We start from the raw sequence: 288358 nt of genomic DNA, 5'->3' as shown, positions 1-288358 counted from the left end.
CCCATGGAGAAAAGTCCGCATGGTGCCCGTTATATTCAATCCCGATGCAATTTCTGTCTTTCGTCAAAACTCTGAACGTCCACAGATTACAGGAAGGCTCGAGATGTGCTTCGGAGACTACTACTGGTGTCCCACGAATCGAGCAAAGCGTAGACAGTTTGAGACATTACACCCATGGAGAAAAGTCCGCATGGTGCCCGTTATATTCAATCCCGATGCAATTTCTGTCTTTCGTCAAAACTTTGAACGTCCACAGATTACAGGAAGGCTCGAGATGTGCTTCGGAGACTAATACTGGTGTCCCAGGAATCGAGTAAAGCGTAGACAGTTTGAAACATTACTCCCATGGAGAAAAGTCCGCATGGTGCCCGTTATATTCAATCCCGATGCAATTTCTGTCTTTCATCAAACCTCTGAACGTCCACAGATTACAGGAAGGGTCGAGATGTGCTTCGGAGACTACTACTGGTGTCCCAGGAATCGAGCAAAGAGTAGACAGTTTGAGACATTACTCCCATGGAGAAAAGTCCGCATGGTGCCCGTTATATTCAATCCCGATGCAATTTCTGTCTTTCGTCAAACTTCTGAACGTCCACAGATTACAGGAAGGCTCGAGATGTGCTTCGGAGACTACTACTGGTGTCCCAGGAATCGAGCAGAGAGTAGACAGTTTGAGACATTACTCCCATGGAGAAAAGTCCGCATGGTGCCCGTTATATTCAATCCCGATGCAATTTCTGTCTTTTGTCAAAACTCTGAACGTCCACAGATTACAGGAAGGCTCGAGATGTGCTTCGGAGACTACTACTGGTGTCCCAGGAATCGAGCAAAGGGTAGACAGTTTGAGACATTACTCCCATGGAGAAAAGTCCGCATGGTGCCCGTTATATACATACCCGATGCAATTTCTGTCTTTCGTCAAAACTCTGAACGTCCACAGATTACAGGAAGGCTCGAGATGTGCTTCGGAGACTACTGCTGGTGTCCCAAAAATCGAGCAAAGAGTAGACAGTTTGAGACATTACTCCCATGGAGAAAAGTCCGCATGGTGCCCGTTATATTCAATCCCGATGCAATTTCTGTCTTTCGTCAAAACCCTGAACGTCCACAGATTACAGGAAGCTCGAGATGTGCTTCGGAGACTACTACTGGTGTCCCAGGAATCGAGCAAAGCGTAGACAGTTTGAGACATTACTCCCATGGAGAAAAGTCCGCATGGTGCCCGTTATATTCAATCCCGATGCAATTTCTGTCTTTCGTCAAAACTCTGAACGTCCACAGATTACAGGAAGGCTCGAGATGTGCTACGGAGACTACTACTGGTGTCCCACGAATCGAGCAAAGCGTAGACAGTTTGAGACATTACACCCATGGAGAAAAGTCCGCATGGTGCCCGTTATATTCAATCCCGATGCAATATCTGTCTTTCGTCAAAACTTTGAACGTCCACAGATTACAGGAAGGCTCGAGATGTGCTTCGGAGACTAATACTGGTGTCCCAGGAATCGAGTAAAGCGTAGACAGTTTGAAACATTACTCCCATGGAGAAAAGTCCGCATGGTGCCCGTTATATTCAATCCCGATGCAATTTCTGTCTTTCATCAAAACTCTGAACGTCCACAGATTACAGGAAGGGTCGAGATGTGCTTCGGAGACTACTACTGGTGTCCCAGGAATCGAGCATAGAGTAGACAGTTTGAGACATTACTCCCATGGAGAAAAGTCCGCATGGTGCCCGTTATATTCAATCCCGATGCAATTTCTGTCTTTCGTCAAAACTCTGAACGCCCACAGATTACAGGAAAGCTCGAGATGTGCTTCGGAGACTACTACTGGTGTCCCAGGAATCGAGCAAAGAGTAGACAGTTTGAGACATTACTCCCATGGAGAAAAGTCCGCATGGTGCCCGTTATATTCAATCCCGATGCAATTTCTGTCTTTTGTCAAAACTCTGAACGTCCACAGATTACAGGAAGGCTTGAGATGTGCTTCGGAGACTACTACTGGTGTCCCAGGAATCGAGCAAAGCGTAGACAGTTTGAGACATTACTCCCATGGAGAATAGTCCGCATGGTGCCCGTTATATTCAATCCCGATGCAATTTCTGTCATTCATCAAAACTCTGAACGTCCACAGATTACAGGAAGGCTCGAGATGTGCTTCGCAGACTACTACTGGTGTCCCAGGAATCGAGCAAAGAGTAGACAGTTTGAGACATTACTCCCATGGAGAAAAGTCCGCATGGTGCCCGTTATATTCAATCCCGATGCAATTTCTGTCTTTCGTCAAAACTCTGAACGTCCACAGATTACAGGAAGGCTCGAGATGTGCTTCGGAGACTACTACTGGTGTCCCAGGAATCGAGCAGAGAGTAGACAGTTTGAGACATTACTCCCATGGAGAAAAGTCCGCATGGTGCCCGTTATATTCAATCCCGATGCAATTTCTGTCTTTCGTCAAAACTCTGAACGACCACAGATTACAGGAAGGCTCGAGATGTGCTTCGGAGACTACTACTGGCGTCCCAGGAATCGAGCAAAGGGTAGACAGTTTGAGACATTACTCCCATGGAGAAAAGTCCGCATGGTGCCCGTTATATACATACCCGATGCAATTTCTGTCTTTCGTCAAAACTCTGAACGTCCACAGATTACAGGAAGGCTCGAGATGTGCTTCGGAGACTACTGCTGGTGTCCCAGGAATCGAGCAAAGAGTAGACAGTTTGAGACCTTACTCCCATGGAGAAAAGTCCGCATGGTGCCCGTTATATTCAATCCCGATGCAATTTCTGTCTTTCGTCAAAACTCTGAACGTCCACAGATTACAGGAAGGCTCGAGATGTGCTTCGGAGACTACTACTGGTGTCCCAGGAATCGAGCAAAGCGTAGACAGTTTGAGACATTACTCCCATGGAGAAAAGTCCGCATGGTGCCCGTTATATTCAATCCTGATGCAATTTCTGTCTTTCGTCAAAACTCTGAACGTCCACAGATTACAGGAAGGCTCGAGATGTGCTTCAGAGACTACTAATGGTGTTCCAGGAATCGAGCAAAGCGTAGACAGTTTGAGACATTACTCCCATGGAGAAAAGTCCGCATGGTGCCCGTTATATTCAATCCCGATGCAATTTCTGTCTTTCCTCAAAACTCTGAACGTCCACAGATTACAGGAAGGCTCGAGATGTGCTTCGGAGACTACTACTGGTGTCCCAGGAATCGAGCAAAGCGTAGACAGTTTGAGACATTACTCCCATGGAGAAAAGTCCGCATGGTGCCCGTTATATTCAATCCCGATGCAATTTCTGTCTTTAGTCAAAACTCTGAACGTCCACAGATTACAGGAAGGCTCGAGATGTGCTTCGGAGACTACTACTGGTGTCCCAGGAATCGAGCAAAGCGTAGACAGTTTGAGACATTACTCCCATGGAGAAAAGTCCGCATGGTGCCCGTTATAATAAATCCCGATGCAATTTCTGTCTTTCGTCAAAACTCTGAACGTCCACAGATTACAGGAAGGCTCGAGATGTGCTTCGGAGACTACTACTGGTGTCCCAGGAATCGAGTAAAGCGTAGACAGTTTGAGACATTACTCCCATGGAGAAAAGTCCGCATGATGCCCGTTATATTCAATCCCGATGCAATTTCTGTCTTTCGTCAAAACTCTGAACGTCCACAGATTACAGGAAGGCTCGAGATGTGCTTCGGAGACTACTACTGGTGTCCCAGGAATCGAGCAAAGAGTACACAGTTTGAGACATTACTCCCATGGAGAAAAGTCCGCATGGTGCCCGTTATATTCAATCCCGATGCAATTTCTGTCTTTCGTCAAAACTCTGAACGCTCACAGATTACAGGAAAGCTCGAGATGTGCTTCGGAGACTACTACTGGTGTCCCAGGAATCGAGCAAAGAGTAGACAGTTTGAGACATTACTCCCATGGAGAAAAGTCCGCATGGTGCCCGTTATATTCAATCCCGATGCAATTTCTGTCTTTCGTCAAAGCTCTGAACGCCCACAGATTACAGGAAAGCTCGAGATGTGCTTCGGAGACTACTACTGGTGTCCCAGGAATCGAGCAAAGCGTAGACAGTTTGAGACATTACTCCCATGGAGAAAAGTCCGCATGGTGCCCGTTATATTCAATCCCGATGCAATTTCTGTCTTTCGTCAAAACTCTGAACGTCCACAGATTACAGGAAGGCTCGAGATGTGTTTCGGAGACTACTACTGGTGTCCCAGGAATCGAGCAAAGAGTAGACAGTTTGAGACATTACTCCCATGGAGGAAAGTCCGCATGGTGCCCGTTATATTCAATCCCGATGCCATTTCTGTCTTTCGTCAAAACTCTGAACGTCCACAGATTACAGGAAGTCTCGAGATGTGCTTCGGAGACTACTACTGGTGTCCCAGGAATCGAGCAAAGCGTAGACAGTTTGAGACATTACTTCCATGGAGAAAAGTCCGCATGGCGCCCGTTATATTCAATCCCGATGCAATTTCTGTCTTTCATCAAAACTCTGAACGTCCACAGATTACAGGAAGGCTCGAGATGTGCTTCGGAGACTACTACTGGTGTCCCAGGAATCGAGCAAAGAGTAGACAGTTTGAGACATTACTCCCATGGAGAAAAGTCCGCATGGTGACCGTTATATTCAATCCCAATGCAATTTCTGCCTTTCGTCAAAACTCTGAACGTTCGCAGATTACAGGAAGGCTCGAGATGTGTTTCGGAGACTACTACTGGTGTCCCAGGTATCGAGCAAAGAGTAGACAGTTTGAGACATTACTCCCATGGAGAAAAGTCTGCATGGTGCCCGTTATATACAATCCCGATGCAATTTCTGTCTTTCGTCAAAACTCTGAACGTCCACAGATTACAGGAAGGCTCGAGATGTGCTTCGGAGACTACTACTGGTGTCCCAGGAATCGAGCAAAGAGTAGACAGTTTGAGACATTACTCCCATGGAGAAAAGTCCGCATGGTGCCCGTTATATTCAATCCCGATGCAATTTCTGTCTTTCGTCAAAACTCTGAACGTCCACAGATTACAGGAAGGCTCGAGATGTGCTTCGGAGACTACTACTGGTGACCCAGGAATCGAGCAAAGAGTAGACAGTTTGAGACATTACTCCCATGGAGAAAAGTCCGCATGGTGCCCGTTATATTCAATCCCGATGCAAATTCTGTCTTTCGTCAAAACTCTGAACGTCCACAGATTGCAGGAAGGCTCCAGATGTGTTTCGGAGACTACTACTGGTGTCCCAGGAATCGAGCAAAGCGTAGACAGTTCGAGACATTACTCCCATGGAGAAAAGACCGCATGGGGCCCGTTATATTCAATCCTGATTCAATATCTGTCTTTCGTCAAAACTCTGAACGTCCACAGATTACAGGAAGGCTCGAGATGTGCTTCAGAGACTGCTACTGGTGTCCCAGGAATCGAGCAAAGAGTAGACAGTTTGAGACATTACTCCCATGGAGAAAAGTCCGCATGGTGCCCGTTATATTCAATCCCGATGCAATTTCTGTCTTTCGTCCAAACTCTGAACGTCCACAGATTACAGGAAGGATCGAGATGTGCTTCGGAGACTACTACTGGTGTCCCAGGAATCGAGCAAAGCGTAGACAGTTTGAGACATTACTCCCATGGGGAAAAGTCCGCATGGTGCCCGTTATATTCAATCCTGATGCAATTTCTGTCTTTCGTCAAAACTCTGAACGTCCACAGATTACAGGAAGGCTCGAGATGTGCTTCGGAGACTACTACTGGTGTCCCAGGAATCGAGCAAAGCGTGGACAGTTTGAGACATTACTCCCATGGAGGAAAGTCCGCATGGTGCCCGTTATATTCAATCCCGATGCAATTTCTGTCTTTCATCAAAACTCTGAACGTCCACAGATTACAGGAAGGCACGAGATGTGCTTCGGAGACTACTACTGGTGACCCAGGAATCGACCAAAGAGTAGACTGTTTGAGACATTACTCCCATGGAGAAAAGTCCGCATGGTGCCCGTTATATTCAATCCCGATGCAATTTCTGTCTTTCGTCAAAACTCTGAACGTCCACAGATTACAGGAAGGCTCGAGATGTGCTTCGGAGACTACTACTGGTGTCCCAGGAATCGAGCAAAGAGTAGACAGTTTGAGACATTACTCCCATGGAGAAAAGTCCGCATGGTGCCCGTTATATTCAATCCCGATGCAATATCTGTCTTTCGTCAAAACTCTGAAAGTCCACAGATTACAGGAAGGCTCGAGATGTGCTTCGGAGACTACTACTGGTGTCCCAGGAATCGAGCAAAGAGTAGACAGTTCGAGACATTACTCCCATGGAGAAAAGACCGCATGGGGCCCGTTATATTCAATCCCGATGCAATTTCTGTCTTTCGTCAAAACTCTGAACGTCCACAGATTACAGGAAGGCTCGAGATGTGCTTCGGAGACTACTACTGGTGTCCCAGGAATCGAGCAAAGCGTGGACAGTTTGAGACATTACTCCCATGGAGAAAAGTCCGCATGGTGCCCGCTATATTCAATCCCGATGCAATTTCTGTCTTTCGTCAAAACTCTGAACGTCCACAGATTACAGGAAGTCTCGAGATGTGTTTCGGAAACTACTACTGGTGTTCCAGGAATCGAGCAAAGAGTAGACAGTTTAAGACATTACTCCCATGGAGAAAAGTCCGCATGGTGTCCGTTATATTCAGTCCCGATGCAATATCTGTCTTTCGTCAAAACTCTGAACGTCCACAGATTACAGGAAGGATCGAGATGTGCTTCAGAGACTACTAATGGTGTCCCAGGCCAGGAATCGAGCAAAGAGTAGACAGTTTGAGACATTACTCCCATGGAGAAAAGTCCGCATGGTGCCCGTTATATTCAATCCCGATGCAATTTCTGTCTTTCGTCAAAACTCTGAACGTCCACAGATTACAGGAAGGCTCGAGATGTGCTTCGGAGACTACTACTGGTGTCCCAGGAACCCAACAAAGAGTAGACAGTTTGAGACATTACTCCCATGGAGAAAAGTCCGTATGGTGCCCGTTATATACAATCCCGATGCAATTTCTGTCTTTCGTCAAAACTCTGAACGTCCACTGATTACAGGAAGGCTCGAGATGTGCTTCGGAGACTACTACTGGTGTCCCAGGAATCGAGCAAAGAGTAGACAGTTTGAGACATTACTCCCATGGAGAAAAGTCCGCATGGTACCCATTATATTCAATCCCGATGCAATTTCTGCCTTTCGTCAAAACTCTGAACGTCCGCAGATTACAGGAAGGCTCGAGATGTGTTTCGGAGACTACTACTGGTGTCCCAGGTATCGAGCAAAGAGTAGACAGTTTGAGACATTACTCCCATGGAGAAAAGTCTGCATGGTGCCCGTTATATACAATCCCGATGCAATTTCTGTCTTTCGTCAAAACTCTGAACGTCCACAGATTACAGGAAGGCTCGAGATGTGCTTCGGAGACTACTACTGGTGTCCCAGGAATCGAGCAAAGAGTAGACAGTTTGAGACATTACTCCCATGGAGAAAAGTCCGCATGGTGCCCGTTATATTCAATCCCGATGCAATTTCTGTCTTTCGTCAAAACTCTGAACGTCCACAGATTACAGGAAGGCTCGAGATGTGCTTCGGAGACTACTACTGGTGACCCAGGAATCGAGCAAAGAGTAGACAGTTTGAGACATTACTCCCATGGAGAAAAGTCCGCATGGTGCCCGTTATATTCAATCCCGATGCAATTTCTGTCTTTCGTCAAAACTCTGAACGTCCACAGATTGCAGGAAGGCTCCAGATGTGTTTCGGAGACTACTACTGGTGTCCCAGGAATCGAGCAAAGCGTAGACAGTTCGAGACATTACTCCCATGGAGAAAAGACCGCATGGGGCCCGTTATATTCAATCCTGATGCAATATCTGTCTTTCGTCAAAACTCTGAACGTCCACAGATTACAGGAAGGCTCGAGATGTGCTTCAGAGACTGCTACTGGTGTCCCAGGAATCGAGCAAAGAGTAGACAGTTTGAGACATTACTCCCATTGAGAAAAGTCCGCATGGTGCCCGTTATATTCAATCCCGATGCAATTTCTGTCTTTCGTCCAAACTCTGAACGTCCACAGATTACAGGAAGGATCGAGATGTGCTTCGGAGACTACTACTGGTGTCCCAGGAATCGAGCAAAGCGTAGACAGTTTGAGACATTACTCCCATGGGGAAAAGTCCGCATGGTGCCCGTTATATTCAATCCTGATGCAATTTCTGTCTTTCGTCAAAACTCTGAACGTCCACAGATTACAGGAAGGCTCGAGATGTGCTTCGGAGACTACTACTGGTGTCCCAGGAATCGAGCAAAGCGTGGACAGTTTGAGACATTACTCCCATGGAGGAAAGTCCGCATGGTGCCCGTTATATTCAATCCCGATGCAATTTCTGTCTTTCATCAAAACTCTGAACGTCCACAGATTACAGGAAGGCACGAGATGTGCTTCGGAGACTACTACTGGTGACCCAGGAATCGACCAAAGAGTAGACTGTTTGAGACATTACTCCCATGGAGAAAAGTCCGCATGGTGCCCGTTATATTCAATCACGATGCAATTTCTGTCTTTCGTCAAAACTCTGAACGTCCACAGATTACAGGAAGGCTCGAGATGTGCTTCGGAGACTACTACTGGTGTCCCAGGAATCGAGCAAAGAGTAGACAGTTTGAGACATTACTCCCATGGAGAAAAGTCCGCATGGTGCCCGTTATATTCAATCCCGATGCAAATTCTGTCTTTCGTCAAAACTCTGAACGTCCACAGATTGCAGGAAGGCTCCAGATGTGTTTCGGAGACTACTACTGGTGTCCCAGGAATCGAGCAAAGCGTAGACAGTTCGAGACATTACTCCCATGGAGAAAAGACCGCATGGGGCCCGTTATATTCAATCCTGATGCAATATCTGTCTTTCGTCAAAACTCTGAACGTCCACAGATTACAGGAAGGCTCGAGATGTGCTTCAGAGACTGCTACTGGTGTCCCAGGAATCGAGCAAAGAGTAGACAGTTTGAGACATTACTCCCATGGAGAAAAGTCCGCATGGTGCCCGTTATATTCAATCCCGATGCAATTTCTGTCTTTCGTCCAAACTCTGAACGTCCACAGATTACAGGAAGGATCGAGATGTGCTTCGGAGACTACTACTGGTGTCCCAGGAATCGAGCAAAGCGTAGACAGTTTGAGACATTACTCCCATGGGGAAAAGTCCGCATGGTGCCCGTTATATTCAATCCTGATGCAATTTCTGTCTTTCGTCAAAACTCTGAACGTCCACAGATTACAGGAAGGCTCGAGATGTGCTTCGGAGACTACTACTGGTGTCCCAGGAATCGAGCAAAGCGTGGACAGTTTGAGACATTACTCCCATGGAGGAAAGTCCGCATGGTGCCCGTTATATTCAATCCCGATGCAATTTCTGTCTTTCATCAAAACTCTGAACGTCCACAGATTACAGGAAGGCACGAGATGTGCTTCGGAGACTACTACTGGTGACCCAGGAATCGACCAAAGAGTAGACTGTTTGAGACATTACTCCCATGGAGAAAAGTCCGCATGGTGCCCGTTATATTCAATCACGATGCAATTTCTGTCTTTCGTCAAAACTCTGAACGTCCACAGATTACAGGAAGGCTCGAGATGTGCTTCGGAGACTACTACTGGTGTCCCAGGAATCGAGCAAAGAGTAGACAGTTTGAGACATTACTCCCATGGAGAAAAGTCCGCATGGTGCCCGTTATATTCAATCCCGATGCAATTTCTGTCTTTCGTCAAAACTCTGAAAGTCCACAGATTACAGGAAGGCTCGAGATGTGCTTCGGAGACTACTACTGGTGTCCCAGGAATCGAGCAAAGAGTAGACAGTTCGAGACATTACTCCCATGGAGAAAAGACCGCATGGGGCCCGTTATATTCAATCCCGATGCAATTTCTGTCTTTCGTCAAAACTCTGAACGTCCACAGATTACAGGAAGGCTCGAGATGTGCTTCGGAGACTACTACTGGTGTCCCAGGAATCGAGCAAAGCGTGGACAGTTTGAGACATTACTCCCATGGAGAAAAGTCCGCATGGTGCCCGCTATATTCAATCCCGATGCAATTTCTGTCTTTCGTCAAAACTCTGAACGTCCACAGATTACAGGAAGTCTCGAGATGTGTTTCGGAAACTACTACTGGTGTTCCAGGAATCGAGCAAAGAGTAGACAGTTTAAGACATTACTCCCATGGAGAAAAGTCCGCATGGTGTCCGTTATATTCAGTCCCGATGCAATATCTGTCTTTCGTCAAAACTCTGAACGTCCACAGATTACAGGAAGGATCGAGATGTGCTTCAGAGACTACTAATGGTGTCCCAGGCCAGGAATCGAGCAAAGAGTAGACAGTTTGAGACATTACTCCCATGGAGAAAAGTCCGCATGGTGCCCGTTATATTCAATCCCGATGCAATTTCTGTCTTTCGTCAAAACTCTGAACGTCCACAGATTACAGGAAGGCTCGAGATGTGCTTCGGAGACTACTACTGGTGTCCCAGGAACCCAACAAAGAGTAGACAGTTTGAGACATTACTCCCATGGAGAAAAGTCCGTATGGTGCCCGTTATATACAATCCCGATGCAATTTCTGTCTTTCGTCAAAACTCTGAACGTCCACTGATTACAGGAAGGCTCGAGATGTGCTTCGGAGACTACTACTGGTGTCCCAGGAATCGAGCAAAGAGTAGACAGTTTGAGACATTACTCCCATGGAGAAAAGTCCGCATGGTACCCATTATATTCAATCCCGATGCAATTTCTGCCTTTCGTCAAAACTCTGAACGTCCGCAGATTACAGGAAGGCTCGAGATGTGTTTCGGAGACTACTACTGGTGTCCCAGGTATCGAGCAAAGAGTAGACAGTTTGAGACATTACTCCCATGGAGAAAAGTCTGCATGGTGCCCGTTATATACAATCCCGATGCAATTTCTGTCTTTCGTCAAAACTCTGAACGTCCACAGATTACAGGAAGGCTCGAGATGTGCTTCGGAGACTACTACTGGTGTCCCAGGAATCGAGCAAAGAGTAGACAGTTTGAGACATTACTCCCATGGAGAAAAGTCCGCATGGTGCCCGTTATATTCAATCCCGATGCAATTTCTGTCTTTCGTCAAAACTCTGAACGTCCACAGATTACAGGAAGGCTCGAGATGTGCTTCGGAGACTACTACTGGTGACCCAGGAATCGAGCAAAGAGTAGACAGTTTGAGACATTACTCCCATGGAGAAAAGTCCGCATGGTGCCCGTTATATTCAATCCCGATGCAATTTCTGTCTTTCGTCAAAACTCTGAACGTCCACAGATTGCAGGAAGGCTCCAGATGTGTTTCGGAGACTACTACTGGTGTCCCAGGAATCGAGCAAAGCGTAGACAGTTCGAGACATTACTCCCATGGAGAAAAGACCGCATGGGGCCCGTTATATTCAATCCTGATGCAATATCTGTCTTTCGTCAAAACTCTGAACGTCCACAGATTACAGGAAGGCTCGAGATGTGCTTCAGAGACTGCTACTGGTGTCCCAGGAATCGAGCAAAGAGTAGACAGTTTGAGACATTACTCCCATTGAGAAAAGTCCGCATGGTGCCCGTTATATTCAATCCCGATGCAATTTCTGTCTTTCGTCCAAACTCTGAACGTCCACAGATTACAGGAAGAATCGAGATGTGCTTCGGAGACTACTACTGGTGTCCCAGGAATCGAGCAAAGCGTAGACAGTTTGAGACATTACTCCCATGGGGAAAAGTCCGCATGGTGCCCGTTATATTCAATCCTGATGCAATTTCTGTCTTTCGTCAAAACTCTGAACGTCCACAGATTACAGGAAGGCTCGAGATGTGCTTCGGAGACTACTACTGGTGTCCCAGGAATCGAGCAAAGCGTGGACAGTTTGAGACATTACTCCCATGGAGGAAAGTCCGCATGGTGCCCGTTATATTCAATCCCGATGCAATTTCTGTCTTTCATCAAAACTCTGAACGTCCACAGATTACAGGAAGGCACGAGATGTGCTTCGGAGACTACTACTGGTGACCCAGGAATCGACCAAAGAGTAGACTGTTTGAGACATTACTCCCATGGAGAAAAGTCCGCATGGTGCCCGTTATATTCAATCCCGATGCAATTTCTGTCTTTCGTCAAAACTCTGAAAGTCCACAGATTACAGGAAGGCTCGGGATGTGCTTCGGAGACTACTACTGGTGTCCCAGGAATCGAGCAAAGAGTAGACAGTTCGAGACATTACTCCCATGGAGAAAAGACCGCATGGGGCCCGTTATATTGAATCCCGATGCAATTTCTGTCTTTCGTCAAAACTCTGAACGTCCACAGATTACAGGAAGGCTCGAGATGTGCTTCGGAGACTACTACTGGTGTCCCAGGAATCGAGCAAAGCGTGGACAGTTTGAGACATTACTCCCATGGAGAAAAGTCCGCATGGTGCCCGCTATATTCAATCCCGATGCAATTTCTGTCTTTCGTCAAAACTCTGAACGTCCACAGATTACAGGAAGTCTCGAGATGTGTTTCGGAAACTACTACTGGTGTTCCAGGAATCGATCAAAGAGTAGACAGTTTAAGACATTACTCCCATGGAGAAAAGTCCGCATGGTGTCCGTTATATTCAGTCCCGATGCAATATCTGTCTTTCGTCAAAACTCTGAACGTCCACAGATTACAGGAAGGCTCGAGATGTGCTTCAGAGACTACTAATGGTGTCCCAGGCCAGGAATCGAGCAAAGAGTAGACAGTTTGAGACATTACTCCCATGGAGAAAAGTCCGCATGGTGCCCGTTATATTCAATCCCGATGCAATTTCTGTCTTTCGTCAAAACTCTGAACGCCCACAGATTACAGGAAAGCTCGAGATGTGCTTCGGAGACTACTACTGGTGTCCCAGGAATCTAGCAAAGAGTAGACAGTTTGAGACATTACTCCCATGGAGAAAAGTCCGCATGGTGCCCGTTATATTCAATCCCGATGCAATTTCTGTCTTTCGTCAAAACTCTGAACGTCCACAGATTACAGGAAGGCTTGAGATGTGCTTCGGAGACTACTACTGGTGTCCCAGGAATCGAGCAAAGCGTAGACAGTTTGAGACATTACTCCCATGGAGAATAGTCCGCATGGTGCCCGTTATATTCAATCCCGATGCAATTTCTGTCATTCATCAAAACTCTGAACGTCCACAGATTACAGGAAGGCTCGAGATGTGCTTTGGAGACTACTACTGGTGTCCCAGGAATCGAGCAAAGAGTAGACAGTTTGAGACATTACTCCCATGGAGAAAAGTCCGCATGGTGCCCGTTATATTCAATCCCGATGCAATTTCTGTCTTTCGTCAAAACTCTGAACGTCCACAGATTACAGGAAGGCTCGAGATGTGCTTCGGAGACTACTACTGGTGTCCCAGGAATCGAGCAAAGCGTAGACAGTTTGAGACATTACTCCCATGGAGAAAAGTCCGCATGGTGCCCGTTATATACATACCCGATGCAATTTCTGTCTTTCGTCAAAACTCTGAACGTCCACAGATTACAGGAAGGCTCGAGATGTGCTTCGGAGACTACTGCTGGTGTCCCAGGAATCGAGCAAAGAGTAGACAGTTTGAGACATTACTCCCATGGAGAAAAGTCCGCATGGTGCCCGTTATATTCAATCCCGATGCAATTTCTGTCTTTCGTCAAAACTCTGAACGTCCACAGATTACAGGAAGGCTCGAGATGTGCTTCAGAGACTACTAATGGTGTTCCAGGAATCGAGCAAAGCGTAGACAGTTTGAGACATTACTCCCATGGAGAAAAGTCCGCATGGTGCCCGTTATATTAAATCCCGATGCAATTTCTGTCTTTCCTCAAAACTCTGAACGTCCACAGATTACAGGAAGGCTCGAGATGTGCTTCGGAGACTACTACTGGTGTCCCAGGAATCGAGCAAAGCGTAGACAGTTTGAGACATTACACCCATGGAGAAAAGTCCGCATGGTGCCCGTTATATTCAATCCCGATGCAATTTCTGTCTTTAGTCAAAACTCTGAACGTCCACAGATTACAGGAAGGCTCGAGATGTGCTTCGGAGACTACTACTGGTGTCCCAGGAATCGAGCAAAGCGTAGACAGTTTGAGACATTACTCCCATGGAGAAAAGTCCGCATGGTGCCCGTTATATTCAATCCCGATGCAATTTCTGTCTTTCGTCAAAACTCTGAACGTCCACAGATTACAGGAAGGCTCGAGATGTGCTTCGGAGACTACTACTGGTGTCCCAGGAATCGAGTAAAGCGTAGACAGTTTGAGACATTACTCCCATGGAGAAAAGTCCGCATGATGCCCGTTATATTCAATCCCGATGCAATTTCTGTCTTTCGTCAAAACTCTGAACGTCCACAGATTACAGGAAGGCTCGAGATGTGCTTCGGAGACTACTACTGGTGTCCCAGGAATCGAGCAAAGAGTAGACAGTTTGAGACATTACTCCCATGGAGAAAAGTCCGCATGGTGCCCGTTATATTCAATCCCGATGCAATTTCTGTCTTTCGTCAAAACTCTGAACGCCCACAGATTACAGGAAGGCTCGAGATGTGCTTCGGAGACTACTACTGGTGTCCCAGGAATCGAGCAAAGAGTAGACAGTTTGAGACATTACTCCCATGGAGAAAAGTCCGCATGGTACCCATTATATTCAATCCCGATGCAATTTCTGCCTTTCGTCAAAACTCTGAACGTCCGCAGATTACAGGAAGGCTCGAGATGTGTTTCGGAGACTACTACTGGTGTCCCAGGTATCGAGCAAAGAGTAGACAGTTTGAGACATTACTCCCATGGAGAAAAGTCTGCATGGTGCCCGTTATATACAATCCCGATGCAATTTCTGTCTTTCGTCAAAACTCTGAACGTCCACAGATTACAGGAAGGCTCGAGATGTGCTTCGGAGACTACTACTGGTGTCCCAGGAATCGAGCAAAGAGTAGACAGTTTGAGACATTACTCCCATGGAGAAAAGTCCGCATGGTGCCCGTTATATTCAATCCCGATGCAATTTCTGTCTTTCGTCAAAACTCTGAACGTCCACAGATTACAGGAAGGCTCGAGATGTGCTTCGGAGACTACTACTGGTGACCCAGGAATCGAGCAAAGAGTAGACGGTTTGAGACATTACTCCCATGGAGAAAAGTCCGCATGGTGCCCGTTATATTCAATCCCGATGCAATTTCTGTCTTTCGTCAAAACTCTGAACGTCCACAGATTGCAGGAAGGCTCCAGATGTGTTTCGGAGACTACTACTGGTGTCCCAGGAATCGAGCAAAGCGTAGACAGTTCGAGACATTACTCCCATGGAGAAAAGACCGCATGGGGCCCGTTATATTCAATCCTGATGCAATATCTGTCTTTCGTCAAAACTCTGAACGTCCACAGATTACAGGAAGGCTCGAGATGTGCTTCAGAGACTGCTACTGGTGTCCCAGGAATCGAGCAAAGAGTAGACAGTTTGAGACATTACTCCCATGGAGAAAAGTCCGCATGGTGCCCGTTATATTCAATCCCGATGCAATTTCTGTCTTTCGTCAAAACTCTGAACGTCCACAGATTACAGGAAGGATCGAGATGTGCTTCGGAGACTACTACTGGTGTCCCAGGAATCGAGCAAAGCGTAGACAGTTTGAGACATTACTCCCATGGGGAAAAGTCCGCATGGTGCCCGTTATATTCAATCCTGATGCAATTTCTGTCTTTCGTCAAAACTCTGAACGTCCACAGATTACAGGAAGGCTCGAGATGTGCTTCGGAGACTACTACTGGTGTCCCAGGAATCGAGCAAAGCGTGGACAGTTTGAGACATTACTCCCATGGAGGAAAGTCCGCATGGTGCCCGTTATATTCAATCCCGATGCAATTTCTGTCTTTCATCAAAACTCTGAACGTCCACAGATTACAGGAAGGCACGAGATGTGCTTCGGAGACTACTACTGGTGACCCAGGAATCGACCAAAGAGTAGACTGTTTGAGACATTACTCCCATGGAGAAAAGTCCGCATGGTGCCCGTTATATTCAATCACGATGCAATTTCTGTCTTTCGTCAAAACTCTGAACGTCCACAGATTACAGGAAGGCTCGAGATGTGCTTCGGAGACTACTACTGGTGTCCCAGGAATCGAGCAAAGAGTAGACAGTTTGAGACATTACTCCCATGGAGAAAAGTCCGCATGGTGCCCGTTATATTCAATCCCGATGCAATTTCTGTCTTTCGTCAAAACTCTGAAAGTCCACAGATTACAGGAAGGCTCGGGATGTGCTTCGGAGACTACTACTGGTGTCCCAGGAATCGAGCAAAGAGTAGACAGTTCGAGACATTACTCCCATGGAGAAAAGATCGCATGGGGCCCGTTATATTCAATCCCGATGCAATTTCTGTCTTTCGTCAAAACTCTGAACGTCCACAGATTACAGGAAGGCTCGAGATGTGCTTCGGAGACTACTACTGGTGTCCCAGGAATCGAGCAAAGCGTGGACAGTTTGAGACATTACTCCCATGGAGAAAAGTCCGCATGGTGCCCGCTATATTCAATCCCGATGCAATTTCTGTCTTTCGTCAAAACTCTGAACGTCCACAGATTACAGGAAGTCTCGAGATGTGTTTCGGAAACTACTACTGGTGTTCCAGGAATCGATCAAAGAGTAGACAGTTTAAGACATTACTCCCATGGAGAAAAGTCCGCATGGTGTCCGTTATATTCAGTCCCGATGCAATATCTGTCTTTCGTCAAAACTCTGAACGTACACAGATTACAGGAAGGCTCGAGATGTGCTTCAGAGACTACTAATGGTGTCCCAGGCCAGGAATCGAGCAAAGAGTAGACAGTTTGAGACATTACTCCCATGGAGAAAAGTCCGCATGGTGCCCGTTATATTCAATCCCGATGCAATTTCTGTCTTTCGTCAAAACTCTGAACGCCCACAGATTACAGGAAAGCTCGAGATGTGCTTCGGAGACTACTACTGGTGTCCCAGGAATCTAGCAAAGAGTAGACAGTTTGAGACATTACTCCCATGGAGAAAAGTCCGCATGCTGCCCGTTATATTCAATCCCGATGCAATTTCTGTCTTTCGTCAAAACTCTGAACGTCCACAGATTACAGGAAGGCTTGAGATGTGCTTCGGAGACTACTACTGGTGTCCCAGGAATCGAGCAAAGCGTAGACAGTTTGAGACATTACTCCCATGGAGAATAGTCCGCATGGTGCCCGTTATATTCAATCCCGATGCAATTTCTGTCATTCATCAAAACTCTGAACGTCCACAGATTACAGGAAGGCTCGAGATGTGCTTTGGAGACTACTACTGGTGTCCCAGGAATCGAGCAAAGAGTAGACAGTTTGAGACATTACTCCCATGGAGAAAAGTCCGCATGGTGCCCGTTATATTCAATCCCGATGCAATTTCTGTCTTTCGTCAAAACTCTGAACGTCCACAGATTACAGGAAGGCTCGAGATGTGCTTCGGAGACTACTACTGGTGTCCCAGGAATCGAGCAGAGAGTAAACAGTTTGAGACATTACTCCCATGGAGAAAAGTCCGCATGGTGCCCGTTATATTCAATCCCGATGCAATTTCTGTCTTTCGTCAAAACTCTGAACGTCCACAGATTACAGGAAGGCTCGAGATGTGCTTCGGAGACTACTACTGGTGTCCCAGGAATCGAGCAAAGCGTAGACAGTTTGAGACATTACTCCCATGGAGAAAAGTCCGCATGGTGCCCGTTATATACATACCCGATGCAATTTCTGTCTTTCGTCAAAACTCTGAACGTCCACAGATTACAGGAAGGCTCGAGATGTGCTTCGGAGACTACTGCTGGTGTCCCAGGAATCGAGCAAAGAGTAGACAGTTTGAGACATTACTCCCATGGAGAAAAGTCCGCATGGTGCCCGTTATATTCAATCCCGATGCAATTTCTGTCTTTCGTCAAAACTCTGAACGTCCACAGATTACAGGAAGGCTCGAGATGTGCTTCAGAGACTACTAATGGTGTTCCAGGAATCGAGCAAAGCGTAGACAGTTTGAGACATTACTCCCATGGAGAAAAGTCCGCATGGTGCCCGTTATATTAAATCCCGATGCAATTTCTGTCTTTCCTCAAAACTCTGAACGTCCACAGATTACAGGAAGGCTCGAGATGTGCTTCGGAGACTACTACTGGTGTCCCTGGAATCGAGCAAAGCGTAGACAGTTTGAGACATTACACCCATGGAGAAAAGTCCGCATGGTGCCCGTTATATTCAATCCCGATGCAATTTCTGTCTTTAGTCAAAACTCTGAACGTCCACAGATTACAGGAAGGCTCGAGATGTGCTTCGGAGACTACTACTGGTGTCCCAGGAATCGAGCAAAGCGTAGACAGTTTGAGACATTACTCCCATGGAGAAAAGTCCGCATGGTGCCCGTTATATTCAATCCCGATGCAATTTCTGTCTTTCGTCAAAACTCTGAACGTCCACAGATTACAGGAAGGCTCGAGATGTGCTTCGGAGACTACTACTGGTGTCCCAGGAATCGAGTAAAGCGTAGACAGTTTGAGACATTACTCCCATGGAGAAAAGTCCGCATGATGCCCGTTATATTCAATCCCGATGCAATTTCTGTCTTTCGTCAAAACTCTGAACGTCCACAGATTACAGGAAGGCTCGAGATGTGCTTCGGAGACTACTACTGGTGTCCCAGGAATCGAGCAAAGAGTAGACAGTTTGAGACATTACTCCCATAGAGAAAAGTCCGCATGGTGCCCGTTATATTCAATCCCGATGCAATTTCTTTTTTTCGTCAAAACTCTGAACGCCCACAGATTACAGGAAAGCTCGAGATGTGCTTCGGAGACTACTACTGGTGTCCCAGGAATCGAGCAAAGCGTAGACAGTTTGAGACATTACTCCCATGGAGAAAAGTCCGCATGGTGCCCGTTATATTCAATCCCGATGCAATTTCTGTCTTTCGTCAAAACTCTGAACGCCCACAGATTACAGGAAAGCTCGAGATGTGCTTCGGAGACTACTACTGGTGTCCCAGGAATCGAGCAAAGCGTAGACAGTTTGAGACATTACTCCCATGGAGAAAAGTCCGCATGGTGCCCGTTATATTCAATCCCGATGCAATTTCTGTCTTTCGTCAAAACTCTGAACGTCCACAGATTACAGGAAGGCTTGAGATGTGCTTCGGAGACTACTACTGGTGTCCCAGGAATCGAGCAAAGCGTAGACAGTTTGAGACATTACTCCCATGAAGAAAAGTCCGCATGGTGCCCGTTATATTCAATCCCGATGCAATTTCTGTCATTCATCAAAACTCTGAACGTCCACAGATTACAGGAAGGCTCGAGATGTGTTTCGGAGACTACTACTGGTGTCCCAGGAATCGAGCAAAGAGTAGACAGTTTGAGACATTACTCCCATGGAGAAAAGTCCGCATGGTGCCCGTTATATTCAATCCCGATGCCATTTCTGTCTTTCGTCAAAACTCTGAACGTCCACAGATTACAGGAAGTCTCGAGATGTGCTTCGGAGACTACTACTGGTGTCCCAGGAATCAAGCAAAGAGTAGACAGTTTGAGACATTACTCCCATGGAGAAAAGTCCGCATGGTGACCGTTATATTCAATCCCAATGCAATTTCTGTCTTTCGTCAAAACTCTAAACGTCCACAGATTACAGGAAGGCTCGAGATGTGCTTCGGAGACTACTACTGGTGTCTCAGGAACCCAACAAAGAGTAGACAGTTTGAGACATTACTCCCATGGAGAAAAGTCCGTATGGTGCCCGTTATATACAATCCCGATGCAATTTCTGTCTTTCGTCAAAACTCTGAACGTCCACTGATTACAGGAAGGCTCGAGATGTGCTTCGGAGACTACTACTGGTGTCCCAGGAATCGAGCAAAGAGTAGACAGTTTGAGACATTACTCCCATGGAGAAAAGTCCGCATGGTGCCCGTTATATTCAATCCCGATGCAATTTCTGTCTTTCGTCAAAACTCTGAACGTCCACAGATTACAGGAAGGCTCGAGATGTGCTTCGGAGACTACTACTGGTGTCCCAGGAATCGAGCAAAGAGTAGACAGTTCGAGACATTACTCCCATGGAGAAAAGACCGCAAGGGGCCCGTTATATTCAATCCCGATGCAATTTCTGTCTTTCGTCAAAACTCTGAACGTCCACAGATTACAGGAAGGCTCGAGATGTGTTTCGGAGACTACTACTGGTGTCCCAGGAATCGAGCAAAGCGTAGACAGTTCGAGACATTACTCCCATGGAGAAAAGACCGCATGGGGCCCGTTATATTCAATCCCGATGCAATTTCTGTCTTTCGTCAAAACTCTGAACGTCCACAGATTACAGGAAGGCTCGAGATGTGCTTCAGAGACTACTAATGGTGTCCCAGGCCAGGAATCGAGCAAAGCGTAGACAGTTTGAGACATTACTCCCATGGAGAAAAGACCGCATGGGGCCCGTTATATTCAATCCCGATGCAATTTCTGTCTTTCGTCAAAACTCTGAACGTCCACGGATTACAGGAAGGCTCGAGATGTGCTTCAGAGTAAACTAATGGTGTCCCAGGCCAGGAATCGAGCAAAGCGTAGACAGCTTGAGACATTACTCCCATGGAGAAAAGACCGCATGGGGCCCGTTATATTCAATCCCGATGCAATTTCTGTCTTTCGTCAAAACTCTGAACGTCCACGGATTACAGGAAGGCTCGAGATGTGCTTCGGAGACTACTACTGGTGTCCGAGGAATCGAGCAAAGCGTGGACAGTTTGAGACATTACTCCCATGGAGAAAAGTCCGCATGGTGCCCGTTATATTCAATCCTGATGCAATTTCTGTCTTTCGTCAAAACTCTGAACGTCCACAGATTACAGGAAGGCTCGAGATGTGCTTCAGAGACTACTAATGGTGTCCCAGGCCAGGAATCGAGCAAAGAGTAGACAGTTTGAGACATTACTCCCATGGAGAAAAGTCCGCATGGTGCCCGTTATATTTAATCCCGATGCAATTTCTGTCTTTCGTCAAAACTCTGAACGTCCACAGATTACAGGAAGGCTCGAGATGTGCTTCAGAGACTACTAATGGTGTCCCAGACCAGGAATCGAGCAAAGAGTAGACAGTTCGAGACAATACTCCCATGGAGAAAAGACCGCATGGTGCCCGTTATATTCAATCCCGATGCAATTTCTGTCATTCGTCAAAACTCTGAACGTCCACAGATTACAGGAAGGCTCAAGATGTGCTTCAGAGACTACTAATGGTGTCCCAGGCCAGGAATCGAGCAAAGAGTAGACAGTTTGAGACATTACTCCCATGGAGAAAAGTCCGCATGGTGCCCGTTATATTTAATCCTGATGCAATTTCTGTCTTTCGTCAAAACTCTGAACGTCCACAGATTACAGGAAGGCTCGAGATGTGCTTCAGAGACTACTAATGGTGTCCCAGGCCAGGAATCGAGCAAAGAGTAGTCAGTTCGAGACATTACTCCCATGGAGAAAAGACCGCATGGTGCCCGTTATATTCAATCCCGATGCAATTTCTGTCTTTCGGCAAAACTCTGAACGTCCACAGATTACAGGAAGGCTCGATATGTGCTTCAGAGACTACTAATGGTGTCCCAGGCCAGGAATCGAGCAAAGAGTAGACAGTTCGAGACATTACTTCCATGGAGAAAAGACCGCATGGTGCCCGTTATATTCAATCCCGATGCAATTTCTGTCTTTCGTCAAAACTCTGAAAATCCACAGATTACAGGAAGGCTCGAATGTGCTTCAGAGACTACTAATGGTGTCCCAGGCCAGGAATCGAGCAAAGAGTAGACAGTTCGAGACATTACTTACATGGAGAAAGGACCGCATGGTGCCCGTTATATTCAATCCCGATGCAATTTCTGTCTTTCGTCAAAACTCTGAACGTCCACAGATTACAGGAAGGCTCGAGATGTGCTTCAGAGACTACTAATGGTGTCCCAGGCCAGGAATCGAGCAAAGCGTAGAAAGTTTGAGACATTACTCCCATGGAGAAAAGTCCGCATGGTGCCCGTTATATTTAATCCCGATGCAATTTCTGTCTTTCGTCAAAACTCTGAACGTCCACAGATTACAGGAAGGCTAGAGATGTGTTTCGGAGACTACTACTGGTGTCGCAGGAATCGAGCAAAACGTAGACAGTTCGAGACATTACTCCCATGGAGAAAAGACCGCATGGGGCCCGTTATATTCAATCCTGATGCAATTTCTGTCTTTCGTCAAAACTCTGAACGTCCACAGATTACAGGAAGGCTCGAGATGTGCTTCGGAGACTACTACTGGTGTCCCAGGAATCGAGCAAAGAGTAGACAGTTCGAGACATTACTCCCATGGAGAAAAGACCGCAAGGGGCCCGTTATATTCAATCCCGATGCAATTTCTGTCTTTCGTCAAAACTCTGAACGTCCACAGATTACAGGAAGGCTCGAGATGTGTTTCGGAGACTACTACTGGTGTCCCAGGAATCGAGCAAAGCGTAGACAGTTCGAGACATTACTCCCATGGAGAAAAGACCGCATGGGGCCCGTTATATTCAATCCCGATGCAATTTCTGTCTTTCGTCAAAACTCTGAACGTCCACAGATTACAGGAAGGCTCGAGATGTGCTTCAGAGACTACTAATGGTGTCCCAGGCCAGGAATCGAGCAAAGCGTAGACAGTTTGAGACATTACTCCCATGGAGAAAAGACCGCATGGGGCCCGTTATATTCAATCCCGATGCAATTTCTGTCTTTCGTCAAAACTCTGAACGTCCACGGATTACAGGAAGGCTCGAGATGTGCTTCAGAGTAAACTAATGGTGTCCCAGGCCAGGAATCGAGCAAAGCGTAGACGAGACATTACTCCCATGGAGAAAAGACCGCATGGGGCCCGTTATATTCAATCCCGATGCAATTTCTGTCTTTCGTCAAAACTCTGAACGTCCACGGATTACAGGAAGGCTCGAGATGTGCTTCGGAGACTACTACTGGTGTCCGAGGAATCGAGCAAAGCGTGGACAGTTTGAGACATTACTCCCATGGAGAAAAGTCCGCATGGTGCCCGTTATATTCAATCCTGATGCAATTTCTGTCTTTCGTCAAAACTCTGAACGTCCACAGATTACAGGAAGGCTCGAGATGTGCTTCAGAGACTACTAATGGTGTCCCAGGCCAGGAATCGAGCAAAGAGTAGACAGTTTGAGACATTACTCCCATGGAGAAAAGTCCGCATGGTGCCCGTTATATTTAATCCCGATGCAATTTCTGTCTTTCGTCAAAACTCTGAACGTCCACAGATTACAGGAAGGCTCGAGATGTGCTTCAGAGACTACTAATGGTGTCCCAGACCAGGAATCGAGCAAAGAGTAGACAGTTCGAGACAATACTCCCATGGAGAAAAGACCGCATGGTGCCCGTTATATTCAATCCCGATGCAATTTCTGTCATTCGTCAAAACTCTGAACGTCCACAGATTACAGGAAGGCTCAAGATGTGCTTCAGAGACTACTAATGGTGTCCCAGGCCAGGAATCGAGCAAAGAGTAGACAGTTTGAGACATTACTCCCATGGAGAAAAGTCCGCATGGTGCCCGTTATATTTAATCCTGATGCAATTTCTGTCTTTCGTCAAAACTCTGAACGTCCACAGATTACAGGAAGGCTCGAGATGTGCTTCAGAGACTACTAATGGTGTCCCAGGCCAGGAATCGAGCAAAGAGTAGTCAGTTCGAGACATTACTCCCATGGAGAAAAGACCGCATGGTGCCCGTTATATTCAATCCCGATGCAATTTCTGTCTTTCGGCAAAACTCTGAACGTCCACAGATTACAGGAAGGCTCGATATGTGCTTCAGAGACTACTAATGGTGTCCCAGGCCAGGAATCGAGCAAAGAGTAGACAGTTCGAGACATTACTTCCATGGAGAAAAGACCGCATGGTGCCCGTTATATTCAATCCCGATGCAATTTCTGTCTTTCGTCAAAACTCTGAAAATCCACAGATTACAGGAAGGCTCGAATGTGCTTCAGAGACTACTAATGGTGTCCCAGGCCAGGAATCGAGCAAAGAGTAGACAGTTCGAGACATTACTTACATGGAGAAAGGACCGCATGGTGCCCGTTATATTCAATCCCGATGCAATTTCTGTCTTTCGTCAAAACTCTGAACGTCCACAGATTACAGGAAGGCTCGAGATGTGCTTCAGAGACTACTAATGGTGTCCCAGGCCAGGAATCGAGCAAAGCGTAGAAAGTTTGAGACATTACTCCCATGGAGAAAAGTCCGCATGGTGCCCGTTATATTTAATCCCGATGCAATTTCTGTCTTTCGTCAAAACTCTGAACGTCCACAGATTACAGGAAGGCTAGAGATGTGTTTCGGAGACTACTACTGGTGTCGCAGGAATCGAGCAAAACGTAGACAGTTCGAGACATTACTCCCATGGAGAAAAGACCGCATGGGGCCCGTTATATTCAATCCTGATGCAATATCTGTCTTTCGTCAAAACTCTGAACGTCCACAGATTACAGGAAGGCTCGAGATGTGCTTCAGAGACTACTAATGGTGTCCCAGGCCAGGAATCGAGCAAAGAGTAGACAGTTTGAGACATTACTCCCATGGAGAAAAGTCCGCATGGTGCCCGTTATATTCAATCCCGATGCAATTTCTGTCTTTCGTCAAAACTCTGAACGTCCACAGATTACAGGAAGGCTCGAGATGTGCTTCGGAGACTACTACTGGTGTCAAAGGAATCGAGCAAAGAGTAGACAGTTCGAGACATTACTCCCATGGAGAAAAGACCGCATGGGGCCCGTTATATTCAATCCCGATGCAATTTCTGTCTTTCGTCAAAACTCTGAACGTCCACAGATTACAGGAAGGCTCGAGATGTGCTTCAGAGACTACTAATGGTGCCCCAGGCCAGGAATCGAGCAAAGAGTAGACAGTTCGAGACATTACTCCCATGGAGAAAAGACCGCATGCTGCCCGTTATATTCAATCCCGATGCAATTTCTGTCTTTCGTCAAAACTCTGAACGTCCACAGATTACAGGAAGGCTCGAGATGTGCTTCAGAGACTACTAATGGTGTCCCAGGCCAGGAATCGAGCAAAGAGTAGACAGTTTGAGACATTACTCCCATGGAGAAAAGTCCGCATGGTGCCCGTTATATTTAATCCCGATGCAATTTCTGTCTTTCGTCAAAACTCTGAACGTCCACAGATTACAGGAAGGCTCGAGATGTGCTTCGGAGACTACTACTGGTGTCCCAGGAATCGAGCAAAGAGTAGACAGTTTGAGACATTACTCCCATGGAGAAAAGACCGCATGGGGCCCGTTATATTCAATCCCGATGCAATTTCTGTCTTTCGTCAAAACTCTGAACGTCCACAGATTACAGGAAGGCTCGAGATGTGTTTCGGAGACTACTACTGGTGTCCCAGGAATCAAGCAAAGCGTAGACAGTTTGAGACATTACTCCCATGGAGAAAAGTCCGCATGGTGCCCGTTATATTTAATCCCGATGCAATTTCTGTCTTTCGTCAAAACTCTGAACGTCCACAGATTACAGGAAGGCTCGAGATGTGCTTCAGAGACTACTAATGGTGTCCCAGACCAGGAATCGAGCAAAGAGTAGACAGTTCGAGACAATACTCCCATGGAGAAAAGACCGCATGGTGCCCGTTATATTTAATCCCGATGCAATTTCTGTCTTTCGTCAAAACTCTGAACGTCCACAGATTACAGGAAGTCTCGAGATGTGCTTCGGAATCTATTACTGGTGTTCCAGGAATCGAGCAAAGAGTAGACAGTTTAAGCCATTACTCCCATGGAGAAAAGTCCGCATGGTGCCCGATATATTCAGTCCCGATGCAATATCTGTCTTTTGTCAAAACTCTGAACGTCCACAGATTACAGGAAGGCTCGAGATGTGCTTCAGAGACTACTAATGGTGTCCCAGGCCAGGAATCGAGCAAAGAGTAGACAGTTTGAGACATTACTCCCATGGAGAAAAGTCCGCATGGTGCCCGTTATATTCAATCCCGATGCAATTTCTGTCTTTCGTCAAAACTCTGAACGTCCACAGATTACAGGAAGGCTCGAGATGTGCTTCGGAGACTACTACTGGTGTCCCAGGAATCGAGCAAAGAGTAGACAGTTCGAGACATTACTCCCATGGAGAGAAGACCGCATGGGGCCCGTTATATTCAATCCCGATGCAATTTCTGTCTTTCGTCAAAACTCTGAACGTCCACAGATTACAGGAAGGCTCGAGATGTGTTTCGGAGACTACTACTGGTGTCACAGGAATCGAGCAAAGCGTAGACAGTTCGAGATATTACTCCCATGGAGAAAAGACCGCATGGGGCCCGTTATATTCAATCCCGATGCAATTTCTGTCTTTCGTCAAAACTCTGAACTTCCACAGATTACAGGAAGGCTCGAGATGTGCTTCAGAGACTACTAATGGTGTCCCAGGCCAGGAATCGAGCAAAGCGTAGACAGTTTAAGACATTACTCCCATGGAGAGAAGACCGCATGGGGCCCGTTATATTCAATCCCGATGCAATTTCTGTCTTTCGTCAAAACTCTGAACGTCCACGGATTACAGGAAGGCTCGAGATGTGCTTCAGAGTAAACTAATGGTGTCCCAGGCCAGGAATCGAGCTAAGCGTAGACAGTTTGAGACATTACTCCCATGGAGAAAAGACCGCATGGGGCCCGTTATATTCAATCCCGATGCAATTTCTGTCTTTCGTCAAAACTCTGAACGTCCACGGATTACAGGAAGGCTCGAGATGTGCTTCGGAGACTACTACTGGTGTCCGAGGAATCGAGTAAAGCGTGGACAGTTTGAGACATTACTCCCATGGAGAAAAGTCCGCATGGTGCAAGTTATATTCAATCCTGATGCAATTTCTGTCTTTCGTCAAAACTCTGAACGTCCACAGATTACAGGAAGGCTCGAGATGTGCTTCAGAGACTACTAATGGTGTCCCAGGCCAGGAATCGAGCAAAGAGTAGACAGTTTGAGACATTACTCCCATGGAGAAAAGTCCGCATGGTGCCCGTTATATTTAATCCCGATGCAATTTCTGTCTTTCGTCAAAACTCTGAACGTCCACAGATTACAGGAAGGCTCGAGATGTGCTTCAGAGACTACTAATGGTGTCCCAGACCAGGAATCGAGCAAAGAGTAGACAGTTCGAGACAATACTCCCATGGAGAAAAGACCGCATGGTGCCCGTTATATTCAATCCCGATGCAATTTCTGTCTTTCGTCAAAACTCTGAACGTCCACAGATTACAGGAAGGCTCGAGATGTGCTTCAGAGACTACTAATGGTGTCCCAGGCCAGGAATCGAGCAAAGAGTAGACAGTTTGAGACATTAATCCCATGGAGAAAAGTCCGCATGGTGCCCGTTATATTTAATCCCGATGCAATTTCTGTCTTTCGTCAAAACTCTGAACGTCCACAGATTACAGGAAGGCTCGAGATGTGCTTCAGAGACTACTAATGGTGTCCCAGGCCAGGAATCGAGCAAAGAGTAGACAGTTCGAGACATTACTCCCATGGAGAAAAGACCGCATGGTGCCCGTTATATTCAATCCCGATGCAATTTCTGTCTTTCGTCAAAACTCTGAACGTCCACAGATTACAGGAAGGCTCGAGATGTGCTTCAGAGACTACAAATGGTGTCCCAGGCCAGGAATCGAGCAAAGAGTAGACAGTTCGAGACATTACTTACATGGAGAAAAGACCGCATGGTGCCCGTTATATTCAATCCCGATGCAATTTCTGTCTTTCGTCAAAACTCTGAACGTCCACAGATTACAGGAAGGCTCGAGATGTGCTTCAGAGACTACTAATGGTGTAACAGGCCAGGAATCGAGCAAAGCGTAGACAGTTTGAGACATTACTCCCATGGAGAGAAGTCCGCATGGTGCCCGTTTTATTCAATCCCGATGCAATTTCTGTCTTTCGTCAAAACTCTGAACGTCCACAGATTACAGGAAGGCTCGAGATGTGCTTCCGAGACTACTACTGGTGTCCCAGGAATCGAGCAAAGAGTAGACAGTTCGAGACATTACTCCCATGGAGAAAAGACCGCATGGGGCCCGTTATATTCAATCCCGATGCAAATTCTACCTTTCGTCAAAACTCTGAACGTCCACAGATTACAGGAAGGCTCGAGATGTGCTTCAGAGACTACTAATGGTGTCCCAGGCCAGGAATCGAGCAAAGAGTAGACAGTTCGAGACATTACTCCCATGGAGAAAAGACCGCATGCTGCCCGTTATATTCAATCCCGATGCAATTTCTGTCTTTCGTCAAAACTCTGAACGTCCACAGATTACAGGAAGGCTCGAGATGTGCTTCAGAGACTACTAATGGTGTCCCAGGCCAGGAATCGAGCAAAGAGTAGACAGTTTGAGACATTACTCCCATGGAGAAAAGTCCGCATGGTGCCCGTTATATTTAATCCCGATGCAATTTCTGTCTTTCGTCAAAACTCTGAACGTCCACAGATTACAGGAAGGCTCGAGATGTGCTTCGGAGACTACTACTGGTGTCCCAGGAATCGAGCAAAGAGTAGACAGTTTGAGACATTACTCCCATGGAGAAAAGACCGCATGGGGCCCGTTATATTCAATCCCGATGCAATTTCTGTCTTTCGTCAAAACTCTGAACGTCCACAGATTACAGGAAGGCTCGAGATGTGCTTCAGAGACTACTAATGGTGTCCCAGGCCAGGAATCGAGCAAAGAGTAGACAGTTTGAGACATTACTCCCATGGAGAAAAGTCCGCATGGTGCCCGTTATATTTAATCCCGATGCAATTTCTGTCTTTCGTCAAAACTCTGAACGTCCACAGATTACAGGAAGGCTCGAGATGTGCTTCAGAGACTACTAATGGTGTCCCAGACCAGGAATCGAGCAAAGAGTAGACAGTTCGAGACAATACTCCCATGGAGAAAAGACCGCATGGTGCCCGTTATATTCAATCCCGATGCAATTTCTGTCTTTCGTCAAAACTCTGAACGTCCACAGATTACAGGAAGGCTCGAGATGTGCTTCAGAGACTACTAATGGTGTCCCAGGCCAGGAATCGAGAAAAGAGTAGACAGTTTGAGACATTACTCCCATGGAGAAAAGTCCGCATGGTGCCCGTTATATTTAATCCCGATGCAATTTCTGTCTTTCGTCAAAACTCTGAACGTCCACAGATTACAGGAAGGCTCGAGATGTGCTTCAGAGACTACTAATGGTGTCCCAGACCAGGAATCGAGCAAAGAGTAGACAGTTCGAGACATTACTCCCATGGAGAAAAGACCGCATGGTGCCCGTTATATTCAATCCCGATGCAATTTCTGTCTTTCGTCAAAACTCTGAACGTCCACAGATTACAGGAAGGCTCGAGATGTGCTTCAGAGACTACTAATGGTGTCCCAGGCCAGGAATCGAGCAAAGAGTAGACAGTTCGAGACATTACTTACATGGAGAAAAGACCGCATGGTGCCCGTTATATTTAATCCCGATGCAATTTCTGTCTTTCGTCAAAACTCTGAACGTCCACAGATTACAGGAAGGCTCGAGATGTGTTTCGGAGACTACTACTGGTGTCCCAGGAATCGAGCAAAGCGTAGACAGTTCGAGACATTACTCCCATGGAGAAAAGACCGCATGGGGCCCGTTATATTCAATCCTGATGCAATATCTGTCTTTCGTCAAAACTCTGAACGTCCACAGATTACAGGAAGGCTCGAGATGTGCTTCAGAGACTACTAATGGTGTCCCAGGCCAGGAATCGAGCAAAGAGTAGACAGTTTGAGACATTACTCCCATGGAGAAAAGTCCGCATGGTGCCCGTTATATTCAATCCCGATGCAATTTCTGTCTTTCGTCAAAACTCTGAACGTCCACAGATTACAGGAAGGCTCGAGATGTGCTTCCGAGACTACTACTGGTGTCCCAGGAATCGAGCAAAGAGTAGACAGTTCGAGACATTACTCCCATGGAGAAAAGACCGCATGGGGCCCGTTATATTCAATCCCGATGCAATTTCTGTCTTTCGTCAAAACTCTGAACGTCCACAGATTACAGGAAGGCTCGAGATGTGCTTCAGAGACTACTAATGGTGTCCCAGGCCAGGAATCGAGCAAAGAGTAGACAGTTCGAGACATTACTCCCATGGAGAAAAGACCGCATGCTGCCCGTTATATTCAATCCCGATGCAATTTCTGTCTTTCGTCAAAACTCTGAACGTCCACAGATTACAGGAAGGCTCGAGATGTGCTTCCGAGACTACTAATGGTGTCGCAGGCCAGGAATCGAGCAAAGAGTAGACAGTTTGAGACATTACTCCCATGGAGAAAAGTACGCATGGTGCCCGTTATATTTAATCCCGATGCAATTTCTGTCTTTCGTCAAACCTCTGAACGTCCACAGATTACAGGAAGGCTCGAGATGTGCTTCAGAGACTACTAATGGTGTCCCAGGCCAGGAATCGAGCAAAGAGTAGACAGTTCGAGACATTACTCCCATGGAGAAAAGACCGCATGGTGCCCGTTATATTCAATCCCGATGCAATTTCTGTCTTTCGTCAAAACTCTGAACGTCCACAGATTACAGGAAGGCTCGAGATGTGCTTCAGAGACTACTAATGGTGTAACAGGCCAGGAATCGAGCAAAGCGTAGACAGTTTGAGACATTACTCCCATGGAGAGAAGTCCGCATGGTGCCCGTTTTATTCATTCCCGATGCAATTTCTGTCTTTCGTCAAAACTCTGAACGTCCACAGATTACAGGAAGGCTCGAGATGTGCTTCCGAGACTACTACTGGTGTCCCAGGAATCGAGCAAAGAGTAGACAGTTCGAGACATTACTCCCATGGAGAAAAGACCGCATGGGGCCCGTTATATTCAATCCCGATGCAATTTCTGTCTTTCGTCAAAACTCTGAACGTCCACAGATTACAGGAAGGCTCGAGATGTGCTTCAGAGACTACTAATGGTGTCCCAGGCCAGGAATCGAGCAAAGAGTAGACAGTTCGAGACATTACTCCCATGGAGAAAAGACCGCATGCTGCCCGTTATATTCAATCCCGATGCAATTTCTGTCTTTCGTCAAAACTCTGAACGTCCACAGATTACAGGAAGGCTCGAGATGTGCTTCAGAGACTACTAATGGTGTCCCAGGGCAGGAATCGAGCAAAGAGTAGACAGTTTGAGACATTACTCCCATGGAGAAAAGTCCGAATGGTGCCCGTTATATTTAATCCCGATGCAATTTCTGTCTTTCGTCAAAACTCTGAACGTCCACAGATTACAGGAAAGCTCGAGATGTGCTTCGGAGACTACTACTGGTGTCCCAGGAATCGAGCAAAGAGTAGACAGTTTGAGACATTACTCCCATGGAGAAAAGACCGCATGGGGCCCGTTATATTCAATCCCGATGCAATTTCTGTCTTTCGTCAAAACTCTGAACGTCCACAGATTACAGGAAGGCTCGAGATGTGCTTCAGAGACTACTAATGGTGTCCCAGGCCAGGAATCGAGCAAAGAGTAGACAGTTTGAGACATTACTCCCATGGAGAAAAGTCCGCATGGTGCCCGTTATATTTAATCCCGATGCAATTTCTGTCTTTCGTCAAAACTCTGAACGTCCACAGATTACAGGAAGGCTCGAGATGTGCTTCAGAGACTACTAATGGTGTCCCAGACCAGGAATCGAGCAAAGAGTAGACAGTTCGAGACAATACTCCCATGGAGAAAAGACCGCATGGTGCCCGTTATATTCAATCCCGATGCAATTTCTGTCTTTCGTCAAAACTCTGAACGTCCACAGATTACAGGAAGGCTCGAGATGTGCTTCAGAGACTACTAATGGTGTCCCAGGCCAGGAATCGAGAAAAGAGTAGACAGTTTGAGACATTACTCCCATGGAGAGAAGTCCGCATGGTGCCCGTTATATTTAATCCCGATGCAATTTCTGTCTTTCGTCAAAACTCTGAACGTCCACAGATTACAGGAAGGCTCGAGATGTGCTTCAGAGACTACTAATGGTGTCCCAGACCAGGAATCGAGCAAAGAGTAGACAGTTCGAGACATTACTCCCATGGAGAAAAGACCGCATGGTGCCCGTTATATTCAATCCCGATGCAATTTCTGTCTTTCGTCAAAACTCTGAACGTCCACAGATTACAGGAAGGCTCGAGATGTGCTTCAGAGACTACTAATGGTGTCCCAGGCCAGGAATCGAGCAAAGAGTAGACAGTTCGAGACATTACTTACATGGAGAAAAGACCGCATGGTGCCCGTTATATTCAATCCCGATGTAATTTCTGTCTTTCGTCATAACTCTGAACGTCCACAGATTACAGGAAGGCTCGAGATGTGCTTCAGAGACTACTAATGGTGTCCCAGGCCAGGAATCGAGCAAAGCGTAGACAGTTTGAGACATTACTCCCATGGAGAAAAGTCCGCATGGTGCCCGTTATATTTAATCCCGATGCAATTTCTGTCTTTCGTCAAAACTCTGAACGTCCACAGATTACAGGAAGGCTCGAGATGTGTTTCGGAGACTACTACTGGTGTCCCAGGAATCGAGCAAAGCGTAGACAGTTCGAGACATTACTCCCATGGAGAAAAGACCGCATGGGGCCCGTTATATTCAATCCTGATGCAATATCTGTCTTTCGTCAAAACTCTGAACGTCCACAGATTACAGGAAGGCTCGAGATGTGCTTCAGAGACTACTAATGGTGTCCCAGGCCAGGAATCGAGCAAAGAGTAGACAGTTTGAGACATTACTCCCATGGAGAAAAGTCCGCATGGTGCCCGTTATATTCAATCCCGATGCAATTTCTGTCTTTCGTCAAAACTCTGAACGTCCACAGATTACAGGAAGGCTCGAGATGTGCTTCCGAGACTACTACTGGTGTCCCAGGAATCGAGCAAAGAGTAGACAGTTCGAGACATTACTCCCATGGAGAAAAGACCGCATGGGGCCCGTTATATTCAATCCCGATGCAATTTCTGTCTTTCGTCAAAACTCTGAACGTCCACAGATTACAGGAAGGCTCGAGATGTGCTTCAGAGACTACTAATGGTGTCCCAGGCCAGGAATCGAGCAAAGAGTAGACAGTTCGAGACATTACTCCCATGGAGAAAAGACCGCATGCTGCCCGTTATATTCAATCCCGATGCAATTTCTGTCTTTCGTCAAAACTCTGAACGTCCACAGATTACAGGAAGGCTCGAGATGTGCTTCAGAGACTACTAATGGTGTCCCAGGCCAGGAATCGAGCAAAGAGTAGACAGTTTGAGACATTACTCCCATGGAGAAAAGTACGCATGGTGCCCGTTATATTTAATCCCGATGCAATTTCTGTCTTTCGTCAAAACTCTGAACGTCCACAGATTACAGGAAGGCTCGAGATGTGCTTCGGAGACTACTACTGGTGTCCCAGGAATCGAGCAAAGAGTAGACAGTTTGAGACATTACTCCCATGGAGAAAAGACCGCATGGGGCCCGTTATATTCAATCCCGATGCAATTTCTGTCTTTCGTCAAAACTCTGAACGTCCACAGATTACAGGAAGGCTCGAGATGTGTTTCGGAGACTACTACTGGTGTCCCAGGAATCGAGCAAAGCGTAGACAGTTCGAGACATTACTCCCATGGAGAAAAGTCCGCATGGTGCCCGTTATATTCAATCCCGATGCAATTTCTGTCTTTCGTCAAAACTCTGAACGTCCACAGATTACAGGAAGGCTCGAGATGTGCTTCAGATACTACTAATGGTGTCCCAGGCCAGGAATCGAGCAAAGAGTAGACAGTTCGAGACATTACTCCCATGGAGAAAAGACCGCATGGTGCCCGTTATATTCAATCCCGATGCAATTTCTGTCTTTCGTCAAAACTCTGCACGTCCACAGATTACAGGAAGGCTCGAGATGTGCTTCAGAGACTACTAATGGTGTCCCAGGAATCGAGCAAAGCGTAGACAGTTCGAGACATTACTCCCATGGAGAAAAGACCGCATGGTGCCCGTTATATTCAATCCCGATGCAATTTCTGTCTTTCGTCAAAACTCTGAACGTCCACAGATTACAGGAAGGCTCGAGATGTGTTTCGGAGACTACTACTGGTGTCCCAGGAATCGAGCAAAGCGTAGACAGTTCGAGACATTACTCCCATGGAGAAAAGACCGCATGGTGCCCGTTATATTCAATCCCGATGCAATTTCTGTCTTTCGTCAAAACTCTGAACGTCCACAGATTACAGGAAGGCTCGAGATGTGCTTCGGAGACTACTACTGGTGTCCCAGGAATCGAGCAAAGAGTAGACAGTTTGAGACATTACTCCCATGGAGAAAAGACCGCATGGGGCCCGTTATATTCAATCCCGATGCAATTTCTGTCTTTCGTCAAAACTCTGAACGTCCACAGATTACAGGAAGGCTCGAGATGTGTTTCGGAGACTACTACTGGTGTCCCAGGAATCGAGCAAAGCGTAGACAGTTCGAGACATTACTCCCATGGAGAAAAGTCCGCATGGTGCCCGTTATATTCAATCCCGATGCAATTTCTGTCTTTCGTCAAAACTCTGAACGTCCACAGATTACAGGAAGGCTCGAGATGTGCTTCAGATACTACTAATGGTGTCCCAGGCCAGGAATCGAGCAAAGAGTAGACAGTTCGAGACATTACTCCCATGGAGAAAAGACCGCATGGGGCCCGTTATATTCAATCCTGATGCAATATCTGTCTTTCGTCAAAACTCTGAACGTACACAGATTACAGGAAGGCGCGAGATGTGCTTCAGAGACTACTAATGTTGTCCCAGGCCAGGAGTCGAGCAAAGCGTAGACAGTTTGAGACATTATTCCCATGGAGAAAAGTCTGCATGGTGCCCGTTATATTTAATCCCGATGCAATTTCTGTCTTTCGTGAAAACTCTGAACGTCCACAGATTACAGGAAGGCTCGAGATGTGCTTCCGAGACTACTACTGGTGTCCCAGGAATCGAGCAAAGAGTAGACAGTTCGAGACATTACTCCCATGGAGAAAAGACCGCATGGGGCCCGTTATATTCAATCCCGATGCAATTTCTGTCTTTCGTCAAAACTCTGAACGTCCACAGATTACAGGAAGGCTCGAGATGTGCTTCAGAGACTACTAATGGTGTCCCAGGCCAGGAATCGAGCAAAGAGTAGACAGTTCGAGACATTACTCCCATGGAGAAAAGACCGCATGCTGCCCGTTATATTCAATCCCGATGCAATTTCTGTCTTTCGTCAAAACTCTGAACGTCCACAGATTACAGGAAGGCTCGAGATGTGCTTCAGAGACTACTAATGGTGTCCCAGGCCAGGAATCGAGCAAAGAGTAGACAGTTTGAGACATTACTCCCATGGAGAAAAGTCCGCATGGTGCCCGTTATATTTAATCCCGATGCAATTTCTGTCTTTCGTCAAAACTCTGAACGTCCACAGATTACAGGAAGGCTCGAGATGTGCTTCGGAGACTACTACTGGTGTCCCAGGAGTCGAGCAAAGAGTAGACAGTTTGAGACATTACTCCCATGGAGAAAAGACCGCATGGGGCCCGTTATATTCAATCCCGATGCAATTTCTGTCTTTCGTCAAAACTCTGAACGTCCACAGATTACAGGAAGGCTCGAGATGTGTTTCGGAGACTACTACTGGTGTCCCAGGAATCGAGCAAAGCGTAGACAGTTCGAGACATTACTCCCATGGAGAAAAGTCCGCATGGTTTCCGTTATATTCAATCCCGATGCAATTTCTGTCTTTCGTCAAAACTCTGAACGTCCACAGATTACAGGAAGGCTCGAGATGTGCTTCAGAGACTACTAATGGTGTCCCAGGCCAGGAATCGAGCAAAGAGTAGACAGTTCGAGACATTACTCCCATGGAGAAAAGACCGCATGGTGCCCGTTATATTCAATCCCGATGCAATTTCTGTCTTTCGTCAAAACTCTGCACGTCCACAGATTACAGGAAGGCTCGAGATGTGCTTCAGAGACTACTAATGGTGTCCCAGGAATCGAGCAAAGCGTAGACAGTTCGAGACATTACTCCCATGGAGAAAAGACCGCATGGTGCCCGTTATATTCAATCCCGATGCAATTTCTGTCTTTCGTCAAAACTCTGAACGTCCACAGATTACAGGAAGGCTCGAGATGTGTTTCGGAGACTACTACTGGTGTCCCAGGAATCGAGCAAAGCGTAGACAGTTCGAGACATTACTCCCATGGAGAAAAGACCGCATGGTGCCCGTTATATTCAATCCCGATGCAATTTCTGTCTTTCGTCAAAACTCTGAACGTCCACAGATTACAGGAAGGCTCGAGATGTGCTTCGGAGACTACTACTGGTGTCCCAGGAATCGAGCAAAGCGTAGACAGTTCGAGACATTACTCCCATGGAGAAAAGACCGCATGGTGCCCGTTATATTCAATCCCGATGCAATTTCTGTCTTTCGTCAAAACTCTGAACGTCCACAGATTACAGGAAGGCTCGAGATGTGTTTCGGAGACTACTACTGGTGTCCCAGGAATCGAGCAAAGCGTAGACAGTTCGAGACATTACTCCCATGGAGAAAAGACCGCATGGTGCCCGTTATATTCAATCCCGATGCAATTTCTGTCTTTCGTCAAAACTCTGAACGTCCACAGATTACAGGAAGGCTCGAGATGTGCTTCGGAGACTACTACTGGTGTCCCAGGAATCGAGCAAAGAGTAGACAGTTTGAGACATTACTCCCATGGAGAAAAGACCGCATGGGGCCCGTTATATTCAATCCCGATGCAATTTCTGTCTTTCGTCAAAACTCTGAACGTCCACAGATTACAGGAAGGCTCGAGATGTGTTTCGGAGACTACTACTGGTGTCCCAGGAATCGAGCAAAGCGTAGACAGTTCGAGACATTACTCCCATGGAGAAAAGTCCGCATGGTGCCCGTTATATTCAATCCCGATGCAATTTCTGTCTTTCGTCAAAACTCTGAACGTCCACAGATTACAGGAAGGCTCGAGATGTGCTTCAGATACTACTAATGGTGTCCCAGGCCAGGAATCGAGCAAAGAGTAGACAGTTCGAGACATTACTCCCATGGAGAAAAGACCGCATGGGGCCCGTTATATTTAATCCCGATGCAATTTCTGTCTTTCGTCTAAACTCTGAACGTCCACAGATTACAGGAAGGCTCGAGATGTGTTTCGGAGACTACTACTGGTGTCCCAGGAATCGAGCAAAGCGTAGACAGTTCGAGACATTACTCCCATGGAGAAAAGACCGCATGGGGCCCGTTATATTCAATCCTGATGCAATATCTGTCTTTCGTCAAAACTCTGAACGTCCACAGATTACAGGAAGGCTCGAGATGTGCTTCAGAGACTACTAATGGTGTCCCAGGCCAGGAATCGAGCAAAGCGTAGACAGTTTGAGACATTATTCCCATGGAGAAAAGTCTGCATGGTGCCCGTTATATTTAATCCCGATGCAATTTCTGTCTTTCGTGAAAACTCTGAACGTCCACAGATTACAGGAAGGCTCGAGATGTGTTTCGGAGACTACTACTGTTGTCCCAGGAATCGAACAAAGCGTAGACAGTTCGAGACATTACTCCCATGGAGAAAAGACCGCATGGGGCCCGTTATATTCAATCCTGATGCAATATCTGTCTTTCGTCAAAACTCTGAACGTCCACAGATTACAGGAAGGCTCGAGATGTGTTTCGGAGACTACTACTGGTGTCCCAGGAATCGAGCAAAGCGTAGACAGTTCGAGACATTACTCCCATGGAGAAAAGACCGCATGGGGCCCGTTATATTCAATCCTGATGCAATATCTGTCTTTCGTCAAAACTCTGAACGTCCACAGATTACAGGAAGGCTCGAGATGTGCTTCAGAGACTACTAATGGTGTCCCAGGCCAGGAATCGAGCAAAGCGTAGACAGTTTGAGACATTACTCCCATGGAGAAAAGTCCGCATGGTGCCCGTTATATTTAATCCCGATGCAATTTCTGTCTTTCTTCAAAACTCTGAACGTCCACAGATTACAGGAAGGCTCGAGATGTTTTTCGGAGACTACTACTGCTGTCCCAGGAATCGAGCAAAGCGTAGACAGTTCGAGACATTACTCCCATGGAGAAAAGACCGCATGGGGCCCGTTATATTCAATCCTGACGCAATATCTGTCTTTCGTCAAAACTCTGAACGTCCACAGATTACAGGAAGGCTCGAGATGTGCTTCAGAGACTACTAATGGTGTCCCAGGCCAGGAATCGAGCAAAGAGTAGACAGTTTGAGACATTACTCCCATGGAGAAAAGTCCGCATGATGCCCGTTATATTTAATCCCGATGCAATTTCTGTCATTCGTCAAAACTCTGAACGTCCACAGATTACAGGAAGGCTCGATATGTGTTTCGGAGACTACTACTGGTTTCCCAGGAATCGAGCAAAGCGTAGACAGTTCGAGACATTACTCCCATGGAGAAAAGACCGCATGGGGCCCGTTATATTCAATCCCGATGCAATTTCTGTCTTTCGTCAAAACTCTGAACGTCCACAGATTACAGGAAGGCTCGAGATGTGCTTCAGAGACTACTAATGGTGTCCCAGGCCAGGAATCGAGCAAAGAGTAGACGGTTTGAGACATTACTCCCATGGAGAAAAGTCCGCATGGTGCCCGTTATATTCAATCCCGATGCAATTTCTGTCTTTAGTCAAAACTCTGAACGGCCACAGATTACAGGAAGGCTCGAGATGTGCTTCGGAGAATACTACTGGTGTCCCAGGAATCGAGCAAAGAGTAGACAGTTCGAGACATTACTCCCATGGAGAAAAGACCGCATGGGGCCCGTTATATTCAATCCCGATGCAATTTCTGTCTTTCGTCAAAACTCTGAACGTCCACAGATTACAGGAAGGCTTGAGATGTGTTTCGGAGACTACTACTGGTGTCCCAGGAATCGAGCAAAGCGTAGACAGTTCGAGACATTACTCCCATGGAGAAAAGACCGCATGGGGCCCGTTATATTCAATCCCGATGCAATTTCTGTCTTTCGTCAAAACTCTGAACGTCCACAGATTACAGGAAGGCTCGAGATGTGCTTCAGAGACTACTAATGGTGTCCCAGGCCAGGAATCGAGCAAAGAGTAGACAGTTTGAGACATTACTCCCATGGAGAAAAGTCCGCATGGTGCCCGTTATATTCAATCCCGATGCAATTTCTGTCTTTCGTCAAAACTCTGAACGTCCACAGATTACAGGAAGGCTCGAGATGTGCTTCCGAGACTACTACTGGTGTCCCAGGAATCGAGCAAAGAGTAGACAGTTCGAGACATTACTCCCATGGAGAAAAGACCGCATGGGGCCCGATATATTCAATCCCGATGCAATTTCTGTCTTTCGTCAAAACTCTGAACGTCCACAGATTACAGGAAGGCTCGAGATGTGTTTCGGAGACTACTACTGGTGTCCCAGGAAACGAGCAAAGCGTAGACAGTTCGAGACATTACTCTCATGGAGAAAAGACCGCATGGGGCCCGTTATATTCAATCCCGATGCAATTTCTGTCTTTTGTCAAAACTCTGAACGTCCACAGATTACAGGAAGGCTCGAGATGTGCTTCAGAGACTACTAATGGTGTCCCAGGCCAGGAATCTAGCAAAGCGTAGACAGTATGAGACATTACTCCCATGGAGAAAAGACCGCATGGGGCCCGTTATATTCAATCCCGATGCAATTTCTGTCTTTCGTCAAAACTCTGAACGTCCACGGATCACAGGAAGGCTCGAGATGTGCTTCGGTGACTACTACTGGTGTCCGAGGAATCGAGCAAAGCGTGGACAGTTTGAGACATTACTCCCATGGAGAAAAGTCCGCATGCTGCCCGTTATATTCAATCCTGATGCAATTTCTGTCTTTCGTCAAAACTCTGAACGTCCACAGATTACAGGAAGGCTCGAGATGTGCTTCAGAGACTACTAATGGTGTCCCAGGCCAGGAATCTAGCAAAGCGTAGACAGTTTGAGACATTACTCCCATGGAGAAAAGACCGCATGGGGCCCGTTATATTCAATCCCGATGCAATTTCTGTCTTTCGTCAAAACTCTGAACGTCCACGGATTACAGGAAGGCTCGAGATGTGCTTCAGAGACTACTAATGGTGTCCCAGGCCAGGAATCGAGCAAAGCGTAGACAGTTTGAGACATTACTCCCATGGAGAAAAGTCCGCATGGTGCCCGTTATATTCAATCCCGATGCAATTTCTGTCTTTCGTCAAAACTCTGAACGTCCACAGATTACAGGAAGGCTCGAGATGTGCTTCAGAGACTACTAATGGTGTCCCAGGCCAGGAATCGAGCAAAGAGTAGACAGTTTGAGATATTACTCCCATGGAGAAAAGACCGCATGGGGCCCGTTATATTCAATCCCGATGCAATTTCTGTCTTTCGTCAAAACTCTGAACGTCCACGGATTACAGGAAGGCTCGAGATGTGCTTCAGAGACTACTAATGGTGTCCCAGGCCAGGAATCGAGCAAAGCGTAGACAGTTTGAGACATTACTCCCATGGAGAAAAGACCGCATGGGGACCGTTATATTCAATCCCGATGCAATTTCTGACTTTCGTCAAAACTCTGAACGTCCACGGATTACAGGAAGGCTCGAGATGTGCTTCGGAGACTACTACTGGTGTCCGAGGATTCGAGCAAAGCGTGGACAGTTTGAGACATTACTCCCATGGAGAAAAGTCCGCATGGTGCCCGTTATATTCAATCCTGATGCAATTTCTGTCTTTCGTCAAAACTCTGAACGTCCACAGATTACAGGAAGGCTCGAGATGTGCTTCAGAGACTACTAATGGTGTCCCAGGCCAGGAATGTAGCAAAGCGTAGACAGTTTGAGACATTACTCCCATGGAGAAAAGACCGCATGGGGCCCGTTATATTCAATCCCGATGCAATTTCTGTCTTTCGTCAAAACTCTGAACGTCCACAGATTACAGGAAGGCTCGAGATGTGTTTCGGAGACTACTACTGGTGTCCCAGGAATCGAGCAAATCGTAGACAGTTCGAGACATTACTCCCATGGAGAAAAGTCTGCATGGTGCCCGTTATATTCAATCCCGATGCAATTTCTGTCTTTCGTCAAAACTCTGAACGTCCACAGATTACAGGAAGGCTCGAGATGTGCTTCAGAGGCTACTAATGGTGTCCCAGGCCAGCAATCGAGCAAAGCGTAGACAGTTTGAGACATTACTCCCATGGAGAAAAGTCCGCATGGTGCCCGTTATATTTAATCCCGATGCAATTTCTGTCTTTCGTCAAAACTCTGAACGTCCACGGATTACAGGAAGGCTCGAGATGTGCTTCGGAGACTACTACTGGTGTCCGAGGAATCGAGCAAAGCGTGGAAAGTTTGAGACATTACTCCCATGGAGAAAAGTCCGCATGGTGCCCGTTATATTCAATCCCGATGCAATTTCTGTCTTTCGTCAAAACTCTGAACGTCCACAGATTACAGGAAGGCTCGAGATGTGCTTCAGAGACTACTAATGGTGTCCCAGGCCAGGAATCTAGCAAAGCGTAGACAGTTTGAGACATTACTCCCATGGAGAGAAGTCCGCATGGTGCCCGTTATATTCAATCCCGATGCAATTTCTGTCTTTCGTCAAAACTCTGAACGTCCACAGATTACAGGAAGGCTCGAGATGTGCTTCAGAGACTACTAATGGTGTCCCAGGCCAGGAATCGAGCAAAGCGTGGACAGTTTGAGACATTACTCCCATGGAGAAAACACCGCATGGGGCCTGTTATATTCAATCCCGATGCAATTTCTGTCTTTCGTCAAAGCTCTGAGCGTCCACAGATTACAGGAAGGCTCGAGATGTGCTTCAGAGACTACTAATGGTGTCCCAGGCCAGGAATCGAGCAAAGCGTAGACAGTTTGAGACATTACTCCCATGGAGAAAAGACCGCATGGGGCCCGTTATATTCAATCCCGATGCAATTTCTGTCTTTCCTCAAAACTCTGAACGTCCACGGATTACAGGAAGGCTCGAGATGTGCTTCGGAGACTACTACTGGTGTCCGAGGAATCGAGCAAAGCGTGGACAATTTGAGACATTACTCCCATGGAGAAAAGTCCGCATGGTGCCCGTTATATTCAATCCCGATGCAATTTCTGTCTTTCGTCAAAACTCTGAACGTCCACAGATTACAGAAAGGCTCGAGATGTGCTTCAGAGACTACTAATGGTGTCCCAGGCCAGGAATCGAGCAAAGCGTAGACAGTTTGAGACATTACTCCCATGGAGAAAAGTCCGCATGGTGCCCGTTATATTCAATCCCGATGCAATATCTGTCTTTCGTCAAAACTCCGAACGTCCACAGATTACAGGAAGGCTCGAGATGTGCTTCAGAGACTACTAATGGTGTCCCAGGCTAGGAATCGAGCAAAGCGTAGACAGTTTGAGACATTACTCCCATGGAGGAAAGACCGCATGGTACCCGTTATATTCAATCCCGATGCAATTTCTGTCTTTCGTCAAAACTCTGAACGTCCACAGATTACAGGAAGGCTCGAGATGTGCTTCAGAGACTACTAATGGTGTCCCAGGCCAGGAATCGAGCAAAGCGTAGACAGTTTGAGACATTACTCCCATGGAGAAAAGTCCGCATGTTGCCCGTTATATTCAATCACGACGCAATATCTGTCTTTCGTCAAAACTCCGAACGTCCACAGATTACAGGAAGGCTCGAGATGTGCTTCAGAGACTACTAATGGTGTCCCAGGCCAGGAATCGAGCAAAGCGTAGACAGTTTGAGACATTACTCCCATGGAGAAAAGTCCGCATGGTGCCCGTTATATTCAATCCCGATGCAATATCTGTCTTTCGTCAAAACTCCGAACGTCCACAGATTACAGGAAGGCTCGAGATGTGCTTCAGAGACTACTAATGGTGTCCCAGGCCAGGAATCGAGCAAAGCGTAGACAGTTTGAGACATTACTCCCATGGAGAAAAGACCGCATGGTACCCGTTATAATCAATCCCGATGCAATTTCTGTCTTTCGTCAAAACTCTGAACGTCCACAGATTACAGGAAGGCTCGAGATGTGCTTCAGAGACTACTAATGGTGTCCCAGGCCAGGAATCGAGCAAAGCGTAGACAGTTTGAGACATTACTCCCATGGAGAAAAGTCCGCATGGTGCCCGTTATATTCAATCCCGATGCAATATCTGTCTTTCGTCAAAACTCCGAACGTCCACAGATTACACGAAGGCTCGAGATGTGCTTCAGAGACTACTAATGGTGTCCCAGGCCAGGAATCGAGCAAAGCGTAGACAGTTTGAGACATTACTCCCATGGAGAAAAGTCCGCATGGTGCCCGTTATATTCAATCCCGATGCAATTTCTGTCTTTCGTCAAAACTCTGAACGTCCACAGATTACAGGAAGGCTCGAGATGTGCTTCAGAGACTACTAATGGTGACCCAGGCCAGGAATCGAGCAAAGCGTAGACAGTTTGAGACATTACTCCCATGGAAAAAAGTCCGCATGGTGCCCGTTATATTCAATCCCGATGCAATATCTGCCTTTCGTCAAAACTCCGAACGTCCACAGATTACAGGAAGGCTCGAGATGTGCTTCAGAGACTACTAATGGTGTCGCAGGCCAGGAATCGAGCAAAGCGTAGACAGTTTGAGACATTACTCCCATGGAGAAAAGTCCGCATGGTGCCCGTTATATTCAATCCCGATGCAATTTCTGTCTTTCGTCAAAACTCTGTACGTCCACAGATTACAGGAAGGCTCGAGATGTGCTTCAGAGACTACTAATGGTGTCCCAGGCCAGGAATCGAGCAAAGCGTAGACAGTTTGAGACATTACTCCCATGGAGAAAAGTCCGCATGGTGCCCGTTATATTCAATCCCGATGCAATATCTGTCTTATGTCAAAACTCTGAACGTCCACAGATTACAGGAAGGCTCGAGATGTGCTTCAGAGACTACTAATGGTGTCCCAGGCCAGGAATCGAGCAAAGCGTAGACAGTTTGAGACATTACTCCCATGGAGAAAAGTCCTTATGGTGCCCGTTATATTCAATCCCGATGCAATTTCTGTCTTTCGTCAAAACTCTGAACGTCCACAGATTACAGGAAGGATCGAGATGTGCTTCAGAGACTACTAATGGTGTCCCAGGCCAGGAATCGAGCAAAGAGTAGACAGTTTGAGACATTACTCCCATGGAGAAAAGACCGCATGGGGCCCGTTATATTCAATCCTGATGCAATATCTGTCTTTCGTCAAAACTCTGAACGTCCACAGATTACAGGAAGGCTCGAGATGTGCTTCAGAGACTACTAATGGTGTCCCAGGCCAGGAATCGAGCAAAGCGTAGACAGTTTGAGACATTACTCCCATGGAGAAAAGTCCGCATGGTGCCCGTTATATTCAATCCCGATGCAATTTCTGTCTTTCGTCAAAACTCTGAACGTCCACGGATTACAGGAAGGCTCGAGATGTGCTTCGGAGACTACTACTGGTGTCCGAGGAATCGAGCGAAGCGTGGACAGTTTGAGACATTACTCCCATGGAGAAAAGTCCGCATGGTGCCCGTTATATTCAATCCCGATGCAATTTCTGTCTTTCGTCAAAACTCTGAACGTCCACAGATTACAGGAAGGCTCGAGATGTGCTTCAGAGACTACTAATGGTGTCCCAGGCCAGGAATCGAGCAAAGCGTAGACAGTTTGAGACATTACTCCCGTGGAGAAAAGTCCGCATGGTGCCCGTTATATTCAATCCCGATGCAATATCTGTCTATCGTCAAAACTCTGAACGTCCACAGATTACAGGAAGGCTCGAGATGTGCTTCAGAGACTACTAATGGTGTCCCAGGCCAGGAATCGAGCAAAGCGTAGACAGTTTGAGACATTACTCCCATGGAGAAAAGTCCGCATTGTGCCCGTTATATTCAATCCCGATGCAATTTCTGTCTTTCGTCAAAACTCTGAACGTCCACAGATTACAGGAAGGCTCGAGATGTGCTTCAGAGACTACTAATGGTGTCCCAGGCCAGGAATCGAGCAAAGAGTAGACAGTTTGAGACATTACTCCCATGGAGAAAAGACCGCATGGGGCCCGTTACATTCAATCCTGATGCAATATCTGTCTTTCGTCAAAACTCTGAACGTCCACAGATTACAGGAAGGCTCGAGATGTGCTTCAGAGACTACTAATGGTGTCCCAGGCCAGGAATCGAGCAAAGCGTAGACAGTTTGAGACATTACTCCCATGGAGAAAAGTCCGCATGGTGCCCGTTATATTCAATCCCGATGCAATTTCTGTCTTTCGTCAAAACTCTGAACGTCCACGGATTACAGGAAGGCTCGAGATGTGCTTCGGAGACTACTACTGGTGTCCGAGGAATCGAGCAAAGCGTGGACAGTTTGAGACATTACTCCCATGGAGAAAAGTCCGCATGGTGCCCGTTATATTCAATCCCGATGCAATTTCTGTCTTTCGTCAAAACTCTGAACGTCCACAGATTACAGGAAGGCTCGAGATGTGCTTCAGAGACTACTAATGGTGTCCCAGGCCAGGAATCGAGCAAAGAGTAGACAGTTTGAGACATTACCTCCATGGAGAAAAGACCGCATGGGGCCCGTTATATTCAATCCTGATGCAATATCTGTCTTTCGTCAAAACTCTGAACGTCCACAGATTACAGGAAGGCTCGAGATGTGCTTCAGAGACTACTAATGGTGTCCCAGGCCAGGAATCGAGCAAAGAGTAGACAGTTTGAGACATTACTCCCATGGAGAAAAGTCCGCATGGTGCCCGTTATATTCAATCCCGATGCAATTTCTGTCTTTCGTCAAAACTCTGAACGTCCACAGATTACAGGAAGGCTCGAGATGTGCTTCGGAGACTACTACTGGTGTCCCAGGAATCGAGCAAAGAGTAGACAGTTTGAGACATTACTCCCATGGAGAAAAGTCCGCATGGTGCCCGTTATATTCAATCCCGATGCAATTTCTGTCTTTCGTCAAAACTCTGAACGTCCACAGATTACAGGAAGGATCGAGATGTGCTTCGGAGACTACTACTGGTGTCCCAGAAATCGAGCAAAGCGTAGACAATTTGAGACATTACTCCCATGGAGAAAAGTCCGCATGGTGCCCGTTATATTTAATCCCGATGCAATTTCTGTCTTTCGTCAAAACTCTGAACGTCCACGGATTACAGGAAGGCTCGAGATGTGCTTCGGAGACTACTACTGGTGTTCGAGGAATCGAGCAAATCGTGGACAGTTTGAGACATTACTCCCATGGAGAAAAGTCCGCATGGTGCCCGTTATATTCAATCCCGATGCAATTTCTGTCTTTCGTCAAAACTCTGAACGTCCACAGATTACAGGAAGGCTCGAGATGTGCTTCGGAGACTACTACTGGTGTCCCAGGAATCGAGCAAAGAGTAGACAGTTTGAGACATTACTCCCATGGACAAAAGTCCGCATGGTGCCCATTATATTCAATCCTGATGCAATTTCTGTCTTTCGTCAAAACTCTGAACGTCCGCAGATTACAGGAAGGCTCGAGATGTGTTTCGGAGACTACTACTGGTGTCCCAGGTATCGAGCAAAAGACCGCATGGGGCCCGTTATATTCAATCCTGATGCAATTTCTGTCTTTCGTCAAAACTCTGAACGTCCACAGATTATAGGAAGGCTCGAGATGTGCTTCGGAGACTACTACTGGTGTCCCAGGAATCGCGCAAAAAGTAGACAGTTTGAGACATTACTCCCATGGAGAAAAGTCCGCATGGTGCCCGTTATATTCAATCCCGATGCAATTTCTGTCTTTCATCAAAACTCTGAACGTCCACAGATTACAGGAAGGCTCTAGATGTGCTTCGGAGACTACCACTGGTGTCCCAGGAATCGAGCAAAGAGTAGACAGTTTGAGACATTACTCCCATGAAGAAAAGTCCGCATGGTGCCCGTTATATTCACTCCCGATGCAATTTCTGTCTTTCGTCAAAACTCTGAACGTCCACAGATTACAGGAAGGCTCGAGATGTGCTTCGGAGACTACTACTGGTGTCCCAGGAATCGAGCAAAGAGTAGACAGTTTGAGACATTACTCCCATGGAGAAAAGTCCGCATGGTGCCCGTTATATTCAATCCCGATGCAAATTCTGTCTTTCGTCAAAACTCTGAACGTCCACAGATTACAGGAAGGCTTGAGATGTGCTTCGGAGACTACTACTGGTGTCCCAGGAATCGAGCAAATAGTAGACAGTTTGAGACATTACTCCCATGGAGAAAAGTCCGCATGGTGCCCGTTATATTCAATCCCGATGCAATTTCTGTCTTTCGTCAAAACTCTGAACGTCCACAGATTACAGGAAGGCTCGAGATGTGCTTCGGAGACTACTACTGGTGTCCCAGGAGTCGAGCAAAGAGTAGACAGTTTGAGACATAACTCCCATGGAGAAAAGTCCGTATGGTGCCCGTTATATTCAATCCCGATGCAATTTCTGTCTTTCGTCAAAACTCTAAATGTCCACAGATTACAGGAAGGCTCGAGATGTGCTTCGGAGACTACTACTGGTGACCCAGGAATCGAGCAAAGCGTAGACAGTTTGAGACATTACTCCCATGGAGAAAAGACCGCATGGGGCCCGTTATATTCAATCCCGATGCAATTTCTGTCTTTCGTCAAAACTCTGAACGTCCACGGATTACAGGAAGGCTCGAGATGTGCTTCAGAGACTACTACTGGTGTCCGAGGAATCGAGCAAAGCGTGGACAGTTTGAGACATTACTCCCATGGAGAAAAGTCCGCATGGTGCCCGTTATATTCAATCCCGATGCAATTTCTGTCTTTCGTCAAAACTCTGAACGTCCACAGATTACAGGAAGGCTCGAGATGTGCTTCAGAGACTACTAATGGTGTCCCAGGCCAGGAATCGAGCAAAGCGTAGACAGTTTGAGACATTACTCCCATGGAGAAAAGTCCGCATGGTGCCCGTTATATTCAATCCCGATGCAATTTCTGTCTTTTGTCAAAACTCTGAACGTCCACAGATTACAGGAAGGCTCGAGATGTGCTTCAGAGACTACTAATGGTGTCCCAGGCCAGGAATCGAGCAAAGCGTAGACAGTTTGAGACTTTACTCCCATGGAGAAAAGACCGCATGGTACCCGTTATATTCAATCCCGATGCAATTTCTGTCTTTCGTCAAAACTCTGAACGTCCACAGATTACAGGAAGGCTCGAGATGTGCTTCAGAGACTACTAATGGTGTCCCAGGCCAGGAATCGAGCAAAGCGTGGACAGTTTGGGACATTACTCCCATGGAGAAAAGACCGCATGGTGCCCGTTATATTCAGTCCCGATACAATATCTGACTTTCGTCAAAACTCTGAACGTCCACAGATTACAGGAAGGCTCGAGATGTGCTTCAGAGACTACTAATGGTGTCCCAGGCCAGGAATCGAGCAAAGCGTAGACAGTTTGAGACATTACTCCCATGGAGAAAAGTCCGCATGGTGCCCGTTATATTCAATCCCGATGAAATTTCTGTCTTTCGTCAAAACTCTGAACGTCCACAGATTACAGGAAGGCTCGAGATGTGCTTCAGAGACTACTAATGGTGTCCCAGGCCAGGAATCGAGCAAAGCGTAGACAGTTTGAGACATTACTCCCATGGAGAAAAGTCCGCATGGTGCCCGTTATATTCAATCCCGATGCAATATCTGTCTTTCGTCAAAACTCCGAACGTCCACAGATTACAGGAAGGCTCGAGATGTGCTTCAGAGACTACTAATGGTGTCCCAGGAAAGGAATCGAGCAAAGCGTAGACAGTTTAAGACATTACTCCCATGGAGAAAAGTCCGCATGGTGCCCGTTATATTCAATCCCGATGCAATATCAGTCTTTCGTCAAAACTCCGAACGTCCACAGATTACAGGAAGGCTCGAGATGTGCTTCAGAGACTACTAATGGTGTCACAGGCCAGGAATCGAGCAAAGCGTAGACAGTTTGAGACATTACTCCCATTAAGAAAAGTCCGCATGGTGCCCGTTATATTGAATCCCGATGCAATTTCTGTCTTTCGTCAAAACTCTGTACGTCCACAGATTATAGAAAGGCTCGAGATGTGCTTCAGAGACTACTAATGGTGTCCCAGGCCAGGAATCGAGCAAAGAGTAGACAGTTTGAGACATTACTCCCATGGAGAAAAGACCGCATGGGGCCCATTATATTCAATCCTGATGCAATATCTGCCTTTCGTCAAAACTCTGAACGTCCACAGATTACAGGAAGGCTCGAGATGTGCTTCAGAGACTACTAATGGTGTCCCAGGCCAGGAATCGAGCAAAGAGTAGACAGTTTGAGACATTACTCCCATGGAGAAAAGTCTCCATGGTGCCCGTTATATTCAATCAAGATGCAATTTCTGTCTTTCGTCAAAACTCTGAACGTCCACAGATTACAGGAAGGCTCGAGATGTGCTTCGGAGACTACTACTGGTGTCCCAGGAATCGAGCAAAGAGTAGACAGTTTGAGACATTACTCCCATGGAGAAAAGTCCGCATGGTGCCCGTTATATTCAATCCCGATGCAATTTCTGTCTTTCGTCAAAACTCTGAACGTCCACAGATTATAGAAAGGCTCGAGATGTGCTTCAGAGTCTACTAATGGTGTCCCAGGCCAGGTATCGAGCAAAGAGTAGACAGTTTGAGACATTACTCCCATGGAGAAAAGACCGCATGGGGCCCGTTATATTCAATCCTGATGCAATATCTGTCTTTCGTCAAAACTCTGAACGTCCACAGATTACAAGAAGGCTCGAGATGTGCTTCAGAGACTACTAATGGTGTCCCAGGCCAGGAATCGAGCAAAGAGTAGACAGTTTGAGACATTACTCCCATGGAGAAAAGTCCGCATGGTGCCGGTTATATTCAATCCCGATGCAATTTCTGTCTTTCGTCAAAACTCTGAACGTCCACAGATTACAGGAAGGCTCGAGATGTGCTTCGGAGACTACTACTGGTGTCCCAGGAATCGAGCAAAGAGTAGACAGTTTGAGACATTACTCCCATGGAGAAAAGTCCGCATGGTGCCCGTTATATTCAATCCCGATGCAATTTCTGTCTTTCGTCAAAACTCTGAACGTCCACAGATTACAGGAAGGATCGAGATGTGTTTCGGAGACTACTACTGGTGTCCCAGAAATCGAGCAAAGCGTAGACAGTTTAAGACATTACTCCCATGGAGAAAAGTCCGCATGGTGGCCGTTATATTTAATCCCGATGCACTTTCTGTCTTTCGTCAAAACTCTGAACGTCCACGGATTACAGGAAGGCTCGAGATGTGCTTCGGAGACTACTACTGGTGTCCGAGGAATCGAGCAAAGCATGGACAGTTTGAGACATTACTCCCATGGAGAAAAGTCCGCATGGTGCCCGTTATATTCAATCCCGATGCAATTTCTGTCTTTCGTCAAAACTCTGAACGTCCACAGATTACAGGAAGGCTCGAGATGTGCTTCGGAGACTACTACTGGTGTCCCAGGAATCGAGAAAAGCGTAGACAGTTTGAGACATTACTCCCATTGAGAAAAGTCCGCATGGTGCCCGTTATATTCAATCCCGATGCAATCTCTGTCTTTCGTCAAAACTCTGACCGTCCACAGATTACAGGAAGGCTCGAGATGTGCTTCGGAGACTACTACTGGTGTTCCAGGAATCGAGCAAAGCGTAGATAGTTTGAGACATTACTCCCATGGAGAAAAGTCCGCATGGTGCCCGTTATATTCAATCCCGATGCAATTTCTGTCTTGTGTCAAAACTCTGAACGTCCACAGATTACAGGAAGGCTCGAGATGTGCTTCAGAGACTACTAATGGTGTCCCAGGACAGGAATCGAGCAAAGCGTGGACAGTTTGAGACATTACTCCCATGGAGAAAAGACCGCATGGTACCCGTTATATTCAATCCCGATGCAATTTCTGTCTTTCGTCAAAACTCTGAACGTCCACAGATTACAGGAAGGCTCGAGATGTGCTTCAGAGACTACTAATGGTGTCCCAGGCCAGGAATCGAGCAAAGCGTAGACAGTTTGAGACATTACTCCCATGGAGAAAAGACCGCATGGTGCCCGTTATATTCAATCCCGATGCAATATCTGTCTTTCGTCAAAACTCTGAACGTCCACAGATTACAGGAAGGCTCGAGATGTGCTTCAGAGACTACTAATGGTGTCCCAGGCCAGGAATCGAGCAAAGCGTAGACAGTTTGAGACATTACTCCCATGGAGAATAGACCGCATGGTGCCCGTTATATTCAATCCCGATGCAATATCTGTCTTTCGTCAAAACTCTGAACGTCCACAGATTACAGTAAGGCTCGAGATGTGCTTCAGAGACTACTAATGGTGTCCCAGGCCAGGAATCGAGCAAAGCGTAGACAGTTTGAGACATTACTCCCATGGAGAAAAGTCCGCATGGTGCCCGTTATATTCAATCCCGATGCAATTTCTGTCTTTCGTCAAAACTCTGAACGTCCACAGATTACAGGAAGGCTCGAGATGTGCTTCAGAGACTACTAATGGTGTCCCAGGCCAGGAATCGAGCAAAGCGTAGACAGTTTGAGACATTACTCCCATGGAGAAAAGTCCGCATGGTGCCCGTTATATTCAATCCCGATGCAATATCAGTCTTTCGTCAAAACTCCGAACGTCCACAGATTACAGGAAGGCTCGAGATGTGCTTCAGAGACTACTAATGGTGTCACAGGCCAGGAATCGAGCAAAGCGTAGACAGTTTGAGACATTACTCCCATTAAGAAAAGTCCGCATGGTGCCCGTTATATTCAATCCCGATGCAATTTCTGTCTTTCGTCAAAACTCTGAACGTCCACAGATTACAGGAAGGCTCGAGATGTGCTTCAGAGACTACTAATGGTGTCCCAGGCCAGGAATCGAGCAAAGCGTAGACAGTTTGAGACATTACTCCCATGGAGAAAAGTCCGCATGGTGCCCGTTATATTCAATCCCGATGCAATATCTGTCTTTCGTCAAAACTCTGAACGTCCACAGATTACAGGAAGGCTCGAGATGTGCTTCAGAGACTACTAACGGTGTCCCAGGCCAGGAATCGAGCAAAGCGTAGACAGTTTGAGACATTACTCCCATGGAGAAAAGCCCGCATGGTGCCCGTTATATTCAATCCCGATGCAATTTCTGTCTTTCGTCAAAACTCTGAACGTCCACAGATTACAGGAAGGCTCGAGATGTGCTTCAGAGACTACTAATGGTGTCCCAGGCCAGGAATCGAGCAAAGAGTAGACAGTTTGAGACATTACTCCCATGGAGAAAAGACCGCATGGGGCCCGTTATATTCAATCCTGATGCAGTATCTGTCTTTCGTCAAAACTCTGAACGTCCACAGATTACAGGAAGGCTCGAGATGTGCTTCAGAGACTACTAATGGTGTCCCAGGCCAGGAATCGAGCAAAGAGTAGACAGTTTGAGACATTACTCCCATGGAGAAAAGACCGCATGGGGCCCGTTATATTCAATCCTGATGCAATATCTGCCTTTCGTCAAAACTCTGAACGTCCACAGATTACAGGAAGGCTCGAGATGTGCTTCAGAGACTACTAATGGTGTCCCAGGCCAGGAATCGAGCAAAGAGTAGACAGTTTGAGACATTACTCCCATGGAGAAAAGTCTCCATGGTGCCCGTTATATTCAATCAAGATGCAATTTCTGTCTTTCGTCAAAACTCTGAACGTCCACAGATTACAGGAAGGCTCGAGATGTGCTTCGGAGACTACTACTGGTGTCCCAGGAATCGAGCAAAGAGTAGACAGTTTGAGACATTACTCCCATGGAGAAAAGTCCGCATGGTGCCCGTTATATTCAATCCCGATGCAATTTCTGTCTTTCGTCAAAACTCTGAACGTCCACAGATTATAGAAAGGCTCGAGATGTGCTTCAGAGTCTACTAATGGTGTCCCAGGCCAGGTATCGAGCAAAGAGTAGACAGTTTGAGACATTACTCCCATGGAGAAAAGACCGCATGGGGCCCGTTATATTCAATCCTGATGCAATATCTGTCTTTCGTCAAAACTCTGAACGTCCACAGATTACAAGAAGGCTCGAGATGTGCTTCAGAGACTACTAATGGTGTCCCAGGCCAGGAATCGAGCAAAGAGTAGACAGTTTGAGACATTACTCCCATGGAGAAAAGTCCGCATGGTGCCGGTTATATTCAATCCCGATGCAATTTCTGTCTTTCGTCAAAACTCTGAACGTCCACAGATTACAGGAAGGCTCGAGATGTGCTTCGGAGACTACTACTGGTGTCCCAGGAATCGAGCAAAGAGTAGACAGTTTGAGACATTACTCCCATGGAGAAAAGTCCGCATGGTGCCCGTTATATTCAATCCCGATGCAATTTCTGTCTTTCGTCAAAGCTCTGAACGTCCACAGATTACAGGAAGGATCGAGATGTGTTTCGGAGACTACTACTGGTGTCCCAGAAATCGAGCAAAGCGTAGACAGTTTAAGACATTACTCCCATGGAGAAAAGTCCGCATGGTGGCCGTTATATTTAATCCCGATGCACTTTCTGTCTTTCGTCAAAACTCTGAACGTCCACGGATTACAGGAAGGCTCGAGATGTGCTTCGGAGACTACTACTGGTGTCCGAGGAATCGAGCAAAGCGTGGACAGTTTGAGACATTACTCCCATGGAGAAAAGTCCGCATGGTGCCCGTTATATTCAATCCCGATGCAATTTCTGTCTTTCGTCAAAACTCTGAACGTCCACAGATTACAGGAAGGCTCGAGATGTGCTTCGGAGACTACTACTGGTGTCCCAGGAATCGAGAAAAGCGTAGACAGTTTGAGACATTACTCCCATTGAGAAAAGTCCGCATGGTGCCCGTTATATTCAATCCCGATGCAATCTCTGTCTTTCGTCAAAACTCTGACCGTCCACAGATTACAGGAAGGCTCGAGATGTGCTTCGGAGACTACTACTGGTGTTCCAGGAATCGAGCAAAGCGTAGATAGTTTGAGACATTACTCCCATGGAGAAAAGTCCGCATGGTGCCCGTTATATTCAATCCCGATGCAATTTCTGTCTTGTGTCAAAACTCTGAACGTCCACAGATTACAGGAAGGCTCGAGATGTGCTTCAGAGACTACTAATGGTGTCCCAGGACAGGAATCGAGCAAAGCGTGGACAGTTTGAGACATTACTCCCATGGAGAAAAGACCGCATGGTACCCGTTATATTCAATCCCGATGCAATTTCTGTCTTTCGTCAAAACTCTGAACGTCCACAGATTACAGGAAGGCTCGAGATGTGCTTCAGAGACTACTAATGGTGTCCCAGGCCAGGAATCGAGCAAAGCGTAGACAGTTTGAGACATTACTCCCATGGAGAAAAGACCGCATGGTGCCCGTTATATTCAATCCCGATGCAATATCTGTCTTTCGTCAAAACTCTGAACGTCCACAGATTACAGGAAGGCTCGAGATGTGCTTCAGAGACTACTAATGGTGTCCCAGGACAGGAATCGAGCAAAGCGTAGACAGTTTGAGACATTACTCCCATGGAGAAAAGTCCGCATGGTGCCCATTATATACAATCCCGATGGAATTTCTGTCTTTCGTCAAAACTCTGAACGTCCACAGATTACAGGAAGGCTCGAGATGTGCTTCAGAGACTACTAATGGTGTCCCAGGCCAGGAATCGAGCAAAGCGTAGACAGTTTGAGACATTACTCCCATGGAGAAAAGTCCGCATGGTGCCCGTTATATTCAATCCCGATGCAATATCTGTCTTTCGTCAAAACTCCGAACGTCCACAGATTACAGGAAGGCTCGAGATGTACTTCAGTGACTACTAATGGTGTCACAGGCCAGGAATCGAGCAAAGCGTAGACAGTTTGAGACATTACTCCCATGGAGAAAAGTCCGCATGGTGCCCGTTATATTCAATCCCGATGCAATTTCTGCCTTTTGTCAAAACTCTGAACGTCCACAGATTACAGGAAGGCTCGAGATGTGCTTCAGAGACTACTAATGGTGTCCCAGGCCAGGAATCGAGCAAAGCGTAGACAGTTTGAGACATTACTCCCATGGAGAAAAGTCCGCATGGTGCCCGTTATATTCAATCCCGATGCAATATCTGTCTTTCGTCAAAACTCTGAACGTCCACAGATTACAGGAAGGCTCGAGATGTGCTTCAGAGACTACTAATGGTGTCCCAGGCCAGGAATCGAGCAAAGCGTAGGCAGTTTGAGACATTACTCCCATGGAGAAAAGTCCGCATGGTGCCCGTTATATTCAATCCCGATGCAATTTCTGTCTTTCGTCAAAACTCTGAACGTCCACAGATTACAGGAAGGCACGAGATGTGCTTCAGAGACTACTAATGGTGTCCCAGGCCAGGAATCGAGCAAAGAGTAGACAGTTTGAGACATTACTCCCATGGATAAAAGACCGCATGGGGCCCGTTATATTCAATCCTGATGCAATATCTGTCTTTCGTCAAAACTCTGAACGTCCACAGATTACAGGAAGGCTCGAGATGTGCTTCAGAGACTACTAATGGTGTCCCAGGCCAGGAATCGAGCAAAGCGTAGACAGTTTGAGACATTACTCCCATGGAGAAAAGTCCGCATGGTGCCCGTTATATTCAATCCCGATGCAATTTCTGTCTTTCGTCAAAACTCTGAACGTCCACGGATTACAGGAAGGCTCGAGATAAGCTTCGGAGACTACTACTGGTGTCCGAGGAATCGAGCAATGCTTGGACAGTTTGAGACATTACTCCCATGGAGAAAAGTCCGCATGGTGCCCGTTATATTCAATCCCGATGCAATTTCTGTCTTTCGTCAAAACTCTGAACGTCCACAGATTACAGGAAGGCTCGAGATGTGCTTCAGAGACTACTAATGGTGTCCCAGGCCAGGAATCGAGCAAAGCGTAGACAGTTTGAGACATTACTCCCATGGAGAAAAGTCCGCATGGTGCCCGTTATATTCAATCCCGATGCAATATCTGTCTTTCGTCAAAACTCTGAACGTCCACAGATTACAGGAAGGCTCGAGATGTGCTTCAGAGACTACTAATGGTGTCCCAGGCCAGGAATCGAGCAAAGCGTAGACAGTTTGAGACATTACTCCCATGGAGAAAAGTCCGCATGGTGCCCGTTATATTCAATCCCGATGCAATTTCTGTCTTTCGTCAAAACTCTGAACGTCCACAGATTACAGGAAGGCTCGAGATGTGCTTCAGAGACTACTAATGGTGTCCCAGGCCAGGAATCGAGCAAAGAGTAGACAGTTTGAGACATTAATCCCATGGAGAAAAGACCGCAGGGGGCCCGTTATATTCAATCCTGATGCAATATCTGTCGTTCGTCAAAACTCTGAACGTCCACAGATTACAGGAAGGCTCGAGAAGTGCTTCAGAGACTACTAATGGTGTCCCAGGCCAGGAATCAAGCAAAGCGTAGACAGTTTGAGACATTACTCATATGGAGAAAAGTCCGCATGGTGCCCGTTATATTCAATCCCGATGCAATTTCTGTCTTTCGTCAAAACTCTGAACGTCCACAGATTACAGGAAGGATCGAGATGTGTTTCGGAGACTACTACTGGTGTCCCAGAAATCGAGCAAAGCGTAGACAGTTTGAGACATTACTCCCATGGAGAAAAGTCCGCATGGTGCCCGTTATATTTAATCCTGATGCAATTTCTGTCTTTCGTCAAAACTCTGAACGTCCACGGATTACAGGAAGGCTCGAGATTTGCTTCGGAGACTACTACTGGTGTCCGAGGAATCGAGCAAAGCGTGGACAGTTTGAGACATTACTCCCATGGAGAAAAGTCCGCATGGTGCCCGTTATATTCAATCCCGATGCAATTTCTGTCTTTCGTCAAAACTCTGAACGTCCACAGATTACAGGAAGGCTCGAGATGTGCTTCGGAGACTACTACTGGTGTCCCAGGAATCGAGAAGAGCGTAGACAGTTTGAGACATTACTCCCATTGAGAAAAGTCCGCATGGTGCCCGTTATATTCAATCCCGATGCAATCTCTGTCTTTCGTCAAAACTCTGACCGTCCACAGATTACAGGAAGGCTCGAGATGTGCTTCGGAGACTACTACTGGTGTTCCAGGAATCGAGCAAAGCGTAGATAGTTTGAGACATTACTCCCATGGAGAAAAGTCCGCATGGTGCCCGTTATATTCAATCCCGATGCAATTTCTGTCTTGTGTCAAAACTCTGAACGTCCACAGATTACAGGAAGGCTCGAGATGTGCTTCAGAGACTACTAATGGTGTCCCAGGCCAGGAATCGAGTAAAGCGTAGACAGTTTGAGACATTACTCCCATGGAGAAAAGACCGCATGGTACCCGTTATATTCAATCCCGATGCAATTTCTGTCTTTCGTCAAAACTCTGAACGTCCACAGATTACAGGAAGGCTCGAGATGTGCTTCAGAGACTACTAATGGTGTCCCAGGCCAGGAATCGAGCAAAGCGTAGACAGTTTGAGACATTACTCCCATGGAGAAAAGACCGCATGGTGCCCGTTATATTCAATCCCGATGCAATATCTGTCTTTCGTCAAAACTCTGAACGTCCACAGATTACAGGAAGGCTCGAGATGTGCTTCAGAGATTACTAATGGTGTCCCAGGCCAGGATTCGAGCAAAGCGTAGACAGTTTGAGACATTACTCCCATGGAGAAAAGTCCGCATGGTGCCCGTTATATACAATCCTGATGCAATTTCTGTCTTTCGTCAAAACTCTGAACGTCCACAGATTACAGGAAGGCTCTAGATGTGCTTCAGAGACTACTAATGGTGTCCCAGGCCAGGAATCGAGCAAAGCGTAGACAGTTTGAGACATTACTCCCATGGAGAAAAGTCCGCATGGTGCCCGTTATATACAATCCCGATGCAATTTCTGTCTTTCGTCAAAACTCTGAACGTCCACAGATTACAGGAAGGCTCGAGATGTGCTTCAGAGACTACTAATGGTGTCCCAGGCCAGGACTCAAGCAAAGCGTAGACAGTTTGAGACATTACTCCCATGGAGAAAAGTCCGCATGGTGCCCGTTATATTCAATCCCGATGCAATTTCTGTCTTTCGTCAAAACTCTGAACGTCCACAGATTACAGGAAGGATCGAGATGTGTTTCGGAGACTACTACTGGTGTCCCAGAAATCGAGCAAAGCGTAGACAGTTTGAGACATTACTCCCATGGAGAAAAGTCCGCATGGTGCCCGTTATATTTAATCCCGATGCAATTTCTGTCTTTCGTCAAAACTCTGAACGTCCACGGATTACAGGAAGGCTCGAGATGTGCTTCGGAGACTACTACTGGTGTCCGAGGAATCGAGCAAAGCGTGGACAGTTTGAGACATTACTCCCATGGAGAAAAGTCCGCATGGTGCCCGTTATATTCAATCCCGATGCAATTTCTGTCTTTCGTCAAAACTCTGAACGTCCACAGATTACAGGAAGGCTCGAGATGTGCTTCGGAGACTACTACTGGTGTCCCAGGAATCGAGAAAAGCGTAGACAGTTTGAGACATTACTCCCATTGAGAAAAGTCCGCATGGTGCCCGTTATATTCAATCCCGATGCAATCTCTGTCTTTCGTCAAAACTCTGACCGTCCACAGATTACAGGAAGGCTCGAGATGTGCTTCGGAGACTACTACTGGTGTTCCAGGAATCGAGCAAAGCGTAGATAGTTTGAGACATTACTCCCATGGAGAAAAAGTCCGCATGGTGCCCGTTACATTCAATCCCGATGCAATTTCTGTCTTGTGTCAAAACTCTGAACGTCCACAGATTACAGGAAGGCTCGAGATGTGCTTCTGAGACTACTAATGGTGTCCCAGGCCAGGAATCGAGTAAAGCGTAGACAGTTTGAGACATTACTCCCATGGAGAAAAGACCGCATGGTACCCGTTATATTCAATCCCGATGCAATTTCTGTCTTTCGTCAAAACTCTGAACGTCCACAGATTACAGGAAGGCTCGAGATGTGCTTCAGAGACTACTAATGGTGTCCCAGGCCAGGAATCGAGCAAAGCGTAGACAGTTTGAGACATTACTCCCATGGAGAAAAGACCGCATGGTGCCCGTTATATTCAATCCCGATGCAATATCTGTCTTTCGTCAAAACTCCGAACGTCCACAGATTACAGGAAGGCTCGAGATGTGCTTCAGAGACTACTAATGGTGTCCCAGGCCAGGAATCGAGCAAAGCGTAGACAGTTTGAGACATTACTCCCATGGAGAAAAGTCCGCATGGTGCCCGTTATATACAATCCTGATGCAATTTCTGTCTTTCGTCAAAACTCTGAACGTCCACAGATTACAGGAAGGCTCGAGATGTGCTTCAGAGACTACTAATGGTGTCCCAGGCCAGGAATCGAGCAAAGCGTAGACAGTTTGAGACATTACTCCCATGGAGAAAAGTCCGCATGGTGCCCGTTATATACAATCCCGATGCAATTTCTGTCTTTCGTCAAAACTCTGAACGTCCACAGATTACAGGAAGGCTCGAGATGTGCTTCAGAGACTACTAATGGTGTCCCAGGCCAGGAATCGAGCAAAGCGTAGACAGTATGAGACATTACTCCCATGGAGAAAAGTCCGCATGGTGCCCGTTGTATTCAATCCCGATGCAATTTCTGTCTTTCGTCAAAACTCTGAACGTCCACAGATTACAGGAAGGCTCGAGATGTGCTTCAGAGACTACTAATGGTGTCCCAGGCCAGGAATCGAGCAAAGCGTAGACAGTTTGAGACATTACTCCCATGGAGAAAAGTCCGCATGGTGCCCGTTATATTCAATCCCGATGCAATATCTGTCTTTCGTCAAAACTCCGAACGTCCACAGATTACAGGAAGGCTCGAGATGTGCTTCAGTGACTACTAGTAGTGTCACAGGCCAGGAATCGAGCAAGGCGTAGACAGTTTGAGACATTACTCCCATGGAGAAAAGTCCGCATGGTGCCCGTTATATTCAATCCCGATGCAATTTCTGTCTTTCGTCAAAACTCTGAACGTCCACAGATTACAGGAAGGCTCGAGATGTGCTTCAGAGACTACTAATGGTGTCCCAGGCCAGGAATCGAGCAAAGCGTAGACAGTTTGAGACATTACTCCCATGGAGAAAAGTCCGCTTGGTGCCCGTTATATTCAATCCCGATGCAATATCTGTCTTTCGTCAAAACTGTGAACGTCCACAGATTACAGGAAGGCTCGAGATGTGCTTCAGAGACTACTAATGGTGTCCCAGGCCAGGATTCGAGCAAAGCGTAGACAGTTTGAGACATTACTCCCATGGAGAAAAGTCCGCATGGTGCCCGTTATATTCAATCCCGATGCAATTTCTGTCTTTCGTCAAAACTCTGAAAGTCCACAGATTACAGGAAGGCTCGAGATGTGCTTCAGAGACTACTAATGGTGTCCCAGGCCAGGAATCGAGCAAAGAGTAGACAGTTTGAGACATTACTCCCATGGAGAAAAGACCGCATGGGGCCCGTTATATTCAATCCTGATGCAATATCTGTCTTTCGTCAAAACTCTGAACGTCCACAGATTACAGGAAGGCTCGAGATGTGCTTCAGAGACTACTAATGGTGTCCCAGGCCAGGAATCGAGCAAAGCGTAGACAGTTTGAGACATTACTCCCATGGAGAAAAGTCCGCATGGTGCCCGTTATATTCAATCCCGATGCAATATCTGTCTTTCGTCAAAACTCTGAACGTCCACAGATTACAGGAAGGCTCGAGATGTGCTTCAGAGACTACTAATGGTGTCCCAGGCCAGGAATCGAGCAAAGCGTAGGCAGTTTGAGACATTACTCCCATGGAGAAAAGTCCGCATGGTGCCCGTTATATTCAATCCCGATGCAATTTCTGTCTTTCGTCAAAACTCTGAACGTCCACAGATTACAGGAAGGCACGAGATGTGCTTCAGAGACTACTAATGGTGTCCCAGGCCAGGAATCGAGCAAAGAGTAGACAGTTTGAGACATTACTCCCATGGATAAAAGACCGCATGGGGCCCGTTATATTCAATCCTGATGCAATATCTGTCTTTCGTCAAAACTCTGAACGTCCACAGATTACAGGAAGGCTCGAGATGTGCTTCAGAGACTACTAATGGTGTCCCAGGCCAGGAATCGAGCAAAGCGTAGACAGTTTGAGACATTACTCCCATGGAGAAAAGTCCGCATGGTGCCCGTTATATTCAATCCCGATGCAATTTCTGTCTTTCGTCAAAACTCTGAACGTCCACGGATTACAGGAAGGCTCGAGATGTGCTTCGGAGACTACTACTGGTGTCCGAGGAATCGAGCAATGCTTGGACAGTTTGAGACATTACTCCCATGGAGAAAAGTCCGCATGGTGCCCGTTATATTCAATCCCGATGCAATTTCTGTCTTTTGTCAAAACTCTGAACGTCCACAGATTACAGGAAGGCTCGAGATGTGCTTCAGAGACTACTAATGGTGTCCCAGGCCAGGAATCGAGCAAAGCGTAGACAGTTTGAGACATTACTCCCATGGAGAAAAGTCCGCATGGTGCCCGTTATATTCAATCCCGATGCAATATCTGTCTTTCGTCAAAACTCTGAACGTCCACAGATTACAGGAAGGCTCGAGATGTGCTTCAGAGACTACTAATGGTGTCCCAGGCCAGGAATCGAGCAAAGCGTAGACAGTTTGAGACATTACTCCCATGGAGAAAAGTCCGCATGGTGCCCGTTATATTCAATCCCGATGCAATTTCTGTCTTTCGTCAAAACTCTGAACGTCCACAGATTACAGGAAGGCTCGAGATGTGCTTCAGAGACTACTAATGGTGTCCCAGGCCAGGAATCGAGCAAAGAGTAGACAGTTTGAGACATTACTCCCATGGAGAAAAGACCGCATGGGGCCCGTTATATTCAATCCTGATGCAATATCTGTCGTTCGTCAAAACTCTGAACGTCCACAGATTACAGGAAGGCTCGAGATGTGCTTCAGAGACTACTAATGGTGTCCCAGGCCAGGAATCAAGCAAAGCGTAGACAGTTTGAGACATTACTCATATGGAGAAAAGTCCGCATGGTGCCCGTTATATTCAATCCCGATGCAATTTCTGTCTTTCGTCAAAACTCTGAACGTCCACAGATTACAGGAAGGATCGAGATGTTTTTCGGAGACTACTACTGGTGTCCCAGGCCAGGAATCGAGCAAAGCGTAGACAGTTTGAGACATTACTCCCATGGAGAAAAGTCCGCATGGTGCCCGTTATATTCAATCCCGATGCAATTTCTGTCTTTCGTCAAAACTCTGAACGTCCACGGATTACAGGAAGGCTCGAGATGTGCTTCGGAGACTACTACTGGTGTCCGAGGAATCGAGCAATGCTTGGACAGTTTGAGACATTACTCCCATGGAGAAAAGTCCGCATGGTGCCCGTTATATTCAATCCCGATGCAATTTCTGTCTTTCGTCAAAACTCTGAACGTCCACAGATTACAGGAAGGATCGAGATGTTTTTCGGAGACTACTACTGGTGTCCCAGAAATCGAGCAAAGCGTAGACAGTTTGAGACATTACTCCCATGGAGAAAAGTCCGCATGGTGCCCGTTATATTTAATCCTGATGCAATTTCTGTCTTTCGTCAAAACTCTAAACGTCCACGGATTACAGGAAGGCTCGAGATTTGCTTCGGAGACTACTACTGGTGTCCGAGGAATCGAGCAAAGCGTGGACAGTTTGAGACATTACTCCCATGGAGAAAAGTCCGCATGGTGCCCGTTATATTGAATCCCGATGCAATTTCTGTCTTTCGTCAAAACTCTGAACGTCCACAGATTACAGGAAGGCTCGAGATGTGCTTCGGAGACTACTACTGGTGTCCCAGGAATCGAGAAAAGCGTAGACAGTTTGAGACATTACTCCCATTGAGAAAAGTCCGCATGGTGCCCGTTATATTCAATCCCGATGCAATCTCTGTCTTTCGTCAAAACTCTGACCGTCCACAGATTACAGGAAGGCTCGAGATGTGCTTCGGAGACTACTACTGGTGTTCCAGGAATCGAGCAAAGCGTAGATAGTTTGAGACATTACTCCCATGGAGAAAAGTCCGCATGGTGCCCGTTATATTCAATCCCGATGCAATTTCTGTCTTGTGTCAAAACTCTGAACGTCCACAGATTACAGGAAGGCTCGAGATGTGCTTCAGAGACTACTAATGGTGTCCCAGGCCAGGAATCGAGTAAAGCGTAGACAGTTTGAGACATTACTCCCATGGAGAAAAGACCGCATGGTACCCGTTATATTCAATCCCGATGCAATTTCTGTCTTTCGTCAAAACTCTGAACGTCCACAGATTACAGGAAGGCTCGAGATGTGCTTCAGAGACTACTAATGGTGTCCCAGGCCAGGAATCGAGCAAAGCGTAGACAGTTTGAGACATTACTCCCATGGAGAAAAGACCGCATGGTGCCCGTTATATTCAATCCCGATGCAATATCTGTCTTTCGTCAAAACTCTGAACGTCCACAGATTACAGGAAGGCTCGAGATGTGCTTCAGAGACTACTAATGGTGTCCCAGGCCAGGATTCGAGCAAAGCGTAGACAGTTTGAGACATTACTCCCATGGAGAAAAGTCCGCATGGTGCCCGTTATATACAATCCTGATGCAATTTCTGTCTTTCGTCAAAACTCTGAACGTCCACAGATTACAGGAAGGCTCTAGATGTGCTTCAGAGACTACTAATGGTGTCCCAGGCCAGGAATCGAGCAAAGCGTAGACAGTTTGAGACATTACTCCCATGGAGAAAAGTCCGCATGGTGCCCGTTATATACTATCCCGATGCAATTTCTGTCTTTCGTCAAAACTCTGAACGTCCACAGATTACAGGAAGGCTCGAGATGTGCTTCAGAGACTACTAATGGTGTCCCAGGCCAGGAATCAAGCAAAGCGTAGACAGTTTGAGACATTACTCCCATGGAGAAAAGTCCGCATGGTGCCCGTTATATTCAATCCCGATGCAATTTCTGTCTTTCGTCAAAACTCTGAACGTCCACAGATTACAGGAAGGATCGAGATGTGTTTCGGAGACTACTACTGGTGTCCCAGAAATCGAGCAAAGCGTAGACAGTTTGAGACATTACTCCCATGGAGAAAAGTCCGCATGGTGCCCGTTATATTTAATCCCGATGCAATTTCTGTCTTTCGTCAAAACTCTGAACGTCCACGGATTACAGGAAGGCTCGAGATGTGCTTCGGAGACTACTACTGGTGTCCGAGGAATCGAGCAAAGCGTGGACAGTTTGAGACATTACTCCCATGGAGAAAAGTCCGCATGGTGCCCGTTATATTCAATCCCGATGCAATTTCTGTCTTTCGTCAAAACTCTGAACGTCCACAGATTACAGGAAGGCTCGAGATAGGCTTCGGAGACTACTACTGGTGTCCCAGGAATCGAGAAAAGCGTAGACAGTTTGAGACATTACTCCCATTGAGAAAAGTCCGCATGGTGCCCGTTATATTCAATCCCGATGCAATCTCTGTCTTTCGTCAAAACTCTGACCGTCCACAGATTACAGGAAGGCTCGAGATGTGCTTCGGAGACTACTACTGGTGTTCCAGGAATCGAGCAAAGCGTAGATAGTTTGAGACATTACTCCCATGGAGAAAAGTCCGCATGGTGCCCGTTATATTCAATCCCGATGCAATTTCTGTCTTGTGTCAAAACTCTGAACGTCCACAGATTACAGGAAGGCTCGAGATGTGCTTCTGAGACTACTAATGGTGTCCCAGGCCAGGAATCGAGTAAAGCGTAGACAGTTTGAGACATTACTCCCATGGAGAAAAGACCGCATGGTACCCGTTATATTCAATCCCGATGCAATTTCTGTCTTTCGTCAAAACTCTGAACGTCCACAGATTACAGGAAGGCTCGAGATGTGCTTCAGAGACTACTAATGGTGTCCCAGGCCAGGAATCGAGCAAAGCGTAGACAGTTTGAGACATTACTCCCATGGAGAAAAGACCGCATGGTGCCCGTTATATTCAATCCCGATGCAATATCTGTCTTTCGTCAAAACTCCGAACGTCCACAGATTACAGGAAGGCTCGAGATGTGCTTCAGAGACTACTAATGGTGTCCCAGGCCAGGAATCGAGCAAAGCGTAGACAGTTTGAGACATTACTCCCATGGAGAAAAGTCCGCATGGTGCCCGTTATATACAATCCTGATGCAATTTCTGTCTTTCGTCAAAACTCTGAACGTCCACAGATTACAGGAAGGCTCGAGATGTGCTTCAGAGACTACTAATGGTGTCCCAGGCCAGGAATCGAGCAAAGCGTAGACAGTTTGAGACATTACTCCCATGGAGAAAAGTCCGCATGGTGCCCGTTATATACAATCCCGATGCAATTTCTGTCTTTCGTCAAAACTCTGAACGTCCACAGATTACAGGAAGGCTCGAGATGTGCTTCAGAGACTACTAATGGTGTCCCAGGCCAGGAATCGAGCAAAGCGTAGACAGTATGAGACATTACTCCCATGGAGAAAAGTCCGCATGGTGCCCGTTGTATTCAATCCCGATGCAATTTCTGTCTTTCGTCAAAACTCTGAACGTCCACAGATTACAGGAAGGCTCGAGATGTGCTTCAGAGACTACTAATGGTGTCCCAGGCCAGGAATCGAGCAAAGCGTAGACAGTTTGAGACATTACTCCCATGGAGAAAAGTCCGCATGGTGCCCGTTATATTCAATCCCGATGCAATATCTGTCTTTCGTCAAAACTCCGAACGTCCACAGATTACAGGAAGGCTCGAGATGTGCTTCAGTGACTACTAGTAGTGTCATAGGCCAGGAATCGAGCAAGGCGTAGACAGTTTGAGACATTACTCCCATGGAGAAAAGTCCGCATGGTGCCCGTTATATTCAATCCCGATGCAATTTCTGTCTTTCGTCAAAACTCTGAACGTCCACAGATTACAGAAAGGCTCGAGATGTGCTTCAGAGACTACTAATGGTGTCCCAGGCCAGGAATCGAGCAAAGCGTAGACAGTTTGAGACATTACTCCCATGGAGAAAAGTCCGCTTGGTGCCCGTTATATTCAATCCCGATGCAATATCTGTCTTTCGTCAAAACTGTGAACGTCCACAGATTACAGGAAGGCTCGAGATGTGCTTCAGAGACTACTAATGGTGTCCCAGGCCAGGATTCGAGCAAAGCGTAGACAGTTTGAGACATTACTCCCATGGAGAAAAGTCCGCATGGTGCCTGTTATATTCAATCCCGATGCAATTTCTGTCTTTCGTCAAAACTCTGAAAGTCCACAGATTACAGGAAGGCTCGAGATGTGCTTCAGAGACTACTAATGGTGTCCCAGGCCAGGAATCGAGCAAAGAGTAGACAGTTTGAGACATTACTCCCATGGAGAAAAGACCGCATGGGGCCCGTTATATTCAATCCTGATGCAATATCTGTCTTTCGTCAAAACTCTGAACGTCCACAGATTACAGGAAGGCTCGAGATGTGCTTCAGAGACTACTAATGGTGTCCCAGGCCAGGAATCGAGCAAAGCGTAGACAGTTTGAGACATTACTCCCATGGAGAAAAGTCCGCATGGTGCCCGTTATATTCAATCCCGATGCAATTTCTGTCTTTCGTCAAAACTCTGAACGTCCACGGATTACAGGAAGGCTCGAGATGTGCTTCGGAGACTACTACTGGTGTCCAAGGAATCGAGCAAAGCGTGGACAGTTTGAGACATTACTCCCATGGAGAAAAGTCCGCATGGTGCCCGTTATATTCGATCCCGATGCAATTTCTGTCTTTCGTCAAAACTCTGAACGTCCACAGATTACAGGAAGGCTCGAGATGTGCTTCAGAGACTACTAATGGTGTCCCAGGCCAGGAATCGAGCAAAGCGTAGACAGTTTGAGACATTACTCCCATGGAGAAAAGTCCGCATGGTGCCCGTTATATTCAATCCCGATGCAATATCTGTCTTTCGTCAAAACTCTGAACGTCCACAGATTACAGGAAGGCTCGAGATGTGCTTCAGAGACTACTAATGGTGTCCCAGGCCAGGAATCGAGCAAAGCGTAGACAGTTTGAGACATTACTCGCATGGAGAAAAGTCCGCATGGTGCCCGTTATATTCAATCCCGATGCAATTTCTGTCTTTCGTCAAAACTCTGAATGTCCACAGATTACAGGAAGGCTCGAGTTGTGCTTCAGAGACTACTAATGGTGTCCCAGGCCAGGAATCGAGCAAAGAGTAGACAGTTTGAGACATTACTCCCATGGAGAAAAGACCGCATGGGGCCCGTTATATTCAATCCTGATGCAATATCTGTCTTTCGTCAAAACTCTGAACGTCCACAGATTACAGGAAGGCTCGAGATGTGCTTCAGAGACTACTAATGGTGTCCCAGGCCAGGAATCGAGCAAAGCGTAGACAGTTTGAGACATTACTCCCATGGAGAAAAGTCCGCATGGTGCCCGTTATATTCAATCCCGATGCAATTTCTGTCTTTCGTCAAAACTCTGAACGTCCACGGATTACAGGAAGTCTCGAGATGTGCTTCGGAGACTACTACTGGTGTCCGAGGAATCGAGCAAAGCGTGGACAGTTTGAGACATTACTCCCATGGAGAAAAGTCCGCATGGTGCCCATTATATTCAATCCCGATGCAATTTCTGTCTTTCGTCAAAACTCTGAACGTCCACAGATTACAGGAAGGCTCGAGATGTGCTTCAGAGACTACTAATGGTGTCGCAGGCCAGGAATCGAGCAAAGAGTAGACAGTTTGAGACATTACTCCCATATAGAAAAGACCGCATGGGGCCCGTTATATTCAATCCTGATGCAATATCTGTCTTTTGTCAAAACTCTGAACGTCCACAGATTACAGGAAGGCTCGAGATGTGCTTCAGAGACTACTAATGGTGTCCCAGCCCAGGAATCGAGCAAAGAGTAGACAGTATGAGACATTACTCCCATGGAGAAAAGTCCGCATGGTGCCCGTTATATACAATCCTGATGCAATTTGTGTCTTTCGTCAAAACTCTGAACGTCCACGGATTACAGGAAGGCTCGAGATGTGCTTCGGAGACTACTACTGGTGTCCGAGGAATCGAGCAAAGCGTGGACAGTTTGAGACATTACTCCCATGGAGAAAAGTCCGCATGGTGCCCGTTATATTCAATCCCGATGCAATTTCTGTCTTTCATCAAAACACTGAACGTCCACAGGTTACAAGAAGACTCGAGATGTGCTTCGGAGACTACTAGTGGTGTCCCAGGAATCAAGCAAACAGTAGATAGTTTGAGACATTACTCCCATGGAGAAAAGTCCGCATGGTGCCCTTTATATTCAATCCCGATGCAATTTCTGTCTTTCGTCAAAACTCTGAACGTCCACAGATTACAGGAAGGCTGGAGATGTGCTTCGGAGACTACTACTGGTGTCCCAGGAATCGAGCAAAGAGTAGACAGTTTGAGAAATTACTCCCATGGAGAAAAGTCCGCATGGTGCCCGTTATATTCAATCCCGATGCATTTTCTGTCTTTCATCAAAAATCTGAACGTCCACAGATTACAGGAAGGCTTGAGATGTGCTTCGGAGACTACTACTGGTGTCCCAGGAATCGAGCAAAGAGTAGACAGTTTGAGACATTACTCCCATGGAGAAAAGTCTGCATGGTGTCCGTTATATACAATCCCGATGCAATTTCTGTCTTTCGTCAAAACTCTGAACGTCCACAGATTACAGGAAGGCTCGAGATGTGCTTCGGAGACTACTACTGGTGTCCCAGGAATCGAGCAAAGAGTAGACAGTTTGAGACATAACTCCCATGGAGAAAAGTCCGCATGGTGCCCGTTATATTCAATCCCGATGCAATTTCTGTCTTTCATCAAAACTCTGAACGTCCACAGATTACAGGAATCCTCCAGATGTGCTTCGGAGACTACAACTGGTGTCCCAGGAATCGAGCAAAGCGTAGACAGTTTGAGACATTACTCCCATGGAGAAAAGTCCGCATGGTGCCCGTTATATTCAATCCCGATGCAATTTCTGTCTTTCGTCAAAACTCTGAACGTCCACAGATTACAGGAAGCCTCCAGATGTGCTTCGGAGATTACAACTGGTGTCCCAGGAATCGAGCAAAGCGTAGACAGTTTGAGACATTACTCCCATGGAGAAAAGTCCGCATGGTGCCCGTTATATTCAATCCCGATGCAATTTCTGTCTTTCGTCAAAACTCTGAACATCCACAGATTACAGGAAGCCTCCAGATGTGCTTCGGAGACTACAACTGGTGTCCCAGGAATCGAGCAAAGCGTAGACAGTTTGAGACATTACTCCCATGGAGAAAAGTCCGCATGGTGCCCGTTATATTCAATCCCGATGCAATTTCTGTCTTTCATCAAAACTCTGAACGTCCACAGATTACAGGAAGGCTCGAGATGTGCTTCGGAGACTACTACTGGTGTCCCAGGAATCGAGCAAAAAGTAGACAGTTTGAGACATTACTCCCATGGAGAAAAGTCCGCATGATGCCCGTTATATTCAATCCCGATGCAATTTCTGTCTTTCGTCAAAACTCTGAACGTCCACAGATTACAGGAAGGCTGGAGGTGTGTTTCGGAGACTACTACTGGTGTCCCAGGAATCGAGCAAAGAGTAGACAGTTTGAGACATTACTCCCATGGAGAAAATTCCGCATGGTGCCCGTTATATTCAATCCCGATGCAATTTCTGTCTTTCATCAAAACTCTGAACGTCCACAGATTACAGGAAGGCTCGAGATGTGCTTCGGAGACTACTACTGGTGTCCCAGGAATCGAGCAATGCGTAGACAGTTTGAGACATTACTCCCATGGAGAAAAGTCCGCATGGTGCCCTGTATATTCAATCCCGATGCAATTTCTGTCTTTCGTCAAAACTCTGAACGTCCACAGATTACAGGAAGGCTCGAGATGTGCTTCAGAGACTACTAATGGTGTCCCAGGCCAGGAATCGAGCAAAGAGTAGACAGTTTGAGACATTACTCCCATGGAGAAAAGACCGCATGGGGCCCGTTATATTCAATCCTGATGCAATATCTGTCTTTCGTCAAAACTCTGAACGTCCACAGATTACAGGAAGGCTCGAGATGTGCTTCAGAGACTACTAATGGTGTCCCAGGCCAGGAATCGAGCAAAGCGTAGACAGTTTGAGACATTACTCCCATGGAGAAAAGTCCGCATGGTGCCCGTTATATTCAATCCCGATGCAATTTCTGCCTTTCGTCAAAACTCTGAACGTCCACGGATTACAGGAAGGCTCGAGATGTGCTTCGGAGACTACTACTGGTGTCCGAGGAATCGAGCAAAGCGTGGACAGTTTGAGACATTACTCCCATGGAGAAAAGTCCGCATGGTGCCCGTTATATTCAATCCCGATGCAATTTCTGTCTTTCGTCAAAACTCTGAACGTCCACAGATTACAGGAAGGCTCGAGATGTGCTTCAGAGACTACTAAAGGTGTCCCAGGCCAGGAATCGAGCAAAGCGTAGACAGTTTGAGACATTACTCCCATGGAGAAAAGTCCGCATGGTGCCCGTTATATTCAATCCCGATGCAATTTCTGTCTTTCGTCAAAACTCTGAACGTCCACGGATTACAGGAAGGCTCGAGATGTGCTTCGGAGACTACTACTGGTGTCCGAGGAATCGAGCAAAGCGTGGACAGTTTGAGACATTACTCCCATGGAGAAAAGTCCGCATGGTGCCCGTTATATTCAATCCCGATGCAATTTCTGTCTTTCGTCAAAACTCTGAACGTCCACAGATTACAGGAAGGCTCGAGATGTGCTTCAGAGACTACTAATGGTGTCCCAGGCCAGGAATCGAGCAAAGCATAGACAGTTTGAGACATTACTCCCATGGAGAAAAGTCCGCATGGTGCCCGTTATATTCAATCCCGATGCTATTTCTGTCTTTCGTCAAAACTCTGAACGTCCACAGATTACAGGAAGGCTCGAGATGTGCTTCAGAGACTACTAATGGTGTCCCAGGCCAGGAATCGAGCAAAGAGTAGACAGTTTGAGACATTACTCCCATGGAGAAAAGACCGCATGGGGCCCGTTATATTCAATCCTGATGCAATATCTGTCTTTCGTCAAAACTCTGAACGTCCACAGATTACAGGAAGGCTCGAGATGTGCTTCAGAGACTACTAATGGTGTCCCAGGCCAGGAATCGAGCAAAGCGTAGACAGTTTGAGACATTACTCCCATGGAGAAAAGTCCGCATGGTGCCCGTTATATTCAATCCCGATGCAATTTCTGTCTTTCGTCAAAACTCTGAACGTCCACGGATTACAGGAAGGCTCGAGATGTGCTTCGGAGACTACTACTGGTGTCCGAGGAATCGAGCAAAGCGTGGACAGTTTGAGACATTACTCCCATGGAGAAAATTCCGCATGGTGCCCGTTATATTCAATCCCGATGCAATTTCTGTCTTTCGTCAAAACTCTGAACGTCCACAGATTACAGGAAGGCTCGAGATGTGCTTCAGAGACTACTAATGGTGTCGCAGGCCAGGAATCGAGCAAAGAGTAGACAGTTTGAGACATTACTCCCATATAGAAAAGACCGCATGGGGCCCGTTATATTCAATCCTGATGCAATATCTGTCTTTTGTCAAAACTCTGAACGTCCACAGATTACAGGAAGGCTCGAGATGTGCTTCAGAGACTACTAATGGTGTCCCAGGCCAGGAATCGAGCAAAGAGTAGACAGTTTGAGACATTACTCCCATGGAGAAAAGTCCGCATGGTGCCCGTTATATACAATCCTGATGCAATTTGTGTCTTTCGTCAAAACTCTGAACGTCCACGGATTACAGGAAGGCTCGAGATGTGCTTCGGAGACTACTACTGGTGTCCGAGGAATCGAGCAAAGCGTGGACAGTTTGAGACATTACTCCCATGGAGAAAAGTCCGCATGGTGCCCGTTATATTCAATCCCGATGCAATTTCTGTCTTTCATCAAAACACTGAACGTCCACAGGTTACAAGAAGACTCGAGATGTGCTTCGGAGACTACTACTGGTGTCCCAGGAATCAAGCAAACAGTAGATAGTTTGAGACATTACTCCCATGGAGAAAAGTCCGCATGGTGCCCTTTATATTCAATCCCGATGCAATTTCTGTCTTTCGTCAAAACTCTGAACGTCCACAGATTACAGGAAGGCTGGAGATGTGCTTCGGAGACTACTACTGGTGTCCCAGGAATCGAGCAAAGAGTAGACAGTTTGAGAAATTACTCCCATGGAGAAAAGTCCGCATGGTGCCCGTTATATTCAATCCCGATGCATTTTCTGTCTTTCATCAAAAATCTGAACGTCCACAGATTACAGGAAGGCTTGAGATGTGCTTCGGAGACTACTACTGGTGTCCCAGGAATCGAGCAAAGAGTAGACAGTTTGAGACATTACTCCCATGGAGAAAAGTCTGCATGGTGTCCGTTATATACAATCCCGATGCAATTTCTGTCTTTCGTCAAAACTCTGAACGTCCACAGATTACAGGAAGGCTCGAGATGTGCTTCGGAGACTACTACTGGTGTCCCAGGAATCGAGCAAAGAGTAGACAGTTTGAGACATAACTCCCATGGAGAAAAGTCCGCATGGTGCCCGTTATATTCAATCCCGATGCAATTTCTGTCTTTCATCAAAACTCTGAACGTCCACAGATTACAGGAAGCCTCCAGATGTGCTTCGGAGACTACAACTGGTGTCACAGGAATCGAGCAAAGCGTAGACAGTTTGAGACATTACTCCCATGGAGAAAAGTCCGCATGGTGCCCGTTATATTCAATCCCGATGCAATTTCTGTCTTTCGTCAAAACTCTGATCATCCACAGATTACAGGAAGCCTCCAGATGTGCTTCGGAGACTACAACTGGTGTCCCAGGAATCGAGCAAAGCGTAGACAGTTTGAGACATTACTCCCATGGAGAAAAGTCCGCATGGTGCCCGTTATATTCAATCCCGATGCAATTTCTGTCTTTCATCAAAACTCTGAACGTCCACAGATTACAGGAAGGCTCGAGATGTGCTTCGGAGACTACTACTGGTGTCCCAGGAATCGAGCAATGCGTAGACAGTTTGAGACATTACTCCCATGGAGAAAAGTCCGCATGGTGCCCTTTATATTCAATCCCGATGCAATTTCTGTCTTTCGTCAAAACTCTGAACGTCCACAGATTACAGGAAGGCTCGAGATGTGCTTCAGAGACTACTAATGGTGTCCCAGGCAAGGAATCGAGCAAAGAGTAGACAGTTTGAGACATTACTCCCATGGAGAAAAGACCGCATGGGGCCCGTTATATTCAATCCTGATGCAATATCTGTCTTTCGTCAAAACTCTGAACGTCCACAGATTACAGGAAGGCTCGAGATGTGCTTCAGAGACTACTAATGGTGTCCCAGGCCAGGAATCGAGCAAAGCGTAGACAGTTTGAGACATTACTCCCATGGAGGAAAGTCCGCATGGTGCCCGTTATATTCAATCCCGATGCAATTTCTGTCTTTCGTCAAAACTCTGAACGTCCACGGATTACAGGAAGGCTCGAGATGTGCTTCGGAGACTACTACTGGTGTCCGAGGAATCGAGCAAAGCGTGGACAGTTTGAGACATTACTCCTATGGAGAAAAGTCCGCATGGTGCCCGTTATATTCAATCCCGATGCAATTTCTGTCTTTCGTCAAAACTCTGAACGTCCACAGATTACAGGAAGGCTCGAGATGTGCTTCAGAGACTACTAATGGTGTCGCAGGCCAGGAATCGAGCAAAGAGTAGACAGTTTGAGACATTACTCCCATATAAAAAAGACCGCATGGGGCCCGTTATATTCAATCCTGATGCAATATCTGTCTTTTGTCAAAACTCTGAACGTCCACAGATTACAGGAAGGCTCGAGATGTGCTTCAGAGACTACTAATGGTGTCCCAGGCCAGGAATCGAGCAAAGAGTAGACAGTTTGAGACATTACTCCCATGGAGAAAAGTCCGCATGGTGCCCGTTATATACAATCCTGATGCAATTTGTGTCTTTCGTCAAAACTCTGAACGTCCACGGATTACAGGAAGGCTCGAGATGTGCTTCGGAGACTACTACTGGTGTCCGAGGAATCGAGCAAAGCGTGGACAGTTTGAGACATTACTCCCATGGAGAAAAGTCCGCATGGTGCCCGTTATATTCAATCCCGATGCAATTTCTGTCTTTCATCAAAACACTGAACGTCCACAGGTTACAAGAAGACTCGAGATGTGCTTCGGAGACTACTACTGGTGTCCCAGGAATCAAGCAAACAGTAGATAGTTTGAGACATTACTCCCATGGAGAAAAGTCCGCATGGTGCCCGTTATATTCAATCCCGATGCAATTTCTGTCTTTCGTCAAAACTCTGAACGTCCACAGATTACAGGAAGGCTGGAGATGTGCTTCGGAGACTACTACTGGTGTCCCAGGAATCGAGCAAAGAGTAGACAGTTTGAGAAATTACTCCCATGGAGAAAAGTCCGCATGGTGCCCGTTATATTCAATCCCGATGCATTTTCTGTCTTTCATCAAAAATCTGAACGTTCACAGATTACAGGAAGGCTTGAGATGTGCTTCAGAGACTACTACTGGTGTCCCAGGAATCGAGCAAAGAGTAGACAGTTTGAGACATTACTCCCATGGAGAAAAGTCTGCATGGTGTCCGTTATATACAATCCCGATGCAATTTCTGTCTTTCGTCAAAACTCTGAACGTCCACAGATTACAGGAAGGCTCGAGATGTGCTTCGGAGACTACTACTGGTGTCCCAGGAATCGAGCAAAGAGTAGACAGTTTGAGACATAACTCCCATGGAGAAAAGTCCGCATGGTGCCCGTTATATTCAATCCCGATGCAATTTCTGTCTTTCATCAAAACTCTGAACGTCCACAGATTACAGGAAGCCTCCAGATGTGCTTCGGAGACTACAACTGGTGTCCCAGGAATCGAGCAAAGCGTAGACAGTTTGAGACATTACTCCCATGGAGAAAAGTCCGCATGGTGCCCGTTATATTCAATCCCGATGCAATTTCTGTCTTTCGTCAAAACTCTGAACGTCCACAGATTACAGGAAGCCTCCAGATGTGCTTCGGAGATTACAACTGGTGTCCCAGGAATCGAGCAAAGCGTAGACAGTTTGAGACATTACTCCCATGGAGAAAAGTCCGCATGGTGCCCGTTATATTCAATCCCGATGCAATTTCTGTCTTTCGTCAAAACTCTGAACATCCACAGATTACAGGAAGCCTCCAGATGTGCTTCGGAGACTACAACTGGTGTCCCAGAAATCGAGCAAAGCGTAGACAGTTTGAGACATTACTCCCATGGAGAAAAGTCCGCATGGTGCCCGTTATATTCAATCCCGATGCAATTTCTGTCTTTCATCAAAACTCTGAACGTCCACAGATTACAGGAAGGCTCGAGATGTGCTTCGGAGACTACTACTGGTGTCCCAGGAATCGAGCAAAAAGTAGACAGTTTGAGACATTACTCCCATGGAGAAAAGTCCGCATGATGCCCGTTATATTCAATCCCGATGCAATTTCTGTCTTTCGTCAAAACTCTGAACGTCCACAGATTACAGGAAGGCTGGAGGTGTGTTTCGGAGACTACTACTGGTGTCCCAGGAATCGAGCAAAGAGTAGACAGTTTGAGACATTACTCCCATGGAGAAAATTCCGCATGGTGCCCGTTATATTCAATCCCGATGCAATTTCTGTCTTTCATCAAAACTCTGAACGTCCACAGATTACAGGAAGGCTCGAGATGTGCTTCGGAGACTACTACTGGTGTCCCAGGAATCGAGCAATGCGTAGACAGTTTGAGACATTACTCCCATGGAGAAAAGTCTGCATGGTGCCCGTTATATTCAATCCCGATGCAATTTCTGTCTTTCATCAAAACTCTGAACGTCCACAGATTACAGGAAGGCTCGAGATGTGCTTCGGAGACTACTACTGGTGTCCCAGGAATCGAGCAAAGAGTAGACAGTTTGAGACATTACTCCCATGGAGAAAAGTCCGCATGGTGCCCGTTATATTCAATCCCGATGCAATTTCTGTCTTTCGTCAAAACTCTGAACGTCCACAGATTACAGGAAGCCTCCAGATGTGCTTCGGAGACTACAACTGGTGTCCCAGGAATCGAGCAAAGCGTAGACAGTTCGAGACATTACTCCCATGAAGAAAAGTCCGCATGGTGCCCGTTATATTCAATCCCGATGCAATTTCTGTCTTTCATCAAAACTCTGAACGTCCACAGATTACAGGAAGGCTCGAGATGTGCTTCGGTGACTACTACTGGTGTCCCAGGAATCGAGCAAAGAGAAGACAGTTTGAGACATTACTCCCATGGAGAAAAGTCCGCATGGTGCCCGTTATATTCAATCCCGATGCAATTTCTGTCTTTCATCAAAACACTGAACGTCCATAGGTTACAGGAAGACTCGAGATGTGCTTCGGAGACTACTACTGGTGTCCCAGGAATCGAGCAAAGAGGAGATAGTTTGAGACATTACTACCATAGAGAAAAGTCCGCATGGTGCCCGTTATATTCAATCCCGATGCAATTTCTGTCTTTCATCAAAACTCTGAACGTCCACAGATTACAGGAAGGCTCGAGATGTGCTTCGGAGACTACTACTGGTGTTCCAGGAATCGAGCAAAGCGTAGACAGTTTGAGACATTACTCCCATGGAGAAAAGTCCGCATGGTGCCCGTTATATTCAATCCCGATGCAATTTCTCTCTTTCATCAAAACTCTGAACGTCCACAGGTTACAGGAAGGCTCCAGATGTGCTTCGGAGACTACTACTGGTGTCCCAGGAATCGAGCAAAGAGGAGATAGTTTGAGACATTACTACCATAGAGAAAAGTCCGCATGGTGCCCGTTATATTCAATCCCGATGCAATTTCTGTCTTTCATCAAAACTCTGAACGTCCACAGATTACAGGAAGGCTCGAGATGTGCTTCGGAGACTACTACTGGTGTTCCAGGAATCGAGCAAAGCGTAGACAGTTTGAGACATTACTCCCATGGAGAAAAGTCCGTATGGTGCCCGTTATATTCAATCCCGATGCAATTTCTGTCAGTCGTCAAAACTCTGAACGTCCACAGATTACAAAAAGGATCGAGATGGGCTTCGGAGACTACTACTGGTGTCCGAGGAATCGAGCAAAGAGTAGACAGTTCGAGACATTACTCCCATGGAGAAAAGTCCGCATGGTGCCCGTTATATTCAATCCCGATGCAATTTCTGTCTTTCGTCAAAACTCTGAACATCCACAGATTACAGGAAGCATCCAGATGTGCTTCGGAAACTACTACTGGTGTTCCAGGAATCGAGCAAAAGTAGACAGTTTGAGACATTACTCCCATGGAGAAAAGTCCGCATGGTACCCGTTATATTCAATCCCGATGCAATTTCTGTCTTTCATCAAAACTCTGAACGTCCACAGATTACAGGAAGGCTCGAGGTGTGCTTCGGAGACTACTACTGGTGTCCCAAGAATCAAGTAAAGAGTAGACAGTTTGAGACATAACTCCCATAGAGAAAAGTCCGTATGGTGCCCGTTATATTCAATCCCGATGCAATTTCTGTCTTTCGTCAAAACTGTGAACGTCCACAGATTACAGGAAGGCTCGAGATGTGCTTCGGAGACTACTACTGGTGTCTTAGGAATCGAGCAAAGCGTAGACAGTTTGAGACATTACTCCCATAGAGAAAAGTCCGTATGGTGCCCGTTATATTCAATCCCGATGCAATTTCTGTCAGTCGTCAAAACTCTGAACGTCCACAGATTACAGGAAGGCTCGAGATGTGCTTCGGAGACTACTACTGGTGTCCCAGGAATCGTGCAAAGAGTAGACAGTTTTAGACATTACTCCCATGGAGAAATGTCCGCATGGTGCCCGTTATATTCAATCCCGATGCAATGTCTGTCTTTCATCAAAACTCTGAACGTCCACAGATTACAGGAAGGCTCGAGATGTGCTTCGGTGACTACTACTGGTGTCCCAGGAATCGAGCAAAGAGTAGACAGTTTGAGATATTACTCCCATGGAGAAAAGTCCGCATGGTGCCCGTTATATTCAATCCCGATGCAATTTCTGTCTTTCGTCAAAACTCTGAACATCCACAGATTACAGGAAGCCTCCAGATGTGCTTCGGAAACTACTACTGGTGTTCCAGGAATCGAGCAAAGAGTAGACAGTTTGAGACATTACTCCCATGGAGAAAAGTCCGCATGGTGCCCGTTATATTCAATCCCGATGAAATTTCTGTCTTTCATCAAAACTCTGAACGTCCACAGATTACAGGATGGCTCGAGATGTGCTTCGGAGACTACTACTGGTGTCCCAGGAATCGAGCAAAGAGTAGCCATTTTTTGACATTACTCCCATGGAGAAAAGTCCGCATGGTGCCCATTATATTCAATCCCGATGCAATTTCTGTCTTTCATCAAAACTCTGAACGTCCACAGATTACAGGAAGGCTCAAGATGTGCTTCGGTGACTACTACTGGTGTCCCTGGAATCTAGCAAAGAGTAGACAGTTTGAGACATTACTCCCATGGAGAAAAGTCCGCATGGTGCCCGTTATATTCAATCCAGATGCAATTTCTGTCTTTCGTCAAAACTCTTATCATCCACAGATTACAGGAAGCCTCCAGATGTGCTTCGGAAACTACTACTGGTGTTCCAGGAATCGAGCAAAGAGTGGACAGTTTGAGACATTACTCCCATGGAGAAAAGTCCGCATGGTGCCCATTATATTCAATCCCGATGCAATTTCTGTCTTTCATCAAAACTCTGAACGTCCACAGATTACAGGAAGGCTCGAGATGTGCTTCGGTGACTACTACTGGTGTCCCTGGAATCTAGCAAAGAGTAGACAGTTTGAGACATTACTCCCATGGAGAAAAGTCCGCATGGTGCCCGTTATATTCAATCCAGATGCAATTTCTGTCTTTCGTCAAAACTCTTATCATCCACAGATTACAGGAAGCCTCCAGATGTGCTTCGGAAACTACTACTGGTGTTCCAGGAATCGAGCAAAGAGTGGACAGTTTGAGACATTACTCCCATGGAGAAAAGTCTGCATGGTGCCCGTTATATTCAATCCCGATGCAATTTCTGTCTTTCGTCAAAACTCTGAACGTCCACAGATTACAGGAAGGCTCGAGATGTGCTTCGGAGACTACTACTGGTGTTCCAGGAATCGAGCAAAACGTAGACAGTTTGAGACATTACTCCCATGGAGAAAAGTCCGCATGGTGCCCGTTATATTCAATCCCGATGCAATTTCTGTCTTTCATCAAAACTCTGAACGTCCACAGATTACAGGAAGGCTCGAGATGTGCTTCGGTGACTACTACTGGTGTCCCAGGAATCGAGCAAAGAGTAGACAGTTTGAGACATTACTCCCATGGAGAAAAGTCCGCATGGTGCCCGTTATATTCAATCCCGATGCAATTTCGGTCTTTCGTCAAAACTCTGAACATCCACAGATTACAGGAAGCCTCCAGATGTGCTTCGGAGACTACAACTGGTGTCCCAGGAATCGAGCAAAGCGTAGACAGTTCGAGACATTACTCCCATGGAGAAAAGTCCGCATGGTGCCCGTTATATTCAATCCCGATGCAATTTCAGTCTTTCGTCAAAACTCTGAACGTCCACAGATTACAGGAAGGCTCGAGATGTGCTTCGGAGACTACTACTGGTGTCCCAGTAATCGAGCAAAGCGTAGACAGTTTGAGACATTACTCCCATGGAGAAAAGTCCGCATGTTGCCCGTTATATTCAATCCCGATGCAATTTCTGTCTTTCGTCAAAATTCTGAACGTCCACAGATTACAGGAAGGCTCGAGATGTGCTTCGGAGACTACTACTGGTGTCCCAGGAATCGAGCAAAGCGTAGACAGATTGAGACATTACTCCCATGGAGAAAAGTCCGCATGGTGCCCGTTATATTCAATCCCGATGCAATTTCTGTCTTTCATCAAAACTCTGAACGTCCACAGGTTACAGGAAGGCTCCAGATGTGCTTCGGAGACTACTACTGGTGTTCCAGGAATCGAGCAAATAGTAGACAGTTTGAGACATTACTCCCATGGAGAAAAGTCCGCATGGTGCCCGTTATATTCAATCCCTATGCAATTTCTGTCTTTCATCAAAACTCTGAACGTCCACAGATTACAGGAAGGCTCGAGATGTGCTTCGGAGACTACTACTGGTGTCCCAGGAATCGAGCAGAGAGTAGACAGTTTGAGACATTACTCCCATGGAGAAAAGTCCGCATGGTGCCCGTTATATTCAATCCCGATGCAATTTCTGTCATTCGTCAAAACTCTGAACGTCCACACATTACAGGAAGGCTCGAGATGTGCTTCGGAGACTACTACTGATGTCCCAGGAATCGAGCAAAGAGTAGACAGTTTGAGACATTACTCCCATGGAGAAAAGTCCGCATCGTGCCCGTTATATTCAATCCCGATGCAATTTCTGTCTTTCATCAAAACTCTGAACGTCCACAGATTACAGAAAGGCTCGAGATGTGCTTCGGAGACTACTACTGGTGTCCCAGGAATCGAGCAAAGAGTAGACAGTTTGAGACATTACTCCCATGGAGAAAAGTCCGCATGGTGCCCGTTATATTCAATCCCGATGCAATTTCTGTCTTTCGTCAAAACTCTGAACATCCACAGATTACAGGAAGCCTCCAGATGTGCTTCGGAAACTACTACTGGTGTTCCAGGAATCGAGCAAAGAGTAGACAGTTTGAGACATTACTCCCATGGAGAAAAGTCCGCATGGTGCCCGTTATATTCAATCCCGATGAAATTTCTGTCTTTCATCAAAACTCTGAACGTCCACAGATTACAGGATGGCTCGAGATGTGCTTCGGAGACTACTACTGGTGTCCCAGGAATCGAGCAAAGAGTAGACAGTTTGGGACATTACTCCCATGGAGAAAAGTCCGAATGGTGCCCATTATATTCAATCCCGATGCAATTTCTGTCTTTCATCAAAACTCTGAACGTCCACAGATTACAGGAAGGCTCGAGATGTGCTTCGGTGACTACTACTGGTGTCCCAGGAATCTAGCAAAGAGTAGACAGTTTGAGACATTACTCCCAAGGAGAAAAGTCCGCATGGTGCCCGTTATATTCAATCCCGATGCAATTTCTGTCTTTCGTCAAAACTCCATAGATTACAGGAAGCCTCCAGATGTGCTTCGGAAACTAATACTGGTGTTCCAGGAATCGAGCAAAGAGTAGACAGTTTGAGACATTACTCCCATGGAGAAAAGTCTGCATGGTGCCTGTTATATTCAATCCCGATGCAATTTCTGTCTTTCGTCAAAACTCTGAACGTCCACAGATTACAGGAAGGCTCGAGATGTGCTTCGGAGACTACTACTGGTGTTCCAGGAATCGAGCAAAACATAGACAGTTTGAGACATTACTCCCATGGAGAAAAGTCCGCATGGTGCCCGTTATATTCAATCCCGATGGAATTTCTGTCATTCGTCAAAACTCTGAACGTCCACAGATTACAGGAAGGCTCGAGATGTGCTTCGGAGACTACTACTGGTGTCCCAGGAATCGAGCAAAGAGTAGACAGTTTGAGACATTACTCCCATGGAGAAAAGTCCGCATGTTGCCCGTTATATTCAATCCCGATGCAATTTCTGTTTTTCGTCAAAACTCTGAACATCCACAGATTACAGGAAGCCTCCAGATGTCCTTCGGAGACTACAACTGGTGTCCCAGGAATCGAGCAAAGCGTAGACAGTTTGAGACATTACTCCCATGGAGAAAAGTCCGCATCGTGCCCGTTATATTCAATCCCGATGCAATTTCAGTCTTTCGTCAAAACTCTGAACGTCCACAGATTACAGGAAGGCTCGAGATGTGCTTCGGAGACTACTACTGGTGTCCCAGTAATCGAGCAAAGCGTAGACAGTTTGAGACATTACTCCCATGGAGAAAAGGCCGCATGGTGCCCGTTATATTCAATCCCGATGCAATTTTTGTCTTTCGTCAAAACTCTGAACGTCCACAGATTACAGGAAGGCTCGAGATGTGCTTCGGAGACTACTACTGGTGTCCCAGGAATCGAGCAAAGCGTAGACAGTTTGAGACATTACTCCCATGGAGAAAAGTCCGCATGGTGCCCGTTATATTCAATCCCGATGCAATTTCTGTCTTTCATCAAAACTCTGAACGTCCACAAGTTACAGGAAGGCTCCAGATGTGCTTCGGAGACTACTACTGGTGTCCCAGGAATCGAGCAAAGTGTAGATAGTTTGAGACATTACTACCATAGAGAAAAGTCCGCATGGTGCCCGTTATATTCAATCCCGATGCAATTTCTGTCTTTCATCAAAACTCTGAACGTCCACAGATTACAGGAAGGCTCGAGATGTGCTTCGGAGACTACTACTGGTGTTCCAGGAATCGAGCAAAGCGTAGACAGTTTGAGACATTACTCCCATGGAGAAAAGTCCGCATGGTGCCCGTTATATTCAATCCCGATGCAATTTCTGTCTTTCGTCATAACTCTGAACATCCACAGATTACAGGAAGCCTCCAGATGTGCTTCGGAAACTACTACTGGTGTTCCAGGAATCGAGCAAAGAGTAGACAGTTTGAGACATTACTCCCATGGAGAAAAGTCCGCATGGTGCCCGTTATATTCAATCCCGATGCAATTTCTGTCTTTCATCAAAACTCTGAACGTCCACAGATTACAGGAAGGCTCGAGATGTGCTTCGGAGACTACTACTGGTGTCCCAGGAATCAAGCAAAGAGTAGACAGTTTGAGACATTACTCCCATGGAGAAAGGTCCGCATGGTGCCCGTTATATTCAATCCCGATGCAATTTCTGTCTTTCATCAAAACTCTGAACGTCCACAGATTACAGGAAGGCTCGAGATGTGCTTCGGAGACTACTACTGGTGTTCCAGATTCGAGCAAAGCGTAGACAGTTTGGGACATTACTCCCATGGAGAAAAGTCCGCATGGTGCCCGTTATATTCAATCCCTATGCAATTTCTGTCTTTCATCAAAACTCTGAACGTCCACAGATTACAGGAAGGCTCGAGATGTGCTTTGGAGGCTACTACTGGTGTCCCAGGAATCGAGCAAAGAGTAGACAGTTTGAGACATTACTCCCATGGAGAAAAGTCCTCATGGTTCCCGTTATATTCAATCCCGATGCAATTTCTGTCATTAGTCAAAACTCTGAACGTCCACAGATTACAGGAAGTCTCGGGATGTGCTTCGGAGACTACTACTGATGTCCCAGGAATCGAGCAAAGAGTAGACAGTTTGAGACATTACTCCCATGGAGAAAAGTCCGCATGGTGCCCGTTATATTCAATCCCGATGCAATTTCTGTCTTTCATCAAAACTCTGAACGTCCACAGATTACAGGAAGGCTCGAGATGTGCTTCGGTGACTACTACTGGTGTCCCAGGAGTCGAGCAAAGAGTAGACAGTTTGAGACATTACTCCCATGGAGAAAAGTCCGCATGGTGCCCGTTATATTCAATCCCGATGCAATTTCTGTCTTTCGTCAAAACTCTGAACGTCCACAGATTACAGGAAGGCTCGAGATGTGCTTCGGAGACTACTACTGGTGTCCCAGGAATCGGCAAAGCGTAGACAGTTTGAGACATTACTCCCATGGAGAAAAGTCCGCATGGTGCCCGTTATATTCAATCCCGATGCAATTTCTGTCTTTCATCAAAACTCTGAACGTCCACAGATTACAGGAAGGCTCGAGATGTGCTTCGGAGACTACTACTGGTGTCCCAGGAATCGAGCAAAGAGTAGACAGTTTGAGACATTACTCCCATGGAGAAAAGTCCGCATGGTGCCCGTTACATTCAATCCCGATGCAATTTCTGTCTTTCATCAAAACTCTGAAGGTCCACAGATTACAGGAAGGCTCGAGATGTGCTTCGGAGACTACTACTGGTGTCCCAGGAATCAAGCAAACAGTAGACAATTTGAGACATTACTCCCATATAGAAAGGTCCGCATGGTGCCCGTTATATTCAATCCCGATGCAATTTCTGTCTTTCATCAAAACTCTGAACGTCCACAGATTACAGGAAGGCTCGAGATGTGCTTAAGAGACTACTACTGGTGTTCCAGGAATCGAGCAAAGCGTAGACAGTTTGAGACATTACTCCCATGGAGAAAAGTCCGCATGGTGCCCGTTATATTCAATCCCTATGCAATTTCTGTCTTTCATCAAAACTCTGAACGTCCACAGATTACAGGAAGGCTCGAGATGTGCTTCGGAGACTACTACTGGTGTCCCAGGAATCGAGCAAAGAGTAGACAGTTTGAGACATTACTCCCATGGAGAAAAGTCCTCATGGTGCCCGTTATATTCAATCCCGATGCAATTTCTGTCATTCGTCAAAACTCTGAACGTCCACACATTACAGGAAGGCTCGAGATGTGCTTCGGAGACTACTACTGATGTCCCAGGAATCGAGCAAAGAGTAGACAGTTTGAGACATTACTCCCATGGAGAAAAGTCCGCATCGTGCCCGTTATATTCAATCCTTATGCAATTTCTGTCTTTCATCAAAACTCTGAACGTCCACAGATTACAGAAAGGCTCGAGATGTGCTTCGGAGACTACTACTGGTGTCCCAGGAATCGAGCAAAGAGTAGACAGTTTGAGACATTACTCCCATGGAGAAAAGTCCGCATGGTGCCCGTTATATTCAATCCCGATGCAATTTCTGTCTTTCGTCAAAACTCTGAACATCCACAGATTACAGGAAGCCTCCAGATGTGCTTCGGAAACTACTACTGGTGTTCCAGGAATCGAGCAAAGAGTAGACAGTTTGAGACATTACTCCCATGGAGAAAAGTCCGCATGGTGCCCGTTATATTCAATCCCGATGAAATTTCTGTCTTTCATCAAAACTCTGAACGTCCACAGATTACAGGATGGCTCGAGATGTGCTTCGGAGACTACTACTGGTGTCCCAGGAATCGAGCAAAGAGTAGACAGTTTGGGACATTACTCCCATGGAGAAAAGTCCGCATGGTGCCCATTATATTCAATCCCGATGCAATTTCTGTCTTTCGTCAAAACTCCATAGATTACAGGAAGCCTCCAGATGTGCTTCGGAAACTAATACTGGTGTTCCAGGAATCGAGCAAAGAGTAGACAGTTTGAGACATTACTCCCATGGAGAAAAGTCTGCATGGTGCCTGTTATATTCAATCCCGATGCAATTTCTGTCTTTCGTCAAAACTCTGAACGTCCACAGATTACAGGAAGGCTCGAGATGTGCTTCGGAGACTACTACTGGTGTTCCAGGAATCGAGCAAAACATAGACAGTTTGAGACATTACTCCCATGGAGAAAAGTCCGCATGGTGCCCGTTATATTCAATCCCGATGGAATTTCTGTCATTCGTCAAAACTCTGAACGTCCACAGATTACAGGAAGGCTCGAGATGTGCTTCGGAGACTACTACTGGTGTCCCAGGAATCGAGCAAAGAGTAGACAGTTTGAGACATTACTCCCATGGAGAAAAGTCCGCATGGTGCCCGTTATATTCAATCCCGATGCAATTTCTGTTTTTCGTCAAAACTCTGAACATCCACAGATTACAGGAAGCCTCCAGATGTTCTTCGGAGACTACAACTGGTGTCCCAGGAATCGAGCAAAGCGTAGACAGTTTGAGACATTACTCCCATGGAGAAAAGTCCGCATCGTGCCCGTTATATTCAATCCCGATGCAATTTCAGTCTTTCGTCAAAACTCTGAACTTCCACAGATTACAGGAAGGCTCGAGATGTGCTTCGGAGACTACTACTGGTGTCCCAGTAATCGAGCAAAGCGTAGACAGTTTGAGACATTACTCCCATGGAGAAAAGTCCGCATGGTGCCCGTTATATTCAATCCCGATGCAATTTTTGTCTTTCGTCAAAACTCTGAACGTCCACAGATTACAGGAAGGCTCGAGATGTGCTTCGGAGACTACTACTGGTGTCCCAGGAATCGAGCAAAGCGTAGACAGTTTGAGACATTACTCCCATGGAGAAAAGTCCGCATGGTGCCCGTTATATTCAATCCCGATGCAATTTCTGTCTTTCATCAAAACTCTGAACGTCCACAAGTTACAGGAAGGCTCCAGATGTGCTTCGGAGACTACTACTGGTGTTCCAGGAATCGAGCAAAGCGTAGACAGTTTGAGACATTACTCCCATGGAGAAAAGTCCGCATGGTGCCCGTTATATTCAATCCCGATGCAATTTCTGTCTTTCGTCATAACTCTGAACATCCACAGATTACAGGAAGCCTCCAGATGTGCTTCGGAAACTACTACTGGTGTTCCAGGAATCGAGCAAAGAGTAGACAGTTTGAGACATTACTCCCATGGAGAAAAGTCCGCATGGTGCCCGTTATATTCAATCCCGATGCAATTTCTGTCTTTCATCAAAACTCTGAACGTCCACAGATTACAGGAAGGCTCGAGATGTGCTTCGGAGACTACTACTGGTGTCCCAGGAATCAAGCAAAGAGTAGACAGTTTGAGACATTACTCCCATGGAGAAAGGTCCGCATGGTGCCCGTTATATTCAATCCCGATGCAATTTCTGTCTTTCATCAAAACTCTGAACGTCCACAGATTACAGGAAGGCTCGAGATGTGCTTCGGAGACTACTACTGGTGTTCCAGATTCGAGCAAAGCGTAGACAGTTTGGGACATTACTCCCATGGAGAAAAGTCCGCATGGTGCCCGTTATATTCAATCCCTATGCAATTTCTGTCTTTCATCAAAACTCTGAACGTCCACAGATTACAGGAAGGCTCGAGATGTGCTTTGGAGGCTACTACTGGTGTCCCAGGAATCGAGCAAAGAGTAGACAGTTTGAGACATTACTCCCATGGAGAAAAGTCCTCATGGTTCCCGTTATATTCAATCCCGATGCAATTTCTGTCATTAGTCAAAACTCTGAACGTCCACAGATTACAGGAAGTCTCGGGATGTGCTTCGGAGACTACTACTGATGTCCCAGGAATCGAGCAAAGAGTAGACAGTTTGAGACATTACTCCCATGGAGAAAAGTCCGCATGGTGCCCGTTATATTCAATCCCGATGCAATTTCTGTCTTTCATCAAAACTCTGAACGTCCACAGATTACAGGAAGGCTCGAGATGTGCTTCGGTGACTACTACTGGTGTCCCAGGAGTCTAGCAAAGAGTAGACAGTTTGAGACATTACTCCCATGGAGAAAAGTCCGCATGGTGCCCGTTATATTCAATCCCGATGCAATTTCTGTCTTTCGTCAAAACTCTGAACGTCCACAGATTACAGGAAGGCTCGAGATGTGCTTCGGAGACTACTACTGGTGTCCCAGGAATCGGCAAAGCGTAGACAGTTTGAGACATTACTCCCATGGAGAAAAGTCCGCATGGTGCCCGTTATATTCAATCCCGATGCAATTTCTGTCTTTCATCAAAACTCTGAACGTCCACAGATTACAGGAAGGCTCGAGATGTGCTTCGGAGACTACTACTGGTGTCCCAGGAATCGAGCAAAGAGTAGACAGTTTGAGACATTACTCCCATGGAGAAAAGTCCGCATGGTGCCCGTTACATTCAATCCCGATGCAATTTCTGTCTTTCATCAAAACTCTGAAGGTCCACAGATTACAGGAAGGCTCGAGATGTGCTTCGGAGACTACTACTGGTGTCCCAGGAATCGAGCAAAGAGTAGACAGTTTGAGACATTACTCCCATGGAGAAAAGTCCGCATGGTGCCCGTTATATTCAATTCCGATGCAATTTCTGTCTTTCGTCAAAACTCTGAACGTCCACAGATTACAGGAAGGCTCGAGATGTGCTTCGGAGACTACTACTGGTGTCCCAGGAATCGAGCAAAGCGTAGACAGTTTGAGACATTACTCCCATGGAGAAAAGTCCGCATGGTGCCCGTTATATTCAATCCCGATGCAATTTCTGTCTTTCGTCAAAACTCTGAACGTCCACAGATTACAGGAAGGCTCGAGATGTGCTTCGGAGTCTACTACTGGTGTGTCAGGAATCGAGCAAAGAGTAGACAGTTTGAGACATTACTCCCATGGAGAAAAGTCCGCATGGTGCCCGTTATATTCAATCCCGATGCAATTTCTGTCTTTCATCAAAACTCTGAACGTCCACAGATTACAGGAAGGCTCGAGATGTGCTTCGGAGACTACTACTGGTGTCCCAGGAATCGAGCAAAGAGTAGACAGTTTGAGACATTACTCCCATGGAGAAAAGTCCGCATGGTGCCCGTTACATTCAATCCCGATGCAATTTCTGTCTTTCATCAAAACTCTGAAGGTCCACAGATTACAGGAAGGCTCGAGATGTGCTTCGGAGACTACTACTGGTGTCCCAGGAATCGAGCAAAGAGTAGACAGTTTGAGACATTACTCCCATGGAGAAAAGTCCGCATGGTGCCCGTTATATTCAATTCCGATGCAATTTCTGTCTTTCATCAAAACTCTGAACGTCCACAGATTACAGGAAGGCTCGAGATGTGCTTCGGAGACTACTACTGGTGTCCCAGGAATCGAGCAAAGCGTAGACAGTTTGAGACATTACTCCCATGGAGAAAAGTCCGCATGGTGCCCGTTATATTCAATCCCGATGCAATTTCTGTCTTTCGTCAAAACTCTGAACGTCCACAGATTACAGGAAGGCTCGAGATGTGCTTCGGAGTCTACTACTGGTGTGTCAGGAATCGAGCAAAGAGTAGACAGTTTGAGACATTACTCCCATGGAGAAAAGTCCGCATGGTGCCCGTTATATTCAATCCCGATGCAATTTCTGTCTTTCATCAAAACTCTGAACGTCCACAGATTACAGGAAGGCTCGAGATGTGCTTCGGAGACTACTACTGGTGTCTCAGGAATCGAGCAAAGAGTAGACAGTTTGAGACACTACTCCCATGGAGAAAAGTCCGCATGGTGCCCGTTATATTCAATCCCGATGCAATTTCTGTCTATCGTCAAAACTCTGAACATCCACAGATTACAGGAAGCCTCCAGATGTGCTTTGGAAACTACTACTTGTGTTCCAGGAATCGAGCAAAGAGTAGACAGTTTGAGACATTACTCCCATGGAGAAAAGTCCGCATGGTGCCCGTTATATTCAATCCCTATGCAATTTCTGTCTTTCATCAAAACTCTGAACGTCCACAGATTACAGGAAGGCTCGAGATGTGCTTTGGAGGCTACTACTGGTGTCCCAGGAATCGAGCAAAGAGTAGACAGTTTGAGACATTACTCCCATGGAGAAATGTCCTCATGGTTCCCGTTATATTCAATCCCGATGCAATTTCTGTCATTAGTCAAAACTCTGAACGTCCACAGATTACAGGAAGTCTCGGGATGTGCTTCGGAGACTACTACTGATGTCCCAGGAATCGAGCAAAGAGTAGACAGTTTGAGACATTACTCCCATGGAGAAAAGTCCGCATGGTGCCCGTTATATTCAATCCCGATGCAATTTCTGTCTTTCATCAAAACTCTGAACGTCCACAGATTACAGGAAGGCTCGAGATGTGCTTCGGTGACTACTACTGGTGTCCCAGGAGTCGAGCAAAGAGTAGACAGTTTGAGACATTACTCCCATGGAGAAAAGTCCGCATGGTGCCCGTTATATTCAATCCCGATGCAATTTCTGTCTTTCGTCAAAACTCTGAACGTCCACAGATTACAGGAAGGCTCGAGATGTGCTTCGGAGACTACTACTGGTGTCCCAGGAATCGGCAAAGCGTAGACAGTTTGAGACATTACTCCCATGGAGAAAAGTCCGCATGGTGCCCGTTATATTCAATCCCGATGCAATTTCTGTCTTTCATCAAAACTCTGAACGTCCACAGATTACAGGAAGGCTCGAGATGTGCTTCGGAGACTACTACTGGTGTCCCAGGAATCGAGCAAAGAGTAGACAGTTTGAGACATTACTCCCATGGAGAAAAGTCCGCATGGTGCCCGTTACATTCAATCCCGATGCAATTTCTGTCTTTCATCAAAACTCTGAAGGTCCACAGATTACAGGAAGGCTCGAGATGTGCTTCGGAGACTACTACTGGTGTCCCAGGAATCGAGCAAAGAGTAGACAGTTTGAGACATTACTCCCATGGAGAAAAGTCCGCATGGTGCCCGTTATATTCAATTCCGATGCAATTTCTGTCTTTCATCAAAACTCTGAACGTCCACAGATTACAGGAAGGCTCGAGATGTGCTTCGGAGACTACTACTGGTGTCCCAGGAATCGAGCAAAGCGTAGACAGTTTGAGACATTACTCCCATGGAGAAAAGTCCGCATGGTGCCCGTTATATTCAATCCCGATGCAATTTCTGTCTTTCGTCAAAACTCTGAACGTCCACAGATTACAGGAAGGCTCGAGATGTGCTTCGGAGTCTACTACTGGTGTCCCAGGAATCGAGCAAAGAGTAGACAGTTTGAGACATTACTCCCATGGAGAAAAGTCCGCATGGTGCCCGTTATATTCAATCCCGATGCAATTTCTGTCTTTCATCAAAACTCTGAACGTCCACAGATTACAGGAAGGCTCGAGATGTGCTTCGGAGACTACTACTGGTGTCTCAGGAATCGAGCAAAGAGTAGACAGTTTGAGACACTACTCCCATGGAGAAAAGTCCGCATGGTGCCCGTTATATTCAATCCCGATGCAATTTCTGTCTATCGTCAAAACTCTGAACATCCACAGATTACAGGAAGCCTCCAGATGTGCTTTGGAAACTACTACTTGTGTTCCAGGAATCGAGCAAAGAGTAGACAGTTTGAGACATTACTCCCATGGAGAAAAGTCCGCATGGTGCCCGTTATATTCAATCCAGATGCAATTTCTGTCTTTCATCAAAACTCTGAACGTCCACAGATTACAGGAAGGCTCGAGATGTGCTTCGGAGACTACTACTGGTGTCCCAGGAATCGAGCAAAGAGTAGACAGTTTGAGACATTACTCCCATGGAGAAAAGTCCGCATGGTGCCCGTTATATTCAATCCCGATTCAATCTCTGTCTTTCGTCAAAACTCTGAACGTCTACAGATTACAGGAAGGCTCGAGATGTGCTTCGGAGACTACTACTGGTGTTCCAGGAATCGAGCAAAACGTAGACAGTTTGAGACATTACTCCCATGGAGAAAAGTCCGCATGGTGCCCGTTATATTCAATCCTGATGCAATTTCTGTCTTTCGTCAAAACTCTGAACGTCCACAGATTACAGGAAGGCTCGAGATGTGCTTCGGAGACTACTACTGGTGTCCCAGGAATCGAGCAAAGAGTAGACAGTTTGAGACATTACTCCCATGGAGAAAAGTCCGCATGGTGCCCGTTATATTCAATCCCGATGCAATTTCTGTCATTCGTCAAAACTCTGAACGTCCACAGATTACAGGAAGGCTCGAGATGTGCTTCGGAGACTACTACTGATGTCCCAGGAATCGAGCAAAGAGTAGACAGTTTGAGACATTACTCCCATGGAGAAAAGTCCGCATGGTGCCCGTTATATTCAATCCCGATGCAATTTCTGTCTTTCATCAAAACTCTGAACGTCCACAGATTACAGGAAGGCTCGAGATGTGCTTCGGAGACTACTACTGGTGTCCCAGGAATCGAGCAAAGAGTAGACAGTTTGAGACATTACTCCCATGGAGAAAAGTCCGCATGGTGCCCGTTATATTCAATCCCGATGCAATTTCTGTCTTTCGTCAAAACTCTGAACGTCCACAGATTACAGGAAGGCTCGAGATGTGCTTTGGAGACTACTACTGGTGTCCCAGGAATCGAGCAAAGCGTAGACAGTTTGAGACATTACTCCCATGGAGAAAAGCCCGCATGGTGCCCGTTATATTCAATCCCGATGCAATTTCTGTCTTTCATCAAAACTCTGAACGTCCACAGATTACAGGAAGGCTCCAGATGTGCTTCGGAGACTACTACTGGTGTCCCAGGAATCGAGCAAAGAGTAGACAGTTTTAGACATTACTCCCATGGAGAAAAGTCCGCATGGTGCCCGTTATATTCAATTCCGATGCAATTTCTGTCTTTCATCAAAACTCTGAACGTCCACAGATTACAGGAAGGCTCGAGATGTGCTTCGGAGGCTACTACTGGTGTCCCAGGAATCGAGCAAAGAGTACACAGTTTGAGACATTACTCCCATGGAGAAAAGTCCACATGGTGCCCGTTTATATTCAATCCCGATGCAATTTCTGTCTTTCATCAAAACTCTGAACGTCCACAGATTACAGGAAGGCTCGAGATGTGCTTCGGAGGCTACTACTGGTGTCCCAGGAATCGAGCAAAGAGTACACAGTTTGAGACATTACTCCCATGGAGAAAAGTCCGCATGGTGCCCGTTATATTCAATCCCGATGCAATTTCTGTCTTTCGTCAAAACTCTGAACGTCCACAGATTACAGGAAGGCTCGAGATGTGCTTTGGAGACTACTACTGGTGTCCCAGGAATCGAGCAAAGCGTAGACAGTTTGAGACATTACTCCCATGGAGAAAAGCCCGCATGGTGCCCGTTATATTCAATCCCGATGCAATTTCTGTCTTTCATCAAAACTCTGAACGTCCACAGATTACAGGAAGGCTCCAGATGTGCTTCGGAGACTACTACTGGTGTCCCAGGAATCGAGCAAAGAGTAGACAGTTTTAGACATTACTCCCATGGAGAAAAGTCCGCATGGTGCCCGTTATATTCAATTCCGATGCAATTTCTGTCTTTCATCAAAACTCTGAACGTCCACAGATTACAGGAAGGCTCGAGATGTGCTTCGGAGGCTACTACTGGTGTCCCAGGAATCGAGCAAAGAGTACACAGTTTGAGACATTACTCCCATGGAGAAAAGTCCGCATGGTGCCCGTTATATTCAATCCCGATGCAATTTCTGTCTTTCATCAAAACTCTGAACGTCCACAGATTACAGGAAGGCTCCAGATGTGCTTCGGAGACTACTACTGGTGTCCCAGGAATCGAGCAAAGAGTAGACAGTTTTAGACATTACTCCCATGGAGAAAAGTCCGCATGGTGCCCGTTATATTCAATTCCGATGCAATTTCTGTCTTTCATCAAAACTCTGAACGTCCACAGATTACAGGAAGGCTCGAGATGTGCTTCGGAGGCTACTACTGGTGTCCCAGGAATCGAGCAAAGAGTACACAGTTTGAGACATTACTCCCATGGAGAAAAGTCCACATGGTGCCCGTTTATATTCAATCCCGATGCAATTTCTGTCTTTCATCAAAACTCTGAACGTCCACAGATTACAGGAAGGCTCGAGATGTGCTTCGGAGACTACTACTGGTGTCCCAGGAATCGAGCAAAGAGTAGACAGTTTGAGACATTACTCCCATGGAGAAAAGTCCGCATGGTGCCCGCTATATTCAATCCCGATGCAATTTCTGTCTTTCATCAAAACTCTGAACGTCCACAGGTTACAGGAAGTCTCGAGATGTGCTTCGGAGACTACTACTGGTGTCCCAGGAATCGAGCAAAGCGTAGACAGTTTGAGACATTACTCCCATGGAGAAAAGTCCGCATGGTGCCCGTTATATTCAATCCCGATGCAATTTCTGTCTTTCATCAAAACTCTGAACGTCCACAGATTACAGGAAGGCTCGAGATGTGCTTCGGAGACTACTACTGGTGTCCCAGGAATCGAGCAAAGAGTAGACAGTTTGAGACATTACTCCCATGGAGAAAAGTCCGCATGGTGCCCGTTATATTCAATCCCAATGCAATTTCTGTCTTTCATCAAAACTCTGAACGTCCACAGGTTACAGGAAGGCTCGAGATGTGCTTCGGAGACTACTACTGGTGTCCCAGGAATCGAGCAAAGCGTAGACAGTTTGAGACATTACTCCCATGGAGAAAAGTCCGCATGGTGCCCGTTATATTCAATCCCGATGCAATTTCTGTCTTTCATCAAAACTCTGAACGTCCACAGATTACAGGAAGGCTCGAGATGTGCTTCGGAGACTACTACTGGTGTCCCAGGAATCGAGCAAAGAGTAGACAGTTTGAGACATTACTCCCATGGAGAAAAGTCCGCATGGTGCCCGTTATATTCAATCCCGATGCAATTTCTGTCTTTCATCAAAACTCTGAACGTCCACAGATTACAGGAAGGCTCCAGATGTGCTTTGGAGACTACTACTGGTGTCCCAGGAATCGAGCAAAGCGTAGACAGTTTGAGACATTACTCCCATGGAGAAAAGTCCGCATGGTGCCCGTTATATTCAATCCCGATGCAATTTCTGTCTTTCAAAAAACTCTGAACGTCCACAGATTACAGGAAGGCTCCAGATGTGCTTTGGAGACTACTACTGGTGTCCCAGGAATCGAGCAAAGCGTAGACAGTTTGAGACATTACTCCCATGGAGAAAAGCCCGCATGGTGCCCGTTATATTCAATCCCGATGCAATTTCTGTCTTTCATCAAAACTCTGAACGTCCACAGATTACAGGAAGGCTCCAGATGTGCTTCGGAGACTACTACTGCTGTCCCAGGAATCGAGCAAAGAGTAGACAGTTTGAGACATTACTCCCATGGAGAAAAGTCCGCATGGTGCCCGTTATATTCAATCCCGATGCAATTTCTGTCTTTCATCAAAACTCTGAACGTCCACAGATTACAGGAAGGCTCGAGATGTGCTTCGGAGACTACTACTGGTGTCCCAGGAATCGAGCAAAGAGTAGACAGTTTTAGACATTACTCCCATGGAGAAAAGTCCGCATGGTGCCCGTTATATTCAATTCCGATGCAATTTCTGTCTTTCATCAAAACTCTGAACGTCCACAGATTACAGGAAGGCTCGAGATGTGCTTCGGAGGCTACTACTGGTGTCCCAGGAATCGAGCAAAGAGTACACAGTTTGAGACATTACTCCCATGGAGAAAAGTCCACATGGTGCCCGTTTATATTCAATCCCGATGCAATTTCTGTCTTTCATCAAAACTCTGAACGTCCACAGATTACAGGAAGGCTCGAGATGTGCTTCGGAGACTACTACTGGTGTCCCAGGAATCGAGCAAAGAGTAGACAGTTTGAGACATTACTCCCATGGAGAAAAGTCCGCATGGTGCCCGTTATATTCAATCCCGATGCAATTTCTGTCTTTCATCAAAACTCTGAACGTCCACAGGTTACAGGAAGTCTCGAGATGTGCTTCGGAGACTACTACTGGTGTCCCAGGAATCGAGCAAAGCGTAGACAGTTTGAGACATTACTCCCATGGAGAAAAGTCCGCATGGTGCCCGTTATATTCAATCCCGATGCAATTTCTGTCTTTCATCAAAACTCTGAACGTCCACAGATTACAGGAAGGCTCGAGATGTGCTTCGGAGACTACTACTGGTGTCCCAGGAATCGAGCAAAGAGTAGACAGTTTGAGACATTACTCCCATGGAGAAAAGTCCGCATGGTGCCCGTTATATTCAATCCCAATGCAATTTCTGTCTTTCATCAAAACTCTGAACGTCCACAGGTTACAGGAAGGCTCGAGATGTGCTTCGGAGACTACTACTGGTGTCCCAGGAATCGAGCAAAGCGTAGACAGTTTGAGACATTACTCCCATGGAGAAAAGTCCGCATGGTGCCCGTTATATTCAATCCCGATGCAATTTCTGTCTTTCATCAAAACTCTGAACGTCCACAGATTACAGGAAGGCTCGAGATGTGCTTCGGAGACTACTACTGGTGTCCCAGGAATCGAGCAAAGAGTAGACAGTTTGAGACATTACTCCCATGGAGAAAAGTCCGCATGGTGCCCGTTATATTCAATCCCGATGCAATTTCTGTCTTTCATCAAAACTCTGAACGTCCACAGATTACAGGAAGGCTCCAGATGTGCTTTGGAGACTACTACTGGTGTCCCAGGAATCGAGCAAAGCGTAGACAGTTTGAGACATTACTCCCATGGAGAAAAGTCCGCATGGTGCCCGTTATATTCAATCCCGATGCAATTTCTGTCTTTCATCAAAACTCTGAACGTCCACAGATTACAGGAAGGCTCCAGATGTGCTTTGGAGACTACTACTGGTGTCCCAGGAATCGAGCAAAGCGTAGACAGTTTGAGACATTACTCCCATGGAGAAAAGTCCGCATGGTGCCCGTTATATTCAATCCCGATGCAATTTCTGTCTTTCATCAACACTCTGAACGTCCACAGATTACAGGAAGGCTCCCGATGTGCTTTGGAGACTACTACTGGTGTCCCAGGAATCGAGCAAAGAGTAGACAGTTTGAGACATTACTCCCATGGAGAAAAGTCCGCATGATGCCCGTTATATTCAATCCCGATGCAATATCTGTCTTTCCTCAAAACTCTGAACGACCACAGATTACAGGAAGGCTCGAGATGTGCTTCGGAGACTACTACTGGTGTCCCAGGAATCGAGCAAAGAGTAGACAGTTTGAGACATTACTCCCATGGAGAAAAGTCCGCATGGTGCCCGTTATATTCAATCCCGATGCAATTTCTGTCTTTCATCAAAACTCTGAACGTCCACAGATTACAGGAAGGCTCGAGATGTGCTTCGGAGACTACTACTGGTGTTCCAGGAATCGAGCAAAGCGTAGACAGTTTGAGACATTACTTCCATGGAGAAAAGTCCGCATGGTGCCCGTTATATTCAATCCCGATGCAATTTCTGTCTTTCATCAAAACTCTGAACATCCACAGATTACAGGAAGGCTCGAGATGTGCTTCGGAGACTACTACTGGTGTCCCAGGAATCGAGCAAAGCGTAGACAGTTTGTGACATTACTCCCATGGGGAAAAGTCCGCATGGTGCCCGTTATATTCAATCCCGATGCAATTTCTGTCTTTCATCAAAACTCTGAACGTCCACAGATTACAGGAAGGCTCGAGATGTGCTTCGGAGACTACTACTGGTGTCCCAGGAATCGAGCAAAGAGTATACAGTTTGAGACATTACTCCCATGGAGAAAAGTCCGCATGGTGCCCGTTATATTCAATCCCGATGCAATTTCTGTCTTTCGTCAAAACTCTGAACGTCCACAGATTACAGGAAGGCTCGAGATGTGCTTTGGAGACTACTACTGGTGTCCCAGGATTCGAGCAAAGCGTAGACAGTTTGAGACATTACTCCCATGGAGAAAAGTCCGCATGGTGCCCGTTATATTCAATCCCGATGCAATTTCTGTCTTTCATCAAAACTCTGAACGTCCACAGATTACAGGAAGGCTCCAGATGTGCTTCGGAGACTACTACTGCTGTCCCAGGAATCGAGCAAAGAGTAGACAGTTTGAGACATTACTCCCATGGAGAAAAGTCCGCGTGGTGCCCGTTATATTCAATCCCGATGCAATTTCTGTCTTTCATTAAAACTCTGAACGTCCACAGATTACAGGAAGGCTCGAGATGTGCTTCGGAGACTACTACTGGTGTCCCAGGAATCGAGCAAAAAGTAGACAGTTTTAGACATTACTCCCATGGAGAAAAGTCCGCATGGTGCCCGTTATATTCAATTCCGATGCAATTTCTGTCTTTCATCAAAACTCTGAACGTCCACAGATTACAGGAAGGCTCGAGATGTGCTTCGGAGGCAACTACTGGTGTCCCAGGAATCGAGCAAAGAGTACACAGTTTGAGACATTAATCCAATGGAGAAAAGTCCGCATGGTGCCCGTTATATTCAATCCCGATGCAATTTCTGTCTTTCATCAATACTCTGAACGTCCACAGATTACAGGAAGGCTCGAGATGTGCTTCGGAGACTACTACTGGTGTCCCAGGAATCGAGCAAAGAGTAGACAGTTTGAGACATTACTCCCATGGAGAAAAGTCCGCATGGTGCCCGTTATATTCAATCCCGATGCAATTTCTGTCTTTCATCAAAACTCTGAACGTCCACAGATTACAGGAAGGCTCGAGATGTGCTTCGGTGACTACTACTGGTGTCCCAGGAATCGAGCAAAGAGTAGACAGTTTGAGACATTACTCCCACGGAGAAAGTCCGCATGGTGCCCGTTATATTCAATCCCGATGCAATTTCTGTCTTTCGTCAAAACTCTGAACGTCCACAGATTACAGGAAGGCTCGAGATGTGCTTCGGAGACTACTACTGGTGTCCCAGGAATCGGCAAAGCGTAGACAGTTTGAGACATTACTCCCATGGAGAAAAGTCCGCATGGTGCCCGTTATATTCAATCCCGGTGCAATTTCTGTCATTCATCAAAACTCTGAACGTCCACAGATTACAGGAAGGCTCGAGATGTGCTTCGGAGACTACTACTGCTGTCCCAGGAATCGAGCAAAGAGTAGACAGTTTGAGACATTACTCCCATGGAGAAAAGTCCGCATGGTGCCCGTTACATTCAATCCCGATGCAATTTCTGTCTTTCATCAAAACTCTGAACGTCCACAGATTACAGGAAGGCTCGAGATGTGCTTCGGAGACTACTACTGGTGTCCCAGGAATCGAGCAAAGAGTAGACAGTTTGAGACATTACTCCCATGGAGAAAAGTCCGCATGGTGTCCGTTATATTCAATCCCGATGCAATTTCTGTCTTTCATCAAAACTCTGAACGTCCACAGGTTACAGGAAGGCTCGAGATGTGCTTCGGAGACTACTACTGGTGTCCCAGGAATCGAGCAAAGCGTAGACAGTTTGAGACATTACTCCCATGGAGAAAAGTCCGCATGGTGCCCGTTATATTCAATCCCGATGCAATTTCTGTCTTTCATCAAAACTCTGAACGTCCACAGATTACAGGAAGGCTCCCGATGTGCTTTGGAGACTACTACTGGTGTCCCAGGAATCGAGCAAAGAGTAGACAGTTTGAGACATTACTCCCATGGAGAAAAGTCCGCATGGTGCCCGTTATATTCAATCCCGATGCAATTTCTGTCTTTCGTCAAAACTCTGAACGTCCACAGATTACAGGAAGGCTCGAGATGTGCTTCGGAGACTACTACTGGTGTCCCAGGAATCGGCAAAGCGTAGACAGTTTGAGACATTACTCCCATGGAGAAAAGTCCGCATGGTGCCCGTTATATTCAATCCCGATGCAATTTCTGTCTTTCATCAAAACTCTGAACGTCCACAGATTACAGGAAGGCTCCAGATGTGCTTCGGAGACTACTACTGCTGTCCCAGGAATCGAGCAAAGAGTAGACAGTTTGAGACATTACTCCCATGGAGAAAAGTCCGCATGGTGCCCGTTACATTCAATCCCGATGCAATTTCTGTCTTTCATCAAAACTCTGAACGTCCACAGATTACAGGAAGGCTCGAGATGTGCTTCGGAGACTACTACTGGTGTCCCAGGAATCGAGCAAAGAGTAGACAGTTTGAGACATTACTCGCATGGAGAAAAGTCCGCATGGTGCCCGTTATATTCAATCCCGATGCAATTTCTGTCTTTCATCAAAACTCTGAACGTCCACAGGTTACAGGAAGGCTCGAGATGTGCTTTGGAGACTACTACTGGTGTCCCAGGAATCGAGCAAAGCGTAGACAGTTTGAGACATTACTCCCATGGAGAAAAGTCCGCATGGTGCCCGTTATATTCAATCCCGATGCAATTTCTGTCTTTCATCAAAACACTGAACGTCCACAGATTACAGGAAGGCTCGAGATGTGCTTCGGAGACTACTACTGGTGTCCCAGGAATCGAGCAAAGAGTAGACAGTTTGAGACATTACTCCCATGGAGAAAAGTCCGCATGGTGCCCGTTATATTCAATCCCGATGCAATTTCTGTCTTTCATCAAAACTCTGAACGTCCACAGATTACAGGAAGGCTCCAGATGTGCTTTATAGACTACTACTGGTGTCCCAGGAATCGAGGAAAGCGTAGACAGTTTGAGACATTACTCCCATGGAGAAAAGTCCGCATGGTGCCCGTTATATTCAATCCCGATGCAATTTCTGTCTTTCATCAAAACTCTGAACGTCCACAGATTACAGGAAGGCTCCCGATGTGCTTTGGAGACTACTACTGGTGTCCCAGGAATCGAGCAAAGAGTAGACAGTTTGAGACATTACTCCCATGGAGAAAAGTCCGCATGGTGCCCGTTATATTCAATCCCGATGCAATTTCTGTCTTTCGTCAAAACTCTGAACGACCACAGATTACAGGAAGGCTCGAGATGTGCTTCGGAGACTACTACTGGTGTCCCAGGAATCGAGCAAAGAGTAGACAGTTTGAGACATTACTCCCATGGAGAAAAGTCCGCATGGTGCCCGTTATATTCAATCCCGATACAATTTCTGTCTTTCATCAAAACTCTGAACGTCCACAGATTACAGGAAGGCTCGAGATGTGCTTCGGAGACTACTACTGGTGTTCCAGGAATCGAGCAAAGCGTAGACAGTTTGAGACATTACTCCCATGGAGAAAAGTCCGCATGGTGCCCGTTATATTCAATCCCGATGCAATTTCTGTCTTTCATCAAAACTCTGAACGTCCACAGATTACAGGAAGGCTCGAGATGTGCTTCGGAGACTACTACTGGTGTCCCAGGAATCGAGCAAAGCGTAGACAGTTTGTGACATTACTCCCATGGGGAAAAGTCCGCATGGTGCCCGTTATATTCAATCCCGATGCAATTTCAGTCTTTCATCAAAACTCTGAACGTCCACAGATTACAGGAAGGCTCGAGATGTGCTTCGGAGACTACTACTGGTGTTCCAGGAATCGAGCAAAGCGTAGACAGTTTGAGACATTACTCCCATGGAGAAAAGTCCGCATGATGCCCGTTATATTCAATTCCGATGCAATTTCGGTCTTCCATCAAAACTCTGAACATCCACAGGTTACAGGAAGGCTCGAGATGTGCTTCGGAGACTACTGCTGGTGTTCCAGGAATCGAGCAAAGAGTAGACAGTTTGAGACATTACTCCCATGGAGAAAAGTCCGCATGGTGCCCGTTATATTCAATCCCGATGCAATTTCTGTCTTTCGTCAAAACTCTGAACGTCCACAGATTACAGGTAGGCTCGAGATGTGCTTCGGAGACTACTACTGGTGTCCCAGGAATCGGCAAAGCGTAGACAGTTTGAGACATTACTCCCATGGAGAAAAGTCCGCATGGTGCCCGTTATATTCAATCCCGATGCAATTTCTGTCTTTCATCAAAACTCTGAACGTCCACAGATTACAGGAAGGCTCCAGATGTGCTTCGGAGACTACTACTGCTGTCCCAGGAATCGAGCAAAGAGTAGACAGTTTGAGACATTACTCCCATGGAGAAAAGTCCGCATGGTGCCCGTTACATTCAATCCCGATGCAATTTCTGTCTTTCATCAAAACTCTGAACGTCCACAGATTACAGGAAGGCTCGAGATGTGCTTCGGAGACTACTACTGGTGTCCCAGGAATCGAGCAAAGAGTAGACAGTTTGAGACATTACTCGCATGGAGAAAAGTCCGCATGGTGCCCGTTATATTCAATCCCGATGCAATTTCTGTCTTTCATCAAAACTCTGAACGTCCACAGGTTACAGGAAGGCTCGAGATGTGCTTTGGAGACTACTACTGGTGTCCCAGGAATCGAGCAAAGCGTAGACAGTTTGAGACATTACTCCCATGGAGAAAAGTCCGCATGGTGCCCGTTATATTCAATCCCGATGCAATTTCTGTCTTTCATCAAAACACTGAACGTCCACAGATTACAGGAAGGCTCGAGATGTGCTTCGGAGACTACTACTGGTGTCCCAGGAATCGAGCAAAGAGTAGACAGTTTGAGACATTACTCCCATGGAGAAAAGTCCGCATGGTGCCCGTTATATTCAATCCCGATGCAATTTCTGTCTTTCATCAAAACTCTGAACGTCCACAGATTACAGGAAGGCTCCAGATGTGCTTTATAGACTACTACTGGTGTCCCAGGAATCGAGGAAAGCGTAGACAGTTTGAGACATTACTCCCATGGAGAAAAGTCCGCATGGTGCCCGTTATATTCAATCCCGATGCAATTTCTGTCTTTCATCAAAACTCTGAACGTCCACAGATTACAGGAAGGCTCCCGATGTGCTTTGGAGACTACTACTGGTGTCCCAGGAATCGAGCAAAGAGTAGACAGTTTGAGACATTACTCCCATGGAGAAAAGTCCGCATGGTGCCCGTTATATTCAATCCCGATGCAATTTCTGTCTTTCGTCAAAACTCTGAACGACCACAGATTACAGGAAGGCTCGAGATGTGCTTCGGAGACTACTACTGGTGTCCCAGGAATCGAGCAAAGAGTAGACAGTTTGAGACATTACTCCCATGGAGAAAAGTCCGCATGGTGCCCGTTATATTCAATCCCGATACAATTTCTGTCTTTCATCAAAACTCTGAACGTCCACAGATTACAGGAAGGCTCGAGATGTGCTTCGGAGACTACTACTGGTGTTCCAGGAATCGAGCAAAGCGTAGACAGTTTGAGACATTACTCCCATGGAGAAAAGTCCGCATGGTGCCCGTTATATTCAATCCCGATGCAATTTCTGTCTTTCATCAAAACTCTGAACGTCCACAGATTACAGGAAGGCTCGAGATGTGCTTCGGAGACTACTACTGGTGTCCCAGGAATCGAGCAAAGCGTAGACAGTTTGTGACATTACTCCCATGGGGAAAAGTCCGCATGGTGCCCGTTATATTCAATCCCGATGCAATTTCAGTCTTTCATCAAAACTCTGAACGTCCACAGATTACAGGAAGGCTCGAGATGTGCTTCGGAGACTACTACTGGTGTTCCAGGAATCGAGCAAAGCGTAGACAGTTTGAGACATTACTCCCATGGAGAAAAGTCCGCATGATGCCCGTTATATTCAATTCCGATGCAATTTCGGTCTTCCATCAAAACTCTGAACATCCACAGGTTACAGGAAGGCTCGAGATGTGCTTCGGAGACTACTGCTGGTGTTCCAGGAATCGAGCAAAGAGTAGACAGTTTGAGACATTACTCCCATGGAGAAAAGTCCGCATGGTGCCCGTTATATTCAATCCCGATGCAATTTCTGTCTTTCGTCAAAACTCTGAACGTCCACAGATTACAGGTAGGCTCGAGATGTGCTTCGGAGACTACTACTGGTGTCTCAGGAATCGAGCAATGCGTAGACAGTTTGAGACATTACTCCCATGGAGAAAAGTCCGCATGGTGCCCGTTATATTCAATCCCGATGCAATTTCTATCTTTCATCAAAACTCTGAACGTCCACAGATTACAGGAAGGCTCGAGATGTGCTTCGGAGACTACTACTGGTGTCTCAGGAATCGAGCAAAGAGTAGACAGTTTGAGACATTACTCCCATGGAGAAAAGTCCGCATGGTGCCCGTTATATTCAATCCCGATGCAATTTCTGTCTTTCATCAAATCTCTGAACGTCCACAGATTACAGGAAGGCTCGAGATGTGCTTCGGAGACTACTACTGGTGTCTCAGGAATCGAGCAAAGAGTAGACAGTTTGAGACACTACTCCCATGGAGAAAAGTCCGCATGGTGCCCGTTATATTCAATCCCGATGCAATTTCTGTCTTTCGTCAAAACTCTGAACATCCACAGATTACAGGAAGCCTCCAGATGTGCTTCGGAAACTACTACTTGTGTTCCAGGAATCGAGCAAAGAGTAGACAGTTTGAGACATTACTCCCATGGAGAAAAGTCCGCATTGTGCCCGTTATATTCGATCCAGATGCAATATCTGTCTTTCATCAAAACTCTGAACGTCCACAGATTACAGGAAGGCTCGAGATGTGCTTCGGAGACTACTACTGGTGTCCCAGGAATCGAGCAAAGAGTAGACAGTTTGAGACATTACTCCCATGGAGAAAAGTCCGCATGGTGCCCGTTATATTCAATCCCGATTCAATTTCTGTCTTTCGTCAAAAGTCTGAACGTCTACAGATTACAGGAAGGCTCGAGATGTGCTTCGGAGACTAAACTGGTGTTCCAGGAATCGAGCAAAGCGTAGACAGTTTGAGACATTACTCCCATGGAGAAAAGTCCGCATGGTGCCCGTTATATTCAATCCCGATGCAATTTCTGTCTTTCGTCAAAACTCTGAACGTCCACAGATTACAGGAAGGCTCGAGATGTTCTTCGGAGACTACTACTGCTGTCCCAGGAATCGAGCAAAGAGTAGACAGTTTGAGACATTACTCCCATGGAGAAAAGTCCGCATGGTGCCCGTTATATTCAATCCCGATGGAATTTCTGTCATTCGTCAAAACTCTGAACGTCCACAGATTACAGGAAGGCTCGAGATGTGCTTCGGAGACTACTACTGGTTTCCCAGGAATCGAGCAAAGAGTAGACAGTTTGAGACATTACTCCCATGGAGAAAAGTCCGCATGGTGCCCGTTATATTCAATCCCGATTCAATTTCTGTCTTTCGTCAAAACTCTGAACGTCTACAGATTACAGGAAGGCTCGAGATGTGCTTCGGAGACTACTACTGGTGTTCCAGGAATCGAGCAAATCGTAGACAGTTTGAGACATTACTCCCATGGAGAAAAGTCCGCATGGTGCCCGTTATATTCAATCCCGATGCAATATCTGTCTTTCGTCAAAACTCTGAACGTCCACAGATTACAGGAAGGCTCGAGATGTGCTTTGGAGACTACTACTGGTGTCCCAGGAATCGAGCAAAGCGTAGACAGTTTGAGACATTACTCCCATGGAGAAAAGTCCGCATGGTGCCCGTTATATTCAATCCCGATGCAATTTCTGTCTTTCATCAAAACTCTGAACGTCCACAGATTACAGGAAGGCTCGAGATGTGCTTCGGAGACTACTACTGATGTTCCAGGAATCGAGCAAAGAGTAGACAGTTTGAGACATTACTCCCATGGAGAAAAGTCCGCATGGTGCCCGTTATATTCAATCCCGATGCAATTTCTGTCTTTCATCAAAACTCTGAACGTCCACAGATTACAGGAAGGCTCGAGATGTGCTTCGGAGACTACTACTGGTGTCCCAGGAATCGAGCAAAGAGTAGACAGTTTGAGACATTACTCCCATGGAGAAAAGTCCGCATGGTGCCCGTTATATTCAATCCCGATGCAATTTCTGTCTTTCGTCAAAACTCTGAACGTCCACAGATTACAGGAAGGCTCCAGATGTGCTTTGGAGACTACTACTGGTGTCCCAGGAATCGAGCAAAGCGTAGACAGTTTGAGACATTACTCCCATGGAGAAAAGTCCGCATGGTGCCCGTTATATTCAATCCCGATGCAATTTCTGTCTTTCATCAAAACTCTGAACGTCCACAGATTACAGGAAGGCTCCAGATGTGCTTCGGAGACTACTACTGCTGTCCCAGGAATCGAGCAAAGAGTAGACAGTTTGAGACATTACTCCCATGGAGAAAAGTCCGCATGGTGCCCGTTATATTCAATCCCGATGCAATTTCTGTCTTTCATCAAAACTCTGAAAGTCCACAGATTACAGGAAGGCTCGAGATGTGCTTCGGAGACTACTACTGGTGTCCCAGGAATCGAGCAAAGAGTAGACAGTTTTAGACATTACTCCCATGGAGAAAAGTCCGCATGGTGCCCGTTATATTCAATCCCGATGCAATTTCTGTCTTTCATCAAAACTCTGAACGTCCACAGATTACAGGAAGGCTCCAGATGAGCTTTGGAGACTACTACTGGTGTCCCAGGAATCGAGCAAAGAGTAGACCGTTTGAGACATTACTCCCATGGAGAAAAGTCCGCATGGTGCCCGTTATATTCAATCCCGATGCAATTTCTGTCATTCGTCAAAACTCTGAACGTCCACAGATTACAGGAAGGCTCGAGATGTGCTTCGGAGACTACTACTGATGTCCCAGGAATCGAGCAAAGAGTAGACAGTTTGAGACATTACTCCCATGGAGAAAAGTCCGCATGGTGCCCGTTATATTCAATCCCGATGCAATTTCTGTCTTTCATCAAAACTCTGAACGTCCACAGATTACAGGAAGGCTCGAGATGTGCTTCGGAGACTACTACTGGTGTCCCAGGAATCGAGCAAAGAGTAGACAGTTTGAGACATTACTCCCATGGAGAAAAGTCCGCATGGTGCCCGTTATATTCAATCCCGATGCAATTTCAGTCTTTCGTCAAAACTCTGAACGTCCACAGATTACAGGAAGGCTCGAGATGTGCTTTGGAGACTACTACTGGTGTCCCAGGAATCGAGCAAAGCGTAGACAGTTTGAGACATTACTCCAATGGAGAGAAGTCCGCATGGTGCCCGTTATATTCAATTCCGATGCAATTTCTGTCTTTCATCAAAACTCTGAACGTCCACAGATTACAGGAAGGCTCGAGATGTGCTTCGGAGGCTACTACTGGTGTCCCAGGAATCGAGCAAAGCGTAGATAGTTTGAGACATTACTCCCATGGAGAAAAGTCCGCATGGTGCCCGTTATATTCAATCCCGATGCAATTTCTGTCTTTCGTCAAAACTCTGAACGTCCACAGATTACAGGAAGGCTCGAGATGTGCTTTGGAGACTACTACTGGTGTCCCAGGAATCGAGCAAAGCGTAGACAGTTTGAAACATTACTCCCATGGAGAAAAGTCCGCATGGTGCCCGTTATATTCAATCCCGATGCAATTTCTGTCTTTCATCAAAACTCTGAACGTCCACAGATTACAGGAAGGCTCGAGATGTGCTTCGGAGACTACTACTGGTGTCCCAGGAATCGAGCAAAGAGTAGACAGTTTTAGACATTACTCCCATGGAGAAAAGTCCGCATGGTGCCCGTTATATTCAATCCCGATGCAATTTCTGTCTTTCATCAAAACTCTGAACGTCCACAGATTACAGGAAGGCTCCAGATGAGCTTTGGAGACTACTACTGGTGTCCCAGGAATCGAGCAAAGAGTAGACCGTTTGAGACATTACTCCCATGGAGAAAAGTCCGCATGGTGCCCGTTATATTCAATCCCGATGCAATTTCTGTCTTTCATCAAAACTCTGAACGTCCACAGATTACAGGAAGGCTCCAGATGTGCTTCGGAGACTACTACTGCTGTCCCAGGAATCGAGCAAAGAGTAGACAGTTTGAGACATTACTCCCATGGAGAAAAGTCCGCATGGTGCCCGTTATATTCAATCCCGATGCAATTTCTGTCTTTCATCAAAACTCTGAAAGTCCACAGATTACAGGAAGGCTCGAGATGTGCTTCGGAGACTACTACTGGTGTCCCAGGAATCGAGCAAAGAGTAGACAGTTTTAGACATTACTCCCATGGAGAAAAGTCCGCATGGTGCCCGTTATATTCAATCCCGATGCAATTTCTGTCTTTCATCAAAACTCTGAACGTCCACAGATTACAGGAAGGCTCCAGATGAGCTTTGGAGACTACTACTGGTGTCCCAGGAATCGAGCAAAGAGTAGACCGTTTGAGACATTACTCCCATGGAGAAAAGTCCGCATGGTGCCCGTTATATTCAATCCCGATGCAATTTCTGTCATTCGTCAAAACTCTGAACGTCCACAGATTACAGGAAGGCTCGAGATGTGCTTCGGAGACTACTACTGATGTCCCAGGAATCGAGCAAAAAGTAGACAGTTTGAGACATTACTCCCATGGAGAAAAGTCCGCATGGTGCCCGTTATATTCAATCCCGATGCAATTTCTGTCTTTCATCAAAACTCTGAACGTCCACAGATTACAGGAAGGCTCGAGATGTGCTTCGGAGACTACTACTGGTGTCCCAGGAATCGAGCAAAAAGTAGACAGTTTGAGACATTACTCCCATGGAGAAAAGTCCGCATGGTGCCCGTTATATTCAATCCCGATGCAATTTCAGTCTTTCGTCAAAACTCTGAACGTCCACAGATTACAGGAAGGCTCGAGATGTGCTTTGGAGACTACTACTGGTGTCCCAGGAATCGAGCAAAGCGTAGACAGTTTGAGACATTACTCCAATGGAGAGAAGTCCGCATGGTGCCCGTTATATTCAATTCCGATGCAATTTCTGTCTTTCATCAAAACTCTGAACGTCCACAGATTACAGGAAGGCTCGAGATGTGCTTCGGAGGCTACTACTGGTGTCCCAGGAATCGAGCAAAGCGTAGATAGTTTGAGACATTACTCCCATGGAGAAAAGTCCGCATGGTGCCCGTTATATTCAATCCCGATGCAATTTCTGTCTTTCGTCAAAACTCTGAACGTCCACAGATTACAGGAAGGCTCGAGATGTGCTTTGGAGACTACTACTGGTGTCCCAGGAATCGAGCAAAGCGTAGACAGTTTGAAACATTACTCCCATGGAGAAAAGTCCGCATGGTGCCCGTTATATTCAATCCCGATGCAATTTCTGTCTTTCATCAAAACTCTGAACGTCCACAGATTACAGGAAGGCTCGAGATGTGCTTCGGAGACTACTACTGGTGTCCCAGGAATCGAGCAAAGAGTAGACAGTTTTAGACATTACTCCCATGGAGAAAAGTCCGCATGGTGCCCGTTATATTCAATCCCGATGCAATTTCTGTCTTTCATCAAAACTCTGAACGTCCACAGATTACAGGAAGGCTCCAGATGAGCTTTGGAGACTACTACTGGTGTCCCAGGAATCGAGCAAAGAGTAGACCGTTTGAGACATTACTCCCATGGAGAAAAGTCCGCATGGTGCCCGTTATATTCAATCCCGATGCAATTTCTGTCATTCGTCAAAACTCTGAACGTCCACAGATTACAGGAAGGCTCGAGATGTGCTTCGGAGACTACTACTGATGTCCCAGGAATCGAGCAAAGAGTAGACAGTTTGAGACATTACTCCCATGGAGAAAAGTCTGCATGGTGCCCGTTATATTCAATCCCGATGCAATTTCTGTCTTTCATCAAAACTCTGAACGTCCACAGATTACAGGAAGGCTCGAGATGTGCTTCGGAGACTACTACTGGTGTCCCAGGAATCGAGCAAAGAGTAGACAGTTTGAGACATTACTCCCATGGAGAAAAGTCCGCATGGTGCCCGTTATATTCAATCCCGATGCAATTTCTGTCTTTCGTCAAAACTCTGAACGTCCACAGATTACAGGAAGGCTCGAGATGTGCTTTGGAGACTACTACTGGTGTCCCAGGAATCGAGCAAAGCGTAGACAGTTTGAGACATTACTCCAATGGAGAAAAGACCGCATGGTGCCCGTTATATTAAATTCCGATGCAATTTCTGTCTTTCATCAAAACTCTGAACGTCCACAGATTACAGGAAGGCTCGAGATGTGCTTCGGAGGCTACTACTGGTGTCCCAGGAATCGAGCAAAGCGTAGATAGTTTGAGACATTACTCCCATGGAGAAAAGTCCGCATGGTGCCCGTTATATTCAATCCCGATGCAATTTCTGTCTTTCATCAAAACTCTGAACGTCCACAGATTACAGGAAGGCTCGAGATGTGCTTCGGAGACTACTACTGGTGTCCCAGGAATCGAGCAAAGAGTAGACAGTTTGAGACATTACTCCCATGGAGAAAAGTCCGCATGGTGCCCGTTATATTCAATCCCGATGCAATTTCTGTCTTTCATCAAAACTCTGAACGTCCACAGATTACAGGAAGGCTCCAGATGAGCTTTGGAGACTACTACTGGTGTCCCAGGAATCGAGCAAAGAGTAGACCGTTTGAGACATTACTCCCATGGAGAAAAGTCCGCATGGTGCCCGTTATATTCAATCCCGATGCAATTTCTGTCTTTCGTCAAAACTCTGAACGTCCACAGATTACAGGAAGGCTCGAGATGTGCTTCGGAGACTACTACTGGTGTCCCAGGAATCGAGCAAAGCGTAGACAGTTTGAGACATTACTCCCATGGAGAAAAGTCCGCATGGTGCCCGTTATATTCAATCCCGATGCAATATCTGTCTTTCATCAAAACTCTGAACGTCCACAGATTACAGGAAGGCTCGAGATGTGCTTCGGAGACTACTACTGGTGTCCCAGGAATCGAGCAAAGAGTAGACAGTTTGAGACATTACTCCCATGGAGAAAAGTCCGCATGGTGCCCGTTATATTCAATCCCGATGCAATTTCTGTCTTTCGTCAAAACTCTGAACGTCCACAGATTACAGGAAGGCTCGAGATGTGCTTCGGAGACTACTACTGGTGTCCCAGGAATCGAGCAAAGAGTAGACAGTTTGAGACATTACTCCCATGGAGAAAAGTCCGCATGGTGCCCGTTATATTCAATCCCGATGCAATTTCTGTCTTTCATCAAAACTCTGAACGTCCACAGATTACAGGAAGCCTCGAGATGTGCTTCGGAGACTACTACTGGTGTTCCAGGAATCGAGCAAAGCGTAGACAGTTTGAGACATTACTCCCATGGAGAAAAGTCCGCATGGTGCCCGTTATATTCAATCCCGATGCAATTTCTGTCTTTCATCAAAACTCTGAAGGTCCACAGATTACAGGAAGGCTCGAGATGTGCTTCGGAGACTACTACTGGTGTCTCAGGAATCGAGCAAAGCGTAGACAGTTTGTGACATTACTCCCATGGAGAAAAGTCCGCATGGTGCCCGTTATATTCAATCCCGATGCAATTTCTGTCTTTCCTCAAAACTCTGAACGTCCACAGATTACAGGAAGGCTCGAGATGTGCTTTGGAGACTACTACTGGTGTCCCAGGAATCGAGCAAAGCGTAGACAGTTTGAGACATTACTCCAATGGAGAAAAGTCCGCATGGTGCCCGTTATATTCAATTCCGATGCAATTTCTGTCTTTCATCAAAACTCTGAACGTCCACAGATTACAGGAAGGCTCGAGATGTGCTTCGGAGGCTACTACTGGTGTCCCAGGAATCGAGCAAAGCGTAGATAGTTTGAGACATTACTCCCATGGAGAAAAGTCCGCATGGTGCCCGTTATATTCAATCCCGATGCAATTTCTGTCTTTCATCAAAACTCTGAACGTCCACAGATTACAGGAAGGCTCGAGATGTGCTTCGGAGACTACTACTGGTGTCCCAGGAATCGAGCAAAGAGTAGACAGTTTGAGACATTACTCCCATGGAGAAAAGTCCGCATGGTGCCCGTTATATTCAATCCCGATGCAATTTCTGTCTTTCATCAAAACTCTGAACGTCCACAGATTACAGGAAGGCTCCAGATGAGCTTTGGAGACTACTACTGGTGTCCCAGGAATCGAGCAAAGAGTAGACCGTTTGAGACATTACTCCCATGGAGAAAAGTCCGCATGGTGCCCGTTATATTCAATCCCGATGCAATTTCTGTCTTTCGTCAAAACTCTGAACGTCCACAGATTACAGGAAGGCTCGAGATGTGCTTCGGAGACTACTACTGGTGTCCCAGGAATCGAGCAAAGGGTAGACAGTTTGAGACATTACTCCCATGGAGAAAAGTCCGCATGGTGCCCGTTATATTCAATCCCGATGCAATATCTGTCTTTCATCAAAACTCTGAACGTCCACAGATTACAGGAAGGCTCGAGATGTGCTTCGGAGACTACTACTGGTGTCCCAGGAATCGAGCAAAGAGTAGACAGTTTGAGACATTACTCCCATGGAGAAAAGTCCGCATGGTGCCCGTTATATTCAATCCCGATGCAATTTCTGTCTTTCGTCAAAACTCTGAACGTCCACAGATTACAGGAAGGCTCGAGATGTGCTTCGGAGACTACTACTGGTGTCCCAGGAATCGAGCAAAGAGTAGACAGTTTGAGACATTACTCCCATGGAGAAAAGTCCGCATGGTGCCCGTTATATTCAATCCCGATGCAATTTCTGTCTTTCATCAAAACTCTGAACGTCCACAGATTACAGGAAGCCTCGAGATGTGCTTCGGAGACTACTACTGGTGTTCCAGGAATCGAGCAAAGCGTAGACAGTTTGAGACATTACTCCCATGGAGAAAAGTCCGCATGGTGCCCGTTATATTCAATCCCGATGCAATTTCTGTCTTTCATCAAAACTCTGAACGTCCACAGATTACAGGAAGGCTCGAGATGTGCTTCGGAGACTACTACTGGTGTCTCAGGAATCGAGCAAAGCGTAGACAGTTTGTGACATTACTCCCATGGGGAAAGGTCCGCATGGTGCCCTTTATATTCAATCCCGATGCAATTTCTGTCTTTCATCAAAACTCTGAACGTCCACAGATTACAGGAAGGCTCGAGATGTGCTTCGGAGACTACTACTGGTGTCCCAGGAATCGAGCAAAGAGTAGACAGTTTGAGACATTACTCCCATGGAGAAAAGTCCGCATGGTGCCCGTTATATTCAATCCTGATGCAATTTCTGTCTTTCGTCAAAACTCTGAACGTCCACAGATTACAGGAAGGCTCGAGATGTGCTTCGGAGACTACTACTGGTGTCCCAGGAATCGAGCAAAGAGTAGACAGTTTTAGACATTACTCCCATGGAGAAAAGTCCGCATGGTGCCCGTTATATTCAATCCCGATGCAATTTCTGTCTTTCGTCAAAACTCTGAACGTCCACAGATTACAGGAAGGCTCCAGATGAGCTTTGGAGACTACTACTGGTGTCCCAGGAATCGAGCAAAGAGTAGACCGTTTGAGACATTACTCCCATGGAGAAAAGTCCGCATGGTGCCCGTTATATTCAATCCCGATGCAATTTCTGTCATTCGTCAAAACTCTGAACGTCCACAGATTACAGGAAGGCTCGAGATGTGCTTCGGAGACTACTACTGATGTCCCAGGAATCGAGCAAAGAGTAGACAGTTTGAGACATTACTCCCATGGAGAAAAGTCCGCATGGTGCCCGTTATATTCAATCCCGATGCAATTTCTGTCTTTCATCAAAACTCTGAACGTCCACAGATTACAGGAAGGCTCGAGATGTGCTTCGGAGACTACTACTGGTGTCCCAGGAATCGAGCAAAGAGTAGACAGTTTGAGACATTACTCCCATGGAGAAAAGTCCGCATGGTGCCCGTTATATTCAATCCCGATGCAATTTCTGTCTTTCGTCAAAACTCTGAACGTCCACAGATTACAGGAAGGCTCGAGATGTGCTTTGGAGACTACTACTGGTGTCCCAGGAATCGAGCAAAGCGTAGACAGTTTGAGACATTACTCCAATGGAGAAAAGTCCGCATGGTGCCCGTTATATTCAATTCCGATGCAATTTCTGTCTTTCACCAAAACTCTGAACGTCCACAGATTACGGGAAGGCTCGAGATGTGCTTCGGAGGCTACTACTGGTGTCCCAGGAATCGAGCAAAGCGTAGATAGTTTGAGACATTACTCCCATGGAGAAAAGTCCGCATGGTGCCCGTTATATTCAATCCCGATGCAATTTCTGTCTTTCGTCAAAACTCTGAACGTCCACAGATTACAGGAAGGCTCGAGATGTGCTTTGGAGACTACTACTGGTGTCCCAGGAATCGAGCAAAGCGTAGACAGTTTGAGACATTACTCCCATGGAGAAAAGTCCGCATGGTGCCCGTTATATTCAACCCCAATGCAATTTCTGTCTTTCATCAAAACTCTGAACGTCCACAGATTACAGGAAGGCTCGAGATGTGCTTCGGAGACTACTACTGGTGTCCCAGGAATCGAGCAAAGAGTAGACAGTTTTAGACATTACTCCCATGGAGAAAAGTCCGCATGGTGCCCGTTATATTCAATCCCGATGCAATTTCTGTCTTTCATCAAAACTCTGAACGTCCACAGATTACAGGAAGGCTCCAGATGAGCTTTGGAGACTACTACTGGTGTCCCAGGAATCGAGCAAAGAGTAGACCGTTTGAGACATTACTCCAATGGAGAAAAGTCCGCATGGTGCCCGTTATATTCAATCCCGATGCAATTTCTGTCTTTCATCAAAACTCTGAACGTCCACAGATTACAGGAAGGCTCCAGATGAGCTTTGGAGACTACTACTGGTGTCCCAGGAATCGAGCAAAGAGTAGACCGTTTGAGACATTACTCCCATGGAGAAAAGTCCGCATGGTGCCCGTTATATTCAATCCCGATGCAATTTCTGTCTTTCGTCAAAACTCTGAACGTCCACAGATTACAGGAAGGCTCGAGATGTGCTTCGGAGACTACTACTGGTGTCCCAGGAATCGAGCAAAGAGTAGACAGTTTGAGACATTACTCCCATGGAGAAAAGTCCGCATGGTGCCCGTTATATTCAATCCCGATGCAATTTCTGTCTTTCATCAAAACTCTGAACGTCCACAGATTACAGGAAGCCTCGAGATGTGCTTCGGAGACTACTACTGGTGTTCCAGGAATCGAGCAAAGCGTAGACAGTTTGAGACATTACTCCCATGGAGAAAAGTCCGCATGGTGCCCGTTATATTCAATCCCGATGCAATTTCTGTCTTTCATCAAAACTCTGAACGTCCACAGATTACAGGAAGGCTCGAGATGTGCTTCGGAGACTACTACTGGTGTCCCAGGAATCGAGCAAAGAGTAGACAGTTTGAGACATTACTCCCATGGAGAAAAGTCCGCATGGTGCCCGTTATATTCAATCCCGATGCAATTTCTGTCTTTCGTCAAAACTCTGAACGTCCACAGATTACAGGAAGGCTCGAGATGTGCTTTGGAGACTACTACTGGTGTCCCAGGAATCGAGCAAAGCGTAGACAGTTTGAGACATTACTCCAATGGAGAAAAGTCCGCATGGTGCCCGTTATATTCAATTCCGATGCAATTTCTGTCTTTCATCAAAACTCTGAACGTCCACAGATTACAGGAAGGCTCGAGATGTGCTTCGGAGGCTACTACTGGTGTCCCAGGAATCGAGCAAAGCGTAGATAGTTTGAGACATTACTCCCATGGAGAAAAGTCCGCATGGTGCCTGTTATATTCAATCCCGATGCAATTTCTGTCTTTCGTCAAAACTCTGAACGTCCACAGATTACAGGAAGGCTCTAGATGTGCTTTGGAGACTACTACTGGTGTCCCAGGAATCGAGCAAAGCGTAGACAGTTTGAGACATTACTCCCATGGAGAAAAGTCCGCATGGTGCCCGTTATATTCAATCCCAATGCAATTTCTGTCTTTCATCAAAACTCTGAACGTCCACAGATTACAGGAAGGCTCGAGATGTGCTTCGGAGACTACTACTGGTGTCCCAGGAATCGAGCAAAGCGTAGACAGTTTGAGACATTACTCCCATGGAGAAAAGTCCGCATGGTGCCCGTTATATTCAATCCCGATGCAATATCTGTCTTTCATCAAAACTCTGAACGTCTACAGATTACAGGAAGGCTCGAGATGTGCTTCGGAGACTACTACTGGTGTCCCAGGAATCGAGCAAAGAGTAGACAGTTTGAGACATTACTCCCATGGAGAAAAGTCCGCATGGTGCCCGTTATATTCAATCCCGATGCAATTTCTGTCTTTCGTCAAAACTCTGAACGTCCACAGATTACAGGAAGGCTCGAGATGTGCTTCGGAGACTACTACTGGTGTCCCAGGAATCGAGCAAAGAGTAGACAGTTTGAGACATTACTCCCATGGAGAAAAGTCCGCATGGTGCCCGTTATATTCAATCCCGATGCAATTTCTGTCTTTCATCAAAACTCTGAACGTCCACAGATTACAGGAAGCCTCGAGATGTGCTTCGGAGACTACTACTGGTGTTCCAGGAATCGAGCAAAGCGTAGACAGTTTGAGACATTACTCCCATGGAGAAAAGTCCGCATGGTGCCCGTTATATTCAATCCCGATGCAATTTCTGTCTTTCATCAAAACTCTGAACGTCCACAGATTACAGGAAGGCTCGAGATGTGCTTCGGAGACTACTACTGGTGTCCCAGGAATCGAGCAAAGAGTAGACAGTTTGAGACATTACTCCCATGGAGAAAAGTCCGCATGGTGCCCGTTATATTCAATCCCGATGCAATTTCTGTCTTTCGTCAAAACTCTGAACGTCCACAGATTACAGGAAGGCTCGAGATGTGCTTTGGAGACTACTACTGGTGTCCCAGGAATCGAGCAAAGCGTAGACAGTTTGAGACATTACTCCAATGGAGAAAAGTCCGCATGGTGCCCGTTATATTCAATTCCGATGCAATTTCTGTCTTTCATCAAAACTCTGAACGTCCACAGATTACAGGAAGGCTCGAGATGTGCTTCGGAGGCTACTACTGGTGTCCCAGGAATCGAGCAAAGCGTAGATAGTTTGAGACATTACTCCCATGGAGAAAAGTCCGCATGGTGCCCGTTATATTCAATCCCGATGCAATTTCTGTCTTTCGTCAAAACTCTGAACGTCCACAGATTACAGGAAGGCTCTAGATGTGCTTTGGAGACTACTACTGGTGTCCCAGGAATCGAGCAAAGCGTAGACAGTTTGAGACATTACTCCCATGGAGAAAAGTCCGCATGGTGCCCGTTATATTCAATCCCAATGCAATTTCTGTCTTTCATCAAAACTCTGAACGTCCACAGATTACAGGAAGGCTCGAGATGTGCTTCGGAGACTACTACTGGTGTCCCAGGAATCGAGCAAAGAGTAGACAGTTTGAGACATTACTCCCATGGAGAAAAGTCCGCATGGTGCCCGTTATATTCAATCCCGATGCAATTTCTGTCTTTCATCAAAACTCTGAACGTCCACAGATTACAGGAAGGCTCCAGATGAGCTTTGGAGACTACTACTGGTGTCCCAGGAATCGAGCAAAGAGTAGACCGTTTGAGACATTACTCCCATGGAGAAAAGTCCGCATGGTGCCCGTTATATTCAATCCCGATGCAATTTCTGTCATTCGTCAAAACTCTGAACGTCCACAGATTACAGGAAGGCTCGAGATGTGCTTCGGAGACTACTACTGATGTCCCAGGAATCGAGCAAAGAGTAGACAGTTTGAGACATTACTCCCATGGAGAAAAGTCCGCATGGTGCCCGTTATATTCAATCCCGATGCAATTTCTGTCTTTCATCAAAACTCTGAACGTCCACAGATTACAGGAAGGCTCGAGATGTGCTTCGGAGACTACTACTGGTGTCCCAGGAATCGAGCAAAGAGTAGACAGTTTGAGACATTACTCCCATGGAGAAAAGTCCGCATGGTGCCAGTTATATTCAATCCCGATGCAATTTCTGTCTTTCTTCAAAACTCTGAACGTCCACAGATTACAGGAAGGCTCGAGATGTTCTTTGGAGACTACTACTGGTGTCCCAGGAATCGAGCAAAGCGTAGTCAGTTTGAGACATTACTCCAATGGAGAAAAGTCCGCATGGTGCCCGTTATATTCAATTCCGATGCAATTTCTGTCTTTCATCAAAACTCTGAACGTCCACAGATTACAGGAAGGCTCGAGATGTGCTTCGGAGGCTACTACTGGTGTCCCAGGAATCGAGCAAAGCGTAGATAGTTTGAGACATTACTCCCATGGAGAAAAGTCCGCATGGTGCCCGTTATATTCAATCCCGATGCAATTTCTGTCTTTCATCAAAACTCTGAACGTCCACAGATTACAGGAAGGCTCGAGATGTGCTTCGGAGACTACTACTGGTGTCCCAGGAATCGAGCAAAGAGTAGACAGTTTGAGACATTACTCCCATGGAGAAAAGTCCGCATGGTGCCCGTTATATTCAATCCCGATGCAATTTCTGTCTTTCATCAAAACTCTGAACGTCCACAGATTACAGGAAGGCTCCAGATGAGCTTTGGAGACTACTACTGGTGTCCCAGGAATCGAGCAAAGAGTAGACCGTTTGAGACATTACTCCCATGGAGAAAAGTCCGCATGGTGCCCGTTATATTCAATCCCGATGCAATTTCTGTCTTTCGTCAAAACTCTGAACGTCCACAGATTACAGGAAGGCTCGAGATGTGCTTCGGAGACTACTACTGGTGTCCCAGGAATCGAGCAAAGCGTAGACAGTTTGAGACATTACTCCCATGGAGAAAAGTCCGCATGGTGCCCGTTATATTCAATCCCGATGCAATTTCTGTCTTTCATCAAAACTCTGAACGTCCACAGATTACAGGAAGGCTCGAGATGTGCTTCGGAGACTACTACTGGTGTCCCAGGAATCGAGCAAAGAGTAGACAGTTTGAGACATTACTCCCATGGAGAAAAGTCCGCATGGTGCCCGTTATATTCAATCCCGATGCAATTTCTGTCTTTCATCAAAACTCTGAACGTCCACAGATTACAGGAAGCCTCGAGATGTGCTTCGGAGACTACTACTGGTGTTCCAGGAATCGAGCAAAGCGTAGACAGTTTGAGACATTACTCCCATGGAGAAAAGTCCGCATGGTGCCCGTTATATTCAATCCCGATGCAATTTCTGTCTTTCATCAAAACTCTGAACGTCCACAGATTACAGGAAGGCTCGAGATGTGCTTCGGAGACTACTACTGGTGTCCCAGGAATCGCGCAAAGAGTAGACAGTTTGAGACATTACTCCCATGGAGAAAAGTCCGCATGGTGCCCGTTATATTCAATCCCGATGCAATTTCTGTCTTTCATCAAAACTCTGAACGTCCACAGATTACAGGAAGCCTCGAGATGTGCTTGGGAGACTACTACTGGTGTTCCAGGAATCGAGCAAAGCGTAGACAGTTTGAGACATTACTCCCATGGAGAAAAGTCCGCATGGTGCCCGTTATATTCAATCCCGATGCAATTTCTGTCTTTCATCAAAACTCTGAACGTCCACAGATTACAGGAAGGCTCGAGATGTGCTTCGGAGACTACTACTGGTGTCTCAGGAATCGAGCAAAGCGTAGACAGTTTGTGACATTACTCCCATGGGGAAAAGTCTGCATGGTGCCCGTTATATTCAATCCCGATGCAATTTCTGTCTTTCATCAAAACTCTGAACGTCCACAGATTACAGGAAGGCTCGAGATGTGCTTCGGAGACTACTACTGGTGTTCCAGGAATCGAGCAAAGCGTAGACAGTTTGAGACATTACTCCGATGGAGAAAAGTCCGCATGATGCCCGTTATATTCAATTCCGATGCAATTTCGGTCTTCCATCAAAACTCTGAACATCCACAGGTTACAGGAAGGCTCGAGATGTGCTTCGGAGACTACTACTGGTGTTCCAGGAATCGAGTAAAGAGTAGACAGTTTGAGACATTACTCCCATGGAGAAAAGTCTGCATGGTGCCCGTTATATTCAATCCCGATGCAATTTCTGTCTTTCGTCAAAACTCTGAACGTCCACAGATTACAGGAAGGCTGGAGATGTGCTTCGGAGACTACTACTGGTGTCTCAGGAATCGAGCAAAGCGTAGACAGTTTGAGACATTACTCCCATGGAGAAAAGTCCGCATGGTGCCCGTTTTATTCAATCCCGATGCAATTTCTATCTTTCATCAAAACTCTGAACGTCCACAGATTACAGGAAGGCTCGAGATGTGCTTCGGAGACTACTACTGGTGTCACAGGAATCGAGCAAAGAGTAGACAGTTTGAGATATTACTCCCATGGAGAAAAGTCCGCATGGTGCCCGTTATATTCAATCCCGATGCAATTTCTGTCTTTCATCAAAACTCTGAACGTCCACAGATTACAGGAAGGCTCGAGATGTGCTTCGGAGACTACTACTGGTGTCTCAGGAATCGAGCAAAGAGTAGACAGTTTGAGACACTACTCCCATGGAGAAAAGTCCGCATGGTGCCCGTTATATTCAATCCTGATGCAATTTCTGTCTTTCGTCAAAACTCTGAACATCCACAGATTACAGGAAGCCTCCAGATGTGCTTCGGAAACTACTACTTGTGTTCCAGGAATCGAGCAAAGAGTAGACAGTTTGAGACATTACTCCCATGGAGAAAAGTCCGCATGGTGCCCGTTATATTCAATCCAGATGCAATTTCTGTCTTTCATCAAAACTCTGAACGTCCACAGATTACAGGAAGGCTCGAGATGTGCTTCGGAGACTACTACTGGTGTCCCAGGAATCGAGCAAAGAGTAGACAGTTTGAGACATTACTCCCATGGAGAAAAGTCCGCATGGTGCTCGTTATATTCAATCCCGATGCAATTTCTGTCTTTCGTCAAAACTCTGAACGTCTACAGATTACAGGAAGGCTCGAGATGTGCTTCGGAGACTACTACTGGTGTTCCAGGAATCGAGCAAAGCGTAGACAGTTTGAGACATTACTCCCATGGAGAAAAGTCCGCATGGTGCCCGTTATATTCAATCCCGATGCAATTTCTGTCTTTCGTCAAAACTCTGAACGTCCACAGATTACAGGAAGGCTCGAGATGTGCTTCGGAGACTACTACTGGTGTCTCAGGAATCGAGCAAAGCGTAGACAGTTTGAGACATTACTCCCATGGAGAAAAGTCCGCATGGTGCCCGTTATATTCAATCCCGATGTAATTTCTGTCTTTCGTCAAAACTCTGAACATCGACAGATTACAGGATGCCTCCAGATGTGCTTTGGAAACTACTACTGGTGTTCCAGGAATCGAGCAAAGTGTACACAGTTTGAAACATTACTCCCATGGAGAAAAGTCCGCATGGTGCCCGTTATATTCAATCCCGATGCAATTTCTGTCTTTCATCAAAACTCTGAACGTCCACAGATTACAGGAAGCCTCGAGGTGTGCTTCGGAGACTACTACTGGTGTCCCAGGAATCGAGCAAAGAGTAGGCAGTTTGAGACATTACTCCCATGGAGGAAAGTCCGCATGGTGCCCGTTATATTCAATCCCGATGCAATTTCTGTCTTTCGTCAAAACTCTGAACGTCCACAGATTACAGGAAGGCTCGAGATGTGCTTCGGAGACTACTACTGGTGTTCCAGGAATCGAGCAAAGCGTAGACAGTTTGAGACATTACTCCCATGGAGAAAAGTCCGCATGGTGCCCGTTATATTCAATCCCGATGCAATTTCTGTCTTTCATCAAAACTCTGAACGTCCACAGATTACAGGAAGGCTCGAGATGTGCTTCAGAGACTACTACTGGTGTCCCAGGAATCGAGCAAAGAGTACACAGTTTGAGACATTACTCCCACGGAGAAAAGTCCGCATGGTGCCCGTTATATTCAATCCCGATGCAATTTCTGTCTTTCATCAAAACTCTGAACGTCCACAGATTACAGGAAGGCTCGAGCTGTGCTTCGGAGACTACTACTGGTGTCCCAGGAATCGAGCAAAGAGTAGACAGTTTGAGACATTACTCCCATGGAGAAAAGTCCGCATGGTGCCCGTTATATTCAATCCCGATGCAATTTCTGTCTTTCATCAAAACTCTGAACGTCCACAGACTACAGGAAGGCTCGAGATGTGCTTCGGAAACTACTACTGGTGTTCCAGGAATCGAGCAAAGCGTAGACAGTTTGAGACATTACTCCCATGGAGAAAAGTCCGCATGGTGCCCGTTATATTCAATCCCGATGCAATTTCTGTCTTTCATCAAAACTCTGAACGTCCACAGACTACAGGAAGGCTCGAGATGTGCTTCGGAAACTACTACTGGTGTTCCAGGAATCGAGCAAAGCGTAGACAGTTTGAGACATTACTCCCATGGAGAAAAGTCCGCATGGTGCCCGTTATATTCAATCCCGATGCAATTTCTGTCTTTCAACAAAACTCTGAAAGTCCACGGATTACAGGAAGGCTCGAGATGTGCTTCGGAGACTACTACTGGTGTCCCAGGAATCGAGCAAAGAGTAGACAGTTTGAGACATTACTCCCATGGAGAAAAGTCCGCATGGTGCCCGTTATATTCAATCCCGATGCAATTTCTGTCTTTCATCAAAACTCTGAGCGTCCACAGATTACAGGAAGGCTCGAGATGTGCTTCGGAGACTACTACTGGTGTCCCAGGAATCGAGCAAAGAGTAGACAGTTTGAGACATTACTCCCATGGAGAAAAGTCCGCATGGTGCCCGTTATATTCAATCCCGATGCAATTTCTGTCTTTCGTCAAAACTCTGAACGTCTACAGATTACAGGAAGGCTCGAGATGTGCTTCGGAGACTACTACTGGTGTTCCAGGAATCGTGCAAAGCGTAGACAGTTTGAGACATTACTCCCATGGAGAAAAGTCCGCATGGTGCCCGTTATATTCAATCCCGATGCAATTTCTGTCTTTCGTCAAAACTCTGAACGTCCACAGATTACAGGAAGGCTCGAGATGTGCTTCGGAGACTACTACTGGTGTCTCAGGAATCGAGCAAAGCGTAGACAGTTTGAGACATTACTCCCATGGAGAAAAGTCCGCATGGTGCCCGTTATATTCAATCCCGATGCAATTTCTGTCTTTCGTCAAAACTATGAACATCGACAGATTACAGGAAGCCTCCAGATGTGCTTTGGAAACTACTACTGGTGTTCCAGGAATCGAGCAAAGTGTACACAGTTTGAGACATTACTCCCATGGAGAAAAGTCCGCATGGTGCCCGTTATATTCAATACCGATGCAATTTCTGTCTTTCATCAAAACTCTGAAAGTCCTTAGATTACAGGAAGACTCGAGGTGTGCTTCGGAGGCTACTACTGGTGTCCCAGGAATCGAGCAAAGAGTAGACAGTTTGAGACATTACTCCCATGGAGAAAAGTCCGCATGGTGCCCGTTATATTCAATCCCGATGCAATTTCTGTCTTTCGTCAAAACTCTGAACGTCCACAGATTACAGGAAGGCTCGAGATGTGCTTCGGAGACTACTACTGGTGTTCCAGGAATCGAGCAAAGCGTAGACAGTTTGAGACATTACTCCCATGGAGAAAAGTCCGCATGGTGCCCGTTATATTCAATCCCGATGCAATTTCTGTCTTTCATCAAAACTCTGAACGTCCACAGATTACAGGAAGGCTCGAGATGTGCTTCAGAGACTACTACTGGTGTCCCAGGAATCGAGCAAAGAGTACACAGTTTGAGACATTACTCCCATGGTGAAAAGTCCGCATGGTGCCCGTTATATTCAATCCCGATGCAATTTCTGTCTTTCATCAAAACTCTGAACGTCCACAGATTACAGGAAGGCTCGAGATGTGCTTCGGAGACTACTACTGGTGTCCCAGGAATCGAGCAAAGAGTAGACAGTTTGAGACATTACTCCCATGGAGAAAGGTCCGCATGGTGCCCGTTATATTCAATCCCGATGCAATTTCTGTCTTTCATCAAAACTCTGAACGTCCACAGATTACAGGAAGGCTCGAGATGTGCTTCGGAGACTAATACTGGTGTCCCAGGAATCGAGCAAAGAGTAGACAGTTTGAGACATTACTCCCATGGAGAAAAGTCCGCATGGTGCGCGTTATATTCAATCCCGATGCAATTTCTGTCTTTCATCAAAACTCTGAACGTCCACAGATTACAGGAAGGCTCGAGATGTGCTTCGGAGACTACTACTGGTGTTCCAGGAATCGAGCAAAGCGTAGAGAGTTTGAGACATTACTCCCATGGAGAAAAGTCCGCATGGTGCCCGTTATATTCAATGCCGATGCAATTTCTGTCTTTCATCAAAACTCTGAATGTCCACAGATTACAGGAAGGCTCGAGATGTGCTTCGGAGACTACTACTGGTGTTCCAGGAATCGAGCAAAGCGTAGACAGTTTGAGACATTACTCCCATGGAGAAAAGTCCGCATGGTGCCCGTTATATTCAATCCCGATGCAATTTCTGACTTTCATCAAAACTCTGAACGTCCACAGATTACAGGAAGGCTCGAGATGTGCTTCGGAAACTACTGCTGGTGTTCCAGGAATCGAGCAAAGCGTAGACAGTTTGAGACATTACTCCCATGGAGGAAAGTCCGCATGGTGCCCGTTATATTCAATCCCGATGCAATTTCTGTCTTTCATCAAAACTCTGAACGTCCACGGATTACAGGAAGGCTCGAGATGTGCTTCTGAGACTACTACAGGTGTCCCAGGAATCGAGCAAAGAGTAGACAGTTTGAGACATTACTCCCATGGAGAAAAGTCCGCATGGTGCCCGTTATCTTCAATCCCGATGCAATTTCTGTCTTTCATCAAAACTCTGAACGTCCACAGATTACAGGAAGGCTCGAGATGTGCTTCGGAGACTACTACTGGTGTCCCAGGAATCGAGCAAAGAGTAGACAGTTTGAGACATTACTCCCATGGAGAAAAGTCCGCATGGTGCCCGTTATATTCAATCCCGATGCAATTTCTGTCTTTCATCAAAACTCTGAACGTCCACAGATTACAGGAAGGCTCGAGATGTGCTTCGGAGACTACTACTGGTGTCCCAGGAATCGAGCAAAGAGTAGACAGTTTGAGACATTACTCCCAAGGAGAAAAGTCCGCACGGTGCCCGTTATATTCAATCCCGATGCAATTTCTTTCTTTCATCAAAACTCTGAACGTCCACAGATTACAGGAAGGCTCGAGATGTGCTTCGGAAACTACTACTGGTGTTCCAGGAATCGAGCAAAGCGTAGACAGTTTGAGACATTACTCCCATGGAGAAAAGTCCGCATGGTGCCCGTTATATTCAATCCCGATGCAATTTCTGTCTTTCATCAAAACTCTGAACGTCCACGGATTACAGGAAGGCTCGAGATGTGCTTCGGAGACTACTACTGGTGTCCCAGGAATCGAGCAAAGAGTAGACAGTTTGAGACATTACTCCCATGGAGAAAAGTCCGCATGGTGCCCGTTATATTCAATCCCGAAGCAATTTCTGTCTTTCATCAAAACTCTGAACGTCCACAGATTACAGGAAGGCTCGAGATGTGCTTCGGAGACTACTACTGGTGTCCCAGGAATCGAGCAAAGAGTAGACAGTTTGAGACATTACTCCCATGGAGAAAAGTCCGCATGGTGCCCGTTATATTCAATCCCGATGCAATTTCTGTCTTTCATCAAAACTCTGAACGTCCACAGATTACAGGAAGGCTCGAGATGTGCTTCGGAGACTAGTACTGGTGTTCCAGGAATCGAGCAAAGCGTAGACAGTTTGAGACATTACTCCCATGGAGAAAAGTCCGCATGGTGCCGTTATATTCAATCCCGATGCAATTTCTTTCTCTCATCAAAACTCTGAACGTCCACAGATTACAGGAAGGCTCGAGATGTGCTTCGGAGACTACTACTGGTGTCCCAGGAATCGAGCAAAGCGTAGACAGTTTGAGACATTACTCCCATGGAGAAAAGTCCGCATGGTGCCCGTTATATTCAATCCCGATGCAATTTCTGTCTTTCATCAAAACTCTGAACGTCCACAGATTACAGGAAGGCTCGAGATGTGCTTCGGAGACTACTACTGGTGTCCCAGGAATCGAGCAAAGAGTAGACAGTTTGAGACATTACTCCCATGGAGAAAAGTCCGCATGGTGCCCGTTATATTCAATCCCGATGCAATTTCTGTCTTTCATCAAAACTCTGAACGTCCACAGATTACAGGAAGGCTCGAGATGTGCTTCGGAGACTACTACTGGTGTCCCAGGAATCGAGCAAAGTGTAGACCGTTTGAGACATTACTCCCATGGAGAAAAGTCCGCATGGTGACCGTTATATTCAATCCCGATGCAATTTCTGTCTTTCGTCAAAACTCTGAACGTCCACAGATTACATGAAGGCTCGAGATGTGCTTCGGAGACTACTACTGGTGTCCCAGGAATCGAGCAAAGAGTAGACAGTTTGAGACATTACTCCCATGGAGAAAAGTCCGCATGGTGCCCGTTATATTCAATCCCGATGCAATTTCTGTCATTCGTCAAAACTCTGAACGTCCACAGATTACAGGAAGGCTCGAGATGTGCTTCGGAGACTACTACTGGTGTCCCAGGAATCGAGCAAAGACTAGACAGTTTGAGACATTACTCCCATGGAGAAAAGTCCGCATGGTGCCCGTTATATTCAATCCCGATGCAATTTCTGTCTTTCGTCAAAACTCTGAACGTCAACAGATTACAGGAAGCCTCCAGATGTGCTTCGGAAACTACTACTGGTGTTCCAGGAATCGAGCAAAGAGTAGACAGTTTGAGACATTACTCCCATGGAGAAAAGTCCGCATGGTGCCCGTTATATTCAATCCCGATGCAATTTCTGACTTTCGTCAAAACTCTGAACGTCCACAGATTACAGGAAGGCTCGAGATGTGCTTCGGAGACTACTACTGGTGTTCCAGGAATCGAGCAAAGCGTAGACAGTTTGAGACATTACTCCCATGGAGAAAAGTCCGCATGGTGCCCGTTATATTCAATCCAGATGCAATTTCTTTCTTTCATCAAAACTCTGAACGTCCACAGATTACAGGAAGGCTCGAGATGTGCTTCGGAGACTACTACTGGTGTCCCAGGAATCGAGCAAAGCGTAGACAGTTTGAGACATTACTACCATGGAGAAAAGTCCGCATGGTGCCCGTTATATTCAATCCCGATGCAATTTCTGTCTTTCATCAAAACTCTGATCGTCCACAGATTACAGGAAGGCTCGAGATGTGCTTCGGAGACTATTACTGGTGTCCCAGGAATCGAGCAAAGAGTAGACTGTTTGAGACATTACTCCCATGGAGAAAAGTCCGCATGGTGACCGTTATATTCAATCCCGATGCAATTTCTGTCTTTCGTCAAAACTCTGAACGTCCACAGATTACAGGAAGGCTCGAGATGTGCTTCGGAGACTACTACTGGTGTCCCAGGAATCGAGCAAAGAGTAGACAGTTTGAGACATTACTCCCATGGAGAAAAGTCCGCATGGTGCCCGTTATATTCAATCCCGATGCAATTTCTGTCATTCATCAAAACTCTGAACGTCCACAGATTACAGGAAGGCTCGAGATGTGCTTCCGAGACTACTACTGGTGTCCCAGGAATCGAGCAAAGAGTAGACAGTTTGAGACATTACTCCCATGGAGAAAAGTCCGCATGGTGCCCGTTATATTCAATCCCGATGCAATTTCTGTCTTTCGTCAAAACTCTGAACGTCAACAGATTACAAGAAGCCTCCAGATGTGCTTCGAAAACTACTACTGGTGTTCCAGGAATCGAGCAAAGAGTAGACAGTTTGAGACATTACTCCCATGGAGAAAAGTCCGCATGTTGCCCGTTATATTCAATCGCGATGCAATTTTTGTCTTTCGTCAAAACTCTGAACGTCCACAGATTACAGGAAGGCTCGAGATGTGCTTCGGAGACTACTACTGGTGTCCGAGGAATCGATCAAAGAGTAGACAGTTTGAGACATTACTCTCATGGAGAAAAGTCCGCATGGTGAACGTTATATTCAATCCCGATGCAATTTCTGTCTTTCGTCAAAACTCTGAACGTCCACAGATTACAGGAAGCCTCCAGATGTGCTTCGGAAACTACTACTGGTGTTCCAGGAATTGAGCAAAGAGTAGACAGTTTGAGACATTACTCGCATGGAGAAAAGTCCGCATGGTGCCCGTTATATTCAATCCCGATGCAATTTCTGTCTTTCATCAAAACTCTGAACGTCCACAGATTACAGGAAGCCTCCAGATGTGCTTCGGAAACTACTACTGGTGTTCCAGGTATCGAGCAAAGAGTAGACAGTTTGAGACATTACTCCCATGGAGAAAAGTCCGCATGGTGCCCGTTATATTCAAACCCGATGCAATTTCTGTTTTTCGTCAAAACTCTGAACGTCCACAGATTACAGGAAGGCTCGAGATGTGCTTCGGAGACTACTACGGGTGTCCCAGGAATCGAGCAAAGAGTAGACAGTTTGAGACATTACTCCCATGGAGAAAAGTCCGCATGGTGCCCGTTATATTCAATCCCGATGCAATTTCTGTCTTTCATCAAAACTCTGAACGTCCACAGATTACAGGAAGGCTCGAGATGTGCTTCGGAGACTACTACTGGTGTCCCAGGAATCGAGCAAAGAGTAGACAGTTTGAGACATTACTCCCATGGAGAAAAGTCCGCATGGTGCCCGTTATATTCAATCCCGATGCAATTTCTCTCTTTCATCAAAACTCAGAACGTCCACAGATTACAGGAAGGCTCGAGATGTGCTTCGGAGACTAGTACTGGTGTTCCAGGAATCGAGCAAAGCGTAGACAGTTTGAGACATTACTCCCATGGAGAAAAGTCCGCATGGAGCCCGTTATATTCAATCCCGATGCAATTTCTTTCTTTCATCAAAACTCTGAACGTCCACAGATTACAGGAAGGCTCGAGATGTGCTTCAGAGACTACTATTGGTGTCCCAGGTATCGAGCAAAGCGTAGACAGTTTGAGACATTACTCCCATGGAGAAAAGTCCGCATGGTGCCCGTTATATTCAATCCCGATGCAATTTCTGTCTTTCATCAAAACTCTGAACGTCCACAGATTACAGGAAGGCTCGAGATGTGCTTCGGAGACTACTACTGGTGTCCCAGGAATCGAGCAAAGAGTAGACAGTTTGAGACATTACTCCCATGGAGAAAAGTCCGCATGGTGCCCGTTATATTCAATCCCGATGCAATTTCTACCTTTCATCAAAACTCTGAACGTCCACAGATTACAGGAAGACTCGAGATGTGCTTCGGAGACTACTACTGGTGTCCCAAGAATCGAGCAAAGAGTAGACAGTTTGAGACATTACTCCCATGGAGAAAAGTCCGCATGGCGCCCGTTATATTCAATCCCGATGCAATTTCTGTCTTTCATCAAAACTCTGAACGTCCACAGATTACAGGAAGGCTCGAGATGTGCTTCGGAGACTACTACTGGTGTCCCAGGAATCGAGCACAGAGTAGACAGTTTGAGACATTACTCTCATGGAGAAAAGTCCGCATGGTGCCGTTATATTCAATCCCGATGCAATTTCTGTCTTTCATCAAAACTCTGAACGTCCACAGATTACAGGAAGGCTCGAGATGTGCTTCGGAGACTACTACTGGTGTCCCAGGAATCGAGCAAAGAGTAGACAGTTTGAGACATTACTCCCATGGAGAAAAGTCCGCATGGTGCCCGTTATATTCAATCCCGATGCAATTTCTGTCTTTCGTCAAAACTCTGAACGTCAACAGATTACAGGAAGCCTCCAGATGTGCTTCGGAAACTACTACTGGTGTTCCAGAAATCGAGCAAAGAGTACACAGTTTGAGACATTACTCCCATGGAGAAAAGTCCGCATGGTGCCCGTTATATTCAATCCCGATGCAATTTCTGTCTTTCGTCAAACTCTGAACGTCCACAGATTACAGGAAGGCTCGAGATGTGCTTCGGAGACTACTACTGGTGTCCGAGGAATCGATCAAAGAGTAGACAGTTTGAGACATTACTCCCATGGAGAAAAGTCCGCATGGTGAACGTTATATTCAATCCCGATGCAATTTCTGTCTTTCGTCAAAACTCTGAACGTCCACAGATTACAGGAAGCCTCCAGATGTGCTTCGGAAACTACTACTGGTGTTGCAGGAATCGAGCAAAGAGTAGACAGTTTGAGACATTACTCCCATGGAGAAAAGTCCGCATGGTGCACGTTATATTCAATCCCGATGCAATTTCTGTCTTTCATCAAAACTCTGAACGTCCACAGATTACAGGAAGCCTCCAGATGTGCTTCGGAAACTACTACTGGTGTTCCAGGTATCGAGCAAAGAGTAGACAGTTTGAGACATTACTCCCATGGAGAAAAGTCCGCATGGTGCCCGTTATATTCAAACCCGATGCAATTTCTGTTTTTCGTCAAAACTCTGAACGTCCACAGATTACAGGAAGGCTCGAGATGTGCTTCGGAGACTACTACGGGTGTCCCAGGAATCGAGCAAAGAGTAGACAGTTTGAGACATTACTCACATGGAGAAAAGTCCGCATGGTGCCCGTTATATTCAATCCCGATGCAATTTCTGTCTTTCGTCAAAACTCTGAACGTCCACAGATTACAGGAAAGCTCGAGATGTGCTTCGGAGACTACTACTGGTGTCTCAGGAATCGAGCAAAGAGTAGACAGTTTGAGACACTACTCCCATGGAGAAAAGTCCGCATGGTGCCCGTTATATTCAATCCCGATGCAATTTCTGTCTTTCATCAAAACTCTGAACGTCCACAGATTACAGGAAGGCTCGAGATGTGCTTCGGAGACTATTACTGGTGTCCCAGGAATCGAGCAAAGAGTAGACTGTTTGAGACATTACTCCCATGGAGCAAAGTCCGCATGGTGACCGTTATATTCAATCCCGATGCAATTTCTGTCTTTCGTCAAAACTCTGAACGTCCACGGATTACAGGAAGGCTCGAGATGTGCTTCGGAGACTACTACTGGTGTCCCAGGAATCGAGCAAAGCGTAGACAGTTTGAGACATTACTCCCATGGAGAAAATTCCGCATGGTGCCCGTTATATTCAATCCCGATGCAATTTCTGTCTTTCATCAAAACTCTGAATGTCCACAGATTACAGGAAGGCTCGAGATGTGCTTCGGAGACTACTACTGGTGTTCCAGGAATCGAGCAAAGCGTAGACAGTTTGAGACTTTACTCCCATGGAGAAAAGTCCGCATGGTGCCCGTTATATTCAATCCCGATGCAATTTCTGTCTTTCGTCAAAACTCTGAACGTCCACAGATTACAGGAAGGCTCGAGATGTGCTTCGGAGACTACTACTGGTGTCCCAGGAATCGAGCACAGAGTAGACAGTTTGAGACATTACTCTCATGGAGAAAAGTCCGCATGGTGCCGTTATATTCAATCCCGATGCAATTTCTGTCTTTCATCAAAACTCTGAACGTCCACAGATTACAGGAAGGCTCGAGATGTGCTTCGGAGACTACTACTGGTGTCCCAGGAATCGAGCAAAGAGTAGACAGTTTGAGACATTACTCCCATGGAGAAAAGTCCGCATGGTGCCCGTTATATTCAATCCCGATGCAATTTCTGTCTTTCGTCAAAACTCTGAACGTCAACAGATTACAGGAAGCCTCCAGATGTGCTTCGGAAACTACTACTGGTGTTCCAGGAATCGAGCAAAGAGTACACAGTTTGAGACATTACTCCCATGGAGAAAAGTCCGCATGGTGCCCGTTATATTCAATCCCGATGCAATTTCTGTCTTTCGTCAAACTCTGAACATCCACAGATTACAGGAAGGCTCGAGATGTGCTTCGGAGACTACTACTGGTGTCCGAGGAATCGATCAAAGAGTAGACAGTTTGAGACATTACTCCCATGGAGAAAAGTCCGCATGGTGAACGTTATATTCAATCCCGATGCAATTTCTGTCTTTCGTCAAAACTCTGAACGTCCACAGATTACAGGAAGCCTCCAGATGTGCTTCGGAACCTACTACTGGTGTTGCAGGAATCGAGCAAAGAGTAGACAGTTTGAGACATTACTCCCATGGAGAAAAGTCCGCATGGTGCACGTTATATTCAATCCCGATGCAATTTCTGTCTTTCATCAAAACTCTGAACGTCCACAGATTACAGGAAGCCTCCAGATGTGCTTCGGAAACTACTACTGGTGTTCCAGGTATCGAGCAAAGAGTAGACAGTTTGAGACATTACTCCCATGGAGAAAAGTCCGCATGGTGCCCGTTATATTCAAACCCGATGCAATTTCTGTTTTTCGTCAAAACTCTGAACGTCCACAGATTACAGGAAGGCTCGAGATGTGCTTCGGAGACTACTACGGGTGTCCCAGGAATCGAGAAAAGAGTAGACAGTTTGAGACATTACTCACATGGAGAAAAGTCCGCATGGTGCCCGTTATATTCAATCCCGATGCAATTTCTGTCTTTCGTCAAAACTCTGAACGTCCACAGATTACAGGAAAGCTCGAGATGTGCTTCGGAGACTACTACTGGTGTCTCAGGAATCGAGCAAAGAGTAGACAGTTTGAGACACTACTCCCATGGAGAAAAGTCCGCATGGTGCCCGTTATATTCAATCCCGATGCAATTTCTGTCTTTCATCAAAACTCTGAACGTCCACAGATTACAGGAAGGCTCGAGATGTGCTTCGGAGACTATTACTGGTGTCCCAGGAATCGAGCAAAGAGTAGACTGTTTGAGACATTACTCCCATGGAGCAAAGTCCGCATGGTGCCCGTTATATTCAATCCCGATGCAATTTCTGTCTTTCGTCAAAACTCTGAACGTCCACAGATTACAGGAAGGCTCGAGATGTGCTTCGGAGACTACTACTGGTGTCCCAGGAATCGAGCAAAGCGTAGACAGTTTGAGACATTACTCCCATGGAGAAAATTCCGCATGGTGCCCGTTATATTCAATCCCGATGCAATTTCTGTCTTTCATCAAAACTCTGAACGTCCACAGATTACAGGAAGCCTCCAGATGTGCTTCGGAAACTCCTACTGGTGTTCCAGGTATCGAGCAAAGAGTAGACAGTTTGAGACATTACTCCCATGGAGAAAAGTCCGCATGGTGCCCGTTATATTCAATCCCGATGCAATTTCTGTCCTTCATCAAAACTCTGAACGTCCACAGATTACAGGAAGGCTCGAGATGTGATTCGGAGACTACTACTGGTGTCCCAGGAATCGAGCAAAGTGTAGACAGTTTGAGACATTACTCCCATGGAGAAAAGTCCGCATGGTGAACGTTATATTCAATCCCGATGCAATTTCTGTCTTTCGTCAAAACTCTGAACGTCCACAGATTACAGGAAGCCTCCAGATGTGCTTCGGAAACTACTACTGGTGTTGCAGGAATCGAGCAAAGAGTAGACAGTTTGAGACATTACTCCCATGGAGAAAAGTCCGCATGGTGCACGTTATATTCAATCCCGATGCAATTTCTGTCTTTCATCAAAACTCTGAACGTCCACAGATTACAGGAAGCCTCCAGATGTGCTTCGGAAACTACTACTGGTGTTCCAGGTATCGAGCAAAGAGTAGACAGTTTGAGACATTACTCCCATGGAGAAAAGTCCGCATGGTGCCCGTTATATTCAAACCCGATGCAATTTCTGTTTTTCGTCAAAACTCTGAACGTCCACAGATTACAGGAAGGCTCGAGATGTGCTTCGGAGACTACTACGGGTGTCCCAGGAATCGAGCAAAGAGTAGACAGTTTGAGACATTACTCACATGGAGAAAAGTCCGCATGGTGCCCGTTATATTCAATCCCGATGCAATTTCTGTCTTTCGTCAAAACTCTGAACGTCCACAGATTACAGGAAAGCTCGAGATGTGCTTCGGAGACTACTACTGGTGTCTCAGGAATCGAGCAAAGCGTAGACAGTTTGAGACACTACTCCCATGGAGAAAAGTCCGCATGGTGCCCGTTATATTCAATCCCGATGCAATTTCTGTCTTTCATCAAAACTCTGAACGTCCACAGATTACAGGAAGGCTCGAGATGTGCTTCGGAGACTATTACTGGTGTCCCAGGAATCGAGCAAAGAGTAGACTGTTTGAGACATTACTCCCATGGAGCAAAGTCCGCATGGTGCCCGTTATATTCAATCCCGATGCAATTTCTGTCTTTCGTCAAAACTCTGAACGTCCACAGATTACAGGAAGGCTCGAGATGTGCTTCGGAGACTACTACTGGTGTCCCAGGAATCGAGCAAAGCGTAGACAGTTTGAGACATTACTCCCATGGAGAAAATTCCGCATGGTGCCCGTTATATTCAATCCCGATGCAATTTCTGTCTTTCATCAAAACTCTGAATGTAAACAGATTACAGGAAGGCTCGAGATGTGCTTCGGAGACTACTACTGGTGTTCCAGGAATCGAGCAAAGCGTAGACAGTTTGAGACTTTACTCCCATGGAGAAAAGTCCGCATGGTGCCCGTTATATTCAATCCCGATGCAATTTCTGTCTTTCGTCAAAACTCTGAACGTCCACAGATTACAGGAAGGCTCGAGATGTGCTTCGGAGACTACTACTGGTGTCCGAGGAATCTATCAAAGAGTAGACAGTTTGAGACATTACTCCCATGGAGAAAAGTCCGCATGGTGAACGTTATATTCAATCCCGATGCAATTTCTGTCTTTCGTCAAAACTCTGAACGTCCACAGATTACAGGAAGCCTCCAGATGTGCTTCGGAAACTACTACTGGTGTTCCAGGAATCGAGCAAAAAGTAGACAGTTTGAGACATTACTCCCATGGAGAAAAGTCCGCATGGTGCCCGTTATATTCAATCCCGATGCAATTTCTGTCTTTCATCAAAACTCTGAACGTCCACAGATTACAGGAAGCCTCCAGATGTGCTTCGGAAACTCCTACTGGTGTTCCAGGTATCGAGCAAAGAGTAGACAGTTTGAGACATTACTCCCATGGAGAAAAGTCCGCATGGTGCCCGTTATATTCAATCCCGATGCAATTTCTGTCCTTCATCAAAACTCTGAACGTCCACAGATTACAGGAAGGCTCGAGATGTGATTCGGAGACTACTACTGGTGTCCCAGGAATCGAGCAAAGAGTAGACAGTTTGAGACATTACTCCCATGGAGAAAAGTCCGCATGGTGCCCGTTATATTCAATCCCGATGCAATTTCTGTCTTTCATCAAAACTCTGAACGTCCACAGATTACAGGAAGGCTCGAGATGTGCTTCGGAGACTAGTACTGGTGTTCCAGGAATCGAGCAAAGCGTAGAGAGTTTGAGACATTACTCCCATGGAGAAAAGTCCGCATGGTGCCCGTTATATTCAATCCCGATGCAATTTCTTTCTTTCATCAAAACTCTGAACGTCCACAGATTACAGGAAGGCTCGAGATGTGCTTCGGAGACTACTAATGGTGTCCCAGGAATCGAGCAAAGCGTAGACAGTTTGAGACACTACTCCCATGGAGAAAAGTCCGCAAGGTGCCCGTTATATTCAATCCCGATGCAATTTCTGTCTTTCATCAAAACTCTGAACGTCCACAGATTCCAGGAAGGCTCGAGATGTGCTTCGGAGACTACTACTGGTGTCCCAGGAATCGAGCAAAGAGTAGACAGTTTGAGACATTACTCCCATGGAGAAAAGTCCGCATGGTGCCCGTTATATTCAATCCCGATGCAATTTCTGTCTTTCATCAAAACTCTGAACGTCCACAGATTACAGGAAGGCTCGAGATGTGCTTCGGAGACTACTACTGGTGTCCCAGGAATCGAGCAAAGAGTAGACTGTTTGAGACATTACTCCCATGGAGAAAAGTCCGCATGGTGACCGTTATATTCAATCCCGATGCAATTTCTGTCTTTCGTCAAAACTCTGAACGTCCACAGATTACAGGAAGGCTCGAGATGTGCTTCGGAAACTACTACTGGTGTTCCAGGTATCGAGCAAAGAGTAGACAGTTTGAGACATTACTCCCATGGAGAAAAGTCCGCATGGTGCCCGTTATATTCAATCCCGATGCAATTTCTTTCTTTCATCAAAACTCTGAACGTCCACAGATTACAGGAAGGCTCGAGATGTGCTTCGGAGACTACTACTGGTGTCCCAGGAATCGAGCAAAGCGTAGACAGTTTGAGACATTACTCCCATGGAGAAAAGTCCGCATGGTGCCCGTTATATTCAATCCCGATGCAATTTCTGTCTTTCATCAAAACTCTGAACGTCCACAGATTACAGGAAGCCTCGAGATGTGCTTCGGAGACTACTACTGGTGTCCCAGGAATCGAGCAAAGAGTAGACTGTTTGAGACATTACTCCCATGGAGAAAAGTCCGCATGGTGACCGTTATATTCAATCCCGATGCAATTTCTGTCTTTCGTCAAAACTCTGAACGTCCACAGATTACAGGAAGGCTCGAGATGTGCTTCGGAGACTACTACTGGTGTCCCAGGAATCGAGCAAAGCGTAGACAGTTTGAGACATTACTCCCATGGAGAAAAGTCCGCATGGTGCCCGTTATATTCAATCCCGATGCAATTTCTGTCTTTCATCAAAACTCTGAACGTCCACAGATTACAGGAAGGCTCGAGATGTGCTTCGGAGACTACTACTGGTGTCCCAGGAATCGAGCAAAGAGTAGACTGTTTGAGACATTACTCCCATGGAGAAAAGTCCGCATGGTGCCCGTTATATTCAATGCCGATGCAATTTCTGTCTTTCGTCAAAACTCTGAACGTCCACAGATTACAGGAAGGCTCGAGATGTGCTTCGGAGACTACTACTGGTGTCCGAGGAATCTATCAAAGAGTAGACAGTTTGAGACATTACTCCCATGGAGAAAAGTCCGCATGGTGCCCGTTATATTCAATCCCGATGCAATTTCTGTCTTTCGTCAAAACTCTGAACGTCAACAGATTACAGGAAGCCTCCAGATGTGCTTCGGAAACTACTACTGGTGTTCCAGAAATCGAGCAAAGAGTACACAGTTTGAGACATTACTCCCATGGAGAAAAGTCCGCATGGTGCCCGTTATATTCAATCCCGATGCAATTTCTGTCTTTCGTCAAACTCTGAACGTCCACAGATTACAGGAAGGCTCGAGATGTGCTTCGGAGACTACTACTGGTGTCCGAGGAATCGATCAAAGAGTAGACAGTTTGAGACATTACTCCCATGGAGAAAAGTCCGCATGGTGAACGTTATATTCAATCCCGATGCAATTTCTGTCTTTCGTCAAAACTCTGAACGTCCACAGATTACAGGAAGCCTCCAGATGTGCTTCGGAAACTACTACTGGTGTTGCAGGAATCGAGCAAAGAGTAGACAGTTTGAGACATTACTCCCATGGAGAAAAGTCCGCATGGTGCACGTTATATTCAATCCCGATGCAATTTCTGTCTTTCATCAAAACTCTGAACGTCCACAGATTACAGGAAGCCTCCAGATGTGCTTCGGAAACTACTACTGGTGTTCCAGGTATCGAGCAAAGAGTAGACAGTTTGAGACATTACTCCCATGGAGAAAAGTCCGCATGGTGCCCGTTATATTCAAACCCGATGCAATTTCTGTTTTTCGTCAAAACTCTGAACGTCCACAGATTACAGGAAGGCTCGAGATGTGCTTCGGAGACTACTACGGGTGTCCCAGGAATCGTGCAAAGAGTAGACAGTTTGAGACATTACTCACATGGAGAAAAGTCCGCATGGTGCCCGTTATATTCAATCCCGATGCAATTTCTGTCTTTCGTCAAAACTCTGAACGTCCACAGATTACAGGAAAGCTCGAGATGTGCTTCGGAGACTACTACTGGTGTCTCAGGAATCGAGCAAAGAGTAGACAGTTTGAGACACTACTCCCATGGAGAAAAGTCCGCATGGTGCCCGTTATATTCAATCCCGATGCAATTTCTGTCTTTCATCAAAACTCTGAACGTCCACAGATTACAGGAAGGCTCGAGATGTGCTTCGGAGACTATTACTGGTGTCCCAGGAATCGAGCAAAGAGTAGACTGTTTGAGACATTACTCCCATGGAGCAAAGTCCGCATGGTGACCGTTATATTCAATCCCGATGCAATTTCTGTCTTTCGTCAAAACTCTGAACGTCCACAGATTACAGGAAGGCTCGAGATGTGCTTCGGAGACTACTACTGGTGTCCCAGGAATCGAGCAAAGCGTAGACAGTTTGAGACATTACTCCCATGGAGAAAATTCCGCATGGTGCCCGTTATATTCAATCCCGATGCAATTTCTGTCTTTCATCAAAACTCTGAATGTCCACAGATTACAGGAAGGCTCGAGATGTGCTTCGGAGACTACTACTGGTGTTCCAGGAATCGAGCAAAGCGTAGACAGTTTGAGACTTTACTCCCATGGAGAAAAGTCCGCATGGTGCCCGTTATATTCAATCCCGATGCAATTTCTGTCTTTCGTCAAAACTCTGAACGTCCACAGATTACAGGAAGGCTCGAGATGTGCTTCGGAGACTACTACTGGTGTCCCAGGAATCGAGCACAGAGTAGACAGTTTGAGACATTACTCTCATGGAGAAAAGTCCGCATGGTGCCGTTATATTCAATCCCGATGCAATTTCTGTCTTTCATCAAAACTCTGAACGTCCACAGATTACAGGAAGGCTCGAGATGTGCTTCGGAGACTACTACTGGTGTCCCAGGAATCGAGCAAAGAGTAGACAGTTTGAGACATTACTCCCATGGAGAAAAGTCCGCATGGTGCCCGTTATATTCAATCCCGATGCAATTTCTGTCTTTCGTCAAAACTCTGAACGTCAACAGATTACAGGAAGCCTCCAGATGTGCTTCGGAAACTACTACTGGTGTTCCAGGAATCGAGCAAAGAGTACACAGTTTGAGACATTACTCCCATGGAGAAAAGTCCGCATGGTGCCCGTTATATTCAATCCCGATGCAATTTCTGTCTTTCGTCAAACTCTGAACGTCCACAGATTACAGGAAGGCTCGAGATGTGCTTCGGAAACTACTACTGGTGTTCCAGGTATCGAGCAAAGAGTAGACAGTTTGAGACATTACTCCCATGGAGAAAAGTCCGCATGGTGCCCGTTATATTCAAACCCGATGCAATTTCTGTTTTTCGTCAAAACTCTGAACGTCCACAGATTACAGGAAGGCTCGAGATGTGCTTCGGAGACTACTACGGGTGTCCCAGGAATCGAGCAAAGAGTAGACAGTTTGAGACATTACTCACATGGAGAAAAGTCCGCATGGTGCCCGTTATATTCAATCCCGATGCAATTTCTGTCTTTCGTCAAAACTCTGAACGTCCACAGATTACAGGAAAGCTCGAGATGTGCTTCGGAGACTACTACTGGTGTCTCAGGAATCGAGCAAAGAGTAGACAGTTTGAGACACTACTCCCATGGAGAAAAGTCCGCATGCTGCCCGTTATATTCAATCCCGATGCAATTTCTGTCTTTCATCAAAACTCTGAACGTCCACAGATTACAGGAAGGCTCGAGATGTGCTTCGGAGACTATTACTGGTGTCCCAGGAATCGAGCAAAGAGTAGACTGTTTGAGACATTACTCCCATGGAGCAAAGTCCGCATGGTGCCCGTTATATTCAATCCCGATGCAATTTCTGTCTTTCGTCAAAACTCTGAACGTCCACAGATTACAGGAAGGCTCGAGATGTGCTTCGGAGACTACTACTGGTGTCCCAGGAATCGAGCAAAGCGTAGACAGTTTGAGACATTACTCCCATGGAGAAAATTCCGCATGGTGCCCGTTATATTCAATCCGGATGCAATTTCTGTCTTTCATCAAAACTCTGAATGTAAACAGATTACAGGAAGGCTCGAGATGTGCTTCGGAGACTACTACTGGTGTTCCAGGAATCGAGCAAAACGTAGACAGTTTGAGACTTTACTCCCATGGAGAAAAGTCCGCATGGTGCCCGTTATATTCAATCCCGATGCAATTTCTGTCTTTCGTCAAAACTCTGAACGTCCACAGATTACAGGAAGGCTCGAGATGTGCTTCGGAGACTACTACTGGTGTCCGAGGAATCTATCGAAGAGTAGACAGTTTGAGACATTACTCCCATGGAGAAAAGTCCGCATGGTGAACGTTATATTCAATCCCGATGCAATTTCTGTCTTTCGTCAAAACTCTGAACGTCCACAGATTACAGGAAGCCTCCAGATGTGCTTCGGAAACTACTACTGGTGTTCCAGGAATCGAGCAAAAAGTAGACAGTTTGAGACATTACTCCCATGGAGAAAGGTCCGCATGGTGCCCGTTATATTCAATCCCGATGCAATTTCTGTCTTTCATCAAAACTCTGAACGTCCACAGATTACAGGAAGCCTCCAGATGTGCTTCGGAAACTCCTACTGGTGTTCCAGGTATCGAGCAAAGAGTAGACAGTTTGAGACATTACTCCCATGGAGAAAAGTCCGCATGGTGCCCGTTATATTCAATCCCGATGCAATTTCTGTCCTTCATCAAAACTCTGAACGTCCACAGATTACAGGAAGGCTCGAGATGTGATTCGGAGACTACTACTGGTGTCCCAGGAATCGAGCAAAGAGTAGACAGTTTGAGACATTACTCCCATGGAGAAAAGTCCGCATGGTGCCCGTTATATTCAATCCCGATGCAATTTCTGTCTTTCATCAAAACTCTGAACGTCCACAGATTACAGGAAGGCTCGAGATGTGCTTCGGAGACTAGTACTGGTGTTCCAGGAATCGAGCTAAGCGTAGAGAGTTTGAGACATTACTCCCATGGAGAAAAGTCCGCATGGTGCCCGTTATATTCAATCCCGATGCAATTTCTTTCTTTCATCAAAACTCTGAACGTCCACAGATTACAGGAAGGCTCGAGATGTGCTTCGGAGACTACTAATGGTGTCCCAGGAATCGAGCAAAGCGTAGACAGTTTGAGACACTACTCCCATGGAGAAAAGTCCGCAAGGTGCCCGTTATATTCAATCCCGATGCAATTTCTGTCTTTCATCAAAAATCTGAACGTCCACAGATTCCAGGAAGGCTCGAGATGTGCTTCGGAGACTACTACTGGTGTCCCAGGAATCGAGCAAAGAGTAGACTGTTTGAGACATTACTCCCATGGAGAAAAGTCCGCATGGTGACCGTTATATTCAATCCCGATGCAATTTCTGTCTTTCGTCAAAACTCTGAACGTCCACAGATTACAGGAAGGCTCGAGATGTGCTTCGGAGACTACTACTGGTGTCCCAGGAATCGAGCAAAGCGTAGACAGTTTGAGACATTACTCCCATGGAGAAAATTCCGCATGGTGCCCGTTATATTCAATCCCGATGCAATTTCTGTCTTTCATCAAAACTCTGAATGTAAACAGATTACAGGAAGGCTCGAGATGTGCTTCGGAGACTACTACTGGTGTTCCAGGAATCGAGCAAAGCGTAGACAGTTTGAGACTTTACTCCCATGGAGAAAAGTCCGCATGGTGCCCGTTATATTCAATCCCGATGCAATTTCTGTCTTTCGTCAAAACTCTGAACGTCCACAGATTACAGGAAGGCTCGAGATGTGCTTCGGAGACTACTACTGGTGTCCGAGGAATCTATCAAAGAGTAGACAGTTTGAGACATTACTCCCATGGAGAAAAGTCCGCATGGTGAACGTTATATTCAATCCCGATGCAATTTCTGTCTTTCGTCAAAACTCTGAACGTCCACAGATTACAGGAAGCCTCCAGATGTGCTTCGGAAACTACTACTGGTGTTCCAGGAATCGAGCAAAAAGTAGACAGTTTGAGACATTACTCCCATGGAGAAAAGTCCGCATGGTGCCCGTTATATTCAATCCCGATGCAATTTCTGTCTTTCATCAAAACTCTGAACGTCCACAGATTACAGGAAGCCTCCAGATGTGCTTCGGAAACTCCTACTGGTGTTCCAGGTATCGAGCAAAGAGTAGACAGTTTGAGACATTACTCCCATGGAGAAAAGTCCGCATGGTGCCCGTTATATTCAATCCCGATGCAATTTCTGTCCTTCATCAAAACTCTGAACGTCCACAGATTACAGGAAGGCTCGAGATGTGATTCGGAGACTACTACTGGTGTCCCAGGAATCGAGCAAAGAGTAGACAGTTTGAGACATTACTCCCATGGAGAAAAGTCCGCATGGTGCCCGTTATATTCAATCCCGATGCAATTTCTGTCTTTCATCAAAACTCTGAACGTCCACAGATTACAGGAAGGCTCGAGATGTGCTTCGGAGACTAGTACTGGTGTTCCAGGAATCGAGCAAAGCGTAGAGAGTTTGAGACATTACTCCCATGGAGAAAAGTCCGCATGGTGCCCGTTATATTCAATCCCGATGCAATTTCTTTCTTTCATCAAAACTCTGAACGTCCACAGATTACAGGAAGGCTCGAGATGTGCTTCGGAGACTACTAATGGTGTCCCAGGAATCGAGCAAAGCGTAGACAGTTTGAGACACTACTCCCATGGAGAAAAGTCCGCAAGGTGCCCGTTATATTCAATCCCGATGCAATTTCTGTCTTTCGTCAAAACTCTGAACGTCCACAGATTACAGGAAGGCTCGAGATGTGCTTCGGAGACTACTACTGGTGTCCCAGGAATCGAGCAAAGCGTAGACAGTTTGAGACATTACTCCCATGGAGAAAATTCCGCATGGTGCCCGTTATATTCAATCCCGATGCAATTTCTGTCTTTCATCAAAACTCTGAATGTAAACAGATTACAGGAAGGCTCGAGATGTGCTTCGGAGACTACTACTGGTGTTCCAGGAATCGAGCAAAGCGTAGACAGTTTGAGACTTTACTCCCATGGAGAAAAGTCCGCATGGTGCCCGTTATATTCAATCCCGATGCAATTTCTGTCTTTCGTCAAAACTCTGAACGTCCACAGATTACAGGAAGGCTCGAGATGTGCTTCGGAGACTACTACTGGTGTCCGAGGAATCTATCAAAGAGTAGACAGTTTGAGACATTACTCCCATGGAGAAAAGTCCGCATGGTGAACGTTATATTCAATCCCGATGCAATTTCTGTCTTTCGTCAAAACTCTGAACGTCCACAGATTACAGGAAGCCTCCAGATGTGCTTCGGAAACTACTACTGGTGTTCCAGGAATCGAGCAAAAAGTAGACAGTTTGAGACATTACTCCCATGGAGAAAAGTCCGCATGGTGCCCGTTATATTCAATCCCGATGCAATTTCTGTCTTTCATCAAAACTCTGAACGTCCACAGATTACAGGAAGCCTCCAGATGTGCTTCGGAAACTCCTACTGGTGTTCCAGGTATCGAGCAAAGAGTAGACAGTTTGAGACATTACTCCCATGGAGAAAAGTCCGCATGGTGCCCGTTATATTCAATCCCGATGCAATTTCTGTCCTTCATCAAAACTCTGAACGTCCACAGATTACAGGAAGGCTCGAGATGTGATTCGGAGACTACTACTGGTGTCCCAGGAATCGAGCAAAGAGTAGACAGTTTGAGACATTACTCCCATGGAGAAAAGTCCGCATGGTGCCCGTTATATTCAATCCCGATGCAATTTCTGTCTTTCATCAAAACTCTGAACGTCCACAGATTACAGGAAGGCTCGAGATGTGCTTCGGAGACTAGTACTGGTGTTCCAGGAATCGAGCAAAGCGTAGAGAGTTTGAGACATTACTCCCATGGAGAAAAGTCCGCATGGTGCCCGTTATATTCAATCCCGATGCAATTTCTTTCTTTCATCAAAACTCTGAACGTCCACAGATTACAGGAAGGCTCGAGATGTGCTTCGGAGACTACTAATGGTGTCCCAGGAATCGAGCAAAGCGTAGACAGTTTGAGACACTACTCCCATGGAGAAAAGTCCGCAAGGTGCCCGTTATATTCAATCCCGATGCAATTTCTGTCTTTCATCAAAACTCTGAACGTCCACAGATTCCAGGAAGGCTCGAGATGTGCTTCGGAGACTACTACTGGTGTCCCAGGAATCGAGCAAAGAGTAGACAGTTTGAGACATTACTCCCATGGAGAAAAGTCCGCATGGTGCCCGTTATATTCAATCCCGATGCAATTTCTGTCTTTCATCAAAACTCTGAACGTCCACAGATTACAGGAAGGCTCGAGATGTGCTTCGGAGACTACTACTGGTGTCCCAGGAATCGAGCAAAGAGTAGACTGTTTGAGACATTACTCCCATGGAGAAAAGTCCGCATGGTGACCGTTATATTCAATCCCGATGCAATTTCTGTCTTTCGTCAAAACTCTGAACGTCCACAGATTACAGGAAGGCTCGAGATGTGCTTCGGAAACTACTACTGGTGTTCCAGGTATCGAGCAAAGAGTAGACAGTTTGAGACATTACTCCCATGGAGAAAAGTCCGCATGGTGCCCGTTATATTCAATCCCGATGCAATTTCTTTCTTTCATCAAAACTCTGAACGTCCACAGATTACAGGAAGGCTCGAGATGTGCTTCGGAGACTACTACTGGTGTCCCAGGAATCGAGCAAAGCGTAGACAGTTTGAGACATTACTCCCATGGAGAAAAGTCCGCATGGTGCCCGTTATATTCAATCCCGATGCAATTTCTGTCTTTCATCAAAACTCTGAACGTCCACAGATTACAGGAAGCCTCGAGATGTGCTTCGGAGACTACTACTGGTGTCCCAGGAATCGAGCAAAGAGTAGACTGTTTGAGACATTACTCCCATGGAGAAAAGTCCGCATGGTGACCGTTATATTCAATCCCGATGCAATTTCTGTCTTTCGTCAAAACTCTGAACGTCCACAGATTACAGGAAGGCTCGAGATGTGCTTCGGAGACTACTACTGGTGTCCCAGGAATCGAGCAAAGCGTAGACAGTTTGAGACATTACTCCCATGGAGAAAAGTCCGCATGGTGCCCGTTATATTCAATCCCGATGCAATTTCTGTCTTTCATCAAAACTCTGAACGTCCACAGATTACAGGAAGGCTCGAGATGTGCTTCGGAGACTACTACTGGTGTCCCAGGAATCGAGCAAAGAGTAGACTGTTTGAGACATTACTCCCATGGAGAAAAGTCCGCATGGTGACCGTTATATTCAATCCCGATGCAATTTCTGTCTTTCGTCAAAACTCTGAACGTCCACAGATTACAGGAAGGCTCGAGATGTGCTTCGGAGACTACTACTGGTGTCCCAGGAATCGAGCAAAGAGTAGACAGTTTGAGACATTACTCCCATGGAGAAAAGTCCGCATGGTGCCCGTTATATTCAATCCCGATGGAATTTCTACCTTTCATCAAAACTCTGAACGTCCACAGATTACAGGAAGGCTCGAGATGTGCTTCGGAGACTACTACTGGTGTCCCAAGAATCGAGCAAAGAGTAGACAGTTTGAGACATTACTCCCATGGAGAAAAGTCCGCATGGTGCCCGTTATATTCAATCCCGATGCAATTTCTGTCTTTCATCAAAACTCTGAACGTCCACAGATTACAGGAAGGCTCGAGATGTGCTTCGGAGACTACTACTGGTGTCCCAGGAATCGAGCAAAGAGTAGACAGTTTGAGACATTACTCCCATGGAGAAAAGTCCGCATGGTGCCCGTTATATTCAATCCCAATGCAATTTCTGTCTTTCATCAAAACTCTGAACGTCCACAGATTACAGGAAGGCTCGAGATGTGCTTCGGAGACTACTACTGGTGTCCCAGGAATCGAGCAAAGAGTAGACAGTTTGAGACATTACTCCCATGGAGAAAAGTCCGCATGGTGCCCGTTATATTCAATCCCGATGCAATTTCTGTCTTTCGTCAAAACTCTGAACGTCAACAGATTACAGGAAGCCTCAGGATGTGCTTCGGAAACTACTACTGGTGTTCCAGGAATCGAGCAAAGAGTAGACAGTTTGAGACATTACTCCCATGGAGAAAAGTCCGCATGGTGCCCGTTATATTCAATCCCGATGCAATTTCTGTCTTTCGTCAAAACTCTGAACGTCCACAGATTACAGGAAGGCTCGAGATGTGCTTCGGAGACTACTACTGGTGTCCGAGGAATCGATCAAAGAGTAGACAGTTTGAGACATTACTCCCATGGAGAAAAGTCCGCATGGTGAACGTTATATTCGATCCCGATGCAATTTCTGTCTTTCGTCAAAACTCTGAACGTCCACAGATTACAGGAAGCCTCCAGATGTGCTTCGGAAACTACTACTGGTGTTCCAGGAATCGAGCAAAGAGTAGACAGTTTGAGACATTACTCCCATGGAGAAAAGTCCGCATGGTGCCCGTTATATTCAATCCCGATGCAATTTCTGTCTTTCATCAAAACTCTGAACGTCCACAGATTACAGGAAGCCTCCAGATGTGCTTCGGAAACTACTACTGGTGTTCCAGGTATCGAGCAAAGAGTAGACAGTTTGAGACATTACTCCCATGGAGAAAAGTCCGCATGGTGCCCGTTATATTCAAACCCGATGCAATTTCTGTTTTTCGTCAAAACTCTGAACGTCCACAGATTACAGGAAGGCTCGAGATGTGCTTCGGAGACTACTACGGGTGTCCCAGTAATCGAGCAAAGAGTAGACAATTTGAGACATTACTCCCATGGAGAAAAGTCCGCATGGTGCCCGTTATATTCAGTCCCGATGCAATTTCTGTCTTTCGTCAAAACTCTGAACGTCCACAGATTACAGGAAGGCTCGAGATGTGCTTCGGAGACTACTACTGGTGTCCCAGGAATCGAGCAAAGAGTAGACAGTTTGAGACATTACTCCCATGGAGAAAAGTCCGCATGGTGCCCGTTATATTCAATCCCGATGCAATTTCTGTCTTTCATCAAAACTCTGAACGTCCACAGATTACAGGAAGGCTCGAGATGTGCTTCGGAGACTACTACTGGTGTCCCAGGAATCGAGCAAAGAGTAGACTGTTTGAGACATTACTAACATGGAGAAAAGTCCGCATGGAGACCGTTATATTCAATCCCGATGCAATTTCTGTCTTTCGTCAAAACTCTGAACGTCCACAGATTACAGGAAGGCTCGAGATGTGCTTCGGAGACTACTACTGGTGTCCCAGGAATCGAGCAAAGCGTAGACAGTTTGAGACATTACTCCCATGGAGAAAAGTCCGCATGGTGCCCGTTATATTCAATCCCGATGCAATTTCTGTCTTTCATCAAAACTCTGAACGTCCACAGATTACAGGAAGGCTCGAGATGTGCTTCGGAGACTACTACTGGTGTCCCAGGAATCGAGCAAAGAGTAGACTGTTTGAGACATTACTCCCATGGAGAAAAGTCCGCATGGTGACCGTTATATTCAATCCCGATGCAATTTCTGTCTTTCGTCAAAACTCTGAACGTCCACAGATTACAGGAAGGCTCGAGATGTGCTTCGGAGACTACTACTGGTGTCCCAGGAATCGAGCAAAGAGTAGACAGTTTGAGACATTACTCCCATGGAGAAAAGTCCGCATGGTGCCCGTTATATTCAATCCCGATGCAATTTCTATCTTTCATCAAAACTCTGAACGTCCACAGATTACAGGAAGGCTCGAGATGTGCTTCGGAGACTACTACTGGTGTCCCAAGAATCGAGCAAAGAGTAGACAGTTTGAGACATTACTCCGATGGAGAAAAGTCCGCATGGTGCCCGTTATATTCAATCCCGATGCAATTTCTGTCTTTCATCAAAACTCTGAACGTCCACAGATTACAGGAAGGCTCGAGATGTGCTTCGGAGACTACTACTGGTGTCCCAGGAATCGAGCAAAGAGTAGACAGTTTGAGACATTACTCCCACGGAGAAAAGTCCGCATGGTGCCCGTTATATTCAATCCCAATGCAATTTCTGTCTTTCATCAAAACTCTGAACGTCCACAGATTACAGGAAGGCTCGAGATGTGCTTCGGAGACTACTACTGGTGTCCCAGGAATCGAGCAAAGAGTAGACAGTTTGAGACATTACTCCCATGGAGAAAAGTCCGCATGGTGCCCGTTATATTCAATCCCGATGCAATTTCTGTCTTTCATCAAAACTCTGAACGTCCACAGATTACAGGAAGCCTCCAGATGTGCTTCGGAAACTACTACTGGTGTTCCAGGTATCGAGCAAAGAGTAGACAGTTTGAGACATTACTCCCATGGAGAAAAGTCCGCATGGTGCCCGTTATATTCAAACCCGATGCAATTTCTGTTTTTCGTCAAAACTCTGAACGTGCACAGATTACAGGAAGGCTCGAGATGTGCTTCGGAGACTACTACGGGTGTCCCAGTAATCGAGCAAAGAGTAGACAGTTTGAGACATTACTCCCATGGAGAAAAGTCCGCATGGTGCCCGTTATATTCAATCCCGATGCAATTTCTGTCTTTCGTCAAAACTCTGAACGTCCACAGATTACAGGAAGGCTCGAGATGTGCTTCGGAGACTACTACTGGTGTCTCAGGAATCGAGCAAAGAGTAGACAGTTTGAGACACTACTCCCATGGAGAAAAGTCCGCATGGTGCCCGTTATATTCAATCCCGATGCAATTTCTATCTTTCGTCAAAACTCTGAACATCCACAGATTACAGGAAGCCTCCAGAAGTGCTTTGGAAACTACTACTTGTGTTCCAGGAATCGGGCAAAGAGTAAACAGTTTGAGACATTACTCCCATGGGGAAAAGTCCGCATGGTGCCCGTTATATTCAATCCCGATGCAATTTCTGTCTTTCATCAAAACTCTGAACGTCCACAGATTACAGGAAGGCTCGAGATGTGCTTCGGAGACTACTACTGGTGTCCCAGGAATCGAGCAAAGAGTAGACAGTTTGAGACATTACTCCCATGGAGAAAAGTCCGCATGGTGCCCGTTATATTCAATCCCGATACAATTTCTGTCTTTCGTCAAAACTCTGAACGTCAACAGATTACAGGAAGCCTCCAGATGTGCTTCGGAAACTACTACTGGTGTTCCAGGAATCGAGCAAAGAGTAGACAGTTTGAGACATTACTCCCATGGAGAAAAGTCCGCATGGTGCCCGTTATATTCAATCCCGATGCAATTTCTGTCTTTCGTCAAAACTCTGAACTTCCACAGATTACAGGAAGGCTCGAGATGTGCTTCGGAGACTACTACTGGTGTCCGAGGAATCGATCAAAGAATAGACAGTTTGAGACATTACTCCCATGGAGAAAAGTCCGCATGGTGAACGTTATATTCAATCCCGATGCAATTTCTGTATTTCGTCAAAACTCTGAACGTCCACAGATTACAGGAAGCCTCCAGATGTGCTTCGGAAACTACTACTGGTGTTCCAGGAATCGAGCAAAGAGTAGACAGTTTGAGACATTACTCCCATGGAGAAAAGTCCGCATGGTGCCCGTTATATTCAATCCCGATGCAATTTCTGTCTTTCATCAAAACTCTGAACGTCCACAGATTACAGGAGGCCTCCAGATGTGCTTCGGAAACTACTACTGGTGTTCCAGGTATGGAGCAAAGAGTAGACAGTTTGAGACATTACTCCCATGGAGAAAAGTCCGCATGGTGCCCGTTATATTCAATCCCGATGCAATTTCTCTCTTTCGTCAAAACTCTGAACGTCCACAGATTACAGGAAGGCTCGAGATGTGCTTCGGAGACTACTAATGGTGTCCCAGGAGTCGAGCAAAGAGTAGACAGTTTGAGACATTACTCCTATGGAGAAAAGTCCGCATGGTGCCCGTTATATTCAATCCCGATGCAATTTCTGTCTTTCGTCAAAACTCTGAACGTCTACAGATTACAGGAAGTTTCGAGATGTGCTTCGGAGACTACTACTGGTGTCTCAGGAATCGAGCAAAGCGTTGACAGTTTGAGACATTACTCCCATGGAGAAAAGTCCGCATGGTGCCCGTTATATTCAATCTCGATGCAATTTCTGTCTTTCATCAAAACTCTGAACGTCCACAGATTACAGGAAGGCCCGAGATGTGCTTCGGAGACTACTACTGGTGTCTCAGGAATCGAGCAAAGCGTAGACAGTTTGAGACATTACTCCCATGGAGAAAAGTCCGCATGGTGCCCGTTATATTCAATCCCGATGCAATTTCTGTCTTTCGTCAAAACTCTGAACATCCACAGATTACAGGAAGCCTCCAGATGTGCTTTGGAAACTACTACTGGTGTTCCAGGAATCGAGCAAAGAGTAGACAGTTTGAGACATTACTCCCATGGAGAAAAGTCCACATGGTGCCCGTTATATTCAATCCTTATGCAATTTCTGTCTTTCATCAAAACTCTGAACGTCCACAGATTACAGGAAGGTTCGAGATGTGCTTCGGAGACTACTACTGGTGTCCCAGGAATCGAGCAAAGAGTAGACAGTTTGAGACATTACTCCCATGGAGACAAGTCCGCATGGTGCCCGTTATATTCAATCCCGATGCAATTTCTGTCTTTCGTCTAAACTCTGAACGTCCACAGATTACAGGAAGGCTCGAGATGTGCTTCGGAGACTACTACTGGTGTTCCAGGAATCGAGCAAAGCGTAGACAGTTTGAGACATTACTCCCATGGAGAAAAGTCCGCATGGTGCCCGTTATATTCAATCCCGATGCAATTTCTGTCTTTCATCAAAACTCTGAACGTCCACAGATTACAGGAAGGCTCGAGATGTGCTTCAGAGACTACTACTGGTGTCTTAGGAATCGAGCAAAGCGTAGACAGTTTGAGACATTACTCCCATGGAGAAAAGTCCGCATGGTGCCCGTTATATTCAATCCCGATGCAATTTCTGTCTTTCATCAAAACTCTGAACGTCCACAGATTACAGGAAGGCTCGAGATGTGCTTCGGAGACTACTACTGGTGTCCCAGGAATCGAGCAAAGAGTAGACAGTTTGAGACATTACTCCCATGGAGAAAAGTCCGCATGGTGCCCGTTATATTCAATCCCGATGCAATTTCTGTCTTTCGTCAAAACTCCGAACGTCCACAGATTACAGGAAGGCTCGAGATGTGCTTCGGAGACTAGTACTGGTGTTCCAGGAATCGAGCAAAGCGTAGACAGTTTGAGACATTACTCCCATGGAGAAAAGTCCGCATGGTGCCCGTTATATTCAATCCTGATGCAATTTCTGTCTTTCATCAAAACTCTGAACGTCCACAGATTACAGGAAGGCTCGAGATGTGCTTCGGAGACTACTACTGGTGTCTCAGGAATCGAGCAAAGCGTAGACAGTTTGAGACATTACTCCCATGGAGAAAAGTCCGCATGGTGCCCGTTATATTCAATCCCGATGCAATTTCTGTCTTTCATCAAAACTCTGTACGTCCACAGATTACAGGAAGGCTCGAGATGTGCTTCGGAGACTACTACTGGTGTCCCAGGAATCGAGCAAAGAGTAGACAGTTTGAGACATTACTCCCATGGAGAAAAGTCCGCATGGTGCCCGTTACATTCAATCCCGATGCAATTTCTGTCTTTCGTCAAAACTCTGAACGTCCACAGATTACAGGAAGGCTCGAGATGTGCTTCGGAGACTACTACTGGTGTCCCAGGAATCGAGCAAAGAGTAGACAGTTTGAGACATTACTCCCATGGAGAAAAGTCCGCATGGTGCCCGTTATATTCAATCCCGATGCAATTTCTGTCTTTCATCAAAACTCTGAACGTCCACAGATTACAGGAAGGCTCGAGATGTGCTTCGGAGACTAGTACTGGTGTTCCAGGAATCGAGCAAAGCGTAGACAGTTTGAGACATTACTCCCATGGAGAAAAGTCCGCATGGTGCCCGTTTTATTCAATCCCGATGCAATTTCTTTCTTTCATCACAAATCTGAACGTCCACAGATTACAGGAAGGCTCGAGATGTGCTTCGGAGACTACTACTGGTGTTCCAGGAATCGAGCAAAGCGTAGACAGTTTGAGACATTACTCCCATGGAGAAAAGTCCGCATGGTGCCCGTTATATTCAATCCCGATGCAATTTCTATCTTTCATCAAAACTCTGAACGTCCACAGATTACAGGAAGGCTCGAGATGTGCTTCGGAGACTACTACTGGTGTCCCAAGCATCGAGCAAAGAGTAGACAGTTTGAGACATTACTCCCATGGAGAAAAGTCCGCGTGGTGCCCGTTATATTCAATCCCGATGCAATTTCTGTCTTTCATCAAAACTCTGAACGTCCACAGATTACAGGAAGGCTCGAGATGTGCTTCGGAGACTACTACTGGTGTCCCAGGAATCGAGCAAAGAGTAGACAGTTTGAGACATTACTCCCATGGAGAAAAGTCCGCATGGTGCCCGTTATATTCAATCCCGATGCAATTTCTGTCTTTTGTCAAAACTCTGAACGTCAACAGATTACAGGAAGCCTCCAGATGTGCTTCGGAAACTACTACTGGTGTTCCAGGAATCGAGCAAAGAGTAGACAGTTTGAGACATTACTCCCATGGAGAAAAGTCCGCATAGTGCCCGTTATATTCAATCCCGATGGAATTTCTGTCTTTCGTCAAAACTCTGAACGTCCACAGATTACAGGAAGGCTCGAGATGTGCTTCGGAGACTACTACTGGTGTCCGAGGAATCGAGCAAAGCGTAGACAGTTTGAGACATTACTCCCATGGAGAAAAGTCCGCATGGTGCCCGTTATATTCAATCCCGATGCAATTTCTGTCTTTCATCAAAACTCTGAACGTCCACAGATTACAGGAAGCCTCCAGATGTGCTTCGGAAACTACTACTGGTGTTCCAGGAATCGAGCAAAGAGTAGACAGTTTGAGACATTACTCCCATGGAGAAAAGTCCGCATGGTGCCCGTTATATTCAATCCCGATGCAATTTCTGTCTTTCGTCAAAACTCTGAACGTCCACAGATTACAGGAAGGCTCGAGATGTGCTTCGGAGACTACTACGGGTGTCCCAGGAATCGAGCAAAGAGTAGACAGTTTGAGACATTACTCCCATGGAGAAAAGTCCGCATGGTGCCCGTTATATTCAATCCCGATGCAATGTCTGTCTTTCGTCAAAACTCTGAACGTCCACAGATTACAGGAAGGCTCGAGATGTGCTTCGGAGACTACTACTGGTGTCCCAGGAATCGAGCAAAGCGTAGACAGTTTGAGACATTACTCCCATGGAGAAAAGTCCGCATGGTGCCCGTTATATTCAATCCCGATGCAATTTCTGTCTTTCATCAAAACTCTGAACGTCCACGGATAACAGGAAGGTTCGAGATGTGCTTCGGAGACTACTACTGGTGTCCCAGGAATCGAGCAAAGAGTAGACAGTTTGAGACATTACTCCCATGGAGACAAGTCCGCATGGTGCCCGTTATATTCAATCCCGATGCAATTTCTGTCTTTCGTCTAAACTCTGAACGTCCACAGATTACAGGAAGGCTCGAGATGTGCTTCGGAGACTACTACTGGTGTTCCAGGAATCGAGCAAAGCGTAGACAGTTTGAGACATTACTCCCATGGAGAAAAGTCCGCATGGTGCCCGTTATATTCAATCCCGATGCAATTTCTGTCTTTCATCAAAACTCTGAACGTCCACAGATTACAGGAAGGCTCGAGATGTGCTTCAGAGACTACTACTGGTGTCTCAGGAATCGAGCAAAGCGTAGACAGTTTGAGACATTACTCCCATGGAGAAAAGTCCGCATGGTGCCCGTTATATTCAATCCCGATGCAATTTCTGTCTTTCATCAAAACTCTGAACGTCCACAGATTACAGGAAGGCTCGAGATGTGCTTCGGAGACTACTACTGGTGTCCCAGGAATCGAGCAAAGAGTAGACAGTTTGAGACATTACTCCCATGGAGAAAAGTCCGCATGGTGCCCGTTATATTCAATCCCGATGCAATTTCTGTCTTTCGTCAAAACTCCGAACGTCCACAGATTACAGGAAGGCTCGAGATGTGCTTCGGAGACTAGTACTGGTGTTCCAGGAATCGAGCAAAGCGTAGACAGTTTGAGACATTACTCCCATGGAGAAAAGTCCGCATGGTGCCCGTTATATTCAATCCTGATGCAATTTCTGTCTTTCATCAAAACTCTGAACGTCCACAGATTACAGGAAGGCTCGAGATGTGCTTCGGAGACTACTACTGGTGTCTCAGGAATCGAGCAAAGCGTAGACAGTTTGAGACATTACTCCCATGGAGAAAAGTCCGCATGGTGCCCGTTATATTCAATCCCGATGCAATTTCTGTCTTTCATCAAAACTCTGTACGTCCACAGATTACAGGAAGGCTCGAGATGTGCTTCGGAGACTACTACTGGTGTCCCAGGAATCGAGCAAAGAGTAGACAGTTTGAGACATTACTCCCATGGAGAAAAGTCCGCATGGTGCCCGTTACATTCAATCCCGATGCAATTTCTGTCTTTCGTCAAAACTCTGAACGTCCACAGATTACAGGAAGGCTCGAGATGTGCTTCGGAGACTACTACTGGTGTCCCAGGAATCGAGCAAAGAGTAGACAGTTTGAGACATTACTCCCATGGAGAAAAGTCCGCATGGTGCCCGTTATATTCAATCCCGATGCAATTTCTGTCTTTCATCAAAACTCTGAACGTCCACAGATTACAGGAAGGCTCGAGATGTGCTTCGGAGACTAGTACTGGTGTTCCAGGAATCGAGCAAAGCGTAGACAGTTTGAGACATTACTCCCATGGAGAAAAGTCCGCATGGTGCCCGTTTTATTCAATCCCGATGCAATTTCTTTCTTTCATCACAAATCTGAACGTCCACAGATTACAGGAAGGCTCGAGATGTGCTTCGGAGACTACTACTGGTGTTCCAGGAATCGAGCAAAGCGTAGACAGTTTGAGACATTACTCCCATGGAGAAAAGTCCGCATGGTGCCCGTTATATTCAATCCCGATGCAATTTCTATCTTTCATCAAAACTCTGAACGTCCACAGATTACAGGAAGGCTCGAGATGTGCTTCGGAGACTACTACTGGTGTCCCAAGCATCGAGCAAAGAGTAGACAGTTTGAGACATTACTCCCATGGAGAAAAGTCCGCGTGGTGCCCGTTATATTCAATCCCGATACAATTTCTGTCTTTCATCAAAACTCTGAACGTCCACAGATTACAGGAAGGCTCGAGATGTGCTTCGGAGACTACTACTGGTGTCCCAGGAATCGAGCAAAGAGTAGACAGTTTGAGACATTACTCCCATGGAGAAAAGTCCGCATGGTGCCCGTTATATTCAATCCTGATGCAATTTCTGTCTTTTGTCAAAACTCTGAACGTCAACAGATTACAGGAAGCCTCCAGATGTGCTTCGGAAACTACTACTGGTGTTCCAGGAATCGAGCAAAGAGTAGACAGTTTGAGACATTACTCCCATGGAGAAAAGTCCGCATAGTGCCCGTTATATTCAATCCCGATGGAATTTCTGTCTTTCGTCAAAACTCTGAACGTCCACAGATTACAGGAAGGCTCGAGATGTGCTTCGGAGACTACTACTGGTGTCCGAGGAATCGAGCAAAGCGTAGACAGTTTGAGACATTACTCCCATGGAGAAAAGTCCGCATGGTGCCCGTTATATTCAATCCCGATGCAATTTCTGTCTTTCATCAAAACTCTGAACGTCCACAGATTACAGGAAGCCTCCAGATGTGCTTCGGAAACTACTACTGGTGTTCCAGGAATCGAGCAAAGAGTAGACAGTTTGAGACATTACTCCCATGGAGAAAAGTCCGCATGGTGCCCGTTATATTCAATCCCGATGCAATTTCTGTCTTTCGTCAAAACTCTGAACGTCCACAGATTACAGGAAGGCTCGAGATGTGCTTCGGAGACTACTACGGGTGTCCCAGGAATCGAGCAAAGAGTAGACAGTTTGAGACATTACTCCCATGGAGAAAAGTCCGCATGGTGCCCGTTATATTCAATCCCGATGCAATGTCTGTCTTTCGTCAAAACTCTGAACGTCCACAGATTACAGGAAGGCTCGAGATGTGCTTCGGAGACTACTACTGGTGTCCCAGGAATCGAGCAAAGCGTAGACAGTTTGAGACATTACTCCCATGGAGAAAAGTCCGCATGGTGCCCGTTATATTCAATCCCGATGCAATTTCTGTCTTTCATCAAAACTCTGAACGTCCACGGATAACAGGAAGGCTCGAGATGTGCTTCGGAGACTACTACTGGTGTCCCAGGAATCGAGCAAAGAGTAAACAGTTTGAGACATTACTCCCATGGAGATAAGTCCGCATGGTGCCCGTTATATTCATTCCCGAAGCAATTTCTGCCTTTCATCAAAACTCTGAACGTCCACAGATTACAGGAAGGCTCGAGATGTGCTTCGGAGACTACTACTGGTGTTCCAGGAATCGAGCAAAGAGTAGACAGTCTGAGACATTACTCCCATGAAGAAAAGTCCGCATGGTGCCCGTTATATTCAATCCCGATGCAATTTCTGTCTTTCATCAAAACTCTGAACGTCCACAGATTACAGGAAGGCTCGAGATGTGCTTCGGAGACTAATACTGGTGTCCCAGGAATCGAGCAAAGAGTAGACAGTGTGAGACATTACTCCCATGGAGAAAAGTCCGCATGGTGCCCGTTATATTCAATCCCGATGCAATTTCTGTCTTTCATCAAAACTCTGAACGTCCACAGATTACAGGAAGGCTCGAGATGTGCTTCTGAGACTACTACTGGTGTTCCAGGAATCGAGCAAAGCGTAGATAGTTTGAGACATTACTCCCATGGAGAAAAGTCTGCATGGTGCCCGTTATATTCAATCCCGATGCAATTTCTGTCTTTCATCAAAACTCTGAACGTCCACAGATTACAGGAAGGCTCGAGATGTGCTTCGGAGACTACTACTGGTGTTCCAGGAATCGAGCAAAGCGTAGACAGTTTAAGACATTACTCCCATGCTGAAAAGTCCGCATGGTGCCCGTTATATTCAATCCCGATGCAATTTCTGTCTTTCATCAAAACTCTGAACGTCCACAGATTACAGGAAGGCTCGAGATGTGCTTCGGAAACTACTACTGGTGTTCCAGGAATCGAGCAAAGCGTAGACAGTTTGAGACATTACTCCCATGGAGAAAAGTCCGCATGGTGCCCGTTATATTCAATCCCGATGCAATTTCTGTCTTTCATCAAAACTCTGAACGTCCACGGATTACAGGAAGGCTCGAGATGTGCTTCGGAGACTACTACTGGTGTCCCAGGAATCGAGCAAAGAGTAGACAGTTTGAGACATTACTCCCATGGAGAAAAGTCCGCATGGTGCACGTTATATTCAATTCCGATGCAATTTCTGTCTTTCATCAAAACTCTGAACGTCCACAGATTACAGGAAGGCTCGAGATGTGCTTCGGAGACTACTACTGGTGTCCCAGGAATCGAGCAAAGAGTAGACGGTTTGAGACATTACTCCCATGGAGAAAAGTCCGCATGGTGCCCGTTATATTCAATCCCGATGCAATTTCTGTCTTTCATCAAAACTCTGAACGTCCACAGATTACAGGAAGGCTCGAGATGTGCTTCAGAGACTACTACTGGTGTCCCAGGATTCGAGCAAAGCGTAGACAGTTTGAGACATTACTCCCATGGAGAAAAGTCCGCATGGTGCCCGTTATATTCAATCCCGATGCAATTTCTGTCTTTCATCAAAACTCTGAACGTCCACAGATTACAGGAAGGCTCGAGATGTGCTTCGGAGACTACTACTGGTGTTCCAGGAATCGAGCAAAGCGTAGACAGTTTGAGACATTACTCCCATGGAGAAAAGTCCGCATGGTGCCCGTTATATTCAATCCCGATGCAATTTCTATCATTCATCAAAACTCTGAACGTCCACAGATTACAGGGAGGCTCGAGATGTGCTTCGGAGACTACTACTGGTGTCCCAGGAATCGAGCAAAGAGTAGACAGTTTGAGACATTACTCCCATGGAGAAAAGTCCGCATGGTGCCCGTTATATTCAATCCCGATGCAATTTCTGTCTTTCATCAAAACTCTGAACGTCCACAGATTACAGGAAGGCTCGAGATGTGCTTCGGAGACTACTACTGGTGTCCCAGGAATCGAGCAAAGAGTAGACAGTTTGAGACATTACTCCCATGGAGAAAAGTCCGCATGGTGCCCGTTATATTCAATCCCGATGCAATTTCTGTCTTTCGTCAAAACTCTGAACGTCAACAGATTACAGGAAGCCTCCAGATGTGCTTCGGAAACTACTACTGGTGTTCCAGGAATCGAGCAAAGAGTAGACAGTTTGAGACATTACTCCCATGGAGAAAAGTCCGCATGGTGCCCGTTATATTCAATCCCGATGCAATTTCTGTCTTTCGTCAAAACTCTGAACGTCCACAGATTACAGGAAGGCTCGAGATGTGCTTCGGAGACTACTACTGGTGTCCGAGGAATCGAGCAAAGAGTAGACAGTTTGAGACATTACTCCCATGGAGAAAAGTCCGCATGGTGCCCGTTATATTCAATCCCGATGCAATTTCTGTCTTTCGTCAAAACTCTGAACGTCCACAGATTACAGGAAGCCTCCAGATGTGCTTCGGAAACTGCTACTGGTGTTCCAGGAATCGAGCAAAGAGTAGACAGTTTGAGACATTACTCCCATGGAGAAAAGTCCGCATGGTGCCCGTTATATTCAATCCCGATGCAATTTCTGTCTTTCATCAAAACTCTGAACGTCCACAGATTACAGGAAGCCTCCAGATGTGCTTCGGAAACTACTACTGGTGTTCCAGGAATCGAGCAAAGAGTAGACAGTTTGAGACATTACTTCCATGGAGAAAAGTCCCCATGGTGCCCGTTATATTCAATCCCGATGCAATTTCTGTCTTTCGTCAAAACTCTGAACGTCCACAGATTACAGGAAGGCTCGAGATGTGCTTCGGAGACTACTACGGGTGTCCCAGGAATCGAGCAAAGAGTAGACAGTTTGAGACATTACTCCCATGGAGAAAAGTCCGCATGGTGAACGTTATATTCAATCCCGATGCAATTTCTGTCTTTCATCAAAACTCTGAACGTCCACAGATTACAGGAAGGCTCGAGATGTGCTTCGGAGACTACTACTGGTGTCTCAGGAATCGAGCAAAGAGTAGACAATTTGAGACACTACTCCCATGGAGAAAAGTCCGCATGGTGCCCGTTATATTCAATCCCGATGCAATTTCTGTCTTTCGTCAAAACTCTGAACATCCACAGATTACAGGAAGCCTCCAGAAGTGCTTCGGAAACTACTACTTGTGTTCCAGGAATCGAGCAAAGAGTAAACAGTTTGAGACATTACTCCCATGGAGAAAAGTCCGCATGGTGCCCGTTATATTCAATCCCGATGCAATTTCTGTCTTTCGTCAAAACTCTGAACGTCCACAGATTACAGGAAGGCTCGAGATGTGCTTCGGAGACTACTACTGGTGTCCGAGGAATCGAGCAAAGAGTAGACAGTTTGAGACATTACTCCCATGGAGAAAAGTCCGCATGGTGCCCGTTATATTCAATCCCGATGCAATTTCTGTCTTTCGTCAAAACTCTGAACGTCCACAGATTACAGGAAGCCTCCAGATGTGCTTCGGAAACTGCTACTGGTGTTCCAGGAATCGAGCAAAGAGTAGACAGTTTGAGACATTACTCCCATGGAGAAAAGTCCGCATGGTGCCCGTTATATTCAATCCCGATGCAATTTCTGTCTTTCATCAAAACTCTGAACGCCCACAGATTACAGGAAGCCTCCAGATGTGCTTCGGAAACTACTACTGGTGTTCCAGGAATCGAGCAAAGAGTAAACAGTTTGAGACATTACTTCCATGGAGAAAAGTCCCCATGGTGCCCGTTATATTCAATCCCGATGCAATTTCTGTCTTTCGTCAAAACTCTGAACGTCCACAGATTACAGGAAGGCTCGAGATGTGCTTCGGAGACTACTACGGGTGTCCCAGGAATCGAGCAAAGAGTAGACAGTTTGAGACATTACTCCCATGGAGAAAAGTCCGCATGGTGAACGTTATATTCAATCCCGATGCAATTTCTGTCTTTCATCAAAACTCTGAACGTCCACAGATTACAGGAAGGCTCGAGATGTGCTTCGGAGACTACTACTGGTGTCTCAGGAATCGAGCAAAGAGTAGACAGTTTGAGACACTACTCCCATGGAGAAAAGTCCGCATGGTGCCCGTTATATTCAATCCCGATGCAATTTCTGTCTTTCGTCAAAACTCTGAACATCCACAGATTACAGGAAGCCTCCAGAAGTGCTTCGGAAACTACTACTTGTGTTCCAGGAATCGAGCAAAGAGTAAACAGTTTGAGACATTACTCCCATGGAGAAAAGTCCGCATGGTGCCCGTAATATTCAATCCCGATGCAATTTCTGTCTTTCATCAAAACTCTGAACGTCCACAGTTTACAGGAAGGCTCGAGATGTGCTTCGGAGACTACTAATGGTGTCCCAGGAATCGAGCAAAGAGTAGACAGTTTGAGACATTACTCCTATGGAGAAAAGTCCGCATGGTGCCCGTTATATTCAATCCCGATGCAATTTCTGTCTTTCGTCAAAACTCTGAACGTCTACAGATTACAGGAAGGCTCGAGATGTGCTTCGGAGACTACTACTGGTGTCTCAGGAATCGAGCAAAGCGTTGACAGTTTGAGACATTACTCCCATGGAGAAAAGTCCGCATGGTGCCCGTTATATTCAATCTCGATGCAATTTCTGTCTTTCGTCAAAACTCTGAACGTCCACAGATTACAGGAAGGCTCGAGATGTGCTTCGGAGACTACTACTGGTGTCTCAGGAATCGAGCAAAGCGTAGACAGATTGAGACATTACTCCCATGGAGAAAAGTCCGCGTGGTGCCCGTTAAATTCAATCCCGATGCAATTTCTGTGTTTCGTCAAAACTCTGATCATCCACAGATTACAGGAAGCCTCCAGATGTGCTTTGGAAACTACTACTGGTGTTCCAGGAATCGAGCAAAGAGTAGACAGTTTGAGACATTACTCCCATGGAGAAAAGTCCGCATGGTGCCCGTTATATTCAATCCCGATGCAATTTCTGTCTTTCATCAAAACTCTGAACGTCCACAGATTACAGGAAGGCTCGAGATGTGCTTCGGAGACTACTACTGGTGTTCCAGGAATCGAGCAAAGCGTAGATAGTTTGAGACATTACTCCCATGGAGAAAAGTCTGCATGGTGCCCGTTATATTCAACCCCGATGCAATTTCTGTCTTTCATCAAAACTCTGAACATCCACAGATTACAGGAAGGCTCGAGATGTGCTTCGGAGACTACTACTGGTGTTCCAGGAATCGAGCAAAGCGTAGACAGTTTGAGACATTACTCCCATGGAGAAAAGTCCGCATGGTGCCCGTTATATTCAATCCCGATGCAATTTCTGTCTCTCATCAAAACTCTGAACGTCCACAGATTACAGGAAGGCTCGAGATGTGCTTCGGAAACTACTACTGGTGTTCCAGGAATCGAGCAAAGCGTAGACTGTTTGAGACATTACTCCCATGGAGAAAAGTCCGCATGGTGCCCGTTATATTCAATCCCGATGCAATTTCTGTCTTTCATCAAAACTCTGAACGTCCACGGATTACAGGAAGGCTCGAGATGTGCTTCGGAGACTACTACTGGTGTCCCAGGAATCGAGCAAAGAGTAGACAGTTTGAGACATTACTCCCATGGAGAAAAGTCCGCATGGTGCCCGTTATATTCAATCCCGATGCAATTTCTGTCTTTCATCAAAACTCTGAACGTCCACAGATTACAGGAAGTCTCGAGATGTGCTTCGGAGACTACTACTGGTGTCCCAGGAATCGAGCAAAGAGTAGACGGTTTGAGACATTACTCCCATGGAGAAAAGTCCGCATGGTGCCCGTTATATTCAATCCCGATGCAATTTCTGTCTTTCATCAAAACTCTGAACGTCCACAGATTACAGGAAGGCTCGAGATGTGCTTCGGAGACTACTACTGGTGTCCCAGGAATCGAGCAAAGAGTAGACAGTTTGCGACATTACTCCCATGGAGAAAAGTCCGCATGGTGCCCGTTATATTCAATCCCGATGCAATTTCTGTCTTTCGTCAAAACTCTGAACGTCCACAGATTACAGGAAGGCTCGAGATGTGCTTCGGAGACTACTACTGGTGTCTCAGGAATCGAGCAAAGAGTTGACAGTTTGAGACACTACTCTCATGGAGAAACGTCCGCATGGTGCCCGTTATATTCAATCCCGATGCAATTTCTGTCTTTCGTCAAAACTCTGAACATCCACAGATTACAGGAAGCCTCCAGAAGTGCTTCGGAAACTACTACTTGTGTTCCAGGAATCGAGCAAAGAGTAGACAGTTTAAGACATTACTCCCATGGAGAAAAGTCCGCATGGTGCCCGTTATATTCAATCCCGATGCAATTTCTGTCTTTCATCCAAACTCTGAACGTCCACAGATTACAGGAAGGCTCGAGATGTGCTTCGGAGACTACTACTGGTGTCCCAGGAATCGAGCAAAGAGTAGACAGTTTGAGACATTACTCCCATGGAGAAAAGTCCGCATGGTGCACGTTATATTCAATCCCGATGCAATTTCTGTCTTTCGTCAAAACTCTGAACGTCTACAGATTACAGGAAGGCTCGAGATGTACTTCGGAGACTACTACTGGTGTCTCAGGAATCGAGCAAAGCGTTGACAGTTTGAGACATTACTCCCATGGAGAAAAGTCCGCATGGTGCCCGTTATATTCAATCTCGATGCAATTTCTGTCTTTCGTCAAAACTCTGAACGTCCACAGATTACAGGAAGGCTCGAGATGTGCTTCGGAGACTACTACTGGTGTCTCAGGAATCGAGCAAAGCGTAGACAGTTTGAGACATTACTCCCATGGAGAAAAGTCCGCATGGTGCCCGTTATATTCAATCCCGATGCAATTTCTGCCTTTCGTCAAAACTCTGAACATCCACAGATTACAGGAAGCCTCCAGATGTGCTTTGGAAACTACTACTGGTGTTCCATGAATCGAGCAAAGAGTACACAGTTTGAGACATAACTCCCATGGAGAAAAGTCCGCATGGTGCCCGTTATATTCAATCCCGATGCAATTTCTGTCTTTCATCAAAACTCTGAACGTCCACAGATTACAGGAAGGCTCGAGATGTGCTTCGGAGACTACTACTGGTGTCCCAGGAATCGAGCAAAGAGTAGACAGTTTTAGACATTACTCCCATGGAGAAAAGTCCGCATGGTGCCCGTTATATTCAATCCCGATGCAATTTCTGTCTTTCATCAAAACTCTGAACGTATACAGATTACAGGAAGGCTCGAGATGTGCTTCGGAGACTAATACTGGTGTCCCAGGAATCGAGCAGAGTAGACAGTTTGAGACATTACTCCCATGGCGAAAAGTCCGCATGGTGCCCGTTATATTCAATCCCGATGCAATTTCTGTCTTTCATCAAAACCCTGAACGTCCACAGATTACAGGAAGGTTCGAGATGTGCTTCGGAGACTACTACTGGTGTTCCAGGAATCGAGCAAAGCGTAGACAGTTTGAGACATTACTCCCATGGAGAAAAGTCCGCATGGTGCCCGTTATATTCAATCCCGATGCAATTTCTGTCTTTCATCAAAACTCTGAACGTCCACAGATTACAGGAAGGCTCGAGATGTGCTTCGGAGGCTACTACTGGTGTCTCAGGAATCCAGCAAAGCGTAGACAGTTTGAGACATTACTCCCATGGAGATATGTCCGCGTAGTGCCCGTTAAATTCAATCCCGATGCAATTTCTGTCTTTCATCAAAACTCTGATCATCCACAGATTACAGGAAGCCTCCAGATGTACTTTGGAAACTACTACTGGTGTTCCAGGAATCGAGCAAAGAGTAGACAGTTTGAGACATTACTCCCATGGAGAAAAGTCCGCATGGTGCCCGTTATATTCAATCCCGATGCAATTTCTGTCTTTCATCAAAACTCTGAACGTCCACAGATTACAGGAAGGCTCGAGATGTGCTTCGGAGGCTACTAATGGTGTCCCAGGAATCGAGCAAAGAGTAGACAGTTTGAGACATTACTCCTATGGAGAAAAGTCCGCATGGTGCCCGTTATATTCAGTCCCGATGCAATTTCTGTCTTTCGTCAAAACTCTGAACGTCTACAGATTACAGGAAGGCTCGAGATGTGCTTCGGAAGCTACTACTGGTGTTCCAGGAATCGAGCAAAGCGTAGACAGTTTGAGACATTACTCCCATGGAGAAAAGTCCGCATGGTGCCCGTTATATTCAATCCCGATGCAATTTCTGTCTTTCATCAAAACTCTGAACGTTCACGGATTACAGGAAGGCTCGAGATGTGCTTCGGAGACTACTACTGGTGTCCCAGGAATCGAGCAAAGAGTAGACAGTTTGAGACATTACTCCCATGGAGAAAAGTCCGCATGGTGCCCGTTATATTCAATCCCGATGCAATTTCTGTCTTTCATCAAAACTCTGAACGTCCACAGATTACAGGAAGGCTCGAGATGTGCTTCGGAGACTACTACTAGTGTCCCAGGAATCGAGCAAAGAGTAGACGGTTTGAGACATTACTCCCATGGAGAAAAGTCCGCATGGTGCCCGTTATATTCAATCCCGATGCAATTTCTGTCTTTCATCAAAACTCTGAACGTCCACAGATTACAGGAAGGCTCGAGATGTGCTTCGGAGACTACTACTGGTGTCCCAGGAATCGAGCAAAGAGTAGACAGTTTGAGACATTACTCCCATGGAGAAAAGTCCGCATGGTGCCCGTTATATTCAATCCCGATGCAATTTCTGTCTTTCATCCAAACTCTGAACGTCCACAGATTACAGGAAGGCTCGAGATGTGCTTCGGAGACTACTACTGGTGTCCCAGGAATCGAGCAAAGAGTAGACAGTTTGAGACATTACTCCCATGGAGAAAAGTCCGCATGGTGCACGTTATATTCAATCCCGATGCAATTTCTGTCTTTCGTCAAAACTCTGAACGTCTACAGATTACAGGAAGGCTCGAGATGTGCTTCGGAGACTACTACTGGTGTCTCAGGAATCGAGCAAAGCGTTGACAGTTTGAGACATTACTCCCATGGAGAAAAGTCCACATGGTGCCCGTTATATTCAATCTCGATGCAATTTCTGTCTTTCGTCAAAACTCTGAACGTCCACAGATTACAGGAAGGCTCGAGATGTGCTTCGGAAACTACTACTGGTGTTCCAGGTATCGAGCAAAGCGTAGACAGTTTGAGACATTACTCCCATGGAGAAAAGTCCGCATGGTGCCAGTTATATTCAATCCCGATGCAATTTCTGTCTTTCATCAAAACTCTGAACGTCCACGGATTACAGGAAGGCTCGAGATGTGCTTCGGAGACTACTACTGGTGTCCCAGGAATCGAGCAAAGAGTAGACAGTTTGAGACATTACTCCCATGGAGAAAAGTCCGCATGGTGCCCGTTATATTCAATCCCGATGCAATTTCTGTCTTTCATCAAAACTCTGAACGTCCACAGAATACAGGAAGGCTCGAGATGTGCTTCGGAGACTACTACTGGTGTCCCAGGAATCGAGCAAAGAGTAGTCGGTTTGAGACATTACTCCCACGGAGAAAAGTCCGCATGGTGCCCGTTATATTCAATCCCGATGCAATTTCTGTCTTTCATCAAAACTCTGAACGTCCACAGATTACAGGAAGGCTCGAGATGTGCTTCGGAGACTACTACTGGTGTCCCAGGAATCGAGCAAAGAGTAGACAGTTTGAGACATTACTCCCATGGAGAAAAGTCCGCATGGTGCCCGTTATATTCAATCCCGAAGCAATTTCTGTCTTTCATCAAAACTCTGAACGTCCACAGATTACAGGAAGGCTCGAGATGTGCTTCGGAGACTACTACTGGTGTCCCAGGAATCGAGCAAAGCGTAGACAGTTTGAGACATTACTTCCATGGAGAAAAGTCCGCATGGTGCCCGTTATATTCAATCCCGATGCAATTTCTGTCTTTCATCAAAACTCTGAACGTCCACAGATTACAGGAAAGCTCGAGATGTGCTTCGGAGACTACTACTGGTGTCCCAGGAATCGATCAAAAAGTAGACAGATTGAGACATTACTCCCATGGAGAAAAGTCCGCATGGTGCCCGTTATATTCAATCCCGATGCAATTTCTGTCTTTCATCAAAACTCTGAACGTCCACAGATTACAGGAAGGCTCGAGATGTGCTTCGGAGACTACTAATGGTGTCCCAGGAATCGAACAAAGAGTAGACAGTTTGAGACATTACTCCCATGGAGAAAAGTCCGCATGGCGCACGTTATATTCAATCCCGATGCAATTTCTGTCTTTCGTCAAAACTCTGAACGTCTACAGATTACAGGAAGGCTCGAGATGTGCTTCGGAGACTACTACTGGTGTCTCAGGAATCGAGCAAAGCGTTGACAGTTTGAGACATTACGCCCCTGGAGAAAAGTACGCATGGTGCCCGTTATATTCAATCTCGATGCAATTTCTGTCTTTCGTCAAAACTCTGAACGTCCACAGATTACAGGAAGGCTCGAGATGTGCTTCGGAGACTACTACTGGTGTCTCAGGAATCGAGCAAAGAGTAGACAGTTTGAGACATTACTCCCATGGAGAAAAGTCCGCATGGTGCCCGTTATATTCAATCCCGATGCAATTTCTGTCTTACGTCAAAACTCTGAACATCCACAGATTACAGGAAACCTCCAGATGTGCTTTGGAAACTACTACTGGTGTTCCAGGAATCGAGCAAAGAGTAGACAGTTTGAGACATTACTCCCATGGAGAAAAGTCCGCATGGTGCCCGTTATATTCAATCCCAATGCAATTTCTGTCTTTCATCAAAACTCTGAACGTCCACAGATTACAGGAAGGCTCGAGATGTGCTTCGGAGACTACTACTGGTGTCCCAGGAATCGAGCAAAGAGTAGACAGTTTGAGACATTACTCCCATGGAGAAAAGTCCGCATGGTGCCCGTTATATTCAATCCCGATGCAATTTCTGTCTTTCATCAAAACTCTGAACGTCCACAGATTACAGGAAGGCTCGAGATGTGCTTCGGAGACTACTACTGGTGTCCCAGGAATCGAGCAAAGAGTAGACAGTTTGAGACATTACTCCCATGGAGAAAAGTCCGCATGGTGCCCGTTATATTCAATCCCGATGCAATTTCTGCCTTTCATCAAAACTCTGAACGTCCACAGATTACAGGAAGGCTCGAGATGTGCTTCGGAGACTACTACTGGTGTCCCAGGAATCGAGCAAAGAGTAGACAGGTTGAGACATTACTCCCATGGAGAAAAGTCCGCATGGTGCCCGTTATATTCAATCCCGATGCAATTTCTGTCTTTCATCAAAACTCTGAACGTCCACAGATTACAGGAAGGCTCGAGATGTGCTTCGGAGACTACTACAGGTGTCCCAGGAATCGAGCAAAGAGTAGACAGTTTGAGACATTACTCCCATGGAGAAAAGTCCGAATGGTGCACGTTATATTCAATCCCGATGCAATTTCTGTCTTTAGTCAAAACTCTCAACGTCTACAGATTACAGGAAGGCTCGAGATGTGCTTCGGAGACTACTACTGGTGTCTCAGGAATCGAGCAAAGCGTTGACAGTTTGAGACATTACTCCCCTGGTGAAAAGTCCGCATGGTGCCCGTTATATTCAATCTCGATGCAATTTCTGTCTTTCGTCAAAACTCTGAACGTCCACAGATTACAGGAAGGCTCGAGATGTGCTTCGGAGACTACTACTGGTGTCTCAGGAATCGAGCAAAGAGTAGACAGTTTGAGACATTACTCCCATGGAGAAAAGTCTGCATGGTGCCCGTTATATTCAATCCCGATGCAATTTCTGTCTTACGTCAAAACTCTGAACACCCACAGATTACAGGAAACCTCCAGATGTGCTTTGGAAACTACTACTGGTGTTCCAGGAATCGAGCAAAGAATTGACAGTTTGAGACATTACTCCCATGGAGAAAAGTCCGCATGGTGCCCGTTATATTCAATCCCGATGCAATTTCTGTCTTTCATCAAAACTCTGAACGTCCACAGATTACAGGAAGGCTCGAGATGTGCTTCGGAGACTACTACTGGTGTCCCAGGAATCGAGCAAAGAGTAGACAGTTTGAGACATTACTCCCATGGAGAAAAGTCCGCATGGTGCCCGTTATATTCAATCCCGATGCAATTTCTGTCTTTCGTCAAAACTCTGAACGTCCACAGATTACAGGAAGGCTCGAGATGTGCTTCGGAGACTACTACTGGTGTTCCAGGAATCGAGCAAAGCGTAGACAGTTTGAGACATTACTCCCATGGAGAAAAGTCCGCATGGTGCCCGTTATATTCAATCCCGATGCAATTTCTGTCTTTCATCAAAACCCTGAACGTCCACAGATTACAGGAAGGCTCGAGATGTGCTTCAGAGACTACTACTGGTGTCCCAGGAATCGAGCAAGGAGTACACAGTTTGAGACATTACTCCCATGGAGAAAAGTCCGCATGGTGCCCGTTATATTCAATCCCGATGCAATTTCTGTCTTTCATCAAAACTCTGAACGTCCACAGATTACAGGAAGGCTCGAGATGTGCTTCGGAGACTACTACTGGTGTCCCAGGAATCGAGCAAAGAGTAGACAGTTTGAGACATTACTCCCATGGAGAAAAGTCCGCATGGTGCCCGTTATATTCAATCCCGATGCAATTTCTGTCTTTCATCAAAACTCTGAACGTCCACAGATTACAGGAAGGCTCGAGATGTGCTTCGGAGACTACTACTGGTGTCCCAGGAATCGAGCAAAGAGTAGACAGTTTGAGACATTACTCCCATGGAGAAAAGTCCGCATGGTGCACGTTATATTCAATCCCGATGCAATTTCTGTCTTTCGTCAAAACTCTGAACGTCTACAGATTACAGGAAGGCTCGAGATGTGCTTCGGAGACTACTACTGGTGTCTCAGGAATCGAGCAAAGCGTTGACAGTTTGAGACATTACTCCCATGGAGAAAAGTCCGCATGTTGCCCGTTATATTCAATCTCGATGCAATTTCTGTCTTTCGTCAAAACTCTGAACGTCCACAGATTACAGGAAGGCTCGAGATGTGCTTCGGAGACTACTACTGGTGTCTCAGGAATCGAGCAAAGAGTAGACAGTTTGAGACATTACTCCCATGGAGAAAAGTCCGCATGGTGCCCGTTATATTCAATCCCGATGCAATTTCTGTCTTACGTCAAAACTCTGAACACCCACAGATTACAGGAAGCCTCCAGATGTGCTTTGGAAACTACTACTGGTGTTCCAGGAATCGAGCTAAGAGTAGACAGTTTGAGACATTACTCCCATGGAGAAAAGTCCGCATGGTGCCCGTTATATTCAATCCCGATGCAATTTCTGTCTTTCATCAAAACTCTGAACGTCCACAGATTACAGGAAGGCTCGAGATGTGCTTCGGAGACTACTACTGGTGTCCCAGGAATCGAGCAAAGAGTAGACAGTTTGAGACATTACTCCCATGGAGAAAAGTCCGCATGGTGCCCGTTATATTCAATCCCGATGCAATTTCTGTCTTTCGTCAAAACTCTGAACGTCCACAGATTACAGGAAGGCTCGAGATGTGCTTCGGAGACTACTACTGGTGTTCCAGGAATCGAGCAAAGCGTAGACAGTTTGAGACATTACTCCCATGGAGAAAAGTCCGCATGGTGCCCGTTATATTCAATTCCGATGCAATTTCTGTCTTTCATCAAAACTCTGAACGTCCACAGATTACAGGAAGGCTCGAGATGTGCTTCAGAGACTACTACTGGTGTCCCAGGAATCGAGCAAGGAGTACACAGTTTGTGACATTACTCCCATGGAGAAAAGTCCGCATGGTGCCCGTTATATTCAATCCCGATGCAATTTCTGTCTTTCATCAAAACTCTGAACGTCCACAGATTACAGGAAGGTTCGAGATGTGCTTCGGAGACTACTACTGGTGTCCCAGGAATCGAGCAAAGAGTAGACAGTTTGAGACATTACTCCCATGGAGAAAAGTCCGCATGGTGCCCGTTATATTCAATCCCGATGCAATTTCTGTCTTTCATCAAAACTCTGAACGTCCACAGATTACAGGATGGCTCGAGATGTGCTTCGGAGACTAATACTGGTGTCCCAGGAATCGAGCAGAGTAGACAGTTTGAGACATTACTCCCATGGCGAAAAGTCCGCATGGTGCCCGTTATATTCAATCCCGATGCAATTTCTGTCTTTCATCAAAACTCTGAACGTCCACAGATTACAGGAAGGCTCGAGATGTGCTTCGGAGACTACTACTGGTGTTCCAGGAATCGAGCAAAGCGTAGATAGTTTGAGACATTACTCCCATGGAGAAAAGTCTGCATGGTGCCCGTTATATTCAATCCCGATGCAATTTCTGTCTTTCATCAAAACTCTGAACGTCCACAGATTACAGGAAGGTTCGAGATGTGCTTCGGAGACTACTACTGGTGTTCCAGGAATCGAGCAAAGCGTACACAGTTTGAGACATTACTCCCATGTAGAAAAGTCCGCATGGTGCCCGTTATATTCAATCCCGTTGCAATTTCTGTCTTTCATCAAAACTCTGAACGTCCACAGATTACAGGAAGGCTCGAGATGTGCTTCGGAGACTACTACTGGTGTTCCAGGAATCGAGCAAAGCGTAGACAGTTTGAGACATTACTCCCATGGAGAAAAGTCCGCATGATGCCCGTTATATTCAATCCCGATGCAATTTCTGTCTTTCATCAAAACTCTGAACGTCCACAGATTACAGGAAGGCTCGAGATGTGCTTGAGAGACTACAACTGGTGTCCCAGGAATCGAGCAAAGAGTAGACAGTTTGAGACATTACTCCCATGGAGAAAAGTCCGCATGGTGCCCGTTATATTCAATCCCGGTGCAATTTCTGTCTTTCATCAAAACTCTGAACGTCCACAGATTACAGGAAGGCTCGAGATGTGCTTCGGAGACTACTACTGGTGTTCCAGGAATCGAGCAAAGCGTGGACAGTTTGAGACATTACTCCCATGGAGAAAAGTCCGCATGGTGCCCGTTATATTCAATCCCGATGCAATTTCTGTCTTTCATCAAAACTCTGAACGTCCACAGATTACAGGAAGGCTCGAGATGTGCTTCGGAGACTACTACTGGTGTTCCAGGAATCGAGCAAAGCGTAGACAGTTTGAGACATTACTCCCATGGAGAAAAGTCCGCATGGAGCCCGTTATATTCAATCCCGATGCAATTTCTGTCTTTCATCAAAACTCTGAACGTCCACAGATTACAGGAAGGCTCGAGATGTGCTTCGGAGACTACTACTGGTGTTCCAGGAATCAAGCAAAGCGTAGACAGTTTGAGACATTACTCCCATGGAGAAAAGTCCGCATGGTGCCGGTTATATTCAATCCCGATGCAATTTCTGTCTTTCATCAAAACTCTGAACGTCCACAGATTACAAAAAGGCTCGAGATGTGCTTCGGAGACTACTACAGGTGTCCCAGGAATCGAGCAAAGAGTAGACAGTTTGAGACATTACTCCCATGGAGAAAAGTCCGCATGGTGCCCGTTATATTCAATCCCGATGCAATTTCTGTCTTTCATCAAAACTCTGAACGTCCACAGATTACAGGAAAGCTCGAGATGTGCTTCGGAGACTACTACTGGTGTCCCAGGAATCGAGCAAACAGTAGACAGTTTGAGACATTACTCCCATGGAGAAAAGTCCGCATGGTGCCCGTTATATTCAATCCCGATGCAATTTCTGTCTTTCATCAAAACTCTGAACGTCCACAGATTACAGGAAGGCTCGAGATGTGCTTCGGAGACTACTACTGGTGTCCCAGGAATCGAGCAAAGAGTAGACAGTTTGAGACATTACTCCCATGGAGAAAAGTCCGCATGGTGCCCGTTATATTCAATCCCGATGCAATTTCTGTCTTTCATCAAAACTCTGAACGTCCACAGATTACAGGAAGGCTCGAGATGTGCTTCGGAGACTACTACTGGTGTTCCAGGAATCGAGCAGAGAGTAGACAGTTTGAGACATTACTCCGATTAGGAAAAGACGCCATGGTGCCCGTTATATTCAATCCCGATGCAATTTCTGTCTTTCATCAAAACTCTGAACGTCCACAGATTACAGGAAGGCTCGAGATGTGCTTCGGAGACTACTACTGGTGTTCCAGGAATCGAGCAAAGAGTAGACAGTTTGAGACATTACTCCCATGGAGAAAAGTCCGCATGGTGCCCGTTATATTAAATCCCGATGCAATTTCTGTCTTTCGTCAAAACTCTGAAAGTCCACAGATTACAGGAAGGCTCGAGATGTGCTTCAGAGACTACTACTGGTGTTCCAGGAATCGAGCAAAGAGTAGACAGTTTGAGACATTACTCCCATGGAGAAAAGTCCGCATGGTGCCCGTTATATTCAATCCCGATGCAATTTCTGTCTTTCATCAAAACTCTGAACGTCCACAGATTACAGGAAGGATCGAGATGTGCTTCGGAGACTACTACTGGTGTTCCAGGAATCGAGCCAAGAGTAGACAGTTTGAGACATTACTCCCATTAGGAAAAGTCCGCATGGTGCCCGTTATATTCAATCCCGATGCAATTTCTGTCTTTCATCAAAACTCTGAACGTCCACAGATTACAGGAAGGCTCGAGATGTGCTTCGGAGACTACTACTGGTGTTCCAGGAATCGAGCAAAGAGTAGACAGTTTGAGACATTACTCCCATTAGGAAAAGTCCGCATGGTGCCCGTTATATTCAATCCCGATGCAATTTCTGTCTTTCATCAAAACTCTGAACGTCCACAGATTACAGGAAGGCTCGAGATGTGCTTCAGAGACTACTACTGGTGTTCCAGGAATCGAGCAAAGAGTAGACAGTTTGAGACATTACTCCCATGGAGCAAAGTCCGCATGGTGCCCGTTATATTCAATCCCGATGCAATTTCTGTCTTTCATCAAAACTCTGAACGTCCACAGATTACAGGAAGGCTAGAGATGTGCTTCGGAGACTACTACTGGTGTTCCAGGAATCAAGCAGAGAGTAGACAGTTTGAGACATTACTCCGATTAGGAAAAGACGCCATGGTGCCCGTTATATTCAATCCCGATGCAATTTCTGTCTTTCATCAAAACTCTGAACGTCCACAGATTACAAAAAGGCTCGAGATGTGCTTCGGAGACTACTACAGGTGTCCCAGGAATCGAGCAAAGAGTAGACAGTTTGAGACATTACTCCCATGGAGAAAAGTCCGCATGGTGCCCGTTATATTCAATCCCGATGCAATTTCTGTCTTTCATCAAAACTCTGAACGTCCACAGATTACAGGAAAGCTCGAGATGTGCTTCGGAGACTACTACTGGTGTCCCAGGAATCGAGCAAACAGTAGACAGTTTGAGACATTACTCCCATGGAGAAAAGTCCGCATGGTGCCCGTTATATTCAATCCCGATGCAATTTCTGTCTTTCATCAAAACTCTGAACGTCCACAGATTACAGGAAGGCTCAAGATGTGTTTCAGAGACTACTACTGGTGTTCCAGGAATCGAGCAAAGAGTAGACAGTTTGAGTCATTACTCCCATGGAGAAAAGTCCGCATGATGCCCGTTATATTCAATCCCGATGCAATTTCTGTCTTTCATCAAAACTCTGAACGTCCACAGATTACAGGAAGGCTCGAGTGTGCTTGAGAGACTACAACTGGTGTCCCAGGAATCGAGCAAAGAGTAGACAGTTTGAGACATTACTCCCATGGAGAAAAGTCCGCATGGTGCCCGTTATATTCAATCCCGGTGCAATTTCTGTCTTTCATCAAAACTCTGAACGTCCACAGATTACAGGAAGGCTCGAGATGTGCTTCGGAGACTACTACTGGTGTTCCAGGAATCGAGCAAAGCGTAGATAGTTTGAGACATTACTCCCATGGAGAAAAGTCTGCATGGTGCCCGTTATATTCAATCCCGATGCAATTTCTGTCTTTCATCAAAACTCTGAACGTCCACAGATTACAGGAAGGTTCGAGATGTGCTTCGGAGACTACTACTGGTGTTCCAGGAATCGAGCAAAGCGTACACAGTTTGAGACATTACTCCCATGGAGAAAAGTCCGCATGGTGCCCGTTATATTCAATCCCGTTGCAATTTCTGTCTTTCATCAAAACTCTGAACGTCCACAGATTACAGGAAGGCTCGAGATGTGCTTCGGAGACTACTACTGGTGTTCCAGGAATCGAGTAAAGCGTAGACAGTTTGAGACATTACTCCCATGGAGAAAAGTCCGCATGATGCCCGTTATATTCAATCCCGATGCAATTTCTGTCTTTCATCAAAACTCTGAACGTCCACAGATTACAGGAAGGCTCGAGATGTGCTTGAGAGACTACAACTGGTGTCCCAGGAATCGAGCAAAGAGTAGACAGTTTGAGACATTACTCCCATGGAGAAAAGTCCGCATGGTGCCCGTTATATTCAATCCCGGTGCAATTTCTGTCTTTCATCAAAACTCTGAACGTCCACAGATTACAGGAAGGCTCGAGATGTGCTTCGGAGACTACTACTGGTGTTCCAGGAATCGAGCAAAGCGTGGACAGTTTGAGACATTACTCCCATGGAGAAAAGTCCGCATGGTGCCCGTTATATTCAATCCCGATGCAATTTCTGTCTTTCATCAAAACTCTGAACGTCCACAGATTACAGGAAGGCTCGAGATGTGCTTCGGAGACTACTACTGGTGTTCCAGGAATCGAGCAAAGCGTAGACAGTTTGAGACATTACTCCCATGGAGAAAAGTCCGCATGGAGCCCGTTATATTCAATCCCGATGCAATTTCTGTCTTTCATCAAAACTCTGAACGTCCACAGATTACAGGAAGGCTCGAGATGTGCTTCGGAGACTACTACTGGTGTTCCAGGAATCAAGCAAAGGGTAGACAGTTTGAGACATTACTCCCATGGAGAAAAGTCCGCATGGTGCCCGTTATATTCAATCCCGATGCAATTTCTGTCTTTCATGAAAACTCTGAACGTCCACAGATTACAGGAAAGCTCGAGATGTGCTTCGGAGACTACTACTGGTGTCCCAGGAATCGAGCAAACAGTAGACAGTTTGAGACATTACTCCCATGGAGAAAAGTCCGCATGGTGCCCGTTATATTCAATCCCGATGCAATTTCTGTCTTTCATCAAAACTCTGAACGTCCACAGATTACAGGAAGGCTCGAGATGTGCTTCGGAGACTACTACTGGTGTTCCAGGAATCGAGCAAAGAGTAGACAGTTTGAGACATTACTCCCATGGAGAAAAGTCCGCATGGTGCCCGTTATATTCAATCCCGATGCAATTTCTGTCTTTCATCAAAACTCTGAACGTCCACAGATTACAGGAAGGCTCGAGATGTGCTTCGGAAACTACTACTGGTGTTCCAGGAATCGAGCAAAGAGTAGACAGTTTGAGACATTACTCCCATGGAGAAAAGTCCGCATGGTGCCCGTTATATTCAATCCCGATGCAATTTCTGTCTTTCGTCAAAACTCTGAACGTCCACAGATTACAGGAAGGCTCGAGATGTGCTTCAGAGACTACTACTGGTGTTCCAGGAAACGAGCAAAGAGTAGACAGTTTGAGACATTACTCCCATGGAGAAAAGTCCGCATGGTGCCCGTTATATTCAATCCCGATGCAATTTCTGTCTTTCATCAAAACTCTGAACGTCCACAGATTACAGGAAGGCTCGAGATGTGCTTCGGAGACTACTACTGGTGTTCCAGGAATCGAGCAAAGAGTAGACAGTTTGAGACATTACTCCCATTAGGAAAAGTCCGCATGGTGCCCGTTATATTCAACCCCGATGCAATTTCTGTCTTTCATCAAAACTCTGAACGTCCACAGATTACAGGAAGGCTCGAGATGTGCTTCGGAGACTACTACTGGTGTTCCAGGAATCGAGCAAAGAGTAGACAGTTTGAGACATTACTCCCATTAGGAAAAGTCCGCATGGTGCCCGTTATATTCAATCCCGATGCAATTTCTGTCTTTCATCAAAACTCTGAACGTCCACAGATTACAGGAAGGCTCGAGATGTGCTTCGGAGACTACTACTGGTGTTCCAGGAATCGAGCAAAGAGTAGACAGTTTGAGACATTACTCCCATGGAGCAAAGTCCGCATGGTGCCCGTTATATTCAATCCCGATGCAATTTCTGTCTTTCATCAAAACTCTGAACGTCCACAGATTACAGGAAGGTTCGACATGTGCTTCGGAGACTACTACTGGTGTTCCAGGAATCGAGCAGAGAGTAGACAGTTTGAGACATTACTCCGATTAGGAAAAGACGCCATGGTGCCCGTTATATTCAATCCCGATGCAATTTCTGTCTTTCATCAAAACTCTGAACGTCCACAGATTACAGGAAGGCTCGAGATGTGCTTCGGAGACTACTACTGGTGTTCCAGGAATCGAGCAAAGCGTAGACAGTTTGAGACATTACTCCCATGGAGAAAAGTCCGCATGGTGCCCGTTATATTCAATCCCGATGCAATTTCTGTCTTTCATCAAAACTCTGAACGTCCACAGATTACAGGAAGGTTCGAGATGTGCTTCGGAGACTACTACTGGTGTTCCAGGAATCGAGCAAAGCGTAGACAGTTTGAGACATTACTCCCATGGAGAAAAGTCCGCATGGTGCCCGTTATATTCAATCCCGTTGCAATTTCTGTCTTTCATCAAAACTCTGAACGTCCACAGATTACAGGAAGGCTCGAGATGTGCTTCGGAGACTACTACTGGTGTTCCAGGAATCGAGTAAAGCGTAGACAGTTTGAGACATTACTCCCATGGAGAAAAGTCCGCATGATGCCCGTTATATTCAATCCCGATGCAATTTCTGTCTTTCATCAAAACTCTGAACGTCCACAGATTACAGGAAGGCTCGAGATGTGCTTGAGAGACTACAACTGGTGTCCCAGGAATCGAGCAAAGAGTAGACAGTTTGAGACATTACTCCCATGGAGAAAAGTCCGCATGGTGCCCGTTATATTCAATCCCGGTGCAATTTCTGTCTTGCATCAAAACTCTGAACGTCCACAGATTACAGGAAGGCTCGAGATGTGCTTCGGAGACTACTACTGGTGTTCCAGGAATCGAGCAAAGCGTGGACAGTTTGAGACATTACTCCCATGGAGAAAAGTCCGCATGGTGCCCGTTATATTCAATCCCGATGCAATTTCTGTCTTTCATCAAAACTCTGAACGTCCACAGATTACAGGAAGGCTCGAGATGTGCTTCGGAGACTACTACTGGTGTTCCAGGAATCGAGCAAAGCGTAGACAGTTTGAGACATTACTCCCATGGAGAAAAGTCCGCATGGAGCCCGTTATATTCAATCCCGATGCAATTTCTGTCTTTCATCAAAACTCTGAACGTCCACAGATTACAGGAAGGCTCGAGATGTGCTTCGGAGACTACTACTGGTGTTCCAGGAATCAAGCAAAGCGTAGACAGTTTGAGACATTACTCCCATGGAGAAAAGTCCGCATGGTGCCCGTTATATTCAATCCCGATGCAATTTCTGTCTTTCATCAAAACTCTGAACGTCCACAGATTACAGGAAAGCTCGAGATGTGCTTCGGAGACTACTACTGGTGTCCCAGGAATCGAGCAAACAGTAGACAGTTTGAGACATTACTCCCATGGAGAAAAGTCCGCATGGTGCCCGTTATATTCAATCCCGATGCAATTTCTGTCTTTCATCAAAACTCTGAACGTCCACAGATTACAGGAAGGCTCGAGATGTGCTTCGGAGACTACTACTGGTGTTCCAGGAATCGAGCAAAGAGTAGACAGTTTGAGACATTACTCCCATGGAGAAAAGTCCGCATGGTGCCCGTTATATTCAATCCCGATGCAATTTCTGTCTTTCATCAAAACTCTGAACGTCCACAGATTACAGGAAGGCTCGAGATGTGCTTCGGAAACTACTACTGGTGTTCCAGGAATCGAGCAAAGAGTAGACAGTTTGAGACATTACTCCCATGGAGAAAAGTCCGCATGGTGCCCGTTATATTCAATCCCGATGCAATTTCTGTCTTTCGTCAAAACTCTGAACGTCCACAGATTACAGGAAGGCTCGAGATGTGCTTCAGAGACTACTACTGGTGTTCCAGGAATCGAGCAAAGAGTAGACAGTTTGAGACATTACTCCCATGGAGAAAAGTCCGCATGGTGCCCGTTATATTCAATCCCGATGCAATTTCTGTCTTTCATCAAAACTCTGAACGTCCACAGATTACAGGAAGGCTCGAGATGTGCTTCGGAGACTACTACTGGTGTTCCAGGAATCGAGCAAAGAGTAGACAGTTTGAGACATTACTCCCATGGAGACAAGTCCGCATGGTGCCCGTTATATTCAATCCCGATGCAATTTCTGTCTTTCATCAAAACTCTGAACGTCCACAGATTACAGGAAGGTTCGAGATGTGCTTCGGAGACTACTACTGGTGTTCCAGGAATCGAGCAAAGCGTACACAGTTTGAGACATTACTCCCATGGAGAAAAGTCCGCATGGTGCCCGTTATATTCAATCCCGTTGCAATTTCTGTCTTTCATCAAAACTCTGAACGTCCACAGATTACAGGAAGGCTCGAGATGTGCTTCGGAGACTACTACTGGTGTTCCAGGAATCGAGTAAAGCGTAGACAGTTTGAGACATTACTCCCATGGAGAAAAGTCCGCATGATGCCCGTTATATTCAATCCCGATGCAATTTCTGTCTTTCATCAAAACTCTGAACGTCCACAGATTACAGGAAGGCTCGAGATGTGCTTGAGAGACTACAACTGGTGTCCCAGGAATCGAGCAAAAAGTAGACAGTTTGAGACATTACTCCCATGGAGAAAAGTCCGCATGGTGCCCGTTATATTCAATCCCGGTGCAATTTCTGTCTTTCATCAAAACTCTGAACGTCCACAGATTACAGGAAGGCTCGAGATGTGCTTCGGAGACTACTACTGGTGTTCCAGGAATCGAGCAAAGCGTGGACAGTTTGAGACATTACTCCCATGGAGAAAAGTCCGCATGGTGCCCGTTATATTCAATCCCGATGCAATTTCTGTCTTTCATCAAAACTCTGAACGTCCACAGATTACAGGAAGGCTCGAGATGTGCTTCGGAGACTACTACTGGTGTTCCAGGAATCGAGCAAAGCGTAGACAGTTTGAGACATTACTCCCATGGAGAAAAGTCCGCATGGAGCCCGTTATATTCAATCCCGATGCAATTTCTGTCTTTCATCAAAACTCTGAACGTCCACAGATTACAGGAAGGCTCGAGATGTGCTTCGGAGGCTACTACTGGTGTTCCAGGAATCAAGCAAAGCGTAGACAGTTTGAGACATTACTCCCATGGAGAAAAGTCCGCATGGTGCCCGTTATATTCAATCCCGATGCAATTTCTGTCTTTCATCAAAACTCTGAACGTCCACAGATTACAGGAAAGCTCGAGATGTGCTTCGGAGACTACTACTGGTGTCCCAGGAATCGAGCAAACAGTAGACAGTTTGAGACATTACTCCCATGGAGAAAAGTCCGCATGGTGCCCGTTATATTCAATCCCGATGCAATTTCTGTCTTTCATCAAAACTCTGAACGTCCACAGATTACAGGAAGGCTCGAGATGTGCTTCGGAGACTACTACTGGTGTTCCAGGAATCGAGCAAAGAGTAGACAGTTTGAGACATTACTCCCATGGAGAAAAGTCCGCATGGTGCCCGTTATATTCAATCCCGATGCAATTTCTGTCTTTCATCAAAACTCTGAACGTCCACAGATTACAGGAAGGCTCGAGATGTGCTTCGGAAACTACTACTGGTGTTCCAGGAATCGAGCAAAGAGTAGACAGTTTGAGACATTACTCCCATGGAGAAAAGTCCGCATGGTGCCCGTTATATTCAATCCCGATGCAATTTCTGTCTTTCGTCAAAACTCTGAACGTCCACAGATTACAGGAAGGCTCGAGATGTGCTTCAGAGACTACTACTGGTGTTCCAGGAATCGAGCAAAGAGTAGACAGTTTGAGACATTACTCCCATGGGGAAAAGTCCGCATGGTGCCCGTTATATTCAATCCCGATGCAATTTCTGTCTTTCATCAAAACTCTGAACGTCCACAGATTACAGGAAGGCTCGAGATGTGCTTCGGAGACTACTACTGGTGTTCCAGGAATCGAGCAAAGAGTAGACAGTTTGAGACATTACTCCCATTAGGAAAAGTCCGCATGGTGCCCGTTATATTCAACCCCGATGCAATTTCTGTCTTTCATCAAAACTCTGAACGTCCACAGATTACAGGAAGGCTCGAGATGTGCTTCGGAGACTACTACTGGTGTTCCAGGAATCGAGCAAAGAGTAGACAGTTTGAGACATTACTCCCATTAGGAAAAGTCCGCATGGTGCCCGTTATATTCAATCCCGATGCAATTTCTGTCTTTCATCAAAACTCTGAACGTCCACAGATTACAGGAAGGCTCGAGATGTGCTTCGGAGACTACTACTGGTGTTCCAGGAATCGAGCAAAGAGTAGACAGTTTGAGACATTACTCCCATGGAGCAAAGTCCGCATGGTGCCCGTTATATTCAATCCCGATGCAATTTCTGTCTTTCATCAAAACTCTGAACGTCCACAGATTACAGGAAGGTTCGACATGTGCTTCGGAGACTACTACTGGTGTTCCAGGAATCGAGCAGAGAGTAGACAGTTTGAGACATTACTCCGATTAGGAAAAGACGCCATGGTGCCCGTTATATTCAATCCCGATGCAATTTCTGTCTTTCATCAAAACTCTGAACGTCCACAGATTACAGGAAGGCTCGAGATGTGCTTCGGAGACTACTACTGGTGTTCCAGGAATCGAGCAAAGAGTAGACAGTTTGAGACATTACTCCCATGGAGAAAAGTCCGCATGGTGCCCGTTATATTCAATCCCGGTGCAATTTCTGTCTTTCATCAAAACTCTGAACGTCCACAGATTACAGGAAGGCTCGAGATGTGCTTCGGAGACTACTACTGGTGTTCCAGGAATCGAGCAAAGCGTGGACAGTTTGAGACATTACTCCCATGGAGAAAAGTCCGCATGGTGCCCGTTATATTCAATCCCGGTGCAATTTCTGTCTTTCATCAAAACTCTGAACGTCCACAGATTACAGGAAGGCTCGAGATGTGCTTCGGAGACTACTACTGGTGTTCCAGGAATCGAGCAAAGCGTGGACAGTTTGAGACATTACTCCCATGGAGAAAAGTCCGCATGGTGCCCGTTATATTCAATCCCGATGCAATTTCTGTCTTTCATCAAAACTCTGAACGTCCACAGATTACAGGAAGGCTCGAGATGTGCTTCGGAGACTACTACTGGTGTTCCAGGAATCGAGCAAAGCGTAGACAGTTTGAGACATTACTCCCATGGAGAAAAGTCCGCATGGAGCCCGTTATATTCAATCCCGATGCAATTTCTGTCTTTCATCAAAACTCTGAACGTCCACAGATTACAGGAAGGCTCGAGATGTGCTTCGGAGACTACTACTGGTGTTCCAGGAATCAAGCAAAGCGTAGACAGTTTGAGACATTACTCCCATGGAGAAAAGTCCGCATGGTGCCCGTTATATTCAATCCCGATGCAATTTCTGTCTTTCATCAAAACTCTGAACGTCCACAGATTACAAAAAGGCTCGAGATGTGCTTCGGAGACTACTACAGGTGTCCCAGGAATCGAGCAAAGAGTAGACAGTTTGAGACATTACTCCCATGGAGAAAAGTCCGCATGGTGCCCGTTATATTCAATCCCGATGCAATTTCTGTCTTTCATCAAAACTCTGAACGTCCACAGATTACAGGAAGGCTCGAGATGTGCTTCGGAGCCTACTACTGGTGTTCGAGGAATCGAGCAAAGAGTAGACAGTTTGAGACATTACTCCCATGGAGAAAAGTCCGCATGGTGCCCGTTATATTCAATCCCGATGCAATTTCTGTCTTTCGTCAAAACTCTGAACGTCCTCAGATTACAGGAAGGCTCGAGATGTGCTTCGGAGACTACTACTGGTGTTCCAGGAATCGAGCAAAGCGTAGACAGTTTGAGACATTACTCTTATGGAGAAAAGTCCGCATGGTGCCCGTTATATTCAATCCCGATGCAATTTCTGTCGTTCATCAAAACTCTGAATGTCCACAGATTACAGGAAGGCTCGAGATGTGCTTCAGAGACTACTACTGGTGTCCCAGGAATCGAGCAAGGAGTACACAGTTTGAGACATTACTCCCATGGAGAAAAGTCCGCATGGTGCCCGTTATATTCAATCCCGATGCAATTTCTGTCTTTCATCAAAACTCTGAACGTCCACAGATTACAGGAAGGTTCGAGATGTGCTTCGGAGACTACTACTGGTGTCCCAGGAATCGAGCAAAGAGTAGACAGTTTGAGACATTACTCCCATGGAGAAAAGTCCGCATGGTGCCCGTTATATTCAATCCCGATGCAATTTCTGTCTTTCATCAAAACTCTGAACGTCCACAGATTACAGGATGGCTCGAGATGTGCTTCGGAGACTAATACTGGTGTCCCAGGAATCGAGCAAAGAGTAGACAGTTTGAGACATTACTCCCATGGCGAAAAGTCCGCATGGTGCCCGTTATATTCAATCCCAATGCAATTTCTGTCTTTCATCAAAACTCTGAACGTCCACAGATTACAGGAAGGCTCGAGATGTGCTTGAGAGACTACAACTGGTGTCCCAGGAATCGAGCAAAGAGTAGACAGTTTGAGACATTACTCCCATGGAGAAAAGTCCGCATGGTGCCCGTTATATTCAATCCCGGTGCAATTTCTGTCTTTCATCAAAACTCTGAACGTCCACAGATTACAGGAAGGCTCGAGATGTGCTTCGGAGACTACTACTGGTGTTCCAGGAATCGAGCAAAGCGTAGATAGTTTGAGACATTACTCCCATGGAGAAAAGTCTGCATGGTGCCCGTTATATTCAATCCCGATGCAATTTCTGTCTTTCATCAAAACTCTGAACGTCCACAGATTACAGGAAGGTTCGAGATGTGCTTCGGAGACTACTACTGGTGTTCCAGGAATCGAGCAAAGCGTACACAGTTTGAGACATTACTCCCATGTACAAAAGTCCGCATGGTGCCCGTTATATTCAATCCCGTTGCAATTTCTGTCTTTCATCAAAACTCTGAACGTCCACAGATTACAGGAAGGCTCGAGATGTGCTTCGGAGACTACTACTGGTGTTCCAGGAATCGAGCAAAGCGTAGACAGTTTGAGACATTACTCCCACGGAGAAAAGTCCGCATGGTGCCCGTTATATTCAATCGCGATGCAATTTCTGTCTTTCATCAAAACTCTGAACGTCCACAGATTACAGGAAGGCTCGAGATGTGCTTGAGAGACTACAACTGGTGTCCCAGGAATCGAGCAAAGAGTAGACAGTTTGAGACATTACTCCCATGGAGAAAAGTCCGCATGGTGCCCGTTATATTCAATCCCGATGCAATTTCTGTCTTTCATCAAAACTCTGAACGTCCACAGATTACAAAAAGGCTCGAGATGTGCTTCGGAGACTACTACAGGTGTCCCAGGAATCGAGCAAAGAGTAGACAGTTTGAGACATTACTCCCATGGAGAAAAGTCCGCATGGTGCCCGTTATATTCAATCCCGATGCAATTTCTGTCTTTCATCAAAACTCTGAACGTCCACAGATTACAGGAAGGCTCGAGATGTGCTTCGGAGCCTACTACTGGTGTTCGAGGAATCGAGCAAAGAGTAGACAGTTTGAGACATTACTCCCATGGAGAAAAGTCCGCATGGTGCCCGTTATATTCAATCAAGATGCAATTTCTGTCTTTCGTCAAAACTCTGAACGTCCTCAGATTACAGGAAGGCTCGAGATGTGCTTCGGAGACTACTACTGGTGTTCCAGGAATCGAGCAAAGCGTAGACAGTTTGAGACATTACTCCCATGGAGAAAAGTCCGCATGGTGCCCGTTATATTCAATCCCGATGCAATTTCTGTCGTTCATCAAAACTCTGAATGTCCACAGATTACAGGAAGGCTCGAGATGTGCTTCAGAGACTACTACTGGTGTCCCAGGAATCGAGCAAGGAGTACACAGTTTGAGACATTACTCCCATGGAGAAAAGTCCGCATGGTGCCCGTTATATTCAATCCCGATGCAATTTCTGTCTTTCATCAAAACTCTGAACGTCCACAGATTACAGGAAGGTTCGAGATGTGCTTCGGAGACTACTACTGGTGTCCCAGGAATCGAGCAAAGAGTAGACAGTTTGAGACATTACTCCCATGGAGAAAAGTCCGCATGGTGCCCGTTATATTCAATCCCGATGCAATTTCTGTCTTTCATCAAAACTCTGAACGTCCACAGATTACAGGATGGCTCGAGATGTGCTTCGGAGACTAATACTGGTGTCCCAGGAATCGAGCAAAGAGTAGACAGTTTGAGACATTACTCCCATGGCGAAAAGTCCGCATGGTGCCCGTTATATTCAATCCCAATGCAATTTCTGTCTTTCATCAAAACTCTGAACGTCCACAGATTACAGGAAGGCTCGAGATGTGCTTGAGAGACTACAACTGGTGTCCCAGGAATCGAGCAAAGAGTAGACAGTTTGAGACATTACTCCCATGGAGAAAAGTCCGCATGGTGCCCGTTATATTCAATCCCGGTGCAATTTCTGTCTTTCATCAAAACTCTGAACGTCCACAGATTACAGGAAGGCTCGAGATGTGCTTCGGAGACTACTACTGGTGTTCCAGGAATCGAGCAAAGCGTAGATAGTTTGAGACATTACTCCCATGGAGAAAAGTCTGCATGGTGCCCGTTATATTCAATCCCGATGCAATTTCTGTCTTTCATCAAAACTCTGAACGTCCACAGATTACAGGAAGGTTCGAGATGTGCTTCGGAGACTACTACTGGTGTTCCAGGAATCGAGCAAAGCGTACACAGTTTGAGACATTACTCCCATGTACAAAAGTCCGCATGGTGCCCGTTATATTCAATCCCGTTGCAATTTCTGTCTTTCATCAAAACTCTGAACGTCCACAGATTACAGGAAGGCTCGAGATGTGCTTCGGAGACTACTACTGGTGTTCCAGGAATCGAGCAAAGCGTAGACAGTTTGAGACATTACTCCCACGGAGAAAAGTCCGCATGGTGCCCGTTATATTCAATCGCGATGCAATTTCTGTCTTTCATCAAAACTCTGAACGTCCACAGATTACAGGAAGGCTCGAGATGTGCTTGAGAGACTACAACTGGTGTCCCAGGAATCGAGCAAAGAGTAGACAGTTTGAGACATTACTCCCATGGAGAAAAGTCCGCATGGTGCCCGTTATATTCAATCCCGGTGCAATTTCTGTCTTTCATCAAAACTCTGAACGTCCACAGATTACAGGAAGGCTCGAGATGTGCTTCGGAGACTACTACTGGTGTTTCAGGAATCGAGCAAAGCGTGGACAGTTTGAGACATTACTCCCATGGAGAAAAGTCCGTATGGTGCCCGTTATATTCAATCCCGATGCAATTTCTGTCTTTCATCAAAACTCTGAACGTCCACAGATTACAGGAAGGCTCGAGATGTGCTTCGGAGACTACTACTGGTGTTCCAGGAATCGAGCAAAGCGTAGACAGTTTGAGACATTACTCCCATGGAGAAAAGTCCGCATGGAGCCCGTTATATTCAATCCCATGCAATTTCTGTCTTTCATCAAAACTCTGAACGTCCACAGATTACAGGAAGGCTCGAGATGTGCTTCGGAGACTACTACTGGTGTTCCAGGAATCAAGCAAAGCGTAGACAGTTTGAGACATTACTCCCATGGAGAAAAGTCCGCATGGTGCCCGTTATATTCAATCCCGATGCAATTTCTGTCTTTCATCAAAACTCTGAACGTCCACAGATTACAAAAAGGCTCGAGATGTGCTTCGGAGACTACTACAGGTGTCCCAGGAATCGAGCAAAGAGTAGACAGTTTGAGAGATTACTCCCATGGAGAAAAGTCCGCATGGTGCCCGTTATATTCAATGCCGATGCAATTTCTGTCTTTCATCAAAACTCTGAACGTCCACAGATTACAGGAAAGCTCGAGATGTGCTTCGGAGACTACTACTGGTGTCCCAGGAATCGAGCAAACAGTAGACAGTTTGAGACATTACTCCCATGGAGAAAAGTCCGCATGGTGCCCGTTATATTCAATCCCGATGCAATTTCTGTCTTTCATCAAAACTCTGAACGTCCACAGATTACAGGAAGGCTCGAGATGTGCTTCGGAGACTACTACTGGTGTCCCAGGAATCGAGCAAAGAGTAGACAGTTTGAGACATTACTCCCATGGAGAAAAGTCCGCATGGTGCCCGTTATATTCAATCCCGATGCAATTTCTGTCTTTCATCAAAACTCTGAACGTCCACAGATTACAGGAAGGCTCGAGATGTGCTTCGGAGACTACTACTGGTGTTCCAGGAATCGAGCAGAGAGTAGACAGTTTGAGACATTACTCCGATTAGGAAAAGACGCCATGGTGCCCGTTATATTCAATCCCGATGCAATTTCTGTCTTTCATCAAAACTCTGAACGTCCACAGATTACAGGAAGGCTCGAGATGTGCTTCGGAGACTACTACTGGTGTTCCAGGAATCGAGCAAAGAGTATACAGTTTGAGACATTACTCCCATGGAGAAAAGTCCGCATGGTGCCCGTTATATTCAATCCCGATGCAATTTCTGTCTTTCGTCAAAACTCTGAACGTCCACAGATTACAGGAAGGCTCGAGATGTGCTTCAGAGACTACTACCGGTGTTCCAGGAATCGAGCAAAGAGTAGACAGTTTGAGACATTACTCCCATGGAGAAAAGTCCGCATGGTGCCCGTTATATTCAATCCCGATGCAATTTCTGTCTTTCATCAAAACTCTGAACGTCCACAGATTACAGGAAGGCTCGAGATGTGCTTCGGAGACTACTACTGGTGTTCCAGGAATCGAGCAAAGAGTAGACAGTTTGAGACATTACTCCCATTAGGAAAAGTCCGCATGGTGCCCGTTATATTCAACCCCGATGCAATTTCTGTCTTTCATCAAAACTCTGAACGTCCACAGATTACAGGAAGGCTCGAGATGTGCTTCGGAGACTACTACTGGTGTTCCAGGAATCGAGCAAAGAGTAGACAGTTTGAGACATTACTCCCATTAGGAAAAGTCCGCATGGTGCCCGTTATATTCAATCCCGATGCAATTTCTGTCTTTCATCAAAACTCTGAACGTCCACAGATTACAGGAAGGCTCGAGATGTGCTTCAGAGACTACTACTGGTGTTCCAGGAATCGAGCAAAGAGTAGACAGTTTGGGACATTACTCCCATGGAGCAAAGTCCGCATGGTGCCCGTTATATTCAATCCCGATGCAATTTCTGTCTTTCATCAAAACTCTGAACGTCCACAGATTACAGGAAGGCTCGAGATGTGCTTCGGAGACTACTACTGGTGTTCCAGGAATCGAGCAGAGAGTAGACAGTTTGAGACATTACTCCGATTAGGAAAAGACGCCATGGTGCCCGTTATATTCAATCCCGATGCAATTTCTGTCTTTCATCAAAACTCTGAACGTCCACAGATTACAGGAAGGCTCGAGATGTGCTTCGGAGACTACTACTGGTGTTCCAGGAATCGAGCAAAGAGTAGACAGTTTGAGACATTACTCCCATGGAGAAAAGTCCGCATGGTGCCCGTTATATTCAATCCCGGTGCAATTTCTGTCTTTCATCAAAACTCTGAACGTCCACAGATTACAGGAAGGCTCGAGATGTGCTTCGGAGACTACTACTGGTGTTCCAGGAATCGAGCAAAGCGTGGACAGTTTGAGACATTACTCCCATGGAGAAAAGTCCGCATGGTGCCCGTTATATTCAATCCCGGTGCAATTTCTGTCTTTCATCAAAACTCTGAACGTCCACAGATTACAGGAAGGCTCGAGATGTGCTTCGGAGACTACTACTGGTGTTCCAGGAATCGAGCAAAGCGTGGACAGTTTGAGACATTACTCCCATGGAGAAAAGTCCGCATGGTGCCCGTTATATTCAATCCCGATGCAATTTCTGTCTTTCATCAAAACTCTGAACGTCCACAGATTACAGGAAGGCTCGAGATGTGCTTCGGAGACTACTACTGGTGTTCCAGGAATCGAGCAAAGCGTAGACAGTTTGAGACATTACTCCCATGGAGAAAAGTCCGCATGGAGCCCGTTATATTCAATCCCGATGCAATTTCTGTCTTTCATCAAAACTCTGAACGTCCACAGATTACAGGAAGGCTCGAGATGTGCTTCGGAGACTACTACTGGTGTTCCAGGAATCAAGCAAAGCGTAGACAGTTTGAGACATTACTCCCATGGAGAAAAGTCCGCATGGTGCCCGTTATATTCAATCCCGATGCAATTTCTGTCTTTCATCAAAACTCTAAACGTCCACAGATTACAAAAAGGCTCGAGATGTGCTTCGGAGACTACTACAGGTGTCCCAGGAATCGAGCAAAGAGTAGACAGTTTGAGACATTACTCCCATGGAGAAAAGTCCGCATGGTGCACGTTATATTCAATCCCGATGCAATTTCTGTCTTTCATCAAAACTCTGAACGTCCACAGATTACAGGAAGGCTCGAGATGTGCTTCGGAGCCTACTACTGGTGTTCCAGGAATCGAGCAAAGAGTAGACAGTTTGAGACATTACTCCCATTAGGAAAAGTCCGCATGGTGCCCGTTATATTCAATCCCGATGCAATTTCTGTCTTTCGTCAAAACTCTGAACGTCCACAGATTACAGGAAGGCTCGAGATGTGCTTCGGAGACTACTACTGGTGTTCCAGGAATCGAGCAAAGCGTAGACAGTTTGAGACATTACTCCCATGGAGAAAAGTCCGCATGGTGCCCGTTATATTCAATCCCGATGCAATTTCTGTCTTTCATCAAAACTCTGAACGTCCACAGATTACAGGAAGGCTCGAGATGTGCTTCAGAGACTACTACCGGTGTGACAGGAATCGAGCAAGGAGTACACAGTTTGAGACATTACTCCCATGGAGAAAAGTCCGCATGGTGCCCGTTATATTCAATCCCGATGCAATTTCTGTCTTTCATCAAAACTCTGAACGTCCACAGATTACAGGAAGCCTCGAGATGTGCCTCGGAGACTACTACTGGTGTCCCAGGAATCGAGCAAAGAGTAGACAGTTTGAGAGATTACTCCCATGGAGAAAAGTCCGCATGGTGCCCGTTATATTCAATCCCGATGCAATTTCTGTCTTTCATCAAAACTCTGAACGTCCACAGATTACAGGATGGCTCGAGATGTGCTTCGGAGACTAATACTGGTGTCCCAGGAATCGAGCAGAGTAGACAGTTTGAGACATTACTCCCATGGCGAAAAGTCCGCATGGTGCCCGTTATATTCAATCCCGATGCAATTTCTGTCTTTCATCAAAACTCTGAACGTCCACAGATTACAGGAAGGCTCGAGATGTACTTCGGAGACTACTACTGGTGTTCCAGGAATCGAGCAAAGCGTAGATAGTTTGAGACATTACTCCCATGGAGAAAAGTCTGCATGGTGCCCGTTATATTCAATCCCGATGCAATTTCTGTCTTTCATCAAAACTCTGAACGTCCACAGATTACAGGAAGGCTCGAGATGTGCTTCGGAAACTACTACTGGTGTTCCAGAAATCGAGCAAAGCGTGGACAGTTTGAGACATTACTCCCATGGAGAAAAGTCCGCATGGTGCCAGTTATATTCAATCCCGATGCAATTTCTGTCTTTCATCAATACTCTGAACGTCCACGGATTACAGGAAGGCTCGAGATGTGCTTCGGAGACTACTACTGGTGTCCCAGGAATCGAGCAAAGAGTAGACAGTTTGAGACATTACTCCCATGGAGAAAAGTCCGCATGGTGCCCGTTATATTCAATCCCGATGCAATTTCTGTCTTTCATCAAAACTCTGAACGTCCACAGATTACAGGAAGGCTCGAGATGTGCTTCGGAGACTATTACTGGTGTCCCAGGAATCGAGCAAAGAGTAGACGGTTTGAGACATTACTCCCATGGAGAAAAGTCCGCATGGTGCCCGTTATATTCAATCCCGATGCAATTTCTGTCTTTCATCAAAACTCTGAACGTCCACAGACTACAGGAAGGCTCGAGATGTGCTTCGGAGACTACTACTGGTGTCCCAGGAATCGAGCAAAGAGTAGACAGTTTGAGACATTACTCCCATGTAGAAAAGTCCGCATGGTGCCCGTTATATTCAATCCCGATGCAATTTCTGTCTTTCATCAAAACTCTGAACGTCCACAGATTACAGGAAGGCTCGAGATGTGCTTCGGAGATTACTACTGGTGTCCCAGGAATCGAGCAAAGCGTAGACAGTTTCAGACATTACTCCCATGGAGAAAAGTCCGCATGGTGCCCGTTATATTCAATCCCGATGCAATTTCTGTCTTTCATCAAAACTCTGAACGTCCACAGATACAGGAAGGCTCGAGATGTGCTTCGGAGACTACTACTGGTGTCCCAGGAATCGAGCAAAGAGTAGACTGTTTGAGACATTACTCCCATGGAGAAAAGTCCGCATGGTGACCGTTATATTCAATCCCGATGCAATTTCTGTCTTTCATCAAAACTCTGAACGTCCACAGATTACAGGAAGGCTCGAGATGTGCTTCGGAGACTACTACTGGTGTCCGAGGAATCGATCAAAGGGTAGACAGTTTGAGACATTACTCCCATGGAGAAAAGTCCGCATGGTGAACGTTATATTCAATCCCGATGCAATTTCTGTCTTTCGTCAAAACTCTGAACGTCCACAGATTACAGGAAGCCTCCAGATGTGCTTCGGAAACTACTACTGGTGTTCCAAGAATCGAGCAAAGAGAAGACAGTTTGAGACATTACTCCCATGGAGAAAAGTCCGCATGGTGCCCGTTATATTCAATCCCGTTGCAATTTCTGTCTTTCATCAAAACTCTGAACGTCCACAGATTACAGGAAGGCTCGAGATGTGCTTCGGAGACTACTACTGGTGTTCCAGGAATCGAGCAAAGCGTAGACAGTTTGAGACATTACTCCCATGGAGAAAAGTCCGCATGATGCCCGTTATATTCAATCCCGATGGAATTTCTGTCTTTCATCAAAACTCTGAACGTCCACAGATTACAGGAAGGCTCGAGATGTGCTTGAGAGACTACAACTGGTGTCCCAGGAATCGAGCAAAGAGTAGACAGTTTGAGACATTACTCCCATGGAGAAAGTCCGCATGGTGCCCGTTATATTCAATCCCGGTGCAATTTCTGTCTTTCATCAAAACTCTGAACGTCCACAGATTACAGGAAGGCTCGAGATGTGCTTCGGAGACTACTACTGGTGTTCCAGGAATCGAGCAAAGCGTGGACAGTTTGAGACATTACTCCCATGGAGAAAAGTCCGCATGGTGCCCGTTATATTCAATCCCGATGCAATTTCTGTCTTTCATCAAACTCTGAACGTCCACAGATTACAGGAAGGCTCGAGATGTGCTTCGGAGACTACTACTGGTGTTCCAGGAATCGAGCAAAGCGTAGACAGTTTGAGACATTACTCCCATGGAGAAAAGTCCGCATGGAGCCCGTTATATTCAATCCCGATGCAATTTCTGTCTTTCATCAAAACTCTGAACGTCCACAGATTACAGGAAGGCTCGAGATGTGCTTCGGAGACTACTACTGGTGTTCCAGGAATCGAGCAGAGAGTAGACAGTTTGAGACATTACTCCCATGGAGAAAAGTCCGCATGGTGCCCGTTATATTCAATCCCGATGCAATTTCTGTCTTTCATCAAAACTCTGAACGTCCACAGATTACAGGAAGGCTCGAGATGTGCTTCGGAGACTACTACAGGTGTCCCAGGAATCGAGCAAAGAGTAGACAGTTTGAGACATTACTCCCATGGAGAAAAGTCCGCATGGTGCCCGTTATATTCAATCCCGATGCAATTTCTGTCTTTCATCAAAACTCTGAACGTCCACAGATTACAGGAAAGCTCGAGATGTGCTTCGGAGACTACTACTGGTGTCCCAGGAATCGAGCAAACAGTAGACAGTTTGAGACATTACTCCCATGGAGAAAAGTCCGCATGGTGCCCGTTATATTCAATCCCGATGCAATTTCTGTCTTTCATCAAAACTCTGAACGTCCACAGATTACAGGAAGGCTCGAGATGTGCTTCGGAGACTACTACTGGTGTCCCAGGAATCGAGCAAAGAGTAGACAGTTTGAGACATTACTCCCATGGAGAAAAGTCCGCATGGTGCCCGTTATATTCAATCCCGATGCAATTTCTGTCTTTCATCAAAACTCTGAACGTCCACAGATTACAGGAAGGCTCGAGATGTGCTTCAGAGACTACTACCGGTGTGACAGGAATCGAGCAAGGAGTACACAGTTTGAGACATTACTCCCATGGAGAAAAGTCCGCATGGTGCCCGTTATATTCAATCCCGATGCAATTTCTGTCTTTCATCAAAACTCTGAACGTCCACAGATTACAGGAAGCCTCGAGATGTGCCTCGGAGACTACTACTGGTGTCCCAGGAATCGAGCAAAGAGTAGACAGTTTGAGAGATTACTCCCATGGAGAAAAGTCCGCATGGTGCCCGTTATATTCAATCCCGATGCAATTTCTGTCTTTCATCAAAACTCTGAACGTCCACAGATTACAGGATGGCTCGAGATGTGCTTCGGAGACTAATACTGGTGTCCCAGGAATCGAGCAGAGTAGACAGTTTGAGACATTACTCCCATGGCGAAAAGTCCGCATGGTGCCCGTTATATTCAATCCCGATGCAATTTCTGTCTTTCATCAAAACTCTGAACGTCCACAGATTACAGGAAGGCTCGAGATGTACTTCGGAGACTACTACTGGTGTTCCAGGAATCGAGCAAAGCGTAGATAGTTTGAGACATTACTCCCATGGAGAAAAGTCTGCATGGTGCCCGTTATATTCAATCCCGATGCAATTTCTGTCTTTCATCAAAACTCTGAACGTCCACAGATTACAGGAAGGCTCGAGATGTGCTTCGGAAACTACTACTGGTGTTCCAGAAATCGAGCAAAGCGTGGACAGTTTGAGACATTACTCCCATGGAGAAAAGTCCGCATGGTGCCAGTTATATTCAATCCCGATGCAATTTCTGTCTTTCATCAATACTCTGAACGTCCACGGATTACAGGAAGGCTCGAGATGTGCTTCGGAGACTACTACTGGTGTCCCAGGAATCGAGCAAAGAGTAGACAGTTTGAGACATTACTCCCATGGAGAAAAGTCCGCATGGTGCCCGTTATATTCAATCCCGATGCAATTTCTGTCTTTCATCAAAACTCTGAACGTCCACAGATTACAGGAAGGCTCGAGATGTGCTTCGGAGACTATTACTGGTGTCCCAGGAATCGAGCAAAGAGTAGACGGTTTGAGACATTACTCCCATGGAGAAAAGTCCGCATGGTGCCCGTTATATTCAATCCCGATGCAATTTCTGTCTTTCATCAAAACTCTGAACGTCCACAGACTACAGGAAGGCTCGAGATGTGCTTCGGAGACTACTACTGGTGTCCCAGGAATCGAGCAAAGAGTAGACAGTTTGAGACATTACTCCCATGTAGAAAAGTCCGCATGGTGCCCGTTATATTCAATCCCGATGCAATTTCTGTCTTTCATCAAAACTCTGAACGTCCACAGATTACAGGAAGGCTCGAGATGTGCTTCGGAGATTACTACTGGTGTCCCAGGAATCGAGCAAAGCGTAGACAGTTTCAGACATTACTCCCATGGAGAAAAGTCCGCATGGTGCCCGTTATATTCAATCCCGATGCAATTTCTGTCTTTCATCAAAACTCTGAACGTCCACAGATACAGGAAGGCTCGAGATGTGCTTCGGAGACTACTACTGGTGTCCCAGGAATCGAGCAAAGAGTAGACTGTTTGAGACATTACTCCCATGGAGAAAAGTCCGCATGGTGACCGTTATATTCAATCCCGATGCAATTTCTGTCTTTCATCAAAACTCTGAACGTCCACAGATTACAGGAAGGCTCGAGATGTGCTTCGGAGACTACTACTGGTGTCCGAGGAATCGATCAAAGGGTAGACAGTTTGAGACATTACTCCCATGGAGAAAAGTCCGCATGGTGAACGTTATATTCAATCCCGATGCAATTTCTGTCTTTCGTCAAAACTCTGAACGTCCACAGATTACAGGAAGCCTCCAGATGTGCTTCGGAAACTACTACTGGTGTTCCAAGAATCGAGCAAAGAGAAGACAGTTTGAGACATTACTCCCATGGAGAAAAGTCCGCATGGTGCCCGTTATATTCAATCCCGTTGCAATTTCTGTCTTTCATCAAAACTCTGAACGTCCACAGATTACAGGAAGGCTCGAGATGTGCTTCGGAGACTACTACTGGTGTTCCAGGAATCGAGCAAAGCGTAGACAGTTTGAGACATTACTCCCATGGAGAAAAGTCCGCATGATGCCCGTTATATTCAATCCCGATGGAATTTCTGTCTTTCATCAAAACTCTGAACGTCCACAGATTACAGGAAGGCTCGAGATGTGCTTGAGAGACTACAACTGGTGTCCCAGGAATCGAGCAAAGAGTAGACAGTTTGAGACATTACTCCCATGGAGAAAGTCCGCATGGTGCCCGTTATATTCAATCCCGGTGCAATTTCTGTCTTTCATCAAAACTCTGAACGTCCACAGATTACAGGAAGGCTCGAGATGTGCTTCGGAGACTACTACTGGTGTTCCAGGAATCGAGCAAAGCGTGGACAGTTTGAGACATTACTCCCATGGAGAAAAGTCCGCATGGTGCCCGTTATATTCAATCCCGATGCAATTTCTGTCTTTCATCAAACTCTGAACGTCCACAGATTACAGGAAGGCTCGAGATGTGCTTCGGAGACTACTACTGGTGTTCCAGGAATCGAGCAAAGCGTAGACAGTTTGAGACATTACTCCCATGGAGAAAAGTCCGCATGGAGCCCGTTATATTCAATCCCGATGCAATTTCTGTCTTTCATCAAAACTCTGAACGTCCACAGATTACAGGAAGGCTCGAGATGTGCTTCGGAGACTACTACTGGTGTTCCAGGAATCGAGCAGAGAGTAGACAGTTTGAGACATTACTCCCATGGAGAAAAGTCCGCATGGTGCCCGTTATATTCAATCCCGATGCAATTTCTGTCTTTCATCAAAACTCTGAACGTCCACAGATTACAGGAAGGCTCGAGATGTGCTTCGGAGACTACTACAGGTGTCCCAGGAATCGAGCAAAGAGTAGACAGTTTGAGACATTACTCCCATGGAGAAAAGTCCGCATGGTGCCCGTTATATTCAATCCCGATGCAATTTCTGTCTTTCATCAAAACTCTGAACGTCCACAGATTACAGGAAAGCTCGAGATGTGCTTCGGAGACTACTACTGGTGTCCCAGGAATCGAGCAAACAGTAGACAGTTTGAGACATTACTCCCATGGAGAAAAGTCCGCATGGTGCCCGTTATATTCAATCCCGATGCAATTTCTGTCTTTCATCAAAACTCTGAACGTCCACAGATTACAGGAAGGCTCGAGATGTGCTTCGGAGACTACTACTGGTGTCCCAGGAATCGAGCAAAGAGTAGACAGTTTGAGACATTACTCCCATGGAGAAAAGTCCGCATGGTGCCCGTTATATTCAATCCCGATGCAATTTCTGTCTTTCATCAAAACTCTGAACGTCCACAGATTACAGGAAGGCTCGAGATGTGCTTCGGAGACTACTACTGGTGTTCCAGGAATCGAGCAGAGAGTAGACAGTTTGAGATATTACTCCGATTATTAAAAGACGCCATGGTGCCCGTTATATTCAATCCCGATGCAATTTCTGTCTTTCATCAAAACTCTGAACGTCCACAGATTACAGGAAGGCTCGAGATGTGCTTCGGAGACTACTACTGGTGTCCCAGGAATCGAGCAAAGAGTAGACAGTTTGAGACATTACTCCCATGGAGAAAAGTCCGCATGGTGCCCGTTATATTCAATCCCGATGCAATTTCTGTCTTTCGTCAAAACTCTGAACGTCCACAGATTACAGGAAGGCTCGAGATGTGCTTCAGAGACTACTACTGGTGTTCCAGGAATCGAGCAAAGAGTAGACAGTTTGAGACATTACTCCCATGGAGAAAAGTCCGCATGGTGCCCGTTATATTCAATCCCGATGCAATTTCTGTCTTTCATCAAAACTCTGAACGTCCACAGATTACAGGAAGGCTCGAGATGTGCTTCGGAGACTACTACTGGTGTTCCAGGAAACGAGCAAAGAGTAGACAGTTTGAGACATGACTCCCATTAGGAAAAGTCCGCATGGTGCCCGTTATATTCAACCCCGATGCAATTTCTGTCTTTCATCAAAACTCTGAACGTCCACAGATTACAGGAAGGCTCGAGATGTGCTTCGGAGACTACTACTGGTGTCCCAGGAATCGAGCAAAGAGTAGACAGTTTGAGACATTACTCCCATTAGGAAAAGTCCGCATGGTGCCCGTTATATTCAATCCCGATGCAATTTCTGTCTTTCATCAAAACTCTGAACGTCCACAGATTACAGGAAGGCTCGAGATGTGCTTCAGAGACTACTACTGGTGTTCCAGGAATCGAGCAAAGAGTAGACAGTTTGAGACATTACTCCCATGGAGCAAAGTCCGCATGGTGCCCGTTATATTCAATCCCGATGCAATTTCTGTCTTTCATCAAAACTCTGAACGTCCACAGATTACAGGAAGGCTCGAGATGTGCTTCGGAGACTACTACTGGTGGTCCAGGAATCGAGCAAAGAGTAGACAGTTTGAGACATTACTCCCATTAGGAAAAGTCCGCATGGTGCCCGTTATATTCAACCCCGATGCAATTTCTGTCTTTCATCAAAACTCTGAACGTCCACAGATTACAGGAAGGCTCGAGATGTGCTTCAGAGACTACTACTGGAGTTCCAGGAATCGAGCAAAGAGTAGACAGTTTGAGTCATTACTCCCATGGAGAAAAGTCCGCATGGTGCCCGTTATATTCAATCCCGATGCAAATTCTGTCTTTCATCAAAACTCTGAACGTCCACAGATTACAGGAAGGCTCGAGATGTGCTTCGGAGACTACTACTGGTGTTCCAGGAATCGAGCAAAGAGTAGACAGTTTGAGACATTACTCCCATGGAGAAAAGTCCGCATGGTGCCCGTTATATTCAATCCCGATGCAATTTCTGTCTTTCATCAAAACTCTGAACGTCCACAGATTACAGGAAGGCTCAAGATGTGCTTCGGAGACTACTACTGGTGTCCCAGGAATCGAGCAAAGAGTAGACAGTTTGAGACATTACTCCCATGGAGAAAAGCCCGCATGGTGCCCGTTATATTCAATACCGATGCAATTTCTGTCTTTCATCAAAACTCTGAACGTCCACAGATTACAGGAAGGCTCGAGATGTGCTTCGGAGACTACTACTGGTGTTCCAGGAATCGAGCAAAGCGTAGACTGTTTGAGACATTACTCCCATGGAGAAAAGTCCGCATGGAGCCCGTTATATTCAATCCCGATGCAATTTCTGTCTTTCATCAAAACTCTGAACGTCCACAGATTACAGGAAGGCTCGAGATGTGCTTCGGAGACTACTACTGGTGTTCCAGGAATCAAGCAAAGCGTAGACAGTTTGAGACATTACTCCCATGGAGAAAAGTCCGCATGGTGCCCGTTATATTCAATCCCGATGCAATTTCTGTCTTTCATCAAAACTCTGTACGTCCACAGATTACAGGAAGGCTCGAGATGTGCTTCGGAGACTACTACAGGTGTCCCAGGAATCGAGCAAAGAGTAGACAGTTTGAGACATTACTCCCATGGAGAAAAGTCCGCATGGTGCCCGTTATATTCAATCCCGATGCAATTTCTGTCTTTCATCAAAACTCTGAACGTCCACAGATTACAGGAAAGCTCGAGATGTGCTTCGGAGACTACTACTGGTGTCCCAGGAATCGAGCAAACAGTAGACAGTTTGAGACATTACTCCCATGGAGAAAAGTCCGCATGGTGCCCGTTATATTCAATCCCGATGCAATTTCTGTCTTTCATCAAAACTCTGAACGTCCACAGATTACAGGAAGGCTCGAGATGTGCTTCGGAGACTACTACTGGTGTCCCAGGAATCGAGCAAAGAGTAGACAGTTTGAGACATTACTCCCATGGAGAAAAGTCCGCATGGTGCCCGTTATATTCAATCCCGATGCAATTTCTGTCTTTCATCAAAACTCTGAACGTCCACAGATTACAGGAAGGCTCGAGATGTGCTTCGGAGACTACTACTGGTATTCCAGGAATCGAGCAGAGAGTAGACAGTTTGAGATATTACTCCGATTATTAAAAGACGCCATGGTGCCCGTTATATTCAATCCCGATGCAATTTCTGTCTTTCATCAAAACTCTGAACGTCCACAGATTACAGGAAGGCTCGAGATGTGCTTCGGAGACTACTACTGGTGTCCCAGGAATCGAGCAAAGAGTAGACAGTTTGAGACATTACTCCCATGGAGAAAAGTCCGCATGGTGCCCGTTATATTCAATCCCGATGCAATTTCTGTCTTTCGTCAAAACTCTGAACGTCCACAGATTACAGGAAGGCTCGAGATGTGCTTCAGAGACTACTACTGGTGTTCCAGGAATCGAGCAAAGAGTAGACAGTTTGAGACATTACTCCCATGGAGAAAAGTCCGCATGGTGCCCGTTATATTCAATCCCGATGCAATTTCTGTCTTTCATCAAAACTCTGAACGTCCACAGATTACAGGAAGGCTCGAGATGTGCTTCGGAGACTACTACTGGTGTTCCAGGAAACGAGCAAAGAGTAGACAGTTTGAGACATGACTCCCATTAGGAAAAGTCCGCATGGTGCCCGTTATATTCAACCCCGATGCAATTTCTGTCTTTCATCAAAACTCTGAACGTCCACAGATTACAGGAAGGCTCGAGATGTGCTTCGGAGACTACTACTGGTGTCCCAGGAATCGAGCAAAGAGTAGACAGTTTGAGACATTACTCCCATTAGGAAAAGTCCGCATGGTGCCCGTTATATTCAATCCCGATGCAATTTCTGTCTTTCATCAAAACTCTGAACGTCCACAGATTACAGGAAGGCTCGAGATGTGCTTCAGAGACTACTACTGGTGTTCCAGGAATCGAGCAAAGAGTAGACAGTTTGAGACATTACTCCCATGGAGCAAAGTCCGCATGGTGCCCGTTATATTCAATCCCGATGCAATTTCTGTCTTTCATCAAAACTCTGAACGTCCACAGATTACAGGAAGGCTCGAGATGTGCTTCGGAGACTACTACTGGTGGTCCAGGAATCGAGCAAAGAGTAGACAGTTTGAGACATTACTCCCATTAGGAAAAGTCCGTATGGTGCCCGTTATATTCAACCCCGATGCAATTTCTGTCTTTCATCAAAACTCTGAACGTCCACAGATTACAGGAAGGCTCGAGATGTGCTTCAGAGACTACTACTGGAGTTCCAGGAATCGAGCAAAGAGTAGACAGTTTGAGTCATTACTCCCATGGAGAAAAGTCCGCATGGTGCCCGTTATATTCAATCCCGATGCAATTTCTGTCTTTCATCAAAACTCTGAACGTCCACAGATTACAGGAAGGCTCGAGATGTGCTTCGGAGACTACTACTGGTGTTCCAGGAATCGAGCAAAGAGTAGACAGTTTGAGACATTACTCCCATGGAGAAAAGTCCGCATGGTGCCCGTTATATTCAATCCCGATGCAATTTCTGTCTTTCATCAAAACTCTGAACGTCCACAGATTACAGGAAGGCTCAAGATGTGCTTCGGAGACTACTACTGGTGTCCCAGGAATCGAGCAAAGAGTAGACAGTTTGAGACATTACTCCCATGGAGAAAAGCCCGCATGGTGCCCGTTATATTCAATACCGATGCAATTTCTGTCTTTCATCAAAACTCTGAACGTCCACAGATTACAGGAAGGCTCGAGATGTGCTTCGGAGACTACTGCTGGTGTTCCAGGAATCGAGCAAAGCGTAGACAGTTTGAGACATAAGTCCCATGGAGAAAAGTCCGCATGGTGCCCGTTATATTCAATCCCCTATGCAATTGCTGTCTTTCATCTAAACTCTGAACGTCCACAGACTACAGGAAGCCTCGAGATGTGCTTCGGAGACTACTATTGTTGTTCCAGGAATCGAGCAAAGCGTAGACAGTTTGAGACATTACTCCCATGGAGAAAAGTCCGCATGGAGCCCGTTATATTCAATCCCGTTGCAATTTCTGTCTTTCATCAAAACTCTGAACGTCCACAGATTACAGGAAGGCTCGAGATGTGCTTCGGAGACTACTACTGGTGTTCCAGGAATCGAGCAAAGAGTAGACAGTTTGAGACATTACTCCCATGGAGAAAAGTCCGCATGGTGCCCGTTATATTCAATCCCGATGCAATTTCTGTCTTTCATCAAAACTCTGAACGTCCACAGATTACAGGAAGGCTCGAGATGTGCTTCGGAGACTACTGCTTGTGTTCCAGGAATCGAGCAAAGAGTAGACAGATTGAGACATTACTCCCATAGAGAAAAGTCCGCATGGTGCCCGTTATATTCAATCCCGATGCAATTTCTATCTTTCATCAAAACTCTGAACGTCCACAGATTACAGGAAGGCTCGAGATGTGCTTCGGAGACTACTACTGGTGTCCCAGGAATCGAGCAAAGAAGAGACAGTTTGAGACTTTACTCCCATGGAGAAAAGTCCGCATGGTGCCCGTTATATTCAATCCCGATGCAATTTCTGTCTTTCGTCAAAACTCTGAACGTCCACAGATTACAGGAAGGCTCGAGATGTGCTTCGGAGACTACTACTGGTGTCCCAGGAGTCGAGCAAAGCGTAGACAGTTTGAGACATTACTCCCATGGAGAAAAGTCCGCTTGGTGCCCGTTATATTCAATCCCGATGCAATTTCTGTCTTTCGTCAAAACCCTGAACGTCCGCAGATTACAGGAAGCCTCAAGATGTGCTTCGGAAACTACTACTGGTGTTCCAGGAATCGAGCAAAGAGTAGACAGTTTGAGACATTACTCCCATGGAGAAAAGTCCGCATGGTGCCCGTTATATTCAATCCCGGTGCAATTTCTGTCTTTCATCAAAACTCTGAACGTCCACAGATTACAGGAAGGCTCGAGATGTGCTTCGGAGACTACTACTGGTGTTCCAGGAATCGAGCAAAGCGTGGACAGTTTGAGACATTACTCCCATGGAGAAAAGTCCGCATGGTGCCCGTTATATTCAATCCCGATGCAATTTCTGTCTTTCATCAAACTCTGAACGTCCACAGATTACAGGAAGGCTCGAGATGTGCTTCGGAGACTACTACTGGTGTTCCAGGAATCGAGCAAAGCGTAGACAGTTTGAGACATTACTCCCATGGAGAAAAGTCCGCATGGAGCCCGTTATATTCAATCCCGATGCAATTTCTGTCTTTCATCAAAACTCTGAATGTCCACAGATTACAGGAAGGCTCGAGATGTGCTTCGGAGACTACTACTGGTGTTCCAGGAATCGAGCAGAGAGTAGACAGTTTGAGATATTACTCCGATTATTAAAAGACGCCATGGTGCCCGTTATATTCAATCCCGATGCAATTTCTGTCTTTCATCAAAACTCTGAACGTCCACAGATTACAGGAAGGCTCGAGATGTGCTTCGGAGACTACTACTGGTGTCCCAGGAATCGAGCAAAGAGTAGACAGTTTGAGACATTACTCCCATGGAGAAAAGTCCGCATGGTGCCCGTTATATTCAATCCCGATGCAATTTCTGTCTTTCGTCAAAACTCTGAACGTCCACAGATTACAGGAAGGCTCGAGATGTGCTTCAGAGACTACTACTGGTGTTCCAGGAATCGAGCAAAGAGTAGACAGTTTGAGACATTACTCCCATGGAGAAAAGTCCGCATGGTGCCCGTTATATTCAATCCCGATGCAATTTCTGTCTTTCATCAAAACTCTGAACGTCCACAGATTACAGGAAGGCTCGAGATGTGCTTCGGAGACTACTACTGGTGTTCCAGGAAACGAGCAAAGAGTAGACAGTTTGAGACATGACTCCCATTAGGAAAAGTCCGCATGGTGCCCGTTATATTCAACCCCGATGCAATTTCTGTCTTTCATCAAAACTCTGAACGTCCACAGATTACAGGAAGGCTCGAGATGTGCTTCGGAGACTACTACTGGTGTCCCAGGAATCGAGCAAAGAGTAGACAGTTTGAGACATTACTCCCATTAGGAAAAGTCCGCATGGTGCCCGTTATATTCAATCCCGATGCAATTTCTGTCTTTCATCAAAACTCTGAACGTCCACAGATTACAGGAAGGCTCGAGATGTGCTTCAGAGACTACTACTGGTGTTCCAGGAATCGAGCAAAGAGTAGACAGTTTGAGACATTACTCCCATGGAGCAAAGTCCGCATGGTGCCCGTTATATTCAATCCCGATGCAATTTCTGTCTTTCATCAAAACTCTGAACGTCCACAGATTACAGGAAGGCTCGAGATGTGCTTCGGAGACTACTACTGGTGGTCCAGGAATCGAGCAAAGAGTAGACAGTTTGAGACATTACTCCCATTAGGAAAAGTCCGCATGGTGCCCGTTATATTCAACCCCGATGCAATTTCTGTCTTTCATCAAAACTCTGAACGTCCACAGATTACAGGAAGGCTCGAGATGTGCTTCAGAGACTACTACTGGAGTTCCAGGAATCGAGCAAAGAGTAGACAGTTTGAGTCATTACTCCCATGGAGAAAAGTCCGCATGGTGCCCGTTATATTCAATCCCGATGCAAATTCTGTCTTTCATCAAAACTCTGAACGTCCACAGATTACAGGAAGGCTCGAGATGTGCTTCGGAGACTACTACTGGTGTTCCAGGAATCGAGCAAAGAGTAGACAGTTTGAGACATTACTCCCATGGAGAAAAGTCCGCATGGTGCCCGTTATATTCAATCCCGATGCAATTTCTGTCTTTCATCAAAACTCTGAACGTCCACAGATTACAGGAAGGCTCAAGATGTGCTTCGGAGACTACTACTGGTGTCCCAGGAATCGAGCAAAGAGTAGACAGTTTGAGACATTACTCCCATGGAGAAAAGCCCGCATGGTGCCCGTTATATTCAATACCGATGCAATTTCTGTCTTTCATCAAAACTCTGAACGTCCACAGATTACAGGAAGGCTCGAGATGTGCTTCGGAGACTACTACCGGTGTTCCAGGAATCGAGCAAAGCGTAGACAGTTTGAGACATTACTCCCATGGAGAAAAGTCCGCATGGAGCCCGTTATATTCAATCCCGATGCAATTTCTGTCTTTCATCAAAACTCTGAACGTCCACAGATTACAGGAAGGCTCGAGATGTGCTTCGGAGACTACTACTGGTGTTCCAGGAATCAAGCAAAGCGTAGACAGTTTGAGACATTACTCCCATGGAGAAAAGTCCGCATGGTGCCCGTTATATTCAATCCCGATGCAATTTCTGTCTTTCATCAAAACTCTGAACGTCCACAGATTACAGGAAGGCTCGAGATGTGCTTCGGAGACTACTACAGGTGTCCCAGGAATCGAGCAAAGAGTAGACAGTTTGAGACATTACTCCCATGGAGAAAAGTCCGCATGGTGCCCGTTATATTCAATCCCGATGCAATTTCTGTCTTTCATCAAAACTCTGAACGTCCACAGATTACAGGAAAGCTCGAGATGTGCTTCGGAGACTACTACTGGTGTCCCAGGAATCGAGCAAACAGTAGACAGTTTGAGACATTACTCCCATGGAGAAAAGTCCGCATGGTGCCCGTTATATTCAATCCCGATGCAATTTCTGTCTTTCATCAAAACTCTGAACGTCCACAGATTACAGGAAGGCTCGAGATGTGCTTCGGAGACTACTACTGGTGTCCCAGGAATCGAGCAAAGAGTAGACAGTTTGAGACATTACTCCCATGGAGAAAAGTCCGCATGGTGCCCGTTATATTCAATCCCGATGCAATTTCTGTCTTTCATCAAAACTCTGAACGTCCACAGATTACAGGAAGGCTCGAGATGTGCTTCGGAGACTACTACTGGTGTTCCAGGAATCGAGCAGAGAGTAGACAGTTTGAGATATTACTCCGATTATTAAAAGACGCCATGGTGCCCGTTATATTCAATCCCGATGCAATTTCTGTCTTTCATCAAAACTCTGAACGTCCACAGATTACAGGAAGGCTCGAGATGTGCTTCGGAGACTACTACTGGTGTCCCAGGAATCGAGCAAAGAGTAGACAGTTTGAGACATTACTCCCATGGAGAAAAGTCCGCATGGTGCCCGTTATATTCAATCCCGATGCAATTTCTGTCTTTCGTCAAAACTCTGAACGTCCACAGATTACAGGAAGGCTCGAGATGTGCTTCAGAGACTACTACTGGTGTTCCAGGAATCGAGCAAAGAGTAGACAGTTTGAGACATTACTCCCATGGAGAAAAGTCCGCATGGTGCCCGTTATATTCAATCCCGATGCAATTTCTGTCTTTCATCAAAACTCTGAACGTCCACAGATTACAGGAAGGCTCGAGATGTGCTTCGGAGACTACTACTGGTGTTCCAGGAAACGAGCAAAGAGTAGACAGTTTGAGACATGACTCCCATTAGGAAAAGTCCGCATAGTGCCCGTTATATTCAACCCCGATGCAATTTCTGTCTTTCATCAAAACTCTGAACGTCCACAGATTACAGGAAGGCTCGAGATGTGCTTCGGAGACTACTACTGGTGTCCCAGGAATCGAGCAAAGAGTAGACAGTTTGAGACATTACTCCCATTAGGAAAAGTCCGCATGGTGCCCGTTATATTCAATCCCGATGCAATTTCTGTCTTTCATCAAAACTCTGAACGTCCACAGATTACAGGAAGGCTCGAGATGTGCTTCAGAGACTACTACTGGTGTTCCAGGAATCGAGCAAAGAGTAGACAGTTTGAGACATTACTCCCATGGAGCAAAGTCCGCATGGTGCCCGTTATATTCAATCCCGATGCAATTTCTGTCTTTCATCAAAACTCTGAACGTCCACAGATTACAGGAAGGCTCGAGATGTGCTTCGGAGACTACTACTGGTGTTCCAGGAATCGAGCAAAGAGTAGACAGTTTGAGACATTACTCCCATGGAGAAAAGTCCGCATGGTGCCCGTTATATTCAATCCCGATGCAATTTCTGTCTTTCATCAAAACTCTGAACGTCCACAGATTACAGGAAGGCTCAAGATGTGCTTCGGAGACTACTACTGGTGTCCCAGGAATCGAGCAAAGAGTAGACAGTTTGAGACATTACTCCCATGGAGAAAAGCCCGCATGGTGCCCGTTATATTCAATACCGATGCAATTTCTGTCTTTCATCAAAACTCTGAACGTCCACAGATTACAGGAAGGCTCGAGATGTGCTTCGGAGACTACTACTGGTGTTCCAGGAATCGAGCAAAGCGTAGACAGTTTGAGACATTACTCCCATGGAGAAAAGTCCGCATGGAGCCCGTTATATTCAATCCCGATGCAATTTCTGTCTTTCATCAAAACTCTGAACGTCCACAGATTACAGGAAGGCTCGAGATGTGCTTCGGAGACTACTACTGGTGTTCCAGGAATCAAGCAAAGCGTAGACAGTTTGAGACATTACTCCCATGGAGAAAAGTCCGCATGGTGCCCGTTATATTCAATCCCGATGCAATTTCTGTCTTTCATCAAAACTCTGAACGTCCACAGATTACAGGAAGGCTCGAGATGTGCTTCGGAGACTACTACAGGTGTCCCAGGAATCGAGCAAAGAGTAGACAGTTTGAGACATTACTCCCATGGAGAAAAGTCCGCATGGTGCCCGTTATATTCAATCCCGATGCAATTTCTGTCTTTCATCAAAACTCTGAACGTCCACAGATTACAGGAAAGCTCGAGATGTGCTTCGGAGACTACTACTGGTGTCCCAGGAATCGAGCAAACAGTAGACAGTTTGAGACATTACTCCCATGGAGAAAAGTCCGCATGGTGCCCGTTATATTCAATCCCGATGCAATTTCTGTCTTTCATCAAAACTCTGAACGTCCACAGATTACAGGAAGGCTCGAGATGTGCTTCGGAGACTACTACTGGTGTCCCAGGAATCGAGCAAAGAGTAGACAGTTTGAGACATTACTCCCATGGAGAAAAGTCCGCATGGTGCCCGTTATATTCAATCCCGATGCAATTTCTGTCTTTCATCAAAACTCTGAACGTCCACAGATTACAGGAAGGCTCGAGATGTGCTTCGGAGACTACTACTGGTGTTCCAGGAATCGAGCAGAGAGTAGACAGTTTGAGATATTACTCCGATTATTAAAAGACGCCATGGTGCCCGTTATATTCAATCCCGATGCAATTTCTGTCTTTCATCAAAACTCTGAACGTCCACAGATTACAGGAAGGCTCGAGATGTGCTTCGGAGACTACTACTGGTGTCCCAGGAATCGAGCAAAGAGTAGACAGTTTGAGACATTACTCCCATGGAGAAAAGTCCGCATGGTGCCCGTTATATTCAATCCCGATGCAATTTCTGTCTTTCGTCAAAACTCTGAACGTCCACAGATTACAGGAAGGCTCGAGATGTGCTTCAGAGACTACTACTGGTGTTCCAGGAATCGAGCAAAGAGTAGACAGTTTGAGACATTACTCCCATGGAGAAAAGTCCGCATGGTGCCCGTTATATTCAATCCCGATGCAATTTCTGTCTTTCATCAAAACTCTGAACGTCCACAGATTACAGGAAGGCTCGAGATGTGCTTCGGAGACTACTACTGGTGTTCCAGGAAACGAGCAAAGAGTAGACAGTTTGAGACATGACTCCCATTAGGAAAAGTCCGCATGGTGCCCGTTATATTCAACCCCGATGCAATTTCTGTCTTTCATCAAAACTCTGAACGTCCACAGATTACAGGAAGGCTCGAGATGTGCTTCGGAGACTACTACTGGTGTCCCAGGAATCGAGCAAAGAGTAGACAGTTTGAGACATTACTCCCATTAGGAAAAGTCCGCATGGTGCCCGTTATATTCAATCCCGATGCAATTTCTGTCTTTCATCAAAACTCTGAACGTCCACAGATTACAGGAAGGCTCGAGATGTGCTTCAGAGACTACTACTGGTGTTCCAGGAATCGAGCAAAGAGTAGACAGTTTGAGACATTACTCCCATGGAGCAAAGTCCGCATGGTGCCCGTTATATTCAATCCCGATGCAATTTCTGTCTTTCATCAAAACTCTGAACGTCCACAGATTACAGGAAGGCTCGAGATGTGCTTCGGAGACTACTACTGGTGGTCCAGGAATCGAGCAAAGAGTAGACAGTTTGAGACATTACTCCCATTAGGAAAAGTCCGTATGGTGCCCGTTATATTCAACCCCGATGCAATTTCTGTCTTTCATCAAAACTCTGAACGTCCACAGATTACAGGAAGGCTCGAGATGTGCTTCAGAGACTACTACTGGAGTTCCAGGAATCGAGCAAAGAGTAGACAGTTTGAGTCATTACTCCCATGGAGAAAAGTCCGCATGGTGCCCGTTATATTCAATCCCGATGCAATTTCTGTCTTTCATCAAAACTCTGAACGTCCACAGATTACAGGAAGGCTCGAGATGTGCTTCGGAGACTACTACTGGTGTTCCAGGAATCGAGCAAAGAGTAGACAGTTTGAGACATTACTCCCATGGAGAAAAGTCCGCATGGTGCCCGTTATATTCAATCCCGATGCAATTTCTGTCTTTCATCAAAACTCTGAACGTCCACAGATTACAGGAAGGCTCAAGATGTGCTTCGGAGACTACTACTGGTGTCCCAGGAATCGAGCAAAGAGTAGACAGTTTGAGACATTACTCCCATGGAGAAAAGCCCGCATGGTGCCCGTTATATTCAATACCGATGCAATTTCTGTCTTTCATCAAAACTCTGAACGTCCACAGATTACAGGAAGGCTCGAGATGTGCTTCGGAGACTACTGCTGGTGTTCCAGGAATCGAGCAAAGCGTAGACAGTTTGAGACATAAGTCCCATGGAGAAAAGTCCGCATGGTGCCCGTTATATTCAATCCCCTATGCAATTGCTGTCTTTCATCTAAACTCTGAACGTCCACAGACTACAGGAAGCCTCGAGATGTGCTTCGGAGACTACTATTGTTGTTCCAGGAATCGAGCAAAGCGTAGACAGTTTGAGACATTACTCCCATGGAGAAAAGTCCGCATGGAGCCCGTTATATTCAATCCCGTTGCAATTTCTGTCTTTCATCAAAACTCTGAACGTCCACAGATTACAGGAAGGCTCGAGATGTGCTTCGGAGACTACTACTGGTGTTCCAGGAATCGAGCAAAGAGTAGACAGTTTGAGACATTACTCCCATGGAGAAAAGTCCGCATGGTGCCCGTTATATTCAATCCCGATGCAATTTCTGTCTTTCATCAAAACTCTGAACGTCCACAGATTACAGGAAGGCTCGAGATGTGCTTCGGAGACTACTGCTTGTGTTCCAGGAATCGAGCAAAGAGTAGACAGATTGAGACATTACTCCCATAGAGAAAAGTCCGCATGGTGCCCGTTATATTCAATCCCGATGCAATTTCTATCTTTCATCAAAACTCTGAACGTCCACAGATTACAGGAAGGCTCGAGATGTGCTTCGGAGACTACTACTGGTGTCCCAGGAATCGAGCAAAGAAGAGACAGTTTGAGACTTTACTCCCATGGAGAAAAGTCCGCATGGTGCCCGTTATATTCAATCCCGATGCAATTTCTGTCTTTCGTCAAAACTCTGAACGTCCACAGATTACAGGGAGGCTCGAGATGTGCTTCGGAGACTACTACTGGTGTCCCAGGAGTCGAGCAAAGCGTAGACAGTTTGAGACATTACTCCCATGGAGAAAAGTCCGCATGGTGCCCGTTATATTCAATCCCGATGCAATTTCTGTCTTTCGTCAAAACCCTGAACGTCCGCAGATTACAGGAAGCCTCAAGATGTGCTTCGGAAACTACTACTGGTGTTCCAGGAATCGAGCAAAGAGTAGACAGTTTGAGACATTACTCCCATGGAGAAAAGTCCGCATGGTGCCCGTTATATTCAATCCCGGTGCAATTTCTGTCTTTCATCAAAACTCTGAACGTCCACAGATTACAGGAAGGCTCGAGATGTGCTTCGGAGACTACTACTGGTGTTCCAGGAATCGAGCAAAGCGTGGACAGTTTGAGACATTACTCCCATGGAGAAAAGTCCGCATGGTGCCCGTTATATTCAATCCCGATGCAATTTCTGTCTTTCATCAAACTCTGAACGTCCACAGATTACAGGAAGGCTCGAGATGTGCTTCGGAGACTACTACTGGTGTTCCAGGAATCGAGCAAAGCGTAGACAGTTTGAGACATTACTCCCATGGAGAAAAGTCCGCATGGAGCCCGTTATATTCAATCCCGATGCAATTTCTGTCTTTCATCAAAACTCTGAATGTCCACAGATTACAGGAAGGCTCGAGATGTGCTTCGGAGACTACTACTGGTGTTCCAGGAATCGAGCAAAGAGTAGACAGTTTGAGACATTACTCCCATGGAGAAAAGTCCGCATGGTGCCCGTTATATTCAATCCCGGTGCAATTTCTGTCTTTCATCAAAACTCTGAACGTCCACAGATTACAGGAAGGCTCGAGATGTGCTTCGGAGACTACTACTGGTGTTCCAGGAATCGAGCAAAGCGTGGACAGTTTGAGACATTACTCCCATGGAGAAAAGTCCGCATGGTGCCCGTTATATTCAATCCCGATGCAATTTCTGTCTTTCATCAAACTCTGAACGTCCACAGATTACAGGAAGGCTCGAGATGTGCTTCGGAGACTACTACTGGTGTTCCAGGAATCGAGCAAAGCGTAGACAGTTTGAGACATTACTCCCATGGAGAAAAGTCCGCATGGAGCCCGTTATATTCAATCCCGATGCAATTTCTGTCTTTCATCAAAACTCTGAACGTCCACAGATTACAGGAAGGCTCGAGATGTGCTTCGGAGACTACTACTGGTGTTCCAGGAATCAAGCAAAGCGTAGACAGTTTGAGACATTACTCCCATGGAGAAAAGTCCGCATGGTGCCCGTTATATTCAATCCCGATGCAATTTCTGTCTTTCATCAAAACTCTGAACGTCCACAGATTACAGGAAGGCTCGAGATGTGCTTCGGAGACTACTACAGGTGTCCCAGGAATCGAGCAAAGAGTAGACAGTTTGAGACATTACTCCCATGGAGAAAAGTCCGCATGGTGCCCGTTATATTCAATCCCGATGCAATTTCTGTCTTTCATCAAAACTCTGAACGTCCACAGATTACAGGAAAGCTCGAGATGTGCTTCGGAGACTACTACTGGTGTCCCAGGAATCGAGCAAACAGTAGACAGTTTGAGACATTACTCCCATGGAGAAAAGTCCGCATGGTGCCCGTTATATTCAATCCCGATGCAATTTCTGTCTTTCATCAAAACTCTGAACGTCCACAGATTACAGGAAGGCTCGAGATGTGCTTCGGAGACTACTACTGGTGTCCCAGGAATCGAGCAAAGAGTAGACAGTTTGAGACATTACTCCCATGGAGAAAAGTCCGCATGGTGCCCGTTATATTCAATCCCGATGCAATTTCTGTCTTTCATCAAAACTCTGAACGTCCACAGATTACAGGAAGGCTCGAGATGTGCTTCGGAGACTACTACTGGTGTTCCAGGAATCGAGCAGAGAGTAGACAGTTTGAGACATTACTCCGATTATTAAAAGACGCCATGGTGCCCGTTATATTCAATCCCGATGCAATTTCTGTCTTTCATCAAAACTCTGAACGTCCACAGATTACAGGAAGGCTCGAGATGTGCTTCGGAGACTACTACTGGTGTTCCAGGAATCGAGCAAAGAGTAGACAGTTTGAGACATTACTCCCATGGAGAAAAGTCCGCATGGTGCCCGTTATATTCAATCCCGATGCAATTTCTGTCTTTCATCAAAACTCTGAACGTCCACAGATTACAGGAAGGCTCGAGATGTGCTTCGGAGACTACTACTGGTGTTCCAGGAAACGAGCAAAGAGTAGACAGTTTGAGACATTACTCCCATTAGGAAAAGTCCGCATGGTGCCCGTTATATTCAACCCCGATGCAATTTCTGTCTTTCATCAAAACTCTGAACGTCCACAGATTACAGGAAGGCTCGAGATGTGCTTCGGAGACTACTACTGGTGTTCCAGGAATCGAGCAAAGAGTAGACAGTTTGAGACATTACTCCCATTAGGCAAAGTCCGCATGGTGCCCGTTATATTCAATCCCGATGCAATTTCTGTCTTTCATCAAAACTCTGAACGTCCACAGATTACAGGAAGGCTCGAGATGTGCTTCAGAGACTACTACTGGTGTTCCAGGAATCGAGCAAAGAGTAGACAGTTTGAGACATTACTCCCATGGAGCAAAGTCCGCATGGTGCCCGTTATATTCAATCCCGATGCAATTTCTGTCTTTCATCAAAACTCTGAACGTCCACAGATTACAGGAAGGCTCGAGATGTGCTTCGGAGACTACTACTGGTGTTCCAGGAATCGAGCAAAGAGTAGACAGTTTGAGACATTACTCCCATTAGGAAAAGTCCGCATGGTGCCCGTTATATTCAACCCCGATGCAATTTCTGTCTTTCATCAAAACTCTGAACGTCCACAGATTACAGGAAGGCTCGAGATGTGCTTCAGAGACTACTACTGGAGTTCCAGGAATCGAGCAAAGAGTAGACAGTTTGAGTCATTACTCCCAAGGAGAAAAGTCCGCATGGTGCCCGTTATATTCAATCCCGATGCAATTTCTGTCTTTCATCAAAACTCTGAACGTCCACAGATTACAGGAAGGCTCGAGATGTGCTTCGGAGACTACTACTGGTGTTCCAGGAATCGAGCAAAGAGTAGACAGTTTGAGACATTACTCCCATGGAGAAAAGTCCGCATGGTGCCCGTTATATTCAATCCCGATGCAATTTCTGTCTTTCATCAAAACTCTGAACGTCCACAGATTACAGGAAGGCTCAAGATGTGCTTCGGAGACTACTACTGGTGTCCCAGGAATCGAGCAAAGAGTAGACAGTTTGAGACATTACTCCCATGGAGAAAAGCCCGCATGGTGCCCGTTATATTCAATACCGATGCAATTTCTGTCTTTCATCAAAACTCTGAACGTCCACAGATTACAGGAAGGCTCGAGATGTGCTTCGGAGACTACTGCTGGTGTTCCAGGAATCGAGCAAAGCGTAGACAGTTTGAGACATAAGTCCCATGGAGAAAAGTCCGCATGGTGCCCGTTATATTCAATCCCCTATGCAATTGCTGTCTTTCATCTAAACTCTGAACGTCCACAGACTACAGGAAGCCTCGAGATGTGCTTCGGAGACTACTATTGTTGTTCCAGGAATCGAGCAAAGCGTAGACAGTTTGAGACATTACTCCCATGGAGAAAAGTCCGCATGGAGCCCGTTATATTCAATCCCGTTGCAATTTCTGTCTTTCATCAAAACTCTGAACGTCCACAGATTACAGGAAGGCTCGAGATGTGCTTCGGAGACTACTACTGGTGTTCCAGGAATCGAGCAAAGAGTAGACAGTTTGAGACATTACTCCCATGGAGAAAAGTCCGCATGGTGCCCGTTATATTCAATCCCGATGCAATTTCTGTCTTTCATCAAAACTCTGAACGTCCACAGATTACAGGAAGGCTCGAGATGTGCTTCGGAGACTACTGCTTGTGTTCCAGGAATCGAGCAAAGAGTAGACAGATTGAGACATTACTCCCATAGAGAAAAGTCCGCATGGTGCCCGTTATATTCAATCCCGATGCAATTTCTATCTTTCATCAAAACTCTGAACGTCCACAGATTACAGGAAGGCTCGAGATGTGCTTCGGAGACTACTACTGGTGTCCCAGGAATCGAGCAAAGAAGAGACAGTTTGAGACTTTACTCCCATGGAGAAAAGTCCGCATGGTGCCCGTTATATTCAATCCCGATGCAATTTCTGTCTTTCGTCAAAACTCTGAACGTCCACAGATTACAGGAAGGCTCGAGATGTGCTTCGGAGACTACTACTGGTGTCCCAGGAGTCGAGCAAAGCGTAGACAGTTTGAGACATTACTCCCATGGAGAAAAGTCCGCATGGTGCCCGTTATATTCAATCCCGATGCAATTTCTGTCTTTCATCAAACTCTGAACGTCCACAGATTACAGGAAGGCTCGAGATGTGCTTCGGAGACTACTACTGGTGTTCCAGGAATCGAGCAAAGCGTAGACAGTTTGAGACATTACTCCCATGGAGAAAAGTCCGCATGGTGCCCGTTATATTCAATCCCGATGCAATTTCTGTCTTTCATCAAAACTCTGAACGTCCACAGATTACAGGAAGGCTCGAGATGTGCTTCGGAGACTACTACTGGTGTTCCAGGAATCGAGCAAAGCGTGGACAGTTTGAGACATTACTCCCATGGAGAAAAGTCCGCATGGTGCCCGTTATATTCAATCCCGATGCAATTTCTGTCTTTCATCAAACTCTGAACGTCCACAGATTACAGGAAGGCTCGAGATGTGCTTCGGAGACTACTACTGGTGTTCCAGGAATCGAGCAAAGCGTAGACAGTTTGAGACATTACTCCCATGGAGAAAAGTCCGCATGGAGCCCGTTATATTCAATCCCGATGCAATTTCTGTCTTTCATCAAAACTCTGAACGTCCACAGATTACAGGAAGGCTCGAGATGTGCTTCGGAGACTACTACTGGTGTTCCAGGAATCAAGCAAAGCGTAGACAGTTTGAGACATTACTCCCATGGAGAAAAGTCCGCATGGTGCCCGTTATATTCAATCCCGATGCAATTTCTGTCTTTCATCAAAACTCTGAACGTCCACAGATTACAGGAAGGCTCGAGATGTGCTTCGGAGACTACTACAGGTGTCCCAGGAATCGAGCAAAGAGTAGACAGTTTGAGACATTACTCCCATGGAGAAAAGTCCGCATGGTGCCCGTTATATTCAATCCCGATGCAATTTCTGTCTTTCATCAAAACTCTGAACGTCCACAGATTACAGGAAAGCTCGAGATGTGCTTCGGAGACTACTACTGGTGTCCCAGGAATCGAGCAAACAGTAGACAGTTTGAGACATTACTCCCATGGAGAAAAGTCCGCATGGTGCCCGTTATATTCAATCCCGATGCAATTTCTGTCTTTCATCAAAACTCTGAACGTCCACAGATTACAGGAAGGCTCGAGATGTGCTTCGGAGACTACTACTGGTGTCCCAGGAATCGAGCAAAGAGTAGACAGTTTGAGACATTACTCCCATGGAGAAAAGTCCGCATGGTGCCCGTTATATTCAATCCCGATGCAATTTCTGTCTTTCATCAAAACTCTGAACGTCCACAGATTACAGGAAGGCTCGAGATGTGCTTCGGAGACTACTACTGGTGTTCCAGGAATCGAGCAGAGAGTAGACAGTTTGAGACATTACTCCGATTATTAAAAGACGCCATGGTGCCCGTTATATTCAATCCCGATGCAATTTCTGTCTTTCATCAAAACTCTGAACGTCCACAGATTACAGGAAGGCTCGAGATGTGCTTCGGAGACTACTACTGGTGTTCCAGGAATCGAGCAAAGAGTAGACAGTTTGAGACATTACTCCCATGGAGAAAAGTCCGCATGGTGCCCGTTATATTCAATCCCGATGCAATTTCTGTCTTTCATCAAAACTCTGAACGTCCACAGATTACAGGAAGGCTCGAGATGTGCTTCGGAGACTACTACTGGTGTTCCAGGAAACGAGCAAAGAGTAGACAGTTTGAGACATTACTCCCATTAGGAAAAGTCCGCATGGTGCCCGTTATATTCAACCCCGATGCAATTTCTGTCTTTCATCAAAACTCTGAACGTCCACAGATTACAGGAAGGCTCGAGATGTGCTTCGGAGACTACTACTGGTGTTCCAGGAATCGAGCAAAGAGTAGACAGTTTGAGACATTACTCCCATTAGGCAAAGTCCGCATGGTGCCCGTTATATTCAATCCCGATGCAATTTCTGTCTTTCATCAAAACTCTGAACGTCCACAGATTACAGGAAGGCTCGAGATGTGCTTCAGAGACTACTACTGGTGTTCCAGGAATCGAGCAAAGAGTAGACAGTTTGAGACATTACTCCCATGGAGCAAAGTCCGCATGGTGCCCGTTATATTCAATCCCGATGCAATTTCTGTCTTTCATCAAAACTCTGAACGTCCACAGATTACAGGAAGGCTCGAGATGTGCTTCGGAGACTACTACTGGTGTCCCAGGAGTCGAGCAAAGCGTAGACAGTTTGAGACATTACTCCCATGGAGAAAAGTCCGCATGGTGCCCGTTATATTCAATCCCGATGCAATTTCTGTCTTTCGTCAAAACCCTGAACGTCCGCAGATTTCAGGAAGCCTCAAGATGTGCTTCGGAAACTACTACTGGTGTTCCAGGAATCGAGCAAAGAGTAGACAGTTTGAGACATTACTCCCATGGAGAAAAGTCCGCATGGTGCCCGTTATATTCAATCCCGATGCAATTTCTGTCTTTCGTCAAAACTCTGAACGTCCACAGATTACAGGATGCCTCCAGATGTGCTTCGGAAACTACTACTGGTGTTCCAGGAATCGAGCAACGAGTAGACAGTTTGAGACATACTCCCATGGAGAAAAGTCCGCATGCTGCCCGTTATATTCAATCCCGATTCAATTTCTGTCTTTCGTCAAAACTCTGAACGTCCACAGATTACAGGAGGGCTCGAGATGTGCTTCAGAGACTACTACTGGTGTTCCAGGAATCGAGCAAAGAGTAGACAGTTTGAGACATTACTCCCATGGAGCAAAGTCCGCATGGTGCCCGTTATATTCAATCCCGATGCAATTTCTGTCTTTCATCAAAATTCTGAACGTCCACAGATTACAGGAAGGCTCGAGATGTGCTTCGGAGACTACTACTGGTGTTCCAGGAATCGAGCAAAGAGTAGACAGTTTGAGACATTACTCCCATTAGGAAAAGTCCGCATGGTGCCCGTTATATTCAACCCCGATGCAATTTCTGTCTTTCATCAAAACTCTGAACGTCCACAGATTACAGGAAGGCTCGAGATGTGCTTCAGAGACTACTACTGGTGTCCCAGGAATCGAGCAAAGAGTAGACAGTTTGAGTCATTACTCCCATGGAGAAAAGTCCGCATGGTGCCCGTTATATTCAATCCCGATGCAATTTCTGTCTTTCATCAAAACTCTGAACGTCCACAGATTACAGGAAGGCTCGAGATGTGCTTCGGAGACTACTACTGGTGTTCCAGGAATCGAGCAAAGGGTAGACAGTTTGAGACATTACTCCCATGGAGAAAAGTCCGCATGGTGCCCGTTATATTCAATCCCGATGCAATTTCTGTCTTTCATCAAAACTCTGAACGTCCACAGATTACAGGAAGGCTCAAGATGTGCTTCGGAGACTACTACTGGTGTCCCAGGAATCGAGCAAAGAGTAGACAGTTTGAGACATTACTCCCATGGAGAAAAGCCCGCATGGTGCCCGTTATATTCAATACCGATGCAATTTCTGTCTTTCATCAAAACTCTGAACGTCCACAGATTACAGGAAGGCTCGAGATGTGCTTCGGAGACTACTGCTTGTGTTCCAGGAATCGAGCAAAGCGTAGACAGTTTGAGACATAAGTCCCATGGAGAAAAGTCCGCATGGTGCCCGTTATATTCAATCCCCTATGCAATTGCTGTCTTTCATCTAAATTCTGAACGTCCACAGACTACAGGAAGCCTCGAGATGTGCTTCGGAGACTACTACTGGTGTTCCAGGAATCGAGCAAATAGTAGAGAGTTTGAGACATTACTCCCATGGAGAAAAGTCCGCATGGTGCCCGTTATATTCAATCCCGATGCAATTTCTGTCTTTCATCAAAACTCTGAACGTCCACAGATTACAGGAAGGCTCGAGATGTGCTTCGGAGACTACTACTGGTTTCCCAGGAATCGAGCAAAGAGTAGACAGTTTGAGACATTACTCCCATAGAGAAAAGTCCGCATGGTGCCCGTTATATTAAATCCCGATGCAATCTCTGTCTTTCGTCAAAACTCTGAACGTCCACAGATTACAGGAAGGCTCGTGATGTGCTTCGGAGACTACTACTGGTGTCCCAGGAATCGAGCAAAGAGTAGACAGTTTGAGACATAACTCCCATGGAGAAAAGTGCGCGTGGTGCCCGTTATATTCTATCCCGATGCAATTTCTGTCTTTCGTCAAAACTCTGAACGTCCACAGAATACAGGATGCCTCCAGATGTGCTTCGGAAACTACTACTGGTGTTCCAGGAATCGAGCAAAGAGTAGACAGTTTGAGACATTACTCCCATGGAGAAAAGTCCGCATGGTGCCCGTTATATTCAGTCCCGATGCAATTTCTGTCTTTCATCAAAACTCTGAACGTCCACAGATTACAGAAAGGCTCGAGATGTGCTTCGGAGACTACTACTGGTGGTCCAGGAATCGAGCAAAGAGTAGACAGTTTGAGACATTACTCCCATGGAGAAAAGTCCGCATGGTGCCCGTTATATTCAATCCCGATGCAATTTCTGTCTTTCATCAAAACTCTGAACGTCCACAGATTACAGGAAGGCTCGAGATGTGCTTCGGAGACTACTACTGGTATTCCATGAATCGAGCAAAAGTAGACAGTTTGAGACATTACTCCCATTAGGAAAAGTCCGCATGGTGCCCGTTATATTCAATCCCGATGCAATCTCTGTCTTTCATCAAAACTCTGAACGTCCACAGATTACAGGAAGGCTCGAGATGTGCTTCGGAGACTACTACTGGTGTTCCAGGAATCGAGCAAAGAGTAGACAGTTTGAGACATTACTCCCATTAGGAAAAGTCCGCATGGTGCCCGTTATATTCAATCCCGATGCAATTTCTGTCTTTCATCAAAACTCTGAACGTCCACAGATTACAGGAAGGCTCGAGATGTGCTTCAGAGACTACTACTGGTGTTCCAGGAATCGAGCAAAGAGTAGACAGTTTGAGACATTACTCCCATGGAGAAAAGACCGCATGGGGCCCGTTATATTCAATCCCGATGCAATTTCTGTCTTTCGTCAAAACTCTGAACGTCCACAGATTACAGGAGGGCTCGAGATGTGCTTCAGAGACTACTACTGGTGTTCCAGGAATCGAGCAAAGAGTAGACAGTTTGAGACATTACTCCCATGGAGCAAAGTCCGCATGGTGCCCGTTATATTCAATCCCGATGCAATTTCTGTCTTTCATCAAAACTCTGAACGTCCACAGATTACAGGAAGGCTCGGGATGTGCTTCGGAGACTACTACTGGTGTTCCAGGAATCGAGCAAAGAGTAGACAGTTTGGGACATTACTCCCATTAGGAAAAGTCCGCATGGTGCCCGTTATATTCAACCCCGATGCAATTTCTGTCTTTCATCAAAACTCTGAACGTCCACAGATTACAGGAAGGCTCGAGATGTGCTTCAGAGACCACTACTGGTGTTCCAGGAATCGAGCAAAGAGTAGACAGTTTGAGTCATTACTCCCATGGAGAAAAGTCCGCATGGTGCCCGTTATATTCAATCCCGATGCAATTTCTGTCTTTCATCAAAACTCTGAACGTCCACAGATTACAGGAAGGCTCGAGATGTGCTTCGGAGACTACTACTGGTGTTCCAGGAATCGAGCAAAGAGTAGACAGTTTGAGACATTACTCCCATGGAGAAAAGTCCACATGGTGCCCGTTATATTCAATCCCGATGCAATTTCTGTCTTTCATCAAAACTCTGAACGTCCACAGATTACAGGAAGGCTCAAGATGTGCTTCGGAGACTACTACTGGTGTCCCAGGAATCGAGCAAAGAGTAGACAGTTTGAGACATTACTCCCATGGAGAAAAGCCCGCATGGTAACCGTTATATTCAATACCGATGCAATTTCTGTCTTTCATCAAAACTCTGAACGTCCACAGATTACAGGAAGGCTCGAGATGTGCTTCGGAGACTACTGCTGGTGTTCCAGGAATCGAGCAAAGCGTAGACAGTTTGAGACATAAGTCCCATGGAGAAAAGTCCGCATGGTGCCCGTTATATTCAATCCCCTATGCAATTGCTGTCTTTCATCTAAACTCTGAACGTCCACAGACTACAGGAAGCCTCGAGATGTGCTTCGGAGACTACTACTGTTGTTCCAGGAATCGAGCAAAGCGTAGACAGGTTGTGACATTACTCCCATGGAGAAAAGTCCGCATGGTGCCCGTTATATTCAATCCCGATGCAAATTCTGTCTTTCATCAAAACTCTGAACGTCCACAGATTACAGGAAAGCTAGAGATGTGCTTCGGAGACTACTACTGGTGTTCCAGGAATCGAGCAAAGAGTAGACAGTTTGAGACATTACTCCCATGGAGAAAAGTCCGCATGGTGCCCGTTATATTCAATCCCGATGCAATTTCTGTCTTTCATCAAAACTCTGAACGTCCACAGATTACAGGAAGGCTCGAGATGTGCTTCGGAGACTACTACTGGTGTCCCAGGAATCGAGCAAAGAGTAGACAGTTTGAGACATTACTCCCATAGAGAAAAGTCCGCATGGTGCCCGTTATATTCAATCCCGATGCAATTTCTATCTTTCATCAAAACTCTGAACGTCCACAGATTACAGGAAGGCTCGAGATGTGCTTCGGAGACTACTACTGGTGTCCCAGGAATCGAGCAAAGAAGAGACAGTTTGAGACTTTACTCCCATGGAGAAAAGTCCGCATGGTGCCCGTTATATTCAATCCCGACGCAATTTCTGTCTTTCGTCAAAACTCTGAACGTCCACAGATTACAGAAAGGCTCGAGATGTGCTTCGGAGACTACTACTGGTGGTCCAGGAATCGAGCAAAGAGTAGACAGTTTGAGACATTACTCCCATGGAGAAAAGTTCGCATGGTGACCGTTATATTCAATCCTGATGCAATTTCTGTCTTTCATCAAAACTCTGAACGTCCACAGATTACAGGAAGGCTCGAGATGTGCTTCGGAGACTACTACTGGTGTCCCAGGAATCGAGCAAAGAATAGACAGTTTGAGACATTACTCCCATGGAGAAAAGTCCGCATGGTGCCCGTTATATTCACTCCCGATGCAATTTCTGTCTTTCATCAAAACTCTGAACGTCCACAGATTACAGGAAGGCTCGAGATGTGCTTCGGAGACTACTACTGGTGTCCCAGGAATCGAGCAAAGAGTAGACAGTTTGAGACATTACTCCCATGGAGAAAAGTCCGCATGGTGCCCGTGATATTCAATCCCGATGCAATTTCTGTCTTTCATCAAAACTCTGAACGTCCACAGATTACAGGAAGGTTCGAGATGTGCTTCGGAGACTACTACTGGTGTTCCAGGAATCGAGCAAAGAGTAGACAGTTTGAGACATTACTCCCATGGAGAAAAGTCCGCATGGTGCCCGTTATATTCAATCCCGATGCAATTTCTGTCTTTCATCAAAACTCTGAACGTCCACAGATTACAGGAAGGCTCGAGATGTGCTTCGGAGACTACTACTGGTGTCCTAGGAATCGAGCAAAGAGTAGACAGTTTGAGACATTACTCCCATGGAGAAAAGTCCGCATGGTGCCCGTTATATTCAATCCCCTATGCAATTGCTGTCTTTCATCTAAACTCTGAACGTCCGCAGACTACAGGAAGCCTCGAGATGTGCTTCGGAGACTACTACTGTTGTTCCAGGAATCGAGCAAAGCGTAGACAGTTTGAGACATTACTCCCATGGAGAAAAGTCGCATGGTGCCCGTTATATTCAATCCCGATGCAATTTCTGTCTTTCATCAAAACTCTGAACGTCCACAGATTACAGGAAGGCTCGAGATGTGCTTCGGAGACTACTACTGGTGTTCCAGGAATCGAGCAAAGAGTAGACAGTTTGAGACATTACTCCCATGGAGAAAAGTCCGCATGGTGCCCGTTATATTCAATCCCGATGCAATTTCTGTCTTTCATCAAAACTCTGAACGTCCACAGATTACAGGAAGGCTCGAGATGTGCTTCGGAGACTACTACTGGTGTCCCAGGAATCGAGCAAAGAGTAGACAGTTTGAGACATTACTCCCATAGAGAAAAGTCCGCATGGTGCCCGTTATATTCAATCCCGATGCAATTTCTATCTTTCATCAAAACTCCGAACGTCCACAGATTACAGGAAGGCTCGAGATGTGCTTCGGAGACTACTACTGGTGTCCCAGGAATCGAGCAAAGAGTAGACAGTTTGAGACTTTACTCCCAAGGAGAAAAGTCCGCATGGTGCCCGTTATATTCAATCCCGATGCAATTTCTGTCTTTCGTCAAAACTCTGAACGTCCACAGATTGCAGAAAGGCTCGAGATGTGCTTCGGAGACTACTACTGGTGGTCCAGGAATCGAGCAAAGAGTAGACAGTTTGAGACATTACTCCCATGGAGAAAAGTCCGCATGGTGCCCGTTATATTCAATCCCGATGCAATTTCTGTCTTTCATCAAAACTCTGAACGTCCACAGATTACAGGAAGGCTCGAGATGTGCTTCGGAGACTACTACTGGTGTCCCAGGAATCGAGCAAAGAGTAGACAGTTTGAGACATTACTCCCATGGAGAAAAGTCCGCATGGTGCCCGTTATATTCACTCCCGATGCAATTTCTGTCTTTCATGAAAACTCTGAACGTCCACAGATTACAGGAAGGCTCTAGATGTGCTTCGGAGACTACTACCGGTGTCCCAGGAATCGAGCAAAGTGTAGACAGTTTGAGACATTACTCCCATGGAGAAAAGTCCGCATGGTGCCCGTTATATTCAATCCCGATGCAATTTCTGTCTTTCATCAAAACTCTGAACGTCCACAGATTACAGGAAGGCTCGAGATGTGCTTCGGAGACTACTACTGGTGTTACAGGAATCGAGCAAAAAGTAGACAGTTTGAGACATTACTCCCATGGAGAAAAGTCCGCATGGTGCCCGTTATATTCAATCCCGATGCAATTTCTGTCTTTCATCAAAACTCTGAACGTCCACAGATTACAGGAAGGCTCGAGATGTGCTTCGGAGACTACTACTGGTGTTCCAGGAATCGAGCAAAGCGTAGACAGTTTGAGACATTACTCCCATGGAGAAAAGTCCGCATGGAGCCTGTTATATTCAATCCCGATGCAATTTCTGTCTTTCATCAAAACTCTGAACGTCCACAGATTACAGGAAGGCTCGAGATGTGCTTCGGAGACTACTACTGGTGTTCCAGGAATCGAGCAAAGAGTAGACAGTTTGAGACATTACTCCCATTAGGAAAAGTCCGCATGGTGCCCGTTATATTCAACCCCGATGCATTTTCTGTCTTTCATCAAAACTCTGAACGTCCACAGATTACAGGAAGGCTCGAGATGTGCTTCGGAGACTACTACTGGTGTTCCAGGAATCGAGCAAAAAGTAGACAGTTTGAGACATTACTCCCATTAGGAAAAGTCCGCATGGTGCCCGTTATATTCAATCCCGATGCAATTTCTGTCTTTCATCAAAACTCTGAACGTCCACAGATTACAGGAAGGCTCGAGATGTGCTTCGGAGACTACTACTGGTGTTCCAGGAATCGAGTAAAGAGTAGACAGTTTGAGACATTACTCCCATGGAGAAAAGTCCGCATGGTGCCTGTTATATTCACTCCCGATGCAATTTCTGTCTTTCATCAAAACTCTGAATGTCCACAGATTACAGGAAGGCTCAAGATGTGCTTCGGAGACTACTACTGGTGTCCCAGGAATCGAGCAAAGAGTAGACAGTTTGAGACATTACTCCCATGGAGAAAAGTCCGCATGGTGCCCGTTATATTCAATCCCGATGCAATTTCTGTCTTTCATCAAAACTCTGAACGTCCACAGATTACAGGAAGGCTCGAGATGTGCTTCGGAGACTACTACTGGTGTTACAGGAATCGAGCAAAAAGTAGACAGTTTGAGACATTACTCCCATGGAGAAAAGTCCGCATGGTGCCCGTTATATTCAATCCCGATGCAATTTCTGTCTTTCATCAAAACTCTGAACGTCCACAGATTACAGGAAGGCTCGAGATGTGCTTCGGAGACTACTACTGGTGTTCCAGGAATCGAGCAAAGAGTAGACAGTTTGAGACATTACTCCCATGGAGAAAAGTCCGCATGGTGCCCGTTATATTCAATCCCGATGCAATTTCTGTCTTTCGTCAAAACTCTGAACGTCCACAGATTACAGGAAGGCTCGAGATGTGCTTCGGAGACTACTACTGGTTTCCCAGGAATCGAGCAAAGCGTAGACAGTTTGAGACATTACTCCCATGGAGAAAAGTCCGCATGGTGCCCGTTATATTCACTCCCGATGCAATTTCTGTCTTTCATCAAAACTCTGAACGTCCACAGATTACAGGAAGGCTCGAGATGTGCTTCGGAGACTACTACTGGTGTCCCAGGAATCGAGCAAAGAGTAGTCAGTTTGAGACATTACTCCCATGGAGAAAAGTCCGCATGGTGCCCGTTATATTCAATCCCGATGCAATTTCTGTCTTTCATCAAAACTCTGAACGTCCACAGATTACAGGAAGGCTCGAGATGTGCTTCGGAGACTACTACTGGTGTTACAGGAATCGAGCAAAGAGTAGACAGTTTGAGACATTACTCCCATGGAGAAAAGTCCGCGTGGTGCCCGTTGTATTCTATCCCGATGCAATTTCTGTCTTTCGTCAAAACTGTGAACGTCCACAGATTACAGGAAGCCTCCAGATGTGCTTCGGAATTTACTACTGGTGTTCCAGGAATCGAGCAACGAGTAGACAGTTTGAGACATTACTCCCATGGAGAAAAGTCCGCATGGTGCCCGTTATATTCACTCCCGATGCAATTTCTGTCTTTCATGAAAACTCTGAACGTCCACAGATTACAGGAAGCTTCGATATGTGCTTCGGAGACTACTGCTGGTGTTCCAGGAATCGAGCAAAGAGTAGACAGTTTGAGACATTACTCCCATGGAGAAAAGTCCGCATGGTGCCCGTTATATTCAATCCCGATGCAATTTCTGTCTTTCGTCAAAACTCTGAACGTCCACAGATTACAGGAAGGCTCGAGATGTGCTTCGGAGACTACTACCGGTGTCCCAGGAATCGAGCAAAGAGTAGACAGTTTGAGACATTACTCCCATGGAGAAAAGTCCGCATGGTGCCCGTTATATTCAATCCCGATGCAATTTCTGTCTTTCATCAAAACTCTGAACGTCCACAGATTACAGGAAGGCTCGAGATGTGCTTCGGAGGCTACTACTGGTGTTCCAAGAATCGAGCAAAGAGTAGACAGTTTGAGACATTACTCCCATGGAGAAAAGTCCGCATGGTGCCCGTTATATTCTATCCCGATGCAATTTCTGTCTTTCGTCAAAACTCTGAACGTCCACAGATTACAGGAAGCCTCCATATGTGCTTCGGAAACTGCTACTGGTGTTCCAGGAATCGAGCAAAGAGTAGACAGTTTGAGACATTACTCCCATGGAGAAAAGTCCGCATGGTGCCCGTTATATTCAATCCCGATGCAATTTCTGTCTTTCGTCAAAACTCTGAACGTCCACAGATTACAGGAAGGCTCGAGATGTGCTTCGGAGACTACTACTGGTGTTCCAATAATCGAGCAAAGAGTAGACAGTTTGAGACATTACTCCCATGGAGAAAAGTCCGCATGGTGCCCGTTATATTCATTCCCGATGCAATTTCTGTCTTTCGTCAAAACTCTGAACGCCCACAGATTACCGGAAGCCTCCAGATGTGCTTCGGAAACTACTACTGGTGTTCCAGGAATAGAGCAAAGAGTATACAGTTTGAGACATTACTCCCATGGAGAAAAGTCCGCATGGTGCCCGTTATATTCAATCCCGATGCAATTTCTGTCTTTCGTCAAAACTCTGAACATCCACAGATTACAGGAAGGCTCGAGATGTGCTTTGGAGACTACTACTGGTGTTCCAGGAATCGAGCAACGAGTAGACAGTTTGAGACATTACTCCCATGGAGAAAAGTCCGCATGGTGCCCGTTATATTCACTCCCGATGCAATTTCTGTCTTTCATCAAAACTCTGAACGTCCACAGATTACAGGAAGGCTCGAGATGTGCTTCGGAGACTACTACTGGTGTCCTAGGAATCGAGCAAAAAAGTAGACAGTTTGAGACATTACTCCCATGGAGAAAAGTCCGCATGGTGATCGTTATATTCAATCCCGATGCAATTTCTGACTTTCATCAAAACTCTGAACGTCCACAGATTACAGGAAGGCTCGAGATGTGCTTCGGAGACTACTACTGGTGTTACAGGAATCGAGCAAAGAGTAGACAGTTTGAGACATTACTCCCATGGAGAAAAGTCCGCGTGGTGCCCGTTATATTCTATCCCGATGCAATTTCTGTCTTTCGTCAAAACTGTGAACCTCCACAGATTACAGGAAGCCTCCAGATGTGCTTCGGAATCTACTACTGGTGTTCCAGGAATCGAGCAACGAGTAGACAGTTTGAGACATTACTCCCATGGAGAAAAGTCCGCATGGTGCCCGTTATATTCACTCCCGATGCAATTTCTGTCTTTCATCAAAACTCTGAACGTCCACAGATTACAGGAAGCCTCGAGATGTGCTTCGGAGACTACTGCTGGTGTTCCAGGAATCGAGCAGGGAGTGGACAGTTTGAGACATTACTCCCATGGAGAAAAGTCCGCATGGTGCCCGTTATATTCAATCCCGATGCAATTTCTGTCTTTCGTCAAAACTCTGAACGTCCACAGATTATAGGAAGGCTCGAGATGTGCTTCGGAGACTACTACCGGTGTCCCAGGAATCGAGCAAAGAGTAGACAGTTTGAGACATTACTCCCATGGAGAAAAGTCCGCATGGTGCCCGTTATATTCAATCCCGATGCAATTTCTGTCTTTCGTCAAAACTCTGAACGTCCACAGATTACAGGAAGTCTTGAGATGTGCTTCGGAAACTACTACTGGTGTTCCAGGTATCGAGCAAAGAGTAGACAGTTTAAGACATTACTCCCATGGAGAAAAGTCCGCATGGTGCCCGTTATATTCAGTCCCGATGCAATTTCTGTCTTTCGTCAAAACTCTGAACGTCCACAGATTACAGGAAGGCTCGAGACGTGCTTCGGAGACTACTACTGGTGTTCCAGGAATCGAGCAACGAGTAGACAGTTTGAGACATTACTCCCATGGAGAAAAGTCCGCATGGTGCCCGTTATATTCACTCCCGATGCAATTTCTGTCTTTCATCAAAACTCTGAACGTCCACAGATTACAGGAAGGCTCGAGATGTGCATCGGAGACTACTACTGGTGTCCCAGGAATCGAGCAAAAAAGTAGACAGTTTGAGACATTACTCCCATGGAGAAAAGTCCGCATGGTGTCCGTTATATTCAGTCCCGATGCAATTTCTGTCTTTCGTCAAAACTCTGAACGTCCACAGATTACAGGAAGTCTCGAGATGTGCTTCGGAAACTACTACTGGTGTTCCAGGAATCGAGCAAAGAGTAGACAGTTTAAGACATTACTCCCATGGAGAAAAGTCCGCATCGTGCCCGTTATATTCAGTCCCGATGCAATTTCTGTCTTTCGTCAAAACTCTGAACGTCCACAGATTACAGGAAGGCTCGAGATGTGCTTCGGAGACTACTACTGGTGTTCCAGGAATCGAGCAACGAGTAGACAGTTTGAGACATTACTCCCATGGAGAAAAGTCCGCATGGTGCCCGTTATATTCACTCCCGATGCAATTTCTGTCTTTCATCAAAACTCTGAACGTCCACAGATTACAGGAAGGCTCGAGATGTGCATCGGAGACTACTACTGGTGTCCCAGGAATCGAGCAAAAAAGTAGACAGTTTGAGACATTACTCCCATGGAGAAAAGTCCGCATGGTGCCCGTTATATTCAATCCCGATGCAATTTCTGTCTTTCATCAAAACTCTGAACGTCTACAGATTACAGGAAGGCTCGAGATGTGCTTCGGAGACTACTACTGGTGTTACAGGAATCGAGCAAAGAGTAGACAGTTTGAGACATTACTCCCATGGAGAAAAGTCCGCGTGGTGCCCGTTATATTCTATCCCGATGCAATTTCTGTCTTTCGTCAAAACTGTGAACGTCCACAGATTACAGGAAGCCTCCAGATGTGCTTCGGAATCTACTACTGGTGTTCCAGGAATCGAGCAACGAGTAGACAGTTTGAGACATTACTCCCATGGAGAAAAGTCCGCATGGTGCCCGTTATATTCACTCCCGATGCAATTTCTGTCTTTCATCAAAACTCTGAACGTCCACAGATTACAGGAAGCATCGAGATGTGCTTCGGAGACTACTGCTGGTGTTCCAGGAATCGAGCAGGGAGTAGACAGTTTGAGACATTACTCCCATGGAGAAAAGTCCGCATGGTGCCCGTTATATTCAATCCCGATGCAATTTCTGTCTTTCGTCAAAACTCTGAACGTCCACAGATTACAGGAAGGCTCGAGATGTGCTTCGGAGACTACTACCGGTGTCCCAGGAATCGAGCAAAGAGTAGACAGTTTGAGACATTACTCCCATGGAGAAAAGTCCGCATGGTGCCCGTTATATTCAATCCCTATGCAATTTCTGTCTTTCATCAAAACTCTGAACGTCCACAGATTACAGGAAGGCTCGAGATGTGCTTCGGAGGCTACTACTGGTGTTCCAAGAATCGAGCAAAGAGTAGACAGTTTGAGACATTACTCCCATGGAGAAAAGTCCGCATGGTGCCCGTTATATTCTATCCCGATGCAATTTCTGTCTTTCGTCAAAACTCTGAACGTCCACAGATTACATTAAGGCTCGAGATGTGCTTCGGAGACTACTACTGGTGTTCCAGGAATCGAGCAAAGAGTAGACAGTTTGAGACATTACTCCTATGGAGAAAAGTCCGCATGGTGCCCGTTATATTCAATCCCGATGCAATTTCTGTCTTTCGTCAAAACTCTGAACGTCCACAGATTACATTAAGGCTCGAGATGTGCTTCGGAGACTACTACTGGTGTTCCAGGAATCGAGCAAAGAGTAGACAGTTTGAGACATTACTCCCATTAAGAAAAGTCCGCATGGTGCCCGTTATATTCAATCCCGATGCAATTTCTGTCTTTCGTCAAAACTCTGAACGTCCACAGATTACAGGAAGCCTCCAGATGTGCTTCGGAAACTACTACTCGTGTTCCAGGAACCGAGCAAAGAGTAGACAGTTTGAGACATTACTCCCATGGAGAAAAGTCCGCATTGTTCCCGTTATATTCAAACCCGATGCAATTTCTGTCTTTCGTCAAAACTCTGAACGTCCACAGATTACATTAAGGCTCGAGATGTGCTTCGGAGACTACTACTGGTGTTCCAGGAATCGAGCAAAGAGTAGACAGTTTGAGACATTACTCCCATGGAGAAAAGTCCGCATGGTGCCCGTTATATTCATTCCCGATGCAATATCTGTCTTTCGTCAAAACTCTGAACGTCCACAGATTACCGGAAGCCTCCAGATGTGCTTCGGAAACTACTACTGGTGTTCCAGGAATAGAGCAAAGAGTATACAGTTTGAGACATTACTCCCATGGAGAAAAGTCCGCATGGTACCCATTATATTCAATCCCGATGCAATTTCTGTCTTTCGTCAAAACTCTGAACGTCCACAGATTACAGGAAGGCTCGAGATGTGCTTCTGAGACTACTACTGGTGTTCCAGGAATCGAGCAAAGAGTAGACAGTTTTAGACATTACTCCCATGGAGAAAAGTCCGCATGGTGCCCGTTATATTCAATCCCGATACAATTTCTGTCTTTCGTCAAAAGTCTGAACGTCCACAGATTACACTAAGCCTCCAGATGTGCTTCGGAAACTACTACTGGTGTTCCAGGAATCGAGCAAAGAGTTGACAGTTTGAGACATTACTCCCATGGAGAAAAGTCCGCATGGTGCCCGTTATATTCAATCCCGATGCAATTTCTGTCTTTCGTCAAAACTCTGAACGTCCACAGATTACAGGAAGCCTCCAGATGTGCTTCGGAAGCTACTACTGGTGTCCCAGGATGCGATCAAAGAGTAGACAGTTCGAGACATTACTCCCATGGAGAAAAGTCCGCATGGTGCCCGTTATATTCAATCCCGATGCAATTTCTGTCTTTCGTCAAAACTCTGAACGTCCACAGATTACAGGAAGGCTCAAGATGTGCTTCGGAGACTACTACTGGTGTCCCAGGAATCGAGCAAAGAGTAGACAGTTTGAGACATTACTCCCATGGAGAAAAGTCCGCATGGTGCCCGTTATATTCAAACCCGATGCAATTTCTGTCTTTCGTCAAAACTCTGAACGTCCACAGATTACAGGAAAGCTCGAGATGTGCTTCGGAGACTACTACTGGTGTTCCAGGAATCGAGCAACGAGTAGACATTTTGAGACATTACTCCCATGGAGAAAAGTCCGCATGGTGCCCGTTATATTCACTCCCGATGCAATTTCTGTCTTTCATCAAAACTCTGAACGTCCACAGATTACAGGAAGGCTCGAGATGTGCTTCGGAGACTACTACTGGTGTCCCAGGAATCGAGCAAAGAGTAGACAGTTTGAGACATTACTCCCATGGAGAAAAGTCCGCATGGTGCCCGTTATATTCAATCCCGATGCAATTTCTGTCTTTCATTAAAACTCTGAACGTCCACAGATTACAGGAAGGCTCGACATGTGCTTCGGAGACTACTACTGGTGTTACAGGAATCGAGCAAAGAGTAGACAGTTTGAGACATTACTCCCATGGAGAAAAGTCCGCGTGGTGCCCGTTATATTCAATCCCGATGCAATTTCTGTCTTTCATCAAAACTCTGAACGTCCACAGATTACAGGAAGCCTCGAGATGTGCTTCGGAGACTACTGCTGGTGTTCCAGGAATCGAGCAGGGAGTAGACAGTTTGAGACATTACTCCCATGGAGAAAAGTCCGCATGGTGCGCGTTATATTCAATCCCGATGCAATTTCTGTCTTTCGTCAAAACTCTGAACGTCCACAGATTACAGGAAGGCTCGAGATGAGCTTCGGAGACTACTACCGGTGTCCCAGGAATCGAGCAAAGAGTAGACAGTTTGAGACATTACTCCCATGGAGAAAAGTCCGCATGGTGCCCGTTATATTCAATCCCGATGCAATTTCTGTCTTTCATCAAAACTCTGAAGGTCCACAGATTACAGGAAGGCTCGAGATGTGCTTCGGAGGCTACTACTGGTGTTCCAAGAATCGAGCAAAGAGTAGACAGTTTGAGACATTACTCCCATGGAGAAAAGTCCGCATGGTGCCCGTTATATTCTATCCCGATGCAATTTCTGTCTTTCGTCAAAACTCTGAACGTCCACAGATTACAGGAAGCCTCCAGATGTGATTCGGAAACTACTACTGGTGTTCCAGGAATCGAGCAAAGAGTAGACAGTTTGAGACATTACTCCCATGAAGAAAAGTCCGCATGGTGCCCGTTATATTCAATCCCGATGCATTTTCTGTCTTTCGTCAAAACTCTGAACGTCCACAGATTACAGGAAGTCTCGAGATGTGCTTCAGAGACTACTACTGGTGTTCCAGGAATCCAGCAAAGAGTAGACAGTTTGAGACATTACTCCCATGGAGAAAAGTCCGCATGGTGCCCGTTATATTCAATCCCGATGAAATTTCTGTCTTTCGTCAAAACTCTGAAAGTCCACAGATTACAGGAAGGCTCGAGATGTGCTTCGGAGACTACTACTGGTGTTCCAGGAATCGAGCAAAGAGTAGACAGTTTGAGACATTACTCCCATGGAGAAAAGTCGGCATGGTGCCCGTTATATTCAATCCCGATGCAATTTCTGTCTTTCGTCAAACCTCTGAACGTCCACAGATTACAGGAAGCCTCCAGATGTGCTTCGGAAACTACTACTCGTGTTCCAGGAATCGAGCAAAGAGTAGACAGTTTGAGACATTACTCCCATGGAGAAAAGTCCGCATGGTGCCCGTTATATTCAATCCCGATGCAATTTCTGTCTTTCGTCAAAACCCTGAACGTCCACAGATTACAGGAAGCCTCCAGATGTGCTTCGGAAGCTTCTACTGGTGTCCCAGGATGCGATCAAAGAGTAGACAGTTCGAGACATTACTCCCATGGAGAAAAGTCCGCATGGTGCCCGTTATATTCAATCCCGATGCAATTTCTGTCTTTCGTCAAAACTCTGAACGTCCACAGATTACAGGAAGGCTCAAGATGTGCTTCGGAGACTACTACTGGTGTCCCAGGAATCGAGCAAAGAGTAGACAGTTTGAGACATTACTCCCATGGAGAAAATTCCGCATGGTGCCCGTTATATTCAAACCCGATGCAATTTCTGTCTTTCGTCAAAACTCTGAACGTCCACAGATTACAGGAAGGCTCGAGATGTGCTTCGGAGACTACTACTGGTGTTCCAGGAATCGAGGAACGAGTAGACATTTTGAGACATTACTCCCATGGAGAAAAGTCCGCATGGTTCCCGTTATATTCACTCCCGATGCAATTTCTGACTTTCATCAAAACTCTGAACGTCCACAGATTACAGGAGGGCTTGAGATGTGCTTCGGAGACTACTACTGGTGTCCCAGGAATCGAGCAAAGAGTAGACAGTTTGAGACATTACTCCCATGGAGAAAAGTCCGCATGGTGCCCGTTATATTCAATCCCGATGCAATTTCTGTCTTTCATCAAAACTCTGAACGTCCACAGATTACAGGAAGGCTCGAGATGTGGTTCGGAGACTACTACCGGTGTCCCAGGAATCGAGCAAAGAGTAGACAGTTTGAGACATTACTCCCATGGAGAAAAGTCCGCATGGTGCCCGTTATATTCAATCCCGATGCAATTTCTGTCTTTCATCAAAACTCTGAACGTCCACAGATTACAGGAAGGCTCGAGATGTGCTTCGGAGACTTCTACTGGTGTTCCAGGAATCGAGCAAAGAGTAGACAGTTTGAGACATTACTCCCATGGAGGAAAGTCCGCATGGTGCCCGTTATATTCAATCCCGATACAATTTCTGTCTTTCGTCAAACCTCTGAACGTCCACAGATTACACTAAGCCTCCAGATGTGCTTCGGAAACTACTACTGGTGTTCCAGGAATCGAGCAAAGAGTTGACAGTTTGAGACATTACTCCCATGGAGAAAAGTCCGCATGGTGCCCGTTATATTCAATCCCGATGCAATTTCTGTCTTTCGTCAAAACTCTGAACGTCCACAGATTACAGGAAGTCTCGAGATGTGCTTCGGAAACTACTACTGGTGTTCCAGGAATCGAGCAAAGAGTAGACAGTTTGAGACATTACTCCCATGGAGAAAAGTCCGCATGGTGCCCGTTATATTCAAACCCGATGCAATTTCTGTCTTTCGTCAAAACTCTGAACGTCCACAGATTACAGGAAAGCTCGAGATGTGCTTCGGAGACTACTACTGGTGTTCCAGGAATCGAGCAACGAGTAGACATTTTGAGACATTACTCCCATGGAGAAAAGTCCGCATGGTGCCCGTTATATTCACTCCCGATGCAATTTCTGTCTTTCATCAAAACTCTGAACGTCCACAGATTACAGGAAGGCTCGAGATGTGCTTCGGAGACTACTACTGGTGTCCCAGGAATCTAGCAAAGAGTAGACAGTTTGAGACATTACTCCCATGGAGAAAAGTCCGCATGGTGCCCGTTATATTCAATCCCGATGCAATTTCTGTCTTTCATTAAAACTCTGAACGTCCACAGATTACAGGAAGGCTCGACATGTGCTTCGGAGACTACTACTGGTGTTACAGGAATCGAGCAAAGAGTAGACAGTTTGAGACATTACTCCCATGGAGAAAAGTCCGCGTGGTGCCCGTTATATTCAATCCCGATGCAATTTCTGTCTTTCATCAAAACTCTGAACGTCCACAGATTACAGGAAGCCTCGAGATGTGCTTCGGAGACTACTGCTGGTGTTCCAGGAATCGAGCAGGGAGTAGACAGTTTGAGACATTACTCCCATGGAGAAAAGTCCGCATGGTGCCCGTTATATTCAATCCCGATGCAATTTCTGTCTTTCGTCAAAACTCTGAACGTCCACAGATTACAGGAAGGCTCGAGATGAGCTTCGGAGACTACTACCGGTGTCCCAGGAATCGAGCAAAGAGTAGACAGTTTGAGACATTACTCCCATGGAGAAAAGTCCGCATGGTGCCCGTTATATTCAATCCCGATGCAATTTCTGTCTTTCATCAAAACTCTGAAGGTCCACAGATTACAGGAAGGCTCGAGATGTGCTTCGGAGGCTACTACTGGTGTTCCAAGAATCGAGCAAAGAGTAGACAGTTTGAGACATTACTCCCATGGAGAAAAGTCCGCATGGTGCCCGTTATATTCTATCCCGATGCAATTTCTGTCTTTCGTCAAAACTCTGAACGTCCACAGATTACAGGAAGCCTCCAGATGTGATTCGGAAACTACTACTGGTGTTCCAGGAATCGAGCAAAGAGTAGACAGTTTGAGACATTACTCCCATGGAGAAAAGTCCGCATGGTGCCCGTTATATTCAATCCCGATGCAATTTCTGTCTTTCGTCAAAACTCTGAACGTCCACAGATTACAGGAAGTCTCGAGATGTGCTTCGGAGACTACTACTGGTGTTCCAGGAATCCAGCAAAGAGTAGACAGTTTGAGACATTACTCCCATGGAGAAAAGTCCGCATGGTGCCCGTTATATTCAATCCGGATGAAATTTCTGTCTTTCGTCAAAACTCTGAAAGTCCACAGATTACAGGAAGGCTCGAGATGTGCTTCGGAGACTACTACTGGTGTTCCAGGAATCGAGCAAAGAGTAGACAGTTTGAGACATTACTCCCATGGAGAAAAGTCCGCATGGTGCCCGTTATATTCAATCCCGATGCAATTTCTGTCTTTCGTCAAACCTCTGAACGTCCACAGATTACAGGAAGCCTCCAGATGTGCTTCGGAAACTACTACTCGTGTTCCAGGAATCGAGCAAAGAGTAGACAGTTTGAGACATTACTCCCATGGAGAAAAGTCCGCATGGTTAACTTTATATTCATTCCCGATGCAATATCTGTCTTTCGTCAAAACTCTGAACGTCCACAGATTACCGGAAGCCTCCAGATGTGCTTCGGAAACTACTACTGGTGTTCCAGGAATAGAGCAAAGAGTATACAGTTTGAGACATTACTCCCATGGAGAAAAGTCCGCATGGTGCCCGTTATATTCAATCCCGATGCAATTTCTGTCTTTCGTCAAAACTCTGAACGTCCACAGATTACAGGAAGGCTCGAGATGTGCTTCGGAGACTACTACTGGTGTCCCAGGAATCGAGCAAAGAGTAGACAGTTTGAGACATTACTCCCATGGAGAAAAGTCCGCATGGTGCCCGTTATATTCAATCCCGATGCAATTTCTGTCTTTCATCAAAACTCTGAAGGTCCACAGATTACAGGAAGGCTCGAGATGTGCTTCGGAGGCTACTACTGGTGTTCCAAGAATCGAGCAAAGAGTAGACAGTTTGAGACATTACTCCCATGGAGAAAAGTCCGCATGGTGCCCGTTATATTCTATCCCGATGCAATTTCTGTCTTTCGTCAAAACTCTGAACGTCCACAGATTACAGGAAGCCTCCAGATGTGATTCGGAAACTACTACTGGTGTTCCAGGAATCGAGCAAAGAGTAGACAGTTTGTGACATTACTCCCATGGAGAAAAGTCCGCATGGTGCCCGTTATATTCAATCCCGATGCAATTTCTGTCTTTCGTCAAAACTCTGAACGTCCACAGATTACAGGAAGTCTCGAGATGTGCTTCGGAGACTACTACTGGTGTTCCAGGAATCCAGCAAATAGTAGACAGTTTGAGACATTACTCCCATGGAAAAAAGTCCGCATGGTGCCCGTTATATTCAATCCCGATGAAATTTCTGTCTTTCGTCAAAACTCTGAAAGTCCACAGATTACAGGAAGGCTCGAGATGTGCTTCGGAGACTACTACTGGTGTTCCAGGAATCGAGCAAAGAGTAGACAGTTTGAGACATTACTCCCATGGAGAAAAGTCCGCATGGTGCCCGTTATATTCAATCCCGATGCAATTTCTGTCTTTCGTCAAACCTCTGAACGTCCACAGATTACAGGAAGCCTCCAGATGTGCTTCGGAAACTACTACTCGTGTTCCAGGAATCGAGCAAAGAGTAGACAGTTTGAGACATTACTCCCATGGAGAAAAGTCCGCATGGTTCCCTTTATATTCATTCCCGATGCAATATCTGTCTTTCGTCAAAACTCTGAACGTCCACAGATTACCGGAAGCCTCCAGATGTGCTTCAGAAACTACTACTGGTGTTCCAGGAATAGAGCAAAGAGTATACAGTTTGAGACATTACTCCCATGGAGAAAAGTCCGCATGGTGCCCGTTATATTCAATCCCGATGCAATTTCTGTCTTTCGTCAAAACTCTGAACGTCCACAGATTACAGGAAGGCTCGAGATGTGCTTCGGAGACTACTACTGGTGTTCCAGGAATCGAGCAAAAGTAGACAGTTTTAGACATTACTCCCATGGAAAAAAGTCCGCATGGTGCCCGTTATATTCAATCCCGATACAATTTCTGTCTTTCGTCAAAAGTCTGAACGTCCACAGATTACACTAAGCCTCCAGATGTGCTTCGGAAACTACTACTGGTGTTCCAGGAATCGAGCAAAGAGTTGACAGTTTGAGACATTACTCCCATGGAGAAAACTCCGCATGGTGCCCGTTATATTCAATCCCGATGCAATTTCTGTCTTTCGTCAAAACTCTGAACGTCCACAGATTACAGGAAGTCTCGAGATGTGCTTCGGAAACTACTACTGGTGTTCCAGGAATCGAGCAAAGAGTAGACAGTTTGAGACATTACTCCCATGGAGAAAAGTCCGCATGGTGCCCGTTATATTCAATCCCGATGCAATTTCTGTCTTTCGTCAAAACTCTGAACGTCCACAGATTACAGGAAGGCTCAAGATGTGCTTCGGAGACTACTACTGGTGTCCCAGGAATCGAGCAAAGAGTAGACAGTTTGAGACATTACTCCCATGGAGAAAATTCCGCATGGTGCCCGTTATATTCAAACCCGATGCAATTTCTGTCTTTCGTCAAAACTCTGAACGTCCACAGATTACAGGAAGGCTCGAGATGTGCTTCGGAGAATACTACTGGTGTTCCAGGAATCGAGGAACGAGTAGACATTTTGAGACATTACTCCCATGGAGAAAAGTCCGCATGGTTCCCGTTATATTCACTCCCGATGCAATTTCTGTCTTTCATCAAAACTCTGAACGTCCACAGATTACAGGAAGGCTCGAGATGTGCTTCGGAGACTACTACCGGTGTCCCAGGAATCGAGCAAAGAGTAGACAGTTTGAGACATTACTCCCATGGAGAAAAGTCCGCATGGTGCCCGTTATATTCAATCCCGATGCAATTTCTGTCTTTCATCAAAACTCTGAACGTCCACAGATTACAGGAAGGCTCGAGATGTGCTTCGGAGACTACTACCGGTGTCCCAGGAATCGAGCAAAGAGTAGACAGTTTGAGACATTACTCCCATGGAGAAAACTCCGCATGGTGCCCGTTATATTCAATCCCGATGCAATTTCTGTCTTTCGTCAAAACTCTGAACGTCCACAGATTACAGGAAGGCTCAAGATGTGCTTCGGAGACTACTACTGGTGTCCCAGGAATCGAGCAAAGAGTAGACAGTTTGAGACATTACTCCCATGGAGAAAATTCCGCATGGTGCCCGTTATATTCAAACCCGATGCAATTTCTGTCTTTCGTCAAAACTCTGAACGTCCACAGATTACAGGAAGGCTCGAGATGTGCTTCGGAGAATACTACTGGTGTTCCAGGAATCGAGGAACGAGTAGACATTTTGAGACATTACTCCCATGGAGAAAAGTCCGCATGGTTCCCGTTATATTCACTCCCGATGCAATTTCTGTCTTTCATCAAAACTCTGAACGTCCACAGATTACAGGAAGGCTCGAGATGTGCTTCGGAGACTACTACCGGTGTCCCAGGAATCGAGCAAAGAGTAGACAGTTTGAGACATTACTCCCATGGAGAAAAGTCCGCATGGTGCCCGTTATATTCAATCCCGATGCAATTTCTGTCTTTCATCAAAACTCTGAACGTCCACAGATTACAGGAAGGCTCGAGATGTGCTTCGGAGACTACTACCGGTGTCCCAGGAATCGAGCAAAGAGTAGACAGTTTGAGACATTACTCCCATGGAGAAAACTCCGCATGGTGCCCGTTATATTCAATCCCGATGCAATTTCTGTCTTTCGTCAAAACTCTGAACGTCCACAGATTACAGGAAGGCTCAAGATGTGCTTCGGAGACTACTACTGGTGTCCCAGGAATCGAGCAAAGAGTAGACAGTTTGAGACATTACTCCCATGGAGAAAATTCCGCATGGTGCCCGTTATATTCAAACCCGATGCAATTTCTGTCTTTCGTCAAAACTCTGAACGTCCACAGATTACAGGAAGGCTCGAGATGTGCTTCGGAGAATACTACAGGTGTTCCAGGAATCGAGGAACGAGTAGACATTTTGAGACATTACTCCCATGGAGAAAAGTCCGCATGGTTCCCGTTATATTCACTCCCGATGCAATTTCTGTCTTTCATCAAAACTCTGAACGTCCACAGATTACAGGAAGGCTCGAGATGTGCTTCGGAGACTACTACCGGTGTCCCAGGAATCGAGCAAAGAGTAGACAGTTTGAGACATTACTCCCATGGAGAAAAGTCCGCATGGTGCCCGTTATATTCAATCCCGATGCAATTTCTGTCTTTCATCAAAACTCTGAACGTCCACAGATTACAGGAAGCCTCCAGATGTGCTTCGGAAACTACTACTCGTGTTCCAGGAATCGAGCAAAGAGTAGACAGTTTGAGACATTACTCCCATGGAGAAAAGTCCGCATGGTTCCGTTATATTCATTCCCGATGCAATATCTGTCTTTCGTCAAAACTCTGAACGTCCACAGATTACCGGAAGCCTCCAGATGTGCTTCGGAAACTACTACTGGTGTTCCAGGAATAGAGCAAAGAGTATACAGTTTGAGACATTACTCCCATGGAGAAAAGTCCGCATGGTGCCCGTTATATTCAATCCCGATGCAATTTCTGTCTTTTGTCAAAACTCTGAACGTCCACAGATTACAGGAAGGCTCGAGATGTGCTTCGGAGACTACTACTGGTGTTCCAGGAATCGAGCAAAAGTAGACAGTTTTAGACATTACTCCCATGGAAAAAAGTCCGCATGGTGCCCGTTATATTCAATCCCGATACAATTTCTGTCTTTCGTCAAAAGTCTGAACGTCCACAGATTACACTAAGCCTCCAGATGTACTTCGGAAACTACTACTGGTGTTCCAGGAATCGAGCAAAGAGTTGACAGTTTGAGACATTACTCCCATGGAGAAAAGTCCGCATGGTGCCCGTTATATTCAATCCCGATGCAATTTCTGTCTTTCGTCAAAACTCTGAACGTCCACAGATTACAGGAAGTCTCGAGATGTGCTTCGGAAACTACTACTGGTGTTCCAGGAATCGAGCAAAGAGTAGACAGTTTGAGACATTACTCCCATGGAGAAAAGTCCGCATGGTGCCCGTTATATTCAATCCCGATGCAATTTCTGTCTTTCGTCAAAACTCTGAACGTCCACAGATTACAGGAAGCCTCCAGATGTGCTTCGGAAGCTTCTACTGGTGTCCCAGGATGCGATCAAAGAGTAGACAGTTCGAGACATTACTCCCATGGAGAAAAGTCCGCATGGTGCCCGTTATATTCAATCCCGATGCAATTTCTGTCTTTCGTCAAAACTCTGAACGTCCACAGATTACAGGAAGGCTCAAGATGTGCTTCGGAGACTACTACTGGTGTCCCAGGAATCGAGCAAAGAGTAGACAGTTTGAGACATTACACCCATGGAGAAAGTTCCGCATGGTGCCCGTTATATTCAAACCCGATGCAATTTCTGTCTTTCGTCAAAACTCTGAACGTCCACAGATTACAGGAAGGCTCGAGATGTGCTTCGGAGACTACTACTGGTGTTCCAGGAATCGAGGAACGAGTAGACATTTTGAGACATTACTCCCATGGAGAAAAGTCCGCATGGTTCCCGTTATATTCACTCCCGATGCAATTTCTGTCTTTCATCAAAACTCTGAACGTCCACAGATTACAGGAAGGCTTGAGATGTGCTTCGGAGACTACTACTGGTGTCCCAGGAATCGAGCAAAAAAGTAGACAGTTTGAGACATTACTCCCATGGAGAAAAGTCCGCATGGTGCCCGTTATATTCAATCCCGATGCAATTTCTGTCTTTCATCAAAACTCTGAACGTCCACAGATTACAGGAAGGCTCGAGATGTGCTTCGGAGACTACTACTGGTGTTACAGGAATCGAGCAAAGAGTAGACAGTTTGAGACATAACTCCCATGGAGAAAAGTCCGCATGGTGCCCGTTATATTCAATCCCGATGCAATTTCTGTCTTTCGTCAAAACTCTGAACGTCCACAGATTACAGGAAGGCTCGAGATGTGCTTCGGAGACTACTACCGGTGTCCCAGGAATCGAGCAAAGAGTAGACAGTTGGAGACATTACTCCCATGGAGAAAAGTCCGCATGGTGCCCGTTATATTCAATCCCGATGCAATTTCTGTCGTTCATCAAAACTCTGAACGTCCACAGATTACAGGAAGCCTCGAGATGTGTTTCGGAGACTACTGCTGGTGTTCCAGGAATCGAGCAGGGAGTAGACAGTTTGAGACATAACTCCCATGGAGAAAAGTCCGCATGGTGCCCGTTATATTCAATCCCGATGCAATCTCTGTCTTTCGTCAAAACTCTGAACGTCCACAGATTACAGGAAGGCTCGAGATGTGCTTCGGAGACTACTACCGGTGTCCCAGGAATCGAGCAAAGAGTAGACAGTTTGAGACATTACTCCCATGGAGAAAAGTCCGCATGGTGCCCGTTATATTCAATCCCGATGCAATTTCTGTCTTTCATCAAAACTCTGAACGTCCACAGATTACAGGAAGGCTCGAGATGTGCTTCGGAGGCTACTACTGGTGTTCCAAGAATCGAGCAAAGAGTAGACAGTTTGAGACATTACTCCCATGGAGAAAAGTCCGCATGGTGCCCGTTATATTCTATCCCGATGCAATTTCTGTCTTTCGTCAAAACTCTGAACGTCCACAGATTACAGGAAGCCTCCAGATGTGATTCGGAAACTACTACTGGTGTTCCAGGAATCGAGCAAAGAGTAGACAGTTTGAGACATTACTCCCATGGAGAAAAGTCCGCATGGTGCCCATTATATTCAATCCCGATGCAATTTCTGTCTTTCGTCAAAACTCTGAACGTCCACAGATTACAGGAAGCCTCGAGATGTGCTTCGGAGACTACTACTGGTGTTCCAGGAATCCAGCAAAGAGTAGACAGTTTGAGACATTACTCCCATGGAGAAAAGTCCGCATGGTGCCCGTTATATTCAATCCCGATGAAATTTCTGTCTTTCGTCAAAACTCTGAACGTCCACAGATTACAGGAAGGCTCGAGATGTGCTTCGGAGACTACTACTGGTGTTCCAGGAATCGAGCAAAGAGTAGACAGTTTGAGACATTACTCCCATGGAGAAAAGTCGGCATGGTGCCCGTTATATTCAATCCCGATGCAATTTCTGTCTTTCGTCAAACCTCTGAACGTCCACAGATTACAGGAAGCCTCCAGATGTGCTTCGGAAACTACTACTCGTGTTCCAGGAATCGAGCAAAGAGTAGACAGTTTGAGACATTACTCCCATGGAGAAAAGTCCGCATGGTTCCCGTTATATTCCAACCCGATGCAATTTCTGTCTTTTGTCAAAACTCTGAACGTCCACAGATTACATTAAGGCTCGAGATGTGCTTCGGAGACTACTACTGGTGTTCCAGGAATCGAGCAAAGAGTAGACAGTTTGAGACATTACTCCCATGGAGAAAAGTCCGCATGGTGCCCGTTATATTCATTCCCGATGCAATTTCTGTCTTTCGTCAAAACTCTGAACGTCCACAGATTACCGGAAGCCTCCAGATGTGCTTCGGAAACTACTACTGGTGTTCCAGGAATAGAGCAAAGAGTATACAGTTTGAGACATTACTCCCATGGAGAAAAGTCCGCATGGTGCCCGTTATATTCAATCCCGATGCAATTTCTGTCTTTCGTCAAAACACTGAACGTCCACAGATTACAGGAAGGCTCGAGATGTGCTTTGGAGACTACTACTGGTGTTCGAGGAATCGAGCAAAGAGTAGACAGTTTTAGACATTACTCCCATGGAGAAAAGTCCGCATGGTGCCCGTTATATTCAATCCCGATACAATTTCTGTCTTTCGTCAAAAGTCTGAACGTCCACAGATTACACTAAGCCTCCACATGTGCTTCGGAAACTACTACTGGTGTTCCAGGAATCGAGCAAAGAGTTGACAGTTTGAGACATTACTCCCATGGAGAAAAGTCCGCATGGTGCCCGTTATATTCAATCCCGATGCAATTTCTGTCTTTCGTCAAAACTCTGAACGTCAACAGATTACAGGAAGCCTCCAGATGTGCTTCGGAAACTACTACTGGTGTTCCAGGAATCGAGCAAAGAGTAGACAGTTTGAGACATTCCTCCCATGGAGAAAAGTCCGCATGGTGCCCGTTATATTCAATCCCGATGCAATTTCTGTCTTTCATCAAAACTCTGAACGTCCACAGATTACAGGAAGGCTCGAGATGTGCTTCGGAGGCTACTACTGGTGTTCCAAGAATCGAGCAAAGAGTAGACAGTTTGAGACATTACTCCCATGGAGAAAAGTCCGCATGGTGCCCGTTATATTCTATCCCGATGCAATTTCTGTCTTTCGTCAAAACTCTGAACGTCCACAGATTACAGGAAGCCTCCAGATGTGATTCGGAAACTACTACTGGTGTTCCAGGAATCGAGCAAAGAGTAGACAGTTTGAGACATTACTCCCATGGAGAAAAGTCCGCATGGTGCCCATTATATTCAATCCCGATGCAATTTCTGTCTTTCGTCAAAACTCTGAACGTCCACAGATTACAGGAAGCCTCGAGATGTGCTTCGGAGACTACTACTGGTGTTCCAGGAATCCAGCAAAGAGTAGACAGTTTGAGACATTACTCCCATGGAGAAAAGTCCGCATGGTGCCCGTTATATTCAATCCCGATGAAATTTCTGTCTTTCGTCAAAACTCTGAACGTCCACAGATTACAGGAAGGCTCGAGATGTGCTTCGGAGACTACTACTGGTGTTCCAGGAATCGAGCAAAGAGTAGACAGTTTGAGACATTACTCCCATGGAGAAAAGTCCGCATGGTGCCCGTTATATTCTATCCCGATGCAATTTCTGTCTTTCGTCAAAACTCTGAACGTCCACAGATTACAGGAAGCCTCCAGATGTGATTCGGAAACTACTACTGGTGTTCCAGGAATAGAGCAAAGAGTATACAGTTTGAGACATTACTCCCATGGAGAAAAGTCCGCATGGTTCCCGTTATATTCAAACCCGATGCAATTTCTGTCTTTCGTCAAAACTCTGAACGTCCACAGATTACAGGAAAGCTAGAGATGTGCTTCGGAGACTACTACTGGTGTTCCAGGAATCGAGCAAAGAGTAGACAGTTTGAGACATTACTCCCATGGAGAAAAGTCCGCATGGTGCCCGTTATATTCATTCCCGATGCAATTTCTGTCTTTCGTCAAAACTCTGAACGTCCACAGATTACCGAAAGCCTCCAGATGTGCTTCGGAAACTACTACTGGTGTTCCAGGAATAGAGCAAAGAGTATACAGTTTGAGACATTACTCCCATGGAGAAAAGTCCGCATGGTGCCCGTTATATTCAATCCCGATGCAATTTCTGTCTTTCGTCAAAACACTGAACGTCCACAGATTACAGGAAGGCTCGAGATGTGCTTTGGAGACTACTACTGGTGTTCCAGGAATCGAGCAAAGAGTAGACAGTTTTAGACATTACTCCCATGGAGAAAAGTCCGCATGGTGCCCGTTATATTCAATCCCGATACAATTTCTGTCTTTCGTCAAAAGTCTGAACGTCCACAGATTACACTAAGCCTCCACATGTGATTCGGAAACTACTACTGGTGTTCCAGGAATCGAGCAAAGAGTTGACAGTTTGAGACATTACTCCCATGGAGAAAAGTCCGCATGGTGCCCGTTATATTCAATCCCGATGCAATTTCTGTCTTTCGTCAAAACTCTGAACGTCCACAGATTACAGGAAGTCTCGAGATGTGCTTCGGAAACTACTACTGGTGTTCCAGGAATCGAGCAAAGAGTAGACAGTTTGAGACATTACTCCCATGGAGAAAAGTCCGCATGGTGCCCGTTATATTCAATCCCGATGCAATTTCTGTCTTTCGTCAAAACTCTGAACGTCCACAGATTACAGGAAGCCTCCAGATGTGCTTCGGAAGCTACTACTGGTGTCCCAGGAAGCGATCAAAGAGTAGACAGTTCGAGACATTACTCCCATGGAGAAAAGTCCGCATGGTGCCCGTTATATTCAATCCCGATGCAATTTCTGTCTTTCGTCAAAACTCTGAACGTCCACAGATTACAGGAAGGCTCAATATGTGCTTCGGAGACTACTACTGGTGTCCCAGGAATCGAGCAAAGAGTAGACAGTTTGAGACACTACTCCCATGGAGAAAAGTCCGCATGGTGCCCGTTATATTCAAACCCGATGCAATTTCTGTCTTTCGTCAAAACTCTGAACGTCCACAGATTACAGGAAGCCTCCAGATGTGCTTCGGAAACTACTACTGGTGTTCCAGGAATCGACCAAAGAGTAGACAGTTTGAGTCATTACTCCCATGGAGAAATGTCCGCATGGTGCCCGTTATATTCAATCCCGATGCAATTTCTGTCTTTCATCAAAACTCTGAACGTCGACGGATTACAGGAAGACTTGAGATGTGCTTCGGAGACTACTACTGGTGTCCCAGGAATCGAGCAAAGAGTAGACAGTTTCAGACATTACTCCCATGGAGAAAAGTCCGCATGGTGCCCGTTATATTCAATCCCGATGCAATTTCTGTCTTTCATCAAAACTCTGAACGTCCACAGATTACAGGAAGGCTCGAGATGTGCTTGGGAGACTACTACTGGTGTCCCAGGAATCGAGCAAAGAGTAGACAGTTTGAGACATTACTCCCATGGAGAAAAGTCCGCATGGTGCCCGTTATATTCAATCCCGATGCAATTTCTGTCTTTCGTCAAAACTCTGAACGTCCACAGATTACAGGAAGCCTCCAGATGTGCTTCGGAAACTACTACTGGTGTTCCAGGAATCGAGCAAAGAGTAGCCAGTTTGAGACATTACTCCCATGGAGAAAAGTCCGCATGGTGCCCGTTATATTCAATCCCGATGCAATTTCTGTCTTTCATCAAAACTCTGAACGTCCACGGATTACAGGAAGGCTCGAGATGTGCTTCGGAGACTACTACTGGTGTTCCAGGAATCGAGCAAAGCGTAGACAGTTTGAGACATTACTCCCATGGAGAAAAGTCCGCATGGTGCCCGTTATATTCAATCCCGATGCAATTTCTGTCTTTCAACAAAACTCTGAACGTCCACGGATTACAGGAAGGCTCGAGATGTGCTTTGGAGACTACTGCTGGTGTTCCAGGAATCGAGCAGGGAGTAGACAGTTTGAGACATAACTCCCATGGAGAAAAGTCCGCATGGTGCCCGTTATATTCAATCCCGATGCAATCTCTGTCTTTCGTCAAAACTCTGAACGTCCACAGATTACAGGAAGGCTCGAGATGTGCTTCGGAGACTACTACCGGTGTCCCAGGAATCGAGCAAAGAGTAGACAGTTTGAGACATTACTCCCATGGAGAAAAGTCCGCATGGTGCCCGTTATATTCAATCCCGATGCAATTTCTGTCTTTCATCAAAACTCTGAACGTCCACAGATTACAGGAAGGCTCGAGATGTGCTTCGGAGGCTACTACTGGTGTTCCAAGAATCGAGCAAAGAGTAGACAGTTTGAGACATTACTCCCATGGAGAAAAGTCCGCATGGTGCCCGTTATATTCTATCCCGATGCAATTTCTGTCTTTCGTCAAAACTCTGAACGTCCACAGATTACAGGAAGCCTCCAGATGTGATTCGGAAACTACTACTGGTGTTCCAGGAATCGAGCAAAGAGTAGACAGTTTGAGACATTACTCCCATGGAGAAAAGTCCGCATGGTGCCCATTATATTCAATCCCGATGCAATTTCTGTCTTTCGTCAAAACTCTGAACGTCCACAGATTACAGGAAGCCTCGAGATGTGCTTCGGAGACTACTACTGGTGTTCCAGGAATCCAGCAAAGAGTAGACAGTTTGAGACATTACTCCCATGGAGAAAAGTCCGCATGGTGCCCGTTATATTCAATCCCGATGCAATTTCTGTCTTTCGTCAAACCTCTGAACGTCCACAGATTACAGGAAGGCTCGAGATGTGCTTTGGAGACTACTACTGGTGTTCCAGGAATCGAGCAAAGAGTAGACAGTTTGAGACATTACTCCCATGGAGAAAAGTCCGCATGGTGCCCGTTATATTCAATCCCGATACAATTTCTGTCTTTCGTCAAAAGTCTGAACGTCCACAGATTACACTAAGCCTCCACATGTGCTTCGGAAACTACTACTGGTGTTCCAGGAATCGAGCAAAGAGTAGACAGTTTGAGACATTACTCCCATGGAGAAAAGTCCGCATGGTGCCCGTTATATTCAATCCCGATGCAATTTCTGTCTTTCGTCAAAACTCTTAACGTCCACAGATTACAGGAAGTCTCGAGATATGCTTCGGAAACTACTACTGGTGTTCCAGGAATCGAGCAAAGAGTAGACAGTTTGAGACATTACTCCCATGGAGAAAAGTCCACATGGTGCCCGTTATATTCAATCCCGATGCAATTTCTGTCTTTCGTCAAAACTCTGAACGTCCACAGATTACAGGAAGCCTCCAGATGTGCTTCGGAAGCTACTACTGGTGTCCCAGGAAGCGATCAAAGAGTAGACAGTTCGAGACATTACTCCCATGGAGACAAGTCCGCATGGTGCCCGTTATATTCAATCCCGATGCAATTTCTGTCTTTCGTCAAAATTCTGAACGTCCACAGATTACAGGAAGGCTCAAGATGTGCTTCGGAGACTACTACTGGTGTCCCAGGAATCGAGCAAAGAGTAGACAGTTTGAGACATTACTCCCATGGAGAAAAGTCCGCATGGTGCCCGTTATATTCAAACCCGATGCAATTTCTGTCTTTCGTCAAAACTCTGAACGTCCACAGATTACAGGAAGCCTCCAGATGTGCTTCGGAAACTACTACTGGTGTTCCAGGAATCGACCAAAGAGTAGACAGTTTGAGTCATTACTCCCATGGAGAAATGTCCGCATGGTGCCCGTTATATTCAATCCCGATGCAATTTCTGTCTTTCATCAAAACTCTGAACGTCGACGGATTACAGGAAGACTTGAGATGTGCTTCGGAGACTACTACTGGTGTCCCAGGAATCGAGCAAAGAGTAGACAGTTTCAGACATTACTCCCATGGAGAAAAGTCCGCATGGTGCCCGTTATATTCAATCCCGATGCAATTTCTGTCTTTCATCAAAACTCTGAACGTCCACAGATTACAGGAAGGCTCGAGATGTGCTTGGGAGACTACTACTGGTGTCCCAGGAATCGAGCAAAGAGTAGACAGTTTGAGACATTACTCCCATCGAGAAAACTCCGCATGGTGCCCGTTATATTCAATCCCGATGCAATTTCTGTCTTTCGTCAAAACTCTGAACGTCCACAGATTACAGGAAGCCTCCAGATGTGCTTCGGAAACTACTACTGGTGTTCCAGGAATCGAGCAAAGAGTAGCCAGTTTGAGACATTACTCCCATGGAGAAAAGTCCGCATGGTGCCCGTTATATTCAATCCCGATGCAATTTCTGTCTTTCATCAAAACTCTGAACGTCCACGGATTACAGGAAGGCTCGAGATGTGCTTCGGAGACTACTACTGGTGTTCCAGGAATCGAGCAAAGCGTAGACAGTTTGAGACATTACTCCCATGGAGAAGTGTCCGCATGGTGCCCGTTATATTCAATCCCGATGCAATTTCTGTCTTTCAACAAAACTCTGAACGTCCACGGATTACAGGAAGGCTCGAGATGTGCTTGGGAGACTACTACTGGTGTCCCAGGAATCGAGCAAAGAGTAGACAGTTTGAGACATTACTCCCATGGAGAAAAGTCCGCATGGTGCCCGTTATATTCATTCCCGATGCAATTTCTGTCTTTCGTCAAAACTCTGAACGTCCACAGATTACCGGAAGCCTCCAGATGTGCTTCGGAAACTACTACTGGTGTTCCAGGAATAGAGCAAAGAGTATACAGTTTGAGACATTACTCCCATGGAGAAAAGTCCGCATGTTGCCCGTTATATTCAATCCCGATGCAATTTCTGTCTTTCGTCAAAACACTGAACGTCCACAGATTACAGGAAGGCTCGAGATGTGCTTTGGAGACTACTACTGGTGTTCCAGGAATCGAGCAAAGAGTAGACAGTTTTAGACATTACTCCCATGGAGAAAAGTCCGCATGGTGCCCGTTATATTCAATCCCGATACAATTTCTGTCTTTCGTCACAAGTCTGAACGTCCACAGATTACACTAAGCCTCCACATGTGCTTCGGAAACTACTACTGGTGTTCCAGGAATCGAGCAAAGAGTTGACAGTTTGAGACATTACTCCCATGGAGAAAAGTCCGCATGGTGCCCGTTATATTCAATCCCGATGCAATTTCTGTCTTTCGTCAAAACTCTGAACGTCCACAGATTACAGGAAGTCTCGAGATGTGCTTCGGAAACTACTACTGGTGTTCCAGGAATCGAGCAAAGAGTAGACAGTTTGAGACATTACTCCCATGGAGAAAAGTCCGCATGGTGCCCGTTATATTCAATCCCGATGCAATTTCTGTCTTTCGTCAAAACTCTGAACGTCCACAGATTACAGGAAGCCTCCAGATGTGCTTCGGAAGCTACTACTGGTGTCCCAGGAAGCGATCAAAGAGTAGACAGTTCGAGACATTACTCCCATGGAGAAAAGTCCGCATGGTGCCCGTTATATTCAATCCCGATGCAATTTCTGTCTTTCGTCAAAACTCTGAACGTCCACAGATTACAGGAAGGCTCAAGATGTGCTTCGGAGACTACTACTGGTGTCCCAGGAATCGAGCAAAGAGTAGACAGTTTGAGACATTACTCCCATGGAGAAAAGTCCGCATGGTGCCCGTTATATTCAAACCCGATGCAATTTCTGTCTTTCGTCAAAACTCTGAACGTCCACAGATTACAGGAAGCCTCCAGATGTGCTTCGGAAACTACTACTGGTGTTCCAGGAATCGACCAAAGAGTAGACAGTTTGAGTCATTACTCCCATGGAGAAATGTCCGCATGGTGCCCGTTATATTCAATCCCGATGCAATTTCTGTCTTTCATCAAAACTCTGAACGTCGACGGATTACAGGAAGACTTGAGATGTGCTTCGGAGACTACTACTGGTGTCCCAGGAATCGAGCAAAGAGTAGACAGTTTCAGACATTACTCCCATGGAGGAAAGTCCGCATGGTGCCCGTTATATTCAATCCCGATGCAATTTCTGTCTTTCATCAAAACTCTGAACGTCCACAGATTACAGGAAGGCTCGAGATGTGCTTGGGAGACTACTACTGGTGTCCCAGGAATCGAGCAAAGAGTAGACAGTTTGAGACATTACTCCCATCGAGAAAACTCCGCATGGTGCCCGTGATATTCAATCCCGATGCAATTTCTGTCTTTCGTCAAAACTCTGAACGTCCACAGATTACAGGAAGCCTCCAGATGTGCTTCGGAAACTACTACTGGTGTTCCAGGAATCGAGCAAAGAGTAGCCAGTTTGAGACATTACTCCCATGGAGAAAAGTCCGCATGGTGCCCGTTATATTCAATCCCGATGCAATTTCTGTCTTTCATCAAAACTCTGAACGTCCACGGATTACAGGAAGGCTCGAGATGTGCTTCGGAGACTACTACTGGTGTTCCAGGAATCGAGCAAAGCGTAGACAGTTTGAGACATTACTCCCATGGAGAAAAGTCCGCATGGTGCCCGTTATATTCAATCCCGATGCAATTTCTGTCTTTCAACAAAACTCTGAACGTCCACGGATTACAGGAAGGCTCGAGATGTGCTTGGGAGACTACTACTGGTGTCCCAGGAATCGAGCAAAGAGTAGACAGTTTGAGACATTACTCCCATGGAGAAAAGTCCGCATGGTGCCCGTTATATTCAATCCCGATGCAATTTCTGTCTTTCATCAAAACTCAGAACGTCCACAGATTACAGGAAGGCTCGAGATGTGCTTCGGAGACTACTACTGGTGTTCCAGGAATCGAGCAAAGAGTAGACAGTTTGAGACATTACTCCCATGGAGAAAAGTCCGCATGGTGCCCGTTATATTCAATCCCGATGCAATTTCTGTCTTTCATCAAAACTCTGAACGTCCACAGATTACAGGAAGGCTCGAGATGTGCTTCGGAGACTACTACTGGTGTCCCAGGAATCGAGCAAAGAGTAGACAGTTTGAGACATTACTCCCATGGAGAAAAGTCCGCATGGTGCCCGTTATATTCAATCCCGATGCAATTTCTGTCTTTCATCAAAACTCTGGACGTCCACAGATTACAGGAAGGCTCGAGATGTGCTTCGGAGACTACTACTGGTGTTCCAGGAATCGAGCAAAGCGTAGACAGTTTGAGACATTACTCCCATGGAGAAAAGTCCGCATCGTGCCCGTTATATTCAATCCCGATGCAATTTCTGTCATTCATCAAAACTCTGAACGTCCACAGATTACAGGAAGGCTCGAGATGTGCTTCGGAGACTACTACTGGTGTTCCAGGAATCGAGCAAAGCGTAGACAGTTTGAGACATTACTCCCATGGAGAAAAGTCCGCATGGTGCCCGTTATATTCAATCCCGATGCAATTTCCGTCTTTCACCAAAACTCTGAACGTCCACAGATTACAGGAAGGCTCGAGATGTGCTTCCGAGACTACTACTGGTGTCCCAGGAATCGAGCAAAGAGTAGACAGTTTGAGACATTACTCCCATGGAGAAAAGTCCGCATGTTGCCCGTTATATTCAGTCCCGATGCAATTTCTGTCTTTCATCAAAACTCTGAACGTCCACAGATTACAGAAAGGCTCGAGATGTGCTTCGCAGACTACTACTGGTGGTCCAGGAATCGAGCAAAGAGTAGACAGTTTGAGACATTACTCCCATGGAGAAAAGTCCGCATGGTGCCCGGTATATTCAATCCCGATGCAATTTCCGTCTTTCACCAAAACTCTGAACGTCCACAGATTACAGGAAAGCTCGAGATGTGCTTTGGAGACTACTACTGGTGTCCCAGGAATCGAGCAAAGGGTAGACAGTTTGAGACATTACTCCCATGGAGAAAAGTCCGCATGGTGCACGTTATATTCAATCCCGATGCAATTTCTGTCTTTCGTCAAACCCCTGAACGTCCACAGATTACAGGAAGGCTCAAGATGTGCCTCGGAGACTACTACTGGTGTCCCAGGAATCGAGCAAAGAGTAGACAGTTTGAGACATTACTCCCATGGAGAAAAGTCCGCATGGTGCCCGTTATATTCAAACCCGATGCAATTTCTGTCTTTCGTCAAAACTCTGAACGTCCACAGATTACAGGAAGGCTCGAGATGTGCTTCGGAGACTACTACTTTTGTCCCAGGAATCGAGCAAAGCGTAGACAGTTTGAGACATTACTCGCATGGAGGAAAGTCCGCATGGTGCCCGTTATATTCAATCCCGATGCAATTTCTGCCTTTCATTAAAACTCTGAACGTCCACAGATTACAGGAAGGCTCGAGATGTGCTTCGGAGACTACTACTGGTGTCCCAGGAATCCAGCAAAGAGTAGACAGTTTGAGACATTACTTCCATGGAGAAAAGTCAGCATGGTGCCCGTTATATTCAATCCCGATGCAATTTCTGTCTTTCATCAAAATTCTGAACGTCCACAGATTACAGGAAGGCTCGAGATGTGCTTCGGAGACTACTACTGGTTTTCCAGGAACCGAGCAAAGCGTAGACAGTTTGAGACATTACTTCCTTGGAGAAAAGTCCGCATGGTGCCCGTTATATTCAATCCCGATGCAATTTCTGTCTTTCATCAAAACTCTGAACGTCCACAGATTACAGGAAGGCGCGAGATGTGCTTGGGAGACTACTACTGTTGTCCCAGGAATCGTGCAAAGAGTATACAGTTTGAGACATAACTCCCATCGAGAAAACTCCGCATGGTGCCCGTTATATTCAATCCCGATGCAATTTCTGTCTTTCGTCAAAACTCTGAACGTCCACAGATTACAGGAAGCCTCCAGATGTGCTTCGGAAACTACTACTGGTGTTCCAGGAATCGACCAAAGAGTAGACAGTTTGAGTCATTACTCCCATGGAGAAATGTCCGCATGGTGCCCGTTATATTCAATCCCGATGCAATTTCTGTCTTTCATCAAAACTCTGAACGTCGACGGATTACAGGAAGGCTTGAGATGTGCTTCGGAGACTACTACTGGTGTCCCAGGAATCGAGCAAAGAGTAGACAGTTTCAGACATTACTCCCATGGAGAAAAGTCCGCATGGTGCCCGTTATATTCAATCCCGATGCAATTTCTGTCTTTCATCAAAACTCTGAACGTCCACAGATTACAGGAAGGCTCGAGATGTGCTTGGGAGAGTACTACTGGTGTCCCAGGAATCGAGCAAAGAGTAGACAGTTTGAGACATTACTCCCATCGAGAAAACTCCGCATGGTGCCCGTTATATTCAATCCCGATGCAATTTCTGTCTTTCGTCAAAACTCTGAACGTCCACAGATTACAGGAAGCTTCCAGATGTGCTTCGGAAACTACTACTGGTGTTCCAGGAATCGAGCAAAGAGTAGCCAGTTTGAGACATTGCTCCCATGGAGAAAAGTCCGCATGGTGCCCGTTATATTCAATCCCGATGCAATTTCTGTCTTTCATCAAAACTCTGAACGTCCACGGATTACAGGAAGGCTCGAGATGTGCTTCCGAGACTACTACTGGTGTCCCAGGAATCGAGCAAAGAGTAGACAGTTTGAGACATTACTCCCATGGAGAAAAGTCCGCATGTTGCCCGTTATATTCAGTCCCGATGCAATTTCTGTCTTTCATCAAAACTCTGAACGTCCACAGATTACAGAAAGGCTCGAGATGTGCTTCGCAGACTACTACTGGTGGTCCAGGAATCGAGCAAAGAGTAGACAGTTTGAGACATTACTCCCATGGAGAAAAGTCCGCATGGTGCCCGGTATATTCAATCCCGATGCAATTTCCGTCTTTCACCAAAACTCTGAACGTCCACAGATTACAGGAAAGCTCGAGATGTGCTTTGGAGACTACTACTGGTGTCCCAGGAATCGAGCAAAGGGTAGACAGTTTGAGACATTACTCCCATGGAGAAAAGTCCGCATGGTGCACGTTATATTCAATCCCGATGCAATTTCTGTCTTTCGTCAAACCCCTGAACGTCCACAGATTACAGGAAGGCTCAAGATGTGCCTCGGAGACTACTACTGGTGTCCCAGGAATCGAGCAAAGAGTAGACAGTTTGAGACATTACTCCCATGGAGAAAAGTCCGCATGGTGCCCGTTATATTCAAACCCGATGCAATTTCTGTCTTTCGTCAAAACTCTGAACGTCCACAGATTACAGGAAGGCTCGAGATGTGCTTCGGAGACTACTACTTTTGTCCCAGGAATCGAGCAAAGCGTAGACAGTTTGAGACATTACTCGCATGGAGGAAAGTCCGCATGGTGCCCGTTATATTCAATCCCGATGCAATTTCTGCCTTTCATTAAAACTCTGAACGTCCACAGATTACAGGAAGGCTCGAGATGTGCTTCGGAGACTACTACTGGTGTCCCAGGAATCCAGCAAAGAGTAGACAGTTTGAGACATTACTTCCATGGAGAAAAGTCAGCATGGTGCCCGTTATATTCAATCCCGATGCAATTTCTGTCTTTCATCAAAACTCTGAACGTCCACAGATTACAGGAAGGCTCGAGATGTGCTTCGGAGACTACTACTGGTTTTCCAGGAACCGAGCAAAGCGTAGACAGTTTGAGACATTACTTCCTTGGAGAAAAGTCCGCATGGTGCCCGTTATATTCAATCCCGATGCAATTTCTGTCTTTCATCAAAACTCTGAACGTCCACAGATTACAGGAAGGCGCGAGATGTGCTTGGGAGACTACTACTGTTGTCCCAGGAATCGTGCAAAGAGTATACAGTTTGAGACATAACTCCCATCGAGAAAACTCCGCATGGTGCCCGTTATATTCAATCCCGATGCAATTTCTGTCTTTCGTCAAAACTCTGAACGTCCACAGATTACAGGAAGCCTCCAGATGTGCTTCGGAAACTACTACTGGTGTTCCAGGAATCGACCAAAGAGTAGACAGTTTGAGTCATTACTCCCATGGAGAAATGTCCGCATGGTGCCCGTTATATTCAATCCCGATGCAATTTCTGTCTTTCATCAAAACTCTGAACGTCGACGGATTACAGGAAGGCTTGAGATGTGCTTCGGAGACTACTACTGGTGTCCCAGGAATCGAGCAAAGAGTAGACAGTTTCAGACATTACTCCCATGGAGAAAAGTCCGCATGGTGCCCGTTATATTCAATCCCGATGCAATTTCTGTCTTTCATCAAAACTCTGAACGTCCACAGATTACAGGAAGGCTCGAGATGTGCTTGGGAGAGTACTACTGGTGTCCCAGGAATCGAGCAAAGAGTAGACAGTTTGAGACATTACTCCCATCGAGAAAACTCCGCATGGTGCCCGTTATATTCAATCCCGATGCAATTTCTGTCTTTCGTCAAAACTCTGAACGTCCACAGATTACAGGAAGCTTCCAGATGTGCTTCGGAAACTACTACTGGTGTTCCAGGAATCGAGCAAAGAGTAGCCAGTTTGAGACATTGCTCCCATGGAGAAAAGTCCGCATGGTGCCCGTTATATTCAATCCCGATGCAATTTCTGTCTTTCATCAAAACTCTGAACGTCCACGGATTACAGGAAGGCTCGAGATGTGCTTCGGAGACTACTACTGGTGTTCCAGGAATCGAGCAAAGCGTAGACAGTTTGAGACATTACTCCCATGGAGAAAAGTCCGCATGGTGCCCGTTATATTCAATCCCGATGCAATTTCTGTCTTTCAACAAAACTCTGAACGTCCACGGATTACAGGAAGGCTCGAGATGTGCTTCGGAGACTACTACTGGTGTCCCAGGAATCGAGCAAAGAGTAGACAGTTTGAGACATTACTCCCATGAAGAAAAGTCCGCATGGTGCCCGTTATATTCAATCCCGATGCAATTTCTGTCTTTCATCAAATCTCAGAACGTCCACAGATTACAGGAAGGCTCGAGATGTGCTTCGGAGACTACTACTGGTGTTCCAGGAATCGAGCAAAGAGTAGACAGTTTGAGACATTACTCCCATGGAGAAAAGTCCGCATGGTGCCCGTTATATTCAATCCCGATGCAATTTCTGTCTTTCATCAAAACTCTGAACGTCCACAGATTACAGGAAGGCTCGAGATGTGCTTCGGAGACTACTACTGGTGTCCCAGGAATCGAGCAAAGAGTAGACAGTTTGAGACATTACTCCCATGGAGAAAAGTCCGCATGGTGCCCGTTATATTCAATCCCGATGCAATTTCTGTCTTTCATCAAAACTCTGGACGTCCACAGATTACAGGAAGGCTCGAGATGTGCTTCGGAGACTACTACTGGTGTTCCAGGAATCGAGCAAAGCGTAGACAGTTTGAGACATTACTCCCATGGAGAAAAGTCCGCATGGTGCCCGTTACATTCAATCCCGATGCAATTTCTGTCATTCATCAAAACTCTGAACGTCCACAGATTACAGGAAGGTTCGAGATGTGCTTCGGAGACTACTACTGGTGTTCCAGGAATCGAGCAAAGCGTAGACAGTTTGAGACATTACTCCCATGGAGAAAAGTCCGCATGGTGCCCGTTATATTCAATCCCGATGCAATTTCCGTCTTTCACCAAAACTCTGAACGTCCACAGATTACAGGAAGGCTCGAGATGTGCTTCCGAGACTACTCCTGGTGTCCCAGGAATCGAGCAAAGAGTAGACAGTTTGAGACATTACTCCCATGGAGAAAAGTCCGCATGGTGCCCGTTATATTCAGTCCCGATGCAATTTCTGTCTTTCATCAAAACTCTGAACGTCCACAGATTACAGAAAGGCTCGAGATGTGCTTCGCAGACTACTACTGGTGGTCCAGGAATCGAGCAAAGAGTAGACAGTTTGAGACATAACTCCCATGGAGAAAAGTCCGCATGGTGCCCGGTATATTCAATCCCGATGCAATTTCCGTCTTTCACCAAAACTCTGAACGTCCACAGATTACAGGAAGGCTCGAGATGTGCTTTGGAGACTACTACTGGTGTCCCAGGAATCGAGCAAAGAGTAGACAGTTTGAGACATTACTCACATGGAGAAAAGTCCGCATGGTGCCCGTTATATTCAGTCCCGATGCAATTTCTGTCTTTCATCAAAACTCTGAACGTCCACAGATTACAGAAAGGCTCGAGATGTGCTTCGGAGACTACTACTGGTGGTCCAGGAATCGAGCAAAGAGTAGACAGTTTGAGACATTACTCCCATGGAGAGAAGTCCGCATGGTGCCCGTTATATTCAATCCCGATGCAATTTCTGTCTTTCGTCAAAACTCTGAACGTCCACAGATTACAGGAAGGCTCGAGATGTGCTTCGGAGACTACTACTGGTGTTCCAGGAATCGAGCAAAGCGTAGACAGTTTGAGACATTACTCCCATGGAGAAAAGTCCGCATGGTGCCCGTTATATTCAATCCCGATGCAATTTCTGTCTTTCATCAAAACTCTGAACGTCCACAGATTACAGGAAGGCCCGAGATGTGCTTCGGAGACCACTACTGGTGTTCCAGGAATCGAGCAAAGCGTAGACAGTTTGAGACATTACTCCCATGGAGAAAAGTCCGCATGGTGCCCGTTATATTCAATCCCGATGCAATTTCTGTCTTTCATCAAAACTCTGAACGTCCACGGATTACAGGAAGGCTCGAGATGTGCTTCGGAGACTACTACTGGTGTTCCAGGAATCGAGCAAAGCGTAGACAGTTTGAGACATAAGTCCCATGGAGAAAAGTCCGCATGGTGCCCGTTATATTCAATCCCCTATGCAATTGCTGTCTTTGATCTAAACTCTGAACGTCCACAGATTACAGGAAGGCTCGAGATGTGCTTCGGAGACTACTACTGGTGTTCCAGGAATCGAGCAAAGAGTAGACAGTTTGAGACATTACTCCCATGGAGAAAAGTCCGCATGGTGCCCGTTATATTCAATCACGATACAATTTCTGTCTTTCGTCAAAACTCTGAACGTCCACAGATTACAGGAAGGCTCGAGATGTTATTCGGAGACTACTACTGGTGTTCCAGGAATCGAGCAACGCGTAGAGAGTTTGAGACATTACTCCCTTGGAGAAAAGTCCGCATGGTGCCCGTTATATTCAATCCCGATGCAATTTCTGTCTTTCATCAAGACTCTGAACGTCCACGGATTACAGGAAGGCTCGAGATGTGCTTGGGAGACTACTACTGGTGTCCCAGGAATCGAGCAAAGAGTAGACAGTTTGAGACACTACTCCCATCGAGAAAACTCCGCATGGTGCCCGTTATATTCAATCCCGATGCAATTTCTGTCTTTCGTCAGAACTCTGAACGTCCACAGATTACAGGAAGCCTCCAGATGTGCTTCGGAAACTACTACTGGTGTTCCAGGAATCGAGCAAAGAGTAGACAGTTTGAGACATTACTCCCATGGAGAAAAGTCCGCATGGTGCCCGTTATATTCAATCCCGATGCAATTTCTGTCTTTCATCAAAACTCTGAACGTCCACAGATTACAGGAAGGCACGAGATGTGCTTCGGAGACTACTACTGGTGTCCCAGGAATCAAGCAAAGAGTAGACAGTTTGAGACATTACTCCCATGGAGAAAAGTCCGCATGGTGCCCGTTATATTCAATCCCCATGCAATTTCTGTCTTTCATCAAAACTCTGAACGTCCACAGATTACAGGAAGGCTCGAGATGTGCTTCGGAGACTACTACTGGTGTTCCAGGAATCGAGCAAAGCGTAGACAGTTTGAGACATTACTCCCATGGAGAAAAGTCCGCATGGTGCCCGTTATATTCAATCCCGATGCAATTTCTGTCTTTGATCAAAACTCTGAACGTCCACAGATTACAGGAAGGCTCGAGATGTGCTTCGGAGACTACTACTGGTGTTCCAGGAATCGAGCAAAGCGTAGACAGTTTGAGACATTACTCCCATGGAGAAAAGTCCGCATGGTGCCCGTTATATTCAATCCCGATGCAATTTCTGTCTTTCATCAAAAATCTGAACGTCCACGGATTACAGGAAGGCTCGAGATGTGCTTCGGAGACTACTACTGGTGTTCCAGGAATCGAGCAAAGCGTAGACAGTTTGAGACATTACTCCCATGGAGAAAAGTCCGCATGGTGTCCGTTATATTCAATCCCGATGCAATTTCTGTCTTTCATCAAAACTCTGAACGTCCACAGATTACAGGAAGGCTCGAGATGTGCTTCGGAGACTACTACTGGTGTTCCAGGAATCGAGCAAAGCGTAGACAGTTTGAGACATTACTCCCATGGAGAAAATTCCGCATGGTGCCCGTTATATTCAATCCCGATGCAATTTCTGTCTTTCATCAAAACTCTGAACGTCCACGGAGTACAGGAAGGCTCGAGATGTGCTTCGGAGACTACTACTGGTGTCCCAGGAATCGAGCAAAGAGTAGACAGTTTGAGACAATACTCCCATGGAGAAAAGTCCGCATGGTGCCCGTTATATTCAATCCCGATTCAATTTCTGTCTTTCATCAAAACTCTGAACGTCCACAGATTACAGGAAGGCTCGAGATGTGCTTCGGAGACTACTACTGGTGTTCCAGGAATCGAGCAAAGAGTAGACAGTTTGAGACATTACTCCCATGGAGAAAAGTCCGCATGGTGCCCGTTATATTCAATCCCGATGCAATTTCTGTCTTTCATCAAAACTCTGAACGTCCACAGATCACAGGAAGGCTCGAGATGTGCTTCGGAGACTACTACTGGTGTTCCAGGAATCGAGCAAAGCGTAGCCAGTTTGAGACATTACTCCCATGGAGAAAAGTCCGCATGGTGCCCTTTATATTCAATCCCGATGCAATTTCTGTCTTTCATCAAAACTCTGAACGTCCACAGATTACAGGAAGGCTCGAGATGTGCTTGGGAGACTACTACTGGTGTCCCAGGAATCGAGCAAAGAGTAGACAGTTTGAGACATTACTCCCATCGAGAAAACTCCGCATGGTGCCCGTTATATTCAATCCCGATGCAATTTCTGTCTTTCGTCAAAAGTCTGAACGTCCACAGATTACAGGAAGCCTCCAGATGTGCTTCGGAAACTACTACTGGTGTTCCAGGAATCGAGCAAAGAGTAGACAGTTTGAGACATTACTCCCATGGAGAAAAGTCCGCATGGTGCCCGTTATATTCAATCCCGATGCAATTTCTGTCTTTCATCAAAACTCTGAACGTCCACAGATTACAGGAAGGCACGAGATGTGCTTCGGAGACTACTACTGGTGTCCCAGGAATCGAGCAAAGAGTAGACAGTTTGAGACATTACTCCCATGGAGAAAAGTCCGCATGGTGCCCGTTATATTCAATCCCGATGCAATTTCTGTCTTTCATCAAAACTCTGAACGTCCACAGATTACAGGAAGGCTCGAGATGTGCTTCGGAGACTACTACTGGTGTTCCAGGAATCGAGCAAAGCGTAGACAGTTTGAGACATTACTCCCATGGAGAAAAGTCCGCAAGGTGCCCGTTATATTCATTCCCGATGCAATTTCTGTCTTTCGTCAAAACTCTGAACGTCCACAGATTACAGGAAGCCTGCAGATGTGCTTCGGAAACTACTACTGGTGTTCCAGGAATCGAGCAAAGAGTAGACAGTTTGAGACATTACTCCCATGGAGAAAAGTCCGTATGGTGCCCGTTATATTCAATCCCGATGCAATTTCTGTCTTTCATCAAAACTCTGAACGTCCACAGATTACAGGAAGGCTCGAGATGTGCTTCGGAGACTACTACTGGTGTTCCAGGAATCGAGCAAAGCGTAGAGAGTTTGAGACATTACTCCCTTGGAGAAAAGTCCGCATGGTGCCCGTTATATTCAATCCCGATGCAATTTCTGTCTTTCATCAAAACTCTGAACGTCCACAGATTACAGGAAGGCTCGAGATGTGCTTGGGAGACTACTACTGGTGTCCCAGGAATCGAGCAAAGAGTAGACAGTTTGAGACATTACTCCCATGGAGAAAACTCCGCATGGTGCCCGTTATATTCAATCCCGATGCAATTTCTGTCTTTCATCAAAACTCTGAACGTCCACAGATTACAGGAAGGCACGAGATGTGCTTCGGAGACTACTACTGGTGTCCCAGGAATCGAGCAAAGAGTAGACAGTTTGAGACATTACTCCCATGGAGAAAAGTCCGCATGGTGCCCGTTATATTCAATCCCGATGCAATTTCTGTCTTTCATCAAAACTCTGAACGTCCACAGATTACAGGAAGGCTCGAGATGTGCTTCGGAGACTACTACTGGTGTTCCAGGAATCGAGCAAAGCGTAGACAGTTTGAGACATTACTCCCATGGAGAAAAGTCCGCATGGTGCCCGTTATATTCAATCCCGATGCAATTTCTGTCTTTCATCAAAACTCTGAACGTCCACAGATTACAGGAAGGCTCGAGATGTGCTTCGGAGACTACTACTGGTGTTCCAGGAATCGAGCAAAGCGTAGACAGTTTGAGACATTACTCCCATGGAGAAAAGTCCGCATGGTGCCCTTTATATTCAATCCCGATGCAATTTCTGTCTTTCATCAAAACTCTGAACGTCCACAGATTACAGGAAGGCTCGAGATGTGCTTCGGAGACTACTACTGGTGTTCCAGGAATCGAGCAAAGCGTAGACAGTTTGAGACATTACTCCCATGGAGAAAAGTCCGCATGGTGCCCGTTATATTCAATCCCGATGCAATTTCTGTCTTTCATCAAAACTCTGAACGTCCACAGATTACAGGAAGGCTCGAGATGTGCTTCGGAGACTACTACTGGTGTTCCAGGAATCGAGCAAAGCGTAGACAGTTTGAGACATTACTCCCATGGAGAAAAGTCCGCATGGTGCCCGTTATATTCAATCCCGATGCAATTTCTGTCTTTCATCAAAACTCTGAACGTCCACAGATTACAGGAAGGCACGAGATGTGCTTCGGAGACTACTACTGGTGTCCCAGGAATCGAGCAAAGAGTAGACAGTTTGAGACATTACTCCCATGGAGAAAAGTCCGCATGGTGCCCGTTATATTCAATCTCGATGAAATTTCTGTCTTTCATCAAAACTCTGAACGTCCACAGATTACAGGAAGGCTCGAGATGTGCTTCGGAGACTACTACTGGTGTTCCAGGAATCGAGCAAAGCGTAGACAGTTTGAGACATTACTCCCATGGAGAAAAGTCCGCAAGGTGCCCGTTATATTCATTCCCGATGCAATTTCTGTCTTTCGTCAAAACTCTGAACGTCCACAGATTACAGGAAGCCTGCAGATGTGCTTCGGAAACTACTACTGGTGTTCCAGGAATCGAGCAAAGAGTAGACAGTTTGAGACATTACTCCCATGGAGAAAAGTCCGTATGGTGCCCGTTATATTCAATCCCGATGCAATTTCTGTCTTTCATCAAAACTCTGAACGTCCACAGATTACAGGAAGGCTCGAGATGTGCTTCGGAGACTACTACTGGTGTTCCAGGAATCGAGCAAAGCGTAGAGAGTTTGAGACATTACTCCCTTGGAGAAAAGTCCGCATGGTGCCCGTTATATTCAATCCCGATGCAATTTCTGTCTTTCATCAAAACTCTGAACGTCCACAGATTACAGGAAGGCTCGAGATGTGCTTCGGAGACTACTACTGGTGTCCCAGGAATCGAGCAAAGAGTAGACAGTTTGAGACATTACTCCCATGGAGAAAAGTCCGCATGGTGCCCGTTATATTCAATCCCGATGCAATTTCTGTCTTTCATCAAAACTCTGAACGTCCACAGATTACAGGAAGGCACGAGATGTGCTTCGGAGACTACTACTGGTGTCCCAGGAATCGAGCAAAGAGTAGACAGTTTGAGACATTACTCCCATGGAGAAAAGTCCGCATGGTGCCCGTTATATTCAATCCCGATGCAATTTCTGTCTTTCATCAAAACTCTGAACGTCCACAGATTACAGGAAGGCTCGAGATGTGCTTCGGAGACTACTACTGGTGTTCCAGGAATCGAGCAAAGCGTAGACAGTTTGAGACATTACTCCCATGGAGAAAAGTCCGCATGGTGCCCGTTATATTCAATCCCGATGCAATTTCTGTCTTTCATCAAAACTCTGAACGTCCACAGATTACAGGAAGGCTCGAGATGTGCTTCGGAGACTACTACTGGTGTTCCAGGAATCGAGCAAAGCGTAGACAGTTTGAGACATTACTCCCATGGAGAAAAGTCCGCCTGGTGCCCGTTATATTCAATCCCGATGCAATTTCTGTCTTTCATCAAAAATCTGAACGTCCACGGATTACAGGAAGGCTCGAGATGTGCTTCGGAGACTACTACTGGTGTTCCAGGAATCGAGCAAAGCGTAGACAGTTTGAGACATTACTCCCATGGAGAAAAGTCGGCATGGTGTCCGTTATATTCAATCCCGATGCAATTTCTGTCTTTCATCAAAACTCTGAACGTCCACAGATTACAGGAAGGCTCGAGATGTGCTTCGGAGACTACTACTGGTGTCCCAGGAATCGAGCAAAGAGTAGACAGTTTGAGACAATACTCCCATGGAGAAAAGTCCGCATGGTGCCCGTTATATTCAATCCCGATTTAATTTCTGTTTTTCATCAAAACTCTGAACGTCCACAGATTACAGGAAGGCTCGAGATGTGCTTCGGAGACTACTACTGGTGTTCCAGGAATCGAGCAAAGAGTAGACAGTTTGAGACATTACTCCCATGGAGAAAAGTCCGCATGGTGCCCGTTATATTCAATCCCGATGCAATTTCTGTCTTTCATCAAAACTCTGAACGTCCACAGATTACAGGAAGGCTCGAGATGTGCTTCGGAGACTACTACTGGTGTTCCAGGAATCGAGCAAAGCGTAGCCAGTTTGAGACATTACTCCCATGGAGAAAAGTCCGCATGGTGCCCGTTATATTCAATCCCGAAGCAATTTCTGTCTTTCATCAAAACTCTGAACGTCCACAGATTACAGGAAGGCTCGAGATGTGCTTGGGAGACTACTACTGGTGTCCCAGGAATCGAGCAAAGAGTAGACAGTTTGAGACATTACTCCCATCGAGAAAACTCCGCATGGTGCCCGTTATATTCAATCCCGATGCAATTTCTGTCTTTCGTCAAAAGTCTGAACGTCCACAGATTACAGGAAGCCTCCAGATGTGCTTCGGAAACTACTACTGGTGTTCCAGGAATCGAGCAAAGAGTAGACAGTTTGAGACATTACTCCCATGGAGAGAAGTCCGCATGGTGCCCGTTATATTCAATCCCGATGCAATTTCTGTCTTTCATCAAAACTCTGAACGTCCACAGATTACAGGAAGGCACGAGATGTGCTTCGGAGACTACTACTGGTGTCCCAGGAATCGAGCAAAGAGTAGACAGTTTGAGACATTACTCCCATGGAGAAAAGTCCGCATGGTGCCCGTTACATTCAATCCCGATGCAATTTCTGTCTTTCATCAAAACTCTGATCATCCACAGATTACAGGAAGGCTCGAGATGTGCTTCGGAGACTACTACTGGTGTTCCAGGAATCGAGCAAAGCGTAGACAGTTTGAGACATTACTCCCATGGAGAAAAGTCCGCAAGGTGCCCGTTATATTCATTCCCGATGCAATTTCTGTCTTTCGTCAAAACTCTGAACGTCCACAGATTACAGGAAGCCTGCAGATGTGCTTCGGAAACTACTACTGGTGTTCCAGGAATCGAGCAAAGAGTAGACAGTTTGAGACATTACTCCCTTGGAGAAAAGTCCGCATGGTGCCCGTTATATTCAATCCCGATGCAATTTCTGTCTTTCATCAAAACTCTGAACGTCCACAGATTACAGGAAGGCTCGAGATGTGCTTGGGAGACTACTACTGGTGTCCCAGGAATCGAGCAAAGAGTAGACAGTTTGAGACATTACTCCCATGGAGAAAAGTCCGCATGGTGCCCGTTATATTCAATCCCGATGCAATTTCTGTCTTTCATCAAAACTCTGAACGTCCACAGATTACAGGAAGGCACGAGATGTGCTTCGGAGACTACTACTGGTGTCCCAGGAATCGAGCAAAGAGTAGACAGTTTGAGACATTACTCCCATGGAGAAAAGTCCGCATGGTGCCCGTTATATTCAATCCCGATGCAATTTCTGTCTTTCATCAAAACTCTGAACGTCCACAGATTACAGGAAGGCTCGAGATGTGCTTCGGAGACTACTACTGGTGTTCCAGGAATCGAGCAAAGCGTAGACAGTTTGAGACATTACTCCCATGGAGAAAAGTCCGCATGGTGCCCGTTATATTCAATCCCGATGCAATTTCTGTCTTTCATCAAAACTCTGAACGTCCACAGATTACAGGAAGGCTCGAGATGTGCTTCGGAGACTACTACTGGTGTTCCAGGAATCGAGCAAAGCGTAGACAGTTTGAGACATTACTCCCATGGAGAAAAGTCCGCATGGTGCCCGTTATATTCAATCCCGATGCAATTTCTGTCTTTCATCAAAAATCTGAACGTCCACGGATTACAGGAAGGCTCGAGATGTGCTTCGGAGACTACTACTGGTGTTCCAGGAATCGAGCAAAGCGTAGACAGTTTGAGACATTACTCCCATGGAGAAAAGTCGGCATGGTGTCCGTTATATTCAATCCCGATGCAATTTCTGTCTTTCATCAAAACTCTGAACGTCCACAGATTACAGGAAGGCTCGAGATGTGCTTCGGAGACTACTACTGGTGTCCCAGGAATCGAGCAAAGAGTAGACAGTTTGAGACATTACTCCCATGCAGAAAAGTCCGCATGGTTCCCGTTATATTCAATACCGATTCAATTTCTGACTTTCATCAAAACTCTGAAGGTCCACAGATTACAGGAAGGCTCGAGATGTGCTTCGGTGACTACTACTGGTGTTCCAGGTATCGAGAAAAGCGTAGACAGTTTGAGACATTACTCCCAATGAGAAAAGTCCGCAAGGTGCCCGTTATATTCAATCCCGATGCAATTTCTGTCTTTCATCAAAACTCTGAACGTCCACAGATTACAGGAAGGTTCGAGATGTGCTTCGGAGACTACTACTGGTGTTCCAGGAATCGAGCAAAGCGTAGAGAGTTTGAGACATTACTCCCTTGGAGAAAAGTCCGCATGGTGCCCGTTATATTCAATCCCGATGCAATTTCTGTCTTTCATCAAAACTCTGAACGTCCACAGATTACAGGAAGGCTCGAGATGTGCTTGGGAGACTACTACTGGTGTTCCAGGAATCGAGCAAAGAGTAGACAGTTTGAGACATTACTCCCATGGAGAGAAGTCCGCATGGTGCCCGTTATATTCAATCCCGATGCAATTTCTGTCTTTCATCAAAACTCTGAACGTCCACAGATTACAGGAAGGCACGAGATGTGCTTCGGAGACTACTACTGGTGTCCCAGGAATCGAGCAAAGAGTAGACAGTTTGAGACATTACTCCCATGGAGAAAAGTCCGCATGGTGCCCGTTACATTCAATCCCGATGCAATTTCTGTCTTTCATCAAAACTCTGATCATCCACAGATTACAGGAAGGCTCGAGATGTGCTTCGGAGACTACTACTGGTGTTCCAGGAATCGAGCAAAGCGTAGACAGTTTGAGACATTACTCCCATGGAGAAAAGTCCGCAAGGTGCCCGTTATATTCAATCCCGATGCAATTTCTGTCTTTCATCAAAACTCTGAACGTCCACAGATTACAGGAAGGCTCGAGATGTGCTTGGGAGACTACTACTGGTGTCCCAGGAATCGAGCAAAGCGTAGACAGTTTGAGACATTACTCCCATGGAGAAAAGTCCGCATGGTGCCCGTTATATTCAATCCCGATGCAATTTCTGTCTTTCATCAAAACTCTGAACGTCCACAGATTACAGGAAGGCACGAGATGTGCTTCGGAGACTACTACTGGTGTCCCAGGAATCGAGCAAAGAGTAGACAGTTTGAGACATTACTCCCATGGAGAAAAGTCCGCATGGTGCCCGTTATATTCAATCCCGATGCAATTTCTGTCTTTCATCAAAACTCTGAACGTCCACAGATTACAGGAAGGCTCGAGATGTGCTTCGGAGACTACTACTGGTGTTCCAGGAATCGAGCAAAGCGTAGACAGTTTGAGACATTACTCCCATGGAGAAAAGTCCGCATGGTGCCCGTTATATTCAATCCCGATGCAATTTCTGTCTTTCATCAAAACTCTGAACGTCCACAGATTACAGGAAGGCTCGAGATGTGCTTCGGAGACTACTACTGGTGTTCCAGGAATCGAGCAAAGCGTAGACAGTTTGAGACATTACTCCCATGGAGAAAAGTCCGCATGGTGCCCGTTATATTCAATCCCGATGCAATTTCTGTCTTTCATCAAAAATCTGAACGTCCACGGATTACAGGAAGGCTCGAGATGTGCTTCGGAGACTACTACTGGTGTTCCAGGAATCGAGCAAAGCGTAGACAGTTTGAGACATTACTCCCATGGAGAAAAGTCGGCATGGTGTCCGTTATATTCAATCCCGATGCAATTTCTGTCTTTCATCAAAACTCTGAACGTCCACAGATTACAGGAAGGCTCGAGATGTGCTTCGGAGACTACTACTGGTGTCCCAGGAATCGAGCAAAGAGTAGACAGTTTGAGACATTACTCCCATGCAGAAAAGTCCGCATGGTTCCCGTTATATTCAATACCGATTCAATTTCTGTCTTTCATCAAAACTCTGAAGGTCCACAGATTACAGGAAGGCTCGAGATGTGCTTCGGTGACTACTACTGGTGTTCCAGGTATCGAGAAAAGCGTAGACAGTTTGAGACATTACTCCCAATGAGAAAAGTCCGCAAGGTGCCAGTTATATTCAATCCCGATGCAATTTCTGTCTTTCATCAAAACTCTGAACGTCCACAGATTACAGGAAGGTTCGAGATGTGCTTCGGAGACTACTACTGGTGTTCCAGGAATCGAGCAAAGCGTAGAGAGTTTGAGACATTACTCCCTTGGAGAAAAGTCCGCATGGTGCCCGTTATATTCAATCCCGATGCAATTTCTGTCTTTCATCAAAACTCTGAACGTCCACAGATTACAGGAAGGCTCGAGATGTGCTTGGGAGACTACTACTGGTGTTCCAGGAATCGAGCAAAGAGTAGACAGTTTGAGACATTACTCCCATGGAGAGAAGTCCGCATGGTGCCCGTTATATTCAATCCCGATGCAATTTCTGTCTTTCATCAAAACTCTGAACGTCCACAGATTACAGGAAGGCACGAGATGTGCTTCGGAGACTACTACTGGTGTCCCAGGAATCGAGCAAAGAGTAGACAGTTTGAGACATTACTCCCATGGAGAAAAGTCCGCATGGTGCCCGTTACATTCAATCCCGATGCAATTTCTGTCTTTCATCAAAACTCTGATCATCCACAGATTACAGGAAGGCTCGAGATGTGCTTCGGAGACTACTACTGGTGTTCCAGGAATCGAGCAAAGCGTAGACAGTTTGAGACATTACTCCCATGGAGAAAAGTCCGCAAGGTGCCCGTTATATTCATTCCCGATGCAATTTCTGTCTTTCGTCAAAACTCTGAACGTCCACAGATTACAGGAAGCCTGCAGATGTGCTTCGGAAACTACTACTGGTGTTCCAGGAATCGAGCAAAGAGTAGACAGTTTGAGACATTACTCCCATGGAGAAAAGTCCGTATGGTGCCCGTTATATTCAATCCCGATGCAATTTCTGTCTTTCATCAAAACTCTGAACGTCCACAGATTACAGGAAGGTTCGAGATGTGCTTCGGAGACTACTACTGGTGTTCCAGGAATCGAGCAAAGCGTAGAGAGTTTGAGACATTACTCCCTTGGAGAAAAGTCCGCATGGTGCCCGTTATATTCAATCCCGATGCAATTTCTGTCTTTCATCAAAACTCTGAACGTCCACAGATTACAGGAAGGCTCGAGATGTGCTTGGGAGACTACTACTGGTGTCCCAGGAATCGAGCAAAGAGTAGACAGTTTGAGACATTACTCCCATGGAGAAAAGTCCGCATGGTGCCCGTTATATTCAATCCCGATGCAATTTCTGTCTTTCATCAAAACTCTGAACGTCCACAGATTACAGGAAGGCACGAGATGTGCTTCGGAGACTACTACTGGTGTCCCAGGAATCGAGCAAAGAGTAGACAGTTTGAGACATTACTCCCATGGAGAAAAGTCCGCATGGTGCCCGTTATATTCAATCCCGATGCAATTTCTGTCTTTCATCAAAACTCTGAACGTCCACAGATTACAGGAAGGCTCGAGATGTGCTTCGGAGACTACTACTGGTGTTCCAGGAATCGAGCAAAGCGTAGACAGTTTGAGACATTACTCCCATGGAGAAAAGTCCGCATGGTGCCCGTTATATTCAATCCCGATGCAATTTCTGTCTTTCATCAAAACTCTGAACGTCCACAGATTACAGGAAGGCTCGAGATGTGCTTCGGAGACTACTACTGGTGTTCCAGGAATCGAGCAAAGCGTAGACAGTTTGAGACATTACTCCCATGGAGAAAAGTCCGCATGGTGCCCGTTATATTCAATCCCGATGCAATTTCTGTCTTTCATCAAAAATCTGAACGTCCACGGATTACAGGAAGGCTCGAGATGTGCTTCGGAGACTACTACTGGTGTTCCAGGAATCGAGCAAAGCGTAGACAGTTTGAGACATTACTCCCATGGAGAAAAGTCGGCATGGTGTCCGTTATATTCAATCCCGATGCAATTTCTGTCTTTCATCAAAACTCTGAACGTCCACAGATTACAGGAAGGCTCGAGATGTGCTTCGGAGACTACTACTGGTGTCCCAGGAATCGAGCAAAGAGTAGACAGTTTGAGACATTACTCCCATGCAGAAAAGTCCGCATGGTTCCCGTTATATTCAATACCGATTCAATTTCTGTCTTTCATCAAAACTCTGAAGGTCCACAGATTACAGGAAGGCTCGAGATGTGCTTCGGTGACTACTACTGGTGTTCCAGGTATCGAGAAAAGCGTAGACAGTTTGAGACATTACTCCCAATGAGAAAAGTCCGCAAGGTGCCCGTTATATTCAATCCCGATGCAATTTCTGTCTTTCATCAAAACTCTGAACGTCCACAGATTACAGGAAGGTTCGAGATGTGCTTCGGAGACTACTACTGGTGTTCCAGGAATCGAGCAAAGCGTAGAGAGTTTGAGACATTACTCCCTTATAGAAAAGTCCGCATGGTGCCCGTTATATTCAATCCCGATGCAATTTCTGTCTTTCATCAAAACTCTGAACGTCCACAGATTACAGGAAGGCTCGAGATGTGCTTGGGAGACTACTACTGGTGTCCCAGGAATCGAGCAAAGAGTAGACAGTTTGAGACATTACTCCCATGGAGAAAAGTCCGCATGGTGCCCGTTATATTCAATCCCGATGCAATTTCTGTCTTTCATCAAAACTCTGAACGTCCACAGATTACAGGAAGGCACGAGATGTGCTTCGGAGACTACTACTGGTGTCCCAGGAATCGAGCAAAGAGTAGACAGTTTGAGACATTACTCCCATGGAGAAAAGTCCGCATGGTGCCCGTTATATTCAATCCCGATGCAATTTCTGTCTTTCATCAAAACTCTGAACGTCCACAGATTACAGGAAGGCTCGAGATGTGCTTCGGAGACTACTACTGGTGTTCCAGGAATCGAGCAAAGCGTAGACAGTTTGAGACATTACTCCCATGGAGAAAAGTCCGCATGGTGCCCGTTATATTCAATCCCGATGCAATTTCTGTCTTTCATCAAAACTCTGAACGTCCACAGATTACAGGAAGGCTCGAGATGTGCTTCGGAGACTACTACTGGTGTTCCAGGAATCGAGCAAAGCGTAGACAGTTTGAGACATTACTCCCATGGAGAAAAGTCCGCGTGGTGCCCGTTATATTCAATCCCGATGCAATTTCTGTCTTTCATCAAAAATCTGAACGTCCACGGATTACAGGAAGGCTCGAGATGTGCTTCGGAGACTACTACTGGTGTTCCAGGAATCGAGCAAAGCGTAGACAGTTTGAGACATTACTCCCATGGAGAAAAGTCGGCATGGTGTCCGTTATATTCAATCCCGATGCAATTTCTGTCTTTCATCAAAACTCTGAACGTCCACAGATTACAGGAAGGCTCGAGATGTGCTTCGGAGACTACTACTGGTGTCCCAGGAATCGAGCAAAGAGTAGACAGTTTGAGACAATACTCCCATGGAGAAAAGTCCGCATGGTGCCCGTTATATTCAATCCCGATTCAATTTCTGTCTTTCATCAAAACTCTGAACGTCCACAGATTACAGGAAGGCTCGAGATGTGCTTCGGAGACTACTACTGGTGTTCCAGGAATCGAGCAAAGAGTAGACAGTTTGAGACATTACTCCCATGGAGAAAAGTCCGCATGGTGCCCGTTATATTCAATCCCGATGCAATTTCTGTCTTTCATCAAAACTCTGAACGTCCACAGATTACAGGAAGGCTCGAGATGTGCTTCGGAGACTACTACTGGTGTTCCAGGAATCGAGCAAAGCGTAGCCAGTTTGAGACATTACTCCCATGGAGAAAAGTCCGCATGGTGCCCGTTATATTCAATCCCGATGCAATTTCTGTCTTTCATCAAAACTCTGAACGTCCACAGATTACAGGAAGGCTCGAGATGTGCTTGGGAGACTACTACTGGTGTCCCAGGAATCGAGCAAAGAGTAGACAGTTTGAGACATTACTCCCATCGAGAAAACTCCGCATGGTGCCCGTTATATTCAATCCCGATGCAATTTCTGTCTTTCGTCAAAAGTCTGAACGTCCACAGATTACAGGAAGCCTCCAGATGTGCTTCGGAAACTACTACTGGTGTTCCAGGAATCGAGCAAAGAGTAGACAGTTTGAGACATTACTCCCATGGAGAGAAGTCCGCATGGTGCCCGTTATATTCAATCCCGATGCAATTTCTGTCTTTCATCAAAACTCTGAACGTCCACAGATTACAGGAAGGCACGAGATGTGCTTCGGAGACTACTACTGGTGTCCCAGGAATCGAGCAAAGAGTAGACAGTTTGAGACATTACTCCCATGGAGAAAAGTCCGCATGGTGCCCGTTACATTCAATCCCGATGCAATTTCTGTCTTTCATCAAAACTCTGAACATCCACAGATTACAGGAAGGCTCGAGATGTGCTTCGGAGACTACTACTGGTGTTCCAGGAATCGAGCAAAGCGTAGACAGTTTGAGACATTACTCCCATGGAGAAAAGTCCGCAAGGTGCCCGTTATATTCATTCCCGATGCAATTTCTGTCTTTCGTCAAAACTCTGAACGTCCACAGATTACAGGAAGCCTGCAGATGTGCTTCGGAAACTACTACTGGTGTTCCAGGAATCGAGCAAAGAGTAGACAGTTTGAGACATTACTCCCATGGAGAAAAGTCCGTATGGTGCCCGTTATATTCAATCCCGATGCAATTTCTGTCTTTCATCAAAACTCTGAACGTCCACAGATTACAGGAAGGTTCGAGATGTGCTTCGGAGACTACTACTGGTGTTCCAGGAATCGAGCAAAGCGTAGAGAGTTTGAGACATTACTCCCTTGGAGAAATGTCCGCATGGTGCCCGTTATATTCAATCCCGATGCAATTTCTGTCTTTCATCAAAACTCTAAACGTCCACAGATTACAGGAAGGCTCGAGATGTGCTTGGGAGACTACTACTGGTGTCCCAGGAATCGAGCAAAGAGTAGACACTTTGAGACATTACTCCCATCGAGAAAACTCCGCATGGTGCCCGTTATATTCAATCCCGATGCAATTTCTGTCTTTCATCAAAAATCTGAGCGTCCACGGATTACAGGAAGGCTCGAGATGTGCTTCGGAGACTACTACTGGTGTTCCAGGAATCGAGCAAAGCGTAGACAGTTTGAGACATTACTCCCATGGAGAAAAGTCCGCATGGTGTCCGTTATATTCAATCCCGATGCAATTTCTGTCTTTCATCAAAACTCTGAACGTCCACAGATTACAGGAAGGCTCGAGATGTGCTTCGGAGACTACTACTGGTGTCCCAGGAATCGAGCAAAGAGTAGACAGTTTGAGACATTACTCCCATGGAGAAAAGTCCGCCTGGTGCCCGTTATATTCAGTCCCGATGCAATTTCAGTCTTTCATCAAATCTCTGAACGTCCACAGATTACAGGAAGGCTCGAGATGTGCTTCGGAGACTACTGCTGGTGTTCCAGGAATCGAGCAAAGCGTAGACAGTTTGAGACATTACTCCCATGGAGAAAAGTCCGTATGGTGCCCGTTATTTTCAATCCCGATGCAATTTCTGTCGTTCATCAAAACTCTGAACGTCCACAGATTACAGGAAGGCTCGAGATGTGCTTCGGAGACTACTACTGGTGTTCCAGGAATCGAGCAAAGCGTAGACAGTTTGAGACATTACTCCCATGGAGAGAATTCCGCATGGTGCACGTTATATTCAATCCCGATGCAATTTCTGTCTTTCATCAAAACTCTGAACGTCCACGGATTACAGGAAGGCTCGAGATGTGCTTCGGAGACTACTACTGGTGTCCCAGGAATCGAGCAAAGAGTAGACAGTTTGAGACAATACTCCCATGGAGAAAAGTCAGCATGGTGCCCGTTATATTCAATCCCGATGCAATTTCTGTCTTTCATCAAAACTCTGAACGTCCACAGATTACAGGAAGGCTCGAGATGTGCTTCGGAGACTACTACTGGTGTTCCAGGAATCGAGCAAAGAGTAGACAGTTTGAGACATTACTCCCATGGAGAAAAGTCCGCATGGTGCCCGTTATATTCAATCCCGATGCAAGTTCTGTCTTTCATCAAAACTCTGAACGTCCACAGATTACAGGAAGGCTCGAGATGTGCTTGGGAGACTACTACTGGTGTCCCAGGAATCGAGCAAAGAGTAGACAGTTTGAGACATTACTCCCATCGAGAAAACTCCGCATGGTGCCCGTTATATTCAATCCCGATGCAATTTCTGTCTTTCGTCAAAAGTCTGAACGTCCACAGATTACAGGAAGCCTCCAGATGTGCTTCGGAAACTACTACTGGTGTTCCAGGAATCGAGCAAAGAGTAGACAGTTTGAGACATTACTCCCATGGAGAGAAGTCCGCATGGTGCCCGTTATATTCAATCCCGATGCAATTTCTGTCTTTCATCAAAACTCTGAACGTCCACAGATTACAGGAAGGCACGAGATGTGCTTCGGAGACTACTACTGGTGTCCCAGGAATCGAGCAAAGAGTAGACAGTTTGAGACATTACTCCCATGGAGAAAAGTCCGCATGGTGCCCGTTACATTCAATCCCGATGCAATTTCTGTCTTTCATCAAAACTCTGAACATCCACAGATTACAGGAAGGCTCGAGATGTGCTTCGGAGACTACTACTGGTGTTCCAGGAATCGAGCAAAGCGTAGACAGTTTGAGACATTACTCCCATGGAGAAAAGTCCGCAAGGTGCCCGTTATATTCATTCCCGATGCAATTTCTGTCTTTCGTCAAAACTCTGAACGTCCACAGATTACAGGAAGCCTGCAGATGTGCTTCGGAAACTACTACTGGTGTTCCAGGAATCGAGCAAAGAGTAGACAGTTTGAGACATTACTCCCATGGAGAAAAGTCCGTATGGTGCCCGTTATATTCAATCCCGATGCAATTTCTGTCTTTCATCAAAACTCTGAACGTCCACAGATTACAGGAAGGTTCGAGATGTGCTTCGGAGACTACTACTGGTGTTCCAGGAATCGAGCAAAGCGTAGAGAGTTTGAGACATTACTCCCTTGGAGAAAAGTCCGCATGGTGCCCGTTATATTCAATCCCGATGCAATTTCTGTCTTTCATCAAAACTCTAAACGTCCACAGATTACAGGAAGGCTCGAGATGTGCTTGGGAGACTACTACTGGTGTCCCAGGAATCGAGCAAAGAGTAGACACTTTGAGACATTACTCCCATCGAGAAAACTCCGCATGGTGCCCGTTATATTCAATCCCGATGCAATTTCTGTCTTTCATCAAAAATCTGAGCGTCCACGGATTACAGGAAGGCTCGAGATGTGCTTCGGAGACTACTACTGGTGTTCCAGGAATCGAGCAAAGCGTAGACAGTTTGAGACATTACTCCCATGGAGAAAAGTCCGCATGGTGTCCGTTATATTCAATCCCGATGCAATTTCTGTCTTTCATCAAAACTCTGAACGTCCACAGATTACAGGAAGGCTCGAGATGTGCTTCGGAGACTACTACTGGTGTCCCAGGAATCGAGCAAAGAGTAGACAGTTTGAGACATTACTCCCATGGAGAAAAGTCCGCCTGGTGCCCGTTATATTCAGTCCCGATGCAATTTCAGTCTTTCATCAAATCTCTGAACGTCCACAGATTACAGGAAGGCTCGAGATGTGCTTCGGAGACTACTGCTGGTGTTCCAGGAATCGAGCAAAGCGTAGACAGTTTGAGACATTACTCCCATGGAGAAAAGTCCGTATGGTGCCCGTTATTTTCAATCCCGATGCAATTTCTGTCGTTCATCAAAACTCTGAACGTCCACAGATTACAGGAAGGCTCGAGATGTGCTTCGGAGACTACTACTGGTGTTCCAGGAATCGAGCAAAGCGTAGACAGTTTGAGACATTACTCCCATGGAGAAAATTCCGCATGGTGCCCGTTATATTCAATCCCGATGCAATTTCTGTCTTTCATCAAAACTCTGAACGTCCACGGATTACAGGAAGGCTCGAGATGTGCTTCGGAGACTACTACTGGTGTCCCAGGAATCGAGCAAAGAGTAGACAGTTTGAGACAATACTCCCATGGAGAAAAGTCAGCATGGTGCCCGTTATATTCAATCCCGATGCAATTTCTGTCTTTCATCAAAACTCTGAACGTCCACAGATTACAGGAAGGCTCGAGATGTGCTTCGGAGACTACTACTGGTGTTCCAGGAATCGAGCAAAGAGTAGACAGTTTGAGACATTACTCCCATGGAGAAAAGTCCGCATGGTGCCCGTTATATTCAATCCCGATGCAAGTTCTGTCTTTCATCAAAACTCTGAACGTCCACAGATTACAGGAAGGCTCGAGATGTGCTTCGAAGACTACTACTGGTGTTCCAGGAATCGAGCAAAACGTAGACAGTTTGAGACATTACTCCCATGGAGAAAAGTCCGCATGGTGCCCGTTATATTCAATCCCGATGCAATTTCTGTCTTTCATCAAAACTCTGATCGTCCACAGATTACAGGAAGGCTCGCGATGTGCTTGGGAGACTACTACTGGTGTCCCAGGAATCGAGCAAAGAGTAGACAGTTTGAGACATTACTCCCATCGAGAAAACTCCGCATGGTGCCCGTTATATTCAATCCCGATGCAATTTCTGTCTTTCGTCAAAAGTCTGAACGTCCACAGATTACAGGAAGCCTCCAGATGTGCTTCGGAGACTACTACTGGTGTTCCATGAATCGAGCAAAGAGTAGACAGTTTGAGACATTACTCCCATGGAGAAAAGTCCGCATGGTGCCCGTTATATTCAATCCCGATGCAATTTCTGTCTTTCATCAAAACTCTGAACGTCCACAGATTACAGGAAGGCACGAGATGTGCTTCGGAGACTACTACTGGTGTCCCAGGAATCGAGCAAAGAGTAGACACTTTGAGACATTACTCCCATGGAGAAAAGTCCGCATGGTGCCCGTTATATTCAATCCCGATGCAATTTCTGTCTTTCATCAAAACTCTGAACGTCCACAGATTACAGGAAGGCTCGAGATGTGCTTCGGAGACTACTACTGGTGTTCCAGGAATCGAGCAAAGCGTAGACAGTTTGAGACATTACTCCCATGGAGAAAAGTCCGCAAGGTGCCCGTTATATTCAATCCCGATGCAATTTCTGTCTTTCATCAAAACTCTGAACGTCCACAGATTACAGGAAGGCTCGAGATGTGCTTCGGAGACTACTACTGGTGTTCCAGGAATCGAGCAAAGCATAGACAGTTTGAGACATTACTCCCATGGAGAAAAGTCCGCATGGTGTCCGTTATATTCAATCCCGATGCAATTTCTGTCTTTCATCAAAACTCTGAACGTCCACAGATTACAGGAAGGCTCGAGATGTGCTTCGGAGACTACTACTGGTGTTCCAGGAATCGAGCAAAGCGTAGACAGTTTGAGACATTACTCCCATGGAGAAAAGTCCGCATGGTGTCCGTTATATTCAATACCGATGCAATTTCTGTCTTTCATCAAAACTCTGAACGTCCACAGATTACAGGAAGGCTCGAGATGTGCTTCGGAGACTACTACTGGTGTCCCAGGAATCGAGCAAAGAGTAGACAGTTTGAGACATTACTCCCATGGAGAAAAGTCCGCATGGTGCCCGTTATATTCAGTCCCGATGCAATTTCAGTCTTTCATCAAATCTCTGAACGTCCACAGATTACTGAAAGGCTCGAGATGTGCTTCGGAGACTACTACTGGTGTTCCAGGAATCGAGCAAAGAGTAGACAGTTTGAGACATTACTCCCATGGAGAAAAGTCCGCATGGAGTCCGTTATATTCAATCCCGATGCAATTTCTGTCTTTCATCAAAACTCTGAACGTCCACGGATTACAGGAAGGCTCGAGATGTGCTTCGGAGACTACTACTGGTGTCCCAGGAATCGAGCAAAGAGTAGACAGTTTGAGACAATACTCCCATGGAGAAAAGTCCGCATGGTGCCCGTTATATTCAATCCCGATGCAATTTCTGTCTTTCATCAAAACTCTGAACGTCCACAGATTACAGGAAGGCTCGAGATGTGCTTCGGAGACTACTACTGGTGTTCTAGGAATCGAGCAAAGAGTAGACAGTTTGAGACATTACTCCCATGGAGAAAAGTCCGCATGGTGCCCGTTATATTCAATCCCGATGCAATTTCTGTCTTTCATCAAAACTCTGAACGTCCACAGATTACAGGAAGGCTCGAGATGTGCTTCGAAGACTACTACTGGTGTTCCAGGAATCGAGCAAAACGTAGACAGTTTGAGACATTACTCCCATGGAGAAAAGTCCGCATGGTGCCCGTTATATTCAATCCCGATGCAATTTCTGTCTTTCATCAAAACTCTGATCGTCCACAGATTACAGGAAGGCTCGAGATGTGCTTGGGAGACTACTACTGGTGTCCCAGGAATCGAGCAAAGAGTAGACAGTTTGAGACATTACTCCCATCGAGAAAACTCCGCATGGTGCCCGTTATATTCAATCCCGATGCAATTTCTGTCTTTCGTCAAAAGTCTGAACGTCCACAGATTACAGGAAGCCTCCAGATGTGCTTCGGAAACTACTACTGGTGTTCCATGAATCGAGCAAAGAGTAGACAGTTTGAGACATTACTCCCATGGAGAAAAGTCCGCATGGTGCCCGTTATATTCAATCCCGATGCACTTTCTGTCTTTCATCAAAACTCTGAACGTCCACAGATTACAGGAAGGCACGAGATGTGCTTCGGAGACTACTACTGGTGTCCCAGGAATCGAGCAAAGAGTAGACAGTTTGAGACATTACTCCCATGGAGAAAAGTCCGCATGGTGCCCGTTATATTCAATCCCGATGCAATTTCTGTCTTTCATCAAAACTCTGAACGTCCACAGATTACAGGAAGGCTCGAGATGTGCTTCGGAGACTACTACTGGTGTTCCAGGAATCGAGCAAAGCGTAGACAGTTTGAGACATTACTCCCATGGAGAAATGTCCGCAAGGTGCCCGTTATATTCAATCCCGATGCAATTTCTGTCTTTCATCAAAACTCTGAACGTCCACAGATTACAGGAAGGCTCGAGATGTGCTTCGGAGACTACTACTGGTGTTCCAGGAATCGAGCAAAGCGTAGACAGTTTGAGACATTACTCCCATGGAGAAAAGTCCGCATGGTGCCCGTTATATTCAATCCCGATGCAATTTCTGTCTTTCATCAAAACTCTGAACGTCCACAGATTACAGGAAGGCTCGAGATGTGCTTCGGAGACTACTACTGGTGTTCCAGGAATCGAGCAAAGCGTAGACAGTTTGAGACATTACTCCCATGGAGAAAAGTCCGCATGGTGTCCGTTATATTCAATACCGATGCAATTTCTGTCTTTCATCAAAACTCTGAACGTCCACAGATTACAGGAAGGCTCGAGATGTGCTTCGGAGACTACTACTGGTGTCCCAGGAATCGAGCAAAGAGTAGACAGTTTGAGACATTACTCCCATGGAGAAAAGTCCGCATGGTGCCCGTTATATTCAGTCCCGATGCAATTTCAGTCTTTCATCAAATCTCTGAACGTCCACAGATTACAGAAAGGCTCGAGATGTGCTTCGGAGACTACTACTGGTGTTCCAGGAATCGAGCAAAGAGTAGACAGTTTGAGACATTACTCCCATGGAGAAAAGTCCGCATGGAGTCCGTTATATTCAATCCCGATGCAATTTCTGTCTTTCGTAAAAACTCTGAACGTCCACAGATTACAGGAAGGCTCGAGATGTGCTTCGGAGACTACTACTGGTGTTCCAGGAATCGAGCAAAGCGTTGACAGTTTGAGACAATACTCCCATGGAGAAAAGTCCGCATGGTGCCCGTTATATTCAATCCCGATGCAATTTCTGTCTTTCATCAAAACTCAGAACGTCCACAGATTACAGGAAGGCTCAAGATGTGCTTCGGAGACTACTGCTGGTGTTCCAGGAATCGAGCAAAGCGTAGACAGTTTGAGACATTACTCCCATGGAGAAAAGTCCGCATGGTGCTCGTTATTTTCAATCCCGATGCAATATCTGTCTTTCATCAAAACTCTGAACGTCCACGGATTACAGGAAGGCTCGAGATGTGCTTCGGAGACTACTACTGGTGTTCCAGGAATCGAGCAAAGCGTAGACAGTTTGAGACATTACTCCCATGGAGAAAAGTCCGCATGGTGCCCGTTATATTCAATCCCGATGCAATTTCTGTCTTTCATCAAAACTCTGAACGTCCACGGATTACAGGAAGGCTCGGGATGTGCTTTGGAGACTACTACTGGTGTCCCAGGAATCGAGCAAAGAGTAGACAGTTTGAGACAATACTCCCATGGAGAAAAGTCCGCATGGTGCCCGTTATATTCAATCCCGATGCAATTTCTGTCTTTCATCAAAACTCTGAACGTCCACAGATTACAGGAAGTCTCGAGATGTGCTTCGGAGACTACTACTGGTGTTCCAGGAATCGAGCAAAGAGTAGACAGTTTGAGACATTACTCCCATGGAGAAAAGTCCGCATGGTGCCCATTATATTCAATCCCGATGCAATTTCTGTCTTTCATCAAAACTCTGAACGTCCACAGATTACAGGAAGGCTCGAGATGTGCTTCGGAGACTACTACTGGTGTTCCAGGAATCGAGCAAAGCGTAGACAGTTTGAGACATTACTCCCATGGAGAAAAGTCCGCATGGTGCCCGTTATATTCAATCCCGATGCAATTTCTGTCTTTCATCAAAACTCTGAACGTCCACAGATTACAGGAAGGCTCGAGATGTGCTTCGGAGACTACTACTGGTGTTCCAGGAATCGAGCAAAGCGTAGACAGTTTGAGACATTACTCCCATGGAGAAAAGTCCGCATGGTGCCCGTTATATTCAATCCCGATGCAATTTCTGTCTTTCATCAAAACTCTGAACGTCCACAGATTACAGGAAGGCTCGAGATGTGCTTCGGAGACTACTACTGGTGTCCCAGGAATCGAGCAAACCGTAGACAGTTTGAGACATTACTCCCATGGAGAAAAGTCCGCATGGTGCCCGTTATATTCAATCCCGATGCAATTTCTGTCTTTCATCAAAACTCTGAACGTCCAAAGATTACAGGAAGGCTCGAGATGTGCTTCGGAGACTACTACTGGTGTTCCAGGAATCGAGCAAAGAGCAGACAGTTTGAGACATTACTCCCATGGAGAAAAGTCCGCATGGTGCCCGTTATATTCAATCCCGATGCAATTTCTGTCTTTCATCAAAACTCTGAACGTCCACAGATTACAGGAAGGCTCGAGATGTGCTTCGGAGACTACTACCGGTGTCCCAGGAATCGAGCAAAGAGTAGACAGTTTGAGACATTACTCCCATGGAGAAAAGTCCGCATGGTGCCCGTTATATTCAATCCCGATGCAATTTCTGTCTTTCATCAAAACTCTGAACGTCCACAGATTACAGGAAGGCTCGAGATGTGCTTCGGAGACTACTACTGGTGTTCCACGAATCGAGCAAAGCGTAGACGGTTTGAGACATAACTCCCATGGAGAAAAGTCCGCATGGTGCCCGTTATATTCAATCCCCTATTCAATTTCTGTCTTTCATCTAAACTCTGAACGTCCACAGATTACAGGAAGGCTCGAGATGTGCTTCGGAGACTACTACTGTTGTTCCAGGAATCGAGCAAAGCGTAGACAGTTTGAGACATTACTCCCATGGAGAAAAGTCCGCATGGTGCCCGTTATATTCTATCCCGATGCAATTTCTGTCTTTCATCAAAACTCTGGACGTCCACAGATTACAGGAAGGCTCGAGATGTGCTTCGGAGACTACTACTGGTGTTCCAGGAATCGAGCGAAGCGTAGACAGTTTGAGACATTACTCCCATTGAGAAAAGTCCGCATGGTGCCCGTTATATTCAATCCCGATGCAATTTCTGTCTTTCATCAAAACTCTGAACGTCCACAGATTACAGGAAGGCTCGAGATGTGCTTCGGAGACTACTACTGGTGTCCCAGGAATCGAGCAAAGAGTAGACAGTTTGAGACATTACTCCCATGGAGAAGAGTCCGCATGGTGCCCGTTATATTCAATCCCGATGCAATTTCTGTCTTTCATCAAAACTCTGAACGTCCACAGATTACAGGAAGGCTCGAGATGTGCTTCGGAGACTACTACTGGTGTCCCAAGAATCGAGCAAAGAGTAGACAGTTTGAGACATTACTCTCATGGAAAAAATTCCGCATGGTGCCTGTTATATTCAATCCCGATGCAATTTCTGTCTTTCGTCAAAACTCTGAACGTCCACAGATTACAGGAAGGCTCGAGATGTGCTTCGGAGACTACTACTGGTGTCCCAGGAATCGAGCAAAACGTAGACAGTTTGAGACATTACTCCCATGGAGAAAAGTCCGCATGGTGCCTGTTATATTCAATCCCGATGCAATTTCTGTCTTTCGTCAAAACTCTGAACGTCCACAGATTACAGGAAGCCTCCAGATGTGCTTCGCAAACTACTACTGGTGATCCAGAAATCGAGCAAAGAGTAGACAGTTTGAGACATTACTCCCATGGAGAAAAGTCCGCATGGTGCCCGTTATATTCAATCCCGATGCAATTTCTGCCTTTCATCAAAACTCTGAACGTCCACAGATTACAGGAAGGCTCGAGATGTGCTTCGGAGACTACTACTGGTGTCCCAGCAATCGAGCAAAGCGTAGACAGTTTGAGACATTACTCCCATGGAGAAAAGTCCGCATGATGCCCGTTATATTCAATCCCGATGCAATTTCTGTCTTTCATCAAAACTCTGAACGTCGACAGATTACAGGAAGGCTCAAGATGTGCTTCGGAGACTACTACTGCTGTTCCAGGAATCGAGCAAAGAGTAGGCAGTTTGAGACATTACTCCCATGGAGAAAAGTCCGCATGGTGCCCGTTATATTCAATCCCGATGCAATTTCTGTCTTTCATCAAAACTCTGAACGTCCACAGATTACAGGAAGGCTCGAGATGTGCTTCGGAGACTACTACTGGTGTCCCAGGAATCGAGCAAAGAGTAGACAGTTTGAGACATTACTCCCATGGAGAAAAGTCCGCATGGTGCCCGTTATATTCAATCCCGATGCAATTTCTGTCTTTCATCAAAACTCTGGACGTCCACAGATTACAGGAAGGCTCGAGATGTGCTTCGGAGACTACTACTGGTGTTCCAGGAATCGAGCAAAGCGTAGACAGTTTGAGACATTACTCCCATGGAGAAAAGTCCGCATGGTGCCCGTTATATTCAATCCCGATGCAATTTCTGTCTTTCATCAAAACTCTGAACGTCCACAGATTACAGGAAGGCTCGAGATGTGCTACGGAGACTACTACTGGTGTTCCAGGAATCGAGCAAAGCGTAGACAGTTTGAGAAATTACTCCCATGGAGAAAAGTCCGCATGGTGCCCGTTATATTCAATCCCGATGCAATTTCTGTCTTTCATCAAAATTCTGAACGTCCACAGATTACAGGAAGGCTCGAGATGTGCTTCGGAGACTACTACTGGTGTCCCAGGAATCGAGCAAAGAGTAGACAGTTTGAGACATTACTCCCATGGAGAAAAGTCCGCATGGTGCACGTTATATTCAGTCCCGATGCAATTTCTGTCTTTCATCAAAACTCTGAACGTCCACAGATTACAGGAAGGATCGAGATGTGCTTCGGAGACTACTACTGGTGTCCCAGGAATCGAGCAAAGAGTAGACAGTTTGAGACATTACTCCCATGGAGAAAAGTCCGCATGGTGCCCGTTATATTCAATCCCGATGCAATTTCTGTCTTTCATCAAAACTCTGAACGTCCACAGATTACAGGAAGGCTCGAGATGTGCTTCAGAGACTACTACTGGTGTCCCAGGAATCGAGCGAAGAGTAGACAGTTTGAGACATTACTCCCATGGAGAAAAGTCCGCATGGTGCCCGTTATATTCAATCCCAATGCAATTTCTGTCTTTCGTCAAAACTCTGAACGTCCACGGATTACAGGAAGGCTCGAGATGTGCTTCGGAGACTACTACTGGTGTCCCAGGAATCGAGCAAAGAGTAGACAGTTTGAGACAATACTCCCATGGAGAAAAGTCCGCATGGTGCCCGTTATATTCAATCCCGATGCAATTTCTGTCTTTCATCAAAACTCTGAACGTCCACAGATTACAGGAAGGCTCGAGATGTGCTTCGGAGACTACTACTGGTGTTCCAGGAATCGAGCAAAGAGTAGACAGTTTGAGACATTACTCCCATGGAGAAAAGTCCGCATGGTGCCCGTTATATTCAATCCCGATGCAATTTCTGTCTTTCATCAAAACTCTGAACGTCCACAGATTACAGGAAGGATCGAGATGTGCTTCGGAGACTACTACTGGTGTCCCAGGAATCGAGCAAAGAGTAGACAGTTTGAGACATTACTCCCATGGAGAAAAGTCCGCATGGTGCCCGTTATATTCAATCCCGATGCAATTTCTGTCTTTCATCAAAACTCTGAACGTCCACAGATTACAGGAAGGCTCGAGATGTGCTTCAGAGACTACTACTGGTGTCCCAGGAATCGAGCAAAGAGTAGACAGTTTGAGACATTACTTCCATGGAGAAAAGTCCGCATGGTGCCCGTTATATTCAATCCCGATGCAATTTCTGCCTTTCGTCAAAACTCTGAACGTCCACGGATTACAGGAAGGCTCGAGATGTGCTTCGGAGACTACTACTGGTGTCCCAGGAATCGAGCAAAGAGTAGACAGTTTGAGACAATACTCCCATGGAGAAAAGTCCGCATGGTGCCCGTTATATTCAATCCCGATGCAATTTCTGTCTTTCATCAAAACTCTGAACGTCCACAGATTACAGGAAGGCTCGAGATGTGCTTCGGAGACTACTACTGGTGTCTCAGGAATCGAGCAAAGAGTAGACAGTTTGAGACAATACTCCCATGGGGAAAAGTCCGCACGGTGCCCGTTATATTCAATCCCGATGCAATTTCTGTCTTTCATCAAAACTCTGAACGTCCACGGATTACAGGAAGGCTCGAGATGTGCTTCGGAGACTACTACTGGTGTCTCAGGAATCGAGCAAAGAGTAGACAGTTTGAGACAATACTCCCATGGAGAAAAGTCCGCACGGTGCCCGTTATATTCAATCCCGATGCAATTTCTGTCTTTCATCAAAACTCTGAACGTCCACAGATTACAGGAAGGCTCGAGATGTGCTTCGGAGACTACTACTGGTGTTCCAGGAATCGAGCAAAGAGTAGACAGTTTGTGACATTACTCCCATGGAGAAAAGTCCGCACGGTGCCCGTTATATTCAATCCCGATGCAATTTCTGTCTTTAATCAAAACTCTGAACGTCCACAGATTACAGGAAGGCTCGAGATGTGCTTCGGAGACTACTACTGGTGTCCCAGGAATCGAGCAAAGAGTAGACAGTTTGAGACATTACTCCCATGGAGAAAAGTCCGCATGGTGCACGTTATATTCAGTCCCGATGCAATTTCTGTCTTTCATCAAAACTCTGAACGTCCACAGATTACAGGAAGGATCGAGATGTGCTTCGGAGACTACTACTGGTGTCCCAGGAATCGAGCAAAGAGTAGACAGTTTGAGACATTACTCCCATGGAGAAAAGTCCGCATGGTGCCCGTTATATTCAATCCCGATGCAATTTCTGTCTTTCATCAAAACTCTGAACGTCCACAGATTACAGGAAGGCTCGAGATGTGCTTCAGAGACTACTACTGGTGTCCCAGGAATCGAGCAAAGAGTAGACAGTTTGAGACATTACTCCCATGGAGAAAAGTCCGCATGGTGCCCGTTATATTCAATCCCGATGCAATTTCTGTCTTTCGTCAAAACTCTGAACGTCCACGGATTACAGGAAGGCTCGAGATGTGCTTCGGAGACTACTACTGGTGTCCCAGGAATCGAGCAAAGAGTAGACAGTTTGAGACAATACTCCCATGGAGAAAAGTCCGCATGGTGCCCGTTATATTCAATCCCGATGCAATTTCTGTCTTTCATCAAAACTCTGAACGTCCACAGATTACAGGAAGGCTCGAGATGTGCTTCGGAGACTACTACTGGTGTTCCAGGAATCGAGCAAAGAGTAGACAGTTTGAGACATTACTCCCATGGAGAAAAGTCCGCATGGTGCCCGTTATATTCAGTCCCGATGCAATTTCTGTCTTTCATCAAAACTCTGAACGTCCACAGATTACAGGAAGGATCGAGATGTGCTTCGGAGACTACTACTGGTGTCCCAGGAATCGAGCAAAGAGTAGACAGTTTGAGACATTACTCCCATGGAGAAAAGTCCGCATGGTGCCCGTTATATTCAATCCCGATGCAATTTCTGTCTTTCATCAAAACTCTGAACGTCCACAGATTACAGGAAGGCTCGAGATGTGCTTCAGAGACTACTACTGGTGTCCCAGGAATCGAGCAAAGAGTAGACAGTTTGAGACATTACTCCCATGGAGAAAAGTCCGCATGGTGCCCGTTATATTCAATCCCGATGCAATTTCTGCCTTTCGTCAAAACTCTGAACGTCCACGGATTACAGGAAGGCTCGAGATGTGCTTCGGAGACTACTACTGGTGTCCCAGGAATCGAGCAAAGAGTAGACAGTTTGAGACAATACTCCCATGGAGAAAAGTCCGCATGGTGCCCGTTATATTCAATCCCGATGCAATTTCTGTCTTTCATCAAAACTCTGAACGTCCACAGATTACAGGAAGGCTCGAGATGTGCTTCGGAGACTACTACTGGTGTCTCAGGAATCGAGCAAAGAGTAGACAGTTTGAGACAATACTCCCATGGAGAAAAGTCCGCACGGTGCCCGTTATATTCAATCCCGATGCAATTTCTGTCTTTCATCAAAACTCTGAACGTCCACGGATTACAGGAAGGCTCGAGATGTGCTTCGGAGACTACTACTGGTGTCTCAGGAATCGAGAAAAGAGTAGACAGTTTGAGACAATACTCCCATGGAGAAAAGTCCGCACGGTGCCCGTTATATTCAATCCCGATGCAATTTCTGTCTTTCATCAAAACTCTGAACGTCCACAGATTACAGGAAGGCTCGAGATGTGCTTCGGAGACTACTACTGGTGTTCCAGGAATCGAGCAAAGAGTAGACAGTTTGAGACATTACTCCCATGGAGAAAAGTCCGCATGGTGCCCGTTATATTCAATCCCGATGCAATTTCTGTCTTTCATCAAAACTCTGAACGTCCACAGATTACAGGAAGGCTCGAGATGTGCTTCGGAGACTACTACTGGTGTCCCAGGAATCGAGCAAAGAGTAGACAGTTTGAGACATTACTCCCATGGAGAAAAGTCCGCATGGTGCCCGTTATATTCAATCCCGATGCAATTTCTGTCTTTCATCAAAACTCTGGACGTCCACAGATTACAGGAAGGCTCGAGATGTGCTTCGGAGACTACTACTGGTGTTCCAGGAATCGAGCAAAGCGTAGACAGTTTGAGACATTACTCCCATGGAGAAAAGTCCGCATGGTGCCCGTTATATTCAATCCCGATGCAATTTCTGTCTTTCATCAAAACTCTGAACGTCCACAGATTACAGGAAGGCTCGAGATGTGCTTCGGAGACTACTACTGGTGTTCCAGGAATCGAGCAAAGCGTAGACAGTTTGAGACATTACTCCCATGGAGAAAAGTCCGCATGGTGCCCGTTATATTCAATCCCGATGCAATCTCTGTCTTTCATCAAAACTCTGAACGTCCACAGATTACAGGAAGGCTCGAGATGTGCTTCGGAGACTACTACTGGTGTTCCAGGAATCGAGCAAAGAGTAGACAGTTTGAGACATTACTCCCATGGAGAAAAGTCCGCATGGTGCCCGTTATATTCAATCCCGATGCAATTTCTGTCTTTCATCAAAACTCTGAACGTCCACAGATTACAGGAAGGCTCGAGATGTGCTACGGAGACTACTACTGGTGTTCCAGGAATCGAGCAAAGCGTAGACAGTTTGAGACATTACTCCCATGGAGAAAAGTCCGCATGGTGCCCGTTATATTCAATCCCGATGCAATTTCTGTCTTTCATCAAAACTCTGAACGTCCACAGATTACAGGAAGGCTCGAGATGTGCTTCGGAGACTACTACTGGTGTCCCAGGAATCGAGCAAAGAGTAGACAGTTTGAGACATTACTCCCATGGAGAAAAGTCCGCATGGTGCCCGTTATATTCAATCCCGATGCAATTTCTGTCTTTCATCAAAACTCTGGACGTCCACAGATTACAGGAAGGCTCGAGATGTGCTTCGGAGACTACTACTGGTGTTCCAGGAATCGAGCAAAGCGTAGACAGTTTGAGACATTACTCCCATGGAGAAAAGTCCGCATGGTGCCCGTTATATTCAATCCCGATGCAATTTCTGTCTTTCATCAAAACTCTGAACGTCCACGGATTACAGGAAGGCTCGAGATGTGCTTCGGAGACTACTACTGGTGTCTCAGGAATCGAGCAAAGAGTAGAGAGTTTGAGACAATACTCCCATGGAGAAAAGTCCGCACGGTGCCCGTTATATTCAATCCCGATGCAATTTCTGTCTTTCATCAAAACTCTGAACGTCCACAGATTACAGGAAGGCTCGAGATGTGCTTCGGAGACTACTACTGGTGTCCCAGGAATCGAGCAAAGAGTAGACAGTTTTAGACATTACTCCCATGGAGAGAAGTCCGCATGGTGCCCGTTATATTCAATCCCGATGCAATTTCTGTCTTTCATCAAAACTCTGAACGTCCACAGATTACAGGAAGGCTCGAGATGTGCTTCAGAGACTACTACTGGTGTCCCAGGAATCGAGCAAAGAGTAGACAGTTTGAGACATTACTCCCATGGAGAAAAGTCCGCATGGTGCCCGTTATATTCAATCCCGATGCAATTTCTGTCTTTCGTCAAAACTCTGAACGTCCACGGATTACAGGAAGGCTCGAGATGTGCTTCGGAGACTACTACTGGTGTCCCAGGAATCGAGCAAAGAGTAGACAGTTTGAGACAATACTCCCATGGAGAAAAGTCCGCATGGTGCCCGTTATATTCAATCCCGATGCAATTTCTGTCTTTCATCAAAACTCTGAACGTCCACAGATTACAGGAAGGCTCGAGATGTGCTTCGGAGACTACTACTGGTGTTCCAGGAATCGAGCAAAGAGTAGACAGTTTGAGACATTACTCCCATGGAGAAAAGTCCGCATGGTGCCCGTTATATTCAATCCCGATGCAATTTCTGTCTTTCGTCAAAACTCTGAACGTCCACAGATTACAGGAAGGCTCGAGATGTGCTTCGGAGACTACTACTGGTGTTCCAGGAATCGAGCAAAGAGTAGACAGTTTGAGACATTACTCCCATGGAGAAAAGTCCGCATGGTGCACGTTATATTCAGTCCCGATGCAATTTCTGTCTTTCATCAAAACTCTGAACGTCCACAGATTACAGGAAGGATCGAGATGTGCTTCGGAGACTACTACTGGTGTCCCAGGAATCGAGCAAAGAGTAGACAGTTTGAGACATTACTCCCATGGAGAAAAGTCCGCATGGTGCCCGTTATATTCAATCCCGATGCAATTTCTGTCTTTCATCAAAACTCTGAACGTCCACAGATTACAGGAAGGCTCGAGATGTGCTTCAGAGACTACTACTGGTGTCCCAGGAATCGAGCAAAGAGTAGACAGTTTGAGACATTACTCCCATGGAGAAAAGTCCGCATGGTGCCCGTTATATTCAATCCCGATGCAATTTCTGCCTTTCGTCAAAACTCTGAACGTCCACGGATTACAGGAAGGCTCGAGATGTGCTTCGGAGACTACTACTGGTGTCCCAGGAATCGAGCAAAGAGTAGACAGTTTGAGACAATACTCCCATGGAGAAAAGTCCGCATGGTGCCC

Source organism: Schistocerca gregaria, chromosome 11, assembly GCF_023897955.1.
Source record: "Schistocerca gregaria isolate iqSchGreg1 chromosome 11, iqSchGreg1.2, whole genome shotgun sequence".
Lineage (NCBI taxonomy): Eukaryota > Metazoa > Arthropoda > Insecta > Orthoptera > Acrididae > Schistocerca > Schistocerca gregaria.
This window is presented reverse-complemented; position numbering follows the sequence as displayed.